Genomic DNA, 288,358 nt, shown 5'->3' on the forward strand with positions numbered 1-288,358 from the left:
CCCCAAGCATGCTGTATCCTGCGTCAGACATGGACTGGCGATTCAATTCTTACATGATAGTATACATGTTAGAATGCCATTCTCCCAAATCATCCCACCCTCTCCCTCTCCCTCTCAGAAACCTGACTCCAGGTAGACACAGTAAAGTTAAAATTTGTTAGGAGAGGCAAAGTTTTCTAAGCTGTACCATGAAACACTAGCTCTGAAGTTTTATGTGCTAGAAAATTTAAAAGTCCGTAAGTAAATGACTTCAGAAATTTCTAGATTAGACAGAATAAATCATGGGCTTTTTTTTCTTTTGATGCAAATATTTTCAATTTTTTTTTTTTTTAGCTATACCAGTGTGGCACACTTTACCAAAATTTATTTTCTCTGTAGGTTATATCTGGGAATCCATTAAAAATGTTTGTAAAACACAGACCTATGTTATTTATAGACAAATATTTATATATTTGTGTGGCCATAAGATGTTTATCAAGGATTCTTGTTTGTACTTAGTCAATAGAAGTTCATAGAACACCATATAGACAGGATTCTGTGTCCATCAATGTAGGTACTAATTTAGGTACTAATTTATAATCCACTCCTCTACTTAAGTGCACATATTCCAAGCACCTGACACCAAAATTTCTCTTGTTCTCTACTCCAGGGAGTCAAGCAAAATTTTCAGCCTAGGGTTTGGGAGAAGCCTGACCTCCCAAATGCTACTCTCATTGCCTCTTGGAGTGGTTTGCATGATGAAACACTAATTCCAGGTTTACTGCCAATTTATCTGCTATTCTTCAATTCCTAAACTTGTTCACATGGGATGTGGAGAATTTAGAGTCTGCTCCTTACTTCAGAGAGCCATTCCAGCAGAAATGTCCACAGGACCATAGGATAGAACCAGCATATTTGGACCCAAGTAAGTTGGAGAAGACTCTTTAGAGTCCCTTGGACTGCAAGGAGATCCAACCTGTCCATCCTAAAGGAGATCAGTCCTGGGTGTTCATTGGAAGGACTGATGCTGAAGCTGAAGCTCCAATACTTTGGCCACCTCATGCGAAGAATTGACTCATTTGAAAATACCTTGATGCTGGGAGGGATTAGGGGCAGGAGGAGAAGGGGATGAGAGAGGATGAGATGGTTGGATGGCATCACCGACTCAATGAACATGAGTTTGAGTGAACTCCGGGAGTAGGTGATGGACAGGGAGGCCTGGCGTGCTGTGATTCATGGGGTCGCAAAGAGTTGGACACGACTGAGCAACTGAACTGAACTGAACTGAATGATTTTCCAGTTGAGTAATTACTTCCTACTTCAAAACTAGGACCATAGCAATTAACATGGTGTATATTTGTAGGATGATACATGACCCTGTTCTTGATGTAATTTTGGATAAGGTGAAAATGCGATTCATGTGCAGTGGGAATTAACAAGGGACACCTCAGGGAAAGGTACACATCTGATGAATGGTGGGAAATAAGGCTAATTTACATTCTGGGTGTCCTTGAAAATTGAATAAAGGCCTTTAGATGTGGAAGGAATGAAAGCAAGGGCCATGGGGAGCCCACAGAAATAACATGATCAAGACAGAGTTTGAGACTTCATCTATCCTTGGTAGGGATACGTAAGGAGGAAGGGACAGTAGCAGTTTAGGCTTGAGAAGGCGAAAACTGAAAATCTGTGGGAGAAGCTACAGCAGAGCAGAGACCAAGTGTAAGGGCATATTTCACAAGGTGATGTCTGCTGGAAATCAGATTCATGCAGGGCAGAGTAGCAGAAGCATCAGAATCAGATCTGGAGTCTTTCTCACTCTGGCAGTGTCATTTTGGGTAACTTAGTGCTCCTCTGCTCTCTTGAAAATGGGATAATGCCAACCACAAAATTTAATTAAAAATTAAAAGTGACAGTATGTAACGAGAGTTCAGAACTGTGTTTGGTACAAAATAAGTGCTCAATAAATTACACCATTTAAAATATTATGTAATTTAGAGTATTATTTGATATTAAAAGAACAGAGTTAACTAAAAAATGACCTTTAGGTTCCTGAGAGGACACAATGTACCGCAATAGATTTGAAGTGAAAGATAAAAGAGTCATAGAGGGCAGAACTGTAATGCTTACCTCTCTACTTTTCAACCTCAGGGTTTGGAACCAGAACTGGCTTTGGAACCAGAACTCCATCACAATCTTAGTTGAGTCACCCACTGGCTGCAACAGCCTTGGACAAGTTACCTTAATCTCTGAGCTACACGCTGCTCACATGTAGAAAGGGATTTGAGACAGACTGTATGATTTTACTTGATTTTAAAATTGAAGTACAGTTGATTCACAGTGTGTTAATTTCAGATGCACAGCAAAGTGATTAAGTTATGCATATATATACTTTTTCAGATTTTTTCTGTTATGATTTATCACTGGATATTGAATATAGCTCCTTATGCTATACAGTAGGTTCTTATTTTTTTATATACAGTAGCGTATATCTGTTAATCCCAAACTCCTAATCTATCCCTCCCCCTAGATTGTATTATTTTGCAGGAAGATTGACTCCTCTTTCTCTCTAAAGGATTATATGCCGACCACCCATGCCATGTGACTTAGAGGACCACTTTATTTGGGAAGAATCTATTTATTAGCCCACTGCTATTAGGCTTGACCTTGACTTGAATTAGTAAAATACATGAGCAGTGGCAACGTGTATGCTATATTCAAGCAGAGGCTTGAGTGATTGCCTTGCTTGGTTTTTGCCTCTGCCATGCCTTTAGCCTAAGTGTAGAAATTGGGGGGCAGAGCCCCAGCTAATAGTCCAGAGCTGCCTACAAGTGACAGAAGCTAGAAATCAGTCTCTGGGTTTATAAGCCACTGAATTTTGGATAGTGTGCCTAACTGCCTACCCGTGCAAAAGCTGACTCATTCGGGGGTAATAATATAGCACAAATGAAAATTGTTAACAGAAGGTAGGTTCTTAATAATATTACCTCTTTCTCTTCTCTCCTCTCTTATGTCTGTCAATTGAATGGTAGGTAGAGGGAGAATAAAAACGTGAAAAAAGTGTTTAAAGAAAGGTGAGGAAAGAGGAGACAGAGACCTGACTTGGACAAGGGTGGGAGACCTTTGAAGAATGGTCTTCATTTTGGGAATAAGAACGCTTTTCTCTTTTGGCCCATGAGACTGTCATGCAGTCTCTCCTTCTCTCTCATGCACCAGTGCTAATGTCAAGTTCGTGAGTGTGAGCTCAATCACTCAGTCATGTTGGAGGCTCCTCTGTCCATGGGATTTCCAGGCAAGAATACTGGAGGGGGTTGCCATTTCCTCCTTCAGGTGATCCTCCTGACCCAGGGATCAAACCTGTGTCTCCTGCTGACCTCCTGCTTTGCAGGTGGATTATTTATTGCTGAGCTACCAGGGAAGCCCAATGTCAAGTTCACCTTACTCTTAAAAATAAATATGAGATGTAACATCATTATCTCTACTGGGATTAAACTATACCACAATCAAATAGGGCCCCATTATTTTTATTCCTAATCTCCTTTGACTTGCATTAAAAGATTTCCCAGCTGTCTTTTTTTTTAACATTAAATAAACCAATATAGTCATAACGAGAATTGGAAATAAAAAGAGGCTAGGCTTCCCTGGCGGAGAAGGCAACGACACCCCACTCCAGTGCTCTTGCCTGGGAAATCCCATGGATGGAGGAGCCTGGTGGGCTGCAGTCCATGGGGTCGCGAGGAGTTGGACAGGACTGAGCAGTTTCACTTTCACTTTTCACTTTCATGCACTGGAGAAGGAAATGGCAACCCACTCCAGTATGCTTGCCTGGAGAATCCCAGGGACGGGAGCCTGGTGGGCCTCCGTCTATGGGGTCGCACAGAGTCGGACACAACTGACGTGACTTAGCAGCAGTAGAAGGCTTCCCTGGTGGCCCAGAGGTTAAAGCGTCTGCCTGCAATGAGGGAGACCTGGGTTAGATCTCTGGGTCGGGAAGATCCCCTGGAGAAGGAAATGGCACCCCACTCCAGTATTCTTGCCTGGAGAATCCCATGGACAGAGGAGCCTGGCAGGCTATAGTCTGTGAGGTCACAAAGAGTCGGACACGACTGAGCGACTTCACTTTCACTTTCACCAGTAGGTATAGACAATAGAGCGGTGTGAGGAACAGTATAGAGAGTGGAGAGAGGTCACCTTTTGATTTGAAGCCACAGACTCAAATCCTTGCTCTAAAACATGTTAAGGGACTTCCTTGGGTCCAGTGGTTAGGAATTTGCCTGCTAATGCAGGGGACATGGGTCTGATCTCTGGTCTGGAAAGATTCCACATGCCTTGGGGCAAGTAAGCTCCTGCACCACAACCATTAAAGCGTGTGCTCCGTAACAAGAGGAGCCCCTGCGATGAGAAACCCGCTCACCACACCTAGAGGGCAGCCCTTGCTTGCAGCGACTAGAGAACACCCTCATGCAGCAACAAAGACCCAGGGTGGCCAAAACACATAAATAAAATTTTAAAAATGTAAAATATGCTAAACACGTGACTGGGGGTACTTAACAAACGGACTCTTCTGTGCCCAGTTTCCTATTCTATCTGTTGAAAATGTTTACTGACTTATTGTGAGGATTAAATGAGACAAGCACAGTGCAGAGGGTCCACATAGGAGCCTCTTTCTGCATTGAAAAGTGTGTTTTGATTGTGGTTGGATATCAGCATTAACTACAGAGCATTTAAAATTAGAGTCCTTGGCCTTATCACTACAGGTTTTAAAGGTCAAGGGAGAAAAGGGGATAAAGTGCTCGACATTTTTCGTTTCAAAAGCTCACTAGACATTTTCAGTGCATGGTCAGGATGGAGAATCATTGGTAGACAGGACAAAACACATGGTTTTGAAGATGGAAGAAACAGATCAGGTTATAAACCATACTACGGTAAGCTAGTGCCTTAGAAGTTCTTAGTGAGGAAAAAAGAAGAAGAGGTTGGGGAGTTATGGTTAACAGATAAAGTTTTCGAAAAACTTCAGTAATGGGTGGGCATGACCAGGTTAGGGATAGTAACTGCAAAGCTAGTTTTATCAGTAGAAGGAAAATTTCTTTCAATCAGTAAGAGAACTAGCCACCACACAGTTGAAAGGTAATTGAAGTTACCTTTCAACTACCCAGCAGTGTTAAAAGAACAAAAGCAATTAAAACCAACAATATTTCCATTGTAGAGGAGGGGTGTTGGAATGGGAGTTTGGGCCAAAGAACTGTGAGAAATATTAACTGGGTCAACTCAGCCATATAGAAGTGTTGGAAAGAGCTATTAGGATTGTAGGCATATGCTTAGGGTACATTTTCAATGTAATAACTACCATATGGACTTTAAACAAACTACTATTGTACACTGTAGGCTGTCTGATACACTAGGAAGAGTGAGAGGCTTGGGACGTAAATACTAAATGATGGCTGTTCAGAAGCTGAACCCATCACCCTTAGCATCTTCCCACACAGAACTTACAGACACACAGCCGTATGTCCCTGCGATAAGGTGCCCTTTGAAGAGAGGGCTTTCCTGGTGGCTCAATGGTAAAGATTCCACCTACCTAACAAGAGACTTGGGTTCATTCCCTGAGTTGGGAGGAACTTCTGGAGATGGAAATGGAAGTCCCCTCCAGCATTCTTGCCTGGAGAATCCCGTGGACAGAGGAGCCTGGTGGAGAGCTCTGCAGTCTGATGGATAAGGCTTCCCTCCTTTCAGATTACCTGACTCCCAACTGAAGTTGTTGCTCAGCTGCTCGGTCATGTCCAACTCTGTGTGACCCCATGGACCGCAGCACACCAGGCTTCCCTGTCCTTCACCATCTCCTGCAGTTTTCTCAAACTCGTGTCCGTTGAGTCAGTGATGCCATGCAACCATTTCATCCTCTGTCACCCCCTTTTCCTCCTACCCTCAATCTTTCCCAGCATTTAGGTCTTTTCCAATGAGTTGGCTCTTCACACGAGGTGGCCAAGCTATTGGAGCTTGAGCATCAGTCCTCCCAGTGAATATTCAGTGTTGATCTCCTTTAGGATGGACTGGTTGGATCTCCTTGCTGGCCAAGGCCAACTGAAGTAGATGTACCATTAGAGACTAGTGGGCTCTAGCTTCTTTCTGTAGCTGAATTGTTCTGAACGTCCCTGCCATATGCCTGCAGTGTCTGACCAACTGACCCAGGTGCTAATATAAGGGTAAAATGTGAGTCTCAGAGTTCTGGCAGACTCCAAGCACATTGCAAGTTGGGAAAGTCCAGTGTTCAACCTCAGTGGCAAACAAAGGAAGCTGTTCCAACCTCCGCAGAACCCAGCAAAAAGGAAAGACAGCAGGGACACTCACGGCCACAGACACATGCTTTAAAACCATCACTGAACACTCACATTGCCTGACAAAGTGGCTTCTATCCATTCCACATTCTTTTATCTAGTTTGAAAATCTGTTTACTGTGATTTGTACCACAAGATCCCAATAAGTGCTTTCCAGAGAATAAGGGTGAGAAGAACAAAAATTAAGTGGTGCTTTTAGAGCTCACCAGAAACCAATGTGATGCTAAGACATTCTTGCAACTTGGAGACTGGAAGAATATTTACTGATGATTGCAATGCTGTGAAGGGTTTTCTTGCTGAAAAGAACTCTAGAAGCTGGTTTAAGACAATCTGATGCTAACAGAAGAGGAACAATTGTCATTATCGATGGATTTTAAACTGTCTACTCCCTACTCACCTGTCTCATGTTAGGGATTTTATTTGTGTGAGTACCGGACTGTGTGTGTGTGTGTGTGTGTGTGTGTGTGTGTGTGTAGGAATCTTCCTTTAAGATGATATCCCAGCATGTAGGTGCCAGGCCAGGAACCATTAAGTGCCCACATATGGTGTTTTATGGGAATATATCTGTTGCTATTATGGTGTTGTCACAAGAATGCATGGCTCTTTAAGCCAGGAATACACATGCTCATAATAAATGATTTTTATTACCTCACATACACAGTGATGATGCACAGAAAGTAGAAAGGAAAGCCTGCTTGCTTTATGTAGCTCTGGCACTGACTCCATCCCCAATTACAGGCAACAAGGGGCTTGTACAGAGCCAAGGAAAGCGTAAGGGTGGGAAATGGAAAAGATAGCACCGTGCTTTCACACACTGGAGCCTGTGGTTGTTCAAACTGTAACAGTCTCATTTTGTTGTTTCATTTCCCTCCATGATCTTAAATGGTCCTTCCTTCTCTAGTGATGCCAAAATCTGAGTTGTCTCACTCATCAATGGCAACTCTTTAATCTTTTCTTTCTGGCTTAGCACAAAGGACAAAGGCAGTCCTGGATGGTTCACAGAATCTTTCCTGCTCGGCGGCAGAATTTCTGTCTCCCTTAACCTCACCTGAGCCTTTAAGGGTAGAACTGGGAAAAAGTGAAGGTAGGGGACAGCTGTTCTCTTTCTTTTGCTGTGGAGGGTTTACACACTTGCAGTATTTCTGTGTGTTTCCTGCAGAAGAAGAAGCCAAGCCAAATTTGCTGGGTTTCAGGTCTGCAGACAAAATTTAAACCAGCTGGATTTTATTGGGAACTTTTGCATGCAAGGAAACCGAGTAGAGAAACTCAAGCCAGCTTTTATCTCCATTGGAATGGGCTAATCTTTAGGTACCCCCTCCCTCCTTCCATGTCTTTGCCCTCAAGGGAGTTTTGAATTTTGAAAGCTCCTAAGAGAGCTCCTAACCTGCCAGATTATTCCACATAGTATCTGATTGGAACCTTAGCCAATGAAGATGGAAGGTACAACCAGGTCTGATGTCTCTCTTAGTGAAATCTTCAGGGAGATGAGAAGCTGTGTGTCTTTGTAAACTGACATGAAATTACTCCAATTAAATCAGCTCATGAGTCCCTCCACACACAGACTTCCAAACACAAAAGCCAACACACATAGTCACTGAAACACACCCACACATGCCTGGTCAGAGTGGCAAATGATGACTAAATTTTTTGGATTTGTATATAGCAAAAATTTCACTCCTATTTTGTCTGTGCCTTATGTGAAAACTACCACGTACCTTGTTAAAAATATGCAATTTTATAGATTTAAGCACATAAGGAGCAAAGAAACATGCTGTATGATGATTATTTAGTGAGTCTGGGATACATTATAAGGCTATTCAGAATTTAGGGAAAAAAATCAATAAAAGGTAATTCAACACAAAAGAAAAACCCTCTTACTCCAAATCTCAATTTAGACCTCTGAAAGAATAAGCATTTTTCCAAGGAAAAAGAAACAAAGGATATAGGCTTCCATAAGATTTTAGTATAATCATAGGAAGGAAAAGTTCTTGGCAGACTACTGGTCCTTTTGTCGTTAAAGAAAAAATAAATCTCTCAAGAAGTAGTCCAATATGCCAGCAGCAAGGAAATTTGCTGAAAATGTATTGGCCTCAAATATCAAATCACCTTCTCCAGGAATATCTGGGTACATCAAATATAAAGATCATCTCTAGCTGTTAAACTGTTACCAAAATTTAATTTTCAAGAAACCTGAGGTTTAGGGTGAGTGTAACTGACTTCCCCCATATCACTTGGGGTAATTAGGGGTGCAAACTTGTTTCTTAAGCTCTTGTATTATATATTTACACATACTGTCTTCCAGCAAACACACTTTTAAGGATGTTTTTGCCCTATACAATGCTCCCTGGGAAATGTAGCATGTATAATCAATGACTATTATAAATTTCACATAATTAGATGAGAGAGGTATATTATGTTTTAAAATCACAGTTTCTGGTGCCCCAAGCTGCCTTGTTTAAATTCTGCCTCTGTTGCCTTCTGTGGGACCTTGGACAAGTTATTAACTTCTTGGTGCTTCAATTTTTTCTTAGGTGAAAGAGCAAGCATCTGCTTCACCTACTGCTTATACAAATTAAGCAAGCTATCAAATGAATAGATTAGTGCAACACACCTAAGCCCTCAATTAGTTTATGGGGCCTGGAGGAAATAGAAGATAAGTAAGCTAGTATCTGTAGCCAGGGGACAGACTTAAACTGGCCAGCAGTGTTTTTAGATCTTTACTGAACCGTTATATTAAGGATATTATATTTTGTATCACTTCAGGTTTCTCCATGGTATTATTTCACATCATTGAGGTGAATTGGCAAGGAGATCCAGTAAAATGTTCTTTGCAGTTTGTCAAACGGGAGGATTATTTTCAAGCATTGGTCCAGAAGCTGGCACTGTTCATGTTAACGCCATGTTGTAGGGATCTGCTTCTGGCCATCAGTCATTCTTTCTGCAGTTTCTTTGAGGCAGGTGATAATGTGCCAGGACATCCACTGCATTCCGCAACAAGCGATGTCAAATGCAGAGCCACTTGCAGAGCCAGGAAAACTTCATCTATAGATTCCACATCCCTATTCCAAAGACTGCCTTCCAGGGCAGCCCCCAGTACATCGTCAGACAGGTTTGAGCATCCCACCTAGTCAAACCTGGAAACTGAGCTTCACTTACTCACTGCTGTCCTTGGAAGGGTGAGCCAATCTAAGGTGAGCTTGTAACAAGGCCACAAGGCTGAAACTGATGGATGATTTCTAAATGAAATTGCTTTTCTTGCCCTGTCCTTCCATTGCTGGGCACAAAAGTTCACACTCTTTGTTACTGTTCATTCTTTCTCACTGGTTAACAAGGGTGGACATTCTTGCTGTTTTTGCTTGTTGCTCTCATCTTCAGCATAGAAACCCAAGACTTTCCTTTAAGTACACCTGCTTTCTCCCAAGAAGGCAGGAAGGTAGATTTCAAGATGCTAGTCTGTTGTCCTCCTCATTTGCTGGCAAAACAACTAATGTCTATTTCCTTTATCCACAAAACCTTGGCCTTGTTATTCTCATTCGGCATCAGGGGGACAAGGACTGAATTTTCAGGAATGAACTTTGGATGCTTCTGTGTTGAGTTCTGATGCAGATTCCCACTGCCAGGAGTAAGTGTCTTTGAAAGGTGAAGAGATCAGCATGGGAAATATGATTTATTCAAATAAGTCCAGGGTTCATAGCGGAGGTTCAAACAAGTAAACTTATCTTGCTGGTTTACCCCACCCTTTGCTTGCTCGTCACCTCTAACCACAGTTTCACTCAGTTCTGTACTCTTTTTTGAATATCAGATGTTGCTTGCAGAAACTCACATGATGACACTGTCCTGAGGTTTTCTGACTTGTGCCTTTTATCCATCACATCAGTGGTTATCAAGGTGGCCAGCAAAGCTGTGGGGCCAATGAGAGCTCTTCCAGGGATCCATGTTTACTTTTCATGTTTATAACATGACAGTCTTGGTCCTAATACATCTGGGATAGCTTAATAACTTATTTATACTTAATAGGAAGCAGGCATCACCTCACCATTCTTTAATCAAAACCAGTGTCTCTCTTACTCTGGGGATATCTTATTGCATGAGGATAAATGGGAGGTGATGAGCTCTTCTGCTCCACTGGCTTGGTAAGCAAATTGAAACACGTTTAGGAACCATGATTCTAGGGATGCTATTTTTCTTTCTTCCTTTTTATTTATTTATTTGCTTTGTATTCTGAGACCAATGCCAATGGACGGGTGATCTGCACACCTGCAAGCAACTCTTGGGTCACCAGCTGAGCGTCTTAACACTGAACTCGGTTCTGACACTGGCCACCCAGAGATGGCATCTGATTCCAAAAAAAATCCTACAGTACTCCCCCACCACACACACACACACACACACACACACGCACATGCACACGCACACGCACACGCGCACACACACACGCACGCACTTGAGACACTGGTCACAAGTCCATGTCATACCTGTACTTCTTTCCCACTAGCCATAACTGGAGGTTCCTAGGATTTCCTCCTTGAGTTTGATTAATTTACTAAGAGTGCCTTGCAGAACTCAGAGAAATAGTTACTAGATGGCTGAGTTATGACAAAATATATAATTTAAGAATAGCCAGAGGGAACAGAGCAGAGAGCAAGGTGTGGGAAAAGGACTCGGTGCTTTCAGGCCCTTTCCAGCATCACTGCCCATCACCTCCGTGTGCTCACCCACCTGGAGGCTCTAGAACCTCCACTCTTTGGGATTTTCAACGAGGCTTCATTACAGAGTCATGACCAGTTAAATCAGTGACCACGGGTGTGATTTCAACCGTCAGCAAACTCTGGAGGTTGTGAGCAGTAGAGCTGGAAGTTCTAACCCTCTCCTGCTGCTGCTGCTAAGTCACTTCAGTCATGTCTGACTCTGTGCAACCCCTTGGACGGTAGCCCACCAGGCTCCCCCCTCCCTGGGATTCTCCAGGCAAGATCACTACCAGCCTCTTATTTAGGAAACCCAAGGCTTTCCCAATGGACTCAGCTGGTAAAGAATCCGCCTACAATGTGGGAGACCTGGGTTTGATCCTGCATTGGGAAGATCCCTTGGAGAAGGGAAAGGCTGCCCACTCCAGTATTCTGGCCTGGAGAATTCCATGGACTGTACAAAGGGTTGGACAGGACTGAGCAACTTGCACTTCCACTGCTTTCCCTAGTATCCTCATTAACATAATAAAAGACATCCTTTTTATTCTTATCACAGGGTTTTAGGAGCTTTCTGCCAGGAGCAGAACCCAGGTTGAAGACCAAATACAGTAGAGATTAAACCCTTGAATCTTGGGTCCCACATCTAAGGATCCAACAAATTGTGGATGGAAAACATTTGGAAAAGAAATTCCAGAAAGTACCAAAAAGCAAAACTTGAATTTGCCACATACTGGCAACATGTTTTTTTACATAATGTTTATAATTAATTACAAATCATTTAAGTGTTTAAAAAAATCTAAAAAACTCAATTAAATAGAATTGGTAGAGCACAATTTACCATAATAGCAGAGCCAACAAGAAGACTTCTCTTCTTTCCTGACAAGCCTCAGCCAGTAAAAAGCCATGGACCCGATTCACTGCAGACCTCCTGAGACTTTCTTGTCCCCCTCTGTAAAAGCCTTCTCCTTCCCTCGCTTGCAGGAAATTGCAACTGACTTGGCTTTACTGTAGACCCCAAATTTCAATTTTCTACTGATTCCTGCAGCCATGAAATTAAAAGATGCTTATTCCTTGGAAAAAAAGTTATGACCAACCTAAATAGTATATTCAAAAGGAGAGACATTACTTTGCTGACTAAGGTCCATCTAGTCAAGGCTATGGTTTTTCCAGCGGTCATGTATGGATGTGAGAGTTGGACTGTGAAGAAGGCTGAACGCGAAAGAATTGATGCTTTTGAACTGTGGTGTTGGAGAAGACTCTTGAGAGTCCCTTGGACTGAAAGGACATCCAACCGGTCCATTCTGAAGGAGATCAACCCTGGGACTTCTTTGGAAGGAATGATGCTAAAGCTGAAGCTCCAGTACTTTGGCCACCTCATGCGAAGAGTTGACTCGTTGGAAAAGACTCTGATCCTGGGAGGGATTGGGGGCAGAAGGAGAAGGGAATGACAGAGGATGAGATGGCTGGATGGCATCACTGACTCAATGGACATGAGTCTGAGTGAACTCCGGGAGATGGTGATGGACAGGGAGGCCTGGAGTGCTGTGATTCATGGGGTCACAAAGAGTCGGACACGACTGAGTGACTGAACTGAACTGAACTGAACTGATTCCTAATAAACTCATCTTTGTGGAAGAAATATCTGAGTTTATTGCCTATTTAACTTATAAGCAGAGAACATCATGCAAAATGCTGGGTTGGATGAAGTTCAAGCTGGAGTCAAGATTTCTGGGAGAAATATCAATATGCAGATGACACCACCCTTATGGCAGAAAGTGAAGAGGAACTAAAGAGACTCTTGATGAAGGTTAAAGAGGAGAGTGAAAATACTGGCTTAAAATTCAACATTCAAAAAACTAAGATCATGGCTTCTGGTCCCAACACTTCATGGCAAACAGATAGGGAAACAATGGCAGACTTTATTTTCTCGGGCTCCAAAATCAATGCTAACAATGACTGCAGCCATGATATTAAAAGATGCTTGCTCCTTGGAAGAAAAGCTATGAAAAACCTAGAAAGCTTATTAAAAAGCAGAGACATCACTTTGGCAACAAAGGTCTGTATAGTCAAAGCTATGGCTTTTTCCCATTAGACATGTATAGATGTGAGAGTTGGCCCATCAAGAAGGCTGAGAACTGAAGAACTGATACTTTCAAACTGTGGTGCTGGTGAAGACTCTTGAGACCCTTGAACAGCAAAGTATCAAACCATTCAATCCTAAAGGAAATCAATCCTGAATATTCATTGGAAGGACTGATGCTGAAGCTTCAATACTTTGGCCACCTGATGCAAAGAGCTGACTCTTTGGAAAAGACCCAGATGCTGGGAAAGATTGAAGGCAGGAGGAGAAAGAGGTGACAGAGGATGAGATGATTGGATGGCATCACCGACTCAATGGACATGAGTTTGGACAAACGGCATGAAATAGTGGAGGACAGAGAAGCCTGGTGTGCTGCAGCTCATGGGGTCTAAAAGAGTTGGACACAACTTAGTAACTGAAAAACAACAACAGCACATCAAAGGGACCTAAAATGGAGATGGAAGGTCACTAAGGAGGTGAAAGGTACACATGTCCAACCCTGAATGTAACATACTTTCGACCTGGTCATCCTGAGACCACCAGGAACCTGTCTTCTTCGCTCCCTAGAGATCACAGTTTAGCAACCTATCAGCTGCTGGCAAGTGACTGAATGCCTGATGTTATCAACTTATAGTTCCATAAAGTACTTCTCTGGAGTGTCTTTGTTGCCTTAATGAACCAAGCCATTTTCTATTTCCCTCGGAGCATATTTAAGTTGCTGCTTGAATCAGTGCCTCCAAAATGACAATGCTTAAGATTGCAAGAAAATTCTTTGTCTTACAGCATTTGTCGGTTGATGTTCTTGATGTGTGGTACCCAGAAAGCAGTGTCTGCAAATCTAATGCCTTAATGGCATCTGAATCCTAATTCTAATCCCACGTGAAGATGCGAAAAGCAAACGAGGAAAGGAAAGATATACCCATTTGAATGCAGAGTTCCAAAGAAAAGCAAGGAGGAATAAGAAAGCATTCCTCAGTAATTAGTACAAAGAAATAGAGGAAAACAGAAATAGAGGAAAGGGAAAGACTAGAGACCTCTTCAAGAAAATTAGAGATACCAAGGGAATATTTCATGCAAAGATGGGCTCAATAAAGGACAGAAATGGTATGGTCCTAACAGAAGCAGAAGATATTAAGAAGAGGTGGCAAGAATACACAGAAGAACTATACAAAAAAGATCTTCGTGACCCAGATAATCACAATGGTGTGATCACTCACCTAGAGCCAAACATCTTGGCATGTGAAGTCAAGTGGTCCTTAGGAAGCATCACTATGAATAAAGCTGGTTGAGGTAATGGAATTCCAGTTGAGCTATTTCAAATCCTGAAAGATGATGCTGTGAAAGTTCTGCACTCAATATGTCAGTAAATTTGGAAAACTCAGCAATGGCCACAGGACTGGAAAAGATCAGCTTCCATTCCAATCCCAAAGAAAGGCAATGCCAAAAAATGCTCCAACTACTGCACAATTGCACTCATCTCACATGCTAGTAAAATAATGCTCAAAATTCTCCAAGCCAGGCTTCAGCAATACATGATCCATGAAATTCCAGATGTTCAAGCTGGTTTTAGAAAAGGCAAGGAAGCAGAGATCAAATTGCCAACATCCACTGGATCATTGAAAAAGCAAGAGAGTTCTATAAAAACATCTCTTTCTGCTTTATTGACTATGCCAAGCCTTTGACTGCGTGGATCACAACAAACTATGGAAAATTCTTCAAGAGATGGGAATACCAGGCCACCTGACCTGACTCTTTTGAGAAATGTGTATGCAAGTCAGGAAGTAACAGTTAGAACTGGACATGGAACAACAGACTGGTTCCAAATCGGGAAAGGAGTACGTCAAGGCTGTATATTGCCACCCTGCTTATTTAACTTATATGCAGAGTACATCATGAGAAACGTTGGGCTGGCTGAAGCACAAGCTGAAATCAAGATTGCCCGGAGAAATATCAATAACCTCAGATATGCAGATGACACCACCCTTATGGCAGAAAGTGAAGAAAACCTAAAAAGCCTCTTGATGAAAGTGAAAGAGGAGAGTGAAAAAGTTGGCTTAAAATTCAACATTCAGAAAATGAAGATCATGGCATCTGGTCCCATCACTTCATGGTAAATATATGGGGAAATAGTGGAAACAGCGGCAGACTCTACTTTTGGGGGGCTCCAAAATCACTGCAGATGGTGACTGCAGCCATGAAATTAAAAGATGCTTACTCTTTGGAAGGAAAGTTATGACCAACTTAGACAGCATATTAAAAAGTGGAGTCATTACTTTGCCAACAAAGGTCCGTCTAGTCAAAGCTATGGTTTTTCCAGTGGTCATGTATGATGTGAAAGCTGGACTATAAAGAAAACTGAGCACCAAATAATTGATGCTTTTGAACCATGGTGTTGTAGAAGACTCTTGAGAGTCCCTTGGATTGCAAGGAGATCCAACTAGTCCATCCTAAAGGAAATCAGTCCTGAATATTCATTGAAAGGACTGATGTTGAAGCTGAAACTCCAATACTTTGGCTACCTGATGCGAAGAACTGACTCATTTGAAAAGACTCTGATGCTGGGAAAGATTGAAGGCTGGAGGAGAAGGGGATGACAGAGGATGAGATGGGTGGATGGCATCACTGACTCAATGGACATGAGTTTGAGTAAACTCTGGGTATTGGTGATGGACAGGGAGGCCTGGCATCCTGCAGTCCATGGAGTCATAAAGAGTTGGACACGACTGAACAACTGAACTGAACTAAATCCCATCTCAGAACTACTGAATCAGAAATTCTTGGATGGGGACCCAATGATTTGTGTTTAGATACCTGGTAAATGATTCTCTTGCAGTGAAAGTTTAAGAACTACTATGCTAAACCACTCTCTCAAGAAAAACCTTTAAAAATGATAAGGACATCTGCTTGGACTTTTCATGATGCAGTGGTGCTACTGATTCCTGGATCGACACAAAGCACCAGGCTGATTCAGTTCAGTTCAGTCACTCAGCCATGTCCGACTCTGTGACCCCATGGACTGTAACACTCCACGCCTCCCTGTTATCACCAACTCCCAGAGTTCAGTCAAACTCATGTCCATTGAGTCAGTGATGCCATCCAGCCATCTCATCTTCTGTTGTCCCCCTTTTCCTCTTGCATTCAATCTTTACCAGCATCAGGGTCTTTTCCAGGCTGATTAGGTTGGTCTATTTCTCAGTTGCAGAGAGGTTACAGGATACATAAGCTATATGATGTACATTAAATTGGACTTTTTCCCTTAAAGGTCCATAGGAGATTGTGTCCAAGCCACTTACAGTATGGTCTATGGACCAGCAGCATTAGCATGACCTGGGAGGTTATTAGAAATGCCAGTCCCAAGCTTTCACCCCAAACTACTGAATCAGAATCTGCATTTAAACCAGAAACTATGTGATTCTTATACACGTTAAAGTTTGAAATCAAATGTTCAAATTCATCATCTGCCCTATAGTCATTCAAAGATACACTTAAGAAGTCACTTATCTTGAGAAAATATGATACCTTAGATCTTCCAGAAATTTTTGTTTCCCACACCATCTGTGTGACATCATAATGATGATGCAAAATTTATCAATTTTTGTGATTTTCTAAATTCCTCAAAGTCTATAGTAAGAGTTAATATTTACTGAATTATACTATTTTGGATAGTTCTTTATATGAATTGACTGATATAATATTTGCACCAGCATTCTAGGTTAACATTGATTTTCATTTCACTGACAGGAACTTGAGGCCAAAGAGCGTAACTTGTTCACAGTTACATATCCTGTAAATGATGGAGAAATTATTCAAATCTAGCGTGCTGGTGGGTGCTATATTGCCTCTCTAAGGCCAGGCTCTAGAATAAGGTCTATTAACACTTCCAAACGTGTATCTAATTATTAAAGGCATTGTTGCTGATCCTGGTTTTTAACCAAAAGCATCAGGTTAAGACTAAGGAAAGGGAAGATAAAAGGAGCCTTGTTTATATTTTAGATTTGAAAGTTAATAAAGTTTTAATACATTGATTTATCCCTGAGGCCCAAAGAAATGTCCAAAATTCTAAGCAGCTTAAAATCCTAAAAGTTAAGAGTTTACCATGGATCTGAATTCACATGAGTGACAACTAAAGTCATTCTAAAGAAATAGTTTATCTGTTTTAATTATTCTGTATTGCTAACACCCGTACCTGTTCTCTAAAGCATTTGCAAATAATTTGAAAAAAAGACTATAGGAATAATTTTTTAAGAGGAAAAATATACATTTATAAGTGATACACTTACACATTTATAAGTGAGTGTCTATGAATTGGATGGGCCTCAAATTCACCATGGAGCCATTTTCATCCAGAAAATACAGAATCCTAGACTATTCACAGACTGTGTTATAAATATGAATACAGAGCAGCAAAATTATGTTGAATGTTCCTTGGAAAACCAAGAGGTTTTTTTTCAGCACCTGGATTGAATTTGAAGGAAACTGGACTTGAATTAGAGTTTTGTGTAGGAACCAAGAAAAAGTCAGTGGTTTTGGCTAGATGAAGTGATTTATTTAAAGCCAAAACTTAACAGAAAGCTCCTGGAACACCAACCTATTTGAATTGACTATAAGAGAAGGTAGTGCGTGTGTGTGTTGTGTTTGTATGCATACGCATGAAAAAATGAGAGACATTTTTTCAATGGGAAACTGTTTTATTTATAGTCTATAACCTTACTTTCTCAGCCAGCCAGTGAGATGATGACAAAAATTAAAACACGAATCTTAAAAAGTAACTTTGAGCCTCTATTAATCCACTTTGCCCAATTTTTAAATTATTTTGCCAATGCAGCGTTGTAAAGCAAAATAAAGTAAAAATAAAAATTAAAAAAAAAACCATGTAAAATGTTTTGCAGTTTAGAAAAAATATATGAAACTATGTATTAAACACCTCTATACCTAAATGGATATGTTTAGAGGACTTTCTATAAAAATGTTCATTAATAGTATGTTATTTTTGGATGGAGATCTTCAGATGAAATGTTGTAATGCAAGATGAAACACAGTCAAGTAAATAATCTATCCACTGAACAGAAACAAATAAGATGGACGAGACAGTCTTACTAGCAACGTTTATATCTAAGATGAAGCTTCAATAGACTGATGGGTGAGAAGTGTGGCTGCAAAAGAGAAATTAAGCTATAGAAATACCTACTAATAAGAAGGCCTCTTTTTTCTAGTTTTTCAAAAGATTATACATATGTTTAAGAGTTTTTATATTAATATTTCACAAAAGCCAGGTAGTTTTGTAAATCTATTGGGGACAATCTTTCATCCTTGTTACAACAGACAGGGCTACCAGTATCCAATAGTTTGTTAAGGGGGTAACACCTATTTAAGAGCAAAAATGTGTTAGAATCAGTTGCCTATTTCAACGTTGACACTACCCAAGGATCAACTGTAACATAGTTTCCTACTATTCAGACTTTTTGAAAGTAAAAGTGTAAAGAGTAAAACCACTGGAGAATATAAGAGTCTGAAATGTTTTTGTTAAACTGGGCAGTAGCAGCCCAGTCTTGTGAATTTCCTGATTCTTCTGCTCAAATATTTGAACTGAAAATTCCAGCTTAAGTGGAAACACAAATGAGTGAGGTTTTTAATAGGAAAGTTATGTTGTGAAGGAAGTTCTAATAAGGGGGGAAGCAATGACATTCCAAAGACAGTGCCACCACAGAGACAGACATTGGTTCAGCCAGCCAGCCAGCCATCCTTCCACTCACCCTTTATTGAGCAGCCAGTGTGTACCAAACATGTTTTCAGGCACTGTGGCGAAGCTGGCACCTTAAGAGCTGCATGGCGTTATTCTTGCCTTTCTGAACACAGAAGTTTCTCATTCTCTGAGAGGTGTGAGCTAAAAGAGGTTCTGGAATCTCTGGCCAGTGACTGGGGTTTTTCGCACATGTGAATTAGAGCAGTGGTTCCCAAACTTGGTTGAAAATCAGAACCACCTGGGTGATTTTTTTATACAGATGTCTGAGCTCCACCTCAGGCCTATTGAATTAGAATAATTGAGGTTAGAGCCAAATGCTTATATTTTTAATGAACCCCTAGATATTTCTGAAGGAGGAACAGGTTTTGAGAGCCAAGAATTTTGTATCCATCTTGTCACTCTTTTGCGGTTCTCTTCATGATCATCAGGTTCTTCATTAATAATGGAAAGACTGTTTCTAACAGAGTTAGGGAACTGGCTGTCTTTAGTGAAACATTAGTATAGAAACTTCTAAACATGAGTGTGTGTGTGTGTGTGTGTGTGTGCGCGTGCTAAGTCGCTTCAATCATGTCCATTTCTTTGGGACCCTATGGACTGTAGCCCGCCAGGCTCCTCTGTCCAGGGGATTCTCCAGGCAAGAACACTGGGGTGGGTTTTCATGCCCTCCTCCAGGGATCTTCCAGACTCAGGGATCTAATCCACATCTCTTCTGTCTCCTGCACCGGCAGGCAGGTTCTTTACCACTAGTGCCACCTGGGAAGCCCAAACACGAGTATAGTTTTTGTAAAACGTCAAAAAGAAACCACAAAGTCCAGTCCTGAATATAATGCCAAAATCAATGGTATACAAAGGCATAGCAATTAAAATGTACAGAATATTTCCTGTGCAACAGGCATTTTATGCACTTAATCCCATTCATGCTCTCTGGATGCATATGGCATCTCTTGCAAGCCCTAGCAGAGGTTGAGCACAGACTCCTCAGATTCTGGAGCAAGGGTATGCCATATGCAGAAGGAGCCCATTTGCCATTTGAAATATTGCTCCTAACATGCTGCTGGGTATTAAGAGATTGAGTCATTAGTTCCAAGAAAGGTTGAGTTCAGAATATAATTGCTAATTAAATGAACAGCTGCCACACCGCAGACCAACCTAGAGGTGACTGAGAGACCAGTGGTGAGTGGGTGTTCTCCCTACGGCCAAGCATGGGCAATGCTCCTAATCACCCACTTTGCAGAGACAGATGTGGATAGAAGTTAAGACTGATGGGCAGTGATAGACTGCTTGATCAGAGACATGGGAAGAGCATCCTTGGGAAACTGTAGACAAGCAAATGAGGGGAAGAGGCTTATGGAAGGACCAAAGTGGCCAGATCTTTCTAGTTCAGGTTAATGCCTAGAAGAAAGTACCCGCCATGGAATAGATCCTCAGCAAACAGGTCAACTGGTGACCTGCCCAGAGGAGGCTGACCATGTCCTCTTCAGCCACCCAATGCCTGTGCACTGAACATGTGATGGCAGAGATGACAGCCACTCACAGACCCTATATATTGGACTTTCTCTCCCTCAGGCAGGCCCATCAAAGTTTTGACAATACTGTATGCAAAAATGCCGGCAATAAAACAGATCGGCTTGGCAGGTGGGTGGCAGGTTGATGACTGCACCTAGTAAGAGGCAGAAATGCATTCCTGCTGGAATTTTTACCTGCTCTGGGCATGGTTTACCTTTGCTCCTTATCATCAAAATATTTCCTCCAGTTCCTAGTCTGTCTTTGTGCAGAAGCAACCTGATGGTTCTTCCCCTTGGACCTGGCCTTGTACGTCTCCTTTCTTCCCCAGTGCTTTTCTGCCCCTGCAGCATGAGGTGGACACTGGGGTCCGCTTAGCATTTATGAATTCATTGTTTACCATTTCCAAGGAATCAAGATTTACAGGGCCACCCCTGAGAAGTGGGAGACAGAATTCAAAGGATAAATATCTTTCCTTTTCTTCTGCTGTGAAGACAGCACAGTAAGTCCTCTATGTATGAATGAGCTCCATTCTGGGAGTGTGGTTGTTAGCCCAATTTTTTGCTAAGTCCAACAAAGTTAGCCTAGGTACGCAACTAACACAATTGGTTATATATCACTGCTTTTATGCTTGCTTCCAGATATCCTGGGCTTGAAATACAGATAATGTACTACTGTACTCTATAAAGTACGCAAAAGCGCAACCACTTACAGAGGATGCATGCATGTGACAACGTGTGTGACGTGTGAGCTAATTTACCTGATTGGACTTTGGGGCACAAGTTCCCATCTTTGAAAGTTTGCAACTTGAAGGTTTGTATGTAGGGGACATACCGTACTGAGATGTATTTCTCAAAACACCTTGGAAGGACCAGAAAGGAACAGGACAAATTGAAAGAGTTGGAGGAACTTTATGAATTGGTTACTTTGACTGCATTGCAGAGTTTTACAATAAACATATGCACACAGGCAGAAACTTGCTGGGTTTTAAGCAGAGATCAGAGATTAAAATAAGGACCTTACAACATGGACATTGACTGTCTTAGGTCCCAAGGAGTAAGAGATGTGACTGAACAAGTTTCTCCAGTCATAAAAGGCCCAGTATTTCTGAGTCAAACGAATTGAGTCAGCGATGCAGCAAAAATCAGATTAAGGGGATTACATTTTCACTCAAGTCCATTGTTTAGATTAGCTTAAATCACTGCATTAGAGAGGCATGAGAGTGAGGAAGCAAGGTGATAGACAGACTTGGGAACTAATTCAAGAAAACACTTTTCTATTGTGGATACTGGCACATGGAACTGGCAGAAAGCAAATAGATTGGAAACCAAACACATTTTTAAGAGATTATGTTGCCAAGGAAGCCACTAGTTCACCTGCAAAGAATCTGTGGCTGTTAAACCTGAAAACAACTCACAGTCTCTCAAACCTTGTGACCAGAATATGTTCCAGGAGAGCTCCTGTTCCCTAAGGAGGCAATCTTCCCCACAGCCATCTTCAGATTTTGCCAGGGAGGATGGTGGACAAGGAAGAAGCTTCCAGAGGCAAGATGGGAACCACAATGTGGTCCTTTGAATGGGAGTTTTTATTGAGGTTATGCTTTCTCTGTATATATATAGTGTGTCTATGTGTGTGTGTATATGTGTATGTGTGTGTGTGTGTGTGTGTGTGCGCGCGCGCGCGCATCTATGTGTGTGTGTGTGATTTGTGTTGGGGGGATGGTAGTGAGTAACTACTCTTTCTGATTCTCGGGTCCCGTCTACTCCATGCTTCTACAACGTCTGGATTGCACATCACCCGAGATCCTGCTCTCTGAGTGACTGGCTGTGGCTAGGTGAATGTTTGGGGAATGCTGGGTCAGTTCCCTTGGATAAAAGGTAAGTGTGTTCTCTGTGGAGACAGAAGAGTGAAATAGACATTGGGTGAGTTGTTGACAGAGGCTTACTTGTCAACTGACAGGCACAGGTGCCTTATCTTCTGACTCAAAGCTGTGCCATGGTTTCCCAGTGCTCTTAGAGACAGCCGTGGCCACATGGCTGAAGCATGGTCGACAGGATTCCACTGGCGGCAATGTGCGCACTTCCACCACCAAACCATCGAATGCCCCTCTGTGCCTATGTGGGCTTCAGCTTTCCGGCTCACCCTGCTTTCCAGCTGAGTGGAGAAGGCTTTGAAGTCCATTCTGACACGGAAAAACATGTTCAGAAGAGGCTGGTCCTCTAAAAGTAGGCTACTATACAGCCTTTAAAAAAAGAATAAAGCTGTCATATGTGTTCATTCAGTTCAGTCTCTCAGTCGTGTCCGACTCTTTGTGACCCCATGAACCGCAGCACCCCTGTCCATCACCACCTCCCGGAGTTCACTCAGACTCACGTCCATCGAGTCAGTGATGCCATCCAGCCATCTCATCCTCTGTCGTCCCCTTCTCCTCCTGCCTTATGTGTATACATTTGCAAATGGGTCTTTCATATATTTTTAAAATAGAAAGGAAACTGTCGATCAGGATGTATAGTTTGATTTCATTAAAAATATACGTGTATGTATGTCAGGGACAGGGAGACATCAATTTAAGTGTCTACAAAAGGTTCAAGGTATGTGTGTATGTACATACATATTATAATACAAACAAAAAAACGCTGGGAAAAATGCAAAACAAACTTGCAAATGTCGGATCTCTCTAGAGAATGGGATTTGGGGAAGAATTTAGCTTATCTTAGTTTCTATATTCTTGAAATTTTGTTAAGCTTGTCTCTCAATTATGATGCTTTCCATTCCCTACTCAGATATTTGTCAAACAAGCATAACACATGACAGCTTTTCCCAGCTGTCTTTTCTGGTCTACTCAGTTCTTCCCACTTCAGATAAAGAGAATGGAGCCAGAGGGCTTTGGAAACCAGCTACAAAGGAAAGCACCTATTAAATCTATTAATAGGATTTAATCGATATAGGTACTCTCTTTATGTATTTAGTTTTTAAAAAATAATCCTTTAGAAAAAGGAAGCTGAGCCTTCTGGGATAGAATGGGGCTATTTTCAAATCTCTTTTAAAGACTGGTCTATAGTTGGCATAAAAAGACAACTTCGCACCAGGAAATAAGAGAATATTCCTGACAGCATGCCAGAGAAGGTGATGGTACCCCACTCCAGTACTCTTGCTTGGAGAATCCAAGGGATGGAGGAGCCTGGTAGGCTGCAGTCCATGGGGTCACTAAGAGTCGGATATGACCGAGCGACTTCACTTTCACTTTTCACTTTCATGCATTGGAGAAGGAAATGGCAACCCACTCCAGTGTTCTTGCCTGAAGAATCCCAGGGACAGGGGAGCCTGGTGGGCTGCTGTCTATGGGGTCACACAGAGTCGGACATGGCTGCAGTGACTTAGCAGCTGACAGCATGCAGTACACACACATATGTGTGGACTGATATGTCCACACATGGACATGGCCAGATGGTCAATTCCAAAATCAGGCAGACTATATTCTTTGCAGCCGAAGATGGAGAAGCTGTAAAGGGTCATCAAAAACAAGACTGGGGGCTGACTGTGGCTCAGATCATTAACTCCTTATGGCCAAGTTCAGATTTAAACTGAAGAAAGTAGGGAAAACCACTAGACCATTCAGGTATGACCTAAATCAAATGCCATATGATTATACAGTAGAGGTGACAGATAGATTCAAGGGATTAGATCTGATAGAGTCCCTGAAGGACTATGGATGGAGATTTGTGACGTTGTACAGGAGACAGTGATCAAGACCATCCCCAAGAAAAAGAAATGCCAAAAGGCAAAATTGTTGTCTGAGGAGGCCTTACAAAGAGCTGAGAAAAGAAGAGAAGCTAGAAGCAAGGGAGAAAAGGAAAGATATAAGCATCTGAATGCAGAGTTCCAGAGAATAGCAAGGAGAGAGAAGAAAGCTTCCTTCAGTGATCAGTGCAAAGAAATGGAGGAAAACAATAGAATGGGAAAGACCAGAGATATCTTCAAGGAAATTAGAGATACCAAGGGAACATTTCATGCAAACATGGGCTCAATAAAGGACAGAAATTGTATGGACCTAACAGAAGTAGAAGATGTTAGGAAGAGGTGGTAAGAATACAGAGAAGAACTGTACAAAAAAGATCTTCATGACCCAGATAACCACGATGGTGTGATCACCCGCCTAGAGCCAGACATCCTGAAATGCGAAGTCAAGTGGGCCTTAGGAAGCATCACTATAAACAAAGCTAGTAGAGGTGATGGAATTCCAGTAGAGCTATTTCAAATCCTGAAAGATGATGCTGTGAAAGTGCTGCACTGAATATGCCAGCAAATTTGTAAAACTTAGCAGTGGCCACAGGACTGGAAAAGGTCAGTTTTCATTCCAATCCCCCCAAAAAATAACGCCAAAAAATGTTCAGCCTACCATGAAATTGCACTCAACTCACATGCTAGCAAAGTAATGCTCAAAATTCTCCAAACCAGGCTTCAACAGTACAGGAACCATGAATTCCAGATGTCCAAGCTGGATTTAGAAAAGGCAGAGGGAGCAGAGATCAAATTGCCAACATCTGTTGGATCATTGAAAAAGCAAAAGAGTTCCAGAAAAACATCTACTTCTGCTTTATTGACTATACCAAAGCCTTTGACTATGTGGATCACAACAAACTCTGGAAAATTCTTAAAGAAATTGGAATACCAGACCACCTGACCTGCTTCCTGAGAAATCTGTATGCAGGTCAAGAAGCAATAGTTAGAACTGGACATGGAACAAGAGACTGGTTCCAAATCAGGCTGTATATTGTCACCCTGTTTATCTAACTTGTATGCAGAGTACACCATGAAAAACGTTGGGCTGGATGAAGCACAAGCTGGAATAAAGATTGCTGTGAGAAATATCAATAACCTCAGATACACAGATGACACCATCCTTACGGCAGAAAGTTAAGAGAAACTAAAGAACCTCTTGATGAAAGTGAAAGAGGTCAATGAAAAAGCTGTCTTAAAACTCAACATTCAGAAAACGAAGATCATGGCATCTGGTCCCATCACTCCATGGCAAATAGATGGAGAAACAATGGAAACAGTGACAGACTTTCTTTTACTGGGGTCCAAAATCACTGTGGATAGTGATTGCAGCCATGAAATTAAAGGATGCTTTCTCCTTAGAAAAGCTATGACCAAACAAGATAGCATGTTAAAAACGGGAGATGTTACTTTGCCAAAAAATAGTCTGTCTAGTCAAGCTATGGCTTTTCCAGTAGTCATATGTGGATGTGAGAGTTGGACTATAAAGAAAGCTGAGCACCGAAGAACTGATGCTTCTGAGCTGTGGTATTGGAGAATACTTCTGAGAGTCCCTTGGCTTGCAAGGAGATCAAACCAGTCCATCCTAAAGGAAATCAGTCCTGAATATTCAATGGAAGGATTGATACTGAAACTGAAACTCGTATACTTTGGCCACCTGATGTGAAGAGCTGACTCACTGGAAAAAACCCTGATGCTGGGAAAGATCGAAGGCGGGAGTTGAAGGGGATGAGAGGGTTCGATGGTTGGTGGCATCACTGACTCAGTGGACATGAGTTTGAGTAAACTCTGCGAGTTGGTGTTAGACAGGGAGATCTGATTGCTGCAGTCCATGGGGTTGCAGAGTTGGACATGAAGGAGCAACTGAACTGAATACACATACAGAAAATTTTACAGATCATAAGCTCTTGTGGTAGGCTGAAGCCATCTTTCACCTATCAGGTTGGTACTACTGACATTCACTACTTCACATACTTTTGGAACAACAGGGAAGCCTGGTGTGCATGCAATCCATGGGGTTGCAAATGATCAGACACGACTGAGTGACTGAACTGACCTGAGCTGTGGACATTATTTTTCCAGTAACAGGAAGAAATCAGTGATCTCTTCATTCTTTTCATTTTCGCCGTCCTCTCTGTCTTAACTAATTTCTCTTTCTTCCATTTCTCTCTTCCCTCTCTCGGCTCTAACTGCCACAATTTATTCTGAGCTGCCAGATGCCAGAGGGGAGTGAGTTTGTTGATGCAGAAGTTTGCAAGGAAGTGCAAGTTGGTGAATGTTGTAACCAGTGTCAGCAGGAGGCTCATTGCCCAAATGTGGTCCTGCAGACAGGCACTGAGGTGTGCTCTTTAGCAACTTCTCAGAGCTCAGATTTGAGACCAGAAAGTGGAGGTTCTGCCTCAGAGGGCTATGGAGCAGCCTGAATGGACACAAGCTCTAATTGTCCTCATGGTCTTACCTGCAGGACAGCACTATGGGATGGAGTCAACCAGCCAACATTAGGGTCCCACGTCCACCACAACCTGTGATGGAAGTCCAGCACCCATCTCACCCCTCAGTTTCCTTCATCTCCCAAGTGAAAATGCAAAAATAATAGTGTCTAGTTCATGGGCTAATTAAAGTTAGGTGAGAAATGTGACCCCAAATAAGCACGGATTCTAGCAACTGTCTCATTATTCGTAATCATTATAAGATTCTGACTTGGATACATTGATGTAGGTGACTTCCGCATTAATTTGTTTCAAGCAAATGCTTTTCAAACTTTTGAGAGCAACATATTAGCGAGTCATGAAGTCAATTTAGTAGATAATCAGCATTGAAGAAAAAATGGAATAGAATAATAATTTTGAAAAAATAGAAGACACTGCTCATAAAAATCTAATGTAAAATGCATTGCTCCCTGTGCTCTGAGGCCAAGTGAATTTGAAACATGACTTTAAGCCAAACAAATATAATAAATGGAACATTTTTCCCAACTGTCCTCTCTGTTCTATTCATTCTGCTCCTTTCAGATAAAGAACACAGAACGCGAGGGTTTTGGAAACCAGCTATAATAAGAGCAGTTTTTATTTTAAACATTGATAAAATGTCTGAACTAATATTTGTTTTTTTGTTTCTTTAATTTTATAATGGAATATAGTTGATTAACAATGATGTGTTACTCGCAAGTGTATTTTGATAATGCATGAGCCTGCTGGGCTGATGTAGAAACTCAGAGGCAGTGGTTAGAAAGAGTTCATTCAAAAATCTCCATGCGCTACCACTTCCCAGATATATGGGGCAAAGGATGGAGGCTTGTTAGGACTAACCAGGACAAGGGTTCCATTTGTGTTTTTGTCTGAAACTTTTTCTATAGTTTAAGTACCCAGAACTATGACAGATGGCCAGAGGGCCTTTATGGTTCCTTTACTTCTATAAACCTGTCACTTAAAATTCTGACTTTAAGTATTGCTTGAGGAGAAAACCTCATCATGTTTAGTCTTCCGAAGTGAGTGAAGAAATGTGAAATCATTTTGAATTCTCATGTTTGTAAAACATTATAGAGTTTGTCAACGTTTATGGATTTCTGTGTCCATTTCCCCTGTCTCTTCATGAATATATTCAATGTATGTATATATAGCTTTGTATGGGTAGCCAAATACAATGAAAGCAAAACATAACACTAATTAAAAACACATGGAAAAACCAGGCTTGGGAGCAGAACTAAGTTGCTTGAACTGGTAGTTGAAATTTATGCCCAAGGAACTGGTTTATCACTAACTTGTAGGATATACATTTTTTTCCCCTGGTATCATTTCATATGGAGAAACCACTTATAAATAATCATGATAGTGTAATTGTATATGTTGCCGATGGTTTAGGTTATTTTATTTGGTATTTCCTTTTGTCATATTAGGAGCCATTTATTATAAATACCTTTAGTTCCAACAGAATTAGCCACCTAATATTAATCAGAGAAAAAGATTATTTAGAAAATATGACTCAACATACATCATGGGGTAATTTTCCTCTTTGCATCATGATTTCGATTGAAATATATCTGTAGTGCTAATTATAGAAATTGTAGGAATCCCACAGAGAGCTTTGTTGGAATCAAAACCATACATTCTGAGTTGTATGTCTATTAGCTAATGCATAGCCGATCACCATTTTGATTATACTGGCTAATGTGTTTCTCTGTAGTATCTTTAAAGAAAGATAGAAAAGAATAAAATATCTGTATCTGTTTGTAGTTAGATAAGTACTCTTGCCTGGGAAATCCCTTGGACGGAGGAGCCTGGTGGGCTACAGTCCATAGGGTAGCGAAGAGTCGGACACGACTGAGCGACTTCACTTTCACTTTTCACTTTCATGCATTGGAGAAGGAAATGGCAATCCACTACAGTGTTCTTGTCTGGAGAATCCCAGGGACAGAGAAGCCTGGTGGGCTGCTGTCTATGGGGCTGCACAGAGTTGGACACGACTGGCGTGACTTAGCAGCAGCAGCGGCATAGACATGTATAAAGATATATGCACATCTGTATCTCTACACAGTTGCATAAATGTCATGATAGTTTCATTGTATATGGTCTTTTTTGCAATGGTAAATGTCTATTATTCTCCCCTGCAGTTTTGGTACTTGTGGGTTTGGAGATTTCAAATAGTGATCTAGGGGCTGAGAATGTTTTGGGATTCGAATATAGTTGCATGGGTTAAGCCTGAAGGTGGGTGATGGAGAGGTCCTGACAGCGTGTGATCACATTGTTAGGTTTCTTCCTAGGAGACTTATAGCCAAATTCCTTTCAACCACTTGTTCCCTCTGACACCCTAGACAAATTATTGAAATTCCTAAATCTGAATGGAGTAAATAATAACTTTAGAAAATGTGTTTCCCACCCCCTCATTACAGGTAGATTAGCACACATATTAAAGACCAAGGGGGGGTAACTAAGTCCAAGGGTAAATATGTTTCACTTAGATTGGGACAGCCATACAGTAGATGGCTAACTATCCCTGGTGAATCCAACTTTGAATATAAACATACTCATACACACCTTTTTCACAAAAACTGTGAACTCAGTCATGTGACTTGCTTTGTCCAAAGGGGCATTAGAAAATATAGCAGAAGCAGACACTTGGTAAGTACTTGTTTACTGGGGATTAACTGCTAGGGATGTTGCTATGATCATGAAAGACGCAGGGTTTACTGCTGCAGAGGTCACGTGAAGGAGAACCCAGCCAACTGTGCTTGCTAAAATCAGCCTTGGTCTCACCACCAGATGACTGGCCACCCAAGCAATACCAACAGAAGAACTATCCAAGTGGGCAAAGCCCAGTGAGAAGAATTGTGATCAAATTATTATTTCAAGTTTTGGGTTGGTTTGTTATTTGTAATAGATACCTGATACATTCAGTTATCTGGTAGGATAAATGTTTTAGGCTGTTGTTATTGAAACCAATAAATGATACCTAGGAGTGAACAATCATACAAATTAAAAACATGCGTCACTTGCAGATAAATGAGTTAAAACAGCATATGCACATAGCATGATCAGGAAACAGATTTTAAAACTGAATAGCAAACGTAGCATTGTCTTTGTGAATAGATTTTCCATGTTAGATTATTACTTCGTGGTGTATACAGAAAATCAATATATGTTACATTGCCTTCTCCATATGTTGCATATATATGTATATAAAACTTACGGAAACATGATTTTCTGTGGAGCATATGCTGGAAAATCTCACACAAGGATTCTTCACTTTGGGTAATGGTCCTGCAGGTGCACTGCACTTGAAGGACCGTCCCAAGGGTACCAATGTAAGCTGCTTTGCAGTCATCACTTCCAGAGCAAGTGAGGTCTTGCTTGCTTAAGGTACCAATGCATGTCTCATCCTCATGGCACTTTCTCATCACGTGCTGCCAGCACTTTGCCTGGAATGTTCTATAGCGCCTCCTGGAAAGAGTCAAGAAATGGAATGAGTCTCTAAATATCATTAATTCTCACTAACACGTAGTGATATCTCACCTGACAAAGAAAGAAAGTGAAGTAGCTCAGTCGTGTCCAACTCTTTGCGAATCCATGGACCACAGCCTACCAGGCTCGTCCATGCGTGGGATTTTCCAGGCAAGAGTACTGGAGTGGGGTGCCATCTTCTCTAGGGGATCTTCCCAACCCAGGGATCCTGCATTGCAGGCAGATGCTTTACCCTCTGAACCACCTGACATAAAACAAAATGCCTTCTGGCTGCTTCTAAACGTAGCTGGAAACTAAGTTTGTATAATCAAACATCCTCATAGAGAGTGGAAGAAAAATTAAAGAAATCTTGTGAATTATTTTCCTTTCATGATGAAAGACAGAGGCTAAGTTTAGGATCCCCTTGATGACTCTTCCTTCCTTACTAATTTTATTTCAGTGGGTGATGATTTGCAGTATGAACTATTTGGGAGATTTATTAGCAATAATTTTTGAAGCAGAATATGGTTTTGAGACTATATTTGACTGTTACCTCCCACCAAGTGATCTCAGAAAAGACTCCTGACTTTTCATGGGAGTTCTCCCATAGGATGGGAAGTCCTGTGCTCTTTCTCAATGTTTCTAAGCAGATAATTAGAATTAACATTAATGCTCTGGGGTTCTCTGGCAGCATGAGCTAATTTAAAGCAAAACATGAGTTTATTTGATGGCTGAGATAATCTGCTAGAACCACATCCATTCATAACTTTTCTGACTACATATTTCATTCCTGTTGAATAGAAGTCTGCATAATGTACAATAATTTCATATTTGGAACTTTCACAGTAAGAAGATATCTACTCAGTGGAACCAAGGATATTAATCTTTGTCTTTAACATTTATCACTTCTAATTATTTTTCCTTTTCTTGAATAAATCACTATAAAATATGCATGCAAAGCCTCTGAGTATATGTCATTTGTCCTGACTTTACTTGCTTTCATGATGTTCAGTTCAGTCACTCAGTCATGTCTGACTCTTTGGGACCCCATGAATTGCAGCACGCCAGGCCTCCCTGTCCATCACCATCTCCCAGAGTTCACTCAGACTCATGTCCATCGAGTCAGTGATGCCATCCAGCCATCTCATCCTCTGTCGTCCCCTTCTCCTCCTGCCCCCAATCCCTTCCAGCATCAGAGTCTTTTCCAATGAGTCAGTTCTTCGCATGAGGTGGCCAAAGTATTGGAGTTTCAGCTTTAGCATCATTCCTTCCAAAGAAATCCCAGGTCTGATCTCCCTCAGAATGGACTGGTTGGATCTTCTTGCAGTCCAAGAGACTCTCGAGTCTTCTCCAACACCAGAGTTGAAAAGCATCAATTCTTTGGCACTCAGCTTTCTTCACAGTCCAACTCTCACATCCACACATGACCACTGGATGCTACTCTGCTTAAATCCATAAATCGCATTATTTTCAATAATCTTGTATTTTAAGTCATCTGAAAGGAATCAGCTTTTAAATACAATGGTAAAAATTAATAATATTTACATTTATATTTAAGAAAATATTGCAAATATTTGAGCATATAATTCTGAATCCAGAAGAACAAGTATGTTCCTTTAATGCAATTAAGAATTGTATATAAAATTCCATCTAAATGCAAGCACTGGCAGTATTAATTGTCATTTATGAGGTTGACAGGTGCCATTTATTCTTTCTTAAATGTATGTTTTATAAAGTTTGTTACATGATTTATGTCTTCATAAAAGTTATTTCATTCAAAAAAATTTTGAAATTTTGAAAACCTGACTAACTGAAGGATATTTAATTAAAAATAAAAATATAATAAAAGCTCTTTGGTATACTCATTATCTAAATCATTTAAAACTAAATATGATAAATTTTTTATATTATAGGAATTGTCCTTGATGTTTGAAGTGCTTTGATGTATAACTGTTTCATTATCCTCATTTTCTAGATATTCTTCAGTTTCTTATTCTGGTTTTTTATTTGAAACATTAACTATCTAAGGGAGTAATTTTTAAAATAGAGTAGATCATTTTGTTTTAGTTTTGCTGTAAATTTCTGGTTACATTGTAAACCATAAGAGACTGTGGTCTGTGTGATTTCTGCATATAGAATGTATTACATTTACTTCTGTGACCTAATATATAGTCAAACTTTGTGAATATTCTCTGGCACTTAAACATGTTTATGGTGAAGTTTTGTTTCTAAAAACGTAGGTAACATTTCTTCTAAGCAAACATTTTTTTCACTACTTTCTGGAGCTTATATATATGAAAAAACAATTTCCTATAAATCCCTAAACACTTATAATTGACAAAATATAATCTCACTTGCCAGTGTATATATCTGTATTGAGCAAAATTAGTTGAAAAAAAGAGTCTTTATATCACCTTCTTCGGCCTTTTCAAATAGAGGAGTTTTAAGACGTGTCACAATTTGAGGAGTCTTGTACAGGGGACATAAGTTGTATTTTAAAACCTAACTGTTCTGCTTTGCTGCAGATATAAGCACTTCTGCAGGAAAGATATATGATAAAGTCTTAATACTCTCACTGAAAAAGTTGTTTTTCATTGGGAGTTTTTTTCCATCTGAATTACATTAACGATAATTTAATAAAAATACTGGAAATCTCCCTAAGGCAAAATCTGCTTGAGCAAATGACAGAATTTGTCTTTTCATCTTGACAACTAATATTGTGTAATATTTCCATCTCCTCTATAAAGTATTCATTAAGAGACTATTTGCACATGGTGGAAAGAAATAGAAGACACACAGTCCTTAATCCCTGAATTAGTATGTAAAAGATAGAAATTACATAAGGAGAGACATGTATCTGTATATTAAACATTATATACATTAAGTACAAGATACTTTAAAATCGAGGGAAATTAGGTGACATTTTAAAAATTAATTTATTTAATCGGAGGCTAATTACTTTACAATATTGTAGTGGTTTTTGCCATACATTGACATGAATCAGCCAGGGGTGTACATGTATCCATCATGTTCTAGACTCTGCACTATGCACTTCGGAGAGGTCATGAAATCCAGGATTCCTTGTAGAGGAAAAGTATCAACTCTGTACCAGTTAATCTGAGAAAGTGTTGATGCTAAGGTGAGGCGCGTGCAAGAGTGTATGTTTCAGAAATCATCACAGAGCTTCTCAAAGGTCTATAGCAGCAGACTCCATCACTTGCATTAAAATATTTTATTTTATGGGGAAGCTCAGTTATGTCATGCTGAGAAAATTGAGTACAGTCACTCCAAGTTAATAGGGTAGAATATCCAATACCTTGGCACTGGAATCAGGTAAAGCTGGGTACCCACCATGGAAACATCTGGCATTTTTACATGGATTACTTAAAGAAAAAAGTGTTCCCTGGATGGTTAAAATGTTATTTGGTTTCACTGTTAGTGTAGATAAATGTATGATAGACAGTAATATTCTATGAGAATATTAGTGTAAGCAAACATTTTTACCAATTTCCTTGATTGTGTGTGATACCATTATTTTATTACAACTAAAATCACTTTTTGGCAATTAAGTTACTGTTCTCATTAAATGCTTTTTAATTTTTTATTTATTTTCTGTCATTGAGCTTAAGACTAATTCCAAACACATTAGGGGAATTAAAAGGTGCAAAAAGTCTGCATCTTTGAATCAATGAAATACAATAGTTCACTTGATAAGAATTTTTGAGCTGTAAATGAGTTTGAAAAATGTAAACTGCATTATAAAAATAGTTTTTGCTATTACTTTTAGTATCATCTCAAGAGAAATAATTCATAAACTTAAACTAACTGATAAACATTTACAGGACAAGATCCTCGAACAAAACTTTCTTAAGAATTTTGGCATTCGCTATGAAAAAGTTGAAGGAAGAAAAAACTCAAGCATTCTGCTGAGATCTTCACCCTCTCTCTTATAGAATGTGCATTATAAGGAAGTAGTTGTCTTTTTTGACAAATATTTGCAAGACCTGGAGCTACTTTGCAAGCTGGGATGACTGACAGTGAAGGTGTGAGGAGAGTTAAAGTTGAAGGAAAGCACTTTACCAAGAACCAGCCCTTTAGGAAATGATGTCGTTAAATCTCATTTTCCAGTGGTTCAGGCAGGTGACAAAAGTCACAAATTTCTCCTTGAGCTATCACACTGAGCCCCTCCTCCGCACTAAATGTTTACTTTGATCTTTAAGTGAATTTACTACATATGGATTTTTATTCATTTAAAGACAATTAAACAATACTGTCCTTGATAGAAAGTACCAGGCAAGCAAACTAAATTATCCTGGGATGATTATCCTAGGAAGCAGAAGATTCATCCCATAATTATACAACTGAATGCTGGTTTTTAAAGAAAGCTCCTTTAACGTGGTAACACCAATGTTACAGATAGTTTTGATTTTATTGTTTCCTCCATCTTCTTACTCATTTCCAAAGAGGCCCATTTCACTGTGGCTTTCTTACCACACCTAAGATCAATTTACCTTGAATTTTTAAGGAAAGGTGTTTATCGAAGACCACAGTGAGGAAAAGAGAAAGTCAGAGTGTTGGATTCAATTTATGATTCCCAGGAGGAGTTACCTGCAAAGGTAAAGTCTAAATTCCACGAGCAGCCGGAGTGGAAATTTTAATAAGTTGAGCAGATCATTCACACCTCTGCTCAAAATCCCTCAGCATCGCTCTGCGTTCTTGGAGTAAATCCTATCTCCTGTTCCTCTCCGCCTTGTACACTCTCTCCTCCTTGCACAAGAGCCCGCCATGTACATTTCTGCCCTGGCACTGGCTCATGCTTTTGTTTGGTATCTCTTCTTTCTGAAACTCACTGAGAGAAACTCGTTTTCTCGCTTCTTCAACTCCCGTAAAATGTCTCTCCTGGGGCCATCCCACTGACACTGCAATTCTTTTATTCTTTCTGCCTTTCACATTCCCCTTTATTGCACATGCATGTGTGTGTGCTTGTGAATCTCCAGAGTACTCATCATCAAACAATATAGGAATGTTAGTCACTCAGTCGTGTCCAACTCTTTGTGACCCCATGAATTGCCCACCAGGCTGCTCTGTCCATGGAATTCTCCAGGCAAGAGTACTGGAGTGGGTAGCCATTCCCTTCTCCAGAGCATCTCCCTGACCCAAGGATTGAACCCAGATCTCGTGAATTGCAGGCACATTCTTTACCATCTTAGGCACCAGGGAAGCCCATTTACAACCGTGAATAATACACACTTTCCCTATTTATTTTCTATCTACACCCTCTGAAAACATTCCACAGGGCAAGCATTGTTATATCTTGTAACCAGATGTGTAAAATAGTACTAGATGACTGGTAATTGCTTTTTGAATAAACAAGTAAATGACTAGCATTACTGCCCTGAGAATCCAGGGTGAGAGGCTGGGAAGAGGGAAAAGGGTGCATTCCTGACACCACGACACATTGTGTGCGAGGGAATCTGAACTCTAGCTCCTTCCTCATCTCCATCCCAAAACAAAAAGATTTATTGTGAAGTTTGAAGGGTCACCTCATCAGAATCCTGAGAGATTATCAGCCTTATATAATCATACCCCCCAAAGCCAATAATCAAACTGACACAATAATAAAACTGACTGCCAGGTCTATTAAGCAATTCATGAGTCTCACTTGAATCTGTAATTTTATTAATAATACTATTTCATGATTACCCAATTCTGACAATGATTTTTTTTTAATTTCCAAAACATATTATGCATTTGAGTCTCCAAAAGAATACTACACATGTCCCAGAGATTCAAAACTGTGAATTGTCTGGCTTTGTTTACATCACGTTGGATGATGGTGGGAACTCTAGCTAATGGAATGAGATCGAGTGTTGGGACTGAAGTGTAACAAATAAGGTGCCAAATCAGAAAGCAGGGTACGCATGTTTTTACTCACCTGCATAATTCATCATCTTGGCAGCTGTGAATTACATCGAGGCAGGTGGGGGTTGGAACTCTGTTCACTGCACATGGCCTGCTGTGGAGTGCTTCTCTGGCCTGTTGACAAGGCTCATCAGCAGGAGCACAGTCACAGAAAGCCAACATCTGGGCAATGTTAAACGGCATATTTTGATAGAAGAAGCGGATGGCTGCTTGGCAGTGTTTCACATCACACAGCTCTCCATCCGCTGAGCAAGCTTTCAGGTAAAGGGCCAGCTGGGCATTGCAGAGTGCATCCCCAACGCAAACCTCTGCCACTTCCAGGCAGGACTGGACCCCTCTGCTTCCTAGAAGGAAGGGTACGTCCAGGTTGTGGAAAAGTAAACAGAGAGCTGTGCATACAGAATCTGCGTAACACCATGAGAAATCCGTGAGCAAAATACAACAATGTGCCCTTATATTGCTTCTGGCAAATAGTCCTGTTTATTTTGTTTACTTCTCTTTTTTTCAGAGTTGGTATAAACTTACTGGTCCTGAGCAGTGGGCTACTCGAACCATCTTTCATCTACACTGGACATGTATTATGACCCAGAAATGGTGGGAAGTGCATAGGACAACTGAACTGCAGAAAAAAATCTTTGAGCCCAAGTTTCTCACATGTAAACAATACATCTTTAGAAATTGGATTTGAATCTAGCTGATGGTGTGTTCAGTGGCTCAAATCAAAATGACCCTTGTTCTATTGCACTTTTTATTTGAAGGGGAAATTGTGACTAAAGTTTCCATGTAGCTCTTCCAAAGCGTAAAAATGTTCACATTCTGCATCTAGTCTTTGTTTTTAATTGTAAGTATTTCTCCACACAATTTTAAATAAATGATAGATGAGCAAAATAGATGCTTTGAAATATTAGTGGAAGAAATGCAATGATTTGTTGCATTTTCTAGTATTAGAACAGTTAAAATTCACAGGACTCATTTTGTAATGACATATCTTGAAGAAGCCTACTAACTACATTTCAAGTTAAACTGTCCAGTATTCACAATGCAAATCAAAATGAATATTTACAAGCATTACCATGATAGGAAAGAGTGGTTCGATTCCACTTGTATTTATTATCCTCTTTTATGTTATCTAGAAGAAAAAGAAAGAGACTATTTTATTAGTGAACAATTTTCTAAATTTAATACGGGAATGTAGACAACATTTGTCAATCTGTACTCCAGTAAAAATACATATAAGCTCATGTAACCCTTATTTAACCTTGGTACACAGAATTAGTGAGGTACAGATGAAGAAAAATAAACCACTGTAACATCATTCAAGTCAGTTAAACAGCTCTGTTCTGAGTATTCAGTTACACGAAGATTTAAACAAATGCTAATGACCAGGCCATGTGCCGAGAAGTAAACAAAGAGTCTGTCTGGGGAGAGAGAACAGAAGAAATATTGTCTGAACCCAAAAAGCTTTCGCCAGTAAGGTCTTAATTAGATTGAAAGGCAATTTAAAGACTATTTCCACCTCTGACTATCTTAGCTTCCCAGAGTTTTTAGGAATTATAATTATAGAATTGGAGAGGTTGATGACCATCTAATTCTAAAAAAACTTTCATTCAAGAAGCATTGGTCAAGTTCGCACTATGTACCAGGTGCCATATTGAAGACAAACTTTCAGTACCTGTTGTCAAGACTTTTATAGGAAATGGGGACATAAAAGCAAAATCACAATAAAATAGAAGGAGAAGTAATACACATATTCATAAAGTGATAGGGGAAGACTATGATCAGTTTTTATTTTAAAAAGAAATTCATTTTTTGCCACTGGCTGTTGATTAAGATATTGGCTTCCATTACAGGTTATTGATTAGGAGATTGATTTCTGCTATGGCACGTGTCTCTTCATGATTCACCTTGTCCCGACTTGAGCTGTCTGTCCAAGCTCCCTGCCTGCCCATCTATGCACATATATGATGGTACAATCATAAAACAATTCTTTTTACCCCCAAGGGTGTCAGACTTTCCAGACTGTTTGCATCGTTCCATCTGTTCTCATCATACACGGTTTTCATATCTCTACTGGTTACGTCTCAGCTAAAGAATCACTGTCTCTTCAGGAATCCACCTTCCTATGTTTCGGAGAAGTTCCTTCTTCTTTTCCATATTGAGTGAAATCACAATCAGCAAATTTCCGAGAATCCTATAGCTTTTTTAACAGATACAAAAGTCTAGGCTGGCTAGACCATCTATGATAGGTTAATAGCCGTGCTTTGGCACTGTTTGGTATGACTGTGCCATTGTTTAAAACATATTCAAGAAACCATCATTAAAATATAAATAAACACTGAATTCACTTATTGTTATGAACTAAATTTTGTTTGCTTCCAAGATTCATAAGTTGAAGCCCTAAATCCTGATATAACTGTATTGGGAGATGGTGTCTCTAGGGAAGTAATTAAGATGAAATGATGTCTTAAATGTAGGGCCCTGATCTGGTAGGATTAGTGTTCTCATAAAAAGAGACATTAGCAAATTTCCTCACTCTTCCCTGGCCACGTGTATATCCCACGGGAACGTCCTGTAAGAAGCTGGCAAGAAGCCAAGGAATTTACAAGCCAGAAAGAGAGCTCTCACCAGAAACTGACCCTGCTGGACTTTGGTCTGGAACTTCCAGTCTCCAGAATGATGAGGAAATAAATTTCTGTTGTTCAAGCCACCCAACCTCTGGTATTTTACTAGGGCAGCCCAAGTGGATTAATCCACTCAAAAAACTAGCAATTCTTACAAAAACAATTATTTTATCATGGGGAAACAAATTCTATCTTGGATCCATATTATTTTCTGTAATACGAGTAATGCACTGTAATAAATTGTTTGCACATGAAATTCTAATTTCAAATAGTGCATACATAGGTATATTCACATTTTTTTCTGGAGAATATTTTAAACTGTAGCTTAATTGCTGAAAAGGAGCTAAAGTGCAGTATGTCATGGGAACACAGAGAAGCTTGGGCCCACCAGAACTTCATCTCAGTTGTATGATCATATACATCAAATAATGCACAGTGTTTATATATACCACATCTTTATCCATTCATCCGTTGATGGACATTTAGCTTTCTTACATGTCCTGGCTATTGTAAACGGTGCTGCAAAAAACACTGGGGTGCATGTGTCTTTTTGAATTATGGTTTTCTCAGGGTATATGCCCAGAAGTGGGATTGTTTGTCATATGGTAGCTCTATTTTTAGTTTCTTAAGGAACCTCCATACTGTTCTTCATTGTGATTGTACATATATACAGTGGAATATTACTTGGCCATTAAAAAAAGATAAAAATTGGAGCATCTGTAGAAATGTGGATGGACTAGAGTCTGTCATGTAGAGTGAAGTAAGATGGAAAGAGAAACATAAATATTGTGTATTAACGCATATATGTGGACTCTAGAAAAATGGTACAAATGAACTCATTTACAAGGTAGGAATAGAGACACAGACATAGAGAACAGTTATGTGGACATGGGGCACAGAGGGATACATGGAGAGATTGGGATTGATGTGTGTGCCTTGACGTGTGTAAAACAGATGGCTGGCGGGAAGCTGCTACGTAGCTTGGGGAATTAGTTTGGTCTTCTGTGGTGACCTAGATGGATGGGATGGAGTTGATAGGTGCGAGAGAGGTCCAAGAGGGAAAGGAGATACACACACACACACACACACACACACACACACACACACACACACACAGCTGATTCATTTCATTGTACAGCAGAAACTAACACACCATTGTGAAGCAACTATACTGTAATTTAAAAACACAGTGTTCCCTCTTCTTGATCCACTAATATTGAAATATATGCAGACTCTGCTATCTTCTCACCCTTCTACTTCTCTAGTCCAAGACACCACGCATTTCTATGTTGACCTCACCTTCTGCCAGGATCCCATTTGCCACCCACCAGTGAATGACCTCCTGCTTTATACCTGCTGTGCAGATCTCATTTCTATGTGTCGTGCAAAGCATTTTAGGCTTCAATTCCATACTGAGAACTGTCTATCTGATATCTCCGCTTGGGTATCTAATAAACATTTCATACTTACCACGTCGCAGGCTGACTCCTGACCTCTCCTCTGTCTCACTCCCAAAGCCTCTTCTTCCTATAGTTGTTCCCATGTTAGTCAATGAAAATAATGGTAACCACATCCTTTCTAATTACTCAGGACAAAAACCTTGGAATAAATATTGATTCTCTTTTGTTGCTGCAGCCCCATGTGATCCACTCATATCAAGCATACTAAGACTCTGACAGCTGTCCACACTGTTCCAACACCCATCATCTTTTTGCTGTATCATTATATGAATTTCCTAATCGGTCTTCCAACGTGGGCATTTGCTTCTCTTCAGCCAGTTGTCAACACAAAATCCAGAGTTTTCCTCTTAAAGATATACATCAGACCATGATACTACTCTGGCTCAAACCCCTCAATTTTGAAATGACCTACAAAGCCCTTCACGATCCTGCCCCTATTTTATTTCTGGTCTCATCTCCTGCATCTCATCCCCTGCTCTCTCATCTCTACCCGCAGTGTCATCTTTGCTCTTCTTCAAGACCATTCCCAGCTCACCTTGAGCTATTTCTGCCGCCCGAAGTTCTCTTTTCCCCAAATACCCACATGACTCATCCCTTGCCTCTTTCTATCTTTACTCAAACATTAATGTCTTCAGAACGACTTCCTGGCCATCCTATTAAAATTACAAACCGCCCACTCAGACTTCCTTTTGCCCCTACCTGTATTATTTTCCTCCTTAGCATTCATACTGTTTATTTTTATTTGTTTAATTTAATTCATTTTTATATTTTATTGGAGTATAGTTAATTTACAATGTTGTATTAGTTTCAGGTGTACAGCAAAGTGATTCAGTTATACACATAATCATTCTTTTCCAGGTTCTTCTTCCACATAGATTATTACAGAATTCTGCGTAGAGTTTCCTGTGCTACACAGTAGGTCCTTGTTGGTTACTTATTTTATATATAGTAGTGTGTGTTTATGTTAATCCCAAGCTCCTAATTCATAGCCCCATCCCACCATATCTCCCCTTTGGTAGCACTCATTCTGTCGTACCATTTAAAATATACTCTCCAAATCTTTTATCTTGTTAATATGCTCTTACTGATGCTTTTGAACTGTGGTGTTAGAAAAGACCCTTGAGAGTCCCAAGGAGATCCAACCAGTCCATCCTAAAGAGATCAGTCCTGGGTGTTCATTGGAAGGACTGATGTTGAAGCTGAAACTCCAATACTTTGACCATCTGATGGGAAAAGCTGACTCATTTGAAAAGACCCTGATGCTGGGAAAGATTGAGAGCAGGAGGAGAAGGGGATGACAGAGGATGAGATGGTTGGATGGCATCACTGACTCAATGGACATGAGTCTGGGTGGACTCTGGGAGCTGGTGATGGACAGGGAGGCCTGGAGTGCTGCAGTCCATGGGGTCGCAAAGAGTCAGACATGACTGAGCGACTGAATTAAACTGAGCTGAACAGCCTATTACTAAGATCCCCGCTTTGGTGATCTTGATACTCACTTTCCCAACTGCTGGTCTTTGTCAGGCAGTGCCCCATTAAAAGGAAGTTGCCACACCTCGGGGGACAGACTTTTCCAGGGGACAGCTCCTATGTAAGGACTAGTCCATTTGCGGGGCTCAAAGAGGCAGCATCTCTAAAGGGCCATTCCAGGGCTAAACTTCTTATGGAGTCAACTAAGTTTGCTGTGGTAATTGCCTTGCATTTCAGTTTGTCCCACCCCCTAATCCTGCTTTTCCCACTTCATCCTAGGTTTTGTTCCTGAGCCCCCAGCCTAATACTATTTTGTATGCAAACCTCTGTCTCAGTGTCTGTTACCAAAGAAACTAACCGGGACACTCCTCAGTTAAGAATATAAGGTCCTAGAGAACAATGATTTGCGTATGTGTGTGATTTTTGTTTGCTTTGTTAACTGTTTTTTCCCCAGGTCTTAGAACACAACCAAGGACATGGTAGGCACCAAAGAAATATCTATTAGGTAAATAAGTAATCATCCCTTATTATATTATCTATTTCTTTAATTTTTAAATCCCTTAAAAACAATAAGTTTTTAAAATGAAAGGCAGTGTTATTATTATTATTTTTTAATCAACCAGACTTAGGACTTAGCACATTTTCACTGTCTTATAAATACTTGTTCAATGAATGGATGAATAAAGCTCACATTAGTTTAAAACATTTTGGCATTTCCATCTTTCTGCATAATCCCTTTTAGACACAGTCATAGTAATATATATATTTAAATTTTTTTCACTTTCTGGGAGAAACACAGGCAGAAATGACAGCTGGAATAAGAAATTATTCTTTAGTCAGTTGGTACTTGTGATTATACTTAAGATTCTAAAATTCTTCCCTTAAATACTGACCTGAAACAATGCCCAGGTTGAGTTCATTTTCATTGTCTTCAGTGAAGGATGGGACTGGATTTATTTGAGCATCCTTTATGCAAATGTCCTCAGACAAGCTTTTCCAAATTTCAGTGCACTCTGCTTTCAAAGGGTCACTGCACTGACAATTCCACAAAATTGTTTCTTGCAGATTTTCTCTTAATGCTGAGCAGAGGTACCTTCCATCAAGGGTCTTGCATTGTTCTGATTCCCTCCTGCAGGTTTTCTTGAAACTCTCATACAAAAGAGCACAATGTTCAGATTCCTGGCACATATGTGCTGCCATGATGCAATCGCTCTTTTTTTCCCTTATTAATGATGTCTCTTTCTCATGGAGCCACTCTGTGACGTTTGAGTGTGAAGCCAAATTCGAGGACAGTGCTGATTCTTCTATATTTTTTAAAATGACAAAAATTAAATAAGGCTCATTTAGTTTAATTTTAAATAAGCTCATTTGAAACCCTCTTAATGTTTCCTAGAAAGTCCATAGACATATTTTATAAATATTTGACTGTTTTTCAAAAACCACTGAAGACATTATTTCAAGAAAACTATTACAAATGACTTTTATTTTTAAAAAACTGAAATAAAAATATTGCTTATTTATAGCTTATGTAACAAAGCATAATGGTAATGCTCAATTTCTTTTGCTATTTCGTCTTCATGATTTCCTTCTGTCTTTTCATTACATTTGATGATAATTGGTAGAAACCATTGTAACTTACAATGCTTAGGAAAAGCTAAAGTGTTCATCTCTCTGTCATGTCTGACTCTACGTGACCCCATGGACTGTAGCCCTTCAGGCTCCTCTGTCCATGGGGTTTTCCAAGCAAGAATACTGGAGTGGGTTGACATTTCCTTCTCCAGGGGATCTCAGCCCAGGGATTGAACCTGGGCCTCCCATATTATAGGTAGATTCTTTACCGTCTGAGCTGCTGCTGCTGTTGCTGCCATGTCACTTCAGTCGTGTCCGACTCTTCAAGACCCCATAGACGGCAGCCCACCAGGCTCCCCCATCCCTGGGATTCTCCAGGCAAGAGTACTGGAGTGGAGTGCCATTGCCTTCTCCAGCTACCATCCATTATTTCTCTTTGTATAAACTTTGTATATTTCTATTTCCTCCTAGAAATATACCTATAATTAAAGTGTTTCTCCACAGTTTTCATTATTTCTCCTTTAAGAAGCCTTTTTTCAGACAGTTTTTTTCCTAATTCTTTTGTCCACTCGTGAATTTTTAATTCCACAGATTTATTGTGTATCTATTCAGGGGCAGTATATATATCTGTGCTTTATACATATGAGAAGTTTTCTGCCCACCCCCAAGAACCAATTTCCACCGCTTGGAAGTTATATCCCTCATAGAGAACGTATGTTCTACTTGAGAATTCCAATAAGCCCACAATTATATAAACTTTATAGGAAGAAGATTAAAACCACCTCAGTGTAAGAATCCTTACTTGACCTAAGGTTTCAGTAGTATATACCATCTATCTCTGAAATGTCTCATCTCCCTCTGAGGTCCTTCATGTGGACCTCCACAATGAACACTTTCTTGCCCCTACAGTACATAGGGTCACACAGAGTCGGACACGACTGAAGCAACTTAGCACGCACAAATGCATGCAAGTTAAAGATAATATAATCAACTTCATAATATGAAAATGTTTACTTAAAACCTACCAGGACATTCTTAGAAGCACTGTTCAGAGTACAGCCTCTTTACTGCATGTGTTTTGAAACACACACTACAGTAGAGTTTTACACATTTATCAGATAACAACTCACATGAATTGTTATAATTATTTAAGTGAGATTTCTCTGCTGGAACACAAACCATCTCTCCTACCCCTTTTAGACAGCATATGCAAACTTGCATGGATAGGATATATATGAATTAATGCCATCCGCACATAATTTGTTCTATTACCTTGGTAATTATATATTTTGAATAATTAATCTGGGCTAAATGAAATAATCAGGCTAAATGTCAATTTTACTTTGCTATTTACTTAATATTTTTTAAATATTTATTTAATATTTTACTTTGCTATGTTTTAAGCTAACCAAGAGCAGGGAGTCTCTTAATCGATCTTTATATCCCTCCTCCAGTGCTTAGTATCTACACCTATTAACTGAATAATTAGTATTTTATGAATGAACACATGATTTAGATGCTCAAAATGTGTTTACAAATTAATTATATATTTATTGATCAGTTACTAGATGTCAGGCACTGTGCTGAATATTTATCATATGAAGAAAAAAAAGAAAAAATATAAGAACTGATTTGCTCAATAAGCTTACAATCCATAATAAAGAGCAGAAAAGTACATGTCTGTTATATGTTGAGAAATATTTGGGGAAGGCAAATGAGGGGGAGAGAGAGAAAGATCATATCCTGATGGAGTGACGATGAAAGGGTTGGTGGAAGATGCTGCAGTTGACATGACAAGATTTCCACTGTCGCTTCCTTTTTCAGTCTAAGCTGAATTATAAGCAAGCAGCTAATGATCTGTGTAAAGACCACAGTCGGAGCAGGTCCGTCATGAAGTGCAGTTGTAAGATCATCCTGGTCTTCTGTGCAGGGTTTCTGTACCCCTGCCTTATCAATATTACCATGGGGTGGAATTTATTAAGTATCAAATATGGAAAAAATGGTTTTAAAATGGGGGCTGATTTCAACTTAAGTGCTCTAAATTCGTATGTACCTATATTTTGGTATCTACATTTTGTTGCATCTTGGTCTGATAGAAATGGTTATTGAGATATAAAGGAACAGTCCTACCGTCTTGAAACAAAAGTCAACAAATAATTGTAGTATTTCTATACGCTTTTGTTTCAGCCTACTTCAATCTAAAACTAGAAAAGGCATATTCATTAGGTAACTAATGTCATTTTAGTCTTTATCTTATTGACTTCTCTGCATTTACTGTTGATTATTTTCTCTATGTCTTTCTCTGTCATTGGCTTGAAAATTCTTCCTGTGGTTTTTTTTTCTTTCTTTAAAATCTTCCTTATGATTTCTTCAACCAGGTCATGAAAGTATTATAAAAATGCTTATATTCTCACTTCACATCTTTTTCTGGCCAGTCTGATCCTCCTGCGTGCTTGTATCTGCTTCTTACAAACCACTGACTCACAAATCTTACATGTACTCAATGCAAGATGCATGTTTCCAAATGCCAGCCAAATGCCCTATCATTGCTTTTTCTAAACTATATATTCATCATGTGAAATGCAAAGCAAAGTACTAACATTCCTAACACAAATGTGCCAAAGTGTGCCACCCCCATGCAAACTCTCCAAATATAATTCACCACTGTTGTCTTTCAGCCCTGTCTCCACATAGAGTGATACCCTTGTGCCAAGCCAGCAACTTGTATCACACATTTAATAACATTCCCCACTCCTCATATCCGGTGGTAGCCAATTCCCACTGATTATAAGTCATAAGCATTTCTTAAGCAACTCTTCTCCATGGAGTCCTCAGCACCAGTGCAGAAGTTTAGGCACACGTCACATCTCTCCCAAATTATTCTGTTGGCTCTTATCCTTGGCCTGCGTCTTACCCTGCCTCCATTCCATCTTCTAAACCAGCCTCAATGGAGTCCTGAAAAATACTGATTCCAGATTCTTCTGTTCAAAATGCACTAGTAGTTCCTCAAAAGTCTGATTTCTTTTCAGTATCACCTCCTGACTCCTCTGTTCTATAATCCAGCCTAATCAGGAATGTGTTTCTTCCCAATGTCTCCTGCTTCATTCTATTTCCTCCATCTGGAATATCATTTTATTTCATCTGCCTAAGGAGTCCAATTCACCCTGAAAGGCCCAAGTCTGTCATTTCTTTTTGAAGGCTTCTGAGACACCATTCAAAAAAAAAAAAAAAAAAAACAAATTCAGATGAAGTTGCTCAGTTGTGTCTGACTCTTGGCAACCTCATGGACTGTAGCCTACCAGGGATTTTCCAGGCAAAAATACTGGAGTGGATTGCCATTTCCTTTTCCATGGGATCTTCCCAACCCAGGGATAGAACCTAGGTCCCCCACAATGCAGGTAGAAGCTTTACTGTCAGCCACCAGGGAACCATTATTTCTTCTCTGTAACCTCAAGTAAGTATCATCTTATGTGTATCACATTGTATAGGTGATATTTAGCAATTATCATTTCAATTAAAAATTGACATCATATAAAATATGTTCTATAATGCTACTGGAATTAGAGATGAATAACAAAGATATCTAAGGAATACTCAAATATTTGGAAAGTAAACAATGATATTATGAACAACTCTTGAATCAAAAATGAAGTCAGCAGTAAAATAAGAAACTATTTTGAACTTAATAAAAGTTAAAACACATTTTTATTTAATTTAAAATTAGTGGATGTAACTAAAACACCACTTGGAAGGAAATTTATTTAATGAGATAGTTAAGAAAAGAAATCTCAAATCAGTGATATAAGATTTCATCTTAAGAAACCAGAATGATGAGTCAAATCAATAATTTCAAGTCAAATCAAATGCAACAAAAACAACAAAATAATGTAGAGCAAAACTGAGAGAGAAATTGAGAGTAAAAAGAGAGAGAGGGAAATAGAGATAGAGACAAAAAGAAAGAGAGAAAAGGGCATGAATTTCTGGTACCTAAACAAGAAAATGACATCATCTTAACTTCTTCAAGATGTTTAAAGAACAATTTGGGAATATTATATCATATAAGAAATGAATTGCCAGCCTAGGTTCGATGCAGGATACAGGATGCTTGGGGCTGGTGTACTGAGATGACCCAGAGAGATGGTATGGGGAGGGAGGTGGGAGGGGATTCAGGATTGGGAACACGTGTACACCCATGGCGGATTCATGTTGATGTATGGCAAAACTTATACAGTATTGTAAAGTAAAATAAAGTAAAAAAAAAAAAAAAAAAAAAAGAACAACTTAGACAGAAACTACAATAAAGAGTAAAATGCAAACAAAATTAAAAAATTCAACAGAAATCCAACAGATATCTTTCAAATTCAATTATTTAAAAGAAAAGAAATGATAGGCATTACACAACTTGCTTTCAAGACATCTCATGAAACTGCAATAAATTGCTGTGGAGCATTGGCAAAAGTATAGAAATACATACATCACTGGGACAGATTGGAAAAACCAGAACAGCCACTAGTATACAGCCCAGTGATCTTCTGAGAGAACTGAAACTGAAAGTATCTTCAACAAATGTGGTGGAACAATTAGATACCCATATGGCAATAGAACATATCTGAGTGTTAACTTGCATCACTTATGAAAATTGACTCAAAATGCATCATACACCTAGATAGAAAACCTAAGCCACATAATTTTGAAGCCACATAATATATTTCTTTGGCACATAAGCACATGAAAATATAATCAACATTATTATTATTTAAGTGTAAATTAAAATCCCAGTGTGATACCATTAAACATGTTTTGAAATGTCCAAAAAAGAACAACACAGAAATCAAGTCCTGGCCTGAATGTGGGGCAACCAGAACTTTCATACATTTATGGTTACTTCAAATTTGAAATATAGTATGAAAGTTTCTTATAAAGTTAAACATACACTTTATTATATGACCCAATAATTTTTTACTGAGGAGAAATAACATATTTGTACAAATATTGTGGGTGAGAATTTACAGCAGGTTTATAATCTCTACAAATCTGGAAACAATGCCTCTGACTTTCAGTGGTGAATGGATAATCAATTCAAGTAATAACCATACAGTGGAATACTACTCCTCAAAAAAGAGGACAATTTTTTGGTGAATCACACATGGATAATTTTAAATAAAAGAAAACTGGCTCAAATGCCTACATGTTATATAATTTCATTTATATGAAATTTTGGAAAAGGCAAAATGATGGAACAGGAAACTGTCTAGTAAGTTTACTATGAAGAATTGGAGAAATTGGGCTATGTGACTAAGATAAATGAGAGATAAACCTCTCTCTTATAAAGTGGGGGAAGGGTGATTCTGAAAAAGAAAAGGTGAGAATTCTATGACAACAGGTGCATTCCTAACCACTTCTTGGGGAGTGTACATAGAGACATTGAGAATCTAGAAGCTGATGACTTTCGGATTACTGGACCCCGTGCATCCCTTGGAAAATCTGCACGTGCTCTCAAGACATGAGCCGACTATTTTGAATACCAGTACTTCACCATATGACATATTTCACCATCTGACACCAGGACTTCCCTGCTGGCTCACGTGGTAAAGTGTCTGCCCACAATGCGGGAGACCCAGGTTCCATCCCTTGGTCGGGAAGATTCCCTGCAGAAGGAAGTGGCAACCCACACCAGTATTCTTGCCTGGAAAATCCCATGGATGGAGGAGCGTGGTAGGCAAAGAGTTGGACACGACTGAGCAACGTCACTTTACTTCACCATCAGGCGGACATGTTGAGTTTGCAGTAAATAAATGCATATTAAATAATTAAATGCGCTCATACAAAGGCAAGCATAATGCTAGGTAAGTGGTTATACTCTGATGTTTCTCAAGCGGTCTTGTTTCCTTTACCAAGAAAAATGGTACCTTATTTATCTTTTATCTTTTAAGTCTGGTACAAAGCCATAGTGAGCCTCACAAATAAAGGTACTGAATGAGTGAATCTATCATTCTAATAAATTATTATTGAATGAAGCTTGAAATTGTGGTTAGTGATTATAGAAATAAGAACCTTAAATTACATGAAGAACTAATCAAATCACCAGATAAAAAAACAAAAGAATTCATCAAACTACATAGCTGTGTTTCTTTTTGACATTGTACTTTCTTTTGCGTGACTGTAAGCATTTCATATAACAATGTATTACCTGATTCGTTGATGCATTTTTTCCCAAGCAATTTGTTAAAAGTGCAGTAAAGGTCATCAGAGCAGAGACAATCTTTAAATTGTAAATTGCTTTCCACTAAGGACTGGATACTTAGGTCACAGCTGGATGAATTCTTCATCTGGCAGGTGTTGCCTGGATTTCACAGTCAAACATATAACATTCTAGAGATTAATCTGGATAAAAGTTTTGAGCCCTCCTACCCAAACTATGTTAAACCTTTGGGTAGCACCTCTTACCCAAAGCTTTTAATATCTTGATTTTAGTAATTCATTATTAGAGTGAAATTATCTGGGGTTAATGAACAACATGTTCATATAATTGACTTTTCAAGCAAAAAAAAAAAAAAATCTATTCCTACTGTTTTCACCCCCAGTATTTTCTTTCTAAAATAGACTAAAACTTTCTGTATTTTATGTTCTTCTTTTTTTAAATATTTTTTTTACTTTATTTTACTTTATACTGCACATATATATGGAATTTAGAAAGATGGTAATGATGACCCTGTATGCGAGACAGCAAAAGAGACACAGATGTATAGAATGGACTTTTGGACTCTGAGGGAGAGGGAGAGGGTGGGATGATTTGGGAGAATGGCATTGAAACATGTATACTATCATGTAAGAAATGAAGTGCCAGTCTAAGTTCGATATAAAACTTTCTGTATTTTGAAAGAACTTGTTCCTCACTTAGAATGCCAATTTGTGCTCTTTAATAATAAATAAGGCTGCCTTTAAAATGAGGCAACCAGAATACTCTGTAATTTTAGCTATTTTGTCTGTTTAGCAGTTTTATTAGCTATTTGATCTTAATCTGCTATTTTATTTTATATACCATTACAAGATTATAGTAAGAGACATCCAAGTGGCTTTAAGTTTATTGTATAAAAAGACAAGGTCCTATACATCTGTGTCTCTTTTGCTGTCTCCCATACAGGGTTATCGTTACCATCTTTCTAAATTCCATATATATGTGTTAGTATACTGTATTGATGTTTTCTTTCTGGCTTACTTCACTCTGTATAATTGGCTCCAGTTTCATCCACCTCATTAGAACTGATTCAAATGTATTCTTTTTAATGGCTGAGTAACGATAACCCTGTATGGGAGACAGCAAAAGAGACACAGATGTATAGAACAGTCTTTTGGACTCTGTGGGAAAGGGAGAGGGTGGGATGATTTGGGAGAATGGCACTGAAACATGTATAGTATCATATAAGAAACGAATCACCAGTCTAGGTTCGATGCATGATACTGGATGCTTGGGGCTGGTGCATTGGGATGACTCAGAGGGATGGTATAGGGAGGGAGGTGGGAGGGGGTTTCAGGATGGGGAACACGTGTACACCCGTGGTGGATTCATGTTGATGTATGGCAAAACCAATACAATATTGTAAAGCAAAATAAATAAATAAATAAAATAATAATAATAAAATTAAATTTTAAAAAAAGACGTGGTCCTGACACTTAGAAAACACTCAGTAAATATTATTGCATGTTTTGTAATTACCAACATTTCATACTCTGCTTTAATATAGAAAGCCTTATTCATCTATCCAACTATTTTCTTTTATTCATTATTCCTGAATAAAACTTCTTGAGTACATTTGATTTGTATATTTGAGAATATTTCTATTTCAGCTTCATGTATGGTATAATTATGCAAGTCTTACCATTCATTATAAATTACTTGCTATTTGTATACTAAATTCAATAAATGTGTTATAATTTATGATACACTGAATGAAATAATTTGTTACCTTATAAAATATACCAAGGAGACTCATTATAAAAACAAATAATGGGTTTTTTTGTCAGTGTCCTTTATTATCATCTTAAAATTATTGTGCTATTAGAGGAAATTTGCCTTTGAAATTCTTTTCCTGAACTGTAATGAGAATGTTGCTTTTAAACTGGGGTGTTGGAGAAGACTCTTGAGAGTCCCTTGGACTACAAGGAGATCCAACCAGTCAATCCTAAAGGAAATCAGTCCTGAATATTCTGTGGAAGGACAATGTTGAAGCTGAAACTCCAATACTTTGCCTACCTGATGCGAAGAGCTGATTCATTTGAAAAGACCCTGGTGCTGGGAAAGACTGAAGGCAGGAGGAGAAGGGGATGACAGAGGATGAGATGGTTGGATGGCGCCACCGACTCAATGGACATGGGTTTCAGTAAGATCTGGGAGTTGGCGATGCACAGGGAAGCCTGGCATGCTGCAGTTCATGGAGTTACAAACAGTCGGACACGACTGAGCAACTGAACTGACTGAATGAGAATATTGAATAGAGACCAATAACTTTCTCTGGCATTTGAGAATCGCATGCACCCTGTTCAAGTGCGTGGAAGAGAAGAAATATCATTCCATATCTATATCCTATGTAATTCCTTGAGATCTTGTGGCTGGACAGGAGCTCTGTTAGTGGAGACTGTAAATTTTTACATTGTCAGAACTATAGATTGTTGCCTCTTAATCCAACACACTTCACCTTACATCTTTGGAAGGTCAAAGGAGCACAGGCAGATAGACAAGGGTCCCAAGCAGTACAAAATTTATTCTTCTATGAAGTGGCTGGAGAAATAAAGTGAGCCGTGAAAGAATATAGTTTTTATTTTTCACTTTGGATTTCTCTTATTGAATATGCCAAAAATTTACTGGGTTTTTATGTTATTATCACACTCATTATACAAGTTGATAAAACCTGTCATGTTAGAAAAAGCTTTTTTTGAAATGTTCTGTCCTAATAGTTTTGGGATATTATCTCCTACATAATCACTTTATCTACTTTTAGTGAATGGAGTCTTACAATAATGCTCTCATTCAACATATATTCAGCTACTTGACATAGCCAGGATTTTTTTTTTTCTTTTAAACAAATGACAATGACTTTTTAATCTTCATATTCTCTAACCCCTTGGGCCTCCCTTCACATGTTTGGAATGTAGGACAAATTAAAAATAAAAATATATTTGAACTTGCTCTTGACACAGTTGAAATGGAAGATAGTATACATGTTGAAAGAATATAAAACTCATGTTACATACATGCAAATAATGTGTTTGATTTTCACAAACATCATCTTTCTATGTTATCACTGACATAATAACATATAAACAAAAAATATTTTATTTGAAAAAATGTTGCCATGTTTTTGAGAGGCATGTGTATAATTGTAACATTATACATTATAAAATCAGTAAAAGAATAATCTGAAACCTTGCATAAAGTTGCCTCCAGTGTCAGCGCATTAAGGTTCTTGAGTAATGGCGGCCCAGTGGTTAAGAATTTGCCAGCCAATGCTGGGGACACAGGTTCCCAGTCTGAGAAGATTCCACATGCCATGAGCAACTAAGTCTGTGTGCCACAACCACTGAAGCCCATTTGCCTAGAGCCCAAGCTCTACAGCAAGAAAATGCCTGTGTGCAGCAATAAAGACCCAGCACAGCCGAAAATAGATAATTTTTTAAAAGAATACTCTTAGGTATCTAAATTCACTAATAAGTAACTGAAGGTGAATCACTTGAATACCAAGTTTAAGTAAGGCGTTTAGAGAAAAACTTAGTTTCTAAGACAGTGAAAAAAAAAAAAGACCAATTACTATTTTTTATCTCAGTAAATAGAAGGTATTTGAGTGCATTTTAAACAACTTGTTTTACCTGAGACACTGCAGGCATCTTCCATTATTCTCCAGGCATGTTTACAACCATCAGCATCACTTAGGCAGAGCTCTCTTAAATACGTGCAGTCTGTGGTTTGGGAAGTGGACTTGTTCAAGCATAGCCCCACAGCTTGAATAACAACAATAAGGGAACAACAGAAACAGCAATATGACAACATGGTAGTTATTTACTTCAAACCTAAGTTATTAATGATCAAGACCAGAATTATGAAAATGGAAATGTGATTGTCATTAAAAAACCTAGAATGAAACTTAACCTCCCCTCCAGCTATAGATTTGTTTCTTTTATATAAGATTTTTAAGCAAAACATATATATTTGCCCTCATTGTTATTTCTGCCTATTTATTTCTCAATTAATAATGTATTGTTATGACTATTGCTCTATTGAAACTGTTGTGAAAAATGCCAACAAATAATCTCCCTAACATGAACTTAATAGTTTAAAGACTTCACCTTGCCTGCTTTTATCATTGGGAATTTTGTTGTCACTTTGTTCTTGAAACTTTTTTCTTCTGGCGACCCTCCTTTGTAATTCTCTTGATACTTATTCATTTGATATTTTCTGCTCGTGGCATTCCCAGAATCCTCTTACTTTTCTGTTAAAATGTATTTGTAGCTTAGTTTCTGTCCTCAGACTTTTCTCATTCCCATTTTACATACTCCATGTACTTATGGTTTTAACTAAAATCTCAAGGTTGATGATTCTCAGATATCTAATGCAGTCTTGTTATTTTCCAATATTTTAGTTACAGACGCTGTTTTCTCCACCTAAATGTTCCAGACACACTTCCATATAATACTATCAGCGATATGGTCCTTCTCATCTGTTGGACCACCTGTTTCATCAGCAGTTCCACCATCCACAATGGTGCTCATACTAGGAAGCTTGGGTTCACGATAGGTTCGTTTTCTAGCCTCAGTTTCACTCTCCCACATCCAGTCTTGCATCGATCATTGATTCTCATCTTGCAAATTGACCAACTCATCAGATAGTCAGTCTGCCTTCATCTGATTCTGGTAAATTCTTTACACCCCTTACTCTGCCTTATGCGCCATTCCCGTCCAGTCATTTCTCTGCCTCATCCTTTGAATGGTTCCTCACAGCGTGACTCCCATATTGTTCATCATGTGCAACCTAGATGTCCTTGAGCATTTACAGTTCCTCAAATGCTCCACGCTGCCTTGTACACCCGAGTATTTACTGTATAGTCACTACCAGACACTGCAAGTGGCTGGAGAGATAAAGTGAGCCATGGAAGAATATAGTTTCATTTTTCACTTTGGATTTCTCTTATTGAATATGCCAAAAAATTATTGGGTTTTAATGGTATCACCACACTCATTATACAAGTTGATAAAACTTGCCATATGAAAAGAATTTTTTTTTTAATGTTCTGTCATAATAGTATTAGGATAACACTACACAATTATTTATCTACTTTTTGTTGTTTTATCCACTATCTGTTTTCTTTTTATTCTGGACTAAGCCTTTTTGGTCCTTTAGGACTCAACACAATAACTACTAATTTTATGGAAACTGTTCCTAAATTCAATACCCCTTTCCTGCATTCAAATTGAATTTAACATCCCTTGCCTGTTTCACTACCATCTTGGGACCTTCCCAACCATGGAATTTACTGCTCTGTAATGAAAGTGTGTATTTACGTGTTTGTCTTTATCGTTGGGTTCTTGGATTTTACTCAGTAGGCATTAGGAATAATTCACAATGGTATGCCCATCATTAGTGCAATGATGCATTACATATATTCAATAAATGCATGCTGATTTAACCAACTTAAATAGTTGCTTATGGATGAGTTATATATAAATAACTGATAGTATTCAATAAAAACAACACCTTCCAGATATTTGCAAGTTATTTTGGGTAGAAGAGAAAAGGTTTCAGCAAGTTTTTTTAAGTATCAAGAAAGTAGCAATGTTAATTTAATGTATTGTACCAATTATTCAAACTGATTCTGCAAGCATACAAACTGACACTTGCTCACTCAATCCATAGAAAAACATGGAAACTACAATTGAGTTTTAAAGACAGTATATTAGCTGTAATCAAGAGACCTAAAAGCTATGTCTTAATCAGAGTCAAATTATCTGATTTTTTAAAAGATGATGGTAATTATGAATGACCTGTCACAACATAGAGTTATAGGCTTCAAGTAAAGCCATAACATCCTTTTTTTTTTCTTTTTAATCTTACCTTTTCCAAACCTCTTCTAAGGAGAATGCATGGCAACTGTTTGGATCATATGAACTACTGACCGAGTCACTGCGTTTGGAGATTAGGCTCACGAGTGTGGCTTGGTCATATTTTTCTTGGGGAGGGCTGGAGTGGAAATTGACATACCAGCTTTCTGTTTTTGTGTGTTCATGGATAACCTCACCTAGCCAAGTTTCTGTTCTAGGTTAGAAACCCTGAAGATGGGCAGCACATGTACACACATGGCTGATTCATGTCAATGTATGGCAAAAACCACTACAATGTAAAGTAATTAGCCTCCAATTAAAATAAATTAGTTAAAAAATTAAAAAAGAAAAAAGAAAGCCCGAAGAAAGAGAAAAAGAGCCACTTCCATTCTGTGCCAATGTTGCTTGTTTCTTTCCAGCTTGCCAAAGATACTGAAGTAAGGATTTTATGTCAGAAACTCAATATGTAAGAAGCTACAGCTTTATTTGCCACTGATCATTATATCTTGGGACTACGTCTCTCAAGAAACTTACAGGTGGTGGTTTCCTGAGCAGATTATCAAAATCTCACTGGTATGTCAGTGCAAAGATCATTAATGAATTCTACATATTATCTTTCCCAAATGTGTTTTATTTTCTTTCATATTTAAAATTCTAGGTTGAATAACAATTTGATTGTTTTACATGACTTTTTACATGTTCCATTCAGAGGAAATACTGAATCAAGTAGAAAAACCACTTCAAGGATTTGGCCCAGAAGAATCAAATAAATGATAACTTTCCAAAATCTTATCCATTCCTGACTAGGATTTGTGGCTACATATTTAAGACAGGAGTTTTCAAGGATCCTCTTGAAATGCCAAGTGAAAAACAGGTCCTATTTAAAAATAAACAGATGGAGCATAGTGCACCTTTTTTTCACCCTCTTAAAGACATGTAAAACTCACTAGGATATTTAGTACTTTGTTTCAAGAATTCACTATGTCTCACATTTCATTTGGAGAAGGAAATGGCAACCCACTCCAGTGTTCTTGCCTGGAGAATCCCAGGGACAGGGAGCCTGGTGGGCTGCCGTCTATGGGGTCGCACAGAGTTGGACATGACTGAAGCGACTTAACAGCAGCAGCAGCAGCAGCAGCACATTTCTTTGGCTGCAGAACTTTCTGGAATCACAATATTTATTTAAATGGGGTTGAATAAATATTCCAAAGAATGCATTATGGGAAATATTGGTTAAACCTATCAAATAGCATAATTTTGACCCTAAGTGTTAGATAAGATTTCCCTCCTTCTTGTAATCTACTGACAAGGTTAATTTAGAAGTGAAAGTTGAAAACAGGAAGCTGTCACTGTTGTTTCAATGGGGGCCATAATGAGATTGTAATATATTTTGTATATCTCATTATATTGCTGCCTGAGCTTCAAAAATTAAAGACTCCAAGATTTTTCCTTATTATAAATAATAGATATAGGAAACATTGTTGGAAATCAATACAAGGAGCAAAATTTTGAATAGTATTTAATCCTCCAAACCTGAAAATATATAAATATATAAAAGACTCCTTTCTTTCTTGCCTTAATTTTGACTAAATCGATTTAGACTCTTTTTCATGTTCAACACAATTTGAAATAATCTTCTTTGTTTTCTTGCCCACAAGTATGCCTTTATTCATCAATACCTGTTGGCAGAGAGTTACCAGAAAATGTACTGGCTTTGTTTTAATTAGTGAAGTATTAATATTCATCTACAATTATAATTATCCTTATTTCTGAATTCAGTTTGTAGATTCTACTGCATGCTGAGGAATATATAATAGGTTCTCCAATCACATGTATACCAAGTAGCTCTAACATAGATTCTACTTTAAGCATACATTATTTTTACAGAGAGAAGCTCACACTTTTATCTCTGGGTTATAAAAATTAACTGAAATGTGAAGCATTTGAGGTTGTGTTGCATTACTCTATGAACTGTCTCCTATTTATTAAATATTAACATCTAAAATAAGGGAAACTGAATGGATCTTTTTTCAATTTAAATTAAAAGAAAAATGTATAATAACATGAAATTTGTCATCTTATAACTTGTAAATAAATACCAGAAGGTTTCATTTCTAAAAGGCTCTAATATATATGTAAATTTTATAAACCCTAATCAATTACCTGAAGTAAATGGATTAGTATATATATATATGAAAAAATCTGAGTGGTAAAATGCAGTTCTCACATTGTGCATTTTCTACAGAGTTATAAATGAGTAAAAGTAGGCATACATTTTTATAAAAGTAGTAAGCTATGTTACAGTACAAATTTGTAATTAATAATTTATATTATAAACCTTTGTTAGCTTGATATTTAAGTGACTGGAGACACCATTTGATTCACAAAGAATTGATGTTATGAATTCAGATAAACCAGAAGAATAATTCACTTACCGAAGAAAATGAAGACTATCATGGCGGTCAACTTGGGGCTGTTTACCTGCGAAAAAGTAGATGTGTTTTTTCCAACAACCTCCTTAACAGTAACTGTCCAGAATAAAGCTCTGGTTTCTACTCGTGCTTTCTGAAAGCATCCCTGGTTCAAGTCAGCTTCCTGTCACTGCTTCCTCACCAATCTTTCCTGAGCTGTGAACTTTCCTAATTAGGTCCAAATTTAATTATTTTCTTCTGAGTGTACTGATCTCGGGTATTATGCTTCTAAGAAAGCCCAAGAGCCAAATACTAAGAAATGATACATCCTCTGCACATTCAGGGAAAAAGGTGCTTTTATTTTCTCCTTCAACTAAAATACTAAACTGTTTTGTATACAAACCTCCCAAGTCTAACTCCAGAGTTTCTAGACACTTGAGCGTGCTGTTTCTACTTCATTAATTTGCATCATTCGGGCAATGTTATGTCTTTGAGAACAGGGAAAAGGATAAAAGGCATAAAGAAAGCCCATGAAAACATATGGGGAATTCAGGTTCCACTAGGATCAAACCAGTGTACCTCATCTTTCTTAACAGGTGCTCCAAACTCCAGTGTACTTAAAACGGGTTGCTTCAGTTACAGTTCCTCTAACACTTCCACTAAAACAATGTTTACAAAATGACTCCTCACCATAATGCAGGAATTTCTCATCCCCTGGAAAGGTAATCATCCCCTTGTGTTTGCCACATGACACTGTTTTTGTCTGAGTTTTAATGAGCAGCATTGTGACGGTCTGAATATTTGTGATCCCCCAAGTTCATAGGTCGAACTCTGAAACCCAAGAGGAGATGGTATTAATAGATACAGCATTTGGAGGTTACATAAATCATGGGACACAATTCTCATGAATGAGATCAGTGTCCTAGAGAAGGAAGTCCAGAGAGCCTTGCTCCTGCCATCTTGCAGGAAGCTGCCAAGTTGCTACGGGCTAGGAAGATGGTCCTCATGAGACCATGACTGTGTTGGCACCTTGATCTTTGACTTCCAGCCTCCAGAACTGTGAGAAACAAATTTCTGTTGTTCATCAGCTTCCCTGTCTGTAGTATTTTGTTATAGCAACCTGAATGGACTAGACAGGCATTACCGATCTGACATTGCTTTAATTGCACTGTTTCTCATGGTCGTTTACCTGAGGACAGCCTGAGGCTTCCACTTTTAAAACAGCCTGAGACCTTTTTGTAATGGACACTTAAGAAATAAAACATGCTGGTAAACAGGAAACTAGGAAAAAATGGGTATGAATAACTGACTATAGTGAGATGGGGGAGGAGTATTTGTGTGTCTGCAGTTGCACAGTGGGAGAGCTGTTGGTTGCAATTGCTCACATTTAATTTACACATAAGATATGATACAGCATATATTTTAAAGTTGAAGTATAGTTGATTTGCAGTGTTGCGCCAATCTCTGCTTTACAGCAAAGTAACTCAGTTATACACATACATACAATGCAATAGCATGTTTTGTTCTCAGAATGCCTGATGGAAAAATACAGACTCTGGAGCCCAGCAAAATAAAACTGTTTTCTCCTTAGATGTAGGTAAATAACTTTACATCAGAAGTCATTATATTTACTCCTTTGTAAAATATGCTGATTGTATCCATGGTTGCTATAAATATTAAGTAAGCATATGGGGTTTCTATCACAAAAAAATAACAATGCCAGTTATATTGCACAAGACAATTATTATTTAACAAGTAATTATAGCATCATAAAATCAATCATTTTCTTTTAAAAGGCACTGCCACTAAGCTTGTATTACAAATTTTATCAAGATAATTATTCTTTATGATACAAGCCAACTAAAACTGGCTTAATCTCAAGAGGGATTCAGTGACTCTGTTGGTTTGCAAATTGGCCTCTTACACAAAAGATAAGAAGAGTGTGAAGAAGGAGGCAGATAATTCGAGGTTGGTGGATATCAGATTTAATACACAGAGGAACTTACATACAAGGAAGTTGTCTTGGGTGGGACAAAGACAATTACATGCCCCCACTCACCTGCCAGAAGCTTACAAGTTTACAGAGGCCTTAACTGGGTTCAGTCACGTGCTCCATCCAGAGGGTCTCAGCCACAGAGAGCTCCTTCAAGGCTGTGCCCATTAGAATGGCCCCACTGTGGGGACCAGGGACAGAATGTACATTTGGGGTGAGAGTGGGGGATGGTCCCACTGCCCAGGTCCAGCTCACAGGTCAAACTACAGTCAGACGACATGGATGACTTCCTCAAAGAGGTTTCAGGAGTTGGAGAATCAGGGGGCAGAGCTGGCTTCCTGTAGGTTTTAAACCTTCAAGGTCTGAAGGCTTTGCCTTCCTGTTTGTTGGCTCCATCCACAGGCAGCTTCTGTCCTCTCAGTAGGTGAGGCTGTCAAGCCCTCAGCCCACATCCTTCTCTCTTAGAAGCCCAAGTGGGAAGGGGGCCTCTTCCCATTGCTATTGTTCAGTCGCTCAGTCATGTGCGACTTTTTCTGTGACCCCATGGACTGCAGCACGCCAGGCTTCCTTGTCCTTTACCAGGAGTTCCTGGAACTTGTTCAAACTCATGTCCATTGAGTCAGTGATGCCATGCAACCATCTCATGCTCTGTTGTCCCCTTCTCCTCCTGCCTTCAATCTTTCCCAGCATCAGGGTCTTTACCAATGAGTCAGCTCTTTGCATCAGGTGGCCAAAGTATTGGAGTTTCAGCTTCAGCATCAGTCCTTCCCCAGAATATTCAGGACTGATTTCCTTTAGGATTGACTGGTTGGCTCTCCTTGCAGTCCAAGGGACTCTCAAGAGTCTTCTCCCACACCACAGTTCAAAAGCATCAATTCTTCGGTGCTCAGGTTTCTTTATAGTCCAACTCTCACATCCATACATGACTAGTGGAAAAACCACAGCTTTGACTAGACAGACCTTTGTTGACTAAGTAATATCTCTGTTTTTTTTTTTTTTTTTCCTGTATTGAATGTCATCTCCTCTAGATGGGGCCTGCACCCATCAGTCCTGCCAAGAGGCACTGGTCCTGCTGGGTGCCCAGTATCACAGATGCAGTGAAATCAGCCCTCTTCAACCCACAGGAACTGATGGTGGGACAGGGAGGCATCACCAGGGGAAACTATGGTGTTAGAAGCAGCATGTGAAGGGGTCTTGGGAAGGAGAAAAACACGCAGTAAAACATATAAATGTTAAATTTATGTGGGACTACAACAAGAAAAATAAACTGATGAAGCAAAAGAAAAGAACACCAAAACACAATTTCCTGTTCAAGGAAGGTTAGTTACGACTTTCTGGAGAGGAGCGATATGCAGAACTGAATATAGGGCACTGGGAGAAAGGTGCTAATCTTTTCCAAACAGGTACAGCTGCTGAGGGCTATTGCCTACAGGTAGAGAAAGCATCTGCGGTTATATTTTCGCTTATTTCAAAATAATACTTGTCAGCTGTGTCACCATCTAAAGCAGGGTCTTTTTAGCATTTTATTGTGCCATCAAGTCCCTTTCTCCCTACACCTCCTCCTAGGAGTATTTTTAAAGGCATATATATATATATATATTTTTTTTTTTTTAAGGTAATACTTCAACAGAGAACTTACTATGTAGCACATGGAATTCTACTCAATACTCTGTAATAGCCTATATGGAAAAAGAATCTGAAAAAGAATAAGATATGTGTATGTATAACTGAATCATTTTGCTGTATGCCTGAAACTAACACAACATTCTAAATCAACTATACTCCAATATAACTTTTTTTAATTCATGAAGACTGGAAAAAAGGTATTATAAAGGAAGTTAATCATATTGAAACGTATTTGTCAAAATAATTTAAACACATTTATGACAGAGTAATATATATGCTTCTTTATTAGGAGAGCAAATATCAAAATCCAGGCAGGCAGGTCTAATAAGACTGTAATTTCAATATAGTGATGACCGTAGACGCTAATTTGAGATTTTTCCATTAATGGAGTACTGTGTAAAAATATCTGCAATTTTCTTTGTGACAATACAGCACAAGAAGGGTTGAATTTTAAATTAGAGTATAATAAAAATTAGAACAATTTTGCCCCCATGCAAATGTATAGACACTCAAGATAAATAAACAGTGCCTTCAACTCAATTATTTATGGAAGTGGAAAGTGGCAGTTGAATCAGAATATTTTTAAGATGAAAGAAAACGATAAAAAAGACCAGCTTCAGTAGTTTCCAATGATAATGGGTGTGTGATTTTAACATGTATTGTGTTTTGAATAAAATACTGTCAATAAATAAATGAACCCGGAGTTGCTCTGGTCGAAATCAAGGCGGGCAGGGCGGGGTGTGGCAAGCCTCAAGCTTTCAACAGGGGCTTGGCACATCCACAGGTGCCAGAGAGGCACCGAAAAGCTTCATAAGTCCTGCTCAGAAGTCACTGATCTCAGGCTTCCCTGGTACCTCAGTGGGAAAGAATCCGCCTGCCCGTGCAGGAGAAGGCTTCCATCCCTGAACTGGGAAGATGCCACATGACACGCAGCTAAGCCCATGCACCGCAACCATTGAGCCTGTGCCCTAGAGCCAGGAGCTGCAGCTGGGAGCCCACGTGCCACGGCTGCTGAAAATCATGCACCCTGGAGCCCACACTCTGTGACAGAGAATCCACTGCAGTGATGTCTGAGCCCCGCAACTTGAAGATAGCCCCCATTCTCCAAAACTAGGGAAAAGCCCATGCAAGACCTGCACAGTCAAAAATAAAATAATAAATAAAATTCTGCTAAAAAATCACTGATCTCATTTAACTGTTTGCAATTTTTTGTCACATAAAGAATCCATTCTCATAACCACTAAATAAAATGCACTAGACCTCAAATGTAATCACTGGGCAAAAAAAAAAAAAAAGCCAAAAACAAAAAACTATGATTTCTACCCAACTAAAACCTGCTAAAGCCTACATAGACATTTATGGAAAAAAAAAACAAAACTGAGGCATGGTTCCTGGTTTCATGGATCAGATAAACCACAAAAAGAAAGAAAGAAAAATTTGTTAAAAAATAAAAATATTGTAAATGAGTTGAAAAAATCTGTATGTTGGAAGACATTTGCTTTTGGAGCATTCAGTTCAGTTCAGTCACTCAGTAGTGTCCGACTCTTTGGGACCCCATGAGTTGCAGCACGCCAGGCTTCCCTGTCCATCACCAACTCCCGGAGTACACTCAAACTCATGTCCATCGAGTCGGTGATGCCATCCAGCCATCTCATCCTCTGTCATCCCGTTCTTCTCCTGCCCCCAATCCCTCCCAGCATCAGAGTCTTTTCCAATGAGTCAACTCTTCTCTCATGAGGTGGCCAAAGCATTGGAGTTTCAGCTTTAGCATCAGTCCTTCCAAAGAACATCCAGGACTGATCTCCTTTAGAATGGACTGCTTGGATCTCCTTGCAGTCCAAGGGACTCTCAGGAGTCTTCTCCAACACCACAGTTCAAAAGCATCAATTCTTTGGCCCTCAGCTTTCTTCACAGTCCAACTCTCACATCCATACATGAAAGTGAAAGTGAAAGTGAAGTCGCTCAGTCATGTCTGACTCTTTGTGACTCCATGGACTGTAGCCTATCAGGCTCCTCCATCCATGGGATTTTCCAGGCAAGAACTGGAGTGGATTGCCATTTCCTTCTCCAGGGGATCTTCCCGACCCAGATATCGAACCCACTTTACTGTCTGAGCCACCATCCATACATGACTACTGGAAAAAACCATATCCTTGACTAGACGGACCTTTGTTGGCAAAGTAACATCTCTGCTTTTGAATATGCTATCTAGGTTGGTCATAACTTTCCTTCCAAGGAGTAAGCATGGACAACTACTTTGTGTTTAATGGCATTTGAACCACCCCTCTCTCCCCGCCAAATACCACTGCATTACCCTGGTATTTGTATTTGTCTTCTTAAAATTTTGTAAGATGTCCCTATCTGGAGGAAAAAAAGTCTAGTCAGTTTCAGATTTGGAGTTAACCTAAATTTGAGAGCTCTGGAAAGAGGCCATATGCAGAATATAGCATATATAACATAACACGTAACACACATAGATAAATAGTGATGAGTTCCTTGGCTACAAGGTCCGTAAACACTGTTCTAAGACACTTAATAATTAGTGAGGACATTCCGTATCCATGGTAAAATAAGAGGCTTTCAATGTCTTTTACTGGCGAGTCTCACCAGGAAAGAAAAAATAGGTCAACATGCTGATGTACTTAGTCTCCTCACCCACTGTGAACTGGTCTCCTCACTAATGAGCTGGTAGGAAGTGGCCATGGGCGGGGTGGGGACAGGATGGTGAGAAGCTGAGACACAGCCTGAAAATGTGCCTGGAAGGAACGCTCCAGGGCGTGGGGGGGCACTCAGGTGAACTAATTTCAGTGAAATTCATAGTGAGCAGGGAAAAATAGACAAATGACCAGATGATAGGCAGTCTTTATGCCAAGGACGCCAGACTTTATCCACAGAGAAGAGGACAGCTGCTGGTAAGATTTAAACAGCTTGGTTGGTATTTTGAAATCTGCTTCAGCAATTCTAGGGAAGATGGTTTGGAAACATGGCAAAGATCAATTATGTTGCTGTTTCAGTAGAATAGGAGAGATGTGGTTAAGACCTGAACTAAATAGTGATGGCAATGGAGAGGAGATGATAGATTCAAAATAGTTAAGAATGTGGAATGTACAGGATGTGGGGGCCTTTAGAAAGGAGGAGGGGAAGGTGGGGAGGAGTCCACGCTTCAGTTTTGTGTGGCTGGGTTGGTTGTTACCGTGTATTTGGGCAATCGACTCACAAGTCATTGCTTGAAATACAATCTAATTGTGTTCATTGAGAGAATTCTATCCATTGAAGAAGTTAAACATTAGAATGAAGCAACACCATTATGTATAAAATAGATAATCAACAAGGACCTACTGTATAGGCAGGACCTACTGTATAGTACTCAGTATTCTGTACTAACCTATATGGGAAAAGAATCTAAAAAATAGTGGGTCTACGTGTATGGATAACTGAATCACTTTGCTGTACACACTGTAAATCAGCTATTCAGTTCAGTTCAGTTCAGTCGCTCAGTCATGTCCGACTCTTTGCGACCCCATGAATCGCAGCATGCCAGGCCTCCCTGTCCATCACCAACTCCCAGAGTTCACTCAGACTCACGTCTATTGAGTCCGTGATGCCATCCAGTCATCTCATCCTCTGTCGTCCCCTCCTTCTGCCCCCAAGATGATGCTGTGGAAGTGGTGCACTCAATATGCCAGCAAATTTGGAAAACTCAGCAGTGGCCACAGGACTGGAAAAGATCAGTTTTCATTCCAATCCCAAAGAAAGGCAATGCCGAAGAATGCTCAAACTACCGCAAAATTGCACTCGTCTCACATGCTAGCAAAGTAATGCTCAAAATTCTCCAAGCCAGGCTTCAGCAATATGTGAACCGGGAACTTCCAGATGTTCACGCTGGCTTCAGAAAAGGCAGAGGAACCAGAAATCAAATTGCCAACATCTGCTGGATCATTGAAAAAGCAAGAGAGTTCCAGAAAAACATCTCTTCTGCTTTATTGAAGCATGAAAGAAAGGCACTGGACACACCCTGAAAGAGATGGTCATGACCTAAACGGGAAGAGAATTCAAAAGAAAGAGGGGGTATGTGTATGTATATACTTTGTTCATTTCGCAGTACTGCAGAAACTAACAGTAAAAAAGAGATGGCAAGCAATAACCTACAAGGACTTATTATTTTTAATATGCTGTTGAGACCAGTTGAGATGTTTTTATACTGTTTAAATTACTTTCTTTTCCTTTACAGGGCACAATTTCTTTTCATTTTAAAGGATTTGGTACTTATGCATATCATTTGAAAAACAACAAACAAATATACCTTTGTTTAAATCACCCAGAGAGAGCCACTGTTTTATTACCAGCTATCTTTTCTCTTCTTTAGAAGTTTTTCTTTATTTATTACCTTTAAAACTTCATTGCTATCATATTTGTATACATTTTTATAATTTAAACATCAACAGTATGTGTCATTTTTTTCCTGAGTGTAAATGTCAAGGAAAGAAGTCACAGTGACCCTATTACAGATGGGTAGCACATGTAAATATTGGGTTATATTTCTTAGGTTTTTTTTAACATACATGCATATGGACATTATATAACATCTCACTCCCTGAATCTCTATTCCCAGGGACACCTTTTTTTTTTGAGCAGTAAAGCGTTTTTTAATTAAAGTATATACATCATTTTTTAAACATAAAGGTACTGTACATATAACAGACCTCAGCATATTATACACATAACTTTTGAGACTTAGCTGGCAGTCCAGAGTTTAAAACCCTATGCTTCCCATGAAGGCAGCATGGATTCGACCCCTGGTCAGAGAACTAAGATCTCACACACCACATGGCCAAAAATAACCAGACAACCAACATAACTTTGATATGCACTGGAAAACAACAAAAAAAAATTATGACTTACTTTACTGTGATATTTGCTTAGCCACAGTAGTCTAAAATATCTCAGAGATATGCATTTAATGAACTACCAATAACTGTAGTAAAATGAGGACAGAGTACTGACTTAGCCATGTAAAGGTCATTTGTAACAATAAGAGGGGTATTTTGGGGTCAAATGGATTCAGGGTAAAATGAAAGCAGAATAATCTTCAGTAATGGGTATTTGCTTTTTCAAGGAAATTTATTATAAAATGAAGCAGAAAAATTCAGACAGTATCTGGAGAAGAGTCAAGGGAGAGAGATCAGAGGTATTGGATTATCTTTGTTCTACCCTAAAACACTTACTCTGAGTGCAAATAAAAATCAAATAACTTTTGGGGTCACATCTATAATATAACTGGTTGCCACCAGAAAATTACTAGGGTTAATCAATGAATTTGGTAAAGATGAAGGATAAAACATTAATAAACAGAAATTCCTTGCGTCCTCCATTTTTCTGAACCTGGCATTTTTCTTTACATTTCCAATTCATTATTTCTTTTATGAGTATGTAAAAATCACCCTAAAACACAGTGTCTTAAAACTACAATAATTATTTACTGTCCCTTGCTGTTTCTGTGCATCTGGAAGTGGGGATGTCTTGGCTGAGTTGTTCTGGTGCAGGAGTGCCTTGAGGTTGCACTCAGACAGTGTTTTTAAAGGCTTGGTCTTGAAAACCTCTTTGTCACTTGTCTGGAGCCTTAACTGGGAGACCTGGAACAGCTAGGGTTTCTGAAACAGACTTTATCTCTGCATAGTTTTTCCACGTGGTTGAGGACAGTAACTTCAGGACAGCCCGGCTTTTTACGTGCAGTCCCAGGTTCCTGCAGCCCGTGTCCTGAGACATTCAGACAGACACTGTCACGGCCTTTCATGAGTCTGGCTCTGAAATCATGCAGCATCACTTCTCCTGCATCGTACTGGCCCAGGAATTTGCAAAGTTCTGCTTAGTTTCCAGGGAAGGAAACACATCCCCCTACTTCCTGATGGAATAATGCCAAGGTCAGTTCAGTTCAGTTCAGTCACTCAGTCATGTCCGACTCTTTGCGATCCCATGAATCGCAGCATGCCAGGCCTCCCTGTCCATCACCAACTCCCAGAGTTCACTCAGACTTATGTCCATTGAGTCAGCGATGCCATCCAGCCATCTCATCCTCTGTCGTCAACTTCTCCTCCTGCCCCCAACCCTCCCAGCATCAGAGTCTTTTCCAATGAGTCAACTCTTCGCATGAGGTAGCCAAAGTACTGGAGCTTCAGCTTTAGCATCATTCCTTCCAAAGAAATGCTAGGGTTGATCTCCTTCAGAATGGACTGGTTGGATCTCCTTGCAGTCCAAGGGACTCTCAAGAGTCTTCTCCAACACCACAGTTCAAAAGCATCAATTCTTCGGCACTCAGACTTCTTCACAGTCCAACTCTCACATCCATACGTGACCACAGGAAAAACCATAGCCTTGACTAGACGGACCTTAGTTGGCAAAGTAATATCTCTGCTTTTGAATATGCTATCTAGGTTGGTCATAACTTTTCTTCCAAGGAGTAAGCGTCTTTTAATTTCATGGCTGCAGTCACCATCTGCGGTGATTTTGGGGCTCAAAAGAATAAAGTTTGACACTGTTTCCACTGTTTCCCCATCTATTTCCCATGAAGTGATGGGACCGGATGCCATGATCTTCGTTTTCTGAATGTTGAGCTTTAAGCCAACTTTTTCACTCTCCTCTTTCACTTTCAAGAGGCTTTTTAGTTCCTCTTCGTGTAGCAGTACACAAACGGGATGTAAAGTTGAAACTACATTGATATAGCCATCTTCGAAAGGTTACAATCAGCCACATCTCCCAAGCACACCAATCTCCTTTTTTTCAAATCTTGTTCCCCCTTCTAATTATCTTCTTATACTTCAGCATGCCCTCCAGTCCTGTGTAATTTTCTTATTCCCATTTTTCTCCTGGCTTCACATCCTTGCCTCCCATTCCAAAACTCATGCTAAGGACCTTTTTTCTTTTTTTCACACTTTTTGATAGCCTTAAATGCTTTCTACTTGTGATCCTAAAATACACTAAGCATGTCAACCTCTAAATCAAATGATTTTGCTTCTGCAACTACATTACTATGTTTTCTGGCATTGCTATTAATAATTTCTACTTTCAACCAAAGTTTTTGATACTTCCAAGTGGTACTTTTTGTCATCTAGTTAAAAATATTCACCACTCATGCTGTGTGAATATGGTAAGCCCAGATTGGAAATGACGTGTGCTTCATCCCACATGTCATTCATGAACTTTCATAGAGAGATTTACATGAAAGAAGCAATCCAAAGCATTCACTTTGCACTACTGGTCAGCAGAAATGCTTATGTCATAAGGAAAAATGTTTCTATGTTCGATCTATGAGGCAAAGCAGGGGGACAGCGGCAACACTAACGTGGTGGATTTGGTCCCAGGGGTGGAGCCCCAGGCTCTGGGGGAGGGAGGAGCTTCCCCACCTTCAGTATGTGAAGAATGAAGACTCAACCCCTGCTAGGGGTTCAGAAACTGGGAAAGAATGTCAGTTAGGTAGGACCAGATGAAGGGTCATTGGAGTCAACAGCCAGATCAAGGATTACGGGAAGACTCAAAGCATAGCTTCCTGATGAGAGGGTGAAGGCTCAATTCCAGAGTCAGAACAGAAGACTTATAGTAGAAACTTGGCAGAACTGTGTGAGCCAGATGTCCCCCAGACAATGGTCAGAGGAGATGGATGAGGCCCTGGGCTGGGGGATGGGTCTGTGAGAGATGCTACCTGGTTCAGACACATTCAAACGTGCTTCCAAAGCAGCTCCTTGGCACTCCCAGCAGCCACAGGCACCTCCAAACACAAAGTGGTGATCCGGGGGGCTAATGTAACAAAGTACCACAATCTGAGTGGCTTGGAACAACAGAAAGGTACTATCTCAAGATTCTGGATGCCAGAAGTCCAAAATCAAGGTGCAGGTGGGGTTGATTCCTCTTGAGGGCTGTGAGGTTGAATCTTTTCCCTCTCTCTCTCCCAGCTTCCAATGGCTTATCCACTAGCCTCAGCATCCTCAGCTTGTAGAATCATCACTTCAGTCTCTGCCTTCACCCACATACGCATAAGGGATTGGGACCCAAGCAAAAAATCTATGTCTTTACTGGTTGTGCAAAAACCCTATCTCCATATAAGGTCACATTCTGAGCTTCTGGGGGTTATGACTTTGACATATATTTTCTGGGGGGACACAACTCAGTGCATAACACCCTTTTCCACTGGGCCTTCAAGCACTCAGTGCTCCTTAAAAAATTCTCGCTTCTCAAACGCACCTATTGCAAATATTAAACACCTTTCTAAACTCTACCTTTTCACTTCTCTCTCCTATCAACAGAAACTTTGGTTTGCTTCTATCCCAAATCTCTCTTTTTCTAATTTAATTTCTCCAACATTTAATTTCTAAAACTCAAAACTTAGTTTCTTTTCATCATGTTTTATAAGCAACAACATATTAAAACCCAGTTTTTCTTTTATATGTATATGTGTGTGCATTAGTCTTCCAGTTGTATCCAGGCTCTTCTGTCCAAATACTGGAGTCAGCAAAAATACTGGAGTAGGTAGCTATTCCCTTCTCCAGAGTATCTTTCCAATCCAGGGATTGAACCCACGTGTCTTATGTCTCCTGAATTGGCAGGCCGGTTCTTCACCATCTGAATCACCAGGGAAGCCCAAACTAACTATTTTTCATTTCTTGTTCTTGAAGTGTTCTCTTTTTTAATATTTTTGAATGAATAATGTCATTTCAGTTTTAACTTTATTCTAAGTCAATTATTTATTGAGCCACTGGTGTCTTAACTGATCATCTTTGCAGATGAAGGCCACCACCAGGCCCTGGCAGAGCAGGCTGTGGTCCCAGTGAGCGCAGAGTCCTGACTGTCAGACTAGAAAACTGGCAGCAGTGTTTGGATACATGATGCAACCTATGCCAGTCTATGCTGGAGGGCATTGGCTGGGCATAAACAGTTCAGAGGACAGCTCACAGTTTGAAACCCCACCAAACTTTGCCTTCCTGATCACCGTATTTCAGAAGAAGTATGATAAGAAGGGGAGGACAATTTCACAAATGTATTTAAAACACATCTGCTACTGGAACAGCCTCATTTCTGTAAAAATGGGTGGTGGCTCAGATCCATTATAAATAGAAATAAACATAAACGTGACCTCCTCTCCCTTCAAATCTTCACCTGGATATTAAATCTAATGTTTATTTCCCAGTCCCGTTGCCACCGCTTTTGTTCATATTCAATCATTATTCTTCAGGATCAATAGTTGCATAAAAAACTATCTGAGAATTGAACTTAACAATGTGCAGCTTTCCAATTCTCCAGCTACAGACTGTTCGTATACTCTGCAGAACCTATGTCTAATCATATCATACCTTGGGATAGAATTCCTAAACTGTTCTCCTTTACATAACACGCTTCCAGTTTCCTTGAATATTACTAAAAGCTTTTATTATCCACACTTTCCCACCCCATTTAATACCATTTTCTGTTGCGGGCTCCCATTTCCCTTTAAATCATGTGCAGTTCTCTGGAGGATTCACGCTGCTCCATGACTACACCATTGTGAATTTGTCTCTTTTGCCCAGAATGCCTTCCTTAGCTCTGCCTTCCAACAACAGTGGAGCCTTTTCTTCCAAAACCTCCTTTCTCTGGAGAAAGCCAATGTTTTCTCCTAATATCTAACCCCTAAAAAGCAATTTTTAAACTTGATTTATACTCTTTCTCCAAGAAGGTTTGGCTTCCTCAGACAGGGATTGAATCCTTTTCATCTCTATATCCTTAGAACAGCATTTGCTGTTGCTGTTTTTGTTCAGTCACTCAGTGGTGTCTGGCTCTTTGCAACACCATGGACTGTAGCAGACCAGACTTCCCTGTTGTTCACTGTCTCCTGGAGTTTGCTCAAACTCATGTTCATTGAGTCAGTGACACCATCCAACCATCTCATCCTATGTTAGCTGCTTCTCCTCCTGCTCTCAATCTTTCCTGGCATCAGAGTCTATACCAAATAGTCAGCTCTTCATGTCAGAACAATGTTTAGGTAAGTGATAAGCACAATATTCTTTTCCTTCTTAAAGGATGTCTCATATTGCTGCTAACATTTTTCAGAGATAAAGTACAAGGTTGGGCAGGGGTTCTTCATCTACTGATTTGGTAGATGAAGGTTTATTTAATTAAAAAAATATTTAAAATTTATTTGGCCACACTGAGTCTTAGTCATGGTTTGCAAACTCTTAGTTGTGGCATGTGGGATATAGTTCCCTGACTAAGGATGAACCTGAGCCCCCTGCACTGGGAGCACAAAGTCTTAACCACTGGACCACTGAGGAAGTCCCTCAATGAAGATTAAGTGACTGCCTGAATCTTGTGAGGGTCTGCTCAGACCAGGGTCTGGCACACAAATCTTAAGAGTACAACCCAATTCCTGACTTCATATAGCTTATGTGATAATAGGGAAGAAAATCCCTAAATTAAAGACCCAAATCTATAATTTGTTTTATCTATCTACCTATCCATGGGCACATACACGCAATGGAATAAAAGAATACAGCTCTACCTGAGGATAATATAATGATGTATTTCATTTTAACTGGAGGGGAAAAGGCCTACATACAGAAAATTCTCTAAAGATACTGTTTCTTGTCATAGGATTTGATATGTGAAGGACATATATGAGTTCTCAAAGTTCTAATTATCTTCTAATTATCTCCAGTCAGTTTCTAAAGGGCCATTTGGAAGTATATTTATACCTAAGTCCAAATTAACATCATCAGGAGGAATGAGTTTTGCTTTGGCTTGTAACTTTTTTTGTGACCCAATATTGCTGGCTGAAAATTCATAACTAGGAAAATACTCAACAGTCTTGATAAGAGCCTGGAATGCTGCCATGTTAACTGGAAATTAACAGAGTCATACACTTCACCTCTCGTGAAAATGGGATTGTGTTGACATTTCTGCAAAGAAGAAGCCCAACAAAGACAATGACTTGAATGAAATGCTGCTCATTCCAGCTGAGAAGTCCACAGACAACAAGCAATCTCAAGACATAGTGGACTCAAGACTAAAGCAGACATTTGACCCCCAAGGCCCCAGGTAGTACTTCAGTGGTCAAATGCCAGTCTAGATCAGCGGAAGCAGAATAACTGAGTCTCACCCGACTAAACCAGTGTATCCGGGTGGTATCAGGGAGCTGTCTTTTTAGCAAGAATCTCAGAGGACGCTGAAGCACAGGTGGATTGATAGTTCCTGGCGTGAAAGCCTGGCCACACTGATTTTAGCTTGGAAACAAAATATAGTCAAATATTGCAGCCATTTAAAAACATCCCAGTCCATCATTTACAGAACATCAAACTTCTTTACGCATCACTACCTGGATACACTCTCCAAGACCACCTGGTTGAAAAATAAATACCAACACTACTGGATGAGGTGTCTTGCTGTTTGGATAAGCATGTTTTCTACCAGCTCATATCTTAGGGCAGGAGCACTGAATTGTACTACTTTTGGTTGGGGGTCTTGTTGAGGCATAACTATACAAAGAACGATATTTATTTTAAGTTCTGTATTTAAAGCCTCATTAGATGGTAGTAGCTGGAAGCTGTTTCAGTGATCTATTCTGCAGACCCCTAGTAGCAACTTGACTTTGCCACATGGATGTAAAACAGTGGCTTTTATTCTGTGCTCTGTAACAGGGAAAGGGACCCTTTATTCTAATAGATGTAGATATTGTATTAAACCAAGTTTTTCAAATATTTAAAGGAGGGGGCAGAACTCAGTACTGTGCCATTGCTTTGGAAAATCTTATGAGGGGACCATCTAACAAAACTTGACCCTTGAGAAAATATTTACTTAAGCATTAGTCCCTCGGGCTTTGATGGGGTAGGGAGAAGGTTTTGGTTTCTGAATAAGTTGCAATCATGGCTGCTTTTAACCTGCCTGTAAGTTGTTAATGAGTGATAAGCATGAACAAAAACTCCCATGAGACTGCCAGAATGCTGTTAACTCTGGAACCACAGATCTGTGTGAGTGGAATCAGGAAACTATTTTGTCTTTCTCAGTCTTCTGATTTCCTTAGTCCAGTTATGTGTAAAATAAGTCATTATAAGGGCACCGTTTAGGGGCAAGAAGGTAAGGAAGAGATGGACCCCTTCAACAACAGGAGAATAACAACCAGGGAAGCATAGTTGAAGGGAAATATTCAGATTCTATTGGTAAAACAAAAGCAAAACGAACAGAAGAAAACAAGGCCTACAGATGCTTCTTTATAATAATACATCCTGCTGCTGCTGCTGCTGCTGCTAAGTCACTTCAGATACATCCTAAAGACCTAATATTTTCACAGGAGGAAAGAAGGGTTTGATGATTAGCAAAGGCAAAGAAAGATGCATAATTTGTAAAGAGAAAGGTACAGTTTTAAAATAAAAGCATTTAAATGAATTCATTTTATTCTTAAAAGATAAAACATTGGACAGAGCACATGGAGAATATTCCCCTTGGAGTGGGAAACAAGGCAACATGATTAGCTTTACAATTAGATGAAGGGCATGTTGCTGCCTTGTCATGAGGAGGAAGATGGTAAGGTAAGTTCCACTATGATGACAGTACAGTGGAAGGAATGAAGTGCAGGCTTTAGAAAGCAAAATGTCCTGGCTCCAGATGCATTTGTGAGGGATAACCTACTACTTGCTATTTTTAAAAGATGAATAAATAAAGAAATTACTCATAGCTAGCCCAGGAGAAAATGAGATAACCCACTCTTGCCCTCAAACACACAATGAAAAGCGAAGATTGGACAATAAGGAAGAATTAGAGAGGATTTGCAAGATCAAGTTAAGCAAATTTATATGGTCTTAATAAGCATTTCTAAATAATTGAATTATCTTTGGAACAGCTTCTGACGCAGGAGGAAAAACCATAAGAGCTTGTGATGGCAGAGACAGGGTAAGGAAAGTGATCTGACTGATGCCAAGGCTGACTTTCCACCTGGAGATGGGCGTCTCTAAGTCAAAGAGAAGTGACTGCAGGCTACCAAACTCAGTGACTTTTACTCCTTGCCCAATTCATTCATTCTCAAGTCGTAGGACAGTAGGGTCTCTGTGCTATGAAAACTGTCATGAACTTCATCAGGAAATAAAGCATTTTCTTAAGTAAATAATGTCTTATAAAAGGGAACCCTCCTACACTATTGGGGGAATGTAAGTTAGTGCAGCCACTGTGGGAAACTATATGGAGGCTCCTCAAAAAACTAAAAATAGAACCGCCATATGATGCACCAATACCACACCCAGGCATACATTCAGAAAAACTATAACTTGAAAAGATACATCCCTATGCATCTTTTTGAAAAGATGCATCCCTATGCATCTTTTTGAAAAGATGCATCCCTATGCATCTTTTTGAAAAGATGCATCCCTATGCTTATAGCAACAGTATTCACAATAGCCAAGGCATGGCAACAACCTTAATGTTCGTTGATGGATGAATGGATGAGGAAGGTGTGGCCTGTAAGTATCTGCCTTGTGTGTGTGGGTACTCAGTTGTATCTGACCCTCTGTGACCCCGTGGACTGTAGCCCACCAGGGAATTTCCAGGCGAATACTGGGTTGGGTTACCACTTCTTACTTTAGGGGATTTTCCTAGACCAGGGATTAAACCTGTGTCTTTTGGAGCCCTGCACTGGCAGGTGGATTCTTTACCACTGCACACACACACACACACACACACACACACACACACATATGTGTATATATGTATATGCTGGGAGAAATATCAGTAACCTCAGATATGCAGATGACACCACCCTTACGGCAGAAAGCAAAGAAGAACTAAAGAACCTCTTGATGAAAGTGAAAGAGGAGAGTGAAAAAGTTGGCTTAAAACTCAACATTCAGAAAACTAAGAGCATGGCATCCAGTCCCGTCACTTCATGGCATAGAGATGGGGAAACAATGGAAATAGTGTCAGACTTTATTTTTTTTTTGGCTCCAAAATCACTGCAGATGGTGACTGCACCCTTGAAATTAAAAGACATTTGTTCCTTGGAAGAAAAGTTATGACCAACCTAGATAGCATATTCAAAAGCAGAGACATTACTTTGCCAAGAAAGGTCCGTCTATTCAAAGCTATGGTTTTTCCAGTAGTCATATATAGATGTGAGAGTTGAACTATAAAGAAAGCTGAGCACCAAAGAATCGATGTCTTTAAACTGTGATGTTGGAGAAGACCCTTGAAAGTCCCTTGGACTGCAAGGAGATCCAATCAGTCCATCCTAAAGGAAATCAGTCCTCAATATTCATTGGAAGGACTAATGTTGAAGCTGAAACTCCAATACACTAGCCACCTGATATGAAGAACTGACTCATTTGGAAAGGCCCTGATGCTGCGAAAGATTGAAGGAGCTGGGGTGTGTGGGGAGGGCAGGGAGAAGGGTACGGCAGAGGATGAGATGACTGGATGGCATCACCGACTCTATGGACATGAGTTTGAGTAAACTCCAGGAGTTGGTGATGGACAGGGAACCCTGGCGTGCTGTAGTCCATGGGGTTGCAAAGAGTCAGACATGACTGAGCAACTGAACTGAACTGATACACACACACACACACACACACACACACATGCACACAGGCATAAAGGAATTTTACTCAGCCATAAAAAAGAACAAAACATCATTCACAGCGGCACTGATGGACCTGGAGATGATCACACTAAGCCAGTCAGACAGAGAAGGACAAATACCATACGATACCAGCTACATGTGAAATCCAAAATCTGGCACAACTGAATGCACCTTGCAACAGACTCAGAGATACAGAGAACAGACTTGTGGTTACCAACCTGGTGCAGAGGGGAAGGACTGGGAGTTTGGGATTAGCAGATGCCAACTATATATATTATATAGCATAGATAAACAACAAGATCCTACTGTATAGCACAGAGGATTATATGGAATATCATAGGATAAACCATAAAGGAAAAGCATATGAAAAACTATATATATATACATATATATATATATAATTGAGTTACTTTGCTGTACTCTAGAAAATAGCACAACACTATAAATCAACTATAAGCTTGGAGTTTCTAGCAAAATAAAAATATGTCACATAAAATTTCATGAGTACAGCACCACTTGGGTGTGTCGGTTTACTCTGGGTGGGGAAGAAGTTAAGTCCAGGTTGGGACAGACGAACTAAAATAAATAAAAGGGTGAAGAATCCAGTCATGTCTCTGGGGTTGAGGAGGGAGCTGCGGCGGGAACAGAAGTGTGAGAGGAGGGTAGATAAGCAACTGTTGACTCAGAATACGATGAGAGTCTTGCATTTCTGCAAAATACCTCTTGTCACAGGAGATGATAAAGCGCAAGGTGGAGCCTGTGATCTGCACTATGTGGGGCTATGTGGGCTTGTTGAGCAAGAACAGTGGAATCAAGCCTTTCACATTAAGGAGAACAAGAGCCGAGAAGCTGGGCCCCTGGGTGCATCATCCACACAGATCCAAGTGATGACGCACACAAGCGAAGGGAAGGGAGACCGGAAGGCGGGCAAGTCAGCAACGGCGGGCGGTCCACAGTGGTGAGCCCCTCCGTGGGGCCAGGTTTCACTTGCAGATGGAAGAGCAGTCATTTGGGCTTGGACTCGTGCAAAGGACAGTTTCAGTGCTTCCTCTCCCTTGGATAGTACAAAGAGAATGGGAATCTATGCTGTCAACCTCCACATATGGTTTAATTTTGATAACAAAAAATGCATGAGTGATATAGACTCTGAGAACATAGGCACTGATTGTTCCCCATGAAAAGGGAGTTCCAGAGGACACATGGAAAGAACGGAGACAAAATGGGGTACAAGAATGATCTGAGGAAGTAATTTACATGCAATTAATATTATTTCATTAATTCAACAGATATTTATCAGGTGACTTCTTTGTGACAGCCTCCATTCCTTCCAAGAACCAGGAATGTGGTGCTAAACAGCATAGAAAAGGTCTGTGGCATCAAGGACTTTAGATTCTTAGTGATTATTTTAGAGAAGATTTGCAGACAGTTTAAAGACTTCTTTACACTTGTTCCAAATTATTATAACAATATGAGTGCTAGTAAGATATATCAGCAAACTAATAAATAATAAATAAAAGAAAGGAGAAAATAAAGGTCTTAGGTAAAATGCTGTCTAGAATAGCAAAACCATAAAACCTGTGTACTTAGAAGAGTGAGGAAAACTAGCCACGAAACTGAAAGATAATTTAAGAGTGAGTAAACTAGATGCGAAGGAGCTCCTAGGTAGCTCAGTGGTAAGGAATCTACCTGCCAAAGCAGGAGACACAAGAGATGTGGGTTCGATCCCTGGGTCAGGAGGATCCCCCGGAGAAAGAAATGGCAACCCACTCCAGTATTCTTGCCTGGAAATTCCATGGACAGTGGAGCCTGGCATGTTACAGTCCATGGGGTCTCAAAGTTGGATACAACTTGGTGACTAAAGCATCACCAAAGTAGTTGAAAAGTGAACTCTAAATGGCTGGGATACAAAGCCATTATATTTTGTGAGATACTCTCATACTAGACAGCTATCTATTTCTTTACTTAGGTATCTATTGATCTGTTTCTCTGTCCATCTATCTCTTCATCTATTTATCTGCAATTGACCCTTGAACAATATTGAGGTTAGGACAACCCCACATAGTAGAAAATCTGCATATAACTTTCTAGTGGATCTTTATCCACAACTGAAGAATTTACAGTTAAAAAATCTTAGTACAAGTAGACCTGTGCAAGTTGAATCTGTGTTATTCAAGGATCAGCTGTGTGCATTTATAAGATATATCTACATGTCTGTGTGCTCAGTCACTCTTGGGGCCATTTCCTACTCCAGGGCTCCTCACAATGGAGGGGTCGAGCACTCATCTCTGTGTCTACTATTTTCGCAGGTGGGCTCTTTACAACTGTGTGACCAACAAAGCCCCATGATATGTATATATGAATATATAAAAATATTATATGTTCAAATGATATATATCAAGTATATTATATACTATTTATAATTATAACTATATATAATTTATAGTATATAAATATATTATTAATGATTAGCATATATAAATATTCATTACATTTATATTATATTTATCTAATATTAAAATATTTATTATAAAATATTATATTGTGATATATTATATAATATACAATTAACATATATAATGATAGAATATATATAATTATCAGTACAGTTCAGTCACTCAGTCATGTCCGACTCTTTGCAACCCTGTGAATTGCAGCACGCCAGGCCTCCCAGTCCATCACCATCTCCCGGAGTTCACTCAAACTCACGTCCATCGAGTCAGTGATGCCATCCAGCCATCTCATCCTCTGTCGTCCCCTTCTCCTCTGGCCCCCAATCCCTCCCAGCATCAGAGTCTTTTCCAATGAGTCAACTCTTTGCATGAGGTGGCCAAAGTACTGGAGTTTCAGCTTTAGCATCAGTCCTTCCAAAGAACACCCGGGACTGATCTCCTTTAGAATGGACTGGTTGGATCTCCTTGCAGTCCAAGGGACTCTCAAGAGTCTTCTCCAACACCACACTTCAAAAGCATCAATTCTTTGGCGCTCAGCTTTCTTCACAGTCCAACACTCACTTCCATACATGACCACTGGAAAAACCATAGCCTTGACTAGACAGACCTTTGTTGGCAAAGTAATGTCTCTGCTTTTGAATATGCTATCTAGTTTGGTCATAACTTTCCTTCCAAAGAGTAAGCATCTTTTAATTTCATGGCTGCAATCACCATCTGTAGTGATTTTGGAGCCCAAAAAAATAAAGTCTGACACTGTTTCCACCGTTTCCCCATCTATTTCTCATGAAGTGATGTAACCAGATGCCATGATCTTCATTTTCTGAATGTTGAGCTTTAAGCCAACTTTTTCACTCTCCTCTTTCACTTTCATCAAAGGCTTTTTAGTTCCTCTTCACTTTGTGTCATAAGGGTGGTGTCATCTGCATATCTGAGATTATTGATATTTCTCCTGGCAATCTTGATTCCAGCTTGTGCTTCTTCCAGCCCAGCGTTTCTCATGATGTACTCTGCATAGAAGTTAAATAAGCAGGGTGACAATATTATATATAATTATAATGTATTATAACTATATAATAACTATATAATAATATAATTATATTATAGTGTAAAATTTAGAATATAAATTATATTATCATTAATATTAATATAGTGTTGATAATTATATTATATAATTATATAATTTATATTATATAGCATAATTATATGATTGTATAATATGCATTACTATATAAGATATATTAATATTATGTATATATAAAATAATATGTATATATAAATATATATATGTATGTGTATATAAAGGGCTGGGTTTCCCTGATAGCTCAATGGTGAAGAACTGGCCTGCACTAAGTAAGGAGATAGAAGAAAGCCTTCCTTAGTGATCAATGCAAAGAAATAGATAAAAATAATAGAATGGGAAAGACTAGAGATCTCTTCAAGAAAATTCAGTTCAGTTCAGTTCAGTTCAGTTCAGTCGCTCAGTCGTGTGCGACTCTTTGCGACCCCATGAATGGCAGCATGCCAGGCCTCCCCGTCCATCACCAACTCCTGGAGTTCACTCAGACTCATGTCCATCGAGTCAGTGATGCCATCCAGCCATCTCATCCTCGGTTGTCCCCTTCTCCTCCTGCCCCTAATCCCTCCTAGCATCAGAGTCTTTTCCAATGAGTCAGCTCTTCTCATGAGGTGGCCAAAGTATTGGAGTTTCAGCTTTAGCATCATTCCTTCCAAAGAAATCCCAGGGTTGACCTCCTTCAGAATGGACTGGTTGGATGTCCTTGCAGTCCAAGGGACTCTCAAGAGTCTTCTCCAACACCACAGTTCAAAAGCATCAATTCTTTGGCACTCAGCCTTCTTCACAGTCCAACTCTCACATCCACACATGACCACTGGAGAAACCATAGCCTTGACTAGATGGACCTTAGTCGGCAAAGTAATGTCTCTACTTTTGAATATGCTATCTAGGTTGGTCATAACTTTTCTTCCAAGGAAGAAAAGTTTGGTATATCAAGAAAATTAGATATACCAAAGGAACATTTCATGCAAAGATGGGCACAATAAAGGAGAGAAATTGTACAAACCTAACAGAAGCAGAAGATATTAAGAAAAGGTGGGAAGAATACACAGAAGAAAGCCGCAGATCCCTCTATCAATGCGACAGGAAGCCTGACACGGCTGCTACAGCTCGGAGGAAAGCAGACGTGCGTGTCCCCACTCGAGACGAAGACTGACTCCCCTGTGGAGACTCCAGAAGTACCCCAAGATCCATGTCAGCACTGGAGAGGAATCCTCAGGTTCCGGCCTCAACTCCACATGAGGTCTTAGGCCCCGGCACTGACTGGAGAGGAATCCCGAGAGGCCCCTAGCAACTCACTGAAGCTCCAATGCTTTGGCCACTTGATGGGAAGAACTGACTCATTGGGAAAGACCCTGACACTGGGAAAGATTGAAGTTAGGAGGGGAAGGGAATGACAGGACAAGATGTTTGGATGGCATCACCTACTTGATGGACATGAGTCTGAGCAAGCTCCGGGAGTTGGTGATGGACAGGGCAGCCTGGTGTGCTGCAGTCCATGGGGTCGCAAAGAGTCGGACACGACTGAGCTGAACTGAACTGATATAAAGGGCTTCCCTTTTATTTGAAATCACCAAGTCATCATTTCCTCTAAGTCAAAACAATGTGTGCTAAGTCACTCAGTTATACATATTCATTCATGCATGCATGTATATAATGAGAATATTCTTAAATGACCATTTTCCCCATTCCTTAATGGGTATCGTACATGACTGAGGCTGAGCTTTGTAAACAAGTTCCAGTCTGTCCACTTTAACTGCATAAGGAGAGCTTTCAGATCTGCGCCCCCTTGAGAGGGAGCAGCACTTCTTTCTGAAGATGCTCTTGTTGTCGCATCTGCAATAAATTAAGTGTTGGGTTGCCATGTTCTGCTAAGGATTTCCTAGCCTCATAAACATTTTATTTGTACCATTCTTCCTTTGAGATTTAACATATTAACTCAAACCTTGTGCAATTAATTAGACTGTGATTACTTAAAAACAACCATGCTTTTTGTTTGCTTTAAATTGAGTTTTATGTTATTGTTGTTAAGTATTTTACTTTTCTGCTCTTGCATAGGGACCAGATTGATGAAAAGTGATGGAATAGATGGTTTGTTTCCAAAGGTGGTACCAGCAGCACCTGCTCCAGCGCACATCTTACTGACCTGCTATTGCCTTGGCCTGAGGGTCTCAACACTGGGGTCCTTTCTAAGTAGAGGCAGTGAGCTTAGCTGGGGCTTTAATAGGTAGCAGACACAGATCAGAAGACCACAGGAACACGCAGATATTGAAGACAAAATTGGGGTTTTGAGGGAATATGAAATTGCAAATATTTGGATATAGCAATGTAAGTTTTCTTTCCCTTTTTTCTTGAGCTGTGCTTCATTTGTTCACAGATGAGTCACTTACCCCTGGTTCACCTCAAGCGATAACCCAAGAAGAGAATCATACTTACTTATCTATTGGCTGGGGTTGGGCTGGAGGAGGCCAGGAACTCTGCAGGGCAAGGCAGGCGGCAGGCGTGGGGATCGTGGGGGGAGGGGGACCGCCTGGGGTGGGGGTATGGGTGTCTTCCCTGCTAGGCTGGGGGTGGGCCTGGGGGCTAGACAGCAGCTGGAGAGTGAAACAGTCATGTCAGAAGGGCAAGGTCCAAGAAGTGCTTTGAGAACTGTCCTCTGTGACTTCCATTCCTGGTCACTGGCCCCAGTGAAAGTGAAAAAGTGAAGCTGGGTGAGCTCGCTTCATGATTCCAGGAGGAGGTCGGGTCAAGCCCCTAGTCTGTCCTGATAGATCACTCAAAGCAGAAACCCTCACCGCTGCAACAGCCTGTCTCTCCCGGGATTCCACCCTGAGTTTCACTTTAAGTTTAGAAACTACCCCATCTTCAAATCTCCTTTCTCTAGTAGGAGCCAAGCAATGACCTTCCCCAGATACTTTGGCATCATTTTGATCAAAGTTAGAATCAACAGTGCTGAATAAAAGTGAATTTTTAAATTAAAATTCTTGACAGTTGATTCTGTCATTTATCAGAAAGGAAAGCAGGAAATACACATTTTAAAATTTATCGGTGAACTTAAAATAGCCTTAAAAGTTTTAGAGACAATGACCAAGAGAAAAACTGCTTATTTATGTAAACGCCAAATGTACTAGTCTAAGAACAAATTGAAAATCACAAGGTCATCGTTTGCTCTAAGTCAAAAGAAGATTTAATCTTTTAACTCAGATAAAAGCTCCAAAATTTAATACTCTATATATGCAGTTTTACATAATTTTTATGAAATATTTCTATCTTAAGTCTAACAATCTTTATTATAGTACCTGCTCTTAAAAACAGCATTAAAAAACTTTTATATCATGATTATCTCTGATTATATAAACTTATTGGGAAACATATTTGGGTCATTAAGTACTGCACCAGAGGGCTTAATTCAATCCTTAACTGCAGAGATTTGACAGTAGTTATGAGTGAATATCCAACTTATCTAATGAACAACAACAATATCCTTCATACAATGGAGAGGATGGTGTGAATGTGATTATAGAATTCTCAGTATGGTTTTTGCTTAAAAACTACCTAAGCAGCATCATTGGTGGTAGTTGGGACACAGTCACATCAGATTGGATAAGAAATTTCTTCATGAAGACACAATGTCAGGAATAAAGAACTTTAAATGTATAAAATAACTGTTAAACAAGTGACATGATGTTACACACGTGGCATACAACAATTATAGAAATACATTTCATGAAAAACTTAAAAAGCATTATAACTCCAAAACTTACAAAGAAATTTTGTGATTATAGAAATACTTGGCAAAGTGGACAGAGTAATTCACTCCCTCTTTAATTGCGATAATTGTCTAGAAAAGAGACCCCCTTGAATTTGGGGAGATAAGTATTTTTCATGCCTTTGCACTTCATTTACTATGTATATAATGTAACAGAATAGACTTAAATTGACAATATTTTCTGTGTTTACATATATTGTCTCTGAAAATAAATCTGTAATTTTGCTCCATGCCATTTGAAAGCTAATGCGCATAACCTAGTAGAATTTTTTTTTCTTTTTTGACTTGCAACTTGTAGGAAGCAGAAAAGTCTTCTGTTATAAAATGAACTGGAATTGCAAAGCTTTCTAAATGTTAATGGCTACCCAGATTTTTTGAAATACAATTGATTATTATTATTTCTATCAAGTGCAAAAACATCTATTATTGCACTAGTATTAAAATAGTAATAGCTCTCCTCACAATCTGGGTTCAAAGTTATCTTTGAAGTTTGTCATTCTGATGTTGTCATTCAAGCTTATATACATTCAGATTATATCTTATAAGCATATTCTTCTTTATCTTCATGAAAACAATGTACACTGGGAGTGAAGTTCAATATTATTGTGCCTAACACTTTTGTAATTAATTTATCCATGACTTATAACAGTTATTTAATACCCAAGAAATGTTCCCAGCCTTGGAGAATTTAGAAGCCATCTTCTTTAGAAACTGAGAGCCATCTTTTTGCCAAGAACAGATGAATTTGAATATCAATATTATCAGAAGTTTGTAGACATTCAGAAATAATAAAGTTCAAATGGATCCTATATGAGGTAAAACTACTATCATTCTTATTGATAACAAAATTTCAGTAACATTAATGACATTATAAATTAAATCTTTGAAATATGGCAAAGCAAGAGAGAGACATATTCTACGTGTAGCATCAAATAGTCCCCACATACTCCTTTCGGAAATCTCATTTGTGTTATTAATAGCACATAATGGGGTAAGTAGTTGACCCTTTTCCCCATAAGATTGGCAGGTTTGGGGAACACCTGTTTCTTTCCCCTTTGTCCTGTTAAGGTCAGGACTAAATCCAGACCTGGTAGGAGGATTCTTGCATCAACTAGTTGGCAGAAGTATGCATGGGCTGATAGCCCATTCCCACAGTTTCCTATAAGGACTGGCGTGTGTTTATTTGCTCTTTCCTTCTTGGAAAGTGTTCTATCATTCTTAGAAAATGTCTGCTTCAACAAATTTAGGCTTTTGTAAGGGTAAACAAAACTGGAGATTTGAAAGTTTTAGTTAGAAACTCAGATCATCCTGGTAGCCATAAAGCACACAAGGGCCTTAGAACCTGTCTTCTCTCCACACTGCGCTGGTAACACAGGGGCAAGTATTTCATGACCCATTATCTCTTTGACTGAGATGATGCTGAGTGGTTTTCAACATTGGCACTCACCTCTTCTTTCTGACCTCCAATCAGGTCGACAGTAGTGATGATGATAATCCCTGTTGTAGATACCTGGGGAGTAAAGTACTTCATTTCACATGGGTTAGTGTACAGGTGCTAGATGCTAGTGTCTGGAGCAGAAGTCCAAATGGGAAGACCCTTTGGAACCACCTGTGGGGCTTGTGAGCACACAGATTCCTGAGTACCACCCTCAAAGTTTCTGATCTGGGACAGGGTGAATATTTGCACAGCTAATGAGTTCTCAGGTGGCACTGACAATGATGGTTCAGGAACCACATTTTGAGAATTCCTGATTTAGGGCAAAGGAATTCTGACTTGTGAGTCCATTCTTCGTACCATTACACAACGCACCTCTCTGGGCCTCTCTGTCTTCTCAGCTCTGGCTCTTGCTTTCTTGCCCTCTCTCTTCTTAAATGACAGTTAACTAGATATGTTACTATCTGAAACATTTAGCTCTTACTCTGTGATACTACTTAGCTATTAAGGCATATTATCAATATTATTTGGCGTTATCCTCAAACTAAAATGCTAGTTCCCATCACAATGTGAAAATCACAATTCTCTTTTCACACAGCATAAATAAGAAAAAAAAAAGTTCTCATATATACAAAGAGGAGAAAGGAGAATTACAAAATTTGCTTTCATTGAGATCTCTCTGATAACTAGCAATATAATTTCAATAAAGTTTGTTCAAGGGTAGTTTTTGCTTTGAGTAGTAAAAAGCACACAGTAATCCCAATTCTGAGACATGAAAACCATTTGTGGATAATTTGGTTCTATTCTCTCTGAAAGTGATGAGTTGAAACAAAGTAACAAAAAAACAACATAATTTTTATGTTCTATGAAAATCTTTCTTAAATATTCTCCTTAATTTTTGTTTTAATAAAATAAGAATGCCTGCTACTATACTATAAGAAAAGCAACTATACATGAACATCTCTTTTACTTTGATTTAATTTTAAAGTGACTATTTAAATCAGAATAATTTTGCAGAGAAGCAAATTGAAAATATTCAATCTGGGGTGCTTTGAATCCCAGATCTTCCATTTGCACAAAATATACTATATTCCTATTCCTCTGTGTGTGAATTAAGAGCAAAACCCTGCATTCTCCTAGCTACCTGGCTCTCAGCCACAGGTAGGGATAGAATTCACTGACATCAAGAGTCACTCTAATTAAACAGAAACAAAAAAATGCAACCTTCTTGCCCATGTCAGGGTGAGGACTGCCATCACTGGTTCCTTCCTACTCTGAGTCTGAATCATCTCCCCGCATCCTCTACCAACAAGTTCCCCTCACTGGAGTGGAGCTCTCTCAAAGGCATGTTCACATCCATCCTAGCACAGTAGGTACCTTCTGGGAGGTGTTTGGTAAATGTTTGTATGCATGCATGCTAAGTTGCTTTAGCCATGTCCAACTCTGTAACCCTATGGGCTATAGCCCACCAGGCTCCTCTGTGCATGTAATTCTCCAGCAAGAATACTGGAGTGGGTTGCCAAACCCTTCTCCAGGGGATCTGCCCAAACCAGGGATCAAACCCACATCTCCTGCAGCTCCTTCATTTCAGGTGGATTTTTTTTTTTAAACTGCTGAGCCACTGGAGAAGACCTGATAAATGTTTATAAAACATAAATAAATACAAATAATTACCATCAACTCTCCATGACATTAACCTGTCCAATATGGGACCCAGAGTGATTGGGTATTATACTACTACTTTTCTTTGTAAATTGCATTCTTAATTTCTCCTAGTAAGACCAATTATGTCATTTTTACTGGTTAGAAGCATGTGATTATGTTGTATCTTATTCTTCAATGTTAAAATCTTTCCTTAGAGACGGAAATTGCAGATTTATAGTACTCCAAAATTTTTGTATGAATACAGAGCCTTCCTGGCTATTCATTAAATGAGAAATACTAGTCATGGTAAGATTACAAACCCAAGAAAACTGTGTAACTGAGTTATACAGTTAATGGAAAATAAAGTTGAATAGCCTACATATTTAGTTTTAAAATATAGATTTTGAGTTATCTAATATAATATGCTATTTTGTATATAAATATACTCTCAGATATCACATCATAATGGCACTTCTCTTTAGTAATTTTTTAAAGCTATAAAGTCAACTAACATATCTCTTGTTAATCCAGAGCTAGTAACTTCTACTTCTTTTAGTAACCAAAAGAAAATCAAAAGATAAGTTTGGGAGACTTTTACCCAACAATTTGAAGGTAGATTCAAATAACAATTCGCATTGGAAATTTTCACATGTTTAATTGACACTAATCCTGGTACGTGAAGATAAAAGTGAAACAGCCTGAAAATAAATCCAGTGAAATGTTCGACTTCTAACATATTTCAATCAAAAGTTGAGAAATGATTTTAAACTGACTTTATTTCCAAAGAGCAAGAGATCATTTTCCCTTAAAAAAAGAAAAAGGGGGAGCGGTCCACACAGTAGTTCTCGCTTCAGATCAGTAGCATAACAAAGTTTCTGTGTACAGAGGTTTAAAAAAAGAAGAGTGGTCCTCAGACATCCTTCTCCTAGGCGTCAGCCTCCTACCAGTTCTGGAGGGGCCCGGCGCCGTTGGCCGCTGGGAGGGTGCTGATACTCGTGAGAACCACCTGCTCAGACAGTTTCGACACGTTATCAAAGTTGCTGATCTGCGTGGTCAGGGACTTGCGGCTCTCCGTGCTCGTCCGTCCCCTGGCCAGCCGGTCCTCCTGGCGGTGATGAACCCCAAGGCAACAGCAAGAAAATGCGGCTTTAAATTCCTCTCGAAACTTTCCTGGATGACCAGGGAGAATGAAAGGAGAAAAGAATTTTGCAGTCAGTATGTTTTAACCAATCTCGAATAGGGTACAAATGAGTGACTTCCTGGAGCCAAATCTACATGCGGGTGCAACATTTGATAATGGTGGGGGGAAAGATAGAAAAAGGAAATTTCTTTTTTGGAAGCTTTGTGCAATCTTTGTTAAAAAATCATTTATTTTTAAATTGAAGTATCTTTGATTTACAATATCATGTTAGTCTTGGATGTACAGCACAGTCATTCAGTTATAATATCTCAGATTCCCTTATATGTTGTTAGAAAATAATCGAGTATAGTTCCCTGTGCTACGTGGTAGGTCCGTGTTCTTTATCTATTTTTATATTTGAAAGTGAAAGTGTTAGTCACCCAGTCATGTCTGACTCTGCGACCCCATGGACTATAGTCCACCAGGCTCCTCTGTCCATGTAATTCTCCAGGCAAGAATACTGGAGTGGGTTGCCTTGCCCTTTGCCAGGGGATCTTCCAAATCCAGGGATTGAGACTGGATCTCCTGCAATGTAGGCAGATTCTTTACTGTCTGAGCCACAAGGGAAGACTTTGTATATATATATATATGGAAGACCTTGTATATATATATATACAATGGCACCCCGCTCCAGTACTCTTGCCTGGCAAATCCCATGGTTGGAGGAGCCTGGTGGGCTGCAGTCTATGGGATCACTGAGAGTCAGACACGACTGAGCGACTTCACTTTCACCTTTCACTTTCATACATTGGAGAAGGAAATGGCAACCCACTCCAGTGTTCTTGCCTGGAGAATCCCAGGGACAGGGGAGCCTCGCGGGCTGCCGTCTCTGGGGTCGCACAGAGTCGGACATGACTGAAGCGACTTAGCAGTAGCAGCAGTAGCAGCTACACACACATACATATATATATATATTTATAAATAATAGTGTGTATACTTTAATCCCAAACTCCTAATTTATCCCTCCCATTTCCCCTCACTTTTCCCTTTGGTACCATAACTTTGTTTTCTATGTCTGTGGGTCTATTACTGTTATATAAATATATTCATTTGTATATATTTTTTAAGATTCCACATGTAATTGATATCATGATATTTGTCCTTCTCTGTCTTAGTATGATAATTTCTAAGTCCATTCGTGTTGCTGCAAACATACATATATTCAATGGAATATTAGTCATAATAAAGAATTAAATCATGCTTAGTACATTGTTGAAATGATGAAACATTTCCATAAAATAGTGAGACTGTTTTACATGCTCAATGTTTGAAGTTTGTTTAATGTTTTTATAGGCAAACTACATATATTTGTGAATGTGGGTTATTTTTCACTAGATTGCTATAGTATAGTTGAGTACCAGCAGAAGGGTGCCCAGAGATATCTAACAATTTCAAAACTGATGAAACCTATGCTGTAAATGGCCCACAGTTTGCAGAAATCACCCCTGCATTGTACTGTGAAGAAATTGTTCTACTGACACAATCAGTTCAGCAAAGTATCTGGAAAAATACCTTAAACTATCTAGAAAGTTTCTTTTTGTAATCTGTGTGAAAGAAAGTGAAAGTGAAGTCGCTCAGTCGTGTCCAATTCTTTGAGACCCCATGGACTGTAGCCTGCCAGGCTCCTTTGTCCATGAGATTTTCCAGGCAAGAACACTGGAGTGGATTGCCATTTCCTTCTCCAGGGGATCTTCCCGACCCAGGGATTGAACCCAGGTCTCCTGCAGTGGAGGCAGACGCTTTACCGTCTGAGCCACCAGGAAAGTCCTGTAATCTGTGAAAGGCAGGACAAAAAAACTGAATGAAACATGAAAAACTCTAGAAGCTTTTCCTTATCTTTAAATTATTGATGTCACACTGAAGAAGGATAACCATGAAACAGTGACCTTTCAAGTCTCTAAGAGTAAATGACAGCATTGGAAATCACCATTTCTTGTGTCTGAGCTTCGATTACCTACCTGGGTTATTGAGTGATTACAATCAGTGCCCAGTGACCTCCTTGCATCACTCTTAACTCCGTTACGGCACTTTGACTTGGTTCACTGGCTTCTACTTCAGACACTTCTCTCTCTTATGCTCTAACAGATTTCCCCTGCTTAGTGCAAGCTCAGGGCTTTAGGCGCTCCTAAGCCCAGAGATTCTTTATAAGTCCTAGCTCTACACGCCTCTCCTCCTTTCAAACAGCACATGAGCAGTGGGCTCTGTCTATCCCAGTCTGAATGTAGTCTTTATTTTGGAGACTGGAGTTGAGTGAGCAGAGGGAGGCTTGAAAAGGGTGAAATGAATACAGAACACCCTTCACATATACACCATCTGATTCGCTGAAAGATGAAATAAAGCAGAGGCATAGAAGGTGCATGCGTGCTCAGCTGCTCTGTGGTGCCTGACTCTTTGTGACCCCATGGACCACACCCTCCAGGCTCCTCTGTCCATGGAACTTCCCAGGCAAGAATAGTGAAGTGGGGTTGCCATTTCCCTCTCCTGGGGATCCCCCGACCCAAGGATCAAACCCACGTCTCCTGCGTTGGCAGGCGGATCTTTACCACTGCGCCATCTGGACAGCCATGTAGAGGGTACGTGCCATGACCGAAGAAAAAGTTATTTAAAAAAAGCCTAATTGACTGTTCGTTTGTCTTTTGAGGAGGACTTTGCTGGTGGCTCTCAATGCAGGGGTCATGGGTCTAATCCCTGGTGAGGCCCCTAAGATCCCGTATGTCACATGGTGAGGCCAAATAAATAAACAAATACGATTTTTAAAAGTGGCTATACCATTAAAAAGTATTTAGCTAAATGATTTTTATAATTATGTTGATTCCATAAACAGAGATGGGTGGAATCAGTTGCAGAGCTATGTGGGTGTAGTCTGTTTAATTCAGTGTTATTTAGGAGGAATATAATTTCTTGGGTCAGTGAGAAATCTTGAGATAAGCCCAAGAGATATATATTAATTACCCACAAGAGAAATGCAAATACAGAGAAGTACCTAAGAATACAAAGGTTCCAACTCCATCTCAATTAGGCTATAAATATTGGCAAAGGAAATGATATAAGCAAGGCTGTTTTATTTTCAGATAAAATGACTTCACATCTTTGTAAATCATAAGTTTACTATATGACAAGCAAGATTCTTATCCAGTTCTCACAATTTCACTCTCCTATTTCAACTTTGCTTCTAAGTTTAATGGAAAAAAGTTACTTAGGTAATTTTCTCTGATTGTTAGGTAACAAATATTCCTTCTCATAAGGGAAGAAAAACTAAAGACCAGTCAGATCAGAAAAAAAAAAAAAATCCTCATTATATTGCAACTAAGCTCTTCCTGCAGTTCAAGCGTGTTCACACCTTCTGGTCATCCATCCCTTGCCCTGGGCTGTAGTTTGTAGAGAAGAAACAGGTGAAAACTCACCACTGAGAAAATTATAAATAATTGGGTTCGCAGCACTGTTGGCATATACAAGCCAGTGTGCAAATGTAAACCAGGCATATACAGTCTCTCTGTCTTCCGTGTGGGTAAACATCCCAAACACTCTGCAGGAAAAGACACAGTAACAGGAAGTCAGTGAGGTTCTGGAAAGTTCCTTTACATAAGCAAAGTCAGGGGTCAACAAAGGCCTAGGTCGCAGCCACCTGGCTCCAGTGCTGCCCTGCAGGACGGACCACTGACAGGCTTAGGATACCACAGTGGGGCCAGAAGAACCTCAGTCCCTGAAGGGCACCTAAGGGCACAGTTAGCATTGTAATGAATCAAGAGCCAGCTCAGGTCAGAGAAGGGGCTTTCTCCCTTGTGAAGGATGAGTGCAGTAACAAAACAGAGGTTGGCTATGTATCTGTCTCCCTTCTTCCGCGTTGTGTCTACACGCAGGGGAGCAGTGTTTGTGAATATTCCATTTCATTTTATTTAGCCTTTATTTTAAATTGGAGTATAAAATTAACAATGTGCTCATTTCAGGAGGACAGCAAAGTGATCCACTTGTACATACACATGCATTTCTTCTTTTTACAGAATATTGAGCAGAGTTCCCTGTGCTATACAGTAGGTCCCTGTTGGTTGTCTGTTTTAAATATAGCAATGTGTATATGTAGCACTCCTAAACTGCTGCTGCATGTACTGCTTCCTACTTTCATTTGTGCGTTGGTCAGAGTATTACATTTCTTCAACTTCAGTCTTACCGCTTTGCTGAAATTGGGCTTCTAGGATTTTTTTTTTTTTTCAATATGCAGAGGAAAACTAGTTTTCAGTTGGCAAAATTCTGGTAATTTCTTAAAATTTTTAAGTTTTAATATTTTTATTCGTTATTTTAAACTCTAACAAATATGTGATTGCTATATCCTTAAAGGTCATTTTTAAGATTTGTTCTACACTTTGAAATATCTCAGCTATTAAATTCTATTCGCTAGACAACAGCAGGTAACCTGTAACTACTTGATGAATTTGTAGGCTGAAGATTATCATGCATTTCTTGACAGAGGGTTCATCACTGATTGTGGATTTTGTGCATATGATAGAAATGCATTGTTGGAATAACATGATGTTCTATGCAGTACTCTAGTCTTACAAAAATATAATATATAGTGAGACAATGTGGGTAAATGGAATTAACACGCTATGACTCTCTATCACAATATATCTTTGAAATAATATACAAACCAGACTTGCTTTAAAGATGTTGGTTTTGACTAGCCAGAAAAGCTGACTTCTAAATAAAAGAATTAAGGATTTTATTGTAAGAGAAAGAAAACAAGAGTATAAAATGAGAGGGTAAGCAGAGACAAGTATTTGAAGAAAATGTGTGTGGTAGGGAGAAAAACATCTTTAAAGGTTATTTCGAAATTTTTATTTTGTGACAGAGACCAGAAGACTCAAAAAACAGAAACTATTTTAAATTTAACATGGGTTTTCTCCTTAGAAAGCCATTTATTTTCCTTGGAAAGGAAGGTTTGTAAGTCAGAAGAATAGAAATATTAAGGACAAGTAGGTATTTGGAACTAGCCCTCAACTAGGGCTGAGATGCAGGAAATCCAAGTGTGTCTTTGAGAGAGCAGTAAATCCAATTTTCACTGACTTTAGACAGACTAAAATAAAAGTACAAAAAAAAAAAAAAAGAGAGAGAGAGAGAGAAAACCTATCCAGTATGTTTAAGGTTCTTAGGAACAGAAAACACCATTTTGCATCAGACTAGAACACGTTTGTACATGATTTTTATGGGCAGGAAAATTAAGAAGGGAATTAAAAATATCTATCTATCTATATATATACACACACACATATATATGTGGAGGGCAAAGAAGCTTCCCTTTTCTTGTGAGCTGGTGTATAGCTCAAGGACCAAACCTGCCACAGATCTTATACCTTTAAGGCTGTGCCTGTACTAAACAGCATTGCTGAAAAGTTCATTTTCTCTTTCTTTACTATTGATAAAGTCATCAAGAATATATATATATATGTATAACTGAATCACTTCGCTGTGCAGCCGAAACTAACACAGCTTTGTAAAGCAACATTACTTAAGTAAAATTTATTTTTAAAAAAAGTAAAGGAAAAAAGTCATTAAGCAATCAAAGACAAAGCCCCAAAGAGAATGGCAAACCTTTGCAGCTGGTTATACCATCTTCAGACTGTGCGATTCCAGCCAAAGCTGCCTCTCTCCAGAGGCCCCAGCTGTGAGGAATAGGATATTGACTCTGAATCAGGGGAAAATCAGAGGTGCAATCCTAGTTTTAGTTAGAGTCCTCTGATAAACAGAACCAATATTACCTTGGGACCAGCCTCTGTGCAACTATTAAGATAATTTGCAATAAAGGTGGTTGAAGATTTCTGGGTACCACTGCCCCATATCAGCTGATCATGTCGGCCAACCATTTTAACTTAAAAGTGTATCTGCAGGGTTACAGGAACGTAACTTCTCTCACTGAAAAGCTTTGTGTTGATTTTGGTTATTAACACTATTCACCTATTTATCCTAAACTTGATTTGATGACTTTAGAAAAATGGATTTTCTTTCTTTCTGTTTAAGCATTCAAAACACAGTATGTGCTGTGATTCCATTTGCATGTGTGTGTGTGCTCATAAATGCACTTTTAAGTATAATTAGAACGCTAACACAATTCTTATCTTTTTGTCACTTAGATAAAATTCTGTCACCATTCCCTATGTCTTTGAAAACAAAGTTGGAAAACCCATTTGTTCTGATCAAAAAAGAGCTCCAAGCTGTAAATGAGTTTTTTGCATTAGAAATTTTTTTCTGCATCTGAGATTTAGCAATTAACTTGAAGAGGTCAGGGGGAACATCTGTTTTCTGTCTGTCATTCAATAGAGAATTAGCATGGATAAGAGCATTGAAAGTCCCAGCACTCTAAAAAGCTGTGTGTTCTTACCTGCTGGTAACAACAACACATTGAGTTATCTGGCCTGACAAGCTAGCTGGGCAGAGAGCTTAGAATTTTTCTTTGGCTTAAAATAAATAAATAAATAAAAGTCCTTAATTAAGAACCAAGAGAAATGGCAGATCTCTTCATTTTCAAATAATAAGTAGCTTTACCTCTTTAGCACATTGAGGATGCTAATTGGGAGATAGCAAATTGCAAACACCAAGAGCACAACCATCAACATCCGGGCTGTTTTCCGTCTGGCTCGGATCTGCTTTATTTCAGCGGCCACGGCGCTAATCCTGGATTTGGTCTGCTGTCCCGGCCCCCGAGGCTGTGAAAGAGGCTGCAGGGCCTTCCATTTTCTCTGGACGACAGAAGATGTTCCAGGAATCTGAAAGGAGTGCAGATCCTTTATTGCTATCTGATTTAGGAAAGTTCCACTTCGGAGGAGTAATTGGAAGACATAGTAAGGAGAGTATCCCAGACACCTGTGGTCTGGGAGGTTTGCTGAGTGGAGTGTGTTCTGGAGTAAAACCGTCAAGTGCCAAATAGGAGTCTGGGTGGAAACAAAACAGTTGCAATATCACAATTTTGTCAAGGTCTAAATAGAACTGCAAATGGAATATATCTCTTTATGAAAAGAGAAGTTGTCCCCACAAAGGAATAATTTTCAGTACTAAAAGGAAATGAGTTATCAAGCCATGAAAAAAATAGAGAGGGACCTTAGATGCATACTACTAAGCGAAAGGAGCCACTCTAAGAAGGTTACTGTTGCAGGGTTCCAAATATATGATATCCTGAAAAAGGTGAACATATGGAGACTAGAATGATTAGTGGTTGCCCGGGGTAAGGGGAGATGGATGAATTAGCATAGCACAGAGGATTTCAGGGCAGGGGATATACTCTGTATGATGGATACATTTCCTCACACATTATACATTGTGTCTGAATATACCATCTAAGCACATAGAATGTACATCAAAAGTGAATCATAAGAGAAACTGTGACCATGATGGGTAGATGCAGGTTCATCAGTTTTAACAAATGTATCACGCTGCTGGAGGATGTTGATAATGGGGGGCTACTCATGAATGGAGGGAGGCAGAGAGGGGAAAACTCTATCACTTCCACTCAAATTTTCTGTGACTTTATAACTACTCTTTAAGAAAAAAATTCTTGATTTAAAAGAGAGAGAAATGAAAACTGGGGAAGCAGAGCACCTATTAGGAATTCTGATTCAGCTCGGATACCTGGAGTTGAAACAGACTGAGCACCTAAGCAGGTGATTTCAAAGTAACCTGCATGGCTTTTCATGCATCAACACTGCCACCTGCTGGCAGATGGTGAGTTGGGACTTTTGTTAGGTTTTCTGCTTCTCGGGTTTAAAGTAAACCCTTAAATAAAAGGAATAAAAACAAAACAAAATAGTCTCTGTTGCTTATTATTTGTTCTTATAAAATTTCTTGGAGTCAACTTTGTGGCCAGATCCTTTAAAATTCACATAAAAACCTTGAAAATCCCTTCCATGGTCATTTCTAATAGCTGGAATTTGTAACATCAGTTACACAACTTGTACTTTTCCATTTCTTTTCAAAGTTATTTGATAATAGCAGGGACTCCCTCCAAATATTGTCTTAATTATAAGCTCATGAAGATTGATAGGGTTTAGTGAGCAAAACAATAAAATTCAGTATGTGTAATTTTTAAAAAGGAAAATGTGCCAACAAGCACACCCTAAGAACATCCTAGTCCTATTAAGATTATTCAGCTGTTGCTTTTATCTCTGCACCGAAAGCCAGAACAGACCAACGTGTCCCTATGGTCTCTCACAATGGATGTTGGATGGATTCTGTTGCTTTATCCATCATAAGATCCAAGTCTGTTAGAGAATCTTTAATTTGAGAACAGAATTTTACTTTGATTTCCACAGAAATGAATTGATATGATGCTTCTTTTGAACATGACTATTCCCTCTCAAAAGGGAGCAAATGAAAATAAAGAAAACCTGCCTTTAAATTGAAAAAGATTTGACGAATGATTTATCTTTGGATTCTCTATGTTCTGCCGTGTAGGCTGACCTTTCACATCAAGGTGGCACCACTCAATCTTCTTATCTATTGACTGAGAATCCTTCCTCCTCTGTGGGTCTTTTTTTAAGCAGTCATTTTTAAAAATAATTGAGAACTTGCAATGGATGTTGGAAATTCCCAGAAGACCTGTAGCATGAGTAACCCTATTAATGTCTGCTAAATTGTCTTGAACTCTTTCCTAAACAATCTTTAAGAGCATTTAAACTGAAGCAATCTATTATTCAGTGCTCCCCTGAGGGAAAAAGAATCAATATCCTGCATCTGATGACTTCTGGAACTATCAGGAAAAATTGCCATAAAGAGAAACTATACCACAGTGAGCATGACTATGGTGCCTGCAATCATAAAAATGTAGTAATGATGTCCTCTCTTACATGATAATCTAAATACAGATAGGAGATGCCAATTCTGCACATATTATGAGAAGACATACAGTAGTCCCCACTGATAATTCGTCTATGTTGAGAGAAAGTCAGTACAGTAGCAATAGAAATTGTTGCTATTAGCTGAGCACCAGGAATGATGCAAAATCTTGAGTAATTATTAACGCTTTCTTTTAAAAAAACAGTTATTGTAAACCCATTTTACAGATTGTCAAGCAGTTTTGAGAAAGATTAAGTAAAATATCCAGTCTATATCTTCAATAAGTGACAAGCCAGAATATGGACACAGATGTGTCTTATTGGAAAGTTCATCTTTTCCCATTGTGATGTACTATTTCCATCTATAAACTTCAACACAATCTGATATGAAAGTTAACAATTTTTAAAAAATACATGCTTAGTTATATAAAGGGGCTTCCCAGGTGGCTCAGGAGTAAAAGAATATGCCTCCAATGCAGTTGATGGAGATTTGATCCCTGGGTCAGGAAGATCCCCTGGAGAAGGAAATGGCAACCCAACCCATGGACAGAGGAGCCTGGTGCACCACAGTCCATGAGATCGCAAACAGTCAGACATGACTGAGCACACACTTTAATTTTTAGTTACATGAAAGCAATAATAGTCATACAAAAGGGATTTTGAGAGACTCAGGCCATTTGTCCACAGGGGAAGGTCTTTTCCTTGCCATCTCAGCAAGAGCTAAACAATCGCTGACTGTGGAAAGCACACACACACATACCATACAAGCACAATACATAACGTTATACACACATGCACACACAGTGCACACATACAGCACACATACCCAAACCCACACACACACTGCGTTTATTCTGCTATTACAATTAAACTTTATAATCACCTTTGATGTGAAAATACATCCTGGAACAGGTATTAACACAGTTAGCAAATGAAAGTATCACGTAAATGATGGCCCTTGAAACCTGCCCTGTCTAAAGAAGTGTTTGTGGCCAGGATAAGCAAACATGCTGCAAACACTAGAAAGGGCATAAAAGAATATCGTGAACAGTGAACTTATATGGAATGAATAAATACAATGAAAGAAAAGATAATTAAACTGACACCGGTTTGTCTTTATAAACCCTGATACAACAAAGCAAACCAACAAACAAAAACTGCAGGCTCAGATAGCCTCATTGATGTTATATGCAATCAAATCATAAAGAATAATTTCTGTCTTATTTAGACTCTTTCTGAAATTCAAAGAAAAGATAATATTTTAATAAATTTTAATGAGGATAGTTACCCTGATAATCAATACTATGAGAACAAAGGAAAACCACTGACCAAATATTTCACATGAAGGGAGAGGAAAACTTCCCCAAAATATATATTGTTAAACCAAATCCAACAATATACAAAAATATAATAGATTTGACTCAATAAAGCAATCAAATTTATTCTGATAATACAGTATGGGTTTAACATGTAAAAAATCAATCAATGTAATTTATCATATTTGTAGAAAAAACAATGAACATCTCTTTAAAGAAAGGAAAAACATTTGAAAAGTTCAATAACTTTAATGTAAACTAGTAATAGAATCTTTCTCAACTTGACAAAGGGCATCTATGAAAAGTTTTTGGGCTATCATCCAACTTAGTGCTGCTACTGCTGCTAAGTCACTTCAGTCATGTCCGACTCTGTGTGACCCCAGAGACGGCAGCCCACCAGCCTCCCCTGTCCCTGGGATTCTCCAGGCAAGAACACTGGAGTGTGTTACCATTTCCTTCTCCAATGCATGAAAGTGAAAAGTGAAAGTGAAGTCGCTCAGTCATGTCCGACTCTTTGCGACCCCATGGACCACAGCCTACCAGGCTCCTCTGTCCATGGGATTTTCCAGGCAAGAGTACTGGAGTGGGGTGCCGATGATAACAATTTCCTCCAAGACTGGGAACAAGCCAACAAAGGTTTCTCTCACACATCTACTCAACATTGTACTGGAGATCCTAGCCAGTAGAAGAAGACAATTTAAATAGATAAAAGGTATGTAAAATGATTCTACTGAGAACATATCATTGCTTACAAAGAAAGCCTTAAAGGATTTATAAGAATGCCACTGGAACTAAAATCATGAATTTAGCAATACGCAGGACCCTAAATCAGTCCAAATTCGCTATATTTCTATACACTAGTGATAAATGATTTGAAGTTTAAATGAAAAACAACACAAGTTTCAATAGCAAAACATGTATTCTAGAAGTACATTTAGCAAAAATGTGGACAAAATATGTACAGATAAAATTATGAAAATTTCTAAGGGCTATTAAAGAAGACCTAAATAAATGAAGAGATGTACCACATTCACACATCAGCAGACTTAATATTGTTAATATATCAATTTCTCCCAATTGATGTATAAACTTAATGCAATAAATCTATTCAAAATAATAGCAATCTTAACTTTATGACTCCTTTGTGACAGCTTATTTATTTTTTTACCTTGGTTCTTCTCTTTTAGTATTTAAATGCACATGCTAAGTTCTTATGGTCAGGATCAGAAGCATTTTCTTTGTCTCACTGAAGTAGGATAATGTACTTTTTTACTATTTCAATCGCATAAAATGTGTTGAAGCTTGCTTTATAGCCTATGCTATGATCGAGCCTGGAGACTCTCCCGTGTGCACTTGAATGTGTGTTCTGGACTTTCGAAGAAGTAATCCTGTAGATATGCTAGGTCTAGTTGACGGATAGTTTTGTTCGAGTCTTCTACGTCGTTATTAGCTTTCTGCCTGGTTTTTCTATCCATGACTGAGTTGAAGAGTTGAAGTTTTCTATGATTATTATTGAATTGTCTGCTTATGTCCCTAATTCTGCTAGCTCTTGCTTCATGTATTGCGGGCTTCCGTTGTTAAATGCATATAGATTTAGAATTTCTTAATTGAATGAGTTATCATTATGAAATATCCTTCTTTACTGGCTTCTTTTGTTTAATATTAGTGCAGCTACTTCAGCTTTCCTTTGGTTAGTGTTTGCATGCATGCTAAGTCGCTTCAGTTATGTCTGACTCTTGTGACCCCATGGACTGTAGCCCACCAGGCTGGGATTCTTCAGGCAAGAATACTGGGATGGGTCGCCATATCCTCCTGCACGGGACCTTCCCCATGCAGGGATCTAGCCCACCCCCTTTAAGTCTCCTGCTCTGGCAGGCGGGTTTTTTTTTTACCACTAGTGCCACCTGGCGGTGTAGCCCAAGCAGTGCCACATACTGCTTGTGTAGCACCCCTTTAATCCCTATTTTACTTTCAGTCTATTTGCATCTTTCGTAGACCGCATACAGCTGAGTCACCTTGTTTGTTTATCTGTTCTACCAATCTCTAAACAACTTCATTCATTTACATTTAATGTAACTATTGAGAAGGTATAATTTACATCTATCCTTTTGCTTTTTGTTTCCATTTATATATATATAAAAGTGTCTATTTTTCCTCTATCCCTCTATTACTTCTTCATCTTCTGTTAAACAGATATTTTCTAGTACAATTTTTTATTCTGTTGCTTCTTGCACTATATTCTTTTTGAGTTATTTTTTAGTGGTTGCCCTGAGAAGTACAATTGACAACTTAAACAATCTGTCTGGATTAATGTCAAGCTAATTGCAATAGTATACAAACACTTTGTTCCAATATAGCTTCATTCCCTCCTTCATTTGAATTGCATCTTCATACATGATAAGCTAAAGATTCACAGTTTTATAATTATTGCTTTACAATGTTATCTCAAGCCCAATAGGAGAAGAAAATACTTTCAAACAAAAATATGTTTATACTCTCTTCTATATTTACATGCATACTTATTTTTATCTCTGTGTGAACTTAAGTTACTGGCATTTGATTCTGCCTCTGTGGTTACCATTTGCTGTTTATTTCCTCACGCTAGACTGACTCATTATCATCTAATATTAATTATTTTAAGTTCTTTTTGAAGAATGTTGAAGAATAAAAGGTAGCAGAAGAGAATGTGATAAGAATTGGAACGAGTAATTCTTTCAAAATTTTAATCCTTGAGTTAGCTGCTTAGTCATGTCTGTTTCTGGACCCATGGAGGAGCCAGCCAGCTTCCTGTCTCCATGGGATTTCCCAGGCAAATATACTGGAGTGGGTTGCCATTCCCTTTTCCAGGGGTTCTTCCCAATCCACGGATCAAATTCACATCTACAGTGTCTCCCAGATTCTCTACCCAATTAGTCATCAGGGAAGGCCCATGGAAATTCAGTTCCAGACCCAAGTATCAGCACAGTTCATTCCTAGTTGCTCATGCAGTCCCAGATACATGGTAGGGTGTCAATAAATATGTGTGGGATGAATTGGCATGAGTTTACATAAGACTGAAGTGCTGAATTATATAAGAGCTAGAACTGAAAACATGTTGCCAGATGCATAAGAGTGAAGATTTAGTGAGTCTTAGAAAGAGGAGTTCTAGAGTCTGTAGAATTTCTAAACTAACTGAATTCTCTGAGTCACATTGTCCAAAAGAATATTTAAACCTTGTTTAGAGCAAAGCATTGGAGAGTCATTTTAATGAGGTTTAAAATCATTGAGAAGGTCAGACAAGGACAAACACTTTGTTCCCTAATAAACTAACACTTAGAAATTTCAAAGAATGTAACAGATTCCATACATCTCTATAATTTTGAGCACATAGGACAGGACCCATGTTTGATGGTTCACTTGATGTGGCCTATGGCACATATAATGCCTTGGAACTCTGTTTATAGACACTCACAGTTGGAATTTGAGAGTTGCTCAAGAAGAATTCTACATAATCACCACCTGAGGTTAATTTACTTTACCATTATTGCTAACGTGAACTCAGATGAACTTGTTGTTTTCCACTGCAATCTGTTTGTAAATGTTGCTAGTTTCACAGCCCAAGCATTTTATTGCAAATCTTCTGGATCATGTGGCTTGTATTAAATAGGACGATTCATTAAAAAAAATGGACTTTTTCTAAATCTGCAATATAATTTTGAACTTACTTTAGAGTTTGAGAAATGGAGAAGAACTATAATGAAGAGGTAAATTGGTTGGGATTTGTCAGTTATATAATTATTTAATAAGCATTCAAAAATAAGTATTTTTGAATACTTTTTTGTGTAAGCTAACATGTTAAGAGTTGGGAAGATGATGACCAAAACAAATTCATGGACATACAAGAAATTTGGAAGTTGTGATTCATGTACATGCAAGAAATTTGGAAGTTGTGTCATTCTGTAAATAAATAAATAAACCAATATAAGCATCTATTATATTTAATGCATACTAACAAGTAAAAATATGAAAGTAGGGATGCACTTAATACTGGGAATATTTCTCGTTAAAATGTCAACCTAAATCTACAATATTTTTATGCCTACATGCTCACCAATGCGTTTTCTAATTTTTCTGTGAACTTTGTTCTCAGTGACTGAACAATGGATTCCCTTCTTTGCTCATCTATCAAGACTCTCCCAGCACTTTCCCTCATTCTTCCACTAACTTTTTTCTTATAAAGTATTTATTGAGCAACTGGAATGTGCTAAGCAGGTTCTAGTTGTAGGGCTACAGATGAAAACTAGTCTGTACACTCTCTGTCTTAGTAGATTAGAACAGACAGACAAAAAATCATTATCATGCTACTTAAAAGTGCTATGAAAGAGGTCTATCTAAGAAAGCAGTCACAAACATCAATTCAAAACATGCGTGTTATTTTAGAAATATAAGCACAATGAGTTGAAAGGCCAAATAACAGCATATACTATGAAGATATTTTATTTAACGAGCAATTTTCATGCTTGAGGCACCTGAATTGATCCATCTAAGTGTACTGACTCTGTGAGCTAGATGCTACGCATCCCACTTGGCAGAGAAATTTAAGTAATTGACAGAATTCATGCGTGTACTAAACTGAAGGGTTAGGATTTAAACTCATGCAGTCTGGACCTTCAGTCTGCGTTTTTATTTTCTGTATTATATCAGCTCTGGTCATTCACTTACACAGCTTGTAAGGAGATCTCCATTTATTTAAGCTTAACCACGTGACTTGTCTGAGCCAATGAAAAGTGAGGAGACTTAGCATATGCCAGTTCAGAGCAAACATTTTCAAAGAATTTGCATGTTTCTTCCAGCTCTCTTGCCCTTTCTCTGGATCTCAAAATGGCACGCCCAGGGGAATGCTGTTCCTTTGGATGAAGTTCTGAACCGAGAAGACCAGGGGAGCACAGTCACTGTCATCCTCACCCCTGATACAGAACATGAATGAGATAAGCTATTACAAACCACATACCCTGAGCTTTTTCACAGCAGAATAACTGAGCAAAAATGGAACAGTTTGACACCACTTACCAGAAAGTGGGTACAAAAGGAAAAGACACTAAAATATTTGCAGTTGACTTCACGGCCAGGTGGAGAGTGTTGAGGAAACTATCTCTAGGATCTGGAAAATCACCATTCATGGCTTATAGTGATACACATTTGTTATTTTAATTGAAAAGGCTGGGGAACAGAATGCATTTATAAGGTCAGGAAAGAATTGACTTAAAAAGTTAGAAGAAAAGAAAACATTTGGAGACATACAGGGTTGAAAAATGCAGCTGTTGCTCCTGTGAAAGGATTAAAGATGATTGTGAAAATTGCTTTGACTAATAAAGGATGAAGCAGATCCAAATTAAGACTCATATTTACCCTCAAATAAGAGTTTTATGAAATCTTTTTAATGAGGAAAGTGGCCCAGTAAATTCTTTCAGTTGGATAAAATATGTCAAAGCAAACAGACTAAGAACATGGCTTTCCACAAACTCAAAATTTAGGAAAAGAGACAGATACATTTCTGAGAAATGTGGCATTTTAAGAAACAATTTGCAAGTATAAGAAGCTCAGTTATATCCTTTGTCTGTCCCTTTATGAACCACTATATGGTCCTTGATTTCTTTCAACTCATCAAAGTTCAGCTTAAATGTTACCTGGTCTGACTTAGATCTGCCTCCACTAAGCTTTCCTCTGATCTCCTGTGGCTTATACTTATTAAGGTGACTTTTACCCTGCAACTGACTGTTTCCTTCTTCTAGGCTATGAATTCATCAGTGTCACAGACTGGAACTTTTATCAGGCATGCATGTGAAAGAAATGCAACCATTTGATGAATGAATAACTGAGTGAATGAATACAGAGCAAAATTATATAACAAATTTCAGTACTCTCAAATCAGCATTATAAACAGTTTCTAAAATTCTCAATTCTGCCTGATTCTTCTAAACAAAATAAAATCTTTGAAGTTGGAGATTTACCCACATAATAAAAATGCATTATATAAATATTTGCTTTCAGTCTCAGGAAATTTTTAAGGAATTTTTGTTTATTTCTCATAAAAAGTAAAATGTGTAATGTTAGTCCTAGACAAAAAATCAAGTCAATTAATCACAGAGGTTTAAAATTTAACCATTAAGGCAGTTCATAAAATAATATTTCCTAAATATCACTCTTCAAAATGCCTAGACCAGGCAAGAATATTGAATGGGTAGCCATCCCCTTCTCCAGGGGAATCTTCCCAACCTGGGACTGAACTTGGGTCTCCTGCATTGCAGGCAGATTCTTTACCATTTGAGCCAGCAGGCAAGCCCATTTTCCTGACTAGGTCTTCATTATTTAGTGGAAAACGTTATTAGAAGAACACACAATCCTTTGCTAAACACATTATATTGGTTCAATTCATTCAAATTTTGTTTTCAAGGACTGTAAAGAAAACACAAGAAAAGTATTTGAAATTACTTACTTGTCTGCACCAGAGTTTACGAAATATTTGTAGATAGGCCAACACCATAAGACACAGTGGTGCCATGTACGTAACCAGGAAGAAACAGATGTGATACATCTTGGGGTAAATTTCACCTGGAGTGAAAGTCAAAATAATAAAGTCTTATGCTATAATTCATAGATTTTTTAAAGGTACATTTATCAATGTTTTGCTTTTAAAATACACTTTACCTTCTATATGATTTTAGTGTCATGATATATACACAAAGGGAAAAGTGATTAAAAATAACAGCTACTTACATTTAAGTACTAAATGCAAAGTCTTAATGTAATTTAATCTACTCAGACAGAAGAGGCAATTAAACATTATTTTAGTTTGTGCTACACAGTCTATCCAAGGCCAAGTGTTCATTTATTAAAAGCCTGTTTTTTTCTCTTGATTACATCTGGCTATTAATAAAATAATTTGGATTGTCCTATATTTGGATTTACAAGAAGGGACATTATTCAAAATTTAATTGCCAAAGCTTTTGTTAAAACTGCAAGAGACTGTAAATTAAGTTGATTCCTCTTAATTTCTTTCTTAAAAATTGGGAAATTATTCCCAGTTGTATCTGCAAATACAAATTTGGAATGCTTTTTTAAAAAATAAAACAGCAAACATTTGATAACAATTCTTTTTGTTGACTTCCTAGAACATATACAAAATGCTTATTTGAGTAAGTTGTGCTTGTGTGTTAATGCATGTATTTTTAATAAAAATGAAATTTTTAGGATTCTTTAAAGTTAGATTTCAAACCAATGTGGGTATTTTCTTATCAATAAGGCATAAGCCCATCTAGGATTGTAGTAATTTCTTATTTATCATTAATTCTATGTATACAGGTGATATGTATCATAGATTAAGGCATTTATTAAGGAATCAATCAATTGAGCGACACTGTGGCTTAATATTAATTTTTAGCTTTTTTAAAATATATCCATGGCTGTCTTTTAAAATACTTTAAAGGATATTTCTCTTACGCTAGTATTTGAATATGTCATAGTGACCCAGCTACTTTTACTTAACAAGAAACAATATATACTAGATGGATACTATGGATACTAAATGCCACTAACTACATACAATTCTAACTAAATGCTAGCAAAATAGATTTTTTTAATTCTAAAAATTCCATAACTTATTTTGAGCTTGATATTGACAATGGGATTGGTTATATACTATTACGGAAGGACAATGCTATCATTTTTATAGATTATATTTGTTTCATTACTTCAGAGAGTATTTTGAAGCATGAAGACTCAGTTATCAAATGTGATAACAGAAATTTATCCTCAGGTTTAGCCAAAAATAATTATGATGACCATAATTGCTGATAACAAAGGTTGATAATTCATTGACTTCTTACTGAATATATTTTAAAGGTATCAATGAGTTAAATATCCTCCATAATATTGATTTTATAGTCTTATCTTCTTGAATTTAATAGTCTTATTTTTACTCTTAAAACTGCCTTCTTTCTCAGATAGATACTTTTCTCCATTGCTATCTTTAGAGAGGATGGCAGGGTGCATGTGGTGCCAGGAGCTCTAAGAGATCAACTTCAGGTGTCATTTTTAACTTCCTCGGGGGCCCAGGTGGCTCAGGCTGAGCTCATCAGCTTCTAACTTCCTTTCAAGTTTGTCCTGTAAAACAGGCCAGTTACATAAAAAGTGATAGAATCTGAGCAGCATGAAGGGAGGAATAACAGACATCCTTTTCCTTTGAAGCTCCACAGTCCGTGCAGCAATAGGGGAGCCAATTTAAAAGGAACTGGAGAGTTACCTCGGCACTTCCCAGGCACCTGAGTGGCTCTGAACTTTTGTTTGTTTTGAAGAAAGTGTCACATACTCTTCCTGCATAAAAAATGTACCTTTGAAGCATACATACCCATGAATCCCTGATGTCTGCCCCAAACTAAAGGAGACAGGTAGATTTCGTAGGTCATTTGTTTTTTAAATGCATATATGGATATCAACACTATGATAACAGTCTGCAGTTTTAAACAGATGGGAAACAAAGCTCATTCTGCAAGTGGCATGTTTATAAATAGCTGTAAAAAGATGTAATTGACCAGTAAAGGCATATTATGATAATGAATGCCAACACAGACAAAAGTTGATAAAGCAAAAATTATATTTGCAGGCTGGGATAGATTGTTTCATTCAAGAGATTATTTTAGATAATTGGTGAAACATAATCATCTTAAATTCCTCATTTCATGCTCAGAGTCTAAGCTAATTGAAAATCCAGAAATACCACTGAAAGTTTAAATTATATGTTAAAACCATCTTTGATCTTTCTCTGCACTTGATGAGAAATATCTTTTATATATTTTAAGACATTCATATATCTAGAAAGGAGCTACATAAAATGTATTCACTTAGGCATTCCCTAAATTAGAAAACAACATTTTAAAGATTAAAAGCTATTAAAATTTGTTGTCTCTACTCAACCAATAAATAGGCATAATCTACATAAATTCTTGTATATATACCAAATCAACAAGTAAGGAGCAAATGTGGATCTTTCTTTAGTCTTGATGTATGGAGAGAGAAACATGGAAACTTAAATTATCACATGTGAAATAGATATCCAATGGGAATTTGCTGTATGTCTCAGGGAACTCAAACAGAGGGTCTGTATCAACCTAGAAGGGTGGGATGAGGAGGGAGATGGGAGGGAGGTTCAAGAGGGAGGGGCATCTGTACACCTATGACTGATTCATGTCGATGTTCCACAGAAAACAACAAAATTCTGTAAAGCCATTGTCCTTCAATTAAAAAATAAACTTAAAAGACCAGATTAAATAATAATATCATCTATTGGACAGACAAAACATAAATGAGTTGAGGTCCATTATTAACTGAACATGTTAATATAATTATCTAAAAATGACATTTTCTCCTTCATTTTATACCTATCAAGAATTCAATGGAAAAAATAATATAATTTTTCAAATTTTCAGTTTGGACAGTCTTTTCAAAGTTCATGTATCCATTAAAGTCCACCTTAATCTTTCATATATTTTATTATCTTTTCCCTGATAAATGTCTTCAATAAATGTTCCTATTAATAAACACACATATTTATATACTTTCCCAATGACAATAGGCCAAAGGCCATGATGTAAAGAATATCTCCATTATTATTATTATTTTTGAAACCACCAAAGAATAATTTGACAGTACAATCCAATAGGAGGAAGATTATAAATCCCCAGTCTCCAAAATACTATTTGATAATCACTATATGCTCATTAAAAGTTGGATTAATGACTGGTAAAAACATATCTTGGATTGAGTGCAGAAAGAAAGTTACTTTCTTCCATTAGGATTTATCCTGTGGAAGTATTTACAAACCAAGAAATCAAGAAAGTATGGTTACAATTTTGAGATAATTTAAAAATTTCAGAAGTATAAATTAATATGACTGAAGCAAACAATGAACATACATAACCTCCAAATAAAATAAATAAATTTATTAAGAAATCTTTTAAAAATAATTAAAATAAACATTAACACATTTTATTTTTGTGCCAAGAACTTAATGGCTTGTGTTCTTTTGTGAACAAACTATAGGTAATGAAGAAGATAATGAGCTTCATTAATGATACATCCATATTACACTTTTGTGGTCTTATTTTCAGCAAGACAGAGTTCTCAGGTATTTTGTACCATGAAGGAGACAGTATTTGCAAGACTTTTCCAAAAGTGACTTGAAAGATATGAATCCACATGGTTTACACTCTTTCCACACTGTAATATTGGATGTAGGACAATTATGACATCTCTGTATACTTTTAGAATTAGATCATTGATTTAACTTGGGATAAGATAAGGAAAATAACAGGTAAATGAAGCTCTATACAGCCAACAAAAACAAGACCAGGAGCTGACTGTGGCTGAGATCATGAACTCCTTATTACCAAACTCAGACTTAAACTGAAGAAAGTAGGGAAAACCACTAGACCATTCAGGTATGACCTAAATCAAATTCCTTATGATTATACACTGGAAATGAGAAATAGATTTAAGTCACTAGATCTGATAGATAGCATGCCTGATGAACTATGGACTGAGGTTCGTGACATTGTACAGGAGACAGGGATCAAGACCATCCCCATGGAAAAGAAATGCAAAAAAGCAAAATGGCTGTCTGGGGAGGCCTTACAAATAGCTGTGAAAAGAAGAGAGGTGAAAAACAAAGGAGAAAAGGAAAGACATAAGCATATGAATGTAGAGTTCCAAAGAATAGCAAGAAGAGATAACAAAGCCTACTTCAGTGATCAATGCAAAGAAATAGAGGAAAACAACAGAATGGGAAAGACTAGAGATCTCTTCAAGAAAATTAGAGATACCAAGGGAACATGTCATGCAAAGATGGGCTCGATAAAGGACAGAAATGATATGGACCTAACAGAAGCATAAAATATTAAGAAGAGGTGACAAGAATACACAGAACTGTACAAAAAAGATCTTCAAGACCAAGATAATCCTGATGGTGTGATTACTCACCTAGAGCCAGACATCCTGGAATGTGAAGTCAAGTGGGCCTTAGAAAGCATCACTACGAACAAAGCTAGTGGAGGTGATGGAATTCCAGTTGAGCTATTTCAAATCCTGAAAGATGATGCTGTGAAAGTGCTGCACTCAACATGCCAACAAATTTGGAAAACTCAGCAGTGGCCACAGGACTGGAAAAGGTCACTTTTCATTTCAATTCCAAAGAACTACAATGCCACAAAATATTCAAACTACTGCACAATTGCACTCATTTCACATACTAGTAAAGTAATGCTCAAAATTCTCCAAGCCAGGCTTCAACAGTACGTGAACTGTGAACTTCTAGATGTTCAATCTGGATTTAGAAAATGCAGAGGAACAAGAGATCAAATTACCAACATCCATTGGATCATCAGAAAAGCAAGAGAGTTCTAGAAAAACATCTATTTTTGCTTTATTAACTATGCCAAAGCCTTTGATTGTGTGGATCACAACAAACTGTGGAAATTTCTTGAAGAGATGGGAATACCAGACCACTGGATCTGCTCTCGTGAGAAATGTGTATGCAAGTCAGGAAGCAACAGTTAGAATTGGACATGGAACAAATGACTGGTTCCAAATCGGGAAAGGAGTCTGACAAGGCTGTATATTGTCACCCTCCTTATTTAATTTATATGCAGAGTACATTATGAGAAATGCTGGGATGGAGGAAGCACAAGCTGGAATCAAGATTGCCAGGAGAATGCAGATCATACCACCTCGGATACGACTGAGCGACTGAACTGAACTGATGCAGATCACACCACCCTTATGGCAGGAAGCGAAGAAAAACTAAAGAGCCTCTTGATGCAAGTGAAAGAGGAGAGTGAAAAAGTTGGCTTAAACTCAACATTCAGAAAACTAAGATCATGGCAGCTGGTCCCATCACTTCATGATGAATGGATGGGGAGACAATGGAAACAGTGACAGACTTTGTTTTTGGTGGCTCCAAAATCACTGCATATGGTGGCTGCAGCCATGAAATTAAAAGACACGTACTCCTTGGTAGAAAAGTTATGACCAGCTTAGACAGCATTTAAAAAGCAGAGACATTATTTTGCCAACAAAGGTCTGTCTGGTCAAAGCCATGGTTTTTCCATTAGTCATGTACAAATGTGAGAGTTGGACTATAAAAAAGCTGAGCATTGATGAATTGATGCTTTTGAACTGTGTTGGAGAAGACTCTTGAGAGTCCCTTGGACTGCAAGGAGATCCAACCAGTCCATCCTAAAGAAAATCAGTCCTGAATATTCATTGGAAGGACTGATGCTGAAGCTGAAACTCCAATACTTTGGCAACCTGATGTGAAGAATTGGCTCACTGGAAAAGACCCTGATGCTGGGAAAGATTGAAGTTAGGAGGAGAAGGGGATGACAGAGAATGAGATGTTTGGATGGCATCATCAACTCAATGGACATTAGTTTGAGTAAGCTCCTGGAGTTGGTAATGGACTGGGAAGCCTGCTGTGCTATATTCCATGGGTTCTCAAAGAGTTGGACACAACTGAGAGACTCAAGTGATACTGAAAGATAAGGAATACAGTTTATGAGTTAAACACAAATGAAAGATACTTCACAGTAAATAGATTTTTAATTAGGCTAAATGGTATTTGGACTTTCAAGATGTTTGAATTAGAGAGGTAACCCTGTAAAATATAACGTCCTACAGTGACTTTTTTTCAGTCACTCAGTCATGTCCAACTCTTTGCGACCCCATGGATTGCAGCTTGCCAGGCTTCCCTGTCTTTACCATCTCCCAAAGCTTGCTCAAACTCACGACCGTTGAGTCGGTGAAGCCATCCAACCATCTCATTCTCTGTCATCCCCTTCTCCTCCTGCCTTCAATATTTTCCAGCATCAGGGTCTTTTCTAATGAGTCAGCTCCTTGCATCAGGTGGCCAAAGTATCAGAGCTTCAGCTGCAGCATCAGTCCTTCCAATGAATATTCAGGACTGATTCCTTTTAGCATTGACTGATTGGATCTCCTTGCAGTCCAAGGGACTCTCAAGGGTCTTCTCCACCACCACAGTTCAAAAGCATCAATTCTTCAGTGCTCAGCTTCCTTTATGGTCCAAATCTCACATCCATACTTGACTACTAGAAAAACCATAGCTTTGACTAGATGGAACTTTGTTAGCAAAGTAATGTCTCTACTTTTTTAACATGCTGCCTTGGTTTGTCATACTTTTCTCCCAAGGAGCATATTTTAATTTCATGGCTTCAGTCACCATCTGCAGTGATTTTGGAGCCCAAGAAAAGTCTATCACTGTTTCCATTGTTTTCCCATCTATTTGCCATAAAATGATGGGACCAGTTGCCATGATTTTAGTTTTCTGAATGTTGAGTTTTAAGTCAGCTTTTTCACTCTTCTCTTTCACTTTCATAAATAGGCTTTAGTTCCTCCTCACTTTGTCAGGGTGGTGTCATCTGCAGGCCTGAGATTATTGATATTTCTCTCGGCAATCTTGATTCCAGTTTGTGCTTCATTTAGCCCAGCGTTTCTCATGATGTACTCCGCATGTAAGTTGAATAAGCAGGGTGACAATACACAGCCTTGACATACTCCTTTCCCAATTTGGAAGCAATTCATTTTTCCATATCTGGTTCTAACTGTTGCTTCTTGACCTGCATATAGGTTTCTCAGGAGGCAGGTCACGTGGTCTGGTATTCCCATCTCTTGAAGAATTTTCCACAGTTTGTGGTGATCCACACAATCAAAGTCTTTTAAGACAGTCAATGAAGCAGAAGTAGATGGTTTTCTGGAAATCTCTTGCCTTTTCTATGATCCAGTGGATGTTGGCAATTTTATCTCTGGTTTCTCTGCTTTTTCTAAATCCAGCTTGAACATCTGGAAGTTCTCAGTTCACGTACTGTTTAAGCCTAACTTGAAGAATTTTGAGCATTACTTTGCTAGTGTGTGAAATGAGTGTAATTATGTGGTAGTTTGAACATTCTTTGGCATTGCCTTTCTTTGGGACTGGAATGAAAGCTGACCTTTAGCCTTACAACCCCATGGACTGTAGCCCACCAGTCTCCTATGTCAGTGGTATTTCCCAGATAAGAATATTGGAGTGGTTATCCTTTCCCTTCTCCAGGGGATCTTCTGACCCAAAGATCAAACCCATGTTTGAACCCTTTTGGTGACTTTAGCTTCTGACTATCACATATTTTTGTCCAAGCTTAAAAATTTTAAGTTAAACATAGAGTTACAGGGACTTCTTTGGTAGTCTTGTGCTTGAGAGTTTGCCTGCCAATGCAGGGGACACAAGTTCGAATCTGGTCCAGGAGGATTCCACATGCTGCTGGCAACTAAGCCCATGAGCCACAGCTACTAAGCTGTGCTCTAAATCCAAAGCTCATAAACCGCATCTACTGAAGTCCATGGACTCTAGAAGCCCATGCTCTGCAACAAGAGAAGCCGCTGCGATGAGAAGTCCTTGCACTGTAATTTGAGAGTAGCCCCTGCTCACAGCAACTAGACGAAGCCCTGGTGGCAACCAAGACCCAGTGAAGCCAAAAATAAATAGATTAATTAATTAATTTAAAAAGAAAAGAAAAGTAGACATGCAAATCTTATATTAACAAAACTTATGCTATGCAAAAATCGTTATAATAAACTAGATGTCTGATGAGCAGAATGATAAGAACCTACTTTATATTTTTCATACACTTCTTAAAAACATAAAATTATGTTGATTTCATTTAATGTATGTAAAACTAATATAATACCTTTTATTGCTTGCTTTTGTGGATGATCAACTCAATGCAGTATTACTTTGCCTTATACAGCATGAAGTAAGCCAGAAAGAAAAACACCAATACAGTATACTAATGCATATATATGGAATTTAGAAAGATGGTAACGATAACCCTGTATGCGAGACAGCAAAAGATACAAGTTGTATAGAACAGTCTTTTGGACTCTGTGGGAGAGGGAGAGGGTGGGATGATTTGGGGGAATGGCATGGAAACATGTATAATATCATAAGAAACGGATCGCCAGTCCAGGTTCGATACAGGATCCTTGGGGCTGGTGCACTGGGATGACCTAGAGGGATGGTACGGGGAAGGAAGTGGGAGGGGGGTTCAGGATGGGGAACACGTGTACGCCCATGGTGGATTCATGTTGATGTGTGGCAGAACCAATACAATATTGCAAAGTAATTAGCCTCCAATTAAAATAAATAAATTTAAATTTAAAAAATAATAAAAGAACATAAGAAAAAAATAATTGTGCTTGTTTGCTTCATAATATTGAACAAATAATTCAATTTATGGTTCAATTTCATCATGATTAACTAAATTACTCCACTCAAGAGATCTTTAAACTCTTTTCCAAATAGAACTCATTGTATAGGAATTACCTAAGAGATATGTCACAGTTGGTCCCCAGCCTACCTCTCCCGAAACACAATTCTTTAGACTGTCTACCCCTGCAATCCAGAAACTATAAGTTTGAACTCTCTTACTTCTTCAAGGGGTGGTGCCCATTGTGTGGGTTTTCCTACTTCCTAGGACACCCTCAGTTTTTCCCTTTCCCCTCTTCCCTGTCTGGAAAATCTTTGCTCAGTTTTTAAAGGGATAGGTTATAGTCATTTAATCAACCAAATTATTAAATTGTGCACTGAGAGAGAATCACACTCATGCTAGTGAATCTCCACATTTTTAGTCTTTCTTAAACTGAAAAATAATTGAGATATTTAAACATTATAAAGAAAGTGAAAGTGTTAGTTGCTCATCCACCATCTGCAGTGTGGTCTGACTCTTGGGTCCTCTGTTCATGAGAATCTCCGGGCAAGACTGGAGTGGGTAACCATTCCCTTCTCTAGGGGATGTTCCCAACCTAGGGATTGAATCTGGGTCTCCCGCATTGCAGGCAGATTCTTTACTGTCTGAACCACCAAGAAAGCCCTATTTAAACATTAAAACATAGCCAAATCAAGAGGCAAAACAAGTCCATTCTAAGTGACCAGAGCTCAAACTCTGAGTAAATGAACTGCCCCCTGAGTTTCCTCCCTGTTCATCTTTAATGCTTTGCTGAAGTGTTAGCAGCTGCTTGTAAACTTTGTGCAAATGGCCAGGACTGAGTCTGTCCTCTAATTTGTGCTCCTAGCACTTTATATCTAAGTATATTAAAATACTAATCACACTATAAGACTTTATTTATTTGCCTTTCAGCCTCAGTATATACAACGTGTTCCCTTAGGCAGAGTCTATTTCTCTTCAGGTTGGCACAATTTTTGGCATATCCTAAGTACTCAAGATGTTGTTTGAACATTAAATAAATGGGACCAAAACCACTTAAGAAATATTTCTATCATTTTGGAACTTTCCACTCATTTTGTTTTTGTCTGCATTGTTAATAAGGAAACTCATGAAAAACCAAAGAAGATCCGGAAAGAAATATAGCAAAAGAGTTGCAATGTTAGAAATGAAGGGAAAAACTAAATTTTATAAAGTGGCATTTAATATCTGGAATAAAAGATAATGCAGATTTTGAAATTTTGCTTATTTTAGGTCTTTGGATAATATATGGAGTAATTGCAATATTTTTTGAGTTTTATTTTGCTGCAGTGAAAATATATGCCTAATTTTTCAGTCCCTGATTTTTCTCTTTTCAGGGTTCCAATAAAGTACCAAGTTAGGAGTTAACATGAATTCAGAGATTCAAATACTTGAAAATCAGAAGTCCATGAGCCAGCCATCCTTGGGGTACACTGCTTCTATTGATACAATGGACAAATGCTTTCCTAATATTTACAGTGTCTAAATATGAACCATTGTAATATACTTAACCAGAGGTAAATAGATTGTTTTCTTTAAATTTTATGTTATAATTTTGTAGACGGTGCTGGGAAATGCAGCATTATTTTATTTTCTTTCATTCTTTGCTCTGTCCAGATTCGTGCCATCATCAGGCACTGATAAAAGTGGTTCCACTGTTACAGAACTCAGACTGTTGCAGAACTCAGACTGTTGCTGAGAGTTCTGAACCAAAGGAACATAACACCTCCATCTTCTGATTGTTTAAATTTAACTACTGACCATGTCAGATGGGATCATAATTCCATGATTAGTATAACTCTGAAATCAGAAAATAATTATGTCAGTGGTAAAATTTATCAATTTACTGTATTATGAATGGAGAAAGCATATTTAGCTGGTTGACTCAAAGATCAACATAGGTCAATAGACAAGACAGTCGTGTTTCCATTCTGAACATGACTTTAACATAAAAAATTCAGTTGCATTTGAAGCCCCATTAGGGAATCTGACACCTGCAGAAATATAATGTTCTACCATGTTATAAAATGCTAATAATTTCAAAATATATATTTGGGTTATTATAAATGAGTCCTTTCGATGTTTTAGAAAACCTAAGAAAAGTTCATAGTCACCAGCTGAATAATACAACAGCTAGATAGTCGTGCATCTAAAGGTTCAAAATGGGTGGCGGGATTCTGTGAAATCGTTTTGGATTTCAACTTGATTCTTCATGTTTTTGCAAAGCGATACTAATGAATGTCAATAAAATAAAGAAGGCCAGCTTTACAAGTGTTATGCAAATCAGATTTCCAATTCACAGCCGTCATATCAATATAAGGGCCACACTGCACTTGCCTCCCCAGCGCTCATCACAGACGGTAAAGAGAGCAGTTTTATTGGCTAAACCAGGCAGCATGGTGCTGCACTCCATGACGATGGCCTGAGGGATCATTATGACGCAGGACACGATCCAGATGATGACGATGCTGTTCCGGGCCCGCTTGGCTGTGCTCTTAAACATCAGAGGGTGACAGATAGCATACCACCGGTCCAAGGCAATGCAGCTCAGCGTGAGGACAGACACAGACACCGACACGGTCTAAAGAGAGAAGGAAGGTAGTACAGGGAAGCGCCAGCTGTTACATGGATGTCTCTCAATATTTGTACTATTTCAGAAGGGTAGGCCCACGGATAACCAGATTCAAAGTTGTCAAAAGACATTTCATTCAAGTGCTTCTATTTAAAAAATGGAAAAAAAAAGTGGCTACAAATAATAAGAGAAATGTATCAAGAAAAAGAATTACCTACTTCCCATTAAATATAAAAGTATATACTATGACTGAGTGCTAAGTTGCTTTGGTCAACTCCAACTCTTTGCAACCCCATGGACTGTAGCCCACTAGGCTCCTCTGTTCACGGAATTCTCCAGGCAAGAATGCTTCCAGGGGATCCTGGATTTGAACTCAATTCTTCTTTGGCATTGGCAGGAGGGCTCTTTACCACTAGCACCACTTGGGAAGCTGCCTCTTTTTTTATGCCAAGAGTTTTGATTTATATGACATTCTTTGAATAAAGATAAACATGATTTTGTTTTGGCATTTTTCCATTGATAAGGTAAATCTTATCTTCAAAGGTAAAAATATATATGTTCATAGATGGCACCCCACTCCAGTACTCTCGCCTGGAAAATCCCATGGACAGAGGAGCCTGGTAGGCTACAGTCCATGGAGTCACGAAGAGTCGGACATGACTGAGCAACTTCACTTTCACTTTTCACTTTCATGTATTAGAGAAGGAAATGGCAACCCACTCCAGTGTTCTTGCCTGGAGAATCCCAGGGACCAGGGAGCCTGGTGTGCTGCCATCTATGGGGTTGTACAGAGTTGGACACGACTGAAGTGACTTAGCAGTAGCAGTCTGAACTGGAAATTTTTCTTTTACTTATACACAATAATACGATGACATAGCTTTCTTTTAAATTAACATAGAAGAATTTGATTGCAATTGCATTTAATTAGCATTTTTGAATGATTGGTATCTCATTTCTTATTTTTAAATAACCAAGGTTATTCATATATCAGTTCATTTTCAACATGCAAATGCATGAGTTGTGATAAAAGGTAATCTTCTATATGGATTTCCTTGCCATAGTTTGCTCATTGCTGGAATAAGCAACCTATCTCTAAAATTTGAATAGGTTTACCTAATCCAGATTTCTATATAATTAATGGCATCACACATTTAGCTTGGAACTTTGAGAAAATAGCAAAGAAACATGTCATGTATGCCCATCCCCCATGATCAGTTTATATCATTGCTGTGCCATGCCAGCTCACTTCAGTCGTGTCCTACTCTGTGCAACACTATAGACTGTAGCCCCCCAGGCTCCTCTGTCCATGGGATTTGCCAGGCAAGAATACTGGAGTGGGTTGCCAGGCCCTCCTCCAGGGGATCTTCCCAACCCTGGGATCAAACCTGTGTCTGTTAAGTTTACTGCATTGACAGGAGGGTTCTTTACCACTGACGAAACCTGGGAAGCTCCAAGTTTATTTAACTATATTTAGTGCATTCTGTACTGAATGATCAGACCATTGGTTGACAAAATCAATTCTCTCAAAACCCTCTCTTTAAAAAGAAGCCTCATTCTCCTTTCTGTGATATATATATATATATATATATATATATATATATATATATATTTACAGATTTCTATTAACTTTCTTTTCAACACTTACAGCATGTTTAATTCATTAATGTATGGTTTATCTTCTCTATGGAACAAAGACCAATGGCAGGAGGGACTGTGCAAGACAGTCCCTGGCACAGTGCTTCATGTGTTTATTACGTGGCAGAGTTATCTTTCTCTATTTTTCTGTCCTAGTTGTATTGACCCTATAATATGTGAATGGGAGGGTGTCTCTTCTTCTTACATCAGGACCTTGCTTGTTGTTGCATTGACTATAGGTACAGATGAGTGAGAGTGATGTGCATACTGGTCCAGCAGAGGAGGAGAGGTTCTGGGCTAAGCATCAGGATCATATAGCCATTCTCATCTCCTCCCAGCTAGCTGCACAATGTGGGTCACCTACTTAACAATTGTTGGCAAATGTGTATATTTTTTTCCTATTAAATGAGTAAAATTGACAATAAGATGCTTGCCAACTCTGATTCTTTTGATTCTCATTAGAAAAGATGACAGAGTACAGTTGAAATCAATTCCACAACCAAGTTTCCTGGTAGGCAGCACATGGCACTTGCTAAATGTGAGATCTTGGGTGAGTTACTTAAGCTATGCCTCAATTTTCTCAACAGTAAACTTGCATGATAATCAGAGCCACTGCGGACTTGTTGGAAGAAGATTCAGTCCACGTGTGAAATGCCTCATCTGGGCCCGGTGTATAAAATGGTAAGTGTTTGTTACTCCTTGCTATGATGATGGCAGTGGTGATGGTGATTATACTATTCGTATTTTCTTCTATTCTCGAGCTTAAAGTTCTAGCTTCTAATTGGAGCAGACTGCTTTACAGTGAAGAATAGTTATGGAAATTACAAGTAAAGATGTAAACTGTTCTAAATTCTTGGGGGTTAATTTCAACTTTAATTTGAAAGGGATGAACTCTATCAGAGTAGGTTTCTGTTGGTTGATTTGTTGCTGTTCAGTTTCTCAGTCAGGTCTGACTCATTGCAACCCCATGGTCTGCAGAATGCCAGGCTTCCCTGCCCTTCACCATCTCCTGGAGCTTGCTCAAATTCATGGCCATTGAATTGGTGATGCCATCCAACCATCTCGTCCCCTGTTGTCCCTTTCTCCTGCCTTCAATCTCTCCCAGCATCAGGGTCCTTTCTAATGAGTTGACTCTTTGTATGAGGTGGTCAAAATATTGGAGCTTCAGCTTTACCATCAGTCCTTCCAATGAATCCTCATGGTTGATTTCCTTTAGGATTGACTAGCTTGATTTCCTTGCAGTCCAAGGGACTTTCAAGAGTCTTTTCTAGCACCAGAGTTCGAAGGCATCAATTTTTGGTGCTTAGCCTTTTGCATTGTCCAGCTTTCACATCCATACTTAACTACTGGAAAAAACCATAGCTTTGACTAGACAGACCTTTGTTGGCAAAGTAACACTTCTGCTTTTTAATATGCTGTCTAGGCTTGTAATAGCTTTCCTTCCAAGGTGCAAGCGTCTTTAAATTTCATGGCTGCAGTCACCATCTGCAGTGATTTTTGGAGCCCCCCAAAAAAGAAAACTTGCCACCACTTCCCCCTTTCCCTCTTCCATTTGCCATGAAGTGATGACCTTGTTTTATTTATTTTTTTTAGTGTTGAGTTTCAAGCCAGCTTTTTCACTCTCCTCTTTCACCCTCATCAAGAGGATCTTTAGCTCCTCTTCACTTTCCACCACTGGAGTTGTATCATTTGCATATCTGAGTCTGTTGATATTTCTCCTGGCAATCTTGATTCCACCTTGTTGATGGCACCTGGAAATTCCTTGGCACTGCCTTAGGGGACATTCACACCTTTCTCCAGTGTCTACTCTTTGCTCAACCTCTATTTCTCCTTGAGAATGTGTCAAGAATCCAGAGCCCTTCCAAATCCTTGCCAACCTGGGGATAGAGCGGTGGTCATCTAGCTCTACACAGTTGACCTTTCATGCTACTGAGCCAGGGCTATATTTATCCTCTCTAGCGATAAGAAACAAAAAGTTCTCAACAAGGCTTAGTATCTTGCTTTTCATAAATTCTAATCAACATGGGTGAATGGGATAGAAGTAATGTGATTCAAATTCTGAAGTCATTTCTAGGAGTTCCTTCAACTGCTTGCAATAATCAGTTCCAATCAGTGCACTTGAGAGATGGCTGTCCAGTGCCAATGGTGAGGCAGGGTGCAGTGCCTTCCCATGAGAGAACATGCTGGTTTGGACAATCTAACAGTATAATCCATTGAATGAACCCTTAGGCATCAGTGATTTAACAGTCGTTGTTTGACTACTGTATTTGCTGGTGTATAATATACTGTAGTATACAATTAGAATCCAGTGTACATAATTTTCTCAAAGGTGATACACAATTTCACCTTATCATAAGTGATTATAAATGAGAGTTCTGTTGTTGCTTTACACTTGTAGGAGTGCACTTCTGGGTGCCTTTTTCATTGAGATTTTGACAGTAGATCAAACCAAACTGATAGTATAAACCATTTCAGAAATGAATGTAGTGTGAATTGTGAACACTGTGAGTGGAGCAAAGTGAGGTGATGTGAACTTTCTTTTGCTGTCGGTGCTTTATGAGCATTTGCACTATGAGCACCCTGTGGTCAGGTCAATGTGGGAGTTTTCTCCGGTAGAGGAGTCAGTTTCATGCTGGCATAGAGATGTGACAGACAGCCCCAGAGATCCATGACAAGTAGAAATGGAAATTCTGCCAAATTGCATGTTTGGATGATAGGCACTAATAGACTGGAATGTAGGAAAGTGTGACCGAGAGAAAGAGGGAGACCATCCGCCTACTGAACACCCATCACCCAAATCTCAGCAGACTTTCGTTCTTTTCCTGTGCAGAGCCTCTTCAGTTATATTGAAAAAGTCACTCTGAAAAAGCAGTTCATTGCTCCTATAGGACTTCCTGGGTAGTAATATTCTCAGGTAGTAGTATTCTTTTAATCTGGTAAAGAATCTGCCTGCAATGAAGGAGACTCTGGTTCAATTCCTGGGCCAGGAAGTCCCCCTGGAAGAGGGGTAGGCTACCCACTTGTTGCAACTCCATAGCCAGGCTCCTCTGTCCCTGGAATCTTCCAGGCAAGAATACTGGAGTGGATTGCCATTTCCTATTCCAGGGGATCTTCCCAATCCATGATTCAAACTCCCATCTCTTGTATCTACTGCATTAGCAAAAATATTCTTTACCCACTGGCACCACCTGGGAAGGCTTGTAGGATGAAGCATACACTGGGATCGATATTGCCAGGAGAAATATCAATAACCTCAGATATGCAGATGATATCTCCCTTATGGCAGAAAGTGAAGTGGAACTAACAAGCCTCGTGATGAAAGCAAAAGAGAAGAATGAAAAAATTGGCTTAAAACTCAACATTCAGAAAACTAAGATCATGACATCTGGTCCCATCACTTCTTGGCAAATATATGGAGAAACAATGGAAACAGTGACTTTATTTTCTTGGGCTCCAAAATCACTGCAGATGGTGACTGCAGCCATGAAATTAAAAGACACTTGCTCCTTAGAAGAAAAACTATTACCAACCTAGACAGTGTATTCAAAAGCAGAGACATTACTTTGTCAGCAAAGGTCCATCTAGTCGAAGCTACGGTTTTTCCAGTAGTCGTATGGATGTGATAGTTGGACTACAGAGAAAGCTGAGTGCCAAGGAATTGATGCTTTTGAACCATGGTGTTGGAGAAGACTCTTGAGAGTCCCTTGGACTACAAGGAGATCCAACCAGTCAATCCTTAAAGAAATCAGTCCTGAATATTCATTGGAAGGAAGGACTGATGCTGAAGCCAAAACGCCAACATTTTGGCCACCTGATGAGAACTGACTCATTGGAAAAGACCCTGATGCTGAGAAAGATTGAAAGCAGGAGGAGAAGGGGACAACAGAGGATGAGATGATTGTATTGCATCACCGACTTGATGGACATGAGTTTGAACAAGCTCTGGGAGTTGGTGATGGACAGGGAAGCCTAGAGTGCTGCAGTCCATGGGGTTGCAAAGAGTTAGACATGACTGAGCAACTGAATGGAAATGAACCTGTCTTGACAACTCATTTTGTTTCATCACTGAATAATATTCTATTATCTGGTTGTAATTAGTTTATCTATTCATCTACTGAAGGACATCTTAGTTACCTCAAAGTTTTGGTCATCATGGATAAAGCTGCAATAGATATTTGCATGAGAGTTTTTCTGTGTATGTAAATTTTCAACTTTTGAGAGGTAAGTATCAAGGAATGCAATTGCTGGATCATATATTGGGACTGTTTTGTTAAAAAAAAAATCAGTCTTCCAAAATGGCTGTAACATTTTTCATTATCCTCACCAGCAATGAATGAGAGTTCCTGTTGCTGCACATCCTTGCCAGCTTTTGTTGTTGTCAGAGTTTCATAGTTTGACCGTTCTAATAAGTATGTAGTGATATTTCATTATTTTAATTTGCAGTTCACTGATGAAATGTGATGAAGGACATCTTTTCATGTTTCTTTGCCATTTGTGTATCTTCTTTAGTAAGATGTAGTTAATGTCTTTTGTCTATGTTTTAGTTGGGTTGTTTATTTTCAGATTGCTTAGTTTTAACAGCTCTTTGTGTATTTCAGATGTTGTTGTTGTCGTTTAGTCCCTAAGTCATGTCTGCTTCTTTTGCAACCCCATGGACTGTAGCCCACCAGGCTCTTCTGTCCATGGAGATTTCCCAGTCAAGAATACTGTAGTGGGTTATCATTTCCTTCTCCAGCATTTTTTCCTGCCCCAGGGATCAAACCCATGTCTCCGGCATGGTAAGCAGATTCTTTACCACTGAGCCACCTGGGAAGCCCTTATTTTAGACTGCAGTCACTTATTAGACATATCTTTGGCAAATATTTTCTCCCAGTTTGTGCTTTGCCTTCTCATTCTGTTTCCACTGAATTTTGCAGAGCAGAAGTTTTTAATGTTAATGAAGTCAGCTTATCAATGATTTATTTCAAGAAGCACATCTTTGTTGTCACATCTAAAAAGTCATCAAAATACTCAAGGCCATTTGGAGTTTCTTCTAAGTCATATTCTAAGAGTTTTGTAGCTTTGCATTTTACATTTGGGTCTATGACCCATTTTCGGTCAATTTTTCTGAAGAGTGTAAGGTCTGTGTTTAAATTCTTCTTGCCTCAGTTTGTTATCATTGGGTGCATATTGTCATTTCCTCCAAATATTATGATATCATCTTGGAGGCCAGATGGAATAAGAACTAGATTGTGGAGTGTGGTCATGGGAACTAGAGGGGAGTGGCCAGCATTTCACTCATTGTCCAATTGCTAAAGGAAATCCAGGTCTTTTAGAACTGTGGCTATGAACACCAGTTTGGGAAAATTTTTAAGGATTTCAGAGATATCAGAATATCAATCAGAAAAGTATTCTCTGGAAGTATTTGTTCTTAACTTGTTATAGAGCAACTAGTTGTAGAAAAGTGGATTTCAGAGCTGAACAACAGAACACTAGTGATAATGATGATGACAGATGTTTATTGAGAACACACTGTTTTTATAAGGCCAGAGTCTTCCAGAGACTAATATCTGTGCCAAATGGTCATACAGTTATCTAAGTAGTTGAGCACAGCAACCACAAGACATATTTATAATTGAAATTATTAATCTTTTAAAATAAATGAATCTCAAAGAGCTTGTGTATTTGGCTCAATGGTATACAATCAGTGAATGGCAGAATGGAGGTTCCAAATGTGGCAGTTTAATTCAGACCTAAACTAAAACATGTTCCCTGTACTGCTTTGACAGTATAGCTCTTGATTTCTCAGAAGTAAATGAGACTACTTATAAAAACAATACTCAATTATTTGGATTGGGATAACCTCAATCATTGAGGGTTCAAGTTCTTTAATTTATAATCAGACAATTAGAGATCAAAGAAGCAAAAGGTTTATGCAGCACAGGATTCTGACACTTTTTTACCCAGAACTTACCTTGTTTACCCAAAAAGTTTCTAGTATTACTTTCCTTAAGTTTGCCAATTTCTCTCTTAATGCACTAAGTATTTACTAATGGGCCACGGCTATAAATGAAAATGATTATGCATTTTTGGGGTAGTTTTTGACCCCCCAAAAGCATGCAAAGCATTTACCTGTAAATAAGGAATCGCTTTACAGAGGGACTGTCCGAAGAACCAGGTCTCAGTAATGTCCACAACTAACGTGGCTGGAAGGCAGGTGATGGTCACAAGCACATCAGCCAGAGAAAGGTTGACGATGAAGTAATTGGTCACCGTCCTCATGTGGTGGTTCTTCCACACGGCCACACAAACTGATTTGGAAAGAGAAAGGAATGTTCTCTGTTAGGGACTGAACGTCCATGGTGTGGAACGTGCAATGAAACAGACATTCATATATTAAGATCCTACTCCCTCAAAAGAATATGGGGTACATATACACAAAGGAATATTACTCAGCCACAAAAAAAGAATGAGAGCGTGTCATCTGCAGCAACATGGATGGAACTAGAGATTATTGCATTAAGTGAAGTAAGTCAGATAAAGACAAATAGTATGCAATATCCATTATATGTGGAAATCTAAAATATGACACAAATAGATCTGTTTTTGAAGAAGAAACAGGATCACAAACATAGAAAACAGACTGGTGGTTGTGGAGGAGAAAGAGCCTGAGAAGTGATGGGCTGGGAAGTTGGGATTAGATGTAAGCTTTACATGTAGAATGGATAAGTGATAACATCCTACAGTATAGTGTGTGTGCATGCAGTCGTGTCCAACTCTTTGTGACCCCATGGATGGTAGCCCGCCAGGTTTCTCTGTCCATGGAATTTTCCAGGCAAGGGTACCGGAGTGGGTTGCCATTTCTTACTCCAGGGGATCTTCCCAACCGAGGGATTAAATCCACGTTTCCTGTGCCTCCTGCATTGGCAGGTGGATTTTTTAACCACTGAGCACCTGGGAAGCCACTCCTACCATATAGCATAGGGAACTATAATCAATATCCTATGAGAAGCCATAATGGAAAGTAACATGTATATGTCTATGTAAATATTACTGAATCACTTTGCTGTACCATAGTAATCAACAAAACATTGTAAATCAACTATACTTCAATTAAAAAAAAAAAAGGATCCTGACCCCCAGTGTGATGGTATTAGGAAGTGGGCCTTTGGAAAATGCGTTGGTCATGAGGGTGGAGGCTTTGTGAAGGGCACTAGAGCCTTATAAAGGGAGCTAGTATAAGGGATCTCTCCTTATACAGAGAGATCTTTCACCTCTTCCACCACTTGAGGATACAGCAAAAAAAATTGCCTGTTCTTAACAAACCAGGAAGTGGGCTCTGCCCAGACACTGAAGCTGCCAGAGCCTTGACCTTGCACTTCTCAGAATCCAGAACTGAGACACTAACTTCTGTTGTTTATAAGCCATTCAGTTCACAGTACTCTGTTACAGCAGGATTGACAGACTAAGGCAGGAACTAAACAAAGAAAATCGGTCTGAGGGAATACTGTCAAGCTGGCTAGTACCCCTGCAATTCCACAAATAAATATTGCCAAAGGGAGATAATTTAAGGCGGCCCTCTGTTTTCACTGAATCAGTCAATCTGTGTGAATTCTCAATATATGCTTAAAATCAGTCCCCTTACCTTGCAAGGCATTTCTCAATGGCTCATATGGCTGTGTTTTTAAATTGATTTTGAATTTCATTTTCCAGAAACTAAAGAACAATCTTTGATTTATCATTTTATCCCCTCAGTGGGCAGCATGTAGTAGATACTCAGGAAATATTAATATTTGCTGAATTGAGATGAATAAAGAGCTTGCTATTTTTCAGTGAACTGTGGTGTTACCTCATCCATCATATTGACCCATATCTGCTCCTTTAGGACTTATAAGAGATGAAGACGCTTAAAGACAAAAGTCTACAATTATTCAGTTCCTATTATTGCCAGATATCGAGGTGAATAGTTCATACCCTTGAGTTATTTAATCTCAATGACAATCCCAAGGGAATTCATCATTACTGATGTTTCGTATATTATGATGTCAATGACACACAGGGGTTTTGTGGAACTTGTTGGGGACAAATGGCTTATAAAGCAGGGAATCACCATGACAACTGGGCTTATACACCAAGTGAAGCGCTGGTCGTTCCACTGCATTGGTTACCTTCTTTTGTGAATTAAAGAGTTATTTAAAAAAATGAAAGAATTATTTTTAAAAAGCACATCTAAATTCTAGAAATGCTTTCCTTTCTACTACGCTTATTGGCCTCTAAACTGCCTCAGATAAAACATACTCTCACAGCCAAGCCTCCCTCATTTTCTCAGAGCATCCCCCTCTCTAAAATGCATGCTGTGTCACTAAGCCACTCCTTATGGAAAGAGCATCTAGTCCCTTGATTCTCCGTCCTCCCTCTGATGTATCCAAAGGTTACATAATCACTGGTCCCAGAATCATATAGGTATAAGCATTGCTACCCACATCTGTTGTTGGATTTGCTTCATGAAATGTAACTAAGTAACTGAATTTACCTGAACTATTGTTAACCTGTCAGAGCTGTCATCCGTGCACCCAAGTGATGCAGTGATTAGTAACCTTCCGTAGTGAAGAAATAAAAGTGTATTTTGTTAAATTTGAGTCGTTTAGTGAGGATTTCTTTTTGACAATTATGTACCAGTTATTATGAGTGTCATACGTTGAAAAATTCTTTTACTAGCTCCTGAAGCTGAAATTACACTCCAGTCACCAACAGATGATCATTTATTGAAATATCTGAATTTCTGAGGATTTAATTGTGAAAACTTCACATCTTCCTCCAACTCTAGCACATAAGTACCGAAAACTCAAGAGAGCTTTGTTAGGATACACTGTAGCCTTTATTGTCTGAAAATGCTGCTGATGAATCATTCACTTCTCAGAAATGCTTGAAACACACACACACAAACCCATCTTATCAGTTGACTAACACATTATCATGGCTTGTTATGAGAAAACTGAAAAAAAAAATCACACTTCGATACTTGGTCAATAAATGGTCCAAATGGGATCTAGGAATGAAAAGAAGACTTAAAAAAATACAATCAGTTCTAGTTTAACTCCCAATTCTCCATATTTTGAGGGTGAGGAATGGCAGTGATAGGAGGCCAGTGTTAATGCATGACGTCTAAGCAATGTGAGAGCAAGTAGATCACCAATAAACACTTACATTTCCTGTGTCCTGTTGTAAACAATTTAAATTATTAACTAGTTTAATCTCCATAATAAGCAGGGTGATAATATACAGCCTTGACGTACTCCTTTTGCTATTTGGAACCAGTCTGTTGTTCCATGTCCAGTTCTAACTGTTGCTTCCTAACCTGCATACAGATTTCTCAAGAGGCAGGTTAGGTGGTCTGGTATTCCCATATCTTTCAGAATTTTCCACAGTTTATTGTGATCCACACAGTCAAAGGCTTTGGCATAGTCAATAAAGCAGAAATAGATGTTTTCCTGGATCTCTCTTGCTTTTTCCATGATCCAGTGGATGTTGGTAATTTGATCTCTGGTTCCTCGGCCTTTTCTAAAACCAGCTTCATGGGAAATAGATGGGGAAACAGTGGAAACAGTGTCTGACTTTATTTTTGGGGGCTCCAAAATCACCGCAGATGGTGACTGCAGCCATGAAATTAAAAGACGCTTACTCCTTGGAAGAAAAGTTATGACCAACCTAGATAGCATATTCAAAAGCAGAGACATTACTTTGCCGACTAAGGTCTGTCTAGTCAAGGTTATTGTTTTTCCAGTGGTCATGTATGGATGTGAGAGTTGGACTGTGAAGAAGGCTGAGCACTGAAGAACTGATGCCTTTGAACTGTGGTGTTGGAGAAGACTCTTGAGAGTCCCTTGGACTGCAAGGACATCCAACCAGTCCATTCTAAAGGAGATCAACCCTGGGATTTCTTTGGAAGGAATGATGCTAAAGCTGAAACTCCAGTACTTTGGCCACCTCATGCGAAGAGTTGACTCATTGGAAAAAACTCTGATGCTGGGAGGGATTGGGGGCAGGAGGAGAAGGGGATGACCCAGGATGAGATGGCTGGATGGCATCACGGACTCGATGGACGTGAGTCTGAGTGAACTCCGGGAGATGGTGATGGACAGGCAGGCCTGGCGTGCTGCGATTCATGGGGTTGCAAAGAGTCGGACACGACTGAGCGACTGAACTGAACTGAACTGAAATCTCCATAATAACACTATAAAGTGATTACTATTTCTGTCTAACATGTGGAAAACTGATGCAAGGGAGGTTATGGAATCTACCTAAGGATGAATAGCTAGTAAATGCTGACTTAAGATTTAATCTTATACACCATGCATACCATTCTATTATGTATCAGTACCTATCAGTGAAGCAGAAGGTGAAAGGCAGCTGTCTACCTCTCTTTGGCAAGACTCTAATGCATGTCCATTGAATTCTAGAGTCGGAGATCGTCAGTTTAATCAGATGCATAAATCAGCTCTGTGGCATTCCTGATTCATTTCTGCTTGCACATTTTTAATAGTGGGGAATTTGCAACTTAGGGCTGCCCTGGTAGCTCAGCTGTAAAAGAATCATCCTGCCAATGCAGGAGGCCTGAGTTCAATCCCTCAGTCAGGAAAAGCCCCTGGAGAAGAAAGCAAAACCTACTCCAGTAATCTTGCCTGGGAAATCTCATGGACAGGGGAGCCTGGCAGTTTATAGTCCATGGGGTTTCAAAAGAGTAGGACATGACTTAGGGACCAAACAACAAAAGCAACACCAATTTATGACTTGCTTAAGCCCTTGGCTTCTATTTTGCGGTGAATTTAGCTACCAGCAAGTTCTTATTCATGTTGAGTTGATGTCTGTTTCCCCTTCAATTCTGTTCATGGGGTCTTTAGTCATTTCTGGAACCCAAGGAATAAACTTACCTCCTTTTTTTACATCAGACTTGTATTAATTTCCCAGAGCTACTTTAGAGTACCACAGGTTGGTGTTTTAAAGCCACAGAAACATATTTTCACAGAGTTCTGGAGTCAGAAGTCAAAAGTCAGGGTCAGGAGGGTCATGCTGCCTCTGAAACTTGTAGATAATTCCTTGCTTGCTGCTCTCGTGGCTTCTGGGGGTTGGCTGTTAACATGGCCTCCCCTGGGTGTGGCTCTCTACATCCAGTCTCTCTCTCCTCCATCATCACTTGGTCTTTTCTCCTGCCTCTCTGTATCCACATGGCTATCTCCTGACAAGGACACCAGTCCTATTGAACTGGGGGCTCACTGTCCTCCAGTAAGAATACTGAACTGGTTTGCCGTTCCCTTCTCCAGGGGACCACGTTTTGTCAGAACTCTCCACCGTGACCCGTCCATCTTGGGTGGCCCTACATGCCATAGCTCATAGTCCCATTGAGTTAGACAATGTTGTGGTCATGTGATCAGATTGGTTACTTTTCTGTGATTATTGTTTTCAGTCTGTCTGTCCTCTGATGGAGAAGGATAAGAAGTCCTGGTGTGGATGTGACTGGTGATGGAAGTAAAGTCCAATGCTGTAAGAGCAATATTGCATAGGAACCTGGAATGTTAGGTCCATGAATCAAGGAAAATTGGAAGTGGTCAAACAGGAGATGGCAAGAGTGAACATCAATATTTTAGGAATGGGTGAATTTAACTCAGATGACCATTATATCTAGTACTGTGGGCAAGAATCTCAGAGAAGAAATGGAGTAGCCATCATAGTCAACAAAAGAGTTTGAAATGCAGTAATTGGATGCAATCTGAATAAAAAGACAAAATGATCTCTATTTGTTTCCAAGGCAAACCGATCAATATCACAGTAATCCCAGTCTAGATCCTGAACAGTAATGTTGAAGAAGCTGAAATATACAGATTTGATGTACTCCTTTCCCAATTTAGAATCAATCCATTGTTCCATGTCAAGTTCTAACTGTTGCTTCCTGACCTGCATACAGATTTCTCAGGAGGAAGGTCAGGTGGTCTGGTATTCTGATCTCTTGAAGAATTTTCCAGTTTGCTTTGATCCACACAGCCAGGGGCTTTGGTATAGTCAATAAAACAGAAGTAGATGTTTTTCTGGAACTCTCTTTCTGTTCTGATGATCCATTGGATGTTGGCAATTGGATCTCTGGTAACTCTGCCTTTTCTAAATCCAGGTTGTACATCTGGAAGTTCATGGTTCACCTACTGTTGAAGCCTGCCTTGGAGGATTTTGAGCATTACTTTGCTGGCATGGGAGATGAGTGCAATTGTGTGGTAGTTTGAACATTCTTTGCCATTGCCATTCTTTGGGAATGGAAAGAAAATCGACCTTTTCCAGTTCTGTGGTCATTGCTGAACTTTTCAAATTTGCTGGCATATTGAGTGCAGCACTTTCATAGCATCAACATTTAGGATTTGAAATAGCTCAACGGAATTCTGTCACCACCACTAGCTTTGTTCGTAGTGATGCTTCCTAAGGCCCACTTGACTTCTCATTCCAGGATGTCTGGCTCTAGGTGAGTGATCATGCCATTGTGATTATCTGGGTCATGAAGACCTTTTTTGTACATTTCTTCTGTGTATTCTTGCCACCTCTTCTTAATATCCTCTGCTTCTGTTATGGCTATACCATTTCTGTCCTTCACTGTGCCCATCTTTGCATGAAATGTTCCCTTGGTGTCTCTAATCTTCTTGATGAGTTCTCTAGTATTTCCCGTTCTCTTGTTTTCCTCTATATCTTTGCCTTGATCACTGAGGAAGGCTTTCTTATCTCTCCTAGCTATTTTTGGAACTCTGCATTCAGATGGGTATATCTTTCCTTTTCTCTTTTGCCTTTTGCTTCTCTTCTTTTCACAGCTGCTTGTAAGGCCTTCTCAGACAACCATTTTGCCTTTTTAAATTAATTTTTCTTGGAGATGGTCTTAATGCCTCCTGTACAATGTCATGAACCACTCTCCATAGTGCTTCAGGCACTCTGTCTATCAGAACTAATCCCTTGAAACTATTTGTCACTTCCATTGTATAGTCGTAAGGGATTTGATTTAGGTCATACCTGAGTGGTTTAGTGTTTTACCTTACTTTCTTCAATTTAAGTCTGAATTTGGCAATAAGGAGTTCATGATCTGAGCCAGTCAGCTCCTGGTCCAATTTTTATTGGCTGTACAGAGCTTCTTCATCTTTGGCTGCAAAGAATATAATCAATCTGATTTTGGTGTTGACCATCTGGTGATGTCCATGTGTAGAGTCTTCTCTTGTGTTGTTGGAAGTGGGCATTTCCTATGACCAGTGCGTTCTCTTGGCAAAACTCTGTTAGCCTTTGCCCTGCTCATTCTGTACTCCAAGGCCAAATTTGCCTGTTACTCCAGGTGTTTCTTGACTCCCTACTTTTGCTTCCAGACCCTATAATGAACAGGACATATTTTTGGGGTGTTAATTCTAGAAGTTCTTGTAGGTCTTCATAGAACCATTCAACTTCAGCCTCTTCAGCATTACTGGCTGGAGCAAAGAGTTAGATTACTGTGATATTGAGTGGTTTGCCTTGGAAACTAACAGAGAATATTCTGTCATTTTTGAGATTGCATCCAAGTACTGCATTTCTGACTCTTTTGTTGACTATGATGGCTACTCCATTTCTTCTAAGGGATTCTTGCCCACAGTAGTAGATATAATGGTCATCTGAGTTAAAATTCACCCATTCCAGTCTAGTTTAGTTCACTGATTCCTAAATTGCTGATGTTCACTCTTGCCATCTCCTTTTTGACTACTTCCAATTTAACTTGACTAAAGATTATGACTATGCTTATTTCCCAAAACTTAATTTCTCTGGATGCAACATTGCCAGATCCTTCATACATGATAGCAAGATTATCCTTCCATGGCCCTGGTCTCTTTATTGAGAAAATGCTGAAAATAACCAGCAATTCTTTTTAAATGAACTAGCTATTTAGAACTGAGCACATCTTTGGGAGCACATCTCCTCAATTTGGGTTGAACAAATATCTAATATTGTGTTATTTTATTCATTGCTCCATTCAAAATATTAAATATACAATGGAAACACAGCCTTCTCCTCATAAGACATCAAAATTATACAGAGTTAAATTCATCGTCTTTTCCTATATTCTCACACCCAGACTTTACACTTCTCTGAAGTATAGCATTCTTCTTTTTTCTCCTCTGTAACCTATGTTTAAAATCCTCCAAATATCTCTTATCTCTATAATTGTCTTTCTATTCCCTCTACGATTACCTGGTTATATTGTAATAGCCATTAGCTAAAGCATTGCACTGACCTCCCTGCACCCTGCTCCCTGTACTTGTGTCCACTTTATCCATTGGTACCATTCACGTCAGTTAGATTATCTCTTTCATTTCAATAGGAGTCTCTCCTTTCCTTCAGGATTAAATAAAAAATCATCAGATAGCCATTCTACCACCCAGGTCTTGTTTAACTTTCCCTTATATCTTGCAATACTGTCCATACAGTATTACAGGATTAAGTTAGATATTTCACATTATATCAATCATGTTCCATGTCAAAGTGTTTGCTAATGCCATTCCTCTATTTAGAAGTGACCACACTCTATTTCAATCCCATATTCAGTTCAGTTCAGTCGCTCAGTTGTGTCCGACACTTTGTGACCCCATGAATCGCAGCATGCCAACTCCCGGAGTTCACTCAGACTCATGTCCATTGAGTCAGTGATGCCATCCAACCATCTTATCCTCTGTCATCCGCTTCTCCTCCTGCTCCCAATCCCTCCCAGCATCAGAGTCTTTTCCAATGAGTCAACTCTTGGCATGAGGTGGCCAAAGTACTAGAGTTTCAACTTTAGCATCATTCCTTCCAAAGAAATCCCAGGGCTGATCTCCTTCAGAATGGACTGGTTGGCTATCTTTGTAGTCCAAGGGACTCTTAAGAGTCTTTTCCAACACCATAGTTCAAAAGCATCAATTCTTCGGCACTCAGCTTCCTTCACAGTCCAACTCTCACATCCATACATGACCACTGGAAAAACCATAGCCTTGACTAGACGGACCTTAGTCGGCAAAGTAATGTCTCTGCTTTTCAATATGCTGTCTAGTTTGGTCATAACTTTCCTTCCAAGGAGTAAGCGTCTTTTAATTTCATGGCTGCAGTTACCATTTGCAGTGATTTTGGAGCCCAAAAAATAAAGTCTGACCCTGTTTCCACTGTTTCCCCATCTATTTCCCATCAGGTGATGGGACCAGATGCCATGATCTTCGTTTTCTGAATGTTGAGCTTTAAGCCAACTTTTTCACTCTCCTCTTTTACTTTCATCAAGAGGCTTTTTAGCTCCACTTCACTTTCTGCCATAAGGGTGGTATCATCTGCATATCTGAGGTTATTGATATTTCTCCCAGCAATCTTGATTCCAGCTGGTGCTTCTTCTAGTCCAGCATTTCTCATGATGTACTCTGCATAGAAGTTAAATAAGCAAGGTGACAATATACAGCCTTGACGTACTCCTTTTCCTATTTGGAACCAGTCTGTTGTTCCATGTCCAGTTCTAACTGTTGCTTCCTGACCTACATACAGGTTTCTCAAGAGGCAGGTCAGGTGGTCTGGTATTCCCATCTCTTTCAGAATTTTCTCAAAAAACTAAATACAGCTCCCCCCTTCCACCCCCCCCCCAAAAAAAAAGAGAGAGAGAGAAACAAAAACCAATGAATCAAATGATGGATTTGGTTTCATGAAATTTCTCTTACTTAGTCTGGTTCAACATGACTGCTTTCTCTTTTGAAACTATATTACATCATAAAAAATGAAATAATGCCATTTCAGTAACATAAATTATTTTGACCTACATATTATCATACTAAGTGAAGTTAGAGAAAGATAAATGCCATATGATATCAACTTCTATGTGGAATCTAATAAAAATGATACAAGTGAACTTATTTTAAAACACAGAAACCGACTCACAGATCTCAAAATCAAACGTACGGATACTGAGGGGAACCTGGGGAATGAAGGGGTGAATTAGGAGATCTGGATAACATACACTCACTACTATACATAAAATAGATAAACAGCAAGGATCTACAACATAGCACAGGGAAGTCTACTCAGTATTCTGCAAAAACCTATACACATACATATAAATACAACTGATTCATTTTGTTGTCCACCTGAAACTAACACAGCATTATACATCAAATATACTACAATAAAATTTTTTGAAAAGAAAAAAGCAGTTTAAATTAAGAAAAAAACATTACTTTTACCTTTCCTGATCACGAATCACATTCTAAAATTATTATGGACTATTCTGGGTTTTGCATTTTCTGTTGTTATTTTCTCATTGGTACCTAGACTCCTTTTCAATTTGAGCTGGGCTTTTTCTTTCTCTTAAACTTCTTGGTTTCAAAAGCTTTTCTCCCAGTGCAAACACTGCCTAGAACCTTCTTTGCAATAACTTAATATTCATAACATTGCTTTGTTCATATGCTTACAGTGTGTTACTGCGTTGGTATTATAAAGAATCATAAGGTTCTTTAAAAGGAGAGGAAAAAACCCAGTGGCTGAATGGAGCAGTTATTTTCCTCAATTCTTTTAAGTAAAGTCTGACACTTGACAGGGAACTTGGCTGCCTGTCAATTATTTCCCTGGCACTCAATTCCCCGTATACAGCCTTCTGATGAGGCTTGGTAGGTCTGAGACATGAACTTGGTACTGTTTTTGAAACTGGTTCTCTGAATGATCATGATCCACCAACATTAAAGTTAGTTTGTGATTAGTCTGCACTTAAAAGCCGGCCTGCATTAACCAGGAAGAGGTGAGGGATGGTTGTACACAGAGGGGTGAGAGGGGATAACAGAGGGTGGAGGTGCGGCTTGAGTGAAAATCTATTAACACCTCTAACGTGGATTTTTATTTGAAACAGATTTTTTGAGGTGCAGAGGTGCATGAAGATAAAAGTCCTTTTATTCCTTTCTCTTTCACCCCTCATCTGGTCCGTCATCTCTTCTTCTCCTAGAATCTGATGATATATAGCTTGCATCTTTTCTCTGCAGTACTGACAGATGGAACATGACTCCAGCTATATGAGAGCATCTGTAGCCAGTGATGTAGAGGGGGATTTAAACTGTAATATAGAGATGCAGCCTTTAAGAAGCCAGTGCCTGTAATGGGATGGGCCAAAGTTAAACTGACTTTCAAAAGGGAAAGAAAAGTATTAACACAAAAAGCCCATTGCAACTTTAATCTGCATGTATGGTGAACTGTCTTTTGTTTTAATAACCATCAGACTATATATGGACAAGGTTAATTTATCTCTCCAATCAGTCCTTGCACCTGGACAAATTTAAACTACGGTGATACACTGTTCATCTGTTGGTGAGACTGCATAAACATACATACATGTAGGTCTTGAACAACTTGCAATTGATTATGAGAAAGAAGAGATTGTATGATATATAATTAGCATGTTATTGTGACTCTTGAAAGATCTGCACTAAATATTTCAAGTTATTTTAAGCATTTTCATATTTATTTAATTTTTCAACATTAAAACAATGTATAGGTGTTATACTAACTGAAATAAGCCAGACACAAAAAGACAATGATTATATAATTCTACTTATATGAAGTACTTAGTCAAATCCCTAAAGACAGAAAGAAGAATGCTAGTTGCCAGGGTCTTTGGGGAGGGGATAGTGGGTTATAATTGTTTAAGTAGAAAGAATTTTAGTTTTACAAGATGAAAAATGTTCTGGGGATACATAATGGTGATGATTGAATGATAATATGAATGTACTTACTGCCAATGAATTGTACACTTGAGAATGGTTAAAGTGGTAAATTTTAAATTATGAATTCTTTATCACAATTTAAAAAATCACTTTCCGTGAAAACAAATAGTTATAAAAAATGGGAAATAAAATTTTTGACCCAACAATGTGAGTGAGTGAATGAAAGTTACTCAGTCATCTCTGACTGTCTGCTACCCCATGGAATAGTCCATGGAATTCCCGGCCAAATACTGGATTGGGTAGCCTTTTCCTTCTCCAGAGGATCTTCCCAAGCCAGGGATCGAACCCAGGTCTCCCATATTGCAGGAGGATTCTTTACCAGCTGAGCCACCAGGGAAGTCATCAATAACATTCCTCTAAAATCCTAAGCACAGAATGGAAATTCTAGGGAACAATCTTAGTTGCTCATTTTATGATTTTTAAAAAATTCGTGAAAAGCTAAAAGAATGAAAATAACAGTTATTCAAATACACCTCATTACCAATTTTAATAGCAGTGTTAAAGATAGTTAATACATGATTTTTAAAGATATAATTGAAATTTCTTTGTGAAATCAAAGTGCTTTTTGCAGTAGGTTGTGACATAGTAATTTAGATAGTGTCTTAATGAATAACTATGAAATTTCTGGATTTTTCTTTATTTAATGTATATATGAATGTATACTGATGTGTAACATGACAATTTCTTGATTGTTATTTGTTATATTACACATATAAAACGTGTCAGAAAACAACTTAAGCAATACTGTAGTTCCACTGTTTGCCACAAAGTGTCAGTGAAAGACTTTGAAACTGCTCACCCTGTCACTTAAGAGATGTTTGAAACATAACATGAATTGTATTATTCTTTATAATATAAAAATAAATACACTTGTTTCAAATGGGATTTTTCTACACAAAATCTTTAAGAAAGAATAAAATGGCTAACAGGAATCCCAGGTCGCTCAGATTTAAAGAATCCTCCTGTCAATGCAGGAGACACAAGAGGTGTGATTTGTATCCTTGGGTTGGGAAGATCCCCGGGAAGAGGAAATGGCAACGCACTACAGTATTGTTGCCAGGAAGATCTCATGGGCAGATGAGCCTAGCGGGCTAGTCTCTGGGGTCTCGAAGAGTTGGAGATGACTGAGCGCAGGCGCGTGCGCGCGTGCACGCACACACACACACACACACACACACACAAACATGCGGCCAACGTCTTTTAAATTAAATACTTAAATAAATGAATGAATCAAGATGAAATAAAACGTTTTCTAAATGGAAAACAACAACAAAAAAGCAATTGAATGCACATAGAAGATAGCATCTATTTAACTCCCATGAGGAATCTATCTTGAAAGCAGGAAAGAGTCATCCAGAATCATTACAGTGAGCAGATTTATGAAATAGGAGACTATTGGTGTTGTCCGCAAAGGGTAAAACCCCTGAGATACTTTCCTCTTTCTCACATTCATTACACCTCACCCCTTCCCCCAACCCCGGCATTGGCCCTCTTTCCTATTCTTAGTTTTGCTTCCTTCTCTTCCTGGGCATGGAGAAGGCAATGGCACCCCACTCCAGTACTCTTGCCTGGAAAATCCCATGGACGGAGAAGCCTAGTGGGCTGCAGTCCATGGGGTCGCTAAGAGTCGGACATGACTGAGCAACTTCACTTTCACTTTTCACTTTCATGCACTGGAGAAGGAAATGGCAGCCCACTCCAGTGTTCTTGCCTGGAGAATCCCAGGGACAGGGGAGCCTGGTGGGCTGCCGTCTATGGGGTCGCACAGAGTCGGACACAACTGAAGTGACTTAGCAGCAGTAGCAGCCTCCTGGGCAAACATGCCAGTAATTCCTGACTCAGCCTCCCATCACCACCCACACGTCCGGGATGACTGTCGGTAAATCTGTGCTCAGCAGAGCAGCAGGCACAGGTGCCCCTTCCTTTCTGGCAAGTCTGACAGACAGGACACTGACAGGAAGCACACCTGTGGTGTGAAATGCATCCCCAATGGTTCTAACATTAAGGTAAAGAAAACCGGAAAAGTTACTACAGAATCGCAGATAACAATGTTTGTACTGCATTTCAGTTTCTGTTTCCTCAAGAAAATCTAAATGTCTGCAATCTAACAAATATTTTCTCATTCAGTTCAGTTCAGTTCAGTCACTCAGTCGTGTCTGATACTTTGCGACCCCGTGAATCGCAGCACTCCAAGCCTCCCTGTCCATAACCAACTCCCAGAATTTACCCAAACTCATGTCCGTTGAGTCGGTGATGCCATCCAGCCATCTCATCCTCTGTCCTCCCCTTATCCTCCTACCCTTAATCTTTCCCAGCAGCAGGGTCTTTTCAAATGAGTCAGCTCTTCACATGAGGTGGCCGAAGTATTGAAGTTTCAGCTTCAACATCAGTCCTTCCAATGAACACACCCAGGACTGATCTCCTTTAGGATGGACTGGTTGGATCTCCTTGCAGTCCAAGGGACTCTCAAGAGTCTTCTCCAACACCACAGTTCAAAAGCATCAATTCTTCAGCACTTACCTTTCTTTATAGTCCAACTCTCACAGCCATACATGACTACTAGAAAAACCATAGCCTTGACTAGACAGACCTTTGTTGACAAAGTAATGTCTCTGCTTTTTAACATGCTGTTTAGGTTGGTCATAACTTTCCTTCCAATGAGTGAACGCCTTTTAATTTCATGGCTGCAATCACCATCTGCAGTGATTTTAGAGCCCAGAAAGATAAAGTTAGCCACTGTTTCCACTGTTTCTCCATCTATTTGCCGTGAAGTGATGGGACTGGAGGCCATGAACTTAGTTTTCTGATTGTTGAGCTTTATTTTTTTTCCTCTGTTCTCTAGAATTTTATGAAGTTGCTAAGCTCTCTCTCCCCCTTAATACTCCCCTAAATTTTTTATATTTTCTTTCTTATTTTCTTGTTTTATTCTCCAGAAGAACTTTCTCAACTTTATTTTCCAGTGCTTCTGTGGAATTCTTCATTTCTGCCTTTGTATTTTTTCAGTTTCTGGGATCTCCTTTTTGTTCTCTGATGGTGCTTTGTTCTTTAGACTCTTATGTATCTGTATATTTTAAATTTTACTTTTAATTGGAGGATGTTCACTCTACAATATTATGTTGGCTTCTGCCATACAGTGTGAATCAGCCATAAGTATAAATGTCCCCTCCCACCTGCACCTTCCCCCACAACCCTACCCCACCCCATCCTTCTACATTGTCACAGAGTACCACACTGAGCTCCTTGTGTTATACAGCAACTTTCCATGAGCTATTTATTTAACATATTGACCTCTCCAGATGGTGCTAGTGGTAAAGAATCTGCCTACCAATGCAGGAGATGTAGGAGACACAGATTTTATCCCTGGGTTGGGAAGATGCCCTAGAGGAGGGAATGGCAACCCACTCCTGTATTCTTCCCTGGAGAATTTCATGGACAAAGGAACCTGGCAGGCCACAGTCCACGGGCTCGCCAAGAGCCAAACATGCCTGAGGGGACCTAGCATGCACGCAATGCATATTTTCAGTGCTGCTCTCTCAAGTTGTCCCACTCTTTCCTGCCCCCACCTGTCCACAAGACAGCTCTCCATATCTGAATCTCTATTCTTGTCCTGTAAATGGGTTGATCAGTACCATTTTTCCAGATTTCATATATATGCATTATTTAGTTTTCTCTTTCTAACTTATTTCACTCATTTAACAGACTCTAGGTTCATCCATCTCACCACAACTGATGCAAATGTGTTCCTTTTTATAGCTGAGCAATATTCCATTGTATACATGTACCACAGCCTCTTTATTCATTCATTTCTTGATGGGCATCTAGGTTGTTTCCATTTGTATTGTAAAATGTTATTGCAAATAGTGTTATGATGAACAATGGGACACAGGTGTCTTTTTCAGTTATGGTTTTCTCAGAGCATATGCCTAGTTTAGGATTGCTGAGTCAAATGGGAGTTTTATTCCTCATTTTTTTTTAATTTTTTTTTTTACTTTATTTTACTTTACAATACTGTGTTGGTTTCACCATACATTGACATGAATCCGCCACGGGTGTACATGAGTTCCCAACCCTGAAGCCCCCTCCCACCTCCCACCCCATATCATCACTCTGGATCATCCCCATGCACCAGCCCCAAGCATCCTGTATCCTGCATTGAACATAGACTGGCACTTCGTTTCTTACATGATAGTATACATGTTTCAGTGCCATTCTCCCAAATCATCCCACCCTCTCCCTCTCCCTCAGAGTCCAAAAGTCCATTCTATACATCTGTGTCTCTTTTGCTATATCACATACAGGGTTATTGTTACCATCTTTCTAAATTCCATATATATGTGTTAGTATACTGTATTGGTGTTTTTCTTTCTGGCTTACTTCACTCTGTATAATAGGCTCCAGTTTCATCCACCTCATTAGAACTGATTCAAATGTATTCTTTTTAATGGCGGAGTAATACTCCATTGTGTATATGTACCACAGCTTTCTTATCCATTCATCTGCTGATGGACGTCTAGGTTGTTTCCATGTCCTGGCTATTATAAACAGTGCTGCGATGAACATTGGGGTACACGTGTCTCTTTCAATTCTGGTTTCCTCAATGTGTATGCCCAGCAGTGGGATTGCTGGGTCATATGGCAGTTCTATTTCCAGTTTTTTAAGGAATCTCCACACTTTTCTCCATAGTGGCTGTACTAGTTTGCATTCCCACCAACAGTGTAAGAGGGCTCCCTTTTCTCCACACCCTCTCCAGCATTTATTGCTTGTAGACTTTTGGATCGCAGCCATTCTGACTGGTGTGAAATGGTACCTCATTGTGGTTTTGATTTGCATTTCTCTGATAATGAGTGATGTTGAGCATCTTTTCATGTGCTTGTTAGCCATCTGTATGTCTTCTTTGGAGAAATGTCTATTTAGTTCTTTGGCCCATTTTTTGATTGGGTCATTTATTTTCCTGGAATTGAGCTGCATAAGTTGCTTATATATATTTGAGATTAGTTGTTTGTCAGTTGCTTCATTTGCTATTATTTTCTCCCATTCAGAAGGCTGTCTTTTCACCTTGCTTATAGTTTCCTTTGTTGTGCAAAAGCTTTTAATTTTAATTAGATCCCATTTGTTTATTTTTGCTTTTATTTCCAGTATTGTGGGAGGTGTATCATAGAGGATCCTGCTGTGATTTATGTCGGAGTGTGTTTTGCCTATGTTCTCCTCTAGGAGTTTTATAGTTTCTGGTCTTACATTAGATCTTTAATCCATTTTGAGTTAATTTTTGTGTGTGGTGTTAGAAAGTGATCTAGTTTCATTCTTTTACAAGTGGTTGACCAGTTTTCCCAGCACCACTTGTTAAAGAGATTGTCTTTACTCCATTGTATATTCTTGCCTCCTTTGTCAAAGATAAGGTGTCCATATGTGTGTGGATTTATCTCTGGGCTTTCTATTTTGTTCCATTGATCTATATTTCTGTCTTTGTGCCAGTACCATACTGTCTTGATGACTGTGGCTTTGTAGTAGAGCCTGAAGTCAGGCAAGTTGATTCCTCCAGTTCCATTCTTCTTTCTCAAGATTACTTTGGCTATTCAAGGTTTTTTGTATTTCCATACAAATCTTGAAATTATTTGTTCTAGTTCTGTGAAAAATACCGCTGGTAGCTTGACAGGGATTGCATTGAATCTGTATATTGCTTTGGGTAGTATCCTCATTTTCACTATATTGATTCTTCCAATCCATGAACATGGTATATTTCTCCATCTATTAGTGTCCTCTTTGATTTCTTTCATCAGTGCTTTATAGTTTTCTATATATAGGTCTTTAGTTTCTTTAGGTAGATATATTCCTAAGTATTTTATTCTTTTTGTTGCAATCAATCTCCATACTGTTCTCTATATGGTTGTATCAATGTACACTCCCACCAACAGTGCAAAAATTTTCCCTTTCTCCACATCCTCTTCAGCATTTATTGTTTGTAAATTTTTTGATGATGGCCATTCTGACCAGTGTGAGGAGATCCCTTATAATTTTGATCTGCATTTCTCTTATAATGAATGAGGTCATTATTTTAACCAAGGCAGTAATTCTCATGTTAACGCCAGTGAGGTAGTGTGGGGAATAATCGTGATACCACAATTAGTAAGTCATTGGGAAGGGATTTAGAAAGACAGTATCTTCACATAGGCACAAATATACCAGGAAAAACCTCGCAGAGGGACTCTACAACAGAAATGCAAGGCAGATAATTCACAGGAATCAAGTCCAAAGGAAATTCTTCAGAGGGCCAAGTGGGAAGCCAGCTTGACTTCCAACGTCTGTGAGAGGTCGGGGAGGGCTCAGCTACCCAGGATAACAAGGTTCTGTACTCAAGGTGCCAGTGACCAGAACATCCTAATGTTAATTAGCATCCTCAGGCCTTTGAGGCTGGTCTAGAGGGAAGGTGAAGGCTGGTACAGGGTCTCAGCATCTGCAGTTCTATTAATGGCTACATCTAGTAGACATCAAAGGAATTTGTCTGGGAGTCAGTATCAACTTCTTGGTTATCTACGTCTTTTTACTCATTACAGATAAATCACTATGTTTGTTCCCAGGATAGCCTCTCAAAATCTGCAGATAAACTACTAATCCTACTGAATGAATTAATCTCCTTTGCTGGCAGTACACACTATACAAAGTACACAAAATGAATATCCAAAATATCCAACATACATATAGAAATCAATTGTTTGTATTAAAAAAAAGATAAATAACTAAAAAAATACAATTAGAAAAATGATACCACTGGTCAATAAAAGTATTCAACATCTAGGAAAATTTAATGAGAGTTGCATATAACTTCTACATAGAAAGATCATAAAATATGAAAATATTGAAAAATAATATAGATAAATTAAGGCATAAACTATAGTCATTGAAGAATGATTGTAAGAATGTAAATCTTCTCTAAAATTGTTGTATAAATTCAATGCATCCCTAGTCAAAATCTAAGCTTAATTTTGGTAAAGATTAATAAGCTGATTTTAAAATTTGTATGAAAATGCAGTGGGCCTAGCCAAGATGATATTGAAGAAGAACAAATTTAAAGGATCACACTTTACCATCTGTCAAATCTTAGTATAAAGTAAACAAAATAGTACAATACTGGCACAAAGAAAAATAGGTCAAGAAACCAAAATTTAAAGTTGAGAAAATGACCTACACCTGTACTTGACTCTTGATGTCCTTGAGAAAAGGGGCCTTTCTGCATGATAAATGCACACCACCTGTCTTTGCTATAAATGATTCTGAGTAAATTGATATCTACATGAAATAAATGAAATTTTATTTCTACATCACACAATAAACAAATATTAATCCCAGGTCAATTATAAATGTAAAAGAGGAAAAATAAATCTCCCATCAGATGACCTTTGGATAGACAAGCATTTCTTGAGCAAATTTTCTCAAAAATATTAAATATAAAGCGAACATTTGATAAATTAAATAACCCTAGAATTAAAGTACATCAAAAGAGTATGAAGATAATGCCACAGAGTGAGAGAAGATATTGCCAGTGCATTTATTTTTAAAGATCAATTTGCATAATTGTTTCTTAGAGTTAATGTGCTTTACTTTTGCTGTTATTGCTTTTGCTGCTTTTGACTTATTTTTTATTGAAGTATCAAACATGTAGGAAATATGCAAATATAACACCAGAAAAAAATGTACACAACCTATAACCAAAGGAAACTGGTATCCTGATTTGTAACAGCATAGGCTATTTTTTTTTTAATCAAAAAAGCAAGAGAGTTCCAGAAAAGCATCTATTTCTGCTTTATTGACTATGCCAAAGCCTTTGACTGTGTGAATCACAATAAACTGTGGAAAATTCTGAAAGAGATTGGAATACCGGACCACCTGACCTGCCTCTTGAGAAACCTGTATGCAGGTCAGGAAGCAGCAGTTAGAACTGGACATGGAACAACAGACTGGTTCCAAATAGGAAAAGGAGTCCATCAAGGCTGTATATTGTCACCTTGCTTATTTAACTTCTATGCAGAGTACATCATGAGAAACACTGGGCTGGAAGAAGCACCAGCTGGAATCAAGACTGCCAGGAGAAATATCAATAACCTCAGGTATGCAGATGACACCACTCTTATGGCAGAAAGTGAAGAGGAACTCAAAAGCCTCTTGATGAAAGTGAAAGAGGAGAGAGAAAAAGTTGGCTTAAAGCTCAACATTCAGAAAACAAAGATCATGGCCTGTGGTCCAATCACTTCATGGGAAATAGATGGGGAAACAGTGGAAACAGTATCAAACATTATTTTTTTTGGCTCCAAAATCACTGCAGATGGTGACTGCAGCCATGAAATTAAAAGATGCTTACTCCTTGGAAGAAAAGTTATGACCAACCTAGATGGCATATTGAAAAACAGAGACATTATTTTGCCCACAAAGGTCCATCTAGTCAAGGCTGATTTTTCCTGTAGTCATGTATGGATGTGAGAGTTGGACTGTGAGGAAAGCTGAGCACTGAAGAATTGATGCTTTTGAACTGTGGTGTTGGAGAAGACTCTTGAGAGTCCCTTGGACTGCAAGGAGACCCAACCAGTCCATTCTGAAGATCAGCCCTGGGATTTCTTTGGAAGGAATGATGCTTAAGCTGAAACTCCAGTACTTTGGCCACCTCATGCAAAGAGTTGACTCATTGGAAAAGACTCTGATGCTGGGAGGAATTGGGGGCATGACAGAGGGGAGAAGGGGTTGACAGAGGATGAGATGGCTGGATGGTATCACCGACTCAATGGACGTGAGTTTGAGTGAACTCTGGGAGTTGGTGATGGACACAGAAGCCTGGTGTGCTGCAATTCATGGGGTCACAAAGAGTCGGGCACAACTGAGCGACTGAACTGAACTGAAGGCTAATTTTTGCTTCTTTAACTTAATTTAAATGGAATTAAAATGCATGTTTTATTTTGCATCTGACTTATTTCTCTCATCATTATATTTATGAGATCTTTCATGTATGTGTCGCTGTAGTTTTCTAATTTTACTTGCTGTATAGTGTTCCAATCCATGATTAGATTAATATTTATTTATTATCCATGGACCTTTTTGTTGGTTCTAACTCAAGACTCTTGTAAACATATTTGCACTTGCCTTTGGTGGACATAAGTATGGGTTTCTGACACTTATAGATCTGTTTGAGCCAAACTGCTATCTGAGGTATGCATATCACCACTGCTATTACAAAATTGCCAAATGTTTTCTAAAATGCTATTATGCCACCAGTTCTTGTTTTAGCTAGCAGATGAGAGTATCCTAGTTGCTCTAAGCACTTGTGAACACTTGGTAGTGTCAGGGTTTTTTGTTGTTGTTGTTAGATATTTTATTGAGTCAAGTGTAGCATATTTTATATGTTTATTGGCTATTCGGAAGCAAAAGAGAACATCACTCTCCAGAATTTACATTATTTTAAGGAAGTCTTGTTAAAAATGTTATGGGGCAGTTTGATGGCTACTTTAGGATGTGATTTCCTTCAAAATTAACATTATCATTCCCTGGTTTTACTCTGGACTTGTTTTAAACTAGATATTCTTCAAATTAAGTCAGCCATTTATTTCCTTTCTTCCTATAGTACTTCTAAACCTTTGTATTTAAAACCACTTTATATAGTCTCTTGGGCCTTAAATTGTATGTCATTTTACAGAGTCTGTATTTATTGTTTCGGTTTTCAAAGTCAGGACCTCATTTCTAAATAAAAAATATGCCTAATTAATGGTTACTAAGTGACTGATTATATGAAATTTGCACAACTCATTTTGTTCTTGACATTATAGAATTTGCCCTGACTATTTGATTCTTGAGAGAATAAAAAGGAATTCAATATAGGTAAATCATAGTACCTACTTCTCCTTTGGCACTTTATACCACTTCTGCTTACATAAATCCCTGAAGTCATGTCTTAGAGTATCTTCGATGAAGACTGAAAACAGCAGAATAACCTTTTAGATAATGGGATGGACCACATTAAATGTGTTTATAACTAAGCTAGAGACTGAAGGAACATCTGTTTGGGCATGGGTATTAAAATTATGAAACGTTCAATCCCTTGCAAACCATGTTGATTCCTATTTTATGGTAATTTATATTTAATGATTATAAGTGGATTTTCTACTTATTGCTATGTTTAGCTTTACTAAATAATTTTAAATCATATTTCCTTTCCTATCTCTGAATATATTAATATTTGCAATAACTGAGCAAGTATAAGGAAAGGCTGCATTTCCCCCAAATCTTACTAATTCTAAACTTATCCAAGATCATGACATTTCCATTAAGTTTGATAATACAGTAACTAAAAAATGCATCTTTGTCTCCCACTTGCCCTATAAAATAGATCTCACTTTTCTTTAATCATAAGACATTCAATTCTCCAAATCAATGCTGAATATGTGGAGGGGTGAAAGCATTGTTTTCTGAAAGAAAAATTTTAAATGAGAGCTTAGTTTTTAAAATCATCAGTTCACCCCACCACATATCAGGGAAATGCAAATTAGAACAATGAGTTACTACCACATGCTTATTAGAATGTTCAATATCCAAAACAACAACACCAGATGCTATCATTAGCAAGGATGTGAAGTAACAGGAACACTTATTCATTGCTGGTGGGAATGTGAAATAGTATGAAAGTGAAAGTGAAATTGCTCAGTCGTGTCCGACTCTTTGCGACCCCATGGACTGTACCCTACCAGGCTCCTCCGTCCATGGGATTTTCCAGGCAAGAGTGCTAGAGCAGATTGCCATTTCCTTCTTCAGGGGATCTTCCCGACCCAGGAATCGAACCCGGGTCTCCTGCATTGCAGGCAGACGCTTTACCATCTGAGCCACCAGGGAAGCAAAACAGCATACTCACTTTGAAAGACAGCTTGACTCTTTCTTACAAAAGTAAATTTACTCTGATCATTCAGTCTTGTAATTTGTTCCTTGGTATTTACCCATGAGTTGAAAAATTACGGGCTTCCCAGATGGCTTAGTGGTAAAGAATCCATGTGCCAATTCAGCAGATACGGGTTCGCTCCCTGGATCGGGAAGACCCCCTGGAGAGGGAAATGGCAAGTAACTCCAGCTTCTTGCCTGGAAAATCCCATGTAAAAAATAATAATAATAATTAATTAATTAATTAAAAAATAAAATCATCAGTTCATTTGTATTCAAATTATTCTCTCAAACATAAATAGATTCCATAGAGGTAAAGATCATATATTGTGGAGTTAAAAAACCCAATTTAAATTTCAGCTTCAATATCCTTTAACTTTGGGCACGTTACTTAACCTCACTGTGCTTCAGTCTTCCATGGTGGATGAAATAGTAAAGAATCTGCCTGCATTTTATCCCTGGGTTGGGAAGAACCCCTTAAGAAGAGAATTGCTACCTACTCCAGTATTCTTACTTGGAGAATTCCACGGATAGAGGAGTCTGGTTGTCTATGGTCTGTGGGGTTGCAAAAAGTCAGACACAACTGAGTAACTAGCTCTGTGCTTCAGTTTTGAAGCTTATAAGATTGAAATCCTTGTACTTATCTCATAAGCTTGTATTAATGAACACAAAAATATTTAGCAAGGAGATTGTTGCATGAATGCATGATGTGGGTGCGTGCTAAGTTGCTTCAGTCATGTCCAACTCTTTGCAGCCCTATGGACAGTAGCCTGCCAGGTTCCTCTGTCCATGGGATTCTCCAGGCAAGAATACTGGAGTGGATTGCCATGCCCTTCTCCAGAGGATCTTCCCGACCCAGGGATTGTCTCCTGCATTGGCAGGCGGGTTCTTTGACACTAGCTCCACCTGGGAAGTCCCATGAACGCCTAATAGATGTTCATCAAAAATTACAAATCTTCAGCTGGGTGAAACAGTAAAATTTGTCACAAATTTTCTCTGTTTTACAACAGTATAGACTTCTAGCCCTGGGTATTTTAAAAATTTTGCTGGAGATTGTGATTTTTATTCATTAAATAAACTTAACCTGTAATCAATAATCAATAAACATTTCCTAGTTTAAGAGTTCACCCTAAATAAGGTAAGAGGACATCTTTATAAATAGCACATTGGAGAATGTGAGATTTTTATTCTCAATTCAGAGAAAAAAATATTTTTTTTTAAAATGTGTACCTGGCTCCTTTAGACAAGAAGAGCAATGTTATAAACAGCCACAGTTGTTCAAAATTCACATCCCCATGGATCCAGGGAGAAGTCCCAAGTAAACAGCAGTTGTGTAGTGCATTTTAATAAGTGACTATGTAGAGTTATATTAATTAATTATCTATTTGACTAAGTAATATTCATACCCTAGTGAATGGATATGAAAGTGATTTACATGCAAATTATTGTAAATACTTGCACATTGACAAAAAGAAGATGCTCTTTGAAACAGCTATTAGTATTGTTAAGTTTTTAATTATATGCTGAGGCCAAATGTTTCTGTCAGAGTAGCTCTTTGAAGTAAAAAGGAAATAATTTGATATGCAAAATGGGTTAGGACACATCTGTTCTATGGAAGAGGGTGGACAATTAACAAAGATGGAGAAATTAACCAGTAGGAAGAGCAGAGTGGAGGTGAGGAAATTATGAGTTCCATTTGGAACAGGTTAAATGTGATGTGCTTAAGGAACATCCATCAGAAATATGCTGTGTGGTTAAATTTAGAGCCACGAGAACAGAATGCTTGATTAAATGTACAAACTTGCCTATGATGATGCAGCACTTATTAAAGGGAAGTCTTGTCAAAATCGCTCACGTTGGCTTGTCTTTAGTTTGTCATTCACCAGATCACAATTTTGCAAGTCATGGCAATCTCTGGTAATGGCTGAGATCTTTACTTTTTCTTCTTTTCCTTTCATTCATTTTGTTGTTGTTGTTCAAGCAATACTTTATGATAAGTAAACATGCTGTAATAGGGTCATGCATTTCTAACTGAAAAGCCAGGAAGTAGACATTTGTTTAGAAATCAACAACTCTGACACTTTGAGTCATGAAAACGGGAGTTTCTTTTAATTTTGTTACTCATTAAAATGAAGAAGATGGTCCACTGTATACTTCTATATGAATATTTTTTCCTTTCTTCTCTTCTTATTTACACTAATTATGTATAAAATAGATAACTAACGAGAGCCTGCTTCGTAGCACAGGAAACTCTACTCAGTGCTCTGTGGTGACTGCAATGGGAAGGAAACCTGAAAAAGAGGGAATATATGTATACATATTGATGATTCAATTCGTTGTACAGCAGAAACTAACACAGCATTGTAAAGCAACTATATTCCAATAAAAATTTTTAAAGTATATTTCTCTCTCCATACATGTCTAATTTTGTTACCATAAATTAAAACCCTGAAAACTTATATTTAAATTTTGTTAGTCAAAGTTTAAAAAGTGCCCTTTACATAACATCTTAAGACTATGCCTATTATACATAAAAGTGAAAGTGAAGGTGCTCAGTCCTGTCTGACTCTTTGTGACCCCCCCTGCCAGCCTCCTCCATTCATGGCATTCTCCAGGCAAGAATACTGGCGTGGGTTGCCGTTTTCTTTTCCAGGAGATCTTTCCAACCCAGGGATTAAACCTGGGTCTCCCGCATTGCAGGCAGGAGAGCCGCCAGGGAATCCCATATTATACAAAAGGGACTGCTATTTTTCAATTTCATGCATTTAGCTTAGTTACAGAAGTATGCGTAGATTGCTAGCGTAAGTAGGCTATTTTGATTGGACCATGTTTTCCAGAAAAACGGTGTCTTTTTTTCAATGCTTACACATACCACATCCTGGAAATGACCCTCTTATCTAGTATGGGAAAGAACCTAGCAGCATGGGAGTTATGAGAAATATTGTTTAGCTCCATTAATCTTGGAAAATATTAAAGGACCGATTCTTCCTCACTGACTCAACCCCCAATGAAAGATGCTGTACAGAAGTGAATTCCCTGTCATTCCAGGCATACCTTCTGAAGGTGGGTAAGGAGTAAGCTAGTTCTACATAGGCTCCTATGTAGTATGGACCTTGGACTGGCTGGCTAGGCATGACTAGAAAGGAATACTTTGCGATGTTTCTTTGGATGATAACACTGAGATGACTGAGCCACGCTTGAGTTTTTGCCTGAACTTTTACTCATTAATTCATTCTTTCAATATATATTTGTTGAAGGTAAATTTTGTTTACAAAAATAAGTTACATGTTTTAGCATATGATTGTTCATTTTGTGAAAAAATACAAAACTATGTATTGCGGTTTAGATTCTCATCTTCTTCCATATATCTTGCACACATTCATTTTAAGTAGAAACGTACAGAGAAGTAATAGATGTCAGTCACTATGGTAGTTGATGGGAAAATGTTCTGATGTCATTCCTGCAATACTGCCCCCTCCACGTTCTGGAATAGATCAATCCAGGAGAAATAATTCCCCTAACTCATCTTTTTGTTAACTTATATTAGACATTATAAATTCATTTTAATTCATTTACAGGGATTTCATTTCAATTCATGCAAAAAACTCTTTTCAAATTCATATTATACATTTTGGAAAATATTTTGACTTTTCTGTATTAGGTGATTACAACTCCTGGTCTATAAACCAATAGTAATGAGGTTGCAAGGATCTCAAGTTCCTTTCTGTTGCTGACTTCATTGTAAATAGTATTATTAGAGATAGTGCAAATACCACCTATGAAAACAAATCATTAATTAAGTAGATGTTTGTTAAATCCTAGTAGTTGTTTACATCTAGATCTAAATACTACGGAACTTTGAATGAAGAAAATGTGGAAAGTGTTCAGCTATTTTATTGTTAAAGAAAGTTATTTTAGAGAAAAAGATAAAGAAATTGAAGAGTTGAATCCAAAACGGTTTAAGAATACAAAAGAATTTATTGTCTAAGAAAGTCGTTTCCACTTCATACAGCAAGTTGAACTAGATCTTGACAGAAAAATGAAATGTAGATGAGATCTCAAGGGCCATTTTTCTGATGGCTGCCAAACAATGGAAGCTGTCATTGGAAAAAAAGTGACACCTATAATGTTCACTTATAATGTTTATCAGTTATAATTAGCAATTTACTGAGGAAGTGGCTGTGCTTCCAATGGAAAAGAATAGATATAATGAATATTTAGGCCCTGAACTCTCAGCAGTCGTGGACTATAAGGTGCGGGACACCTTCTCTTTTCATCTACATTGTGAGTTAAATATGCTATGAAGCAGCATCGTAGACTGAACTCACGAGCTCAGGGTGACCAAATCCTGTAATCCTACATAGTGAGCTTTTACAGTTTATTTTTTGCTTGTAAAACTCATATTCTTTAAAATTTGGACTAAAAATTATTTGTTCTCCAGGCTTTAACTTCTTTGAACTCTTAAATAAAAATTTTAAACATGTTTTCTGCCCCTACTCTGCCTGACTTATCTTCCCCCAGCCCTATCACTTTTCATGCTATGCTCTGAGTCTGCATGGATTTCTGCTGTGATTCTGTTATTTATCACTGTCCTGGTAATCACTCTGTACTTCAACTATGGCTTTTGCATTTTTCAAAATCTTAACTGACTCCTCCCTCACTGCTTGTTTGCACCACAGCACAGTAGGCTCAAACAAAGTCACTGAAGCATCTTCCAGACTCTAACTGGTGTCCAAATAATGTCCTATTTTCCAAATGCCAAGTGACTACTTATCTGGATAAATAAAATTATTATGTCCATCTTCATATGTCTTCTCTGAATTCTCTGTCCTGGAATGTTGATACATTCATGATATGGATTTATATACACTCCTAAATCTCATTTTCAACTCCCATTCCTAGGGTAACCAAGAACACCTACCTTGAATCAAGGACTACCATGAGGAAATTAGATAGCCATACAATGCAGTATTTGTCCTCAAAATAATAGTTTCCATGGGAATAGATTACAACTATAGGAACACACAAGGACATAAAAGGAAGTCAATAGTCAAACATTTAATTCTGTGTGATTGACTAAGTAAATTGTATAAAAATAGCTTTTCATGTAGTACGGAATTCCTCATTCAAACGCAGTTGTAAAAAAATTACTCATACCACAGAAAATTGGGATGAGTTTTTATATGTGTATGTGCACATATGCACAAATATACACACATTCAAAAGGTGGGGGAGAGAAACTGGAGTCATATAGAACTGGATTCTAATTCAGGTTCCAACATGTGATAGCTCTGTGGCTTGAATTAACCTATTTGAGTGATATAAAGCTAATAAGGACACTAATTCCTACTGCCTGAAATTATTGTAAAAATTAACTGAAATACAAGTGTTGATATTTCCATGCCTGACTCCCAGTAAATAATCAATAATTATTGCCCAACCAAATGAGTGTCAACAACTTACTATTAGTATATAACCTTGTGTAGTCATTTAAAACTCACTTAAGCCCTAACTATAAAACTGGGATAAAAATATTGATAGTACTGACTTCATAGAGAACACTAAGAGCTAAGTGAGAAAATCCAAGTAACAGACCAATGCTTGGTATCTAACAGAATACTCAGCAAATATCAATTATAATTGTTATTAGATTATGCTGATTTCCCTTTCTTTTACTTCATCAAAATACTTCAAAATTTTAATTCCACCACTTTTTATAAAATACATATATTACATTAAAAATAAAAATTAGTTTTTTAATTAATAAAAATGCTTCAGTAGTCTTCACATTTGTTTTCATGAGTTCTTTGATATTGCAGAGAATCTTCTAGGATTTAATATCACGCCATAAGCTCAAATGGCTCAGAGAATGAACATACTGCTGCTGCTACTGCTAAGTCGCTTTAGTCGTGTCCAACTCTGTGCGACCCCATAGACGGCAGCCCACCAGGCTCCTCCGTCCCTGGGATTCTCCAGGCAACAATAGTGGAGTGGGTTGCCATTTCCATCTCCAATGCATGAAAGTGAAAAGTCAAAATTAAGTCGCTCTGTCGGTCCAACTCTTAGCGATTTCATGGACTGCAGCCTACCAGGCTCCTCCGCCCATGGGATTTTCCAGGCAAGAGTGCTGGAGTGGGGTGCCATTGCCTTCTCCGAGAATGAACATAAGTGCAGTTAATTTTGGAGGGGGCATGGCAACCCACTCCAGTATTCTTGCCTAGAGAATCCCATGGACAGAGGACTCTGGTGGGCTACAGTCCATAGAACTGCAAAGTGTTGGACACAACTGAGGGGACTGAACAGGCATCCAGTTCAGGGAACTTTAAACTTCCCTTATGCCATAAGGATCACTTGTTTTCTATTGTAACAGGGGCTCAACCAAGGCCATTAAACCACAGCAGGGAAGGAGGAATAGTCAAGAGGAAAGGTGTGAGGATCAGCGCACTCTCTAAAGATATACGCATTGATGACACTTGACAACTGCAGGTCTTATAAACCTCCCAAGGATTCTGTGACCTGAAACTCCTGAACTTAACACCATCTTGTTGGCCCATCCATCCCACTGAACATTGATACCCAAGAAGGGGAGAAATGTTTTCCTGGGGACCAAACAAAAATCCTTTCTTCCATGATAAGCATATGAATTAGTGCTTACCAAATATTTTTGTATAAATACATGTATGTAAGTGTGTCTCTGTTAGCTGCTCAGTCATGTCCAACTTTGCAGGACCCCATAGACTGTAGCCAGCCAGGCTCCTCTGTCCATGGAGTTCTCTAGTCAAGAATACTGGAATGGGTAGTCATTCTCTTCTCCAGAGGATCTTTCTGACCCAGGTCTTGAACCCATATCTCGAATTGGTAGGTGGATTCTTTACTGTCTGAGCCCCCAGCCATACAGGGAAACCTGTATGTAAGGCAAATAACGTCAAAGGCATTTAATAGCAGTTATACTTAGAAGTTATACTGAACAGAAATTATACTTTTAGTGTCTGTTGATGAAGAAAATGCTAATTACAATTTCAATGGAGTATAGTAAAATGTTTAAATGCATGTACAGTGTATTAATTACATCACTCTTCATACATCTGGAAAACATATGCATATGGAATTGTAATACATTGTATTGTCATCACCAGGTACTTGAACACTGTTGAATGAATGAGAGTGAATGAATTACATTCACCTTTTTATTTCTCTATGCTTTGCACAAGTTCTGGAATATGTCAGAGTAGAACTTTTCAAGAAGCATTTCCTGAGTTATTTTCTTTGCCTAGACAGACCGTCCTTACAACAACTCGCATACCTTAGGCTCAGCCTTTAGGACTGGAGCACTACACCGCTACTCTGGATTATCATCAGTAATCCAGCTCATAGAAAACTGCTGCTCCTGCTGCTGCTAAGTCACTTCAGTCATGTCCGACTCTGTGCGACCCCATAGACTGCAGCCCACCGGGCTCCCCTGTCCCTGGGATTCTCAAGGCAAGAACACTGGAGTGGGTTGCCATTTCCTTCTCCAATGCATGAAAGTGAAAAGTGAAAGTGAAGTCACTCAGTTGCGTCCGACCCTCAGTGACCCCGTGGACTTGCAGCCCACCAGACTCCTCCGTCCATGGGATTTTCCAGGCAAGAGTACTAGAGAAAGCTATGGACAAAGATAAGAAGAACGAGCCTTTTTTTTTTTTTTTTTTTTGTAATAGTACTGGACAAGGTCTTTTCAGGGTGGTATGTGGAATCTAAAAAAATGGTACAAATGAACTTAATTACAAAACAGAAATAGAGCCACAGATATACAAAACAAATTTAAACCAAGGGAGAATTGAGAGAGGGATAAACTAGGAGGTTGGGATTGATATATACACATTACTATACATAAAATAGGTAACTAATAAGTATGTACTTGCAGCATAGGGAACCCTACTCGATACTCTGTAATGACCTATAATGGGAAAATAATCCAAAAAGAGTGGATATATGCATATGCATAGCTGATTCACTTTTCTGTACAGAAGAAACTAACAAAACATTGTAAATCAACTATACTTCAATAAAAATTTAAAAAATAAAGTTATTACTGATAAGAAAAAAGTGCTGAAGTCAAAAACATAAGGAGGAGGATTAAAGAACATATGTACCATTTTTAAAGGCCCTTTTCTCTTTGTATATTTGTAAAATAAAGGAAACACTTATGTGAATACAGACCAGTCGTATACATCATAAGTAATCGCCACATCTAAACTCCTAATTTCTTTTCTTTTACCTAAATTAATATCTAGAAATCAAAATTTACTTAAGAAAGTAGAACACTTTAAATTAATTAAGATAAGACTAAAGAATACTCACAAGACAACTCTAAATCTGCAAAGATACCTTATCATCTAAATAGAGGATAAGATCACACATTTGAAAATAATGCCAACTGTCTCTAAAATGTGAGTTTCAGAAAATGCAGCTACTTGATAATATCCATTTTCTTCAATTATTTTGCTTAGTATGTGGAAAGTTGGCTTAGGGTTTGCTTCTATTGATGGTTCTTAATATGAGTAGTTTCCTCTTTACTCATAATGAATTAAGTTATTTTAAAATGATCAATTATGTAACAGTGAGTATGTGATGCATGTGAATTACATGTGATTGCAGTTTATGCCAGGTGACCTGTTGGAGATTTTTTATTTAGCTTTCTCCATGACAGCCAGATTTTTAATTAACCTTACAGTTTATCCTAAATTGGAAAGGGCTACACACCATATAGAAAGTTGAAAAAATATATAGTATGAAAAATATTCAAGTGATAAGCTCTCAACAGGTAACAAACCTAGAGTTAATTTTAAAAATTAATTAAAATGTAAGTAACAAAAGTGATGACAGTCAAAAAAGATCCTATCTGACCTTCATCATTAAAAATGACTTTGCAAGTATAACTTTTTCCTAGAAGTTAATTAGGGTCAAGGATACCAAACAAAGAAAATATATACCATTCTGTGGTGTTAAATATTTCTTCAAGGAAGTTCACAAACAATGCTGTATTTTTAATTCATGTTTACTGCGTAATGATAATTCAGAGAAAGCATAAAGGAGAACTGAGTAAGGACCTCTTCACCAAAGTAGCCAGATGGACTGTTGTGACAGGGTCGACCACGTCTGTTAATAGCTTGGCAGCACATGGATACAACTGAAAGGTTCCAGCTGCTGAGAGAGAATTTAGCAAAATGTCAACTACAGTGTCAATAATTTAGGTAAATTAGCAGTTTCCAAAGAAAAAGGGGAAGTTACTCAAAAAAAATGGGTCATCAGGACAAAAAAATACTTTATATACTTTGCTTCTGTAAAATTCCCTGAAATGATAAGAGATATATTGATAAATTAAACAGACTACTGTCTCTCTCGCTCTCTCGCTCTTTTTTTTGGTAGCATCTTAAATGAACTCAAGTTACTACATTTGGCAAATTCTCAAGCAATTGTTTTTTAATATTAAGCCCAATATTGTGGTAAACACATGAAACCATGAAACCTCTTCTGCAGACAAAATTTTAATGTACAGTGTTGTTAAATTATGCTCATAGTTGTACAGCAGATATTTAGAATTTTTCACTTTGCATGATTGAAACTCTATACCCATTGAGCTGCAACTCCTAATTTTCTCCTTTCTACCATACCTGGTAATCAGAGTTCTATTTTCTGATTTTATGAGTTTATTTAAGAGACATCATATAAGTGGAATCATGCAGTATGTGTCTTTCTATGACTGAATTATTTTACTTTACATAATGGTCTCAAAGTTCATACATGCTGTAGCACATGTTAAGGTTGAGTACTAAGTTAGTATGTGTATACATCACATTTTTTATCTGCCACTTAGTTTTCCTGAATAATACTGCAATGAACATGGGAGTACAAATATCTCGTCTAGATTTTGTTTTCAATTCTTTTGGAAAAATACACAAAACTATGACTTCTGTATTATATGTTAGTTCTATTTTTAATTACTTGGGAAAACTCCACACTGTTTCCCATAGCAGCCGCACTATTTTACAGTCACACCAACAGTACACAAAGGTTCCAATTAATCCAAAACCTTGCTGGCTTTTACCGTATTTTTTTTTCTTTTTTAAAAAATAATGGCCATTGTATCTGCTGTGAGATTATATCTTGTGGTTTTGACTTGAATTTCCTTAATGATTAGTGATGTAGACAATTTTCTCCTATACCTGTTGCCAATTATACGTCTTCTTTAGAAAAATGTCTACTCAGATTCTTTGCACATTTTCAAATTGAATTATATATGCTTTTTGCTATAGATTCATAAGGATTCCTTCTATATTTTGTATATTACCCACTTAACAGATATACAATTTGCAAATATCTTTTCCCACACTTTTTTCAGATGATTTTTTTGGGGGAGGAAGTTTATGTTCACAACAAAGGTGAGAGAAAGGTACACAGATTTCCCATATATGCCCTGACTCTATTCATGCATAATTTTTCCCACTTCTCAAAATGGTACAGTTTTACCAAGGATGAATCTACACTGACACATCATAATCACTCAGAGTCCACAGTACACTTGACGGCTCACTCTTGATAGTATACATTCTACAGCTTTGACAAGTGTAAAAAGTGTCTACTGTCATACAGAATATTTTCATTACTCTAAAATTCTCTGTACTCCACCTGTTCATCTCTCCTTTCAAGTTCCCGGCAACTACTATTGTTTTGCTGTCATCAAAAATTTCACCTTTTCTGAAATGTCGTATTATAGAAATTATAATATTTCCATAATCAAACAGTATTTAGCTTCTGTGACTTCTTCCTGTTACAAATATGCCTTTTCAAGTCCTTCATCTATTTTCATGACTTGATAGCTCCTTTTTTTGGTGCTGACTAATATATCATAGTCTGGATGTACCACAATTTATTTATCGATTCACCCACTGAAGGGCATCTTGATTGCTTCCAAATTTTGGTAATTGTGAACAAAGCTGATTTAAGCATTTGTGCAAGATTTACATGGGTATAAGTTTTCAGTTCATTTGAGCAAATACCAAGGTGTACAATTCCTGTACCATATGGTGAGATAGTAATCTTTTATAGACACATCATTTGCAAATATCTTTTAAAAATTCAATTGGTAGCTTTTCCACTTGTGGGTAGTTTCCTTTGATGTGCAAAAGTTTGATCTGGTACTTTTGCTTATTTTTACTCCTGTTTTCCTTGCCTGAAGAGACATTTCCAAAAAATATTGCTGAGGCTGATGTCAAAAAGTATACTGCCTATGTTTTCTATCAACTTTTGTGGGCATGGGGTCTTATATTTAGGTCTTTAATCCACTTGGAGTTTATTTTTGTATGTGTTAGTTGCTAAGTCATGTCTGACTCTTCTGTGACCCCATGGACTGTAGCCTGCCAGGCTCTTCTGTCCATGGAATTCTCCAGACAAAATTACTGGAGTGGATAGCCATTCCCTTCTCCAGGGAATCTCCCAACCCAGGGATCAAACCTGGGTCTCCTGTATTGCAGGCAGATTCTTTGCCATCTGAGCCACCAGGATATAGTATGAGCAATGTGTATGGTGTGAGAAAATGTTCTAATTTCATTATTTTTCATGCAGCTATCCAGTTTTGCCAACACCCCTTATTGAAGAGACTGTCTTTACCCCACTGTATTTTCTTGCTTCCTTCTTTCCTTGTAGATTAATTGACCACATGTGCATGGGTTTATTTCTGGGTTCTCTTTGTTGTTACAAGGATCTACATATCTGTTTTGTGACAGCACCATACTGTTTTGACTACTGTAGGTTTTTGGTATAGTCTGAAGTTAAAGAGCATGAAGTTTTGCTCTTTTTTCTCAAGATTTCTTTGGCTATTTGGGCTCTTTTGTTTTTCCATGCGTACTGGAGTCTGTGCATTAATTACTGTCATTGGTGTTGTGGTGGTGGTACACATCTAATTAGAGACTTTGTGCTAAATAGAGGACAAGATAGCTCCATTCTCACAGCACTCATGGGCTAGCTGGTGAGACATCATTGGACAAATAATAAAAATAAAATAAGAGAACAAGATGGTAGAAGAGTAGGTGGATGTGGAGTACATCTTTCTTCACAGGTACATCAGGAATCCACCTTCAGACACAAAAGTGCATGCAGAACACCAACTGAGAGCAGACAGGAGGACCTGACCAGAAAAGAAGATATAGAACCACGTAAAACGTGGTAGGACAAAGGAACTAAGGTGAAAAACAGGAGTATTAGTAGTACTGGACCTACCCTTGGCAGGTGGGGGAACTGAAGCAAGGGTCAGATCCCCACAGCGGGACAATTGTCTGAGTCAGAGGAGAAACATTTAAGGGTGAGAATAAAATAGCTCATCTGTGGCAGCCTAAATGGAATGAGAATCAGACAGTCCTTACTGCAGCCTAACATATGCCAGGCAGCAACATGTGTCTGCTGGAAAGGGCAGTGCCTGGGAGCTGAAGTTGAGGGATTGTGGAGCAATCCCAGTGTGAGGGCTGCTGTTAACTGCAGAAAGGCAGATCAAGGGGATGCGAGGGAGGAGATTGTGGTGGGAAATGCCTGTGGAGGAAAGCCAGGCAGGCAGTGAAGCAAGGCAATACTGCTGAGTCATGCATAGGGGGTGGAGCCATCACCATAGCCTCTCCACACACCAGCATGGGCAGCTGAACAATAGAGAGGCTGGCCCATCAAATGCCTGAAGCAACGAAATACAGAGTAGGACCCCAACTAGTTCAGTTCAGTTCACTCGCTCATTCGTGTCTGATTCTTTGTGACTCCATAGATTGCAGCAAACCAGGGCTCCCTGTCCATCACCAACTCCCAGAGTTTACTCAGACTCATGTCCATTGAGTCAGTGATGCCACCCAACCATCTCATCTTCTGTCACCCCTTCTCCTCCTGCCTTCAATCTTTCTCAGCATCAGGGTCTTTTCAAATGAGTCAGCTCTTCGCATCAGGTGGCCTAAGTATTGGGGTTTCAGCTTCAACACCAGTCCTTCCACAGAATATTCAGGACTGATCTCCTTTAGGATGGACTGGTTGGATCTCCTTGCAGTCCAAGTGTCTCTCAAGAGTCTTCTCCAACACCACAGCTGAAAAGCATCAATTCTTTGGTGCTCAGCTTTCTTTATAGTCAAACTCTCACATCCATACGTGACCACTGGAAAAACCATAGCCTTGACTAGATGGACCTTTGTTGGCAAAGTAATATCTCTGCTTTTTAATATGCTGTCTAGGTTGGTCATAACTTTTCTTCCAAGGAGCAAGCGTCTTTTAAATTCATGGCTGCAATCACCATCTGCAGTGACTTTGGAGCCCCCCAAAATAGTTTGTCACTGTTTCCACTGTTTCCCCATCTATTTCCCATGAAGTGATGGGACCAGATGCCATGATCTTAGTTTTCTGAATGTTGAGCTTTAAGCCAACTTTTTCACTCTCCTCTTTCACTTTCAAGAAGCTCTTTAGTTCTTCTTCACTTTCTGCCATAAGAGTGGTATCATCTGCATATCTGAGGTTATTGATACTTCTCCCTCCTGGCAATCTAAGTTTCAACTTGTACTTCATTCAGACAAATGTTTCTCATGATGTACTCTGCAAATAATTTAAATAAGCAGGGTGACAATATACAGCCTTGATATACTCCTTTCCCTATTTGGAACCAGTCCTTTGTTCCATGTCCAGTTCTAACTGTTGCTTCCTGACCTGCATACAGGTTTCTCAAGAGGCAGGTCAGGTGGTCTGGTATTCCCATCTCTTCAAGAATTTTCCACAGTTTATTGTGATCCACACAGTTAAAGGCTTTGGCATAGTTAATAAAGCAGGAATAGATGTTTTTCTGAAACTCTCTTGCTTTTTTGATGATCGAGTGGATGCTGGCAATTTGATCTCTGATTCCTCTGCCTTTTCTAAAACCAGTTTGAACATCAGGAAATTCACGGTTCACGTACTGTTGAAGCCTCAGTTCAGTTCAGTCGCTCAGTCATGTCTGACTCTTTGCGACCCCATGAATCGCAGCATGCCAGGCCTCCCTGTTCATCACCAACTCCCGGAGTTCAGTCAGACTCACGTCCATCGAGTCCGTGATGCCATCCAGCCATCTCATCCTTGGTCGTCCCCTTCCCCTCTGCCCCCAATCCCTCCCAGCATCACAGTCTTTTCCAATGAGTCAACTCTTCTCATGAGGTGGCCAAAGTACTGGAGTTTCAGCTTTAGCATCATTCCTTCCAAAGAAATCCCAGGGTTGATCTCCTTCAGAATGGACTGGTTGGATCTCCTTGCAGTCCAAGGGACTCTCAAGAGTCTTCTCCAACACCACACTTCAAAAGCATCAATTCTTTGGTGCTCAGCCTTCTTCACAGTCCAACTCTCACATCCATACATGACCACAGGAGAAACCATAGCCTTGACTATGACTATTGAAGCCTAGCTTGGAAAATTTTGAGCATTTCTTTCTGTGAGATGAGTGCAATTGTGTGGTAGTTTGAGCATTCTTTGACATTGTCTTTCTTTGGGATTGGAATGAAAACTGACCTTTTCCAATTCTGTGGCCACTACTGAGTTTTACTGTGTGCAGCACTTTCACAGCATCATCTTTTAGGATTTGAAATAGCTCAGCTGGAATTCCATCACCTCCACTAGCTTTGTAGCGATGCTTCCCAAGGCCCACTTGACTTTAAATTCCAGAATGGCTGGCTCTAGTTGAGTGATCACACCATCGTGATTATCTGGGTCGTGAAGATCTTTTTTAGTATAGTTCTTCTGTGTATTCACTTACCCAGGTTGCTCCTTTAAGTGACTGCACCCCAAACTTCAGAGAAGGACCCCAGTCCGGGGCCCCCCTATGTGCCTGATGCACCAAACAACAGAGAAGAACCCCAGGCAAGGGATCCCTCTATGTGCCTGGATAGGCAGAGACTAGCCAAAGAGGCCTTCTGATTGCCAGGTACAAGAGGCTCAAAAACGTCTCTGATAGTGCCATACCTCCTTCCATGGAGGCAGTTTGTGTCCCTGAACAGTTGGCACCTCTAGGGTCCCTGCAAGCCAAGCAGCTGCACCACCTTTACACTCAACTCAAACTGGGGCAGAGCTGCCACAGGTTAAAAAAAAAAAAAAAAAAGGATCCTGTTTATGCGCACAGGATCGCATTAGTCCTGTCCAATTCTTTGCAGCCCTGTAGACTGTGGCCTGCCAGGCTTCTCTGTCAGACAGAGGATTCTCCAGAGAAGAATACTGGAGCATATTGGCCAATACTGGTTCCCATACCCTTCTATAACACTATAATATATTTTCTGCTGCCCTAGCATCCAAACCCCCTGAATACCTGGTGCTGCCAGACCCCAGTGACCCAAGCAGCTGCACCACCTCCACACCTGGCCTTCACAGGGGCAAATCCAAGCCCTCCAGGGCAGCCTCAGGAGCAAACCCTAGTGGATGACCCACATGCAGAGGTGGAAATAAAACCACAACTGAAATCCAGGAGCAGTGTGGCTAAGGAAGAGGACCCAAAACCTTCCCACCTGCTGTACAAGCTGCAGATTAAATCCACACAATCAACTAGTCAGACTGTGTCTATAGAATATATAAACTATCATTGAGAGCTCCCACAAAAGAAAGCGCACTAGTTCTGATAGCTGTGGACATTGGAGGCAAGAACACACAGGAGTAGGACCAGATTAGAATCTGAGCAGCCCCCACAGCAGGTCTAGAGATCAGCACAGTGTTGGAGGGCAGCCTAGGGAGGTGAGGCGGACTGTGACTCCTAGCAAGGGAAAGGACTCTGACAGCAGTGACTCAAGAAAAATATTCATTACTCTTATTTTTTTTTTTACTTTTTCTGTAGATTCTTTTGATTTTGTTTTTCCCTTTCCACCCCTCTTTTGTAGCTGTTGATTTTATTGGCACTAAGAAATCCAATTAAGCTTTCGAGCTTTTTGTTTTCCTTTTTTCTCAGTCATATTTTTTTTTATCGTTGTCATAAACCTCTGCCTCTATGTTGGGCTTTTGCAGTTCTATGGAGTTTTCCTCTTTTTTCAATTTTAAGTTTTTAAACCTATTATTATTTTTTCTACATTTCTTCCTTTGTTTTCTTTTCCTCCTGTTCTTTCCCCCTTGCAGTTAAACTTTAACGTATATAAATCTTCTTTATCTACCTCTATTTAACCTTGCATATCTATTCTTTCTTTTCTTTCTCTCCTTTCCTCTCAACATAGTTGTTAGTTTTATTTTCACTGCATTTTTCCCGATTTCACACCTTGCTTTAGCTTTGTATTCCAGTTTATGCTTAATTACTTTTGTTCTGATAGATATAAATTTTGGTTTCCTTTGTTTGCTGGGTCAATCTACTGTACTTAATTTTTGTTGGACTGTTTTGATTTTGCTTATGGGTGCATATGTATATGTGTATATTTAGTCACACCTTCTACTGTTGTTATAGACCTCTGCCTTCACATTGGGCTTTTGTAGTTTTGCGGAGTTTTCCTTTTTCTCCCCCTTTTTTCTTTCCTCTTCAGTTTTTTTCTCTTTTCTCTTTTTTATAATTTTAACTTTTTAAACCTATTATATTTTTTCTACATTTATTCCTTCGTTTGCCATTCCTACTGTTCTTTTCCCCTTGCAGTTAATCTTTAATGTGTATAAGTCTTCATCTACTTCTATTTAATTTTGCATACCTAGTCTCTCTTTCTTTCCTTTCCTCTCAGCATGCCTGATAGTTTTGTTTTCATTGCTTTACTCCCCACTTGACACCTTCTTTTAGTTTTACTTTCCAGTTTGTGTTTAAGTTAGTTTTGTTCTTAACTGGTAAGTATAATTTTTGATTTCCTTTTTCACCAGATCAATCTACTGTACTTTATTTTTGTTGGACTCTTTTCACTTTGCTTAATGGGTGTATATTCCATTAGTTTAATTATTATTTGCCTGATTTTATAACTGCTATTTGTCTGGGGTTCATCTCTGGTTTCTCATATTTGGATATCTGTTTTACTCTCCCTTAATGCCATAACAAATCACTTGTAGAATCTTCATTCCTGACTTGAGATCAAATCCTGAGCTTTTGGAGTGGAAGCACTGTCTCCAAGACCCTAGACTATCAGAGAACTAATCCTAGGGAATATCACAGAGTGAGAACTCACACAAAGGAAACCACTTGAATTCAAGACCCAGCATCACCCAACCACAAGTAGCACCCTGTGCAGGATGCCTCATCTAAACAACAAACAACAAAAATGCCAACCCAATCATCAGCAGACAGGAGTACCACCTCAGTCAGCCTTGCCCATCAGAGGGAAAACAGCAAACAAACAAAATCTCAGCACAAATCTCACCCTATACAAAGCTCACACAAACCACTGAACCAACATTAGGAGGGCAGAAACCGAAAAGAAGAAAGGATTCAACCTTCTTCAAGGAAAGAATTCAACTTTCCTTGAAGCTTGGGAAAAGGAGACTTCAAACATAATAACTTGAAAAAAAGATGAAAACATAGAGAAATACTGCACAAATGAAGGGACAAACTGAAAACAGAAGCCCAAATATGAAGAGGAAAGAGGAAAATTACCTGAAAAAGAATTCAGCATAATGATAGTAAAGATGATCAAAAACCTTGAAAACAAAATGGAGAAAATGCAAGAATCAATTAACAAAGACATAGAAGAATTAAAGAATAAGCATACAGAGACAAATAACACAAGTATTGAAATTGAAACTACTCTAATATTCAAAAGCAGAGACATTACTTTGCCGACTAAGGTCTGTCTAGTCAAGGCTATGGTTTTTCCAGTAGTCATGTATGGATGTGAGAGTTGGACTATGAAGAAGGCTGAGTGGCAAAGAATTGATGCTTTTGACCTGTGGTGTTGGAGAAGACTCTTGAGAGTCCCTTGAACTGCAAAGAGATCCAACCAGTCCATTCTGAAGGAGACCAGCCCTGGGATTCCTTTGGAAGGAATGATGCTAAAGCTGAAACTCCAGTACCTTGGCCACCTCATGAGAAGAGTTGACTCATTGGAAAAGACTCTGATGCTGGGAGGGAATGGGGGCAGGAGGAGAAGGGGACGACTGAGGATGAGATGGCTGGATGGCATCACTGACTCAATGGACATGAGTCTGAGTGAACTCTGGGAGTTGGTGATGGACAGGGAGGCCTGGCGTGCTGCGATTCATGGGGTCGCAGAGTCGGACACGACTGAGCGACTGAACTGAGAAGGAATCAACAGCAGAACTCTTTCTCCTGAAGCAGAATAAAGAGTCAGTGAGCTGGAAGGTAAAATGGTATACACACCAAGGAAACCAGAATTGAAAGAGACACGTGTACCCCAATGTTCATCACAGCACTGTTTATAATAGCCAGGACATGGAAGCAACCTAGATGTCCATCAGCAGATGAATGGATAAGAAAGCTGTGGTACATATACACAATGGAGTATTACTCATCCATTAGAAAGAATACATTTGAATCAGTTCTAATGAGGTGGATGAAACTGGAGCCAATTATACAGAGGGAAGTAAGCCAGAAAGAAAGACACCAATACAGTATAGTAACACATATATATGGAATTTAGAAAGATGGTAATGATAACCCTGTATGCAAGACAGCAAAAGAGACACAGATGTATAGAACAGATTTTTGGATTCTGTGGGAGAGGGAGAGGGTGGGATGATTTGGGAGAATGGCATTGAAACATGTATACTATCAGGTAAGAAACGAATCGCCAGTCTAGGTTCAATATAGGATACAGGATGCTTGGGGCTGGTGCACTGGGATGACGCAGAGAGATGACACGGGGAGGGTGGTGGGAGCGGGGTTCAAGATTGGGAACTCATGTACACCTGTGGTGGATTCATGTCAATGTATGGCAATGCCAATACAGTATTGTAAAGTAAAATAATAATAATAATAATAAAGAGCACAAAAAAAGTTTTTTTTTTAAAAAAGGCAGAAATAACTTCTGAAGAGCAGAATAAAGTAAAAAGAATGAAAAGAGCTGAGGACAGTCTCAGAAACCTCTGGGACAATATCAAATGTCCCAACATTTGAATTACAGGGGTTCCAGAAGAAGAAGAGAAAAAGAAAGTGTATGAGAAAATTTTTGAAGAGATTACAGTTGAAAATTTCTCCAACATGGAAAAGGAAATAGGCAATCAAGTCCAAGAGGCATAAAGAGTCCCACGCAGGATAAACCCAAGGAGAAATACAGCAAGACACATACAGATCAAGCTAACAAAGACTGAACACAAAGAAAGAATATTAGAAACAGCAAGGGAGAAGCAACAAGTAACACACAAGGGAAACCCCATGTTCTTAACAGCTGATCTTTCAGCAGAAAGTTTGCAGGCCAAAAGGGAATGGCAAAATATGTTTAAAGTACTGAAAGGGGAAAATCTACAACCAAGATAACTGTACACAGCAAGGATCTCATTCAAAATTGATGGGGAAACAAAAAGTTTTTTCACACAAGTGAAAGTTAAGAGAATTCAGTACCACCAAATCAACTTTACAACAAATGTTAAAGGTACTTATATAGTCAAGAAATATAAGAGAAGAAAAAAGATCTACAAAATCAACCCCAATTAGAAAATGGCAGTAGGAACATATATATCAATAATTACTTTAGATATAAATGGATTAAATGCTCCAATCAAAAAACACAGACTGAATGAATGGATACAAAAACAAGACCCATATATATACAAAAACCCCACATATATACTGAAAGTGAGAGGATGCGAAAATATATTCCCCAAAAATGGGAAGCAAAAGAAAGCTGGAGTAGCAATCCTCATATCAGACAAAATAGACCTTAAAATAAAGAAGATTACAAGCAATAAGGAAGGATACTACATAATGATCAAGGGATCAATCCAAGAGAAAGACATAACAATTATAAATATCCATCACCCAACATAGGAGCACCTCATTACATAAGAAAAAACACTTACAGACATAAAGGGAGAAACTGCCAGTAACACAATAATAGAAGACTTTAACACCCCATTCACACCAATGGGCAGAGCATCAAAATAAAAAATTAATAGGGAAACACAAGTCTTAAATGATATATTAGATGAGATAGATCTCCTTGATATCTTCAAGACATTCCATTCAAATGCAGAAGAATACACCTTCTTCTCAAGTGCACATGGAACATTCTCAAAGATAGACCACATCTTGGGTCACAAATCAAACCTCAGTAAGTTTAAAAAAATTGAAATTGTATCAAGGATCTTCTCTGACCACAATGCTGTGAGACTAGACATAAATTACAAGAAAAAACTGTAAGAAATACAAACACATGGAGATTAAACAACATGTTTCTAAATAACCAATAGGTTACTGAAGAAATCAAAAGAGAAATCAAAAAATTTCAGAAACAAATTAAAATGAAATCAGGACAACTCAAAACCTATGGGATCCAGCAAAAGCAATTCTAAGAGGGAAGTTTATAGAGGTACAATCCTACCTCAAGAAACAAGAAAAACATCGAATAGACAATCTATCTTTACATCTAAAGGAATTTTAAACAGAAGAAGAAGAAAACCCCAAATTTAGTGGACAGAAAGAAATCGTAAGGATTTGAGCAGAAATAAATGAAAAAGAAATGAAAGAAACAATAGTAAAGATGAATAAGACTAAAAGCTGGTTCTTTGAGAATATAAACAAGATTGGCAAACCCTTAGCCAGACACATCAGAGAAAAAGAGAGAAGAATCAAATCAACAAAATTAGAAATGAAAAAGCAGAGGTTACAACAGAAAATGCAGAAATACAAGGGATGATAAGAAACTATTATTAACAACTATATGGCAATAAAATAGATAACCTGGAAGAAATGGACAGATTCTTAGAAAAGTTCAGTCTTCCAAGACTGGACCAGCGAGAAATAGAAATTATTGACAACCCAATTACAAGCACTGAAACTGAAGCTCTCTTGATGACCGTAGCATTGTAGTATAACCTGAAGTCAGGAAGCTTGATTCCTTCAGCTCCATTCTTCTTTCTCAAGACTGCTTTAGCTATTTGAGGTTTTTTGCGTTTCCATATGAATTGTGAAAAAGTTTTTGTTCTAGTTCTGTGAAAAATGCCATTGGTAATTTGATAGGGATTTCATTAAACAAAACAAAAACAAAAGTCCAGGACCAGGTGGCTTCACAAGAGAATTCTATCAAACATTTAGAGAAGAACTAATGCCCATCCTTCTAAAACTCCTTTAAAAAATTGCAGAAGGAACCCTTCCAAACTCATTATAAGAGGCCACCATCACCCTGATACCAAAACCAGACAAAGACAACACAAAAGAGAAAACTTCAGGTCAATATCACAGATGAACAAAGATACAAAAATCCTCAACAAAAGTTTAGCAAACATAATTCAGGAACACATCAAAAAACTCATGTGCCATGATCAAGTTGGATTTATTCCAAGGATGCAAGGATTCTTCAATATACAGAAATCAATCAATGTGATACACTGTATTAACAAATTGAAAGATAAAAGTCATATGATCATCTCAATAGATGCAGAAAAATCCTTTGACAAAATTCAGCACTCATTTATGACTAAAACTGTTCAAAAACTGGGCATAGAAGGAATCTACCTCTACATAGTAAAGGCCATATATGATAAGCTTACAGCAGACATTATTCTCAATGGTAAAAATCTGAAAGCATTCCCCTTAAGATCAGGAACAAGACAAAGGTGTCCACTTTCACCACTATTATTCAACATAGTTATGGAAGTTCTAGATATAGCAATCAGAGAAGAAAAAGAAATAAATGGAATCTAGATCAGAAAAGAAGAAATAAAGCTTTCACTGTTTGCAGATGTGTATAAAAAACCCTAAAGAGAGTATCAGAAAATTACTAGATCTAATCAGTGAATTTAGCAAAGTTGCAGGATACAAAATCAATACCCAGAAATTACTTGCATTTCTATATACTAACAATGAAAAATCAGAAAGAGCAATTAAAGAATAAATCCCATTCACCACTGAAATAAAAAGAAATTAAATAGCTAGGAATAAACTTACCTAAGGAGACAAAAGAACTATACACAGAAAATTATAAGACACTAATGCAAGAAATCAAAGATGATATAAACAGATGGGGAGATATTCCATGTTCCTGGGTAGGAAGAATCAATATTGTGAAAATGCCTATACTACTAAATGCAACCTATAGATTTAATGAAATCCCTATCAAATTACCAATGGCATTTTTCACAGAACTAGAACAAAAACTTTCACAATTCATATGGAAACACAAAAGACCCCAAATAGCTAAAGCAGTCTTGAGAAAGAAGAATGGAGCTGAAGGAATCAAGCTTCCTGACTTCAGGTTATACTACAGTGCTACGGTCATCAAGAGAGTATGGCACAAAAACAGAAATATAGACCAATGGAACAAGATAGAAGGCTCAGAAATAAACTCAAGCACCTATGGGAATATACAATGGGGCAAAGACGGACTCTTCAATAAATGGTGCTTTGAAAACTGGACACCTGCATGTTAAAGAATGAAATTAGAACACTTCTTGATACCATACACAAGGATAAATTCAAAATGGATTAAAGACTTAAATGTAAGACCAGAAATTGTAAAATTATAAAACTCTAAGAGGAAAACAGAGGCAGAACACTCAATGACATAAATCAAAGCAAGATACTCTATGACCCACCTCCTAGAGTAACGGAAATAAAAACAAAAGTAAACAAATGGGACTTGATAAAACTTAAAAGCTTTTGCACAGCAAAGGAAACTATAAGCAAGGTGAAAAGACAACCCTCAGAATGGGAGAAAATAATAGCAAATGAAACAACTGACAAAGGATTAATTTCCAAAATATACAAGCAGCTAATACAACTCAATACCAGAAAAACAAACAACTTAATCAAAAAGTGGGAAAAAGACCTAAACAGACATTTCTCCAAAGAAGACATACAGATGGCTAATAAACACATAAAAAGATGCTCAACATCACTTATTATTAGAGAAATGCAAATCGAAACTACAATGAGATATCATCTCACACTGTTCAGGATGGCCATTATCAAAAAGTCTGGAGAGGGTGTGGAGAAAAGGGAACACTCTTGCACTGTAGGTGGGAATATAAATTGATACAGCCACTATGGGAGACAGTATGGAGATTCCTTAAAAAACTAGGACTAAAACCACCATATGACCTAGCAATCCCACTCCTAGGCATATACCCGAGGAAACCAAAATTGAAAGAGACACATGTATCCCGTTGTTCATTGTAGCACTATTTAAAATAGATAGAACATGGAAGCAATCTAGATATCCCTTGATAGATGAATGGATAAAGATGTAATGGTATATATAAACAATGGAATATTACTCAGTCATAAAAAGGAATGCATTTGAGTCTGTTCTAATGAGGTGGATGAACCTAGAACCTATTATACAAAGTGAAGTGAGTCAGAACGAGAAAGACAAATACCATATTCTAACACATATATATGGAATGAAGAAAAATGGTAATGAAGAATTTATTTACATGGCAACAATGGAGAAACAGACATAGAGAATATACTTATGGACATGGGAAGAGGGGAGGAGAGGGTTAGATGTATGGAAAGAATAACATGGAAACTTACATTACCATATGTAAAATAGATAGTCAGTGGAAATTTGCTGTATGACTTAGGAAACTCAAACAAGGGCTCTGCATCAACCTAGAGGAGTGAGATGGGGTGGGAGATAGAAGGGAGTTCCAAAGGGGAGGAGATATATGTATACCCATGGCTGATTCATGCTGCAGATTGACAGAAAACAACAAGATTCAGTAAAGCAATTATCCTTCAATAAAAAATTAATTAAGTAAAAAAAGAAAAAAAGAAAAAATAAATTAATTTAAAAAAGAAAAAAATAATAAAATGAGGTGATGTGACATATAGCCCAGCTTGCTGTGGGACTAAATATCTCAGTTCCTTGGGAATCACAGCACACTTCCCAGAGGAAGTGATGTTAAAATTGAGGCCTAAAGGAGAAGTAGAAGTTGGCCAAGCAGCTACACACCAAGAACACTGTAAGTCCAAAGGCTGGAAGGTCAGAGAGGAGTAGTGTATTTAGAGATCTAGGGAAGTGCAAAACAAACAAACTAGGGAACACCACAAAAAGATGTTCTATTCATCATTGGGGATTGGAATGCAAAAGTAGAAAGTCAAGAAATACCTGGAGTAACGTGCAAATTTGGCCTTGAAGAACAAAATGAGGCAGGGCAAATGTCTACTGAATTCTGCCAAGAGAATGCATTGGTCATAGCAAACACCTTTTTCAACAACACAAGAGATGACTTTACACATGGACATTACCAAATGGTCAATATCAAAATCAAATTTATTACAGTCTTTGCAGCAGATGATAGAGAAGTTGTATACAGTCAGCACAAAAAAGACCTGGATCTGACTGTGGCTCACATCATCAGCTTGTCACAGCAAATGTGAGGCTTAAACTAAAGAGAGTGTGAAAACCACTAGGCTAGTCAGGTATGATTTAAATCAAATCTCTATGAATTTTCAGTGGTGGTAATCAATAGCTTCAAGAGATTATATCTAGTCAGCTGTACCTGAAGACGTATGGATGAAAGGTCTTAATGATCTTTCATCTATATGAACTATGGACGAAAAGATCTTAATGAACCAGACAACTACGATTGTGTGGTCAGTCACCCAGGGCCAGACATTCTGGAGTGTGAATTCAAGTGGGCCTTAGAAAGCACTGCTGTTAATAAAGCTAGTGGATGGCATGGAATTCCAGTCAGAGCTATTCAAAATCCTAAAGGTTAATGGTATCAAAGCATTGCACTCAATATGTCAACAAATCTGGAAGACCCAGCATTGGTCACAGGACGGGAAAAGTCAATCCTTATTCAAATTCCCAAGAAGGGTAGTAATAAAGAATGTTCTAAGCATCAGACAACTGCACTCATCTCCCATGCTAGTAAGGTCATGCTTAAAATCTTGCATTTTAGAATTCAGTATTATGCAAATGAAGAACTTCCAGATGTCCAAGCTGGGTTTAGAAAAAGCAGAGGAACCAGAGATCAAATTGTCAACATTTGCTGCATCATAGAGAAAGCAAGGACATTCCAGAAAAATGTCTACCCATGTTTCATTGACTACCCTAAAGTATTTGACTGTGTGGATCATAACAAAGTGTGGAAAGCTCTTAAAGAGATGGGAATACCAGACCATCTTTCCTGTCTCCTTAGAAACCTATACGTAGGTCAAGAAGCAACAGTTAGAACTCTGTATGGAACAACTGATTGGTTCAAGATTGAGAAAGGAGTATGACATGGATGTCTGCTCTTGTTTATTTAATCTATATGCTGAGTATATCATGAGAAATGCCATTTTAAATGCCATAAAATAAAATAGATTTTATAATATTCTTAAGACATTAAACACAATGTCAGTTAATGTCCAAAGTCCCTTTATATCTGGAAGAACATGGCAAATTCAGGTTGTACTGGTCTTTTTGTTGCAAGTGAAAGAAAACAATGCTAGCTTATGAAAAGAAATGAAAATATGATGTAGGGATAAAGGCATACCTTACAGAGCCCAGAGGCTAGTTTATATCTGGCCAAGAAAGGGAGTGTGGTCAGGAAGTGGAAAACCATCTCTCTGTGTCTCCTTCTCTTTCCTGTCATCACTTATTAGTCATCAACTATTCTCCTCTTCTGCTTTCCCCATGAACTGGGTCTCTCAAATCCCCACTGTGACAGTAGAGCATGAATAATATGTGAATAAAAAGACAGGAGAACTGTCTTGTTCTAATGTAAGTGATGGCAAAGATAAGTGACAACTTCTTAGTTCATAGTGTAAATTTTAAGACAAAAACACCTGACTGATCCCAGGGCAGATGTCCACACTTGGCCTATTCAATGAGCATGAGAATTACAGGGTTATAGAGTTCATATCTGCTGGCCATCCCAGACTATGTATTTGGAGAGCAAATCTCCCCAAAAGATGTCACGTTGAGTAAGAAAGAAACCTCAAAATTCTATTACAGCACCAACAAACTAAAGACTTCTAGATATTATGCCATTTAAACTGTGTAACTGTACCATGTCTACCAACCTTTCTTCCTAAGATGTAATACAGTTTTAACAATCCTCTTTATCAATGTATTTTATTTGTTAACATGAGAGAAGCTATACTGAGTTAGATAGTTGTGAGTGTCTCCCTGACTGTCCAGTGGTTAAGACTGCACACTCTAATTGCAGACAATACAGGTTCATCTCTGGTCAGGGAACTAAAATCCTGTATGCTATGCAGCACAACCAAACACAAACAAAAAAAATAGTTGTGAATGATGCCATTCTGAAGCAAAAACCATAGGATATTTTGTGAGAGAACTGTCCTGTTCAATGAGGTATTCTATAATTCTTCTGTAAGTAAAATTTCTTAATAAAACTTTTTCAATGACATTTAAATAACATAATTAAGCCTCCTTTATAATATGACTCATTAGTATGCAAATTTAAGTAGCCTAGAGATTAAATTATTTTTCAAACATGCCAATAACATAATATAATCCCACTAGGAGATTTTAATGGATTTAGAAAACAGTATGGTTGACTTTCAGTGGATCAGGTATCACTGGATGATCCGCACAACCTTTGACTGTGTGGATCATAATAAACTGTGGAAAGCTCTTAAAGAGATGGGAATACCAGACCATCTTTCCTGTCTCCTTAGAAACCTATATGTGGAAGTAATAGTTAGAACTCTGTATGGAACAAATGATTGTTTCAAGATTGAGAAAGGAGTACAACACAGATGTCTGCTGTCACTCTGTTTAATCTATATGCTGAATACGTCATGAGAAATGCCTGGCTGGATGAGCTACAAGTTGGAATCAAGAAAGGCTGGAGAAACATCAACAACCTCAGATATGCATGTGTTACCACCTTAATTGGAGAAAGCAAAGAGGAGCTAAGGAGCTTCTTGATGAAGGTGAAGGAGGAGAGTGAAAGTGCCGGCTTAAAACTAAATATTAAAAAAAAAAAAAAAAAAAAAAAAACAAGATTAAGGCATATAGCCATGGCAAATAGAAGGGAAAAGGTGGAAATAGTGACAGATTTCCTCTTCTTGGGCTCTAAAATCACTGCAAATGGTGACTGAAGTCGTGAGATCAGATGTTTGCTTCTTGTCAGGGAAGCTTTGACAAAACTAGACAGTGTGTTGAAAAGCAGAGACATTACTCAACCAACAAATGACCATATAGTCACGGCGATCATTTTCCCAGTGGTCATGCACGGTTTTGAGAGCTGGACTATAAAGAAGGTGGCGTACAGAAGAATTGAACTATGGTTCTAAAGAATACTTCTGAGAGTCACTTGGACAGCAAAGAGATCAAACCAGTTAGTCTTAACGGAAAGAAACTGAATACTCATTGGAAGGACTGATGCTGAAGCTGAAACGTCAGTATTTTGGTCATCTGATGCAAACAGCTGACTTATTGGAAAAGTTCCTGAAGCTGGGGAAGATTGAAGGCAGAAGGAGAAGAGAGTGTCAGAGGATGAGACGGCTGGATGGCATCACTGATGCAATGGACATGAACTTGGGTAAACTTCGGGAGATGGTGAGGGACAGAGGCCTGGCGTGCTGCAGTCCATGGGGTAACAAAGAGTCAGACACGACTAGGTGACTAAATAGCAACAACAATGATTTACCTTATTGCCATGTCAACATAGCATAAAATTTTAAATATGCAAAGGTTAACTTAAAATACATCTATAATAAAAGAATCATGATAAGTACAATGATTTTTGAACTTTCAGATATATTTCAGTACTCCACGTCTCATTTCTCAAGATGCCTCAGCAGCAGTACCTGTATTGTGGACTTGAATTAAGACCCGAAGGACATGATTTAAACAACAATGTAATTTGAGATAGTCTTTGTATTCTAAGTACTCTGCTTAGTTACACATGAACTCTAGTTAAGTAATACTTTTGCACAAATGTTAGCTCAATGCATGGTTCTTTCATTTAGATAGTTCCTCTCAGTCTGATGTTGATTAAAACGCTGCTCATTATTGAGCTCATCTAAATGTATCTATAAATATTTATCACAGATGAATTTCAATTAGATTTAATCTGGAGGTCCTTAAATGCAGAGCACAGCAGAAAATGAAAAGAATGACACCAGCTTAAAGTGTGAGATGAAACTTCATCCATATGAATCACAGCAGAAATCAATGGATGGCAAGGGTAACAGCTTGGAATAGCCTTCCTATTCCCATCAAATTACGTATCCCTGAAGGTTTAGACCTAATCAGTAATAAGTCAAATCTATGAGTAACACATTCTTAAATGGGGTTTACAGATAAAATTTAGAAGTCTGCTTCTTTGAAGCCCAAACTAAAAATAGCTCTTGTTAAAAAGATTGAATGTTTTCTCATTAAGGTAGGAATCCACGGTTGTCCAAAGATTTTCCTAACATAAATCTCAGCCATATCCAAAGATGATGCTCTTAAAACTTAGCTAGATCCAAGGAAGACATGTTAAACCAAGAAATGGCACCATTTTAAAAGCTAAATTTGTTCTAAGATCACATAGATAAACTGTTTTGAAATAAACAGTCTATTGAAATATATCTGGATTGGTAGCAAACTTTTTTAGTGAATGTAGGTATACTGACATTCAGTGACGGTTTATTACATGCTGTCTTTTGACATTAGTGGTGGCTCAGATGGTAAAGAATCTACCTGCAATGTGGGCAACTCAGGTTTGGGCAGATACCTGGGGAAGGAAATGGCAATCCACTCTACTATTGTTGCCTGGAGAATTCCATGGGCAGAGAAGCCTGGTGGGCTATATAGTCCATGGGGTCACAAAGAGTTGGACAAGACTGTGTGACTAATATTTCCTTCACTTCCATAGAAGAGAGGAAAAAATAACAAACAGACAAAAAAGACTGAGCTGTGCTGTTTACTGTTAGGAAAAAACATGTAGGTCACCTTGTCTGATCTCCCACTCAAGGCAACAGCCCTGCTACAGTGGATTGTTTAAGAATTTGAAATGTTTAGGAGCTGATATTATTTCAGCTAGGCTTCCTTGGTGGCTCAGATGGTAGAGTCCTCCTTCTGTGCAAGAGACTGGGGTTCAATCTCTGGGTTGGGAAGATCTCCTGGAGAAGGGCATGGCAACCCACTCCAGTATTCTTGCCTTGAGAATCCCATGGACAGAGGAGCCTAGTGGGCTACAGTCCATAGGGTCACAAAGAATCAGACAAGACTGAGCAACTAACACACACATTATTTCAGCTGTTTCATCATTTACAATTGTTAGAAGTTCTTTCCTAATGCAAGCTACAATGTTCTACTTATTGCTTCCATCTCTTTGTCCTAATTCAACTTCAAAATACAGTATGTTTGGTCCTTGCCTCTGAAATATTCATAATCTAGTTGGATTTTTAGGTTTATTTCAAATGGTAAGTATCAAAGAATTCACCCATGTTTTTCACACCTGATATGGAAATCATTGAATTAAATTAGTGGAAAATTCAAATCCTTAACTTCTTCATTTAACTAATTTCAAAGCAAACATTATTTTTTATATTTTATTAATACATATTGCATTTAGAATGACAACAAATGCTTTCATAATTGAAAGTTTATTTTACAAGCTAGAAACACACACTGGTAAAATAAATTTTTCCTCTTTTATTAGTGAAATGTATCTATTTATTGATGAATATAAATTGGACAGAATTCAGAATTAATTTCCAACCCTATTATGAAGCATAATAAAAGGACTCAATCTCAATAATCTGTGGATCTATGAATTTCCATATGTTATTGCAAGGGTTATTTCATTTATGAGATAATTTGGAAGTTTTCAATCTTTCCATTTTATAGAAAAGCAAAACAAGCCGGGAAGAATAAATGTATCTTATATGTTCAAACATCAATTACTCATAAAGATGGAAATATAATAAAGTCTCCTGTCTACTAAACAAGTTCATTTTTCTTTCATTGTGTGATAAATTCTGAACTTGGAAATTTACCCTAAGTTAGTGATAATATTCATGCCCACAAAAATTACTCGATAATGATTGTTCAATTATTTTTGTCTCTTTTGATGTGATCTTTAAAGGGGAATGGGTTATGCTAAAAAGGTTTTGAAATTAATTAAATGATAAAAATCTTTCTCTTGTATAATAATGCATACAAAACCTTTTATATTTTCAGTAAATGTCACATATCTTATTTTTTGCAGCACATATCTTATGTTTGTTCTAGTTAAATGAGCCGAGGATGTGGACCTGAAGTCTTGGTTTTTTGTTTTTAAAAGCATCAGTAACTTTGCAAATACTAATAGGTAGATGCTGTTTTTCATCATATTCTTTGCGCTTATTTTTTTTTAAATAAAGCAAATGCTCAGTAAATTCTTAATAGCCTCACACAATTTCCATTATCGCCAATTTCTTTTTGAAAAGCTGTATCATTCCTTATGCTTTATCTTAGCTCATCTTTTGAACACATAGCTAGTTTCAGAAAATAAGTACAAATAGGAGATTAAATTTTTTTTTCAAAGAAGATGAAGAAAATATACAGGCTCTATCTCAGTTGTGAGATCTTATTTATAATATCTTGCCATTTTACATTTATATAATTATTCCTAGTGGTTCTCTAAGTTTTAAAGTGTTTCAGATAGTATGAATTCAGATAATAAATATTAACTGATGATTTGTATAACTGCACCTACATTTGTATTAAAACTGGTTGAGCCATAACTTAGTTTCTTCTAATATCAACACATGAAATTTTCTTCAACCAAATCTTCAACTTCTCTTAAACTTATTAAATGCTTCTCAAAGCCTTAAATATGTACCTAGGCCCCAATTTTCTGGGGAAAAAAAATGAGAGAATGTTTTCAATAAATAAAAAAATAAACATTTAACAACTGTAAAAAGGTAATAATTAATATATAAAATTATATATCTAATGAAAAATCCATATGAAAAATGGATGGAAAATCCAAGCTACATAAACTATACTATATTAACAATAGATACACATGTGTTACACTAGGCAGCCCAAGCAATGAATAAACCATGAAGAAGAATATAAAGGATGGTATTTTGCTTATCTAAAAAACAAATATGAACCAACAAAAATGCCAAAAATCAAGAAATTACTTTTGATGCTGTTTCTTTCCATGCACTTACCATTTCTAGATCTTTTTTCTTTCTTTAATTGTTAAACTCATTAAAAGAATTGCCTATTTCAAAGTGTCTGATTCTTCTCCTCTAATTCTCTTTTAAATACACTCCACTCCTTAGCTTCTCCACTCGGATATCTAATAGATATCTCAAATTCAAATATGTAAAAATGAACTTTGATATTTTTGAATTTCAATGCTCCTAAATTCAAGCTTTCACTAGCTTAAGGTGATGACTTTGGTGACATTCTTGAGATCTCTCTGTTTTAAAAATCATTTTTCACAGTCCATTTGTCAACAAATAATTTTGGCTCTGCTTTCAAAGTTTGTCCAGAGCATGAGAGTTCTCACTGTCTCCATTTCTCTCTCTTTGATCCACGCTACCATGCTCTCTCTTATTGCATCACAAGGCTGTAAAATGCTTCTCTGCTTCTCCTCTTGGGCCCAGTCTCAGCCGAGGGTCCCCTAGAAGAAGATTTTAAGAAAAGTATTCAAGCAAATGTAGTTGATTTGAGAGATTATCTCCAGAAGCACTCTTGATAAATGGAGAAGTGAAGAGAAAAAAAATAGAATAAACTTATGTCATGAGCAAGATATCACTGTCAGCAATTTGAACTTAATTAAGAAGGGGTCACACATCTCAGTTATCCCTGCAAAGGAGTCAGAGAGAGCTGGGGTGTTTATCCACTGATCACCATTAGTCACAAAGTGAGAGGCTTCTGGTCTGTGCTCCACAGCACTTTTAATTGTCTGGGTATGTGAACAGATTACAGTCTCACTTTCTTTAAGAGAGAGCATAGAAGAGCCTTCATGCAAAAAATCATAGGAATTGGAAGTCAGGCTGGAGAGTTAAGTGATGAGCAGATAAGAGTGTATTATATGTTAACACATATATGCAGAGTCTAGAGAAATGGTATCAGTTCAGTTCAGTTCAGTTCAGTCGCTCAGTCGTGTCCAACTTTTTGTGAACCCATGAATTGCAGCACGCCAGGCCTCCCTGTCCATCAACAACTCCGGGAGTTCACCTAAACTCATGTCCATCAAGTCGGTGATGCTATCCAGCCATCTCATCCTCTATCATCCCCTTCTCCTCCTGCTCCCAATCCCTCCCAGCATCAAAGTCTTTTCCAATGAGTCAACTCTTCACATGAAGTGGCCAAAGTATTGGAGTTTCAGCTTCAACATCAGTCCTTCCAAAGAACACCCAGGATGGACTTTAGGGTGGACTGGTTGGATCTCCTTGCAGTCCAAGGGACTCTCAAGAGTCTTCTCCAACTCCACAGTTCAAAAGCATCAATTCTTTGGCACTCAGCTTTCTTCACAGTCCAACTCTCCCATCCATACATGACCACTGGAAAAAACATAGCCTTGACTTGACAGATCTTTGTTGGCAAAGTAGTGTCTGCTTTTCTTTTTTTTTTTTTAAATTATTTTATTTTATTTTGCTTTACAATACTGTATTGGTTTTGCCATACATTGACATGAATCCGCCATGGGTGTACATGAGTTCCCAATCCTGAACCCCCCTCCCACCTTCCTCCCCATATCATCTTTGTGGGTCATCCCAGTGCACCAGCCCCAAGCACCCTGTATCCTGTATCGAACCTAGACTGGTGATCCATTTCTTACATGATAGTATACATGTTTCAATGCCATTCTCCCAAATCATCCCACCCTCTCCCTCTTCCACAGAGTCCAAAAGTCTGTTCTATACATCTGTGTCTCTTTTGCTATCTTGCATACAGGGTTATCATTACCATCTTTATAAATTCCATATACATGTGTTAGCATACTGTATTGATGTCTTTCTTTCTGGCTTACTTCACTCTGCATAATCGGCTCCAGTTTCATTCACCTCGTTAGAAGTGATTTTGAATATGCTATCTAGGTGGGAGTAAGCGTCTTGTAATTTCATGGCTGCAGTCACCATCTGCAGTGATTTTGGAGCCCAAGAAAATAAAGTCTGACACTGTTTCCACTGTTTCCCCATCTATTTGCCATGAAGTGATGGGACCAGAAGCCATGATCTTAGTTTTCTAAATGTTGAACTTTAAGCCAACTTTCTCACTCTCCTCTTTCACTTTCATCAAGAAGCTTTTGAGTTCCTCTTCACTTTCTGCCATAAGGGTGGTGTCATCTGCATATCTGAGGTTATTGATATTTCTCCCAGCAATCTTGATTCCAGCTGGTGCTTCTTCCAGCCCATCGTTTCTCATGATGTACTCTGCATAGAAGTTAAATAAGCAGGGTGACAACATACAGCCTTGACATATTCCTTTTCCTATTTGGAACCAGTCTGTTGTTCCATGTCCAGTTCTAACTGTTGCTTCCTGACCTGCATACAGGTTTCTCAAGAGGAAGGTCAGGTGGTCTGGTATTCCCATCTCCTTCAGAATTTTCCACAGTTTATTGTGATCCACACAATCAAAGGCTTTGGCATAGTCAATAAAACAGAAATAGATGTTTTTCTGGAACTCTCTTGCTTTTTCCATGTTCCAGCGGATGTTGGCAATTTGATGTCTTGTTCCTCTGCCTTTTCCAAAACCAGCGTGAACATCTGGAAGTTCACGGTTCACGTATTGCTGAAGCCTGGCTTGGAGAATTTTGAGCATTACTTTACTAACATGTGAGATGAGTGCAATTGTGCAGTAGTTTGAGCAGTCTTTGGCATTGCCTTTCTTTGGGATTGCAATGAAAACTGACCTTTTCCAGTCCTGTGGCCACTGCTGAGTTTTCCAAATTTGCTGGCATATTGAGTGCAGCACTTTCACAGCATCATCTTTCAGGATTTGAAACAGCTCAACTGGAATTCCATCACTTTCACTAGCTTTGTTCGTAGTGATGCTTCCTAAGGCCCACTTGACTTCACATTCCAGGATGGAATGGTATAGATGAACCTATTTGCAGGGGAGCGATAGGGACATAGACATAGGGAACAGAGGTGAGGTCACGGGGGAAGGCTAGGTGTGGGGATGAACTGGGAGATCAGGATTGGTAAGATATATATCCTACATGTAAAACAGATAACTAGCGGGATTGTTTGGATGGGGGGCAGGAGGGAAGAAGGGAGGTCCAAAAGGGAGGAGACATATATGTACATATAGCTGATTCACTTCATTGTACAGCAGAATCCAACACAACACTGTAAAGAAACTATACCCTAACTAAAAAAACAAAAGAGTGAAGTCAATACCACATTTGATATATGTTCTGACAGTCTATTTTAAATCCAGCAACAGAGTGAGCCTGCAAAATATAAGTCTGATCATTCACTTCTCTGACCGAATCCTTCTAATGGATTTTCATCTCACTTTGAGAAAACAAAATCTCAAGTCCGTCTGGTGCTTTACAAGATCTTATTAGATATGTCATCTGATCCCCAACTACATCTCTTTTCCTTGCCATTAACTCCTTGCTTTTCTACACCTGCCCTGGGTATGATTCTACATCAGGGATTTTGCCTTAAAGGTTTTCTTTGTTTGAAATGTCCTTTCCTTGGATATGTATCTATATGGGGTTGTCACTCCCTTCTGAATATCTTTGCTCAGTTGAGAACTTGCCTGACCATGCAATTGTAAAATAAACCCATACCTGTCATTCTATTTTTTCCACAGCACTTAACTTCATCTAAAATTTTAATGTACATATTTTACTTATTGCTTTTGTTCATTGTTTCTCAACTCCCAGTAGATATGAGCTCCACAAGGACAAGGATTGTTTCTATCTTGTTCATTTCTCTATCACCTATCCTTCTAATAAAACTGAACATGATAGACCCACAAGGAAAAAACAACAACAACAACAAAAACCCAAAACCCAAATCATGATTGCAACATCGAATATCACTGAGTATCATTATTTATTAAGAAGATGTAATACCAGTGTTAGTCACTCAGTCGTGTCCGAGTCTTTGCAACCCCATGGACTGTAGCCCGCCAGGCTCCTCTGTCTGTGGAATTCTCCAGGCAAGAATACTGGAGTGGGTTGCCATTCCCTTCTCCAGGGGAATCTTCCCAACTCAAGGATCGAACCCAGGCCTCCTGCATTGCAGGCAGATTCTTTACCATCCAAGCTACCAGGGAAGCCCCTCATTATTTAATATGAGAGATAGCAAATAATCAGGAAAAAAAGTTCTCTATCTTGATCTATGTATATTATTTGTCAAATGAGCTTTTATATATAGGGCAAAGGATAAAACTGATCTTTCAGAAAAGTTTTACTTTGTACACTCTCCCATAGATATTCTCTTCATAAAGTTAGGGTATACTCTTCGTCTTTTTATTCAGGCAGTCTTAGAGAAGGGATCCAAGTACCTTAATTTAATTATGTTTCCAGCTCTGATTTGACATATCAATAAAACATGGAGTACTCTGACCCAGTTGTTTTCACATTTTAAGTAATGTAAATAGATTTAAAGCAGCTTTATGTTGAACCAAATATAACATAGACAACATCTGAACTCTGTGTGGGGTGCTGGCTGTTGCCCCCTACTATTTGCAGCTGCCAGGCTTTTCACAGGGCCATATTCTGAAATAAGTCATTCTAGGCAGACAGTTCAGGTTTGAAGTCAGGCATATAAAGGGATCTGAAGGACCAGATTTAGATGGGCTGCTCCTTTAAAGGAGGTCTACCACCTCCACAAAAAGTAGACCTCTTGCTTATGGATATTCAATACTTTCCAATGGGATTTAACTTTGTGGCTGGGGGAAAAAAAAGAGTAAAAATAGGTGATAGAAAGAAAAAAAATAGATCTATGAAGCTAGCAAGTTATCATTTCCTTCCTGAATAGCAAAATTGGAAAAATTTTTAAAAACTTTATTTTATATAGATTTCAAAGATTTATTGAAGATGTAATTAATTATTACTCAATCTGAAAAGTTGTCTGTATTCTTCTTCCCAAATTAGAGGGACTATAACCTCTCATATAACCTCTCATATAACCTCTGTTGTGAGTACAGGAACTTTTTGTTTTTGTAACATTGTTTTATCTTCAGTTCAGTTCAGTTCAGTTGCTCAGTCATGTCTGATTCTTTATGATCCCGTGAATCACAGCACGCCATGCCTCTCTGTCCATCACCATCTCCCGGAGTTCACTCAGACTCACGTCCATCGAGTCAGTGATGCCATCCAGCCATCTCATCCTCTGTCATCCCCTTCTCCTCCTGCCCCCAATCACAACCAGCATCAGAGTCTTTTCCAATGAGTCAACTCTTTGCATGAGGGGGCCAAAGTATGGGAGTTTCAGCTTTAGCATCATTGCTTCCAAAGAAATCCCAGGGCTGATCTCCTTCAGAATGGACTGGTTGGATTTCCTTGCAGTCCAAGGTACTCTCAATAGTCTTCTCCAACACCGCAGTTCAAAAGCATCAATTCTTCGGTGCTCAGCCTTCTTCACAGTCCAATTCTCACATCCATACATGACTACTGGAAAAATCATAGCCTTGACTAGATGGACCTTAGTCGGCAAAGTAATGTCTCTGCTTTTGAATATACTATCTAGGTTGGTCATAACTTTTCTTCCAAGGAGTAAGCGTCTTTTAATTTCATGGCTGCAATCACCATCTGCAGAGATTTTGGAGCCCAAGAAAATAAAGTCTGACACTGTTTCCACTGTTTCTCCATCTATTTCCCTTGAAGTGATGGGACCGGATGCCATGATCTTCGTTTTCTGAATGTTGAGCTTTAAGCCAACTTTTTCACTCTCCTCATTTAAGTTCATTTCTAATATCAAATTCTTAAAATTGCTTCTTGAATAATTCATTATTTAAATTTATGGTCAAGAAACATTTCAAGCCAATACAATTATCATATCATACATATGAGTGACGCAAGAAATGTTAATAGAAGATATTTCTGGCTTACTTTTCTAGATAAGTGCTATAAATTTTCAGTTTGTGGATCTAAATAATCTGGGGAAAAAACAAACAAACAAAAAAACTAGGTCTACCAAAATGTTCTTGAAGTATATAGCATCAAATTAACCAACAGCTAAGTAGGAGGTGGAATGTAACTATTAGATTTGTATAAATTCCACCTAAGCATTGTATATGGCTTTTATGGTTTCATTTATATTCACAAAAAAATATGTTTTGCCTGACTTTTTCCTCTGCTACTAATAAGTCAATATAGCTAAGCAAAAAAAAAAAAAAAAAAAGATAATTCTTGCATGGTGTTTGCCATTTAATAATATGTTCATAAATAGACAAAGAATCACTAAAAAACATATCATCTGCCAATTGCAAATTAGAATTGTGTCATTGAAATTAACCTTTAGAATTTCACACACATGTGTTTTTTAACTGAAATATGTGCAATTTGATGCATCTTCTCTAAGCTTCCTGTTTGCATTTGCAAGAATAGTTAGCATGACCTAAACATAAATAGAGAAAAAAAAGAAAAGGAAAGGACAGCAAAGATCTAAGTCTGAATGGAATTTCACTAATCACATCATTGATGCACCTGCATGGAAATTCTTGAGTTACATGAATTTGCCTAAAGCAAAGCAAGACACATAACACCAAAGAAAACAGATGAGGTCTAATCCAACTCTTCTGCCTGTCCCTAGCTCCAAATACAAGAAGCTCCAAGGACCAAGAGGGAAAAGAAGATAATCATCCTCTAAAATTTGAGAAACCTTACCAAGCATGTCTGTCTTACTTGCTATTCTTGTCAGCTCCACTCTTTCTATGCCCATGGAAACATGCAATGTGGATGCGAACAGGAGGGAAATGAGATCATTACTTATCCAAGTGAGAAATTGCAGCTAGGCTAAAGCAGGGAAGAGAGGTGGAATCAATATTTGTTGGGTGATTTAATCTTTTTAATCCTTTAGGTGAAAGTTTATTTCAAGAATTTAAAACTGTAGCTAGTTCTAGTTGAGTTGGAGTACATCATAGTTTGTAGAAAAGAGATTTCAACATTAGCTCCAAATGCTCATCTTGTGAATTTCTTAAATTTAGATAGGTATTATACTCCTATGTGGATTGAATATGAGGATGAAGACTTGCCAGTAACACTTCTCTGGAGTTCATCATTGTTAGAGGGAGAGGAGCTGCAAATCAACCCTTAAAAAAGCAAATGAACAATGGGCATGCAGAGAGGAAAGATACACAAATAAAGAGAAAAGAACATTGGGCTGAAGACTCAAAAACAAGGCATGGTTAAAAATTATTTTAAGAAGCAGATGACAATTTTGGGAAAATTACTGCTTGAGAATTTCCAAAAATCAAACAGGATGGTCGCTTCTCTGGAAACAGAGTAAAGACTCCTGAATGAACTAAGACAAAGACAAAGAACAAAAAGCAGAGGAATTAAAATAGATAAATTCTAAAAAATTATCTATATTTTACTACTCCTTTCCCCAATGTTTTATGATTTGATGACCCATTTTGCATCTTAAGGTTTGTCTTTTTGTCATTTATTAGGGTTATAATCACTTTCATATTTTTTTTAATTTTTTAAAAAAATCTAAGTGCTAGCTTATTTGACTGACCTATGTATTCATTTTTGCTGTTGTGATTTTCCTTTTCCTATAAATTCTTGCTTCTTTTCTATTTAGAGAAAAATTTTTCAATATTTCTTTTAGGATAGGCTTAATATTGCTGTATCATTTTAGTTTTCACTTATTTATGAAATTATCTCTCCTTCTATTCTAAATGATAATCTTGCTGAGTAGAGCATCCTAGGTTGCAGGTTTTTCCCTTCTGGACTTTGAATATACCTTGCCACTTCCTTCTACTAATTTTCATCCTAATTACAAATGGGTTAAATCCACCAATTGAAAGACACAGAGTTGCTGGATGAAAGAAAAGACACACGTATATGCTGCCTCCAGGACATTCACCTCAACTCTAAAGAAAAACATAGGAACGCATGTAAGAATTAAAGATTTTAAAATTAAAAAAATAATAAAAAAATTTAAAAAAAAATAAAAAAAAAAATAAAATAAACTGAAGGGATGAAAGGAGATGCTCCAAGCCAGTGGCAGTCAAAAGTCAGTGGGCACAGTCATACTCATACCAAAATAGACTGTAAGCCAAAAAGAGGTGACAATACACAAAGATAGACCATATATAATGATAGAAGGGGCAATTTACCAGGAAGACATAACAGTAATTAGTACATATGCACCTATGTAGGAGCACCAGCATATATATATATAATTGTTAGCAGACATAAAGGGAGAAATTGACAGCTATATGAAATATTATATGAGATGGATCTGACAGATTTGTATAGGATATTCCATCCAAATGCAGCAGAAAACACATTTTTCTTAAGCACACATGGGACTTTCTCAAGGAAAGAACATGCAATGGAATCCTACTTAGCCATTATGAAATCTTGCCATTGGCAACAACATGGATGGACCTTGAGTATATTATGCTAAGTGAAGTAAGTCAGAGAGAGAAGGACAAATACCATATAATTTCACGTATATGTGCAATATAAAAAACGAACAACAAAACCCAAATAAATGAACACATCAAACAAAATGAAAAGAAACGTTCAGACACAGGAAGCAGAGTAGTGGGTAGCAGGGAAGGAACTCGGGGAGGGTGAAATGAGTGAAAAGGATTAACTGTATGTGATGAATGGAAACTAAATTTTTGGTGGGGGAGCTCTCTGTAAGTGTGTATAAAAGTAGAAACATAATGCTATAGAGATGAAATAAATAATGATATAAACCAATGCTACCTCAAAAAATTAATTAAACTAAAATAAAAATAGAACAGTGAAATGAGACTTGAAATTCAAGGGAAGAGTTTAAAACATGCACCAGAGGCACTAGAAACTAGAACCAACACTTAGCTGAGAAATAACCCAGACATGAGAGAAGGAGATAAAATTTTGTAAGGTAAGATAATAGATACAAGTAAGTATAGTGTAAAAATTAAATCAACCGCTGAAGAAAATTGAGTACTAAGCAAAGAATAGCAAATTTTTTAAATATGAGACTCAAATCGGATGACATGTATTCATACAGTTTTAGCTAATATGAGTAAGGATTGAAGAGAAAAACTTGCTACTTCTCAAAAAGCAAAATATCAGGTTTGACTAAAATTATTTCTTCACAGAACAAAAGTGCAGAGATATTTGGGAAAATATGTACAGAATCAGATTTTAAAACTATATTGCTATTAACAATGTTATGTCCAGTCAATCTTACATTCACTTGCTGAGGGATGGAATGGGGAGGGAGGGGAGAGGGGGTTCAGGATGGGGGACACATGTACACCCATGGCTGATTCATGTCAATGCATGGCAAAAACCACTATAATATTGTAAAATAATTAGCCTCCAATTATTATAAATAAATTTTAAAAAATTGCACTTTGCCAAGAAACAGGAATTTGGATCTACAGATTCAATACATATATCAAACTTAAGACACTGACATTGGGGGAAATGTATGAATCACTATGGCTTTGGCTTCCCTGGTGGCTCAACAGTAAAGACTCTGCCTGCCAGTGTAGAAGACATAGGTTCAGTGCGTGGGATGGGTCAGAAAGAGCTCCTGGAGGAGAAAATAGCAACCCATTCCAGTATTGTTGCCTGGGAAATCCCATGGAAAGAGAAGCCTAATGGGCTACAGTCCATGAGGTGGCAAAGAGTCAGACATGACTTAGCAACTAACAACAACAATCATAGTTGAATATTAAAACCATATTATAGAATAACCACAAATAACTTGTAAATAAGCATGCAGTAAAAAGGAAATGATGAAAACTATAAATTGTAAATCATATCATAATATTGTATAAGATATATTGAGCCTATAGTTGTAGGCAAGAAGAGCCATAATTATAATAAATGTTTTGTTATCAGTGGCAAAATTCTGAAATTACTCTGTAGATTTTAGTCTTCAGGATGGTATAAATGAAATTGTAAACAGATATGTGGAATCATGAAAACTTATAAATAAGACAGAGGGAGAAAGAGCAATAGATGCTTTTACTAAACAATTGACAAACTTAAAAACAACAATGGTAGAATTGTTTGCACATCTCACTTTCAAAATCACTAAAAATGATTTTAGAAAGCAAACAAGCACAAAAACGTAATAGCAAAGTTGTGGGGGGGGAGACATTTTAAGGATAGAAGTTGCAGACACAAGAAAAGAGCATTTTTTTCAGCTAAATTCTTTTTACAGAAGGATTTTAAATAATGTGCATTTTCACTTGATTGCTACAATCAAAGAGAAATTTTCAGGTAGAGAAATCAGATGAATGGGAATGTTTCCCTGGGGCAGTGAGGGGCAGAGCTCAAGTAGTCAGACACCAAAGGCCAACCCTTAAACCACTGTGCTTTACAACCATACCTCAAAGACAGTATGGATTCTCTCCAGATCACTGGAATCAAGCAAATATCGCAATACAGCAAGTTGCAGGCTATTTCTGGCTTTCTAGTGCACATAAAATAGTTATATTTACTCTACATCTTATGTAGTCTAAAATAATGAATATCCCTTAATTTTAAAATATGTTCTTGCTAAAATGCTAACCATCATCTGAGCATTCAGGAAGGTGCAATCTTTTGCTGGTGGAGAATCTTGCCTCCGTGTTGACAGCTGCTGACTGAGCAGGTTGTTGGTTGCTCAGTTCAGTTCAGTTCATTTCAGTCACTCAGTTGTGTCCGACTCTTTGCAACCACATGAATTGCAGCACGCCAGGCCTCTCTGTCCATCACCAACTCCCGGAGTTCACTCAAACTCACGTCCATCGAGTCGGTGACGCCGTCTAGCCATCTCATCCTCTGTCATCCCCTTCTCCTCCTGCCCCCAATCCCTCCCAGCATCAGAGTCTTTTCCAATAGGTCAACAGTTCGCATGAGGTGGCCAAAGTATGGGAGTTTCAGCTTTAGCATCATTCCTTCCAAAGAACACCCAGGACTGATCTCCTTCAGAATGGACTGGTTGGATCTCCTTTCAGGCCAAGGGACTCTCAAGAGTCTTCTCCAACACCACAGCTCAAAAGCATCAATTCTTCAGCGCTCAGTTTTCTTCACAGTCCAACTCTCACATCCATACATGACCACTGGAAAAACCATAGTCTTGACTAGATGGACCTTTGTTGGCAAAGTAATGTCTCTGCTTTTGAATATGCTATCTAGGTTGGTCATAACTTTCCTTTCAAGGAGTAAGCGTCTTTTAATTTCATGGCTGCAATCACCATCTGCAGTGATTTTGGAGCCCAAGAAAATAAAGTCTGACACTGTTTCCACTGTTTCCCCATCTATTTCCCATGAAGTGATGGGACCAGATGCCATGATCTTCATTTTGTGAATGTTGAACTTTAAGTCAACTTTCTCACTCTCCTCTTTCACTTTTACCAAGAGGCTTTTTAATTCCTCTTCACTTTCTGCCATCAGGGTGGTGTCATTTGCATATCTGAGGTTATTGATATTTCTCCCGGCAATCTTGATTCCAGCATGTGCTTCTTCCAGCCCATCGTTTCTCATGATGTACTCTGCATAGAAGTTAAATAAGCAGGGTGACAATATACAGCCTTGACGCACTCCTTTTCCTATTTGGAACCAGTCTGCTGTTCCATGTCCAGTTCTACTGTTGCTTCTTGAAGCCTGCATATAGGTTTCTCAAGAGGCAGGTCAGGTGGTATGGTATTCCCATCTCTTTCAGAATTTTCCACAGTTTATTGTGATCCACACAGTCAAAGGCTTTGGCATAGTCAATAAAGCAGAAATAGATGTTTTTCTGGAACTCTCTTGCTTTTTCCATGATCCAGCAGATGTTGGCAATTTGATCTCTGGTTCCTCTGCCTTTTCTAAAACCAGCTTGAACATCTGGAATTTCATGGTTCACGTATTACTGAAGCCTGGCTTGGAGAATTTTGAGCATTACTTTACTAGCATGTGAGATGAGTGCAATTGTGTGGTAGTTTGAGCATTCTTTGGCATTGCCTTTCTTTGGGATTGGAATGACCACTGACCTTTTCCAGTCCTGTGGCCACTGCTGAGTTTTCCAAATTTGCTGGCATATTGAGTGCAGCACTTTCCCAGCATCATCTTTCAGGATTTGAAACAGCTCAACTGGAATTCCATCACCTCCACCAGCTTTGTTCGTAGTGATGCTTTCTAAGGCCCACTTGACTTCACATTCCAGGATGTCTGGCTCTAGGTGAGTGATCACACCATCATGATTATCTTGGTCTCGAAGATCTTTTTTGTCAGTTCTCCTGTGTATTCTTGCCACCTCTTAATATCTTCTGCTTCTGTTAGGTCCATACCATTTCTGTCCTTTATTGAGCCCATCTTTGCATGAAATGTTCCCTTGGTATCTCTAATTTTCTTGAAGAAATCTCTAGTCTTTCCCATTCTATTGTTTTCCTCTATTTCTTTGCACTGATCACTGAAGTAGGCTTTGTTATCTCTTCTTGCTATTCTTTGGAACTCTGCATTCAGATGCTTATATGTTTCCTTTTCTCCTTTGCTTTTTGCTTCTCTTCTTTTCTTCTTTTAAGGCCTCCCCAGATAGCCATTTTGCTTTTTTGCATTTCTTTTCCATGGGGATGGTCTTGATCCTTCTCTCCTGTACAATGTCACGAACCTCATTCTATAGTTCATCAGGCACTCTATCTATCAGATCTAGGCCCTTAAATCTATTTCTCACTTCCACTGTATAATCATAAGGGATATGACAATTTCTTAAAATAAGAGAGTAATGATGTTTGCCTCATTGACTGGCTCCTCTTTACAAACAAAAGATTTCTTTGTAGCATACAATCTTGTTTGATAGCATTTTACCCACAGTAGAACTTCTTTCAAACTTAGAGTCAATCCTTTCACATCCTGCCGCTGTTTTATCAGCTAAGTTTATGTAAAATTCTAAATGCTTTTTTGTCATTTCAACAATTGTCACATGAGTAGATCCCATTGAAAGAAACCACTTTCCCTAGTCATCCATAGAAGCTATTCCTCAGTCATTCAAGTTTTATTCTGAGATTGCAACTATTCAGTCACATCTTCAGGCTCCATTCCAATTCTAGTCCTCTTGCTATATCCATCACGTCTGTGGTTACTTTCCCCATGAAGTTTTGAATCCCTCAAAGTCATCCAGGAGGGTTGGAATTAAGTGCTTCCAAACTCTTGTGAATGCTGATACTTTGGTCTATTCCTTTGAAATCATGAATGTTCTTAATGGGTCGTAGAATGGTGAATTCTTTACAGAAAGTTTTCAATTTATTTTGTCCAGGTTCAGTACGATGAATCACCATCTATTGCAGTTCTGGCTTTGTGAAATAGGTTTCTTAAATAAAATTTAAAGCTCAAAATTATTCCTTGATCCATGGCCTGCAGAAATAATGTTGTGTTAGCAGGCAGGAAAACAACACGAGTCTCCTTGTACATCTCTATCAGAGCTCTTGAGTATCCAAGTTCATTCTCAATGAGCAGTAATTGGAAAGAAATCTTTTTTTTCTGAGTAGGACCCTTCAATAGGGGGCTTAGAATATTCATTAAACTATTTCATAAACAAATCTGATGTCATTCAGGACTTCCTGTTCCTTTCTAGGGCACAGAGTAGATTTAGCATAATTCTTAAAGGCCCTAGGATTTTCACATGCTAAATTAATATTGTATTCAACTTCAAGTCTTACCACTACATTAGCCCTTAACAAGAGAGTCAGACTATCTTTTGAAACCAGGCATTGGACTTCTCCTCTTTAGCTATGAAAATTTTAGATGACATCTTTTTCCAATAGATGTTTCATCTACATTGAAAAACCTTTATGAATTATCTTAGCTAATTTCTGGACAACTTGCTGCAGCTTCTACATCAGCATTTGCTGCTTCAGCTTGCACTTCTATGTTATGGACGTGGCTTCTTTCCTTAAATCTCATGAATAAAACTCTGCTAGTTCCACACTTTCTTCTGCAACTTCCTCATCTTTCTCAGCCTCCATAGAGTTGAAGGGAGTTAGGGCCTTACTCTGGATTAGGTTTTGACTTAAGAGAATGTTGTGACTGGTTTGATATTCTTTCAGGACACTAAAACTCTCTCCATCTCAGCAATAAGGCTGTATCATTTTTCTTAAAATCTGTGTGTTCACTGGAATAGCTCTTTTTGTTTCCTTCAAGAACTTTCCATTTGCATCCACAACTTGGCCAACAGTTTGCCACAAAAGGCCTAACTCTTTGCTTATCTCAGTCTTCAGCATGCCTTCCTCACTAAGCTTAATCATTATTAGCTTTTGATTTAAAGTGAGAGACATACGTCTCTTTGTTTTATTTGAACATTTAGAGGCCACTTTGAGTTATTAACTGGCTTAATTCCTATACTGATGCATCTCGGGAAATAGGGAAGCCCAAAGAGGAAGAGAGAGATGGGGGAACAGCCAGTCATTGGAGCAGTCAGAAAACGCATTTATTGGTTATATTTGGTATCTTACATGGCTGTGGTTCCTGGTCCCCCTAAATAACCACAGTAGTAACATTACAGATCACTGATCACAGATCATTATAAAAATATAACAGTAATCAAAAAGTTTGAAATATTGTGAGAATTATCAAAATGTGACACAGAGACACAAATTGTATAAATGCTGCTGGGAAAATAGTGCTGCTAGACTTGCTTGATGCAAGGTTGCCACAAATTTTGAATTTTTTAGAAACAAAACGTAATATCTGAGAAGCAAAATAAAGCAAGTACAGTATAATGAGGTATGCCTGTACTCATTCACATTCATAGCGCAAAATGTAGATTTTTTAAAAAAATGTATTCATTCAAGTCCCAAACACATTGATAGTATGCAATGCATAATGTTTTGATGGATTTAGATTTTTGACTGATTGATTAAATCCTTCCCTTATGAATTTTTCATTTCATTCACACAAACAGGGGAGAAACCTGGAATTTTAATATAACATTTTCCTCACACCATTAATTACAGTGAATATTTTGTTCCCTAGCTTTAAATTATCCTCAGATTACCTCTTCTTGTTAATGCTTTTTAAAGTAAAACAAATGTGATCATTTTGAAGTGCATGTAGAGATATTCTTCAAAGCATAATTTTGTTTTGTATTTACTTTCTCATTGCTTTTTTGATAGAATGTATTATGCAGAAAAATCAATTTAGCACATAAATTTGAACATGTTTACTAGTGGATAGATTAGAAGCAGAAAGGAGATAAAACTAAAAAAAAAAATAGTATTAAAGAATTATTATAGGGAAAAAAGAAATTCATGAGTCAGTTTTCCCCAGGAAGCACCTATATTACCCAAGATAGAAGGCCACTGTTTACATTTCTGAAAGTATTCAATCTTTACTTTTCTTAGCATCTTTAGTAGTCTCCAAATTTTCAAGATAGTGGCCATCCTTAATTTTGTGATGTGTTGTGTAAAAAAAAAGTCAAACCTACAATATCCTCTTTCCTAAAATTAGAAATTTGAGCTAGATGATAATCAAGGGGAACTCATCCTCAAAAATTTTGGTGGACATTTGTGCTTTTTGTCATCCAACATCCATTTCTCTTTCTCCTATCAATAGTTACCTGATAGTTACCCAAAAGGCTCCTGCATTTCATATAAGTGCATCCATTGGCATTGGTCATGCTCCTGGGAGTGTGCATGAGATTGACAATTGGCCAATTGAAGCATCATGTCATGTTATTTACGATGGTTCAGATGACAACCTGACCCAAAGGCAAAGTCAACAATGTTCAATCTATATTAATCCTGGGATTTTGTCTTAAACAACCAGAAAAAAGAGAATGACTTTTCCCACTGGGAGTTGATCCTAGTGTTTCACAGAAACTTGAAAACAAAGCAAATGGATAAGAGAGAAGAGTCTGAAGATGGTCCTGATGGCAGCATTGCAAAGTCTGGATCCAGGCATCTGTGAGATGTATCCTAGCCTTTTTAATTCCATGAGCCTTTAACCCACCTTGCCCCAATAAACTTCTTTTTTGTTAGCTGGTCTTCTCTGCTGTGTTCACTTGCAGCAGAGCAAATCATGGGTAGTAGCAATAGTTCTCAGACCAAAATCCCACAGTGCTCTTTCACGATTCAATATCAAAATGCAGTGAGGAAAGTCAGAAGACAGGCAAGGAAAGCAGTGATGCTCAGAGCACTAGTGAGTGCTAGAATAATTATGGACCAGGTTTGGAATTAGGGTTGGGGTTAGAGGCATTATTTGGGTTAGTGTTAGAGTTTGAGGTAGCTTTGGGGTTAATGTTAGGGTTGAGTTAAAGATAGTGCTAGGGTTAATTTTAAGTTTAGGGTAAGAATTAGATTTAGTGTTACTTTTAGAATTTGATGCAAGATGAAAGAGAGGCTCAGGATTAATGTTTAAGATTTAGGTTAAAGCTGGGTTTGAAGTTTAGTATGAGATTTAAGATTAGTGTTAAATATGTGGCTGCATGTAGTATTAGGGATAGACATAAGGTTTAGGGTTTGTTTTAGTATTAGGGTTATTGATCAATTCAGTTCAGTTGCTCAGTCATGTCTGACCCTTTGTGACCCCATGGACCCCATAGGGTGTGGTTAGTGATAGGAATAGGATTAGGGTTATAGGTAGAATTTTAGGGTTTTGTATGGTTAAGATTTGTTGTGTTAAGGTTGTGGTTAGAGATATGACTGGGGATAGAATTAGAATTATAGTTAAGCCTAAGATATTTTGGGTTTCACAGGTGGCTCAATGATAAAGATCTTGCCCGCCAATGCAGGAGATACAGGTGATGTGGGTTCAATCCCTGGGTGGGGAAAATCCCCTGGAGTAAAAAATGGCAACTCACTCCAGTATTTTTGCCTGGAAATTCCATGGACAGGGGAGCCTGGCGGGCTGCAGTCTACTGGGTCACAAACAGTTGGACACAACTTGCAACTGAACAACAATAACAACAATACAGTTAATGTTAGATTAAATTGGGGTTAATTTTAGTTTTATGGTTAAGATTAGGGTTAGAGATACAATTAGGTTTAGCTTCATGGTTGGCTTTTGTTGAGACATACTTTTGATTTTAGTTTTGCAGTTGCTTTTCAAGTCAAATTTAAGAGTTATTAGATTATTTTTTATAATAAAAGTATAATTTATTTTTATTTTTTTAATATAAATTTATTTTAATTGGAGGTTAATTACTTTACAATATTGTATTGGTTTTGCCATTCATCAACATGAATCCACCACAGGTATACATGTGTTCCCCATCCTGAACCCCACTCCCTCTTCCCTCCCCATACCATCCCTCTGGGTCATCCCAGTGCACCAGCCCCCAAGCATCCAGTGTCGCATCGAACCTGGACTGGCGATTCGTTTCAAATGGTATTATACATGTTTCAATGCCATTCTCCCAAATCATCCCACCCTCTCCCTCTCCCACAGAGTCCAAAAGACTGTTCTATACATCCGTGTCTCTTTTGCTGTCTTGCATACAGGGTTATCATTACCATCTGTCTAAATTCCATATATACGCGTTAGTATACTCTATTGGTGTTTTTCTTTCTGGCTTACTTCACTCTGTATAATAGGCTCCAATTTCATTCACCTCATTAGAACTGATTCAAATGTATTCTTTTTAATGGCTGAGTAACACTCTGTTGTGTATGTGTACCTCAGCTTTCTTATCCATTCATCTGCTGATGGAGATCTAGGTTGCTTCCATTTCCTGGATTATGACTATGATCAGAATTAGAGTTAGTTATGGAATTAATGTTAGATTAGCTTAGAGGTAGAATTGTTGACATTATGGTGAGGTTAGGTTTCTAGGGATAATCAGATGCATTGGCCATGTTACAGTACAATTAGTCATAAATATAGATTTGTGGTTCCGGAGGGTACAGCATATTCCTTGACCTGTTTAGGTAGGGGTCACTGGAGGACCACACAGGCTACATGCTTGTGTATCATCTTTATTCTTCTACATAAACTTAAATCTCTGACAAGTGTAAACCACTTCAGAAAATATAGTCAGAACTTCTCACATTCCTTCTCCATTTTATCCTTTTCTTTTTTTTTTTTTTTAAATTTAGCTTTCATTTTTATCTCTGTCTACCTTCTCACTGCCTGTATGATGTGGACTGGGATTAAAACAACCTGTTTTAATCAGTACTTTGCAGTGCAACCATCCAAAATCTAGTAAGTGTAAACAAATAAAGTTCATGTGCGTGAGAAGGGATGGTCTAATTAGGTCTACAGAGCCCAAAAAGTATCTTTAGGGTTCTTTTCATCTCTTGATCTCTATCTGTGGAAGCAGATCTAATTCTGCTGCTATTGTTGATTTTTCCTCTATGTTGCCAAGGAAAGATCATAGGCATCTTTAGGTCTAATCATCCCTAGTAGCAAAATCTCAGATTAAAAAAAAAAGTTTCTTTATCTCCTATAAGTCATATGTAAAACCCAACAGAAAAACTCTATTTCCATTTGGATCAAAATATTTTCCCTTTACTAAACATGGTGGTGGGTGATGGAGAATGATTAGCCCTTGTGTCTCTGACCCTTAAAAAGGCTGAGCATAGAAGACCTGATGCTTTTGAAGACTGGTGTTAGAGAAGACTCTTGAGAGTCCCTTGGACTGCAAGGAGATCCAACCAGTCCATCCTAAAGGAAATCAGTCTTGAATATTCATTGGATGGAAGGATGCTGAAGCTGAAGCTCATATATTTTGGCGACCTGCTGCAAAGAACTGACTCTGTGGAAAAGACCCTGATGCTGGGAAAGATTGAAGTCGGGAGGAGAAGGGGAAGACAGAGGATGAGATGGTTGGATGGAATCACTGACTCAATGGACATGAATTTGAGCAAATTCTGGGAGATGGCAAAGGACAGGGAAGCCTGGTATGCTGCAGTCCATGGCGTCACAAAGAGTTGGATATGACTTAGCTCTGATTCTGAGGAGTGGGCATACTTTGATTGGCAGTTTCTTCCCTCTCTCCATCATATTTACATGGAGTGGCAAACAATGGTTTCCTAAAGGTAAAGCTAGTGCTGAGGGAAAAGCAACAGGTATCTATTACAGATCCCTATGCTGTAGTGAAATCTTAAATTCTTGACATTTTCCACATTGTTGAGTTGTAGAGATTATGCGTCTTTTATCTTCTGTATTCTTACTATGCCTATTTTAGCTACTCTGATTCTCTCTGATTTAAATTTAAGTCATTTTTTTTCATTTACTCTGGTTTTATCTTCCTTGGATACCTAGAACAATTTGATACAGTACTTCCTTCATGATTCCAAAATGATTCTTCAAGTCATTTTGGTATGCTTTTCCTTTCACTTCATTATTTTGATTTATGTTTGTGTGTGATGTTTCCCTTCTTGAATTGTCTTATATTGTGATGTTTCTGTATTTTAAAAAGTCAATATCCTACTTACATTTCATTTAATCTTCATTTACTATTTTTGTTCTACATAGTTACCAGGTCTTTTCCTCATTCATTCTTCTCTTCCTGCCCTTTATTCTGAAAGTGCATAGCTTTGAAAATACCATTTCCACAGTGTTTTTGGTGATAATTAGTTGAAAATATGATTAGAGATAACAATATCTGTGTCTGCATTATTAGATTTTTAAATATTTTACATGAATCACTCTGTTTAATTTTTTCTTATTTTATCTTTCCATATAATTATATTTTCATTAACAGCCATATTTTTATTGTTTTATAGATATTCAATAGGCCAATGTCTCTGTCATTCAAAAAACACTAGATTTCTTCTGATAAAGGACCATCATTGATATTTCATTGTTTTGTGTCCCGAAAGTCAGACTTTCCGCTCACTCAGTGACAAAGACACATAATTCAATTTCAAACTTATAGAAACAGTATATTGGGAAGCCTTACAGAGCAGAATAGACTCTTCCAAAGTAAATCTCAAGTTTCCATGACTTTGTTCATCATGTTTATTATAAAATTAGACTTCAGTATTAATATTTTAAGTCCAATAGTGATCACAGTGAAGTAGAAATAACACATAGTTAAAGAATAGTTACCATGTCAGATATATTTTATGATTTGAAATTTTAAAATAAATGTCCATAATTATATATTAAATCATTTTCAAAATTCCACTAAAATGATCAGTGTTTCCAGATGACAAAATGTGTTATAATATAAAAGCACATGTTTAAAATGAATTCTACTTCTTTAACTATAGTTTTTCAATAACAAAGCATTAATCATTTTGAGAGGGAAGTCATTTAAATACTCAGAAACAAAATATTTTCTCCTATTAGGATTTCAAATATATGAGCTTGCAAATGAACAATGTTTTCAATTATACTGTATGTGTCCTAAAGCTATTGCAAATAACTAAAACTCAAACATTGAAGCTAATTATAGAAACTCTTATTCTCAGATTTGTTAAGGTCTACTCCTGTTCTTAATAATGGTAAATTAATAATACAAATGTAGGAGATACTGTCCTTATAACTCAACTATTTAGGACCATGGAAAATAAACAGGATTTAGACAAAAGAAATAAAAACTTACTTAGAGTATGCTTTTTAAATCTGTTATGAAAAAATAAAACTTTGCCTGATGCTACAGGGGCAGACAACAAACTTAAGATTTTTTGCCCATTCATGTTCCACTGCTGAGGTGGAGCAAGTCGAGGTGAGGGGAAGTCGCTCAGTCGTGTCCGACTCTTTGCGACCCCGTGGACTGTGACCTACTAGGCTTCTCCATCCATGGGATTCTCCAGGCAAGAATACTGGAGTGGGTTGCCGTTTCCTTCTCCAGGGGATCTTCCCGACCCAGGAATCAAACCCGGGTCTCCCGCACTGGAAGCAGACGCTTTAACCTCAAGTCGAGAACCAGTCTTAAGTCAGGAACAGAGAAGAAAGAACGAGCAAAGGAAGCCAACAGCATTAATATTAACGGAATTGACTCTGTAGTTTTAGAATCCGACATTGATAAAATTAGTGATGCTAACACTGAAGGGTTTGTTTACGTTTATTTACTTTTATTACTTTGTTATATTATTATTATTTGCTCCACCATGCAACATGCAGGATCTTAGTTCTCTGACCTCAAATTGAACTTGTACCTCCTGTAGTGGAAGCATAGGGTCCAAATCTCTAGACCAGCAGAGAATTCTGTAAAGGATTTATTTATTTTTTAAAAATCCATTTGAAAGAAAGTAATAATGAACAACCAAACTGTTATACTGGATGAAAAATTTGTAGATAATGATACTTTGACCAAGTCTTATAGGTGAGCAGGAGGATGGGATGGAAGCAAAGGGAATTTCTCCATAGACTCATTTGCCAGAGAGGAGGAAAACCCTAAGGTTTGCTACCTGGAGTACAGGGACAATAGATTATTAAGGACCAAGACTGTTCTGTAATTCTGAGGATACCAAAATCTGAAGGTGGCAAGAATTTAGTTTGTTTCCATCCTGTATCAATAGTAGCTTTTGGTTCGTCTTTTGTCCCCTTGTCCTTCACTGCCAGCTGCCCCAATCTCTTGTGTTAATGTTTTCACTAAGTTAATTTTATACACATATCTTATATTCAGTGGGGCTTCCTAGGTGGTGCTAGTGGTAAAGAACCCACTCGCCAATGCAAGAGACATAAGAGACATGGGTTTGACCTCTGGGTCTGGAAGAACGCCTGGAGGAGAACATGGCAACCCACTCCAGTCTTCTTCCCTCGAGAATCCCACGGACAGAGAAGCCCAGTGGGCTACAGTCCATAGGGTCACAAAGAGCTGGACACGACTAAAGTGACTTTGCATGCACACATATGCAGTACATTGGTCTTACTTCTTAAACGGTAGATACCACAGGGCCTTTTTCTTCTATACATTACATTTCTGTCCTTATGGGAGACTATTAACTCCTTGAGGACAATGATGGCATCTTTTTGATCTTTGCTTCTTCTAGAAGAATGCCTGTCAATAAATATATGCTCATTTAATGAATAAATGAATGAATATTCTATTACTCAGAATTAATTTGCACTCATTAAGCAGTAGCTCATCACCCAAAGTAGATCTCTGGAGAACATCAGGATCCAGGCAAAATGCTGACCTTCTCTTGCGAGAAAATAGTATTCCACGACCAAAGACATCAGTTCCTACAACCTTGCAATCATTATCAGAAACCTTCAGTAAACTTTCTTCACTCCTTAAATCAGCACAGATCATGTTTTCTTTCAATCACACAATGCTACCTGGTCCCATTACTTCATGGCAAACAGAAGGGGAAAAGTTGAAACAGTGACACATTTTATTTTCTTGGGCTCCAAAATCACCACAGACAGTGACTGAAGCCATGAGATTCAGAGATGCTTGTTCCTTGGAAGGAAAACTAACAAAACTAGACAGTGTATTAAAAAGCAGAGACATCATTTTGTTGACAAAGGTCTATATAGTCAAAGCTATGACTTTTCCAGTAGTCATGTATGATGTGTGAGATGGGCCGTAAACAAGCCTGAGTGTCAAAGAATTGATGCTTTTGAATTGTGGTGCTGGAGAGACTCTTGGACTGCAAGGAAATCAGTCAATCCTAAAGGAAATTATTGCTGAATATTCACTGGACAGATTGATATTGAAGCTAAAGCTCCATACTTTGACCATGTGATTCAAAGATCTGACTCACTGGAAAAGACCTTGATTCTGGGGAAGACTGAAGAAAAAGGAGAAGGGGTGGTGGACGATGGCATGGTTAGATAGTATCACCAACTAAATGGACATGAATTTGAGCAAACTCTGGGAGATAGTGAAGGTCAGGGAAGCCTGGCATGCTGCAGTCTATGGCAAAAAGTCAGACAAGCAATGACAGAACAGCAACAAAAATAGAATTTTCAACACTTAGCTACAATATTGAATAGAAAAATAAGCAGAAGAGCTACAGCATATATCCCTGTGTTGTATCCAGGGTTTACAGAATAACATAGAGTACTTAGATATTGCCTGCAAAAGAGGGAGACAGATTTCATAACAAATGAGCTTGAAAAGTCTTATTAATCAATACTTATTTTACAGAAAGTAATAACTTGTAGGATCTAGTTGCCGGAGAGTTGAAGATAATGGCTTTCTTAACAAAAGCCAAGATATTAATAGATGTGATATACTTTTCTTGAGATAAAAATATGTGCTTTAAATTTGAGTTTATTAATTGAATATAGAAATCCAAATAATCTATAAGTAATGCCACTAATAACTCCTTAAACTACATGTAAGTATACACATGTCTTTGTGTATATGTACAATATAATGCAATATTCAGGAAAATAATTGCACTTGCATAACCTAAACCTGAATTTATTGGAGTCCGAAATAAAAATATACCTTCCCTAACCTACTGTAGCCAAATATATCTCAAGTCCTATAAATCCTTCACAGTATTTTTATAACACCTGCTTTTCAGAGGTAGAATATTTGCAAATTCAAGTGAATTGAAGAAAAGGGTACATAACCATCTGTCTACAGTGGCTTAGATGGACCTCGTTAGTGTCTTATTATTTCCTCCTTCTTTCCATATAGCTTTTGACTATGTGGATCACAACAAACTGTGGGAAAATTTTTAAAGACATGGGAATACCAGACCACTTTACCTGCTTCCTGAGAAATTTGTATGCCAGTCAAGAAGCAACAGTTAGAACTGGACATGGGACAGATTGGTTCCAAATCAGGAAAGAAGTACACCAAGGTTGTATACTGTCACCCTGTTTATTTAACTTATATGCAGAGTCATCATGAGAAATGCGGGGCTGGATGAAGCACAAGTTGGAGTCAAGATTGCTGGGAGAAATATCAATAACCTCAGATATGCAGATGACACCACCCTTATGGCAGAAAGTGAAGAGGAACTAAGAAGACTTTTGATAAAGGTAAAAGAGGAGAGTGAAAAAGTTGGCTTAAAACTCAACATTCAAAAAATGAAGATCTTGGCATCCGATTCCATCACTTCATGGCAAATAGATGGGGACATTATGGAAATCATGACAAACTTTATTTTCTTGGGCTCCAAAATCACTGCAGATGGTGACTGCAGCCATGAAATTAAAAGACGCTTGCTCCTTGGAGGAAAAGTTATGACCAACTTAGACAGCATATTAAAAAGCAGAGACATTACTTTGCCAACAAAGGTTAGTCTACTCAAAACTATGGTTTTACGAATAGTCATGTATGGATGTGAGAGTTGGACTATAAAGAAAGCTGAGCACCAAAGAATTGATGCTTTTGAACTATGGTGTTGGAGAAGACTCTTGAGAGTCCTTTGGACTGCAAGGAGATCCAACCAGTCCATTCTGAAGGAGATCAGTCCTGGGTGTTCTTTGGAAGGAATGATGCTAAAGCTGAAACTCCAATACTTTGGCCACCTCATGCGAAGAGCTGATTCATTGGAAAAGACTCTGATGCTGGGAGGGATTGGGGGCAGGAGGAGAAGGGGACGACAGAGGATGAGATGGCTGGATGGCATCACTGACTCGATGGACGTGAGTTTGAGTGAACTCTGGGAGTTGGTGATGGACAGGGAGGCCTGGCATGCTGCGATTTATGGGGTCGCAAAGAGTCGGACACGACTGAGTGACTGAACTGAACTGAACTGATGACAATGAGCATGTGCTGGCTACTACAATAATAAATTAAGCCACTGAGCACATTGACACCTTGTTTAAAAATGTTATAACAAAGTATTTCTTCAAAGTTATCTCGGAGAGGAATTTGGGTGCTCCCACACATTTAACCCTTCTTTTTCTTCCATAAATCCCACCTATTAGTCTTTGTTGTTGTTGCTATTTTTCTGCCTAATCCCATTTGAAAGCAGTTCTTATATCTTCTCTCCTCTGGTAGAAACTGTGTCAAATGTAAAAGCATAGGGCTTTCATATTGGCCTCCAAAAATAGGAGGTCTTAAATAATGAGGCTCACCCTTACTTTTTTCTGTGACAGGAATTTCCTATTCAGTGTACTGGAGTCCTATTTAAAATGGAGATTCTACAATCAGCATTCCTAAAATTCTGACTCAGTAAGTCATGCATGAGCACTGAAAATAAAATTTTTACTGCATTCTCCAGTTTTTGGTTTTTGTTTTTTAAAGTACATTTCAAGGTGACCGTTTTCAAGATTCAAGGAAATATAGCTGTAATGACTTCATATAGGTAAAAAAAAAAAAAAAAGAGTAAAATAAACTGTAAAGAACTTTTAAAAAAAAATTCGCTCATTTCCTTCTATAGTTTTTCATATCTGCAGGGAATATGTTAAAATGAGTTTGAGATGGCCAAAGTACACTCTGCTGTATTTAAAATGGATAACCAACAGGATCTACTATGTAGCACAAGGAACTCTGCTCAGTTTTATGTGGCTGCCTGGATGAAAGGAGAATTTAGGGGAGAATGGATACATGTATATGCATAACTGAGTTCCTTTGCTGTACACCTGAACCTATTACAACATTGCTAATCAGATATATTACATTATAAAATAAAACAAACAGGAAAGATATAGCAACCCCTTTTATTAATTCTTATATTTAACAGTTCTTTCAATAAAATTTTCCTCATTTCTTAAAAAAAATATGGATATAAACGAGGATATTAGCTATAAAATCTCGGAGGTTTTTTGCCTAGTTTGTCCTTTTTGCTTAAATTCCTGACTATTCAAATGTTCACAATACACCTACAGATATTGTCTCAAATTTAGACTGTCTGACATCAAAATTTTGACTCTCTCCTTCCCCACATCTAACTCACACATCCTCCAGGATTCTGAATCTCACCTGACACTACTCATCAACTACTTGGCATGAAAATGTTGACTCTGCACTCTATTTCACACCCACATACACTCTATCAGTAAATCCTATTGGTTCTACGGTCAAAATATGTCCTTAATACTGCCATTAGAATATAAACTTTCTAAAAGAGTAATTTTTGTCTGTTTGTTGCTATACACACACAATAAATATTGTTGAGCCAAAGAATTAAGTGTTGCAAAAAAGAGTCTCGCTATTCGATGTACCCATTAAGAAGTTTACATTGCCTTGAAAACTTTATTTCAGAAGTCTAATTCTCACATAAACTGTATATGTTGCCTGCACCATCACAAAGAGGAAAAAAAAATTCTCTCAGAGTAGCAAACTAATTATGCGTGGTGTGTGGGTCATCCAGCCCTACTTCCTGCTGAATAGGCTCACATGCATATTCCTCTAACAATGCAAACTCAACCTGCCTTGGCAAATTCACCATGAGCCCTCTACTCGCAAAGCCTAGTTTTCTTCCTCTATGTCCTGCCTATGTTGAGAAAAAAACTAAGGCAATCATTGTACTTTCATTAGCCAAAAAGTTCTATTAATCAGAAGATTCTTTTCTGTTCCCATCAATTTTGCACATCTCTGAGTTGCTAATTTCTATTTCCAGAATGTTTCATATTTGTTTCTTTTTTTCATATTCAATCCCAGTGCCCTGTTTTTATCCTCATAATCATTTTCCTGAAGAGTCTCCTGAAGAGTCTCAGTAGGCTTCCCAGTGGCTGGTCTCATAACTTCAACCCATTCTTACCTTTGCCCCAGATTTATCTTCCCCTGAAAAGCTCCTATCTATCAGAACTCATTTTAAAATAAGCTCAAGGGATGTCATTACTTTTAAAATCCAATCCACCATGATATAAAAATATAGGGGAGATTTCACAGATACCCACAAAATAAAGTAGATCATGAAAGCAATGGAAAGCATCAAAAATATTACTTGAGCTCTCTATTCTTTGAAATTAAAAAATAACACAAGCCTGTTTTTTACTGAAATTCCCTGAATTATATTTTCAGCATGTAAAAGTCACTTAGTCATGTCCAACTCTTTGTAACTCCATGGACTGTAGAGTCCATGGAATTCTCCAGGCCAGAATATTGGAGTGGGGAGCCATTCCCTTTTCCAGGGGATCTTTCCAACCCAGGGATCGAACTGGAGTCTCCTGCATTGCAGGTGGGTTCTTTACCAGCTGAGCTACCAGGGAAGCCCATTTTCAGCACAGTTTTATATTTATGTGTATATGTAAAACTTTATCAACTTAGATGTAATTTCTTTTCATTTTTTGGAACTTTTTGAAATTATACTCACATGTCAGCAAAGCCTCAAATGCCACCTCCTCAGGGAAATGGTCCTTCCTACCCACCCCCCGCTGCCTCGACACATACACACTAGTTGCTTAGTCATGTCTGCCACTTTGCGACCCCATGGACTGTAGCCCACCAGGCTTCTCTGTCCATAGAATTCTCCAGACAAGAATACTGGAGTGAGTTGCCATTCCCTTCTCCAGAATCAAAACTGGGTCTCCTGCACGGCAGACAGATTCTTTACCATCTGAGCCACCAGGGAAGCCCCACTTCCTACCCCAAATCAGATCTAATAGTATTGTTCCTAGGGTCTAGTACTTAGCCTGTGTTTCTCCAATAACCCTCATACCACAGACTGTTTTTGACATGTCAGTCTCTCCTCCAAGATTAGAAATTCCTTGTAGGTAAGGACCATGCCTTCCTCACTCTGTATTTCCTCCACACAATGTAATAGAACAGGTTACACATTGTGGGTGCTCAATAAATATTTGCTGAATGAAATAAGAAAAGGAAATAGCTCCAAATTAGATAAGCCCTAGAAAGCCAGTATGTTGGTCCAGGCTGCTTTATTTTGTGTACCTTTTGCTGCTCTTGTTGGACTAAGCCCTCTGCTTCCTTATGTTGCCTTTACCTCCATTTGGATGAAAAATATATTTGCACGACTTCAAGATTCTGTAGACATTGTCACTGTTGCTAATGGTGACTTGGTTCTCAGAGAAATCTTATGAACTTCCATTCACTGGAAAGGAGAGTCTGCACCCAGCCTGACTCTTGCCCTCACTCCTCTAACCCCTATGTCCAGGTAGCTTAAGATGAGCTTTAGATCACTGAGGCAGTATTGATGAGTCATTGAAACTCAAGTCCATTTCAGTTGAGTTTCAAAAAAAAAATGTACATGAGAATTTGTGTTCTCCTTTAATATTTGTGTTCTCCTTTAATTACGTACATATTTTTCAACTTTCTATACATACTACCATGGAGGCACTAGCAAAAAGAAAAAGGAAGTGCAGGAGAGAGCATTATATTTACTTCCTGCTCAGGAATAGAAAGGCCAAGTGATACTATGCAAATTTATTCAAACACACTAACATAGTCTATTCAGGAACCTAACACACAACAGTTGTGTAATACAAAATTCCACTTCCTGGGAAAAGGAATGAATAATCGTCCTATCACACTTGTGAGGAGTAACTTAGATGGCAGATGACAAATACTCTTGTTGAAGAGCTAGTTAATTAGGGTAATACAACAACTTCTAAAAGCCTAACATTTAAATTCTATTATAATTCATTGATTCACAGTAATGAGAAATATTGATAATATTGTTTGAGTTGGTCATAAGTTTGATAGAATTAACAATGCCTCCCATCTCTGAGCAAGACTATGCTTTGGTTTTCAAAATTTTTTAATTTGATGGCTATTTCAGGAAATCAAGGACCAAAATTAGTCAATGGGCTTATTATTTCTCTTGTTCTACATTAAAAGAATGTGGAACTCTCCAGTTATTACCAACATTACCCCTGAGCTCCACCTGCAAATATGATTTTTTTTTTGCATTGTCTCTATTCTATTGCCAGTAGCAATGGGGGGGAAATGACAAAGGATTCCTAGAGCTGAGGCTCTGCGGGCATTCCTGAATCATCTTGGGCTCATCCAGGGATATGTTTAGCCCTTTTATTCTTACAGAAGGTATGAGGTCATGATAACATTCAGTCTCAGCTCTCTTATCCCATCTGGGACACAAATGGTCACACATTTCCTTAGGTTTCTATAAAAACATTAAAAAAAAAAAATCAAACTAAGAGTCATTTTGAAACAAAGTGGGCTTTAACTACGGATTTTATACATGTTCTCCTCAGTAATTGCAGGAATACAGTATGCTATTTGAAAGCATATTTCTTGAACATGCTTGTAAATCTCATTTGCTCCTCAAGAGGAGAGCAAAATAATCTTCCTTGTATTGTCAATGGAATTAGAGTGATGGGGAGAGATTTTATAAATAGTCTCCCCTAATCATTAGTAATTATATAATATTTATTTTAATGTGTGTGTTCTCAAGATATTGAACAAAATTATCCCAAACATGAGTCAAATGATTGAGGTTTGTTTTGAAGTTGTATATAGAAGAAATTTAAAACCTGCAATTCCTAAGTTTTAAAATGTGCTTATATCTAAGTATTTCTCCTGGTGGAAATCTAATACTTTCATTCATTGCTGTGTGTTGGGCACTGTTCTAGATGCTAATGGCACACCTGCAAAAATGAGAAATAAAGGAACTACTCTCTTGGAACTTATACGTTACTTATAGGACACAACAATAAACTGAGCAAATGAACAATATCATTTCTAATAGTACTAAGTTCTTTTAAATGTTTTTTCCTTTAATTTTCAGGTCTGCTTCTTCTATCACAAATTCTTTTATTTTATCATCATTATTTTTATCCATGCCATGAAGCTTCTGAGATCTTAGTTCCCTGAACAAAGAGTGAACCCAGGCCCTGGGCAGTGAAAGCACAGGGTCCTAACCACTGTACAACCAGGAAATTTCCTAATAGTAGTAAGTTCTATGACAGAAACAAAATGAGATGCTAACATTGTGGGTAGAGATGGAAAGCGATATGCCTCCTTAGAGACAGTCTCTTAAGATGTGACAATGTGAGCTGGGCAGGAACCAGTCAGGAGCAAACTAGAGGGGGTTAGTGCACTGAGATGACCCAGAGGGATGGTACGGGGAGGGAGGTGGGAGGGGGGTTCAGGATGGGGAACACGTGTATACCTGTGGCGGATTCATGTTAATGTATGGCAAAACCAATACAATATTGTAAAGTAATTAACCTCCAATTAAAATAAATAAATTTATATTTAAAAAAAAAAGAAATTGTGAAGACCCTAAAGCAGGAATACACTGAGTCTGTTCAAAGAATATAAATTTTGCTAAAAAGATCAATCACCTAAGGGGTGCTCCTTCTTACATGAATATAACCAAGACATCTTCACCTCTAATGTATTTATTTTTTAACTTCCTTAAAGTCTAATCCATTCACTCAGGATAGTTGAGAATATCTCTTGACTTTGGGAAAGTCAAGGCTTTATGCTCAGATTTTTGGACATTTTAAAAGTTTGGAAGAGAGCTTCTTAATTTTGCATGAAAAATTAGGGTACATCAAAATCATATTATTCATGTAATACAATCCCCAAAATGTGTTTGTGTATGTGTGTGAGTGCGCTCATGTTTTCTTATGTGTATTAAACTTCTTAAATTCTTATTATTTTCCCCTTTTCTACTGAGATAGTTTGGCCTCCTGTCAGTGGCCAGTTGCAGTCAGTGATCACGTCTGGGGAAGAAAACACATAAATTTATAAATTAGGATAATCTTACTGACTTTCAGGAATCTATGAGTCACCATCACCATCTCTGATGATTTCAAAGAACAAGGCTTTCCAGGCTTCCTGTGGCTGAATTATAATATAAATCAAGCCCAAGCACATAATGGCCCAACAATTGTGAAGTCTTTTTCCTACACCAGCTGGTGAGATGTTTTAATGAATTTGTTTTTCAGCTTTGTAAACTTAAGAAACTTTTGTATTAAGTATTCTGATTGGAAAGATTAAGTTTTAGCTATTTTTTACAATGAAATGTTGACTCAGTTTCACCCAATGACAAAATGGTTAACAAGCATTAACCACACCTCTCTACTTCTGTGAGAAAGATTAGCTCCATCTGTACATTTTAAGAAAGATGAGTTGCCTTCAAAATGCTATTTATAAACAATATGGTTCTCTACCAAAGTGGATGACTCATCAAATTCATTCTGAATTTATGAAATAAATTACGATAGACAGTCGTTTTGTGACTCCAATTCTGACAATATAATAGTAAAATCAAGGCTCCACATGCGCCTCATAAATTCATCTTAAAGCCACTGAGTAGGAATAAAAATTCCCTGAAAATCTAGAAAGGGATATTACAGGTTTTCATCTGTGCTGTATTTCCCTTGAGCGTTAAGGATAGCAAAAAAAGTTTTCACAGTGACTACAGTTTTAGAAATTTTGAAGTGTTACCATGTCAACACGTAAAGACGTGTTTCCTATAATTCCCTAAAGGCTGACCTAGTGTCAATGCATTATCTTCATTGACTGTTGGAATGATTACAGTGCCATTTAAGGTAAATTTTCAAATGAGCGTATTTAGAAAGTTCCAAGTAAACTGGAGTAAAAAATTGGGAATGTAGTTGGAAAATAAGAAAAATTTTCATTAGATCTCAAATTTGTCATTTTTGGGTTTTAGTGTGGAGGGGAAAAAATGATCTAAACTTTAACATGATGAATGGCTGGGAGCATGGTGACCCATTGGAACCTCCAAAATAAGTTAATACAAAAATAATTTTAATGAAAAGCTGTATAGAATATTGGAAAATTTTAACAGGACTATGACACAAGAGATTGGCCTGTGGATCATTCAGGAAAGAAATATGAAAAAAATTTATTTTATTTTTTTTAATTTTAATTTTTACTTTATTTTGCTTTACAATACGGTGAAATTTCTTCTCAAATTTAAATGTTCAGCAAAGCAAACATGGTAACATTAGTTCCTGTATTTTAATCTTCGTCTTTCCCCTTCTTTTCTTTACCCCTTTCTTCATTTTCTCACCTTCATCTGTTCTCTCTTAGGGAGCATATGGAAAGCCACTTAGAATTGTGATTGCAATCAATTATCACACCCCACTCCAGTACTCTTGCCTGGAAAATCCCATGGTCGGAGGAGCCTGGTGGGCTGCAGTCCACGGGGTCACGAAGAGTGGGACACGACTGAGTGACTTCACTTTCACTTTTCACTTTCATGCATTGGAGAAGGAAATGGCAACCCACTCCAGTGTTCTTGCCTGGAGAATCCCAGGGGCGGGGGAGCCTGGTGGGCTGCCGTCTATGGGGTCACAGAGTCAGACATGACTGACTCGACTTAGCAGCAGGCTTGATTAAAGTGAAAAGTGAAAGTGAAAGTGAAGTCGTGTCTGACTCTTTGTGACCCCATGGACTGTAGCCTATTAGGCTCCTCTGTCCATGAGATTTTCCAGGCAAGGGTACTGGAGTGGGTTGCCATATCCTTCTCCAGGAGAACTTCCCAACCCAGGGATCGAACCTGGGTCTCCTGCATTGCAGGGAGATGCTTTAACATCTGAGCCACCAGGGAAGCCAGGCTTGATTAAGAGAGCCCCAAACAAGACACAGGTGACTCAGTGGTAAAGAATCCATCTGCAATGCAGGAGATGCGGGTTCGATCCCTGGGTTGGAAAGATCCCCTGGTGAAGGAAATGGCAACCCACTCCAGTATTCTTGCCAGGAAAATTCTATCGACAGAAAAGCCTGGTGGGCTACAGTCCATGGCGTCACGAAGAGTCGGACGCAACTGAGTGACTGAGCTCGTATGCACGCAAACGGGATACAGACTTCAGTGTGAAAACCTTCCCGAGTCTCTCAATGACAGCATCCTCCTTAAAGTCTTTGAAGGGCCCCCTATAAGCTGCAGTCTCAGAGAAGGTGAGACCCACTGCACTCCATAACCCAGCCCTTATCTACCAGCCCAGTTCCATCCTTAGCCTCTCCTCATCTGCGCTTACCCAGTCGCTTAACATTCTCTGCATGCTTATGCTATTTCACGCCTCTCTGATTTTGCTCTTGCTGTTTCCTCTGCCTAGAACTCCTTGCTCAATTTTCTTCACCTGTTTGATGTGAATTCCTGCATTAAAACTCAGCGTAGGAGTCATCTTCTCCTGGACCTCACTCTAATCCCCTAAATGGAACTAGGTGTCCTTCTTATGTGCTTTGACAACATGCTGTAACTCATCGGTCAGAGTGCTTGACACCTTATATTCAGATTATCTGTGAGTGTATTTGTCTCTTCACCTAGTGGGTAGGTTCCTTGATATCTACTATCTTTGGACCCTGAATTCTTATTACAGTAATTGGCACAAAGTCTCCCAATACTATATGTTACTTCTATTGGCAGACATCCAAAATGTGGAGAGGAAATATCTACCAGCTTATCTTAGCCTTATGGTATTATGTGCTCAATTCCTCTAAATTCTCCTGTTCTAAAACTATGCAAGTTAAAATACTTTTAACTGCTTTGTCTGGTTCCTGTGACAGAGACTGTTAAATGTTTCAGCAGCTCTTGTAGGTAGGTTGATACAATGGGATTGGATTTGCTCAGAGGCTTAGGAGCTTGAGGGACATGTACTGCTTTTTGGCAATGATTGTTAAGAGCAACTGCATTTTCCAGCTCACTCTTCTCCAATCATGACAACATAGAGGCTGTAAAACAACTTAACCCCAGATTAAAAAAAAAATTAAGACTTAAAACAACTAACACTATCCCCTAGCTTCTACAAGGTCAGGAATCTGCGAGAAGCTTAGCTAGATACTGTCTCAGAATGTGTCATTAACTCAAGCTGGTGAGGGCAGGGGAGGATGCTGTTGGCATCATCTCAAGGTTCAATCTGGCTGTAGGATTCACTTCTAAGATCATGTGTGTGGTTTTTGTTAGCAGACCATGTTTCCTCTATGGCTGTTGGCTGGATATTTCAGTTTCTTAACACATGAGTTTCTCTCAACAAAGCAGCTTACTTTATCCAGAGCAAGAAATCCAAGAGCAAGAACGTGAACACCCAAGATGAAGCTTTGATCTTTTATAATGTAACCTTGAAGGTGACATACTGTCACTTCTGCTGTATTCCCAGAAGGCAGGATAAGGATACTCTCATTCTCTGACCTTCAGCTATCATGTCTTTGGCACCTGGTTTTATCAACATTCTGAGTTCAGACACAAATTAACTATACTTACAAAACTGGCATATATGTAAGTATGTATGCTGCTGGTCACCCAGATCACTTCTGGCATGATATGAAAAGGTACAACACAGGGTGTGAATACTGGGCAATGGGGGGATGCTGGGACCCCTCCTGAAAGTTAGTTTCACAGAGGCTGTATGGAGGCTGTATGCTGAGGCAGTCCATGAACAGAGGGAACATCTGGACCTTGAGTCACTGGATATGAGGGACTCTCCAAGCCACATTAGATGTCAAACAGATAAGAAATTATCTTCTGTAATGCTAACCCAAGAAGAATTTAGGATTCATTTGCTAGTACGGCACAGCCTACTTTTTCAGACCAATAAAGCTCTTCACATAGTTATGTCTACAGAAAGAGATCAAGATGATTGAAAGAGCTTCAAGCATTATGACTTGTAAGAGTACCTTCTTATTTTCAATTAAGACATTGGATTTATTTACTTATGCATGTGCAAGTTTTGTGAAAGTGAAAGTGAAGTCGAGTCGCTCAGTTGTGTGTGACTCTTTGCGACCCCATGGACTGTAGCCTACCAGGCTCCTCTGTCCATGGGATTTTCCAGGCAATAGTACTGGAGTGGCTTGCCATTTCCTTCTCCAGGGGATCTTCCCGACCCAGGGACTGAACCTGGGTCTCCCGCATTGTAGCCAGACGCTTTACCTTCTGAGCCACCAGGGATATCTGGTTAATTTGAACTCAGAATGTTGACAAAGCCAGATGCCAAAGACATCGAAGCTGAAGATCAGACAATGGGAGTTAGTATCCTTACTCCGGCTTCTCGGGATACAGGAAGCTGGCAGGATTTTCCCAAACTCACACAGATTACCTGGAGGTTTCCATGTATTCAAACTTTTTAAATGAATTCAAATCATTCAGGGACCTAAAATTTTCATTAAGTAAGACCTACTTCATTAGATTATTCTGAAGAATAAGTGAAGCAATATATGTAACAATGTATTCTGAGGAGTAAAATAATATACAAATGTCAAACATCATTTATATGTATGTGATATTGAGAGCAAATTACTGTAAAAGACTCAATGTAATAATCCTAAATTATTTTCAAGAAGAAAGTACTTATTCATTCTGAATAGTTTTGGTTTTTGTTTCTAAGGAAACTGTTCCAATGACAAAGGAATTTCATGCTATTTAAATATACATCTAGACCACTTACTTGATTAAGAGATTATCTCTCATCAGGAACAAAGATGAAATGAATAAATTCAGTCCTGAGTCAGATATCTAAGTGACCGTTCATATATGTCCTGCATTTCATACAACAGCCTCTCAAAATGGCCCACTGTCAGTGTTTAAAGGTCATTTCACGTGTGATGCTGTGGGTAAGGCCTCTTTGGACATGTGCAATGCCATTGTGCTCTAGGAACACTACTATGTGATATAAGTGTTGACTTACTCAGTCAAATCTATACAAACTGACGATTTTGAAATGATTCCACAAGAATATGATTTTTTATGAAAAGTAAATTTTGTGAGAAGGCTTGAAAATGAAGGGGAAAAAAGATCAAAAAGATCTTTGGATTATCTGAGATAGTAAACGTTTAGGTCCTTGGTCTTTAATAGTATCTAAAGACAGCACCTTCAGTAACAAAATAATCCTTGGTCACAATTATCTAATATTTACCCAATGAGTCACCCCCCTGAACAGGCAAAAGCATTTTTGGCAGCACCTATTTTACCTTGAAATTTTCTCTTGCAAAGTAACCCTAGCCCGACCTTGGTTAGCTTATCAAATGAGCTCATCCTCCGACCTGAAGGACTGTGGTCTAGCAGAGGAATAGCATGGCAACCGGCCAGCACAGCTCCATAAATCGTCTGGAGGGCACCCACCTCAGTAGCATTCTCTTTCTCTATTTTCTTTTCTTTTACTTGGTCAGGGACAAAGGCAGGAGGAAATAATGGAACACAGGTGGGCCATGGAGTCTGATCAATCCATATTGGAAGCCTAGTGCTGATGCTTATTGTCTGGCTAAACTTTGGTACAAGGAAAATACCTTTCTGAATTTCATGTTTCTTGTTTGTAAATCAAAGCTATTCACCTCCTTGCTATGTTTGTCATGAGGCATCAAGGAAATACATATATTCATGATGGAACCTAGCTTCCAGGACCTGGTATTCTCAGTAAATATTCTTTATTTTCCTTTGCAATGAAAAGAGGCGTTGGAGACAAATAAATACCCTTCAGTTGGGATGGATCTGTACACGGGCTTCTCCAGTGACTCAGTGGTAAAGAATCCACCTGTAATGCAGGAGACACGTGTTCAGTTCCTGGGTCAGGAAGATCCCCTGGAGAAGGAAATGGCAACTCACTCCAGTATTCTTGCCTGAGAAATCCCATGAACAGAAGAGTCTAGTGGGCTATAGTCCATGGGGTTGTAAAAAGAGTAGAGAGGACTGAGTGACTAAACAATAACAAAGAGTCTGACAACCAGGTTGAATTAAGTCAGAAAGAGATAAATATCATATATTAACACATATGTATGAAATCTGGAAAGATGATACAGATGATCCTCTGCAGGGCAGGAATAGAGACATGGAGAGAATGGACATGACGACATGGCGGGGAGATGAATTGGGAGAGTAGCATTGACATATATATGTACCACCATATATAAAACAGATAATGGAAACCTGCTATAAGCCACAGGGGCCTGATCCCATCCCTAGAGGTGGGATGGGGGTAGTTGTGGAAGATTCAAGAGGGAAGGAATATATAAATATATATAGCTGCTTCACTATGTTATACAGCAGAAACTAACACAACATTATAATTATCCTTAAATTAAAAAAAAAAGATAAATGAATTTTTTAATGCCCTTCATTTCACTTGTCACATGTCATTGATTGGAGCTCACCAGTGAGCCAGCAGAGTCATTATTATTCAACAGAGCCCTAAGGTTGGAAGGTATGTCAGAATTCTAGAAGAAGAAGGATTAAAAGATTATCTCTCACAAGGAGATAACACCATTGGTGGATATCCCTGAAATCTGAGGAGCTGAGAAAGATTCAGGAACTTAGGAATGCTAACATAACTGCAGTATGGAAGGATTTGGAAATATGCTTTAAAATATGAAATTAAAAAAAAAAAACACTCACATAAACATAGAAAGTACATGTATGCCCTAACAAAATCAAGAAAAAAATTGTAAAAGTTTATGTGCTTGTATTTGAGTGTTAGATTCAGCCTCTTTTATAAGTTGCTATTATTTTCATTTACTTCATTTTACTCATCATTTTTTTTTCAAATACAGAAAGAACCCATTCCATTTCGATTATCAGCATCACATGTTATCTCATTACTGTCTGCCCATGATAAATGCTGCTGTTATCTGTGAGACAGTCATTTAAAAAGTTATCACTGAGATTCTGTTCAAGTCAAAAACATGATTTATTTTACCTGGTAAAATTAAGTGGTTATGATATTAGGAAAAATGTGAGGGTATCAGTTTAATTCTTCTCCAGGTAAGCATGTTTTGCATTCTGTAACTAAAGTCAAGTTTAAAGCTTAGTGGCTAATCTTACCTTTTATGGTCACTATTCATGACTTCTGGTCTCAGCAGAGATGAGTAATGTATCACGTCTAAGCTCTTTCTGCTTCCTGTGTAAGAAAAGGTGGGTTCTAAAAGACCCACAGAGCTAAGGTGAGCTTTAGGATAAGCAGAAAAGAAAGGTCTCAGATTTAGGAGCAACAGAAACTTGCAACTTTGAAACTATGCCATTTCCGTGTCTAGGGCAAAGGATTAGCAGCTCTGTAAGAAACAATCCTATTACATGTATTTTCTCCACCTACTCAGTTTAGTATACCTCTTTTGGATACATTTCTTAATGGGCAGTGTGCTTTAAGTCAACATATGTGTGTGCATGCTCTTTAAAAACGCCAGTACAGCTAGACCAGCCGACTACTCCTTAAAAACTGAGTGAATGGAACCTAGTGCATACAAATGTAACCAAGAGAAACTTACTGTCATGGTTAGGAATGACTGTCACACAGAGGTGGGAAGGCAATGTTAAGCAGTTAGTATGATGCAATAAACATCTGGGGGGGGTGGTGAGTGGGTGGAGCTGGGTGGGTATGCCAACGCCATACTACTAACAGCTTCTAGGAAAACATTCAATTGAAGAAAACACCAGAATAGAGGCCATGAAGACTTAGCTAAACTACAGACTGGTTATGGAGGCAGAGGATGATTACTAACCACACCAGGGAGAGATATCTAGTGAGAATGAAGGGATAGAAATTGGCATTTAGTGTATACTGTGTCCAGAAAAAATATATATGTGCAATCCTCTATATATCTATATATAGGATATTCCCGTATCCTCACAGGATTTCTACAATGCAGGAATTATTTTTTTATTTTGCTTTTATTTTTATGTGTTTATTCAAATATAGTTGATTTACAATGTTGTTAATTTCTGCTATACAGCAAAGCAATTTATACATATCAATACATTGTTTTTCATAAGCTTTTCCATTACAGTTTATCATAGGATACAGTAGCACTTTGTTGTTTATCCATCTATGTTCAACAGGTTGTATCTGCTAAACCCGAACTCCTAGTCCATCGCTCCCTCAAACCCTCTCTGCCTTGGCAACCATAAGTCTGTTCTCTAAGTCTGAGTCAAGTCAGTAATTATAAACAATAATTTTCAATTGGGAAAAACAGACTTGGGGAGTTTGACAGTTTTGCTAATGGCCACACAAGAAGTGAGATGCATAGCCCGACTGACGTCATTTGTTGAATGCTCTCCTCATTTTTCATATGAAGATGGCAACAGGGAAGACAAAAGCACTTCATGTGAAAACCATACATTCGAATGCAGAAGTAATAGAAGCAGAGAATTACTCCTTTCCTTCAGATATTTAAAACCTGAACTGACTAGAACCTGTCTCTCCATCCAGTTTCTACTCAAGGAGTAATAGGAATGATATAAAAAAAATATTCTCTTGAGTGTTCCCAAGAACCTTCTTCCCACAAACACAGGAATTTTAAAAAACAAAGCATTGCTCTATGACTGATGCTGAAGCTAAAACTCCAACACTTCGGTCACCTGATGCGAAGAGCCAACACACTGGAAAAGACCCTGATGCTGGGAAAGATTGAAGGCAGAAGGAGAAGGGGACGACAGAGGATGAGATGGTTGGAAGACATCACCAACTCAATGGACATGAGCTTGAGTAAACCCTGGGAGATAGTGAAAGACAGGGAATCCTGGTGTGCTGCAGTCCATGGGGTCTCAAAGTCAGACAGGACTGAGCAACTGAACAACAACAACAAGCATTGCTCAAGATGTACTGGTCTAATAACTGAATGCAGCTACTTGGCTAAAGTACAAGATATATTTAGGAACAGGTTATATGTGACATAATTTTGAAGATAGTGGAAAAACACTACCTCCAAAAAGAAACCAAGAATCCCCTTCCTTTCTAAGACTTATAATTCTATAATTAGACATGTGTATGTTTTTATTGGGCTTCCCAGGTGCTGCTAGTGGTAAAGAACCTGCATGCCTATGTTGGAGACCCAAAAGATGTGGGCACGATCCCTAGGTCAGAAAGATCCCTTGCAGGAGGGCATGGCAACCCACCCTAGTATTCTTGCCTGGAGAATCTCATGGACAGAGGAGCCGGATGGGCTATGGTTCATAGGGTGCAAAGAGTTGGACACGACTGAAGAGACTTAGCACACACACGCATGCATGTTTTTATTAGCGTGTGTATAATCATGAAATTGCATGTAGACTAATTTTTTTGCCTTATTTTTGAATGACTTTTGTCAACATTTTTTCTAAGAAACTGCTTATTATATTGGGAAAGAATCTTCTGATGATGGAGAGGATATACAATGAGACAGGTACCATGGAGAGCAGAAAAACAGGTGGTATGATAGTGATGTTGTCATTCTGTTCACAAAGGGACACTGTGGGAGTAATGACTTCTAACTGATTACATTCTCTTTGTAAGTTCAACAAGGTTGAGATTTTCCAAGTAGTCAGTTACATGAAAGTACAAGTGGTAAGTGGACCTGAAGTCAGTGATTACATCTGCTGGCTAGGCTGTGGTATTTCACCTTCATACCTAATGTTGCCTCTTTATCTTGAAGGAATAATGTGACTTCTTGTCCTGCCACTCTGCATAAAATGACATACGATGGGGGTGGAGGGCCAATCTAATCTGTTTTGCAAATTTGGCACAGACTTCCAGGAGCAGGAAGCTGTCTGTGAGTAATGATGCTTCTCATTTGCTTAAATGTCAGACTTCAGTCTCATCAACTTTCAGGGAATATGTCAGTAAAGAATATGGGTTTCAGTCCAGCCAGAGAAGATTTCAATGTTATCCAGTCCTGAAGAAAACAGCTGCCAGTTTTTTGAAAACAGGGTGCTTTTTGTACGTCTTTTTTGTTTGTTTATTTGTTTTAAGCTGAATAAAACTGGCCATTTTGGCACTTAGGGATGTGGACAGTGCTTTCTCCCTTGGTGTTACCAAACAAGCAGCCTTACTGTAGAGGTGTTTCCTTATTGAGACTAAAACACTCCTCAGACTAGCCAACACACACCTCTAAACTATGCAATTAGGATACGAAGATAATGCATCACAGGTCTGTGCAAGCTAGAGTAACATAACAGCAAAAAGGAGCAAATTTTACCACAGAGGTTAAGCCTGAAAGAAAAATAGTTGTGATTTGTAACCATTCTGCAAAACGTCAAAATTTTACTGCAATGCAATAAAGTTCCTTTCTGTGTGGGTTTCTGTTGGAGAGAATGACAGAATAATTAGCCCTTCATGGTAATTTATTAATAGTGGACTTCGATGCAGAGGAGAACAGGAAATGCTTTCAATAGGCTTGCAGATACCAGGAGCAAAGAATTCATTCTCTATATACTTTCTAAATCTAGAGTGGAATAACAGTGGAGAATTCTGGACCGAGGTCATAAGAAATGGAACCAAATCTGAATCAAGTTCCTTAAAAACTCATTTCATTTCTCTAAGTCTTGCTTCTTCTGTCAAATGTAGGTTACGCTTAGGTTTAAGTGAGAGAGCATATGTGAAGGTGTTTGGCACACAGTAGGTACTCAATAGATGTTCAATTTTGATTATTCACTTATCATTATTTGCATAATGCAGTAAAATGTTGCTCTGCTAGCAGCCATATATCCTAATTGTTGTAGTTTTAAGGATAGATAACAAGAAGGGAAACAAGAAAAGCATAGCATTGTGATTAACAGATTTATCCTTACAACAGATAGCCCAAATAATGTGTATTTCCACCTCCATCCACCTAACTTGCATCCTCAAAAGATTACCTTTTTGTTTGCCTTTAAAAACAGCAGCAAAATTAAAACAGGCTGAAAAAACATATAGATGGGGCCAACTAAAGTTTTCAGAGGGTTCGTATCTTTCTTATCAAATAATAATCTACCAGTTCTAAGCAAGGCCTTTCAGTCACCGATCAGCTACTCTGCCCCTGAATAGCTGAGGGACTACATTGGATGCTTCTTACCAGACTGACACCCTTGGGGAGAGAAGGTTGAAATCAAGCTGGTGCTGAGAGCCTAGCAAGTCTCTTATCAGCCTCCATTGCAGTTACAAAGTCTATGTTTTGGACTTCAGTGCCTCCCAGCCTATTCCGCCTCACTCACCTTCTCCGCCTTTTTGTAATCAAGAGCATCTTCTCCTAGCCTGGCTTCTCTCTTGTCATTTTCCACAGAGATTCCCTCCACACTGCCCTCTGCACTTAAACACCTCCCACTCTCTCTCCATTCATCAAGGTAGACGCTGCTTCCATTCACAATTCATGTGCAGTCCACCCTCCCTTCCAAAGCTGCTTTTTAAAAAAAGTCAGTTTCCAGCTGCCCTAATAAACTCCATCGCCACAGCCACCATCTCGCCACTGCACTCCCCCCTCCCCCTCAAAAACTGTGCAGAGCTGTAAAGTGGGGGAAGAAATGTGTGTTTACATACAAACCTAGACAGAGAGGAACAGTGAGAACCTAGCGCTAAGCTTGGTCTCAGCTTTGGGGGGAAAAAAAATCAGTGCAAATATTTCCCGAGCCTGGAAACGGGGCATGCTCAGGAAAATACATGCGTACCGTAGATAAATGAATGAATGGATGGGGTAGATGGATGAGTGAATGATCGCGATTGCCCTGGTACTTTTCTCAGAGGCCCCTCCTCCTTCTTGCTTGCTCCCAGCTGCATGGGTCCCTTTTAATTCAGCTTCTGTGCATGAGTACACCTCCCTGCTCTGCCTCCGTTCCCACTCCCTGCACTTGTTACCACCTTTAGACAGAGCCTCAGCCCTCTCTCGCGCGAAGGACAGTGTACCGGGCTCACAAATCTTTTATGACTCCTCCAGCCCAGGAGAGCTTGTCCCTTAGGGACACAGCTTCGCATCCTGCCAGACTGACCTCCCTCCCAGGAACCCCCAAACACCCGGCCACGGCCACGTGACACAAAAATGATGACTGACTGCCCCCACACTCTGGCACATTCACCTGGACAGCCCTGCCCCTCTTCTGGCGCTGGGAACCCAGGTGATCGCAAAGGCAGCGCGGCTCCCCGCGCATCCCTGCAGAAATAAAGGATCACCATTCCAGGGCTCGGTCCTGGTTCCTAAAATCCGAAAACTTCTGTTGAAAAAAAAAAATAATAATAATAACCCCACCCCAAGAGCAGCGACCTCTTTGTGTGCATCCCTGCGCGGAGGAGGGGGTATTGACAGCCCCGGGCGCGTGGACGCGGTGGCCCCCGCGGGGGCTGCCCGGAGCGACACTCACCCAGGACGTTCCCAATAAGCGCCACCACGAACACGATGATGTAGCCGGCGATCAGGACCCACTCGTATTCTTTGGGGTGGAGGTACTCCCTCCACAGGTACCGCAGGAATTCCTCGTCGTCATAGTCGGTGGGGTTTAAAAAGGGCTCTTGAGTTTCATTCAGCTCCGGAGCCGATGACCAGTTGCGACAAGGGGGAGAGTCCTCCAGTTTGGTGCCGGACATCCCTGGCTCCAGCCCGGGTCCACTCAGTGCTGCAAGCGGCTCGGCCCCTGCCCCATGGGCGCCGCGCTCTGAGGCGGGAGGAGGCGCGGACCGGCTACCAGGGGATCCGGAGCAGAAAATGACGTGAAAAGTTACGGAGCCAATGCCTCGGAGTCTCGCGCCCACCGGGCACCCCGTGCGGCGGCGGCGGGGCTGTCTTTGCAGGAGATGCTGCACCAGGAGGTAGCGAGGCTGAGCATCCAGGGACCAGCCGGAGGCTGCAGCAGGGACACCGGGAGGGGACGCTCCCTGGGCTCCGACTCAATGACTCCTGGTTCCAGCGCAGAGTCCGCAGCCCACAGCCTCCTCCCGCGCCCAGGGGAGCTAGGACTAAAGTAGGAAAAAAAAAAATCATGAAAACGATGTCAACCTGTGTCTCCGTGGGTTCCATCTCCCTCTTTTCTACTTTTTTCCCCCTCCTTTCATGTCTCAAGTGTAGATCTCTGGACATGAAGCCTGGCAATAGAGGGTTAATATAGGATGTGCCTATGTTTTTGCGGGGGACACTTAAATAGATAGGGATGAGGGGCAGTCACTGTGTTCCTCAGGCTGGGGGATGCAAAAGCCGTTTCAGGCAACATTTGCTTGGCTTTGCCAACGTAGCACTTGCTGCATCTTTGAGGTATCTCTTCCTCTCCTTCTCCCTGCTCCTCAAACGAGCTGGAGATCATTTTTGAACTGAAGGATATATGTATATAACCAGAATTGGCCTTTGCAACAGCAAGTGTCTTGTGAAATATAGCAGCAGATCCTTGAGGGACAATAACTCACAACATTAAAGGGATTCTCAGTAGGACGTGGGTTTCCCTAGTGGCTTAGTGGTAGAGTATCCACCTGCCAACGCAGGAGAGGTGGCTCAACCCCTGGGTCAGGAAGATCCCCTGAAGAAGGAAATGGCAGCCCAATCCAGTAGTATTCTTCCCTGGGAAACCCCGTGGACAGAGAAGCCTGGTGGGCTATGAGTTAGTGACTAAACCACACACAAGTGTAGGATGGAGTGGTGCACACCCAGCCATGAGCTCTCTGGGGAACCCCACACCCTGGCCACTCTTTCTTCTCATTGACTCAGGATTGGCATCACCTGCCATTCTCTCATGGATTGATTTTGTCTCCAAGAGTAGCACCTGGGGATTTGTCAGAGCTTGAGTTCATGATCCTTTCACTTTCAATAATCATGATAGGAGTATTGTGTTGGATTGATTACAATGCTGGACTTGGGTAGGACCTTGGAAACAGCTAGCCTGAACTTCAGTTTAATATTAAAAGCCTTCTGATAATATTGTTTGTGTGTCTCCACCTAGTTTGGATGTGACCACCAATATTCACTACCTCCATCATCATGTGACTGCTATAAAGCTTAGAAAACCCTTCCTTACATTAAAAGAAGGTCTTAAACCAGCATTTGTCTTTCTCAATTTTTCATTCCTAATTCCTAGTTTGCATCTTATTACATCTTTACTTGCAATATAGCTTCCACATGACAATCCTTCACATACCCAAAATAAGCATCGCAATTCCCGCCATCCCCTTCCATGCTTCCTTTGTTCACTATTTCCACAATTACTCTCATAGTTGTTCAAGTGACACTGTCTCCACAACCTACCTTGGCCTTGTCTTAGGACAATTGTCAATGCCTTGCAGAGTATGCAACTAGGGTGAGATGCAGTAATCTGTTTTGCCAGTACAAAATCTAAACTATTCTTTGGATGCAACCAATGTTTGTAACCAATTCTTTCAAAAGTCACAAAACACTATTAATTCATATCTAGTGTTTAGTTAAGATCCCTATCCCACCCCCAATCATAATTCTTCATATATGTTCTATTCTTTACAGTTTACAAAACTCTTCAATGCACATAAATGTAAAAATGCCTGAGAGGCTGGCTATTGTTGGCCCAGTTTTACACGTGAGAAAACTGTTCCTGGAGAAATTAAGTGATTTATGAAATGTCGAGTGAGGTATCAGTGACAAAACTGTCTTCTGATCTCAGCCTAATGCTTTTATTATTCAATGGGTGTCATGTTTCACAAGAAATACTATTGTGGTGTTTTTTCCAATCTGCACTAGTCAAATTTATTTTTAAGAGAAATGAATTAGATAGGTATTTTGTGGACAAATATTTACTTGGTGCTTTTATTTCAATCAGTGACACAAGTTGAACAAGGTTTATGCTTTTATGCATTAATAAATATTTAATAAAAATACTTAAGAAATAAATAACATTTGAACAAATACTCAAGAAATAAATAAATACTAGTAAATACTTAAGATAATTATGAGGAAGGATAAGTGCCATGATGAAAATCAAACTGATGAAGTGAGTGGAGAATTCCAAAGTCCATGTTAGGAATAGATGGTTGAAAAGACCTGAGTGAAGACATGTCACCTTTGCCCAAATGGTAAAGGTATAAATTAATTTAATTTTGCTAATTTGAGGCTTAACAAAATCTTCTTGAATGCTGATGTCATCAGTAACTTTGACAAGCAGGCCTTCTGTGGCTTCGTTCACGGTCACTGATACAAATATGCTAACGTGATCCTGTGATATAATGTGTTCCTCTGATTTAATGATATCTATCTTTCCCACTTCCCTGTATTAATCTTCCAAAATGGGAAAAGTTGCTATAACTTTAGTTCCAACCTCTATTCATTAACCTCTGCAAATTCCTTGTGATTGACATTCCATAAATATGGGCATCATGTGCTATTCCATTGTATTCAGTGCCATTAGCTTTCACTGGGAGGCATTTTACCCTGTCAGTACTTCCATATGCTCTTTTAAAATATTCTACCTGCAATTAATCATCACTCTTTACTAAAAGTGTCAATAAGGAGAAACGAGAACGTCTTTAAGATTTTGTTCCGATGCCTGATTTATGCTATGATGAGCCTGGATTTTTCTTGATCCTGTAAGGATTCCATTTCTGGAACCCTGCTGTTCAGGGTTTATCAGGTGATTTATTTTAAATATGCAATACTCCAATGTCATACAAAAATTCACTAAAATATTCAAGTTATCATTTGTTTTATCTTTTTGCAAGCACATTAGAGATGCTGAATATTGCAATACTCATTTTGATATGACCTCCTTCATTAGATCTTTGGATACCTTTTAGGATATTTGAAAAGAATTTTTTGTTCTGTTGATATTATTTTCTTTAATTCCAAATCTTTCTGCTGGGTATAGGGAGAAGGAGTCAGGCCAATATCACAAGACAGTAAAGAAAGTTCCAAGTTTGTCATGATGACCTCTTAAGGCTGCTATAAGAATTAAATGAATTGATATTTTTAGAACAGTGTCTGGTATATAGAAAATTATCTGGAAAATGTATGCTGAATAAAATTTTAAACTATATGATCTCATGATGTGAATATTATTTGTTATTACTCTAAGTGTTAATACAGTTCCTTTAAAAATGTAGATCACAATAATCTGAGTAATCCCAATTAACTACCCAGCTCAATTTTTTCTCACTTTTATTTAGGTTTGCTGCTAGCCTGAATATATTAAAAATGAGAAAGTAAAGGAAAATAAATCTCTAAATCATATTTTTTTTGCTTCTTTCAGTGTTTGTAGCTATGTTATTCAGAGATCTCAGATTGTATAGGCTGTCCCAGATCTTCCATACTTTTTGCAGCCTTAAAATGACATTATGGATCCATTTCAATAAATGCTTCTGAATATCTGTATGTGCCAAGGAGCACATCACTAAGAGCTAGGACATAATGATCAATAAGACATAGTCCAGCCTCAATGATCTCATAGTCCAGTGGTGAATTAGAAGCATTGTAATTATAGGATCGCTCTGTGACAGCGTCATGAGTACATGAAAGATCACCTAATTTCACTTGGAGAGAACTGAATGGATGGTCCCCCACAGGGAAAGTCGCTCTTGAGCTGACCCCTTGGAGAGAAGGAGAAGATGTCTAAGTGGTTAAGGACAGGAAGTGTTCAGGCAGAGGGAACAGCCATGCGTGGAGACTTGGGAAAACACGGAGTGTGGGGGCAAAACCAGGCGAGGTGAGCAAGGTCAGGCTTGTACAACCCGCCTTGGCACTGATGTGGAGCCTGGGTTGGAGAAGGGTGGATCTGAAGGCGAGAGCTGGTAGGAGGAAGTTTCATCCTGCTTTCAGAAGGAAGGCAGCATTTTGGGTAGTGTGGAGAGGTGAGTATTATTTTAAAATTTAACTGCCCGGACAGACATCATCCAGATGTAGCATCTCTCTTTAGCACTGCCTTGAGGAAGGCTGACTACATAATACTGCTAAGTCGCTTCAGTCACGTCTGACTCCGTGTGACCCCATAGATGGCAGCCCACCAGGCTCCTCTCTCCCTGGGATTCTCCAGGCAAGAATACTGGAGTGGGTTGCCATTTCCTTCTCCAATGCATGAAAGTGAAAAGTGAAGTTTATGTCTCTGTTTCTCTGTGTATTTTAAAGATTAAACTAAAGAAAGGAACAGAGAGGTGTTCCACTATTGACTTCTCAGTATTTGAAAGCAAGTAGCTCTCCTTCCTTTGCTTCTGTCAGAATAAAATTTTATTTTATCTCAAAAAATAAAAATTCATTATTTCAAGTTGGAGCATTCTTAGTAGTGACTGTGTTGAGCTGACAGATTCTGGAAATAAATGCCTTAGGTTTGCAGGATGTTATCTGATAGCTCTAGGCTTCAAACGCTGTGGCCTTGAGCTAGAGCTTTCTGGAGAAATCCTTGAATCACAGGGAATCTAGAAATACATTTTCAGATAAAAACAATGAAAGGGGCTTCTGATGATGTGATATTATTAGGAGCAACTCTTTAAAAAAAGTTAATTTGTATCTTTTTTACATTTTTTAAAAAGTCTTTATTGAATTGTTACAAATGCAGTCCCATCACTTCTCAGCAAATAGAAAGGGTAAAAGTGGACACGTGGACAGATTTTATTTCCTTGGGCTCTGGAATCACTGCAGAAGGGGACAGCAACCATGAAATTCAGAGATACTTGCTCCTTGGAAGGAAAGCTATGGCAAATCTATACAGCATATTAAAAAGCAGAGACATCACTTTGCCAAGAAAGTTCTGTACAGTCAAAGTTATGATTTGCCTAGTAGTCATGTATGGATGTGTGCACCATAAAAATGTTGAGAATCAAAGAATTGATGCTTCTGAACTGTGGTGCTGGAGAAGACTCTTGAGAGTCCCTTGGACATCAAGGAGATCAAATCAGTCAATCCTAAAGGAAACCAATGCCGAATGTTCATTAGAAGGATTGATGTTGATGCTGAAGCGCCAATACTTTTTGGTCACCTGATGGAAAGAGCCCACTTCTTGAAAGGAAAGATTGAGGGCAGGAGGAAAAGGGGGTGACACAGGATGAGGTGGTTGCATGGCATGACCAACTCAGTGGACATGACTTTGAGCAAGCTCTGGGAAATAGTGAAGGGAAGCCTGGTCTGCTTCAGTCTATGGGGTTGTGAAGAGTTGGACATGACTTGGTGTCTGAAACACAACAATAAAAAGGTAGTTCTGTTTTTAGTTTTTTTAAGGACCTCCCATAGTGTTCTTTATAGTGGCTGTATCAATTTACATTCCCACCAGGAACCTGCTTTGTCACACAAGGAGCTCAGCTCAGTGCTCTGTGATGACCTAGATGAGTGGGATGGGAGAGGTGGGAGGGAGGTCAGGTGGGACAGGATTTATGCATACATATAGCTGGTTCATCTTGTTGTGTAGAAGAAACTAATTCAATATTATAAAGCAGTTATACTCCAATACAAAGGTACAGACTGTAACTTTTGGAGTGCTAGCCCATTCTAAGCAAGCACTTTTATGAGCACCCTTTTATGAGAAGAGTCTGTTACCTGCAAGTACTCTGATGATTGTCTAACCAAGAAAGAGACTGCCAGTGCAGTTCAGTTCAGTCGCTCAGTCATGTCCGACTCAGTGACCCCATGAATCCCAGCACACCAGGCCTCCCTGTCCATCACCAACTCCTGGAGTTCACTCAGACTCACGTCCATCGAGTCCGTGATGCCATCCAGCCATCTCATCCTCGGTCATGCCCTTTTCCTCCTGCCCCCAATCCCTCCCAGCATCAGAGTCTTTTCCAATGAGTCAACTCTTCACATGAGGTGGCCAAAGTACTGGAGTTTCAGCTTTAGCATCATTCCTTCCAAAGAAATCCCAGGGCTGATCTCCTTCAGAATGGACGGTTGGATCTCCTTGCAGTCCAAGGGACTCTCAAGAGATTTCTCCAACACCACACTTGAAAAGCATCAATTTTTTAGCACTCAGCCTTCTTCACAGTCCAACTCTCACATCCATACATGACCACAGGAAAACCATAGCCTTGACTAGATGGACCTTAGTTGGCAAAGTCATGTCTCTGCTTTTGAATGTAATATCCAGGTTGGTCATAACTTTTCTTCCAAGGAGTAAGCGTATTTTAATTTCATGGCTGCAAACACCATCTGCAGTGATTTTGGAGCCCCCAAAAATAAAGTCTGACACTGTTTCCACTCTTTCCCCATCTATTTCCCATGAAGTGATGGGACCGGATGCCATGATCTTCGTTTTCTGAATGTTGAGCTTTAAGCCAACTTTTTCACTCTCCACTTTCACTTTCATCAAGAGGCTTTTGAATTCCTCTTCACTTTCTACCATCAGGGTGATGTCATCTGCATATCTGAGGTTATTGATATTTCTCCTGGCAATCTTGATTCCAGCTTGTGTTTCTTCCAGTCTAGTGTTTCTCATGATGTACTCTGCATAGAAGTTAAAGAAGCAGGGTGACAATATGCAACCTTGACATACTCCTTTTCCTATTTGGAACCAGTCTGTTGTTCCATGTCCAGTTCTAACTGCTGCTTCCAGACCTGCATACAGATTTCTCAAGAGGCAGGTCAGGTGGTCTGGTATTCCCATCTCTTTCAGAATTTTCCACAGTTTATTGTGATCCACACAGTTAAAGGCTTTGGCATAGTCAATAAAACAGAACTAGATGTTTTTCTGGAACTCTCTTGCTTTTTCCATGATCCAGAGGATGTTGGCAATTTGATCTCTGGTTCCTCTGCCTTTTCTAAAACCAGCTTGAACATCTGGAAGTTGACGGTTCACGTATTGCTGAAGTCTGGCTTGGAGAATTTTGAGCATTATTTACTAGCATGTGAGATGAGTACAATTGTGCGGTAGTTTGAGCAGTCTTTGGCATTGCCTTTCTTTTGAATTGGAATGACCACTGACCTTTTCCAGTCCTGTGGCCACTGCTGAGTTTTCCAAATTTGCTGGCATATTGAGTGCAGCACTTTAACAGCATCATCTTTCAGGATTTGAAAGAGCTCCTCTGGAATTCCATCACCTCCACTAGCTTTGTTCATAGTGATGCTTTCTAAGGCCCACTTGACTTCATATTCCAGGATGTCTAGCTCTAGATAAGTGATCACACCATCATGATTATCTGGGTCGTGAAGATATTTTTTGTATAGTTCTTCTATGCACTCTTGCCACCTCTTCTTAATATCTTCTGCTTCTGTAGGTCCATACCATTTCTGTCCTTTATCGAGCCTATCTTTGCATGAAATGTTCCCTTGGTATCTCGAATTTTCTTGAAGAGATCTCTAGTCTTTCCCATTCTGTTGTTTTCCTCTATTTCTTTGCATTGATCGCTGAAGTAGGCTTTCTTATCTCTTCTTGCTATTCTTTGGAACTCTGCATTCAGATGCTTATATCTTTCCTTTTCTCCTTTGCTTTTCACCTCTCTTCTTTTCACAGCTATTTGTAAGGCCTCATCAGACTGCCATTTTGCTTTTTTGCATTTCTTTTCCATGGGGATGGTCTTGATCCCTGTCTCCTGTACAATGTCATGAACCTCATTCCATAGTTCATCAGGCACTCTATCTATCAGATCTAGGCCCCTAAATCTATTTCTCACTTCCACTGTATAATCATAAGGGATTTGATTTAGGTCATACCTGAACGGTCTAGCGGTTTTCCTTACTTTCTTCAATTTGAGTCTGAATTTGGTAATAAGGAGTTCATGATCTGAGCCACAGTCAGCTCCCGGTCTTGTTTTTGTTGACTGTATAGACAGTCTCCATCTTTGGCTGCAAAGAGTATAATCAATCTGATTTTGCCAGTACAATACCTGCCTTTCTAAAGTGTACAACTAGGGGGCTTTTTATCAATAATACACTTCTCATTTTGTTCAACCATTGCCATTACCTAACCCCAGAATGAGTCCATCATCCCAAAGAGAAACCCAATAACCTCTCATTCACCAATCTTCCTAAATGTTGGCAACTGAATTTAACTATTCTGGAAATTTCCTAGGAAAGGGGTCACAGAATATGTAGGCTTTTGTTTCTGCCTTGTTTCATTTAGCAAAATAGTCTCTAGGTTCATCCACATTGTAGCATATATCAGTATTTTTAATAGCTGAACAATAATCCATTGTATGGATATATCACATCTTATTTATTCATTCAGCAGTTGAATTTTTCATTTTTTGGCTGTTGTAATTGTTACGAAATTCACGTACAAGTTTTTGTGTTAACTTCTGCTTTCAGTTCTCTGAGATATATACCTAGGAGTAGAATTATTGTTTCACATGGTAATTGTATATTTAACTTTTTGAGGAATTACCAAACTGTTTTCCAAAGTGGTTATACTCTTTTACATTACAACTAGCAATGTACAAGTTTACTAATTACTTCACATCCTTACCAATACTTGCTTTTTCCCACACTTTAGAAAAAGATTTTTTAACTGTCCTGGTGGGTGTTAAGTGGTATCTCATTGTGAGTTTGATTTCTATTCCCCTAATGATCTAGAGCATTCTCTCATGTTCTTGTTGGCCATTTGTGTATCTTCTTTGGAAAAAAAAAATATCTATTTGAATTATTTGCCTATCTGAAAATTTGTATTTTTATTATTGTAAGCACTTATAAATATATTCTGGTTACTAGACCCTTATCAGAAACTTGATTTACAAATATCTGTTTCCTATTCTGTGGGTTGTATGTTCACATTCTTGATAGTGTCCTTTGATGCAAAACGTCTTTAATTTTGATGAAGTCCATTTTATTCATGCTTTCTTTTGTTATTTTACTTTTGGTATCATACTGTCTAATCAAAGGTCCTAAAGATTTACACCTATGTTTCCCATGGAGATTTTTTATTGTTTTAGGGCATACATCTAGGTCTTTGATTTATGTGAGCTAATGTTCACACATGGCATAAGAAAAGGTTTCAAATTAATTCTTTTCTTTTTCTCCTTTTTTCTGCATATGGATATCTAGTTGTCCCAGCACCACGTATTTAAAAAAACTCTTTTTTACACATTAAACACTTTTGGCACCTTTGTCGAAAATCAATTAGCCATAGATATATATGGGTTCATTTTTAGCCTTTTAGTTAAATTACATTGATCTGTATGTCTATCCTTTTACCAATACAGCAATGTTTTAAACCCTATAGCTTCATAGTGTGTTTCAAAATACAGAAATGTGAGTCCCATCAATTTTTACCTTCCTTTTCAAGATTATTTTGGCTATTCAAGATTGCTTGCAGATCCATATAAATTTTAGGATCAACTTGTCCATATCTGAAAAAAAGACAATTGGATTTTTATAGAGATTGTGTTGAGATTGGATTTGTAGGGTAATTTACAGAATATTTGCCATCTTAATAGTATTAAGTCCTCCAGTAAACACAGATTATCTCTTACTTAGGCCTTTAAAAATTATTTTCAACAATGTTTTATATTTTTCAGTCAATACAACTTGCATGTTCTTGGTTAACTTTATTCCTAACCATTTTATTCCTACTAATGCTGTTGTAAATGAACTTACCTTTTAAACTCCATTTCCAGATTGTTCATTGATAGTGTATACAAATACAACAGATTTTTGCATATTGATTTTATATCCTGTAACTTTGAAGAACTCATCATGAACTCTAGTAATTTTATATCTTTGGAGTTTTTAATGGATAAAATGATGTCATCTGCCAAATATAGTTTTACTTCTTCCTGTCCAATCTGGATGTATTTTGCTTTGTTTTCATGTCTAACTAGCAAGTAATTGCTATACAGTGCTGGCTAGAATAGGTGAAAGTAGAACTCAGTCTTTTTCCTGGTCTTAAGGGAAAGATTTCAGTCTTTCAACACTACCTGTGGGTTTTCATAGATGCTCTTTGTGAAACTGAGGAATTTCCCTTCTATCTCTTGCTTGTTGGGTATTTTTCTCATGAAAATATATTGGACTTGGTTGACTTTTTCTACATCTCTTGAGATGATCATATGTGGAATTTTTTGCTCTATACAACTATTGCTATGGTCTATTACAGTCATTAAGCTGAACCAAGCTTATATTCCTGGGGTGAATCCCACTTGTTCATGCTATATCATCCATAGTTCATGAATTCAGTTTGCTAATGTTTTGTTGAGGATTTTTGCATCTGTATTGGGCTTCCCTAGTGGCTCAGTGGGAAAGAATCTGACTGCCAATGCAGGGGACCTGGGTTCAATTCCTGGGTCGGGAAGATCCCTTGGAGAAGGAAATGGCAACCCACTCCAGTATTCTTGCCTGGAAAATTCCACGTAGAGAGGAGCCTGGTGGGCTACAGTCCACGGGGCCACAAAGAGTCGGACACAGTACAGTGACAGCATGCACGCACCTGCATTAAGTGAGATATATTTATATACTTATGTTGTCTCACAGTTTCCTTTCTTATGGTTTCTTTGTCTGGCTTTGATATCAGAATACTGCCAGCCTCATAGAAGGACACTGGTTTTGATTTTAGTTTTGTTATTCACTATGATTGAACTTGAGGCAATGTCTCAATAACTTAGAGCTTTGGATTCCTCATTTCTAGACTAATAATAACTTTATATGTACAAATTGTTGTCAAGGCTGAATGAGATTATTATGTGTGCTTTATAAACTATTGTTCACAGTATTTATATCACAAGTGTTGGCACTGGTGGGTGTTAAGAATAAAACGGCAATCTTGGTTGGGTAGGAATAGAAACATATGCTCAGTTCAGTCTAGTTCAATCCCTCGGTCATGTCCGACTCCTTGCGACCCCATGAACTGCCTCACGCCAGAGTTCCCTGTCCATCATCAACTCCCAGAGCTTGCTCAAAGTCATGGCCATCAGGCCGGTGATGCCATCCAACCATCTCATCCTCTGTCGTTCCCTTCTCCTGCCTTCAATCTTGCCCAGCATCAGGGTCTTTTCCAATGAGTCAGTTCTTCGCATCAAGTGGCCGAAGTATTGGAGCTTCAGCTTTGGCATCAGTCCTTCCAATGAATATTCAGGACTGATTTCATTTAGGATTGACTGGTTTGATCTCCTTGCAGCCCAACACCACAGTCCAAAAGCATCAATTCTTTAGCTCAGCTTTCTTTATGGTCCAACTCTCACATCCTTACATGATTACTGGAAAAACCATAGCTTTGACTAGATGGACCTTTGTTGGCAAAGTAATGTCTCTGCTTTTCAATATGCTGTCTAGGTTGGTCATAGCTTTTCTTCCAAGGAGCAAGCATCTTTTAATTTCATGGCTGTAGTCACCATCTGCAATGATTTTGGAGCCCAAGTAAATAAAATCTCTCACTGTTTCCATCATTTCCCCATCTATTTGCCATGAAGTCATTGGACTGGATGCTATGATCTTAGTTTTCTGAATGTTGAGTTTTAAGCAAACTTTTTCACTCTCCTCTTTCTCAGCTTTCTGCTATAAGGGTGGTGTCATTTGTTTATCTTAGGTTATTGACATTTCTCTTGGCAATCTTGATTCCAGCTTGTTCTTCATCCACCCTGTGAAATAATAATATGTGTTTATTATTATTAAATAATAATACATTATTATTTCACATAATGTACTCTGCATATAAGTTAAATAAGCAGAATGACAATATACAGCCTTGACATACTTCTTTCCAAATTGGAACCAGTCTGTTGTTCCTTGTCTGTTTCTAATTGCTGCTTCTTGACCTGCATACAGATTTCTCAGGAGGCAAGTAAGGTGGTCTGGTATTCCCATCTCTTTCAGAATTTTTCACAGTTTATTGTGATCCACACAGTCAAAGGCTTTGGCATAGTCAATAAAGCAGAAATGGATGTTTTTTTCTGGAACTCTCTTGCTTTTGCGATGATCCAACAGATGTTGTCAATTTGATCTCTGATTCCTCTGCCTGTTCTAAATCCAGCTTGAACATATGGAAGTTCACAGTTCACATACTGTTGAAGCCTGGCTTGGAGAATTTTGAGAAATATCTGCACCTTTACCTAAAATTGTGTGTGCGTGCTGTGCTTAGTCACTTGAGTCATGCCTGACTCTTTGCGATCCTATAGTTTGTCACCTGCCAGGCTCCTCTGTCCTTGGAATTTTCCTGCAAGAATACTGGAGTGAGTTGCAAGCCCTACTCCAGGGGATCTTCCCAACCCAGAGATCAAACCCGTGTCTCCTGTCCCCTGCATTGCAGGTGGATTCTTTACTGCTGAGACACCGGGGAAGCTCCCTAACTAAAATTACTATACTTTGTCACTCTTGGACTTTATTACAGCTTGTATAAAATGAGTCACCATCATCTTAGCTCTATTGAAATAGCCACATTAATAATAGTCATAATATAACTATAATCATACAACAATAAAATATGTTATCACTGCTGTATATGTATTGAGTGCACATTGCCCCAGGCACTTGACATGAATTGATTTATTTCATCCTCACAATGCCGTGATGAAGGTGCTGTTACCTTTCTTCATATTCTAAGTCAGAATTATACCTGAATTTTGGGTAAATTGTTCAGTGTCACAAAGCTCAGAAGTTACAGATAATCAGTAAAATTGTTGAAATTGTAATATTTGTTATGTGAGTTATTTGAGTCATTTTTCACTCTCATTCAAGAGTAGTTCTTACATTTTTCTAAATAATATTAAACAAATTTTACTCAAATATTTTTCCAAAACTATATATTAATACATTTTCTGAAACAGACAGTAGATTTAAATAAAATAAGAATGACTCAATCTAATTTTTTCTATCACCTTGAAAACTAACTTCTTTACAAACTTTTTTCTCTAATGTTGGAATAAATTAACATGCATGTTGAAAACATCTAACCACAACCCTTCCATATCTCTGCAATGAATAGCTTTTCGTCCTTGGCAATTCAGACAAGTGTTTTCTGAAGTAAAACACTACATATTTATAGAAAACATTGAATAGTTGAATATTTTCTAAAGACAACAAGATAGCTATTATCTTATTTTTTTAGATGTCTAGTCATAATGTGAATTGGGGTTGATTTAAACATCCTTGATTGGTTTTTGTGCTAACACACAATTATATTTAAATTAAAATTTTGGCAATTACAAAGAGGCTTAGAGTTCTAAAAATATTTTTATCCATTGAATCAGTTTGTTATTTCACACAAAAAGTAGGGAAAAGTCTTTGAAATTTAGTGGAGGAAAATCAGAAGCAACCAAACAAATGAAACCACTGTAACCTGGCAGTAAAATCATGGATTGATTTGATAGGCTTAAACATAGCATTGAATCAGTAATTTAACATAGTGCCAAGAAAATGAGATAGAGTTGATAAATATGTCTTGGCATGTATCCTGGATACTAAGGCTGGCTGATCTGAGGGAGTCATCAAGACAGGTCATCCCCCTTGGTTCCTCTACCAAAGACAGGGTCTTTAGTACCATTTTTCTTAAGAAAGAAAAGAGTTCAGATAAGAAACATAAAGTTTAGTAAAGACTCACAACAAAGGTCTGTATAGTCAAAGCTATCATTTTTCCAGTAGTCTTGTACAGATATGAGAGTTGAACCACAAAGAAGGCTGAATGCCAAAGAACTTATACTTTCTAACTGTGATGCTGGAGAAGACTTTTGAGAGTCCCTTGGACAGCAAGGAGATCAAACCAATCAATTCTAAAGGAAATCAACCCTGAATATTCATTGGAAGGACTGATGCTAAAGCTGAAGCCCCAACATTTTAGCCACCTTATGTGAAGAGCCAACTCACTGGAAAAGACGTTGATGCTGGGAAAGATTGAGGGCAAGAGGAGAAGGGGGCAACAGAGTATAAAATGGGTGGCTGGTGTCACCAACTCAATGGACATGAGCTTAAGCAAAATCTGGGAGACAGTGAAGGACAGGGAAGAATGATGTACTGCAGTCCATGGGGTTGCAAAGAGTCAGACATAACTGAACAGCTAAACAATAGCAACAAAAGAGCAACATTGAAGTGTTTTAACCTTATCACATTTTCTAAACAGTATCTAATGAGAAGTTCCAAGAATCAAGTGCATTTGCCTTATTTAAATAGCATATCCAAACAATTTTTGAAAATAAATATTGAAATTTTATGTCAAATATAATTAAATGCAGGTTGAGATTCAAGGCAGATAAATTCCCTCCTGTCTTAGAATATATCTTAAATTTTATTAAAGTGTTCTTGAATTAATTTCTGTTGTATTTCAAAGTGACTCAGTTATACAAATACACTTTTTTCATATTCTTTTTACTATAGTTTATCACAGGATATTAAATATAGTTCAGTATGCTGTATAGGGCTTCCCAGGTGGCACTCAGGTCAGTTCAGTTCCGTCGCTCAGTCTTGTCTAACTCTTTGCAACCCCATGGACTGCGGCACACCAGGCTTCCCTGTCCATCATCAACTCCTGGAGCTTCCTCAGACTCATATCCATCTAGTCAGTGATGCCACCCAACCTTCTCATTCTCTGTCATCCCCTTTTCCTCCTGCCTTCAATCTTTCCCAGCATCAGGGTCTTTTCTAGGGAGTCAGTTTTTCACATCAGGTGGCCGAAGTATTGGAGTTTCAGCTTCAGCATCAGTCCTTCCCATGAATATTCAGGACTGATTTCCTTTAGGATGGACCGATTGGATCTCCTTGCAGTCCAAGGGACTCTCAAGAGTCTTCTCCAACACCACAGTTCAAAAGCATCAGTTCTTCAGCACTCAGCTTTCTTCACAGTCCAACTCTCACATCCATACATGACCACTGGAAAAACCATAGCCTTGACTAGATGGACTTTTGTTGGCAAAATAATGTCTCTGCTTTTTAATATGCTGTCTAGGTGATCCACCTGCCAGAGTATGAGATGGAAGTGTAGCGGATTCAATCCCTGTATCAGGAAGAATCCCTGGAGTAGGAAATGGCACCCCACTCCACTATTCTTGCCTAGAAAATTCCATGGGCAGAGGAATTCCATGGGCAGGGGGAGCTTGTTGTTTACCCATCCTGTACATAATAGTTTGCATCTGCTAATCCCAAACTTCAATCCTTTTCTACCCCTCCTCCCCTTTGGCCTCCACAAGTCTGTTCTATGAGTCTGTTTCATAGATATGTTGATTCATTTTGTATTTTAGATTCCAGTAAATTTTTTAAAAGAATGCAAAAAAATACCTTAAATCATTTAAATTTATTTTCAACTTCCAGTTATAAAATAAATAAGCCACTGATATGTAAAATACAGCATCTATCAATAATATTGTAATGACTTCTATGGAGGCCAAGAGCTGTTAGACCTTGGTGATAATTTTATAATGTATGTCAAGTTCATATCACTGTAACAAACTTGAAACTAACATAATATTGCAAAACAACTATATTTCAGTAAGCATAAATAAATGAATAAATAAAAAGTAAAACATCCATTTTTGATAAAAACTCTCAAAAACCTAAGTGTAGAAGGGAACTTCTTTAACTTTGTAAAGGACACACAAATAAATGAATAAATTCTAAAGCTATTATTATAAAAACCTCTTTTAATACATTATTTGTATCCTTACAATTAAAAAATATTTGGGGGGTTAAGACTGATAGAATAATGTAAAGTACCAATGATAGCTGGCATGTTTTATTTGAAATTTGTGTTTAAAGGGTTTATACTTAATTTCTAAGTTATTATTCATTTATGGATTGCAGATTTGGCTTTGTCAAGATGTTTTGAAGTATCCTCATTTGATCTTTCTTGTATTCATGCTTGATAACAAGAAGAGAACAGAAAGCACATCTAAAATTAATAATAATAGCAATTTCCCCACCTCACTTTCTACCCTCAGTTGGGTCCACTTTCATTTATTGGTAAGATCCTGAAAAAGAGTAGCCTCATCTGCACTATCCCAGAGAAAAGCCCTGCTGTGTAGTATTAAAGCCTGTTGGGTGCCCACACTCGTCTAAATATTTAATGCATTGATGACCTCTTTGGAAATAGAATAACAATTATAAGCAAAGAGATTTTGGACTCAGCATTAAAGTGGGCTTTTTTTCCCTACAAAATAAATTCTGTATTTGGTTGAAAGGAAATAAAACAGAACTTAGGAAGAATTATAAATGTAAGAAATGACGGGGGGGCGGGGGAAAGAGATTTTTAAGGTGTATGTGACAGAGAAGTTCTCTTCTCTATGACATCCTCTGGCTATATTCACACTAAAAGTAATCAACTAGATGATTTTCCTTAGGCTATAAGTATCCATGCAAATATTTTTGAATAAAAGCTCACAACAATAGCTAAGTTTACCATTCAAGGATAAAGTAATATATGTATATATATTTCTACCAGAAATGTCCATTTTGCTTTCTTATGCTTCAGGGTCTCTGACTGTGAAACAACTCTTGAAAGCAGTTATCCCTCTAAAAAGGTGGCTCTTAACATTTAGTGATTCCCATACACATTTAAGGATGCAATAAGATGCAATGGCTTCTATTCCTTTTAAATTGTTTGTATCATATTTACATGCTTCCTGGAACTCATCCATGGATTTCCAAGTTCAAAACCCCAGCCCTATATAGACTTAGCAATAGGAAGCAGTAGGAAATATGACATTTTCCTGCCATAAATTAAAGAGTGCCCATAAACTGAAACTGCAGAGGAGGAAGGAGTTGGCTTTCTATCACAACCGTGTTAGGCTTCCCTAGCAACCATCCTATAAACCACTCCAGCCCCCTGCTTCTGGCACGGCTGTCTCACTAGTTTGATGTAAACATCTGAAGAAGGTGGTGTAGGTGGGGAAAGGTAAGGCTGTCAGTGCCCAGGTAACCTGATACAAGAGAAATGGCTTTCCTTTTAATTTCCAGTCAACAGCTGACACTCTGTGTAATAGCTATTTGTGTGTACAAGTGTATGTGCAGGCATAATAATTTTAGTAAGCTACACTTTATTAGTCAAATTAACATATATTTCCCTGCACATTCACTATGAAAGAGTCACAATATAATATGTCCTTTCATCACTTACATACATTTTTGATGAAATATCATGGATTAATTCATATTCTACTGCTTTATCTAAATACTGATTCATAGTCATGCTACAAATACAATTAATAAATGAAAATAATGACAATAAATAACTTACATTTTGTGAAGAAAATGTATAGCAAAATTTTAAACGTATCCTAAATTGGTGTTTTCACCAATTTGCTGCCTATTGTAAACATTTGAAGCTTTTAAAGAGTCACAATATCCAAGCAATATCATATACATATTAAATCAAAATGACTTACAAGGAGAGTCAGGTACCAGTGGGTATTTTCAAAAATTTAATTAGCAAATATTTTATTTAGGACTTCTGTATCTATGTTTACAACTGAAATGGGCCCATTTTTAATTGACTATATTTGACATATATCATCATGTAAATTTAAGGTGTACAGAGTGTTTAGTTGGTACATTTATATGCTGCAATATGATTGCTGTTGCGGCAATATTTAGGGCCTTTATCACATTACATAATTATTCTCTCTTGTTAGTGGTTGGATAATTAATTTTCAGTCTCTCAGCAAGTTTGGCGATTGTAGTACAATATTGTTGTTTATGTTCATTGTACTGTGCATTAGATCTCTATGGCTTACTTGCCTCTTATTGAAAATTTGCAAGTTTAAAAACATCATTCTTAATCCCTCTGCCCTCCACCCCCTAGTAACCCCCATCTTATACTCTATCTTTTATGAGTTTGACATGTTTAGATTTCACATATAAGTGATACCATAAGGTATTTGCCTTTCTCAAGCTGACTTATCTCACTTAGTATACTGTGCTCAAGGTTCATCTATATTGCTGCACATGGCAGAATAGCCTAATTTCTTATAACTCAATCATATTCCATCGTATATATATATTTTTTCTGTGATAAACATTTAGGTTGTTTCTATATCTTGGCTATTGTGAATACTGTTGCAATAAGCATGAAAGTGCATATTTCTCTTCAGAATCCTATTTTCAGCCCTTTGGGTATATGCCCAAAAGTGTAATTGTTGGATCATGTGGTAGACTTATGTTTAGTTTTTTAAGGAATATCCCTATTGTTTTCCATAATGGTTGTACTGGTTCACATCCCACCAAACATGTGTAAAGTTTCCCTTTTTCTGTGCCTCCCCACCAGCACCTGTTGTCCCTTGTCTATTGACAGCAGCCATTCTAAGAGGTGTGAGACGTTTCCTGTGGCTTTCACTTGTGTTTTCCTGATGATTTGTGATGTTGAGCATCTTTTCACATGTCTGATAGTCATTTTGATGTCCTCTTTGGAAAAAACGTCTATTCCACCCATTTTTAAATCAGATTATTTTTCTGTTGTCATTATTTAATTTGCATCAGCTATTTATATATTTTGGATAAAACCTCTTATCTGATACATGATTAGCAAATTTTTTCTCCCATTCCATAAGTTTTCTTTTCATTTTGTTGTTTCTTTTTCTGTGCAGAAGCTTTTGAGTTGGATACAGTTTCATTTGCAGATTTTTGCTTTTGTTGTTCAGGCACCAGTAGTTTTAAAAAACCATCTAGTTAATTAATATGCAACACAAATGAGAACTACTGCTTTAAGTCTTCTCTAATCAATGTGTAGTCTTCAGAAAACCAGCATTAAAATCGCTTAAAAGATTTCTAGAAATAAGGAAGCCTGGGCCCTACCTCAGACCTACTAGCTTAGAGTGTATATTATAAGCAATATCTCCAGGTAATTCACATGAAATCTGATGTTTGAAAACCACTGACTAGTTAGTGTTTCCTTGTTAATTTTCTGTTTAGTTGCTCTATCCATAAATTTGAAAGATAAATAAAATTTCTAATCAGAATAATGCATGTGAAAAATAGTTTGGAAAAATATTTGCATAATAAGCATGTGTGACAGTGATCTTAAGGGGAAAATTCATTTTTTTCCCACTAATCTTTACACTATCCTGATATTCTGATTTTATTATTTAAACATCAGAAAATTTATCTGCAAGATTATTAAAGTTCTTTTCAATAAGACATCTTTCATTTACCCAAATCTCAATTAGCATTTGACCTTGATATGTCAGTTTTGTTATAAACTTGTACTATAAAAATTAATGTCTATAAGTCTTCTTAGTATAGAATAAGAAATTTATAACAATATAACTGTTTCCTTGCTATTATGTGAGTAAATTGTTGCTTTGCAATTAACACAAATATCTCTCTTTCAGATTTTATATGTCCCTAGGTAAATTAACACTGTATATTGTTTTTAATTTGAATGTATGCCAATTCCAGGCAAATCTTATAATTTTTCTTGATTATAAAATAATTTATTAGTTGGTAATTGCTGCTAGTATACTATGAACCAAAATTTTTTATAGGGGATGTTTTTGCATAGTTAATAGAATACTAATATTATACAATCTTCATTTTGAAACTTAGGTTTATATAAAGTAAATATTAATAGATCTAAATGGAGAAACAGAAAGCAATGCATAATTTTAAGGTATGTCAATACCTTACTTTCATTAATGGATATATCATCTGGATAGAAAATCAAGAAGGAAATATTTGACTTGAACAATGCATTAGACCAAATAGACTAAACAGGCCTTCCATCCAAAAACAACAGAATACAAATTCTTCTCAAGCATATATGGAATGTATTCAGGATAAGTCATATATTACATCAGAAATGAAAATGGAAATAAAGCATACCAAGACTTATGAAATGCAGCAAAATTCAGATCTAAGAGAGAATGTATAGCAGTAAATGCCAGCAAATTGGGAAAACTCAGCAGTGGCCACAGGACTGGAAAAGGTCAGTTTTCATTCCAATCCCAAAGAAAGGCAATGCCAAAGAATGCTCAAACTACTGCACAATTGTACTCATCTCACACACTAGCAAAGTAATGCTCCAAATTCTCCAAGCCAGGCTTCAATAGTCCATGAACCATGAACTTCCAGATGCTCAAGCTGTATTTATAAAAGCCAGAGGAACCAGAGATCAAATTGCCAACATCCACTGGATCATCAAAAAAGCAAGAAAGTTCCAGAAAAACATCTACTTCTGCTTTATTGACTATGCCAAAGCCTTTGACTGTGTGGATCACAACAAACTGGAAAATTCTTGAAGAGATGGGAGTACCAGACCACCTGACCTGCTTCCTGAGAAATCTGTATGCAGGTCAAGAAGCAACAGTTGGAACTGGACATGGAACAATGGCTTGGTTTCAAATTGGGAAAAGAGTATGTCAAGGCTGTATATTGTCACCCTGCTTATTTAACTTATATGCAGAGTACATCATGAGAAATGCTGGACTGGAAGAAACACAAGCTGGAATCAAGATTGCTGGGAGAAATATCAATAACCTCAGATATTCAGATGACATCATACTTGTGGAAGAAAGCAAAGAAGAACTAAAGAACCTCTTGATGAAAGTGAAAGAGGAAAGTGAAAATGTTGGCTTAAAGCTCAACATTCAGAAAGCTAAGAAACATACAACCTACTGAAAGTGAATCATGAAGTGAATCATAATTGGTCCAATTACTAGTAAAAAGGTTGAATCAGTAACCAAACACCTCTCAGCGAACAAAAGTCCAGTGCCAGATGGTTTCGCTGGTGAATTCTACCAAACTTCAAAGAAAAAATAATACCTGTCTTCAAATTCTCTCCCCAAAATAAGAGGGAACACTCTCAAATTCATATTATGAGGCTAGAATTACCCTAATACTAAATCCAGACCTGAACACTACCAGAAAAGAAAATTATAGGCCAATATCCCTGATAAACATAGAAAAAAAAGAAATATAGGTGGGAAAACCAATAAATCAAGCAAAATAAGGCCTTTTTTGTAGCTTAGTCAGTAAAGAATCTGCCTGCAGTGCAGGAGACCCAGGTCAATCCCTGGGTTGGGAGGATCCCCTGGAGAAGGAAATGGCAACTCACTCCAGTATTCTTGCCTGGAGAATCCCATGGACAGAGGAGACTGGTGGACTGCAGTCCATGGTGTCGTAAGGAGTTGGGCAAGACTGAGCAACTAACATTTACTTACTAAGCAAAATGAAGCTCAGTGTGCCAACTTCAACAGTAGATAGAAAAATAGAAAGAAGGTACAATCTCTCTACCAGTGGTGTGTGGGGGGCTACAATTTAGCTCATAAGTAACTATTCTGATTTCAGCAAAGGGGGATGGAGTTCAGAGAGATTTGATACCGGTTTTTTCTGTTGTTTTAATGAGAGAAAGATACCGTGTTCAGAGAATAGAAAGAAGCTTAGTATAACCATTGTATACTGTGAAAAGAAAGGAAGTAAAGAAAGTAGAAAGGAGACTGGGCAAGATTGAAACTGAAAGTGAAAGTCCCTCAGTCATGCCCGACTCTTTGCGACCCCATGGACTGTATTCCATGGAATTCTCCAGGCCAGAACGCTGGAGTGGGTAGCCTTTCCCTTCTCCAGGGGATCTTTCCAACCCAGGTCTTGAATCCAGGTCTCCCACATTGCAGGCAGATTCTTTACCAGCTGAGCCACCTGGGAAGCCCAAGAATACTGGAATGGGTAGCCTATCCCTCTTCAGCAGATCTTCCTGACCAAGGAATCGAACTGGGGTTTCCTGCACGGCAGATAGATTCTTTACCAACTGAGTGAGAACTTATTTGCAACATTAGAGAGCCAGGTCATTTCCTCAGGCATGTGGAATTATTATACAGCATGTGAACAATGGCAAGAAAAGAGGTTTTCTTTTTTTTTTGAAAAGATATTGGGTTTTTTAATGGAAAATGAAACAGATTGAGGAAATAAATCAATGAAGACCAAGTAGGGATTTATTAAGTCAGTCTACATATCAGATTATAAAGACATCAAGTACATTAGTAATAAAAAAATTACTTTTATTACTGCCTCCCCAGTAACACTTAAACAGCACTTGGGGGGTAAAATTTACAGGCAGAACATAAAAGGGGAAAGTGGTGAGACACGCAACAAAGCATACTCATGACTTTCCTTTGGGGCAAGATGCTATTGATGAGGCAGATCACTGAAGCAGAGGAAAATAGGAAGAAAAAGACAATTTGGATAGGGAGGGTATAGGTGAATTTACCCATCTTGGTGTCTTTCCATGTGGAAAATCTTAGCATTGTTCTTGAAACTGTATACTATATACTAGTCCAATGCTCCCAGCACAGTGTGGACCAGCCAAAAAGACTCACAAGTCATAATGACCACGAATCCTGGCCGCCTCACATCACCCACACATTGATGGCAAGGAGATCAGAGCCCCAGATCGTATAGACCATCAATATTTGAAGGACATGTGAAAGAAAATGATTCTGCTGAGAAAGGGCCATGATTAAGTGAGAGTTAGGACAGGGAAGAGCAATGGCACAAATGAATGTTTGTGGGAAATAAGAAAATATATGTGCCAGTCAAGCTCTCCTGCTGTCACTTTTCCCAAACATAATCCATGATCGAAGAGTGAATTTTTTGGAGTATAATTGCTTTATAGTGTTGTGTTAGTTTTTTCTGCACAGCAAAGTGAGTCAGCCAGCCATACATATACATATACATATACATATACCTCCTGTTATGAATTCCCTTCCCATTCAGGTTACCACAGAGGAATATCGTTCCTTGTGCATACAGCAGTTTCTCATTAGTTATCTATTGTGTATAAAGTATCAGTAGTATATACATAAAATCCCAATCTCCAAACTCATCCCAACCCTCCTTCCCCTCTTGGTATCCATGTGTTTTTTCTCTACATCTGTGTCTCTATTTGAAGGGCCTGATAATGACACAAAACTAATACAAAGGCATAGTCATGATAACAAAAACTATTAATGACTAATCAAATGGTGCTTGAAATTTAGCTTTAATCCACATCACCGAACAGTTATACTAAGGCTGTTAGCAAGAAGTTTCGTACAGGCTACCCAAGCTCATAGCTTGCTCCATATTGTACATAAGTGAGATACTTATCTCCCTCTAGGTCTCATTTCCCCAGGTATTAAATGGATATTATTTTTACTCACTCTAATGCAATTACTGCATGGGTTAAATAAGATTCTAAAGGTTAAGAATTTAGAAATAGCTGGCACAAAGCACACGCACTAAATGAATGCTACCTATTATTATAAACAAAATAGTACTTAGCTTGGTAGGGATCATCCAATATTATATCAATCACAGTTACAATTCTAAATAATAAAAATAAATAAAAATCAATTCCTAAGCAAGTCAATAAGTTTCTGACAAACCTTCCTTTTTGAACAAATCAGAATTTTTTAACATCATGTTAAGAAACACAGAAACTTTTGGGACGAAAGTGTTAATAACAGGACCATATGAGTCTGTGGACTCCATTGTATTCAAATAATTATAGAATTAAAATCATTCTATTCTGTGTTCTAAGGAAAAACACAAAAGAACACAGGCGATAAAGATGGCAGAGTTCCTAAACTAAAACACCAAATGTCCAACACCAGACGGTAAGAAGTCAAGAGATTCAAGTTGATTACAGTTGCAGACATCAAATATGTACAGTATGTTTAAGCACTAATGTTTTATCCAATAATTTCAAACTTCCCTGGCTATCTAGAAATAATGGTTTTTATACGTAATGTTTTACCTATAATGCCAGGTCCTCTTTTTTTGTCTACCCAGCTACCTACACACATAGCATCTGCCTGTATCCATTTGTTTGTAGATTGTGCCCAGGTTCTGAAATGTTATGGGACTAGAAGAATGCACATTTCTAAAATGTCATCTTACTCAAAATATTTGTACTGATGACCACTTTAAATGGACTTGTATCATTTCTAGGTGCTTCTTTGAATAATCACAATATGGACGACTCAGAATTATGGGTCTGATAACAAACAGCTGGAAAAATATACATTATTAATAAATCTCAGTGTGTCCATTTTATCTCAGTGTTACTTCTCTAGTTTAAAAAATACGAAATAAAACATTTGGAGAACTATGATATCTTTCCCCCAAATAAAAAGTAAAATGTTTGTTTTCTATTAACTACTTATATCTCAAGGTTTCTTATGTCCAATAAAATAAATACACCATTAATGCTACTTTAAAAAATTAAGTGGTCAGTTGAACTCTAAAAAATGTCATCATTTTTCTGAAATTCTCTTTAACTATTTTATGAAGTTGTTTAAGATTTAACAGAGATAAATCTCACTATTTAATGTGCTTTATGTACTGTTTTGACATCCATTACATCTTGATTTGACTATTTAATTAAACACATTGGAATTTACTGTCTGTTTTTATGATTAAAATGTGAAATTTTACTGACATAATTTTATGGTGCATTTCCCCTTTCTTGGTATTCTATTTCTTATTCAATGAAGAAAAATTTTGGATGTATTTTATGTTTTGATAGCTTTAATTCTTGATTTTGGCAATAGTATTTTAATACATAGTTTATATTTCTAAATGTATGCACATCAATTAATAGTCCCCATTAATATATTATCTGTTAAAATAATTTTTTATTTATTCAACTTCTGTCTACTCCCGATTATTTTAGGAATAGATGCTTCCCTTGGAAAAAGATGTCATAGTTTTTAAACATCTAATAGCTCGATCTAAACATCCGTGAACTACTTTATCCGTTTGAAATGTCTTTCTCTAAAGAAATAATAGGCTCTTCGATAGAAGGAATATTTTTTTGTAAAGGCCATATTCTTTAAACAAATAAAATCAGTATACTTATTAGCAATTGGAAGACAGTATGATCTAATGGACAGGTAATTAAACAAGAATCAGGAGTACTTTCTTCTCTTGTCTTCCCTTTGGAAACCTAGGGACTTTGCTTCTGTTTCCTGCTTTTCTCATCTAAAAAATGAGAATCTTTACTGTTTCTGACGTATGTGTCTATCACAGAGCCCATCACTTGATAAGCAGCCTATAAACACTTGTTAAATAAAGGAGCTAGCAAGTGAAGGCACAGAAATTCCAAGCCAGGTGCAACTACCTCTTAAATCCTTTCTCTCCCCTGTCCTCCTAATCTCTATCAGAGCAGAGTCACCTGTATCCAGTCTCAAATATTAAATGTCTTGTGAATACACACTTGCAAGACTATTCTAACATAGTCTTTCTATGCAACTGTGAGTCTGTGGAAGAAAAGTGGAAAGACATAGGTTAAGTTCCTAGCTCTACAGCTTACTTGTGTGTATGCTTCTGGTTCTTCACCATAAAATGATGATTTATTTACAGTGTGTGTGTCTTGTTTTTTAAAAGCAGAGAACCTTTATAATGCATTTTGTAAAATCTCAATTTCCATAAATATTTCCTAGGACTGCTAATAATGTGTTGTGCTGTTATAAAAAAAAAAAAAAAAGGCTTGATGGGAAGGAAGGCAACATTTAAAAAACATATATATTTTTTTTCTTTTCTCTCTTCCTCACCTGTATTTGTTCCTTAAAAAACAAAAAAACGGAGTCATTGTGGAGTCATCTCCCAGGAAACCGTGGCAAGAAAATCTGAGTGAAGAGGTTGTAGAAAAGGCTGAATCCACTTATGAGGAAATGATTAGTCAAACACCAAGCAAGGGACTCCTTAATGGCCTGCTCTGCTCTGCTGCTGCTAAATCACTTCAGTCATGTCAGACTCTGTGTGACCCCATAGACGGCAGCCCGACAGGCTTCCCCGTCCCTGGGATTCTCCAGGCAAGAACACTGGAGTGGGTTGCCATTTCCTTCTCCAATGCATGAAAGTGAAAAGTGAAAGGGAAGTCGCTCAGTCGTGTCCAACTCTTCGCGACCCCATGGACCACAGCCTACCAGGCTCCTCTGTCCATGGGATTTTCCAGGCAAGAGTACTGGACCCTAATGGCCTAGAATTCCTCAAAACCAGGCTGAAACTTCCTAACCACCCATTTCAATTTTCTGTAGGCCTTAATTTTCAATATTATGAGAAAGAAAAAAAGATGGTCAAGGAAGATGGAAGTAAGGATGGTCAGATTGTGGGAGACCTCCTGCTGGTTGTTCTGGTCATTCAGAAAGAGTTCAACTAGATTAAATTCTACAAAACTCAATAGTATCGTTTCATCATGCTTTGTGGTTTGTCTGGACAGAAGTTGGGGTACACAGGCAGAGGCAGGCATCTGAGTGTCCTGAGATGCAGCTGTAATCTTTAATATAGTCAATTAAACCCCATGGCTCAATTTCATGATGAAAAACATGACATTTCAAAGACATATATCTTAAAAATTACTCTACCAATTTTAAGTATGTCAAATTGCCAATTGTATCTCTCATATATATATATATATATATTTATAAAGAAACATACATTTTCTTTAAAAAAATCATATATTATCCTTTTCAGATTCCACTTACTTTACCTGGGGTACTAGAAAGCAAGATTTAGTTGTGTTTTAAAATAACATTTGATTCCTCTTTGACCAATATTGAGAAAACAAAGAGTTCTTTGTTGAAAATCAAATCAGGACCAATAATTATGCATAATAGTACCTGGCCTTTGCAGAGCAACATGCTTTGAAGTTTATGGTTTTCCCAGTGCTTTTATGACACATGATCTGCTTTGATCCTGCCACCATTACATGTGGAGGGAAAGTGAGGTATCATTCTATTGTACTGATAAGTGCAACCGAGGCTTTAAAGAGTATAGAACTTGTCAGCTTCCTTAAGGAGTATTAAATAAGTAACCAGAGTCACAAAGTTCAGCCATATCAAAGTTGGGCTTTTCAAAATATATATTTACATGTTTATTTATTTGGCTGAACCAGGTCATAGTTGCAGCATATGGGATCTAGTTTCCTGACCAGATTGGACCCAGGCCCCCTGTCAAGGGAGTATGGAGTCTTAGGCACAGGACCACCAGGCAAGTCTCAAAGCTGAGCTTTTGAGCTTCCAGCTTAAGAAGTTAATTTCATGTGTTAACCTGCCCCTTAAATAATAGGCATTAAAGACCTTTGGCATACAGAGGTGGGCGTCTTGTGCCGCGGTTGTCTCCTAACTGGCTTCTCTATTTGCACAGGAATCCCTTTATTCTCCGGAGAAGGGAGAAGCTACTCACTCCAGTATTCTTGGGCTTCCCTGGTGGCTTAATCAGTAAAGAATCTGCTTGCAATGTGGAGACTTGGGTTCGATACCTGGGTTAGGAAGATCCCCTGGAGGAGTGTATGGCAACCCACTCCAGTATTCTTGCCTGGAAAATCCCTTGGATAGAGAAGCCTTGTGGGCTACAGCCCATGGGATTGCAAAGAGTGGGACATAACTGTGCAACTAAGCACGCACTCCTTTACTCCATTCTTCAGATCTGGCCAGAGTAGTCTGAAACAGGAATGTAGTCCTGTCCTTCTCTCCTACCCCCCGTATTTCCATAGCAACCATCCTATCTAAAAGCAAATCCATGATTCTCTCATTCTGAACTCCAAGGCCCTGCAGGGTTTAACTTCAAGGACCTTTCTTCCACTTCTTTGTGCTAAAGTAGATACATTTGCTTCTTTCTTAAATACAAAAAGAACACTCTGACCTTGGGCTTTTGATGGATCAGTCTCCTTTCCAATGCAATTGCAATTTCTACTTCTAAAGTTTTGTCTGGATGTTTAATTTAGGTCCCTGGCTCCTCTCAACCCTTCAGAGATACCCCCTGTCTCTATAAAGCCCCATCCCAACCCCCATCCTCAACTCCTTCCTCCTTCCTGCTTCATTCCCAGCCCCTGGAAGGGTGCCTAGCAAAAGGGAATTTCAACAGTGTATGTTGAGTGAAGGAATGAATAAATGAATGGATGAACAGAGTTGAGAGGAAACAGGCCCAGCAAGGTTGGATTGTTGCCCATGTTAGCTTCCCATATGGAAATATTCATCAGTGTCCTGAAGATGTAGGTTAACTACCTGCTTTTGGAAGCAATGCCATCCAAAAGATGGTTCGGAAATCTCTAACCATCTGGCTGTTTAGGTAGTTTAACATGACACGTTAAAATTTTAGCACTAGAAAAAGTTAAGGATTATATTCCAGAGGAGTTAGTTTGTATAAAGGAGTGTTACAGCCAAAAAACTTGAGTTTTTTTTAACACCTATTCCTCAACTCATTAGCTTGAACAAAAATACTATTACCATTACAAAGGCACATTGCTTTTCAATGCCAGTCATATATTTCATCCAAGTGAGATTTCATGTTATTTGACTAATTTGTTGGCCAGTTTGGTCAAGTTCACATCTTGATCCTGTACATCGTAGGATCTCACTGGCACACATTTTGTTTGAAGGAGCTCAGGTTACTTGCTGGAAACAAATGAGCAAATTACATCTACCTTAAACTAGATCGTCTGATCAAATTGATCATATGAAATATCTTTATAGGCAAATGTTTCAGGACAAGAAAACTTTATTTCATTTTTTTTCAGCATGCTTGAAAAGGTAAAGCATTTTTCCTGCTTTTTGTTTGTTTTTATTTCTACACACAGCTTTTTCACTGATTACATAAAATAGATTTAGAAAGAATAGTAATAATGAAAGTGAACATTGTTCTTAACCATGAAATGAACTCCAAATTTCGTGTACTTTTGTGGAGGAAGGAAGAGCAGAGTTTACCATGCTTAGATGTCAGCACTAAGAATCAGGAAAGAAAGAGGCTTGAAAACTGTAAGTTCCTCTGGCTGCGTTTGTAAGGGCCAGACTGGTTCCTACGTTTCATAGGATTTGGTCTTTCATTTCCTGTGTGTCAATCCAACAGATCTTCAGTAACAACTTATTTTTCTTTTAGTGCTTGACAGTCTGGAGAGGGCTTTCACAAAAACTATCCCATCGGTTTCTCACAATTACTCACTAAGACAGTTGTAATATTTATATATTTTTACATTCAGCTAGCCTGAGACTCAATGAATGGCATAATCAAGAACCAAAGCAAGGGCATTTGACACTGCAGTCTACCTTTTTTTCCATTAAATCATACTGTTTCTTTGGTTTCTAAGATTTAAAATTGCTCTGGTCATTTACCTAGCTACTCTCTCAAGCGTCATGAGTTCAGAGCAATACTGAATGATAATCCATCCTTATAACTGCCTGATATTTCTAGCTATTGAAAAAATATCACAGTTCTATCTATCTGAAATAATACAGTGGATCTTGGGAGTTTTTAATGCCTTTTTATCAGGAAAAAAATAATTAATAAGCAAATGCTGCTATTTTTATTCTTTCTCTCTGTCTAGACATTAAGTTGGATGCACCTAAAAGGTCAGTTCCTAAACCAAGAATGATCAGTAATCTCGGGACAATAAAGGCTTTTGTTTTCACAGAGTGTATGGAAGATTTTAGCTGGCTGCCTTCAGGCTGTTGGCACATTAAATGTGGCTAGTGTACATGATGTGTTTGGGGTTAATTTAAATATGTTTTATTCCTTGATACTGTTGTTTGTATAAAAAGAAATTAATTGAAAAAAACCCAGGTATGGGAAATTATTTCCTGATGATTTCTAATGTTCACGTCATTCCCGTGAACATTATTCTTCCAAGGTTGTCATGGCAGAAGACTTCTGGTGCTTACTCACCACCACTCCCCCTCCCTGTCCAGGCTCACAGAAGGCTGAAAGTCCCCACCACGTGACTACTCCTGGATAATGGCTTGTGAGAAGGAATGATGAAGTGTTTAATTGCTGGTATGAGACCCCTCAGAGCTCTCTTCCTCTGCCTCAGCAACTAAAGAGACATCAAGTTCCAGATGGCATAGCTGCAAGAGAGAGACTCATCATCAGCTGAGGTCCCCATGGGGAGTAGGACTTCCTGCCAAACTAGGTGGAGGACATAGAATCAAGAGTGAGAAAGGAGTTTTGGAGAGTTGGCTAGTGAGATATCCTACCCGTGGCAGATTCCTGTTGATGTGTGGCAAAACCAATACAATATTGTAAAGTAAAATATTAATAATAATAATAATTTTTTAAATAAATAAATAAATACATAAAAATTTAAAAAATAAAATCCAAAGGTTATAGTAAAAGGAGCATAGGAGTTGGATTCAGAAAATCTGGATAACATCTCATTTAATCACTGTGTCAACTTGGGAAGTCACTGAAATTTGTTGTTTCATATTCTTCCTTTCTAAAGTAGAGATGATAAAATATTTCCTATCAGTTTGGAACAATTACTATAAAAATCAAATTGGAAAAAAAATCAAATTGCACAGTGTAGGTTGGATCACTTTGCAATTTATATTACAAAACGTGGTAATGTATTTTTGATCCTTTTGTAACTGTGATTTCCTGGTTAAAGGAACTTCTCTACCCAATTTCCTACATTCCATTCCGATAGAAAAAGTAGACAAGGAAACAGAAGTTAAAGTGTGGAGCTGAACAAGATGCCATTTTTGTTTTGTTTTAACTCGTTACTATAATAATACTGGGGTTCTGTTCATTAAATTCAAGATTTCTTAGAATCAGGTCTTCAGACTCAGGCTCAATTCCATGACACTCAGCCGTTTCAAACCAGTTTCGGTTTCCACTTTCATTAGTTCTGCTCTTCAGAGAACCAAGACACTCTCTTACACTTCTTTTAATACAGTGTGGGATACAAGTAAACTAGGTGTTAAGAGAGCCTGTGCTTAATCTCTCAGTTATATCCAACTCTTTCTGACCCTATGGCTGGTAGCCTGCCAGGCTCCTCTGTCCATGGGGATTCTCCAGGCAAGAATACTGGAGTGGGTTGCCATGACCTCCTCCAGGGGATCTTCCCAACCCAGGGATCCAACCCAGGTCTCCCACATTTGCAGGTGGGTTCTTTACCATCTTGAGCCACCAGGGAAGGCCAAGAGTACTGAAGTGGGTAGCCTGTCCTCCTCCAGGGGATCTTCCCAACCCAGGAAATGAACTCTCATGGGTTGCAGGTGGATTCTTTGCCAGCAAACCTACCAAGGAAGCCCCGTTAGGACAACAGCAAAGCATTTTTGGTGCAGCCAAGATGGTGGAGTTGGAAGAGCCCGAGCTCATTTCCTCCCAAGGGCACACCAAGATTGCAGCTCTTCACAGAGTAACTATCAACAATGACAACATGAAGACTAGGAGAAAGAATTTTCCACAACAAAAGATACAAAGAAGGAAACACAGTGAAATTCAGTGGAGGGGCAGAGACTTGTTATAGTTAACCCCACACCCCCAAGGAGGTGACCACAATGAGGGGATAATCTCAGTGACAGAGGCTTTCTACAAGACGTGAGTAGCTGAGCACCACAGCGGCTCCCTGGCCCAGGAGCTTTGCAGCAGGAAGACAAGACAAGCACTGAGAGCATTCAGCTGTGAAGGCCAACAGGGCTTGCACACAGGAGAGGCAGAGGCTGAGGGAAAGAGACTCCACTCTCACAGGGATCACACAAAACTTCACACGTTCCGCTCCCAGCACAGAGACACTTGTTCAAAGGCAGTCTTATAATACCCACTTGCTCATCCTGGAGAGCCTCCCAGAGAGGCAGGAAGCATCTGGGACTTCCCAGGTGGCAGCCACTGTGAGGAGCTCATTCTACCATGACCACCGTGAGGACTGCACGCCTCACTTTGGAGTCTTCCCTCAGCCCACTAGTTCTTACAGCTTATCCTCCCTCCGGCAGGCCAGTCAAATCACTACTAATCAAGGAAATGCACATCAAAACCACAATGAGATATCACCTCACACCTGTCAGAATGGCTACCATCAAAAACAAACATCAAGTGTTGATGAGGGTGTGAAGAAAAGGGAGTCCTCAGTCACTGTTGGTGGGGATATAAACTGGTACAACCATTACAGAAAACAGTATGACGTTTCCCCAAAATAAAATCAAACTATCATAGGACCCAGAAATTCCACTTGTATATTCTTTTCTGAAAAAAAAAAAAAAATTTAATTTGAAATAATATGTAGACCTCTATGCTAATTGTCACATTATTTATAATAGCCATGACATGAAAACAACCTAAGTACCCATCAATAATTAATGGATAAACATGTGATTGATATATATATATATACACACAATGGAATAATATGTGGCATGGAATATAATATGTATTATATATATATACACACAATGGACTATTACTAATATCTTATAATTTCCACCAGCAGAAATAGACCCAGAGAGCATATTTCTAACTGAAATAAGTCAAATGAAGACAGACTATTACTGTACAATTTTATTTCCATGCAGAATCTAAAAACAAAGTAAATAAAAAAACATACAACAGAAAGAGACTCATAGATTCCGAGAAGTAACTGGTAGCAGCCAAAGTGTGTAGGGGTGGGCAATGAGTAAAATAGGTGTTGGAGATTAACGGGAAAGAAACTTCCAGTTGCAAAATGAGTCAGGGAGATGTAATATACAGCATAGGAAATTCAGTAGTAACTTTGAAAGGTGACAAATGGTCACCTTAGACTTAACTTGAGTATTATCTTGTAGTATAAAAATATCAAATAACTCTCTTGTACAACTTGAAACATAATATCATAAGCCAAGTATACTTAAATGAAAACATAAGATATAAACAAATATACAAGTAAGTGAAAAGAGAACATTAAGTCAGTTTATACTATTCCTTGGATTAGTAAACCCGACCCCCTAGTCTGGCACAGCAAGAAGACCAGCATGGCTAGTAAGCACTCACTGGGTCTCTCCTCTCCTGAGTTCATGTGCAGAGCTGGGAAGAGGAGCACGCGCTCATGTGCCGAACTTTCCACATTCAAGTCCACATGAAATTTGGCCATGGTTTGTGTCCTCCAAACCTAAACCATGATGGGAATATGGTGTAACTCTTCAAGTTATCATCTCATCTTCTCGCTACTGAAGAATTAAAACAGTGCAGTCATTACAGAGACACCCTCAGTAATAATTCAAAGTGCATTATCTGAAACCAAGCTGAATTCTAGCTCCTCTACTTAGCTAGTTACCCTGAGCTTGTAACTTCTTCATGCCTCAGATTGCCCATCTATAAAAGTGGATATAAAAATGTAACATTGTTTATATACATCTATATTGAAAATTAATAATTTGGAAAATTAATCTATGCCATGTGTTTAGAGAGAGGTTCAAGACATAGTGAACACTATAAGACTTACTATTGTCTCCTTTCAATCAAGTTTTAAGTTCTTCTAATACAAGCTGCAAGGAGATCCAACCAGTCCATTCTGAAGGAGATCAACCCTGGGATATCTTTGGAAGGAATGATGCTAAAGCTGAAACTCTAGTACTTTGGACACTTCAGGCGAAGAGTTGACTCATTGGAAAGACTTTGATGCTGGGAGGGATTGGGGGCAGGAGAAGAAGGGGATGACAGAGGATGAGATGGCTGAATGGCATCACTGACTCGATGGACACGAGTCTGAGTGGACTCCAGGAGTTGGCGATGGACAGGGAGGCATGGCGTGCTGCAATTCATGGGGTCGCAAAGAGTGGGACATGACTGAGTGACTGAACTGAGCTGAACACAAGCTGAAAAGAATTTGAAACTCAAAAATACAGGAAGAGTTTGTGAGGAGACAGAGGGAAGAATTTTTGAGAAAATTTCAAAACCAATTGAAAGCAACAGCAGATGAGTAAAAATGTTGCTAAGAACATTTCATGGTTTTATGATTGACTAGAAGTCTATAGCATTCTTTTGTCTTTTGGGCCAAGATTTGCATTTCTTTCCATGGAATACATTTGGATAAACCAATGGCTTGCTTCTACACTGAAATTTAATCTCCCACAAAGCTTCCTCTTCCCTTATTTCTCATAAAAATCTAAGTGTTTTCCTGGTTACTGAACCATGAGACTTCCATGCCATTTTTGGATCCTGCATATCTCCCTCTTTCAAATCCATTTACTGGCCAAATCTGGTTCAATATATTTTCAGGAGAGTCTTTTCCATTTCTCTTCTATTCAATTCAGTTGGTCGATCAGTCATGTCCATCTCTTTGTGACCCCATGGACAAGCCTAGGCCAGGCATCCCTATCCATCAGCAATTCCTGGAGCTTACTCAAACTCATGTCCATGGAGTCGGTGATGCCATTCAACCATCTCAATCTCTGTCATCCCCTTCTCCTCCCACCTTCAATCTTTCCCAGAATCAGGGTCTTTTCAAATGTGTCAGCTCTTCGCATCAGGTGGCCAGAGTACTGGAGTTTCAGCTTCAGCATCAGTCCTTCCAAAGAATATTCAGGACTGATTTCCATTAGGATGGACTGGTTGGATCTCCTTACTGTTCAAGGGATTCTTAAGAGTCTTCTCCAACGCCACACTTCAACAGCATCAATTCTGTGGTGCTCAGCTTTCTTTACGGTACAACTCTCACATCCATACATGACTACTGGAAAAACCATCGTTTTAACTAGATGGACATTTGTTAGCAAAGTAATGTCTCTGCTTTGTAATATGCTTTCTAGGTTGGTCATAGCTTTTCTTCCAAGGAGCAAGTGTCTTTTAATTTTATGGCTGTAGTCATCATCTGCAGTGATTTTGAAGACCAAATAAATAAAGTCTGTCACTGTTTCCACTGTTTCCCCATCTATTTGCCGCGAATTGATGGGACCAGATGCCATGACCTTAGTTTTCTGAATGCTATGTTTTAAACCAACTTTTTCACTCTGTTCTTTCACTTTCATCAAGAGGCTCTTTAGTTCTTCTTCACTTTCTGCCATGAGGGTGGTGTCATGTGCCTATCTGAGGTTATTAATATTTCTACTGGTAAACTTGATTCCAGTTTGTGCTTCTGCCAGTCCATCATTTCTCATGATATACACTGTATATCAATTTCATAAGCAGGGTGACAATATACAGGCTTGATGTATTCATTTCACAACTTGAAACCAGTCTGTTATTCCATGCCTAGTTCTAACTGTTGCTTCCTGACCTGAATACAGATTTCTCAGGAGGCAGGTCAGGTGGTCTGGAATGCCCATCACTTTAAGAATTTTCCACAGTTTGCTCTCATTCACACAGTCAAAGGCTTTGGCATAGTCAGTAAAGCAGATGTAGATGTTTTTCTGGAACTCTTTTGCTTTTCTGATGATCCACCGGATGCTGGCAATTCAATCTCTGGTTCCTCTGCTTTTTCTAAATACAACTTGAAAATCTGTAAGTTCACAATTCACATCCTGATGAAGCCTGGCTTGGAGAATTTGAACATTACTTTGCTAGTGTGTGAGATGAGTACATTGTGTGGTAGTTTGGACATTCTTTGGCATTGTTTTTCTTTGGGATTGGAATGAAAACTGACCATTTCCAGTCCTGTGGCCACTGCTAAGTTTTCCAAATTTGCTGGCATATTCAGTGTATCACTTTCACAGCATCATCTTTTAGGATTGAAATATCTCAGCTGGAATTGCATCAACTCCACTAACTTTGTTGGTAGTGATGCTTCCTAAGGCCCACTTGACTTTGCATCCCAGATGTCTGGCTTTAAGTGACTGATCACACCATCGTGATTATCTGGGTCATGAAGATGTTTTTTGCACAGTTCTTTTGTGTATTCTGGCCACCTCTCAATATCTTCTGCTTCTGTTAGGTCCACACCATTTTTGTCCTTTATTGTGCCCATCTTTGCAAGAATATTTCCCTTGGTATCTCTAATTTTCTTGAAGAGATCTCTAGTCTTTCCCATACTGTTGTTTTTCTCTGTTTCTTTTGATTGATCACTAAGGAAGGCTTTCTTCTTTCTATTCTCTGGAACCCTGCATTCAAATGGGTATATCTTTCCTTTCCTCCCTTGCCTTTAGCTTCTCTTCATTTCTCAGCTATTTGTAAGATAACCTTCAGATAACCTTTTGCTTTTTTTGCATTTCTTATTCTTTGGGATGGTCTTAATCACTGCCTCCTGGACAATGTCACCAACCTCCGTCCATAGTTCTTCAGGCACTCTGTCTATCAGATCTAATCCCATGAATCTATTTGTCACTTTCATTGTATAATCATAAGGAATTTGATTTAGTTCATTTCTGAATGATCTAGTGGTTTTCCCTTTGTTCTTCAATTTAGGTCTGGATTTGGCAATAAGGAGTTCATGATCTGAGCCTCAGCTCCCAGTCTTGTTTTTGCTGACTATATGGAGCTTCTCCATCTCTGGCTGCAAAGAATATAATCAGTTTGATTTTGGTATTGACCCTTGGTGATGTCCATGTGTGGAGTCTCCTCTTGTGTTGTTGGAAGAAGGGGTTTGCTGTGAGCAGTGCATCCGCTTGGGAAAATTCTATTAGCCTTTGCCCTGCTTCATTCTGTACTCCAAGGCCAAACTTGCCTGTTACTCCAGGATATTTCTTGACTTCCTACTTTTGCATTCCAGTCCCCTATAATGAACAGGACATCTTTCTTGGGTATTAGTTCTAGAAGGTCAACTTCAGAACAATACCCAGTTTCCCCCTCAGTCAGTCTCTCCCATCAGGAAGCTTCCATAAGCCTCTTATACTTTTCCATCAGGGGTCAGACAGACTGAAAACTGGAATCACAGACTAACTAACCAATCTAATCACGTGGACCACAGCCTTGTCTAACTCAATGAAACTATGATCCATGCCATGCAGAGCCACCCAAGATGGACTGGTCATGGTGGAGAGTTCTGACAAAACGAGATCCACTGGAGAAGGGAATGTCAAGCCACTTCAGTATTTTTTCCTTGGGAACCCCATGAACAGTATGAAAAGGTAAAAAGATAGGACAGTGAAAGATGAACTCTCCAGGTCGGTAGGTGCCCAATATGCCACTGGAGATCAGTGGAGAAATAACTACAGAAAGAATGAAGAGATGGAGCCAAAGGAAAAACAGCACCCAGTTGTGGATGTGCCTGGTGATGGAAGCAAAATGTGAAGCTGTAAAGAGCAATGTTGCCTAGGAAATTGTAAGGTTAGGTCCATGAATCAAGGCAAATTGGAAGTGACCAAACAGGAGATGGCAAGAGTGAATGTCAACATTTTAGGAATCAGTGAACTAAAATGGACTGGAATGGGTGAATTTATCTCAGATGACCATTATTTCTACTGCTATGGGCAAGAATCCCCTAGAAAATGGAGTAGCAATCACAGTCAACACAAGAGTCTGAAATGCAGTACTTGGATGCAATCTCAAAAATGACAGAATGATCTCTGTTTCCAAGGCAAACCATATCTGTTTACATATACATAAACATATATGTATATCTGTTTTTCCTTCTTAGAAGCTACAATGATTCTGCAGCAAAAGGTATTCAAAGTAACACAATAATTAATGTCAGTGAGCTCAGACCCAACAAGAAATTCCTGACTTTAAGGTCACTATGTAATAATTGAAGAATGCTTTGAAATGAATATCATATTTTTGATGTTTGCTATTTCTGAATGTTTGGATACATACCCATTCTGAATTTTATAAGGGCCTCCATAGTGAATGTGTATGTGTGCATAGAGTCACACACACACATGAAAAGAAAGCAAGTAAAAGGAGGATGCCTGTCACCTTCAATTGTATATTCATAAAAATGCATGAGAGAATGGACTAGAAACATAGGAGCAAAGAGACAGGAAATGTCAAGCTTGATAGATCATGCTGAGAGGAAAAATGTACTCTAAAAACATGTGCTACCATTTGACCTACTGGTGTTAATTTGATTTTATATTCAACACAAATATAGTATGTGTAACTGTGATCATATCTAGATTGTTATTCTACCAAATTAAAATGTCTGTTGCTCAATGGAGTGCCACATTTCAAGGCTCTTACTCTGATTGTCATTCATGCTAGTTTTTAAAGAATTGTTTGAATGTAACTTCACAGCATGCTGTTTCATCCCCTCCTGTTGTTTCAAAGTCCCATGCAACTGAAAAGCTACGGCAATCATGGATCTGTGGTGTCCAGTATAAGGTTGGTCTTTTCCCCTACCGGATGAGCCAGGAAAAAAAAACCACACTGACGCATACAACAATTCATCTCCAAAGACTCTTCTGTCTGTTTCTTCTTCTGTATCTCTTCTGTTCCTAAAAGATACAAGGGCTGGCCTACAGCCAGGCCCACTCCCATTACCCCTCAATGTCTTCCTTCCTTCTCTCCCAGGTGAGAGCTCACTCATCTGTAAGGGGCATCCCACTGAAGCACCTCAGTTTTACTGTTCACACTTTCACAGTAACATTTAATTTTACGTTAACATTTAAACTATTTAAGCTGATCACATGGACTACAGACTTGTCTAACTCAATGAAACTATGAGCCAAGCCATTTAGAGCCACCCAAGATGGACAAGGGAAGGCAATGGCACCCCACTCCAGTACTGCTGCCTGGAAAATCCCATGGACAGAGGAGCCTGGTAGGCTGCAGTCCACGGGGTCGCTGAAGGTTGGACGTGACTGAGTGACTTCACTTTCATGCATTGGAGAAGGAAATGGCAACCCACTCCAGTGTTCTTGCCTGGAGAATCCCAGGGATGGGGGAGCCTGATGGGCTGCATTCTATGGGGTCACACAGAGTCGGACATGACTGAAGTGACTTAGCAGCAGCAGCAAGATGGACAGGTTATGTGGAGAGTTCAAACAAAATGTGGTCCACTGGAGAAGGGAATGGCAAACCACTTCAGCATTCTTGCCTTGAGAACCCTATGAACGGTATAAGACAAAAAGATATCACACTGAAAGATCAACTCCCCAGGTCAAGAGGTACCCAATATGTTACTGGAGAAGAGGGGAGAAATAACTCCAGAAAAAAGTGAAGGGATGGAACCAAAGCAAAAACAACACCCAGTTGTGGATGTGACTGCTGATGGAAGTAATGTTTCGTGGTATAAAGAACAGTAACCTGGAATGTTAGGTCCATGAATCAAGGTAAATCAGAAGTGGGCAAACAGGAGATGGCAACAGTGAACGTCAACATTCTAGGAATCAGCTAAATAAAATGGACCGGAATGGGTGAATTTAACTCAGATGATCATTATATCTACTACTGTGGGTAAGAATTCTTTATAAGAAACAGAGTAGTCCTCATAGTCAACGAAAGAGTCTGAAATGCAGTACTTGGGTGCAAACTCAAAAAATGAGAATGATCTCTGTTTGTTTCCAAGGCAAACCATTTAATATCAGAGTATCCAAGCCTATGCCCTAACCAGTAATGCTTTAGAAGCTAAAGCTGAATGGTTCTATGAAGAGCTACAAGATCTTCTAGAACTAACACCCAAGAAAGGTGTCCTGTTCATTACAGGGGACTGCAATACAAAAGTAGGAAGTCAAGAAATACCTGGAGTAACAGGCAAGTTTGGCCTTGGAGTACTTCACATTCCAAGATGTCTGGCTCTAGATTAGTGATCACACCATCATGATTATCTGGGTCGTGAAGATCTTTTCTGTACAGTTCTTCCGTGTATTCTTGCCACCTCTTCTTAATATCTTCTGCTTCTGTTAGGTCCAGACTATTTCTGTCCTTTATCGAGCCCATCTTTGCATGAAATGTTCCCTTGGTATCTCTACTTTTCTTGAAGAGATCTCTAGTCTTTCCCATTCTGTTGTTTTCCTCTATTTCTTTGCATTGATTGCTGAAGTAGGCTTTCTTATCTCTTCTTGCTATTCTTTGGAACTCTGCATTCAGATGCTTATATCTTTCTTTTTCTCCTTTGCTTTTCACCTCTCTTCTTTTCACAGCTATTTGTAAGGCCTCCCCAGACAATCATTTTGCTTTTTTGCATTTCTTTTCCATGGGGATGGTCTTGATCCCTGTCTCCTGTACAATGTCACAAAGCTCATTCCGTAGTTCATCAGGCACTCTATCTATCAGATCTAGGCCCTTAAATCTATTTCTCACTTCCACTGTATAATCATAAGGGATTTGATTTAGGTCATACCTGAATGGTCTAGTGGTTTTCCCTACTTTCTTCAATTTGAGTCTGAATTTGGTAATAAGGAGTTCGTGATCTGAGCCACAGTCAGCTCCTGGTCTTGTTTTTTTGACTATATAGACCTTCTCCATCTTTGGCTGCAAAGAATATAATCAATCTGATTTCGGTGTTGACCATCTGGTGATGTCCATGGGTAGAGTCTTCTCTTGTGTTGTTGGAAGAGAGTGTTTGCTATGACCAGTGCAATTTCTTGGCAAAACTCTATTAGTCTTTGCCCTGCTTCATTTCGTATTCCAAGGCCAAATTTGCCTGTTACTCCAGGTGTTTCTTGACTTCCTACTTTAGCATTCCAGTCCCCTATAATGAAAAGGACATCTTTTTTGGGTGTTAGTTCTAGAAGGTCTTGTAGGTCTTCATAAAACCGTTCAACTTCAGCTTCTTCAGCGTTACTGGTTGGGGCATAGACTTGGATAACTGTGATATTGAATGGTTTGCCTTGGAGATGAACAGAGATCTTTCTGTCGTTTTTGAGATGGCATCCAAATACTGCATTTCAGACTCTATTGTTGACCATTATGGCTACTCCATTTCTTCTAAGGGATTCCAGCCCACAGTAGTAGATATAATGGTCATCTGAGTTAAATTCACCCATTCCAGTACATTTTAGTTCGCTGATTCCTAGAATGTCGACGTTCACCCTTACCATCTCTTGTTTGACCACTTCCAATTTGCCTTGATTCATGGACCTGACATTCCAGGTTCCTATGGCAACCCACTCCAGTCTTCTTGCCTGGAGAATCCCAGGGATGGGGGAGCATGATGGGCTGCTGTCTATGGGGTCACACAGAGTTGGAGACGACTGAAGTGACTTAGCAGCAGTAGCAGCATGCAATATTGCTCTTTACAGAATCGGATCTTGCTTCTATCACCAGACACATCCACAAATGGGTATTGTTTTTGCTTTGGCTCCATCCTTTCATTCTTTCTGGAGTTATTTCTCCACTGATCTCCAGTAGCATATTGGGCACGTACCAACCTGGGGAGTTCCTCTTTTGAGTCCTATCATTTTGCCTTTTCATACTGTTCATGGGGTTCTCAAGGCAAGAATACTGAAGTGGCTTGTCATTCCCTTCTCCAGTGGACCACATTCTGTCAGACCTCTCCACCATGACCCGCCTGTCTTGGGTTGCCCCACAGACATGGGTTGGTTTCATTGAGTGAGACAAGGCTGTGGTCCTAGTGTGATTAGATTGACTAGTTTTCTGTGAGTATGGTTTCAGTGTGTCTGCCCTCTGATGCCCTCTTGCAACACTTACCATCTTACTTGGGTTTCTCTTACCTTGGGCATGGGGTATCTCTTCACGTCTGCTCCAGCAAAGCACAGCCGCTCTCCTTACCTTGGACGAGGGGTGCATCACTATGAACAAGCTAGTGGAGGTGATGGAATTCCAGTACAGCTGTTTTAAATCCTGAAAGATGATGCTGTGAAAGTGCTGCACTCAATATGCCAGCAAATTTGGAAAACTCAGCAGTGGCCACAGGACTGGAAAAGGTCAGTTTTCATTCCAATTCCAAAGAAAGGCAATGCCAAAGAATGCTCAAACTACTGCACAATTGCACTCATCTCACATGTTAGTAAAGTAATGCTCAAAATTCTCCAAGCCAGGCTTCAGCAATACATGAACCGTGAACTTCCAGATGTTCAAGCTGGTTTTAGAAAAGGCAGAGGAACAAGACATCAAATTGCCAACATCCGGTGGATCATGGAAAAAGCAAGAGAGTTCCAGAAGAACATCTATTTCTGCTTTATTGACTATGCCAAAGCCTTTGATTGTGTGGATCACAATAAACTGTGGAAAATTCTGAAAGAGATGGGAATACCAGACCACCTGACCTGCCTCTTGAGAAATCTGTATGCAGGTCAGGAAGCAACAGTTAGAACTGGACATGGAACAACAGACTTGTTCCAAATAGGAAAAGGAGTATGTCAAGGCTGTATATTGTCACCCTGCTTCTTTAAATTCTATGCAGAGTACATCATGAGAAACACTGGACTGGAAGAAACACAAGCTGGATCAAGATTGCCGGGAGAAATATCAATAACCTCAGATATGCAGATGACACCATCCTTATGACAGAAAGTGAAGAGGAGCTAAAAAGCCTCGTGATGAAAGTGAAAGAGGAGAGCGAAAAAGTTGACTTAAAGCTCAACATTCAGAAAATGAAGATCATGGCATCTGGTCCCATCACTTCATGGCAAATAGATGGGGAAACAGTGGAAACAGTGTCAGACTTTATTTTTTTGGGCTCCAAGATCACTGCAGATGGTGACTTCAGCCATGAAATTAAAACACGCTTACTCCTTGGAAGAAAAGTTATGGGCAACCTAGATGGTATATTCAAAAGCAGAGACATGACTTTACCAACTAAGGTCCATTTAGTCAAGGCTATGGTTTTTCCTGTGGTCATGTATGGATGTGAAAGTTCGACTGTGAAGGAGGCTGAGTGCTGAAGAATTGACACTTTTGAACTGTGGTGTTGGAGAAGACTCTTGAGAGTCCCTTGGACTGCAAGGAGATCCAACCAATCCACTCTGAAGGAGATCAACCCTGGGATTTCTTTGGAGGAATGATGCTAAAGCTGAAACTCCACCTCATGTGAAGAGTTGACTCATTGGAAAAGACTCTGATACTGGGAAGGATTGGGGGCAGGAGGAGAAGGGGATGACCGAGGATGAGATGGCTGGATGGCATCACGGATTCGATGGACGTGAGTCTGAGTGAACTCCAGCAGTTGGTGATGGACAGGGAGGCCTGGCATGCTGCGATTCATGGGGTCGCAAAGAGTCGGACACGACTGAGTGACTGAACTGAGCTGAACTGAACTTGGCCTTGGAGTACAGAATGAAGCAGGGAAAAGGCTAATAGAGTTTTCGCAAGAGAATGCACTGCTCACAGCAAACCCCTTCTTCCAGCAACACAAGAGGAGACTCCACACATGGAGATCACCTGGGGTCAATATCAAAATTAAACTGACTATATTCTTTGCAGCCGAAGATGGAGAAGCTCCATACAGTCAGCAAAAACAAGACTGGGAGCTGAGGCTCAGATCATGAACTCCTTATTGCCAAATTCAGACCTAAATTGAAGAATAAAGGGAAAACCACTAGATCATTCAGAAATGAACTAAATCAAATCCCTTATGATTATACAGTGGAAGTGACAAATAGATTCATGGGATTAGATCTGATAGAAAGAGTGCCTGAAGAACTATGGATGGAGGTTGGTGACATTGTCCAGGAGGCAGTGATTAAGAACATCCCAAAGAATAAGAAATTTAAAAAGGCAAAAGGTTGTCTGAGGAGACCTTACAAATAGCTGAGAAATGAAGAGAAGCTAAAGGCAAGGGAGAAAAGAAAGATATACCCATTTGAATGCAGGGTTCCAGAGAATAGCAAGAAGAAAGAAGAAAGCCTTCCTTAGTGATCAATCAAAGAAATAAAGGAAAACAATAGAATGGGAAAGACTAGAGATCTCTTCAAGAAAATTATAGATACCAAAGGAACATTTCATGCAAAGATGGGTACAATAAAGGACAAAAATGGTGTGGACCTAAAAGAAGCAGAAGATATTAAGAAGAGGTGGCAAGAATACACAGAAGAACTATACAAAAAAAGATCTTCATGACCCAGATAATCATAATGGTGTGATCACTCACCTAGAGCCAGACATCCTGGAGTGCGAAGTCAACTGGGCCTTAGGAAGCATCTCTATGAACAAAGCTAGCGGATGCGATGGAATTTCAGTTGAGCTATTTCAAATCCTAAAAAATGATGCTGTGAAAGTGCTACACTCAATATGCCAGGACATTTGGAAAACTCAGCAGAGGCCACAGGACTGGAAAAGCTCAGTTTTCATTCCAATCCCAAAGAAAGGCAATGCCAAAGAATATTCAAATTATTGCACAATTGCACTCATCTCACACACTAGCAAAGTAATGCTCAAAATTCCCCAAGTGAGACTTCAAAAGTGTATAAATCGAGAACTTCCATATATTCAAGCTGGATTTAGAAAAGGCAGAGGAACCAGAGATCAAAACGCCAACATCCATTGGATGGATGAGAATTCCAGAAAAAAAAAAATCCATTTCTGTTTTATTGCTTATGCCAAAGCCTTTGACTGTGTGGATCATAACAGATTGTGGAAAATTCTTCAAGAGGTGGAAATACCAAACAATCTCACCTGCCTCCTGAGAAACCTGTGTGCAGGTGAAGAAGCAAGAGTTGGAACTGGACATGGGACAACACACTGGTTGCAAATTGGGAAAGGAGTATGTCAAGGCTGTATATTGTCACCCTGCTTATGCAACTTATATGCAGAGTACATCATGAGAAATGCCACACTCGATGAGGCACAAGCTGGAATCAAGATTGCTGGGAGAATTACCAATAATCTCAGATATTCTAACAACACCACCCTTATGGCAGAAGGCAAAGAAGAACTAAAGAGCCTTTGATGAAAGTGAAAGAGCAGAGTGGAAAAGTTGGTTTAAAACTCAACATTCAGAAAACTAAGATAATGGCATCTGGTCTCATCACTTCATGGCAAATAGGTGGGGAAACAATGGAAACAGTGAGAGACTATTTCGGGGGGCTCCAAAATCACTGCAGATGGTGACTGCAGCCATGAAATTAAAAGATGCTTGCTCCTTGGAAGAAAAGCTATGACCATCCTAGATAGCATATTGAAAAGCAAAGACATTACTTTGTCAACAAAGGTGCACCTAGTCAAAGCTATGGTTTTTCCAGTAGTCATGCATGGGTGTGAGAGTTGGACTCTAAAGAAAGCTGAGTGCTGAAGAATTGATGCTTTTGAACTGTGGTGTTGGAGAAGACTCTTGAGAGTTCCTTGGACTGCAAGGAGAGCCAATCAGTCAATCCTAAAGGAAATCAGTCCTGAATATTCATTGGAAGGACTGATGCTGAAGCTGAAACTCCAATACTTTGGCCACCTGATGGGAAGAACCAACTTATTGGAAAAGTCCCTGATGCTGGGAAAGACTGAAGGCAGGAGCAGAAGGGGAAGACAGAGGATGATATGGTTGGATGGCATCCCCAACTCAATGCACATGAGTTTGAGCAACCACTGGGAGTTTGTGATGGACAAGGAAGCTTGGTGTGCTGCAATCCATGGGGTAGCAAAGAGTCGGACATGAGTGAGCAACTGAACTGAGCATTTAATTTTAATGTCCTTCCTTATTCATGATGTTCCTCAGGTGACAGCTCTGTGATAAACCCACTTAACAGTAGCATGCACAGTGGGGTCATGATTCTCATTTCCTGTGCCAATAGCACTTTCCTGGCGGCATAGCGGTAAATATTGCCTGTCAATGCAAGAGACATTGGTTCCATTCCTGGTTTGGGAAGATCCCCCTAGAGAAGGACATGGCAACCAACTCCAGTATTTTTACCTGGGAAAATCACGTGGACAGAGGCTGCAAAGAGTAGGACATGAGTTAGTGACTAAACAACAACAGCAAACAATCAATCAGTAACCATATTGGTTCTCACTTAGTCCAGATGCTTTTAGTATTCTTATCACCATTGCACTTCAGATGATCTTCAGCAGTCAATCAAGACTAAAACCTACTTGGTACTCCTAGGTAACTCACTCTCACTAAAATAGGTGCGTTACAGAAACAAGTTCAGGAGACAAAATGATGGATCTCTAATTTTTAAGCATTTTTTAAATTAATTTAGCAAAAAAAAACCCAAAATATATGTATGTGCACATATACATATCAGGTTTCCCAGACGGCACAGTGGTAAAGAAACTGCTTGCTAGTGCAGGAGATGCAAGAGATGTGGGTTTGATCCCTGGGTAGGGAAGATCCCCTAGAGAAGGGAAACACTACCCACTCCAGAATTCTTGCCTGGAGAATTCCATGAACAGAGGAACCTGGTGAGCTATTGTCCATGAGGTCACAAAACAGCTGGACATGACTGAGCAACTAAGCATACATACATATATTTATTAACAAGATTCATGACTTTTGGATATGTTTACTCAAAGTTATTGCAAAAAGAAAATACTACCAATGATTATTAATTTTATTCAAGAGATATTTAGACATGTTTAAAAAAATAGCCACGAATACGTGTGCAAGTTGTTACTTATTTAGTCTTCAGAAAAAGCCACTTGGGTGTTTAGATTTAGGGCACCCATCTTTCTTTGTGTTCCCCAAACTCATCACACTCAGGCTGATTATAATGCTTGCAACATTGTTTTGTAATTGCTTCCTTTCCTATTTCACTGATTAGCTCCTCCAAGCATGAGAGCCTCACTTCTCTTTGCATCCTATGTAGAGTTCTTCCACACAGTTTTGGTGTGACAAGTGTTTATAGAATAATAACTGAATGGATAAGTTTTATTTTTTAACAAGTGGTATTATATTATTCTGCTGCTATGAGATTATTCTTAGCACTCCTAAAGTATGTTAATTTTCTTATCCCAGTGAGATTTTGTATAATGATTAATTTCAAATGTATATTTCACCTAAAGAAAGTTTATTTTTGGGGGGGCCTGTTGAAAGAATAAATAAATTCACCTGTGGTAATTTTGTTAATAAGTCAATATAATGTTATGAATTAGTTTAAATTGTGAAATTAATATTTAAGAATTATAATCATTAAAATTATGCAAGTAACTAAATTAGTTTCAGAGGCTGTAAAGATTTTAATACTCACAAAAGGATGTTAACTTGCAATCAATCATCTTTGAAAGAGCTTAAAATTTGTTTCCAACAAATTATACTATCTTTGAATCTTCTGAGAAATGTCTGGAATTTGAATTTTTAAAATAAATTTTATTCATACTTCTTTGCACAATCCAAATACATTCCATGACAGAAAAAGTCTGAAGTCAGTGTTTTATAAAAAGTGAATTACTGTGCATTTTATTATCAATAATAATATATGTAAAACTACTCACAGACTACCCTGAAAGCTTTGGCTTCCTTGATAACATCAAAGTAGAGATTTTTAATTGCAGAAAATGCTGTTGTGACATTAGGTATACTTGAAGTCATTCCTTACACTTTTTGATTAATCTTGTGCTAGATGTTTCAAGTCAACCTCACTCTTCTTGAATCCTCAGCTTAAACTCACCGCTTGGAATTTTATTTTTCATTTTGAAATTTAGCTAATATTAATTTCTGCTTTTGTGTCTAGAATTTGCTAAATCTTGATGGTTATGATTCAGGAATCTCAAGGGCATTCCTTTCATCCTTGAGAAGATTTGTCCTTGGAAAATTTGCTGAAGTCAGAGACACTCTCTTCAAGGAAATAGCTGACTTGACATATTTTTCAAAAGAATATATTTAAATATGTGCAAAATGTCCAAGTGGTTCTTCTGGATGGTAGAATTCTAGGTGGTTTTAACATTTTTTTCTTGCACTTGACAATGTTTTCCAGGCTTTGTGATATGAATCTCATTAATTGAATAAGAAAAAATTAAGTTAGTTCATAGTATTTGTTCAGTTCAGTTTAGTCTCTCAGCGTGTCCAACTCTGCAACCCCATGAACCGCAGCACGCCAGGCCTCCCTGTCCATCACCAACTCCCGGAGTCCACCCAAACACATGTCCATTGAGTTGGTGATGCCATCCAACCATCTTATCCTCTGTCGTCCCCTTCTCCTCTTGCCCTCAATCTTTCCCAACATCAGGGTCTTTTCAAATGAGTCAGCTCTTCACATCAGGTGGCCAAAGTACTGGAGTTTCAGCTTCAACATCAGTCCTTCCAAAGAGCATCCAGGACTGATTTCTTTAGGATGGACTGGTTGGATCTCCTTGCAGTCCAAGGGACTCCCAAGAGTCTTCAACACCACAGTTCAAAAGCATCAATTCTTCAGTGCTCAGCTTTCTTTTTAGTCCACCTCTCACATCCATACATGACTTACTGGAAAAACCACAGCTTTGACTAGATGGACATTTGTTGACAAAGTAATGCTTCTGCTTTTTAAAATTCTGTCTAGATTGATCATAGCTTTTCTTCCAACGAGCAAGTGTCTTCTAATTTCATGGCTGCAGTCACCATCTGCAGTAATTTTGGAGCCCAAGAAAATAAAGTCTGTCATGATTTCCATAGTTTCCCCGTCTATTTGCCATGAAGTGATGAGATTGGATGCCATGATTTTTGTTTTTGAATGTTGAGTTTTAAGCCAGTTTTTTTCACTCTCCTCTTTCATTTTCATCAAGAAGCTTTTTAGTTCCTCTTCACTTTCGGCTGTAAGAGTGGTGTCATCTGCACATACAAGGTTATTGATATTTCTCCCGGAAATCTTAATTCCAGTCTGCACTTCATCCAGCCTGGCATTTCGCATGATATACTCTGCATATAAGTTATATAAGCTAGGTGACAATATATAGCCGTGACATACTTCTTTCCCAATTTGGAAATAGTCTGTTGTTCCATGTCCAGTTCTAATTGCTGCTTCTTGACCTGCATCCAGATTTCTCAAGAGGCAGGTAAGGTTGTCTAGTATTCCCATCTCTTTAAGAATTTTTCACATTTTGTTGTGATCCACACATCCAAAGGCTTTGGTGTAGTCAATGATCCAACAGTAGTTGGCATTTTGATTTCTGGTTCCTCTGCCTTTTCTAAATCCAGCTTGATCATCTGGAAGTTCATGGTTCATATATGGTTGAAGCCTAACTTGGAGAATTTTGAGCATTACTTTGCTAGCCTTCGAAATGAGTGCAATCGTGTGGTAGTTTGAATATTCTTTGGCATTGCCTTCTTTGGGATTAGAATGAAAACTGAGCTTTTCCAGTTCTGTGTCCACTGCTGAGTTTTCCAAATGTCCTGGCATATTGAGTGTAGCACTTTCACAGCATCATTTTTTAGGATTCGAAATAGCTCAACTGGAATTCCATCACGTCCACTAGCTTTGTTTGTAGTGATGCTTCCTAAGGCCCACTTGACTTCACACTCCAGGATGTCTGGCTCTAGATGAGTGATCACACCATTGTGATTATCTGGGTCCTGAAGATGTTTTTGTATAGTTCTTCTGTGTATTCTTGCCACCTCTTCTTAACATGTTCTGCTTCTGTTAGGTCCGTACTATTTTTATCCTTTATTGTGCCCATCTTTGCATGAAATGTTCCCTTGGTATCTCTGATTTTCTTGAACAGATCTCTAGTCTTTCCCATTCTATTTTTTCCCTCTATTTCTTTGTGTTGATCACTGAGGAAGGCTTTCTTATCTCTCCTTTCTTTTCTTTGGAATTCTGCATTTGATGGGCATATCTTTCCTTTTCTCCTTTGCCTTTCACTTCTCTTCTCTTCTCAGCTTTTTGTAAGGCCTCCTCAGAAAAACATTTTGTGTTTTTGCATTTTTTTTTTTTAACGGGGATGGTCTTGATCACTGCCTGCTATACAATGTCAGGAAGCTATGTACATCTTGCTTCAGGCACTCTATCAGATCTAATCCCTTGAATCTATTTGTCACTTCTTGCTCTCCCGGCCATTGCGCTAGGCTCTGCTGCCAGGGAGCACAGGAAGTGAGCTAGGGGTGATCAGGCATGTCATGGGCAGGCTCCTCGTGCTCCCCTCCCCAGGGCAGCCACCTGCCCGAGGTTCCTTGGGAATGTGCCCTCCAGATGTTATTACGTTAGTGTTAATCAAATTATGACATGAAAGTGAAGTTGCTCAATCATGTCTGACTCTCTGCAATCCCATGGACTGTAGCCTACCAGGCTCCTTCGTCCATGGGATTTTCCAGGCAACAGTACTGGAATGGGTTGCCATTTCCTTTTCCAGGGGATCTTTCCAACCCTGGGATCAAACCCAGGTCTCCTGCATTGCGGACAGACGCTTTACCATCTAAGCCACCAGGGAAGCCCCAACATAATGGCCTGAAACCCCACGGTGGGTCCAGGAAAATATACATGGGTTGGTGTTAGACTAAAACACAAAGTGAAAGAAAAGGAGTGGAAATTGATGTAGATAACTAGATTCATGTTGCAGTTAAAGCAAATCTGCTCTAACACCAATTTGCATGGGAGTCTGAATGCCATCTGGCAGGAGGAGGGGAGCAGTTGAAGAATATTGGCTGAGAAGATGCGTGACTTGGTTTGTATTTTAGGTGGGACCCTCTGACAGGAACTTAGCAATATGAACACAAGCGCAAAACGGCAGGAAAGCTGAAAACCTGAGAAGGGGCTCTTGCATTTGTCTGGACCAGGTGCTGAGAGTAGATAATTGAAATATGGGAAAGGCAGGCAAAAATTATTTAGGACACAGGATGCTGCATTTGTCAGGAAATGAGAGTGAAGAGGAAGAGCCTGTGGAGTGACTTGAAGGCCTCTAGTTTTGAAGATGATTACAGTGCCATTCATGACGTGTAGCATATTTGAGGAGGAGTTTCCAGGTAGGACCTGCTGAGTGACTATGGAAAGAACCAGGGGTATGATTAACCAGCATTTAAGATATGAGCAAAAAAGAAACTTTAGGGTCTGATTTGAGCAGGAATAAATATGAATGAATCATCAGCATATAAGCAGTTGTCAGAAGTAGGAGAATTGATGAAATTGCATGATTAGCCTCAACAAAACAATGGGACCAAGACAGTTTAATAGGCAACTCAGATTTTAGGCTGAGAAAAAGATGCCAAAAATAAAAAGAAAACAAAGATCAGATTTGTTGAAGAGGACCATGAGAAGCCAACATTTTCAGGAGTGTGAGATCAAGGTTGTCAGATGCAGAAGACAAACTTTGGATTCGAAAGTATGGTACCTAGGACATTAACATCTTTTATTGCTGTTGTTTTTCAGTCATTCAGTCTTGCTCAAGTCTTTTTGGCCCCATGGACTGAAGCACACCTTTGCGGTCCTTCACTAGCTACTGGAGTTTGCTCAAACTCACATCCATTGAGTCAATGATGCCATCCAACCATCTCATCTTCTGTTACCTCCTCTTCTCCCATCCTCAGTCTTTTCCCAGCATCAGGGTCTTATCCAATGACTCCACTCTTTGCATCAATGACCAAAGCATTGGAGCTTCAGTTTCAGTCTTTCCAATGAGTATTTAGGGTTGATTTCCTTTAGGACTGACTGGTTTAATCTCCTTGCAGTCTAAGGGACTAAAGAGTCTTCTCCAACACCACAGTTCAAAAGCATCAATTCTTCAGCACTCAGCCTTCTTTATGGTCCAACTTTCACATCTGTACATGACTACTGTAAAAACCATAACTTTGACTATACAGACCTTTGTGGAAAAAAGTGATATCTTTGGTTTTTAATACACTTTCTAGGTTTGTCATAGATGAAGGTGAAAGAAGAGAATGAAAAAGCTGGCTTAAAACTCAACATTCAAAACATGTTCATGGCATTTGGTTCCATCACTTCATGGCAAGTAGATGGGGAAAATAGAAACAGCATCTTTTTTGGATGCTTTCAAATTCCTTTATGATGATATTCTATGAAATCAATAATAGAGAGTTCTAGTATGCTATAGTGGTGAAAACCCACTATTCCTCATCCCTCCTGCTTATTACAACTAAAAAAAAAAAAGGAAACTGTCCAAAAAAAAAATAAATAAACTGGAAATACCTGAAAAGTGAAAGTTAAAGTGTTAGTTGCTCAGCCATTCCAACTCTTTGCCAGCCCATGGACTGTAGCCCACCAAGCTGTTCTGCCCATGGAGTCTCCAAGCAAGAATACTGGAGTGGGTAGCCATTCCCTTCTACAGGGTATCTTCCCAACCCAGGAACTGAACCTGGGTCTCTGGCATTGCAGGCAGATTCTTTACCACCTGAGCCACCTGGATAGTATTCTAAAAAGTAAATGAAAACAGGCAAATTGTGGAAGGAAGTCAAAATTTTGAAGACCCAAATGACAACAGAGTGAGTTTTCCATGTTTTAAAAGACTTTATCCCAAGAGTAGACACAAGTCACAGGGTATTCACAGCAACCTAGTGGCAAAAACCTCAAGAGAAACTCCAGTTTCTGCGCAGAGGATCTAATAAATGGACCCCTGTGGATGGAGAGAGTGTGGAGAATAATTACTACTCTCTCATTAAAAGGAGCACTTATCTGAAATTTAAGAGACTGATTCTAATGCCTTATTTGCTAATTTAGATCTGTCTGATTCAACATTGTTGAGCATTTGTATTATACTGTGGATAAAAAATGGTTATTATGACACTTTCATGTTTAATTTATCAAAACTATGATAAATGCCAACTATAGCAATTTACTCAAGTGCTTTAATAGATCATAAATTTGTACTTACATATGAGTTATTGGTATTATTCAAACTTACATTTCTGTTGATTTATCAACTCGGACACTTTTACAGTGTGAGTCTATATTCCAGACATCATGTGAACAGTGTCCAGTTCAACTAATTCTCATGACATGGCTTATCTCTGCATCTTAAATGCAATTGTTATTTGATCAGCTGACATCATATTGTAAGTGTAATTTTTTCCTTGATTCTATCTTTTATAAGATACAAGATGTACGATGCAATTATAGATGTACCATCCCCGTCTCTGCTATCAGATGCTTTATTTAAAGCCCTGTGTCTCAAAAGCAAGGAAAACCCATTTATTGATGATGGAAATATGCCTTCCATGGCCTGTGACACCTTCACATTTTCGTTTTTCCACATAATTATAGTTCTGAGAGGTTTGTGAACCAACCTAATCAGATGGAATTCATATCATTTAGACTGTTAGTATCTTTCATTATTATGACCTTTGAGTAATGGCTTCTGAATCAGTGCCACTGGAAGAAGAGCTTGATTTTTTCTCTTTATAGTACTATTCAGAATAATTACTGTTTTTTATATAATCATTGGGAACCAGATGTTCAGTTATAATTGAAAACATTTCTATGAATTTTCTTTCAGATAAACTGTGTTCTGGACATTTCATAAAGAAATAAGTCCAATTGTAACCGCAAAAATGACGGTATTTTTTCTCTCTTCCGTCTCCCCGCCCCTGCTTCTCCTGCTCCTCATGTCTCTCCGTCACTCTGTCTCTCTCTCTCTTTTCTTATCTCCCCTTTAAAGCTATTTCTTAAAATGTTTTTTACTTTTTAAAATAAAGGATTGACCATTAAATAATATTCATCCCCCACAATTAAATCTAAACATTCCAAAGCATTTCCAACATTGTTGATGTTCAGTCACTCAGTCATGCCTGACTCATTGTGACCCCACGGACTGCAGCACACCAGGCTTTTCTATCCTTCACCATCTCTCGGAACTTGCTTAAACTCATGTCCATTGAGTCTGGGAAGCCATCCAACCATCTCATCCTCTGTCATTCCCTTTTCATCCTGCCTTCAATCTTTTTCAGCATCAGGGTCTTTTCCAATAAGTCAGCTCTAAGATCAGGTGGCCAAAGTATTGGAGCTTCAGCTTCAGCATCAATCCTTCCAATGAATGTTCAGGGTTGATTTCTGTTAGGAACGACTGGTTTGATCTCCTTGTTGTTAAAGGGACTCTCGAGAGTCTTCTCCAACATCACTGTTCAAAAGCATCAGTTCTTCAGTGCTCAGCTTTCTTTAGGGTCCAACTCTCACACTCATACATGACTGCTGGAAAAACCATAGTTTTGACTAGACGGACCTTTGTTGGCAAAGCAATGTCTCTGCTTTTTTTTTTTTTTTTAAATTTATTTATTTTTAAATTTTTATTTATTTATTTACTTACTTTACAATACTGCATTGGTTTTGCCAGTTCAGTTCAGTTCAGTTCAGTTCAGTTGCTCAGTCGTGTCTGACTCTGTGACCCCATGAATCGCAGCACGCCAGGCCTCCCTGTTCATCACCATCTCCCGGAGTTCACTCAGACTCACGTCCATTGAGTCCGTGATGCCATCCAGCCATCTCATCCCGGGTTGTCCCCTTCTCCTCCCACCCCCAATCCCTCCCAGCATCATAGTCTTTTCTAATGAGTCAACTCTTCGCATGAGGTGGCCAAAGTACTGGCACTTCAGCTTTAGCATCATTTTTTCCAAAGAAATCCCAGGGCTGATCTCCTTCAGAATGGACTGGTTGGATCTCCTTGCAGTCCAAAGGACTCTCAAGAGTCTTCTCCAACACCACAGTTCAAAAGCATCAATTCTTCAGCGCTCAGCCTTCTTCACAGTCCAACTCTCACATCCATACATGACCACAGGAAAAACCATAGCCTTGACTAGACGGACCTTAGTCAGCAAAGTAATGTCTCTGCTTTTGAATATACTATCTAGGTTGGTCATAACTTTTCTTCCAAGGAGTAAGTGTCTTTTAATTTCATGGCTGCAATCACCATCTGCAGTGATTTTGGAGCCCCCCCAAATAAAGTCTGACACTGTTTCCACTGTTTCCGCATCTATTTCCCATGAAGTGATATGTTTTGCCATACGGTGACATGAATCTGCCACGGGTGTACATGAGTTCCCAATCCTGAACCCCCCTCCCACCACCCTCCCTATATCATCTTTCTGGGTCATCCCAGTGCACCAGCCCCAAGCATCCTGTATCCTGCATCGAACCTAGACTGGTGATTCGTTTCTTACCTGATAGTATACATGTTTCAATGCCATTCTCCCAAATCATCCCACCCTCTCCCTCTCCCACAGAATCCAAAAGTCTGTTCTATACATCTGTGTCTCTTTTGCTATCTCACATACAGGGTTATCATTACCATCTTTCTAAATTCCATATATATGTGTTAGTATACTGTATTCGTGTTTTTGTTTCTGGCTTACTTCACTCTGTATAATCGGCTCCAGTTTCATCCATCTCATTAGAATTGATTCAAATGTATTCTTTTTAATGACTGAGTAATACTCCATTGTATATATGTACCACAGCTTTCTTATCCATTCATCTGCTGATGGACATCTAGGTTGCTTCCATGTTCTGGCTATTATAAACAGTGCTGTGATGAACACTGGGTCTCTGCTTTTTAAAATGCTGTGTAGGTTGGTCATAACTTTCCTTCAAAGGAGCAAGTGTCTTTTAATTTCATGGCTGCATCCCCATCTTCAGTGATTTTGGAGCCCAAGAAAATAGTCTGTCACTATTTTCATTGTTTCCTGTCTCTTTGTTATGAAGTGATGAGACCACATGCCATGATCTTTGTGTTTTGAATGCTGAGTTTTAAGCCAGCTTTTTCACTCTCCTCTTTCAACTTCATCAAGAGGCTCTTTAGTTCTTGTTCACTTTCTGCCATAACAGTGATTTTATCTGCATATCTGATGTTATTGATATTTCTCCCTGCAATCTTGATTTCAGCTTGTGCTTCATCTAGCCCAGCATTTCACATAATGTACTATCAGTTCAGTTCAGTTCAGTTGCTCAGTCATGTCTGACTCTTTGAGACCCCATGAACTGCAGCACGCCAGGCCTCTCTGTCCATCACCAACTCCCTAATGTACTATGCATATGTTAAATAAGCAAGGTGAATATATATAGCCCTGATGTAATTCTTTCCCAATTTTGGACCAGTTCATTGTTTCATGTCTGGTTCTAACTGTTCCTTCTTGACCTGCATACAGGTTTCTCAGGAGATAGGTGAAAGAAAGTGGAAGTGCAAGTAGCTCAGTCATGTCCAACTTTTTGCAACCCCATGGACTATACAGTCCATGGAATTCTCCAGGCCAGAATACTGGAGTGGGTATCCTTTCCCTTCTCCAGGGGATCTTCCCAACCCAGGGATTGAACCCAGGTCTCCTGCCTTGTAGGTGGATTCTTTACCAGCTGAGCTACAAGGGAAGCCCAAGAATACTGGAGTGGGTAGCCTATCCCTTCTCCAGCAGATCTTCCTGACCCAGGAATTGAACCGGGGTCTCTTGCATTGTGGGCAGATTCTTTACCAACTGAGCTATCAGGGAAGCCCGAAAACAGGTCAGGTAGTCTGGTAGTCCCATCTCTTTAAGAATTTTCCAGTTTGTTGTGATCCACACAAAGGCTTTAGCATAGTCAATGAAGCAGAAGTAGATTTTTTAAGGAATTCTCTTGCTTTTTCTATGATTCAGTGAATGTTGGCAATTTGATCTCTGGCTCCTCTGCCTTTTCTAAATTCAATTGGAACATCTAGAAGTTCTTGGTTCACATATTTTTGAAGCCTAGCTTGGAGAATTTTGAGCATGCAGATTCAAAATTAGTGGCATTTAAAAGAAAATAATTTGCACTAGCAAAATAAGTGAAGTCCCATACGTACCAGTAAACTATATACTCTATTTCACCTGCTTTACTTATTTCTTGCAAATAAAAGCACCTGTTCCTTCAAATGATCATTTCTAGAGAAGGAAACTTTTTCACGCTTCATGTGTTATTCTATTTCTTTTCAAAATCAATAAAGTTTTACATGGCACACATATGTTGACAATATTTTCTAAAAGTTAAAAAAATGGAAATACATTTTATGACAAAAAAAGTATATGCCACTTTCAACTGGAAAATTAGTTTGGATCAAAAGCAGAATCTGCTTGTAATGCAGGATACCCGAGTTTGATCCCTGGGTTGGGAAGATCTCCTGGAGAAGTTAATGGGAACCCATTCCAGTGTTTTTGCCTGGAGAATCCCATGGACAGAGGAGCCTTGTGGGCTGCAGTTCATAGGGTCATAAAGAGTCAGACCCAACTGAGCAACTAACACATACACAAAAAAATTATTGAATGTCTGAAACATTTTGAAGTCCTGTGGGAAATAGACATAGATAATTCAGTATAAAGCTCACACATATATCACAGAAACAAGCAATATAGACCTGAAATTTAAAAAAAAAAAGGATGTAGAAATTGAAAACTTAACTATACATATTTAAATTTGAACTCAGGGTAAGCTCAGATCAATATCTATTTATTATTTTTGTTTCATTCTCTCATTTCAACTAATATCTTTTTCAGATTGAGCAACTGCTGATATATCTATGTATCTACTAAAATCTACATGTAAGCTAGTTGACACATCAATTCCTTTCCTTTTAGAGTAACAAAGAGTACTAAGTAACAGTAACAACAACAAAAATGATAGTTAGCATTATAGGTAAAATGCCTGCCATGATGCCTGGCAATTCCTCTACTACTACTTCTACGCACACATACACACAATTTCAGCAATGCAATGAGCTGGTTATTATTATTTTATGCTACAGATTTATATAGATTATAGAAATTATGAACAATCAGATTCTGTGCTCAGGCTGCTCACACAAAATTGAACTGGTAGTTTGGAAACTCATAAGCCAGTAAAATCAGTAGAAGAGACATAGACAAATGCAACATGGAAATAGTTATATGATAAGGTACAGAGCTAGAATAGAGAAGGAAGCACACGTGGACAGTAAACCTTAACTCTGCAGGCACTTCTGGAGAATTCTCACCCACAGCTCTGCCTTTGGCCACTTGGCTACAGTTTCAAGACCTAGGTTTGCACATTTCTAATATGTCCGATCATCCACCTTTGAAAAATATAGCACTGTCATTGGCAAAAAGGAACATATGATTGTGAAGGTCTTTCTGGTCTCCACCCACACACCTATTGATCATCAACTAATATGATCCTTGCACTCCACACCCTGCTTGAGTAAGTATCTCTATTACCTGCAAAAAAATGTTTATATTAGACAACCAGCCCAAAGAAAACTATTCTACAGGTCAAAGTGTGAAGACAGATACTCTCCCTTCCGGGAATGTGGAGTCTTCCTCATAACATCCCCGCTTGATTATCATCATTTGCAGATTTGGGGAAATACATCATAAATGATTGTAAAGGTTTTATTTTATGTACAACAAAACCAGTCATATTTTTCTTTCCAAATCAATTGTCTTCTGTTTGTGGGAGAATGTAGAGTAAAAAAAAAAAGAAAGACTGGATTCTAAGTGGTGGGTAATCTGGCCTGTGGGAGTTTGGTGGAAACGTTGTGTTTTGAGCTATAGTCAAGTCAGAGTGAGCAGGAGCTGTATGATAACACAGCGCCCCAGAGCAGGACAGCTGTGAGGTCACCAGAGGATGGGGGGGTGCCGTTTGCAAGTGTGCAAGGGAGTCCTTGGAACACATAAAGCTAGTTGGCTATTTTGTTTTGTTTGTTTGTTTTTGCAAACTAAGTTTATCACCTTATGAAGCAATTTAAAAAAATGTTGCCTTCAGAATAAAACTACCATAAATAGTTTGATTTCATTCAGCAACTTTTGCTCAAGTGTTAGTTCTAAAAATGCAACATCATAGTCACCTCTCATCATCATGAATTTTTTGAGAGTATTTCTTGTGAACATCAATCCATTTTTTAGTGTTATTTAGTATCTATATTTAGGCAAAATTATTTAAAATTACAGGTTCAACTGAAAATATGTATAGGTAGTTGACATTATGAAATTTAGCTATTCTGAAACACATGGAAATACACACAGAAGACACGAGGGATATTCACAAAAACACACGGAGTGTTGCAACAGCCAAAGCACTTTTTCCAGAGGCCAACCAGGTACATTATCAAAAAAAAAAAAAAAAAAAAGATGAAAGTACTCATCTAACCACACAGCTGTTGGTAAAATCAGCTGTAAATTTAGAAAGTCAAGGATGTACTGAAATGGATATTTGAAATATTGGTCTCGTTGCTGTGAAGTTCAAATGCATATAAAACTTGATATCTTAAAAGAGAAAGCTGAAATGAAGCAAACAGTTCATAAAGCTATCCTTCTTGCCATAATACTAATTGATAAATTTGTTTTCAAAATTAAACCATTTAAAATATAATGCTAAGTAAGAAAAAACTGAAAAGGGAGAAAGTCTATAAGCATGTCCTATTATACCTTTTTAGGAAAATAAAGGAGAAATAAAGATAGTCAAGCAGGTTATGTATGTATGTATTTATCTGTTTATCTACTATGTCAATCCCTCTTATGTATGGAAAGAGGGAGACATCTATATATTCATATATGTATAGATTTATCTGAAACAAAAGACAAAATGCTAGGAAGAGTAGTTGCTTTAGAAACAAAACTGGTCACAGTGGGAAGGAGACTTCCTTTGCACATTTAACATTTTATAGTGTTTGAACATTTTAGCAAGCAGGCTAATTTCCATTTCTAAATAATGACAATAAACAAAACCATACAAATAAACAACTAAAAGTCATAATTTTAAAGAAAAATACCAAAAATATGTTTGCTCCTACAAACAAGTGACTCATTAGAAAAGACACTGATGCTGGGAAAGATTGAGGGCAGGAGAAGAAGGGGACGACAGAGGATGAGATGGTTGGTTGGCAGCACCCATTCAATGGACATGGGTTTGGGTGGACTCCGGGCTTTGGTGATGGACAGGGAGGCCTGAAGTGCTGCAGTTCATGGGGTTGCAAAGAGTTGGACATGACTGAGCGACTGAACTGAAAGCAAGATAATGACCAATACAAGTAAACCAGCAATCAGTAATTTCCTTAAGTGCCCTTTTCAGTAATTCAGAGTCACCTTGGAAGGTAAAATTAGCATAATAAGAGGTGCTTGCATTGCTTCTTGAGCCCCGGAAAGGGTCAAATCTGGTTTGATTGAACAAAGACTCAAATATGCTTTGTAACAGCCAAACTAAACACGGACACTTTTACTGCCTTAATGAACAATGTTAGCCAAAGAGGTATCAAGATACTGACAAGAGACATGTGTACAATAGCAGTAGATTGATTGAATTTAACCCAGTGTTTTATTGGACCTTGCTTGATATATTCATCATGATGATGTGTAAGAAAAGTTGAACTTGCAAAAAGGTTAGTCGTTGACAATTTAAGCAAGTAATTAAAATTAATATTAAATCAAGTTATTTAATACATTATCTTTCCGAAATCAGAATATTCTTTAAAATAATCTTTAAAACTTAGCATTTGTTTAATAAATATTTGCTGAATTGACTTTTTAATAAACAGTAAAAAATACTTTTAAAATGAATGAAAATATTCAATATGCTTTCTAAATGTTGACACTGTATCATTTGCTGAGAATACCACACTTCAACATGTTTACTTCTGGATTTTTTTCAGTGGATCAAAGGAATAGTTAAAACAGTACTTTTTGTTATATTTAGTGAGCCTTTTTGTAATTATATGGGCAGCCACCTTGAGAGCTGGCTTTGAGATGACTTGGCAAGAGAAGGTGCTGGTAGGAATTTTAAACTCAAGGTTAAATTTTTATCTGTCTCCATGGAGGACAATAATCAGCAAAAAAGCTGTATGAGGTGAGGAACTCCATGCATTTTAAGGATGAAGAATGGCCCAGAATTGACAAATTTGATATATTTGGGGTGGGAGGTGGCGGTTACTGAATTTCCATCAATGCTACAAAGTACTATAATATACTATAGTGTATTTTTTTCTTTTTTTTAATCTATACTTATCAAGATTACTCCAATGAAAACATGAAACTTCAGATTCAGGTCTAGAATGTTCTTTGTGATGCTGAATGTAATTTGACTGTTTAAAATCACACATTAAAAGACAGCATAATTAGTCATCTGACTTAACTGAGAAAAGTATTTGGACTAGGATTTGTTTGCATCAATAGAAAGACTAACTGGCTCCAAGGTCATTCTCCATATACATGTGCCTCTACTCTCAACAGCTGGCTCTTTTCAATGGATTTTCAGCAATAGCCTAAGAACATTGCTTTACCCCACCTTGAACACTTCTCTTTAATGATTATTATGATCTATTCATAAATCAGTGTAAAAGATAACATAATTGAATTTGTAAATTATATGCATCAGAATTCTTAAAATATGGCATAGCTTGTTTTATTGAGCTTTGTGGATATTGCTTTTTTTTTTTTTAAACAAATTGAGAGTTTGTAGCAACCCTGCATTGGTGCCATTTTTTCCAACAGCATTTGCTCACTTCTCTGTGTCACATCCTGGTGATTCTCAAAATATTTCTAACATTTTAATATTTGTTATTGTGATCTGTGATAAGTGATCTTGGATGATAACATTCTAACTGTTTGGAAGAATGTTTGAACCATGCCCCTAAGACGTCAAACTTAATAAATGTGTGTGTTCTGACTCCTGTTCCCTGAGACACATTATTATTGAAATTAAGTCAACTAGCTCTACAGTGTCTTCTCAGTGTTCAAACAGGAGAAAAATTCAACCGAACTGATGGAGCAAACTTCATTGTTGTCTTATTTTAAGAAGTTTGTGTAGCCACCCCAACTTTCCTCAACCACCGCTCTGATCCATCAGCAGCCACCAATGTCAAAGCAAGATCCTCCACCAGCAAAAATTGTATGACTTGCTGAAAGATCAGGGGATAGTTTGAATTTTTAGCAATGAAATATTTTTAATTGATATGCATATTATTTTTAGACATAATGCTATTGCACACTTAATAGAATACAATGTAGTATAAACATAACTATTCTATGTACTGGGAAACCAAAAAAAATCATGTGACTTGCTTGATAGTGATATGCACTTTATTGTGGTGGTCCAGACCCACTCCAGTGTTCTTGCCTGGAGAATCCCAGGGACAGGGGAGCCTGGTGGGCTGCCGTCTATAAGGTTGCGCAGAGTCCGACACGATTGAAGTGACTTAGCAGCAGCAGCAGAACCAAACCTGTACTCTCTCTGAGGTCTGCCTGAACTGTGATATCAATTACACAACAGGAATTTCTAAAACAACATATGCTCTGTGATGAAGGCTCAATGGGGTTCCCATGGTGTGCTGGGTGTTTTGTATACGGCATTCCATTGAAACATCAGAACAACTACTATTTTCCTCCCAGTGATATAAGGCAGAGCTTATATAATCCATACATAATACACACTATTTTATCACCAATTGTGTTAGTGGCTTGTCTAAGATGATAAGAGATCAAGTAAAATTTGAACCCTGATAGTTTGGTTATTTATGCTAACCAGGTTTCCCTCATATCTCAGTTGGTAAAGAATCTGCCTGCAATGCAGGAGACCTGAGTTTGATTTCTGGGCTGGGAAGATCCCCTGGAGAAGGAAATGGCAACCCACTCCAGTATTCTTGCCTGGAGAATCCCATAGACAGAGGAGCCTGGCAGGCTACAGTCCATGGGGTCACAAGAGTTAGACACGATTTAGGGACTAAACCACCACCACCACAAGCCCTGTAATACCACAAACACCTGAGTGGGTAGGAAACTCCTGTTTTGATGATAATAATTTGAGACGATAATTTGTCAATAAAGAGTCCTTGGGAGCACTCCCAACTACTTCTGCTTTGGTGCTGCCTGATTGGAATCAATTTCTGCTCAAATAAACTCTTGAGAAATTTTTAATATGCCTCAGTTTACCTTTTAATAGTTCTAGTGTCAGAAGAAGGAAAGAAAGAAACCCCCTGACAGTCTCCAGGAGCAATCAGCACCCAGGTGGAGGTACCTACTGAGCTGCTTAGCTTGCTGCTTTCTCAGCGTTCTAGAGGTGGGGTAAAGTTCCTCTCAGACCACAGATTCTAGCTTTGCAGATTTTGCATTAGAAGTTTTCAGACTTTATTTAAGCATTTCTTTTTCTGGACTGGGTCCAGAAACTGGCCAGAATCAGTCTGATAGGAGAATCACTGACTGAAACCACCCACCCTGGGCAGGCACCATAGTAACTACTTGTATGAGTTATCTTACGAAAGGAGATCCTGGTAAGAAGTGAGAAACTAACAAGCTACCACCAACTGGGAGAATTCAGAAAAGGTCAAAGAAAGAGCGGAGACCCCAGTCCATATATTCTACCTACCTCCCAGAGTCCTTGGTACTGGAATCCATCTTGGCTGAGCAGTGCTCACACCATCAGGAGTGGCTCTGAGTCAGAATGATTGGCCAGGGAGAGACAACCCAGAAACTAATCTCATTACCATAAAACCTGAGACTGTGAACCACATGGTAGAGCAGTTCTCCTGGGTTCCCCTACCCTCCTGTTCTCTCCCTGGGTGCCCCTTTCAAATAAATTCTCTTGCAGTTCATGGGGTCGCTAAGAGTCAGGCACGACTGAGCGACTTCACTTTCACTTTTCACTTACCTGCATTGGAGAAGGAAATGGCAACCCACTCCAGTGTTCTTGCCTGGAGAATCCCAGGGACGGCGGAGCCTGGTGGGCTGCCGTCTATGGGGTTGAACAGATTCGGACACGACTGAAGCGACTTGGCAGCAGCAGCAGCAGCCAACACATGTGTCTCCTTGGACAAGTCATTTCTGAATGTTAGACAAGAGCCCTCGCTCAGGCCTTGGAAGGCATCTCCCTTCTTGCAACAAGACTGCTTCTGGGGTCTGACCATGTCTGACTTAGAAAACAGACTGGAGTCACTAAGAGACCTCAAGTGAATAAATTCTATTTTAAGGCTGAAAAAGTAAGCTAAACTTAACAAAGGTAATATTTTAGTGGCCACAGTGAAGAACTTTTAACCATCTTCAATAAGCTTATCCATTTACAAAGTGGATAAGAGAAAAAGGGGTCTCAACCAGTCACTGTCTACAAATGCTGGAAGGAAAATTATTTTTCCTCCTTTACAGTGTCTGGTGCCCAGAATGAGACTTGCTGTGACACCTCACTCTGGAGCTTCCTGATGGCATCCCAGGGAAATGCAGAAACCAGCAAAGCGGGAATTCTTACCCAATCAGCTGGCCCAGATGTTTATCTGTGGTGCCTGGTGAAGAGAGGAAGATAAACATGTTATACCTTCTTTTCCAATTCAGAGGGTCAGGAAAAAGCATGAGTAATTGATGATTTTTTTCCCAGAGATAGCTATTGCCTTCTTGATTATATCATATTGTATCTTGAGAACTTAGCTTGGCAGCTTTGGGGCCCCCAAAATATGCTTGGACAGATGTGTGGGTTGTGGTGTGTTTGCAGCTTGGATGCTACCACCTACTGCCAGATCTCAAAGGAATTGTCTAAATCTTTTCTTCTTTTGATTATCGTTGGGAGCAGCTCCGGATCTTGGGAATGTAGTATCTTTTCCACACTCTTTGAGGACCTCTCTTAAATCTATGAGGTTATTCAATAAAGCCAGGAACATTTACTGTTTATGTTAGGGGAAGCACAATGACTGAAACTGCCCACCCTGGCCAGGCACCATAGTAACCATGTGTATGAGTTGTTTTAGGACAGGAGGTCCTGGTAAGGAACACGGGACTGATAAGCCACCACCAACCAGAAGAGGTCGGAAAAGGTCAAAAGGAGACACGGAGTGTCCGTCCACATCCCAGAATCCTCCTCTCTGGCATCCATCTTGGCTGAACGATGCGTGCGTCACCAGGAAAGACCCTGAGTCAGAATGATTGGCCAAAGACAACCCAGAGACTAATCCTATCACCATAAAACCTGAGACTGCAAGTCACATGGCACAGCAGTCCTCCTCGGTTGCCTTGCCCTCCTGCTCTCCACCCAGGCACCCCTTCCAGATAAAGTCTCTTGCTTTGTCAACACATGTGTCTCTGATGGCAATTCATTTCAGAGTGTTAGACAAGAGCCCAGTTTTGGGCCCTGGAAGGGGTCCCCCTTCCTGCAACATTTACCCTGGCTGAAACTTAACAAGATACTGACATGGAGCAGGACCCTGTGGGGCTCCTGGGAACAAAGGCTTTTCTGTGTCCCCCATTTCTTGATTATGGGAAATAGGCTTCATTCAGCCTCCATGATCTTTCCAGAGTTCCAATGAGCAGGTTCGAATAGCTGTTAATTAGGGAAGGGATGGGGTTGCAGAGACAAGGGAGGAAACTGTTAAGAAAAACAACAGCGTAGCCTTGAGGCAGGGTCCTGATTCCCCCTCAAGGGATACACAAAACAGTATCTTTGAGGGATTTTACAGATACTGAAATCCCCAGCAGACGGGAGAAATTAATAGTATCTGACCATAGGTACACAGACCCCAGAGCAGTTGGAACCAGAAGGTTAATGATGCTGATTCCCACTTACCCCACCACCAACCAATCAGAAGATTGTTCACCTGCTGATTCTCTTCAAACCATTCTTATAAAAACTCCTCACTACCCCCTCCAGGTTGGGACACACAGTTTTGAGGGCATTAGCCTGCTGTGGCCCCCTTTACCTGGTAAAGCAATAAAAAGCTATTATTTTCTGTTTCACCCAAAACTGTATCTCCAAGATTGAACTCAGTGTTGGGATACAGAGGCCAGATTTGGCTTCAATAGTTGAAAGATTTTTATTTAAAGTAACTCAGTGGTCAGGAGCTGACCAAATGGAATGCTGATATTTAGAACCTGATAGGAGCTTCTTTTTTTTTCACATGCTTCTCAAATATATCTGTACTGTTTATTATTATTTTGGTGGATTTTTTTTCTTTTTTTAAAAATATGAATTTATACATTTTAATTGGACATTTAAAAAACTTATTTTTAGATCTGCTATCGTGAGCTAAAATGAAACTTTGTACCCAGAGGGAAATAAAAACATTTTGAACCCATTGTGGATGGGTTTAATAAAACATTTCAAAGAAACAAAGCTTTAAATCTAGACCATAAGAATCTTTTAATTTTCATCGTAGTTGGAGATTTTCTCCCTGATATAAGGCATTAAATTGAGGATTATATCATTGGATGGTTGCATCAGAGCTTTGCTAGCATTCAGGTTGCCACCCAGTTCATTGAGGAATTAAAAATAAGTATACTTGCCTTACAAATCAAGTCTTTTCAAGTACAGAAATGGGTCCCTAGAAACAATTTAAAACCCATCTATCCTTTTTACCATTCCCCAAATTTCCACTATTCATTTCAAAAGAGCACAGATATTATAAGAACCTGGATTTAGGAAGTAAGAGAACTTCTTGGAGAAATTCACATTCTTTCTTTGTGGCTTTGAGATATAAACATTCTACTTGGTCTTCTCTAGGAACCAAGAGTCACCTCCTGAAATGTAAACTCTAGAGAGGTAATTCTCACAGGGCAAAATCTGAATGAATGTAAAAAGATGTTGTAGAAAGTTTGTGGAAAAGAAATTTTATGAATTGTCAAGCTGACTATAAATTGGAATGAAATTGTTTAATTTTTTAAATACTGAGTTTTTTGACATCAAAATTACATTGGTGCAAAATTAGAATTTGGTTTTCTCCCTGTTTAAAAAACAAAGATTTTTTTTTTTTTAGAATATTGCTCTTATTTTGATAAAAAGTTGTGAAAAATTTTACTTCTTTACCTTTCAAGTAATCTACCTGAAAAGCAGAGATTTTATGTCTTACCAGCATGCAGGTTCCTGATAATCTTAAGATCATAAGACTAAACTGGGTAAGAATATTCAAAACTAATAGAAAAACTGAATTAAAGAAAATAAGTGTTAATAATATGGAAATGAATAAACTAATGAGAATGATTATTTTTTTATTCTTTTTCTTTGAAACACTGTTAGTAACTAATGTTTCACTTTTCCAGATTTTTTCAAACTTTATTCACTTACGTTAGCTATGATTTATAGTAAGTTATCTTTAAAAAGCATTAAAACTTTTTTTTCTACATACCCCATCCCTCCAGAATTCAGAAATTTATTGAATATTCTTATTTTCATGGCAATATAGTTATTTTCATAAGGTCAATACAAATCTCTTCTTGTAACAGAATACAATTCGAAACAATTATATTTTCAAGGCTTTGAATCTGAGATTACCTGTAAAAGCATATATGATCAGATAGTTTTAAAGAACTAAGGTTGACTTTAGGGAGCCATTAAAAAATCCCTTGGAAAAACTAATTTGATACATTTTTTGTAGGGTTCTCAACAACTTTACTTGGTGAGTAAGTAAGGTCACTTCTTAACAAGCCCAAGAACCTCAGATCTTTGGGATTCAAGAAGAGAGGTATTCACCAATATTTGTAATTATTGCAGGCAAAGTCTGATGGTGAGTTTCTGGCTTATCTTCTTAGCCTGGAGAGATTTAAAGAAAAAAAAAAATCCAGTCTAAGGTTTTTTACAAGCTCCAGCAAAGCAGATTTTTTAAAAAGCCAATCACTATTCTTGTTGCACTCAGATAAATAATCAGGCCAAGTTTAATGAGAACAGACTTATTTTACAAACAAACAAATCTTACTGAGTTCATCTTTGATAGAAATGAGAGTGATTATAGAGAAAAGACAATGATGTTTCAGTATAACACAACCAAGTGAATATCAGATTCTTGTCTGGTCAGTTTCTTTGTGATTTTTGTTACATATCTGCAAACTGAATTAGATTCTGAATTCTTCTAGTTTCTTCAAATATCTGGCTACAACTCTCCAGAATAATGTTTCCAATTTTCTGCCATCTTTCAGGTTTGGAATCACTAAGAACAAAGAATGGCCTTGAAGCTCCTTGGAAGGAACCATAGGAGGTCCTACTCATGACCTAGATAGCAACCAAACTTCAGGGACTTGATTCCTAGGTCCACACCACCTTCCAGCTTAAAAGAGTTCCTCCAAGCTCTTGAAACTGCCTACTGATTAGAAATCTAAAGTTGAAATTGACTGGGGAAGTTCCTCCACAGAAGCAGACATTACCTTGAGTTTGACAGCTCTTCCAAGGTCACAGACTAAGATCTTCACCTCCTAAAAGAAACCTTTATTTATTTTGCCTTTTGCTACCTGCTTTTTCTATTTTTAATGCATGGGAAGATAATCTTCCTTAAATCTGGCAACTATTGCTGAATCTTATGCTAAAGTCAAAGCTGTATAACAAAAGTCTCTAGGCTTTTTTTAAAGATGTTTTTAGAAAATAGAATTGGTTTAGATTCTGTGTGTCTGTGCCATATCAAATATCCTTTGGTGTACCTTGATCAACACTTCTGGTATTATAGTGAATACAGGAAACTAACAAAATGTCCACTTGACTAAAACAGGCTGACTTCTCTTCAGGTACATTCTTTGACTTATTTGATACCAACTGCTTTGGTTCATAGGGGCTCTGGCTAAGGAATATACTTCAGTCTCTTGGTATAATTCTCCTAACAGTTGTCATTGCAGTCGTCCTGGTGAACAGGTCTTCTCAAAGGTCTTAAATGCATGATCTCAGCCATCATAAGTACATCAGATAGTCTCATTGCACTTGGAGAACCAGAAACGAGATGAATAGCAAAAACAGTTCTCCAGGTCTGACATTATAATCCACTAGTTGCACAATGAGACTAGAGCAGCTGAACTCTGATGACTGAGAATGGTGCTAATACCCAATTAAGGGTCAGCCTTTCATGAGTGAGAGGATGACCGAAAGGGGGAACTGGTAATCTAATTAAACAAGGAGACCATCAGACTGAGTTGGCTCCAGTGCTGTGGCAGCCTATGTAAGCTACCCAAAACTTAGCCTATAAATGCCTTGAGGTTATGAAATCAAAATGCTAATGGCGATTAACCACAAAGAGACAACTAGGCTTTACTCTATGGTGGTGGTTTAGTTGCTAAGTCGTGTCAGACTCTTGTGACCCCAAAGCCGTGTAGCCTGCAGTCTCCTCTGTCCGTGGGATTCTCCAGGCAAGAATACTGGAGTGGGTTGCCATTTCCTCCTCCAAGGGATCTTCCCTACCCAGGAATCAAACCCAGGTCTCCTACACTGCAGGCAGATTCTTTACCAACTGAGCTAAGAGGGAAGCCCTATAGCTAATCAATTACTTTCTTACACAGC

General features: G+C 38.6%; 2 protein-coding genes across 2 annotated transcripts in view; both read right to left on the bottom strand.

Moving 5' to 3' along the window:
* GFRAL (GDNF family receptor alpha like) overlaps positions 1 to 57,627 on the bottom strand; it is an 82,892-nt gene extending 25,265 nt beyond the window's left edge. The window contains exons 1-6 of the mRNA XM_068960980.1: positions 57,606 to 57,627; positions 52,945 to 53,076; positions 49,271 to 49,429; positions 37,033 to 37,089; positions 35,974 to 36,304; positions 29,788 to 30,038 (exon numbers count right to left, since the gene is read on the bottom strand). Coding sequence (XP_068817081.1) covers positions 29,788 to 30,038; positions 35,974 to 36,304; positions 37,033 to 37,089; positions 49,271 to 49,429; positions 52,945 to 53,076; positions 57,606 to 57,627 — 952 coding nt within the window. The remainder of the gene's footprint in view (positions 1 to 29,787; positions 30,039 to 35,973; positions 36,305 to 37,032; positions 37,090 to 49,270; positions 49,430 to 52,944; positions 53,077 to 57,605) is intronic.
* A 29,467-nt stretch (positions 57,628 to 87,094) lies between these two features.
* On the bottom strand, positions 87,095 to 219,715 carry HCRTR2 (hypocretin receptor 2). The gene is made up of 7 exons (XM_068960949.1): positions 219,493 to 219,715; positions 123,111 to 123,289; positions 115,130 to 115,373; positions 103,945 to 104,060; positions 93,872 to 94,092; positions 90,739 to 90,860; positions 87,095 to 87,324 (listed from the first exon to the last, which is right to left on the bottom strand). Exons 1-7 carry the CDS (start codon positions 219,713 to 219,715, stop codon positions 87,095 to 87,097), a joined length of 1,335 nt encoding a protein of 444 aa, XP_068817050.1.
* Between the last annotated feature and the right edge of the window lie 68,643 nt (positions 219,716 to 288,358).

This window comes from Capricornis sumatraensis, chromosome 22, assembly GCF_032405125.1.
Source record: "Capricornis sumatraensis isolate serow.1 chromosome 22, serow.2, whole genome shotgun sequence".
Taxonomy (NCBI): domain Eukaryota; kingdom Metazoa; phylum Chordata; class Mammalia; order Artiodactyla; family Bovidae; genus Capricornis; species Capricornis sumatraensis.

Coding starts and splice junctions, on each gene's coding strand:
- HCRTR2 (XM_068960949.1), bottom strand. CDS start 219,715: ATGTCCGGCACCAAACTGGAGGACTCTCCCCCTTGTCGCAACTGGTCA. Junction 115,374..123,110: donor AAGCGATTCCTTATTTACAG/GTAAATGCTTTG, acceptor TTCTCTCTTTAG/ACCGTGTCGGTGTCTGTGTC. Junction 104,061..115,129: donor CTGTGATGAGCGCTGGGGAG/GCAAGTGCAGTG, acceptor CTTTCACTCCAG/GTGAAATTTACCCCAAGATG.